This window comes from Hordeum vulgare, chromosome 2H (genome assembly GCF_904849725.1).
Source record: "Hordeum vulgare subsp. vulgare chromosome 2H, MorexV3_pseudomolecules_assembly, whole genome shotgun sequence".
Taxonomy (NCBI): Eukaryota; Viridiplantae; Streptophyta; class Magnoliopsida; order Poales; family Poaceae; genus Hordeum; species Hordeum vulgare.
The window spans coordinates 568,189,705-568,478,062 of NC_058519.1; the positions used below are offsets into that span (position 1 = coordinate 568,189,705).

The window sequence follows — 288,358 nt, forward strand, 5'->3', positions numbered from 1 at the left end:
CCTGAATTCCATGCACCCAAACGGCGCCAATATCGCGGACGGCCGACGCATACGAAGCGGGGAGTGGAGCGTTCCCCGAGCAAAGCTCGTCCGATGCGGCGGTGAAAAGACAAGAGCTTCACATTCATTTTACCCCACGCGTGACATCCGCTGAGGATGCATCGCCAATCTCGCGGATCACGAAACCGGTGCTGCACGGCACGGCGACCGACGACGGAGCACGGCCAGCCCGACGCGGGACGGGACAAAACGAAACGGGGACGCGGAGGGTCTCATCATCACAGATTCACAGGGCTCGCCGCCCGAAACAAAACCGCCCGCCTCCACGACGGATCGTCCCGTTCAATCACGCCCGCGTCGTGCCGTGCCGTGCCGCTGCCCAAATGCCCGCCCGCCCGCCGTCCTGGCCATTACACCGCGCCTGCATTTACTACCACTCCTATGCGACGCCTGATCGCCCCCACACACCCCCGCAGCCACAGGCGCGCACAGGCACATGACCCCTACCCTTCCGCCAGTGGTTTTTTGGAGCGCTCCTCGTCGCGGGCTGCGCCAAAATCCGAGCCGCGCCCGTGTGGCAGAGGACGAGGACTACTGCCGGAGCAGCCACACTCATTTATGGCAGCCACCCTCCGGTCTCGTCGGGCTTTGCCTTCCTTGCCTTCCTCATCTCGTCCCCAGCCGTGGCCGGCCAGAGGCAGGCTTACGTATTCTCATCAACTACCGGTCTTGCCCCATCACTGACGCTGTGCATGCATGATCGCCAGCGAGTCGCGCGCAGGAGGATCAACAACAACAGAGGCGGCAACATAACCGGTCTCGGGCATCCGGGCTCCGGGGCCAGTGTTCGTTCATAGCAGAGGCATGTGCTCTCTTGTTCGGTGATATGATGGCCACTGCGGTTGTACGAATATTTTGCGCCTGACCTGCCCCGACCCTTTCCTGTTTAAAAGATGAGACTTAAGAGGAACTGTGTTGCTGTTCTTCCACGATGCTGCATTTGATCTGCATCGTGGTTTGCTCCGGAGACGAATGCAGGGATGTCTTTGGCAACATCCTGCTGTATTGGACAGGTTCCTCCAACTGTTGGAGCTCTTGTTTGAGAGTTGGGACAAAGGGGTTAAGGACATGCAGCCTATGAATGTGTTTGGTTGTCATCTTCAATTTTCCTGAGTTGCATGCTTGATCCAACTGAGTCTGGTTGAGGAAAAAACATGGTTTGATTGTCTGCATTGTATCAATGGCTATTCTAGAATCTACTGTTAGATTATCCGCATATGTGTTTCAGGAGCGAGCATATGCAAACCACAACCATTTTGTTGCGTGCACGCATCTGTTTTGCTCATCTCTTTCAAATGTAATGGACTTACCACTATATTTACAACACAATAGTAAACAGAACATACAACACTACCTAATTAAAAGCACATGACAGATAAACAATGCATACTAGTAATGGATAAGTTTTAGAGAGCAAAGGCATTCCATGCCCCCTGCATGACATCAGAGTGCTTATCTTTGGGCAAAATTTGTCGCAAAAGTTCAGACCATCATCACTTACAAGTTCGTACCAACTACTTCATATTGACTTGCTATATAGACGACAAGACTGATGTTGCCGATGTAGTTGTGCTTGTTGCAACAGGCCCTGCAAATGATGGAGTTGTTTTGGTTGTAGATCTGAACCTTCAGCCAAGGCCAGACATCCGTAAGACTAGGAGATCGACGAGGACGATCTTGTGGCGTTGACAGAAGTATTTCCATCCCCTTCCAGTGACCTAGACCCAGAACTAGCACCACTTATTCGCTGAGAGCCCGACGAGGCGAGGAGGCTTTAGCAACAACCACTGTTTCATCACTGGCTTGAATTTAGGCGGGATGATGAGCATGGCTATATTCTCCATGTCCTTGATCTGGACATAAAAGTGTAGCCGCTCTCGTGCCCCCTCTTCATGGCTGGTCATCGACCTGCGTGCAGTGGCTTGCGACTAGCTCATGGCAGTGAACCTGCGAGGGAGGTTCACTCTTTTTATCCATCAGTTCATCAGGATCAGGTCTTTGGCGTCCTCGGCACCAACCACCACATGCGCTCATTCGTCGGCTACGTCCCACTCCGTCTTCACGATCTTGTCAGGTAAGACGACATGTGTTAGTAACAGAGCATGATTAGATCATTGCACTAATCATTGGCAACTGTGTCTGATGCTTGGCAATTGTAAACGATCAATGTTATGATGTGAACATAGTGACAAGGTCATGAACTAGGGGTGGCCTAGATAACGGAGACCTACCTCGTAAGCTACACGTGGCCCTTAGGACCAAGACTACAAGGAAGCCCTAGAAGGCAAAAGCGTCCTTCATGCCCTCAAAGACTAGAGGGCGACGGTGACATGGATCACATTCATCCCCATGTAACCTATATAAAGGGAGGTCTAGGGCCTCCATCATTATCCAATCTTAGATCCAAATTCTCGGTAGCAATCGCGCACATCATTGTAATCTTCTACACAAGGTATACCCTCATCGTGAATAACAAGAAGAAGCAGGGCATAGGGTATTACTCCCCGGAGGCCCAAACTTGGGTAAATTATGTGTGCAGACTCTGTCCCGGTACTTACGACCTCATCATGAACCCTACCGAGGGATCTGACTATGTTTCGCTCCGTCAATTGGCGCGCCAGGAATGGGCCATGTTGGTCGGAGACCTAACCTGATCCAGAGAACAAAAAAGAGCGGCTACCACGTGATCTTGGGCAGGCCCAAGTACTTAAAGTTCATGATAGTCCTGTCCTACGCCTACTTACAACCGAAGATGTCGGTCCCAAATGACACGATTACCGTATGGGGGAGCTCGGAAAAAAGCACATGAAGCTTAGGTGGACAACGTAAAACTCGCCAAAGCCGCTTTGGCCTCAGCAGAGCTCACCAAGATAAGAAAATGGATAGGAACATCGGAGGTTTAGCTCCGTGGAAACCAAAGCCAGGGCCCGTTGTTAGGGCATATTTTGTTCTAAGTAGTTTTGGTGATTGATGACAACACCTCTGCAAACTAATCGTGTGCATTGAGCATTTTAGATAATACATCACAGGGCACAAGATGATTCGTTTCCCCTCGGTGTTGTTGGAGCACGGTGTTTCCTACGGTTCTCTTTGGTAGTGTTGAGTAGTAGGAAAGCCGTACTATTAAGAGGGGGTCCGCGTCGGAAAGGTTTGGGTGGAATCAACTCACACACGCGCACATTTTCTTTTCACCACCTTCTCTTTGCGGCAATGGAGCACCCGCTTGGTCTATCCTTGCATTTGCAAAGGGTCCAACGGTAGCACCACTCCAGATGAGCGGTAGTACTGCTAGCTGAGCGGTAGTACCGCTCCAGTCGAGCGGTAGTACCGCTTAGGGATGGTAGTACCTCCCTCTCTGAGCGGTTGTACTTCGTCAGACTTTTTGCGAATACTTTTCCAGCGGTGGTAGGCTCGGTAGTAGTATGTCTGCTACCGTGGCTTTGAGTCTGCCTAGCAGTAGTACCGCCCAGGTCTGGCGATAGTACCGATGGGGCTTGCGGTAGTACCGCTCCCTCCAGGCGGTAGTACCGCTAGGGACAGCGGTAGTACCGCTTCCCCCAAGCGGTAGTACCGCTAGGGGCGTGCTCACGGTGGGGGTAACAGTTGGACTTGTTCCCCCACTATATAAAGGGTTCACCTACCTTACGAACCCTACCTTTGACCCTGCAAGACTCCATTGTTGCTCCCTAAGCTCATATGTTCCCGATATCTCTCCCTAGCCAATCAAACTTGTTGATTTCCTAGGGATTGGTTGAGAAGGCCAAGATCTACACTTCCACCAAGAGAAAATTGATTTCCCCCACTAATCCCTTGCGGATCTTGTTACTCTTGGGTGTTTGAGCACCCTAGACGGTTGAGGTCACCTCGGAGCCACATTCCATTGTGGTGAAGCTCCGTGGTCTTGTTGGGAGCCTCCAAGCTTTGTGTGGAGATAGCCCCAACCTTGTTTGTAAAGGTTCGGTCGCCGCCTTCAAAGGCACCCATAGTGGAATCGCGGTACCTTGCATTGTGTGAGGTGTGAGGGGAATACGGTGGCCCTAGTGGCTTATTGGGGAGCATTGTGCCTCCACACCGCTCCAATGGAGACGTACTTCCTGTCAAAGGGAAGGAACTTTGGTAACACATCCTCGTCTTCATCGGTTCCTCTTGCGGTTAAAAGTTCTCCCTGTCAGAGTTGCTTGAGGGGATTAAAAGTTCTCCTGAACCGGCGTTGGTGGTTAAACCTGCCAACATGGAGTCGGAGGCCAATTCCTCCAAGGAAGTGGCTAAAGGTATGCAACCTTCTTCCCCTCTCGACAATAATGGGACTAGAACCTATGCCTCGGTTCCACCTCCCCTGGTCTATGGAGGACCGGTTCCTACACCGCGTATCAATCATCTTGGTCCTCCTCCTCAGCTTCTCAAGGGCGAGTTTGCTAACTGGGTGTTTTGCATTAATTCTCATTTGAATCACACCTCAACAAACTTATGGAGAATCATTGAGCAAGGCTACTATCTGCATGACCCAAGCAACCTCACTCCAAGAGAAGAAGCGGACAATCAATATAATCACTCTGCATTATTCATTCTCTAGTCCGCAGTGCCTCCTGAAGATCTTCCTCACTTGCGCCCCTTCACTCGGGCTAAGGACTGTTGGGAGCACATCATGGTGTTGTACAAGGGAAGCTCAAGCATTCAACGGTCAAACTATGAAGTGGTTCTTGATGAGGCCGATGAGTTTGTGATGAAGGAAGATGAGGACCCTCGAGATCTCTATTGAAGGGTGACTGTTATTGCGGTTGCCCTCAAGGATCATGGAAGCAAGGATGAGGATGACTGTGGCACCCCGGTTCAGGGGGAAACCGGAACACCCCGTATTCCAGCCCAAGGACAAGTCTTCTGGAATACGGAACCATTGGCACAGAACAAATCAGCTCTTTATTACTATGGAAAAGACTATAAGAATACATAGATTACATCGCCTTGGCGATACTACACCTTCCTACGGTAAATCCTACGCTAGCAGCGGAACAACTACCGATGTGATGAACTCCACTCCGCAGGGACTCTGACTGGAACGCGCATCCTAGCTCGCAACTCGGAATCCTCGGCAATCAAACAATAAAGGCATGACCTGCAAACTGGCATGACAAGCCATGTTAGTACTTTGAATGTACTCGCAAGCTCATAACAAACATTAGCATTAAGGCAAGACAACATCATAGCAATCAAGATTAAGTAAAGGGTTGTTATTACTAAAGGAGTAATAGAGAACTAACTATATCAGACTACTCTCACCGTACTCGGGTGATACCAACTCATGTGATCGTACCAAGATCCTTTAGCGAGTATCCTCAAGATGGATACCAGGACTTATCACCGGCACGATGCCCAACTGTAACACCGGCACGATGGCCAACTGTTACACTGGCACGATGCCCAACTGTAACACTAGCACGATGCCCAACTGTTACACCGGCACGATGCCCAACTCTAACACTGGCACGATGCCCAACTGTTACACCGACACGATGCCCAACTGTAACACCGGCACGATGCCCAACTGTTACACCGGCACGATGCCCAACTATAACACCGAAACGATGCCCAACTGTTACGTATTCAGACGAGTTCTTCCACCATTACTATCATCAACATGGTTGACCATCTACTGAGGTATGGTCAGGCTGTCCATTACCGTGGACACGGCTATTCGAATAGTTTTGACACTCTGCAGAGGTTGCACACTTTACCCACACTCTGGAGCATTGACCTCGTGATCCCATTCGGGTGGACCAGCATTACTCCAACGAAACTTGCCTAAACCATGACCCTTTCATCGTACCACCGGCAACCACTCCCTTTCGGAGTCCTGCCCTGGGTGGCCCTGTGTCCTCATGACACCTGCCACCATCGTGGCCAAACAAAACTGTCCCAACCGGGGACGGGTACCCCAAACAACTCAACTGGCTCACAGGGTTATCACCGCCTACCGGGCCAAGGTAGCGCGCGTGCATAACCCTCCCTCTTTGGAGGTACAGGTGAAAGAGCACGCGATCAACCCAAGTCAAGGCCGTCCCATATCGGCAAATGTGGTTGCACTGATGAGCCCAGACAGGTCACTCTGATCAACCAACTGGGTATCTTATCCGAATATTATCGGTCACATCTGACAATCCGATGTCATAGCAATCCGATAAGCTCCAGACACTACTGTTGATCCAAATTCACAAGGTAATCATAGACAGTAATCTCAACCGTATAGTGTAAATTAGTGGGTGGAAGTATTAGTTACTAACGGTCTTGTGCTCAACACGGCAATCATCTATTCCGACAGTGCATGCTCACAGTCCAGACTATCAACAGATATATTTATTATTAAAGTAGTTAATGATACTATAATGTTGCAATGCAATGAAGCAAATGGAAGTTTTGGCTTGCCTAGGATGACGAAACCACCGGGAAGAAGCACGAGGAACTCGCGGAAGGAATTGCCGGAAACAGTTCTCTCCCGAAGGAGGGATGTATACGACAAGGGCAACATGGTCATTTCCACTGTGAGATCACAGGGTGTAAATGGTACCATCTTGTCGGGCTCGACGATACGAAGGCGTGGGCTTTGGAATCACTGGAATCGGAGTCACGGATAAAAAGATATAAAGGTTTTGGTGGCAGGGACTGATCTGCAATAAAACTATTTCCATCCGGGTCCCTAGGCGGAAAGGCTGGTCGCGCACTCAGATAAATACGCTTCCCCACGGGGAAGATGTATTCAGGGTAGGGCGCTTCCACTTAAGCCACCTGGCGGCTCCCCTCTCACCGACAGGTGGGTTAGGGTCCACCTGTCGGGACCCTCTCTCTCTCCCTTACCCCTTCTTCAACCTCCTGCTCCTACCCGATGCGGTCTCAAGGCTCGGGCTTCGCCAGCGCCGGCGACAGGAGACCGTGGCAGGCCTGGGCGCCGCCGGGGATGGGTGCGCCGCCCCACCCCGCACCCGTGGGTACCCGCGGCGGCAGCGGGGAGGCCCGGGGGAGATCTGTTAAGAGGGAGGTAGGGCATGGCTGCGGGTGGAGCGTGGAGAGCTCACCCCGGTCAGGGAGAGGAGGGGATGACGGGTGGAGGAGGTTCGCCGGAGTCGAGGGATTCCTAGGATGGCGGCCAGGAGGGGAGGGGGCTACCCTAGTGCTCGAATTCGAGCAGAGGCCGAGGTGGCCCCGGGCGGCAATGGCGGATATGGAGGGTCTGTGGGACTCGGGGAGGAGCGGGATGAGGGCTGCAGGTTGGAGGAGGGCTCATGGCACACCTTAAATAAGCACGGGGAGGAGCTTCCCGATGACGGCCGAGGCTTCGAGATGAATGCCGCTGTGGCAGCCCTCCGGTGCTCAACAGAGGCGGCCAGGAGCTACGGGACGAGGGGAGAAGCCTCCAGAGGACGCACGCGAGCGGTGCAGAGCTCCCCAGCGCTCAAGGACAAGCCATTGCTAGCTGGAGAGGAGCTCTTGTCTCTGTCAATGCACAGAGCGCCATTTTTGCATGCTCTGAGCGTGGTCACCACATGCACTACGTGCTTTGGTGTGCCACTGCTCCCCAAACCATGTCAGGACTGAGGTCCCTTCATGGAATAGTCCCCCAGAGGTGATGGCTCGAAGAAAAAGACTGTGGCTTGATGGGAATGATCAGCTGAAGTTTCGTGCAGCAAGCTTGGGCACCTCATTGTGATCAACAGGAAGAAGATAAGATCAAGGCATCATGTCTGGGAGGCTCAGGGTAGGAGGGACTACAATCCTGTGAAGTTTGAGAAGAAGAGGGTCAAGATTTAATATAGTTGCTTTGCAACTCACCAATCTGGTCCAGATTAGGGATTTTTAAGTGGCACTCACATACATGCTTGGATTGAGCTCAAACTTGGAGGAAATGAATAATTTGGGCAGTAGAGGATGCTGTATAAAATTCATGCCATCTTGATAAGCCCAAGTGGCACTTTTGTTATACAGTTTCTCTCTAAACAGAAACTTAGAAGAATTACTGGAATTAATTGGCTATATAAAATGGGCTCAAAATTGCTTTAGCAAGGTTTTATAGATAGGAGAATTTCCTGGCAAAAATTCAGAATTTATGGAGCAATATAAAATATAGTTGCTTCACAAATCCATATAATGGCCAGAGACAAAGATTTGAAGCTATGGTCAAATGGTTGAAGGTGCGATGCTCAAATTTGGTGGAGAGGCATAATTTGAGCATATTGAGATGATGGCAAAGATTCAACTCATTTGAACACTCCTAGCTAGCACTTGCTTCACAAAGCTTCTTGTGGATCAAAAACTTTGGAAATTTGCCAAGAAATATTTACTAGCTAAATTGAGTTGAATTTTGGCATGAGGCAATGATATGGCTAGGAAAGAATGCCTACAAATTTTGAGAGCAATCAAGCAAATACAAAGGGTACTTGCTTCACAACTTGACAGATAGGGCAGAATCAGAAAAGGAATTATCGAGGAATATTTTTGAACATGGCAAGGAGATATTTTGTCATATCTGAGGAAGATATGACCCAATAGATTTATGAGAATTATTTGGGAATTTTTGGAGAGAGAAATGGGGGTTGCTTCATAACTCAAGGCAAACATGATTATTCCTTTAAAAGAAAAAGGAATATTCCCATGGAAAATAATCTTGGGATTGGCTCAAGATGGAAATAGCTAGGTCTTGGGGTGGTTTGAAGGTTGGCAAGCCACTAGGAAAAAGAAATCAAGGGTAATCCTTTTAGGTTTCAAAATTGTTAAGCCTCAAAAAGCAAAACCAGATTAAAAATTAAAGGAAAAAGAAATTGGAAAAATTCAGGGTGTTACAAACCTACCCCCTTTAAAGAAATCTAATCCTCGAGATTTGGTTGCTCAAGGTTCATCATAACTATCCTTACGTGAGGAAACCGTTTCCAACTCGGGTTCCTTCTTACCTTAGAATGATACTTCCGGTAAATCTTCGCTGACTGACTATGTGGCGTCAGGGTGGTTTGTTCCACTGGATTCTCATATGTTACTCTAACTTCCATCTGTTTATATATGCTGACTTGACTGTCGGAGGTTCTGGCAGAGATATCTTGTTCACGGCAAACTATCTTTTGACGGATTCCCATATGTGCGGACACATGCTTCGAGGTTGTTGTCCCACATTTTGGTCGTTCCGTCTGTCGACACCTTTAAGTGGATAATGGGCCGTGTGATCCCTTGACATTGTTGTTGTCATCCGCTGAGTAGTCTTCATAGATTTTGAATATTCCGATCTGAGCATATCTGGTTGGGCTGAACGGATTGACTCGATATAGGGTCCTTGCAACTTGAATAGACTCCATGGGTGTGTTCCCACGATGTTTGATATCGAACCGGACTGTCTTGAATATATGCACCATGTTGATCTTGCAACCATTATCGTACCTGTATGTGCATTCTTGCTCTTTCATTATAATTCTCTTTGCTTGGATCCTTAGCTGAAAGAGCTTGGTCTCATGTATTCTTTATTCCTTCGGATGACCATGGGTGCTGCCTGGTACCATGTTCCGGCAGGCATATTGCTTAACAAGTTGTAGCTGTAGGGTAACGACCGTCTGAACCCTTGGATAAAACCGACAAATAAACCAGTAGCCACCAGAACGGTCTTTACAACTCAGATCTGGGACATTACTGGAGTAACTCAACCCCGACTCAAGACGGCTGAAAAAGCAGCTCAGAGCATGAGACGGTGTCGATAAGAAGAAAGTAGCTGTTCCCTAGGATGGCCGATAAATAGCTCAGAGCATAGGGTCACTGCTACGAAGAGAAACTCAACAACTGTGTGAGACGGCCGAAAAGCATCATAGAACACGGGCCAGTTGTTGACAAGAGAAATAAAAGTCGGCACCCACCCCGGACGGCCGAAAACAGCTCAGAACACAGGCGTGGTGCCGTTTACCAAAGAAAGGCGGGCAAGGGTTCATCTGTTTCCCATACAGCTTTTCCATAGGTTGTTGGTCGTCTCACTGAAGTGTACAACGGGCGTTCTTCTTCTTTATATAGCTCATGCAATAGTCAGATTCTCATCGGGCTGGCATCATTGTATGAGTAACTCTTATGACCTGGGTAACATGTCCACCATATATATTGGGTCTTTGTGACTGAGTGCTTGATTCCTAGAGCGGTCTTGTGTCTTGAGTGACTATTTTGCCTTCTAACCAACTGTTGCGGATTTAATCCTTGAGATGCACGGTGATATGCTGCCAACTGTCGGTGGAATAACTTGTACTAGTGAGAATGGGATACCTTTCCAACAAGGGTTTACTTAGCTTGTTTTTAAGTCATCCAGGGTATCGTGTCTAGTAAGACTGGGTAGCTTCTGCTTGGTGCTTCGATCGGGCTAGCTTCTTGAAGAAGCATGGGGTACCATACCTCAAGTGCTTTCCTTCCTTGAAGGCTTGCTGGGTAAGACTCGGTAGCTTATGCGGAAGCTTGTTGTGATGTCTTACTGGAGAAGCATGGGTGTCTTGAACACAGCTCCGGGTGTCACATTGAGGAAGTCACGTGACTCGTGTGCCATAAATCTTTTGGGTAGCTTGCGGGGAAAGACTGGGTTGCTTATACGTGAAGCATCCTTTTGCCATATGCAAGCTAAATGCATGTATATATCCTTAACGTTCCTGCTGTTGGTTACCTGTGGTATGCAACAGGGTTTTCGGCTATCTTGTCGGACACTAAGTTCATAAAACATTCTGGCTTCCTTCCGTAGTATGGAAGGTTTCAAATAGTGCTCATAATATATTCAACCGTGTATATGCATCATACCTTTGACTCGAACAGTACGTATCTTCTTCCTTTTTGTTGATTCCATGATTGCTGCTGAGAAAGTTGCACGGATGTATACTTGATGCTGATAATTCATCTGGCCAAGATACCATTTATATTCGGGCTCGATATTCCTGATATAATGCAGACTGCTGAAAATTCCATATCGCTGAACTAAGCTTCCAACTGACTATTCTTTGAGTCCAATGTCGGTGAGCAATTTCCATAAGGGGAAAGTAAGGTAACACGAAGGGCCCAAAGAAAGAAGCAAACGACAAACACAAAGCGGCAAAATCACATACCGGTACTAGCACACACTCTACATCTATTCAACAATGATATGCGTTCCTACTTAAGCACAAAAATCTCGCAAGAACTCTAGTACTACGGTCTAACATGCTGTGACGGTGTGCACGAAGGTGAATCAATGTGTGGAAGGGGGTCGGTGTAAACAAAGCTACACCAAACAGGGGCTTACACTGTGATGGTTGAAGGTGTGATTCTCAAATTTGGTGGTGAGGCATAATTTGAGCATATTGAGATGATGGCAAAGATTCAACTCATTTGAACACTCCTAGCTAGCACTTGCTTCACAAAGCTTCTTGTGGATCAACAACTTTGGAAATTTTCCAAGAAATATTTACTAGCTAAATTGAGTTGAATTTTGGCATGAGGCAATGATATGGCTAGGAAAGAGTGCCCAGAAATTTTGAGAGCAATCAAGCAAATACAAAGGGTACTTGCTTCACACCTTGACAAATAGGGCAGAATCAGAAAAGGAATTATTGAGGAATATTTTTGAACATGGCAAGGAGATATTTTGTCATATCTGAGGAAGATATGACCCAATAGATTTATGAGAATTATTTGGGAATTTTTGGAGAGAGAGAAATGGGGGTTGCTTCATAACTCAAGGCAAACATGATTATTCCTTTAAAAGAAAAAGGAATATTCCCATGGAAAAGAATCTTGGGATTGGCTCAAGATGGAAATAGCTAGGTCTTGGGGTGGTTTGAAGGTTGGCAAGCCACTAGGAAAAAGAAATCAAGGGTAATCCTTTTAGGTTTCAAAACTAATAAGCCTCAAAAAGCAAAACCAGATTAAAAATTAAAGGAAAAAGAAATGGGAAAAATTCAGGGTGTTACAATGACACATGGATCAAGCGCAAGTTTCTCAAGGCCATCATGCCATTCAACAAAACCATGTCTTCCATCATTCGCCAACGGCCAGATTTCCACTCCTTGTCCTCCTATGAGGTGTTGGATGAATTCATTGCGATGACTATCATGAACAAGACTGCTGATAATGCTCTTGCTCGCGTTCGGTCAAAGACAACTTCATGCAACCTTGCCTTAAAAGCCAAGGCTGCTTCTGAAGAAGAAGAAGAGGAAGAGGAAGAGGACGGCTGCCCTGAAGACACTAAGTATGCCTATCACGAGCACATGGCTCTTGCGTCAAGGCAATTCTAGGGCAACAAGAGAAACTCAAGGCCCAATTTCTCCAAGAATAACTCAAGTGGGTTCAAGACCAAGCAGCGTGTGAGGGCATGCTATAACTTCGGTAGTGTGAGTCACTTCGTGGCAGAGTGTCCCTATGAGAAGAGGGAAGACAACTTGGTAAGCTCATTTGCAAAGATAAAGCCAAGTCTTTCCCAAACAAGAACAACTTTGTGAAGAAACCCCATCCAAAGGGTATGGTGGCACTTGAAGAGTACACCTCCGATGATGATGACGATGATGATACGGTGGCTACGGCTACTGTAGCCATTGCCACCTCCTCTCCCAAGGTGTATCTCTTCGGCGCCCCCAACGATAACCGCATCGCCAAGTGCCTTATGGCCAAAGGTATCGATCAGGTAACGCCCAACATTAAGACCACCATCACTGTTGCTCCTTCATTGTTAAACCATGTTGATGTTGGTGATGTTGTGGAACTTAATGAGCATGATTTTGACAAATTTCTGTGTAAAATCAAAGGAGAATCCAAGAAGCACTTTGTTGCTCTTTTGGAACAACTGGGTGAGGCTAGTGACCTCATCGAGTCTCATGAGGAGACTATCTCCGAGATGCAAGGACATAGTCGTGACTATGCCGATGAGAATGCTGAATTATCTATTGCTCTAGAAGAAGAGCGCAGTCTTCGTTTGGCTCTTGAGGAGTCACACAACGATTATTGTGCTAAATTACAAAAGGAGCTAGATCACGCTATTGTCCTTACACGTGTGCTTAAGTCTGAAAAGGCTGCACTTGGGGTTGGCCATGACAGACTCAAGGATTAGTTTGATACACTTGACAAGGCCCACAAGGTCTTGAAAGGTGCTCATTTCTCCGTGAAAGAGTCTCATGATCAACTCCAAGCAAAGCTTACCAAGGATATCTCTATCTGTCCTCCCTTTGTTCTAATTGATAATGCTTGTGCAACTAACCCTTGTTGTGAGCATGTACATCTTGTGGAGGAAAATGCTAAGTTGAAGGATCAACTTGAGAAGGGCCTTGTGTCATGCATCCAAGGTGAGAAGAACCTAAACGACCTTTTGAGTAATCAAAAGGGAGTTGTAGGAAAGGAGGGACTTGGACTTACATCCAAGTTGAAAAGGAAAAGGAAGAATAGGAACAAGCGATCTCTTACCCTCATGGACATCTTTCTCAAAGAGGGCGAAGGGACTCAGAAGGAGAACAGGAACAAGGTAGAGGATGGTATTGTCAAGAAGGGCAAAACCATTCCTACCAACACAGCCGGCAAATTTAATCCCTCTTATGTTTTATGTCGTGCTGGTGATGGGCATGTTTATGCCAGATTTGTTGGTTCTTATTATGAGTCCATTGAATGGGCTATTTTGGTTCCTAAGACCCTTGTTTATAACATCAAAGGACCCATTCAAAAATGGGTACCTAAAACCAAGCCTTAATCTATTGCGGGAGTTTGCTTCCGGTGGGGTGTCATGGTTGCTCGATAGTGGAGCAACAAATCATATGACCGGAAGCAAGGACTTAGTGGTGGACGTGCATTCTACCCCATCTATGCACACCCATGTCCAGTTTGTTGATGCTTCAACGTCCAAGGTATTGGGATTTGGTAAGGTGGTCATCTCTCAAGATTTATCTATTGAGAAGGTCATGCTTGTTGAGTCCCTTGCTTACAATTTACTTTCTGTTCGTCAACTTGCAATTATGGGCTTTGCCACATTCTTTAATCTTGATACCGTGGTCCTTTTGTGGAGTAAGACTCTTAAAGTAGCCTATGTTGGATATGTTGAAAATGGTCTCTATGTGGTGAACTTTTCATAGCGACCCACTAAGACTGCGACTTGTCTAATGGATAAAGTTGATGTGGGCTGGCTTTGGCATTGCCGACTAGCTCATGTCAATATGAGATCTTTGCAAAGTCTCCTCAAAGGGGACCATGTTCGTGGACTAACAAATGTGAGTTTTGCCAGTGATCGTGCTTGAAGTGCTTGTATTGAAGGGAAGATTCACGAGACTGCTCATCGTCCCACGACTCTCATTTACACTAAGAGGCCTTTGGAGCTCCTTCATATGGATCTCTTTGGCCCTCCATCTTTTGATAGTCTTGGGGGCAGAAAGTACTGCTTGGTGATTGTTGATGATTACTCAACATACACTTGGGTATATTTTTTCAAGAGGAAGCGTGAGACTCAACAAACCGTCATCAACTTTGCTAATGAAGCTCAAGGTCAACATGAAGCAAAGATTTTGATGATTAGAAGTGACAACGGCACCGAGTTCAAGAACTACACCTTGGATGAGTTTCTTAGTGATGAGGGGATCAAGCATCAATATTCAGCACCATACACCCCTCAATAAAATGGTGAGGCAGAGAGGAAGAACCAGACGTTGATGGACGCGGCAAGAACAATGATTGCGGAATTCAAATCTCCCTATAACTTTTGGGCCGAAGCCATCAACACAGCATGTCATGCATCCAATCGACTCTATATCAGCAAAGGCTTGAACAATACCCCATATGAGATTCTCACCGGAAACAAACCCAACCTCAAGTACTTCAGGGTATTCGGGGGTAAATGTTTCACTCTCAAGAAAGGTGCACGTTTAGCTAAATTTGATTCTAGAACTCAAGAGTGCATTTTTGTTGGTTATTCCACAAACTATCATGCTTACCGTGTCCTCAACAAGTCCACCAGGCTCTTTAAGGAGACGTGTAACATGGAGTTTGATGAAAATAATGGCTCCCAAGTGGAGCAAAGTGGTCTTTCTGATGTAGGTGATGAAATTCCTCCCCAATCCATAAGAAGAATGGGGATTGGTCAAATACTCCCCATTGAGGAACCCCTTGTGGCCGAAGGAGAAGGACAATGCTCTACTCAAGTGGATCCATCACCCTCGCTAGCCTCACACGCTTCCAATGAACAAAGAAAAGACCCTCAACCAGCTGAACATGATCAAGGGCAAGATCAACCACTCGAAGATGGTGATGCACCACATGATGTCCAAGTGCTTACTCAAGGTTCCGAATCTGCTCAAGATCAAGATCAGGTGCAGCCACGAGATCAAGATCAAGAGCAGCCACAAGATCAAGAACAAACCAGTGAGCCTGCTCAAGACGAAAATCAAATTGATCAGGATGTTGCTCCTCAATTTCCTACCGCGGCACCTAAGAGGGGTCGCGGTGCCAAGGCATGATCAAAACTTAAAGCCAAGGCCAAGCAACGTGATCAAGTTGATGCTCCCCGATTAACAAGCACGGAACTCTTGGAGCATCACGCAGCCAAGATAGCATCCAGGCTGAGAGTCAAATCACATCTTATGAAGAACGTGCTTGGAAGCTTAAAAAGGGGAGTATCCACTCGTCAACAAATTTCATTTTTTTGTGAGCATCACGCGTTTGTTTCGTATTGTGAACCTCAACAGGTACAGGAAGCGCTCGATGATGAGGATTGGCTTATGGCCATGCATGAAGAACTGAACAACTTCGAGTGTAATCAAGTCTGGGAATTAGTGCCAAGACCAAAGGAGGAACATAATGTCATTGGGACCAAATGGATCTTCAAAAACAAGCAAGATGCCAATGGGATTGTGGTTCGAAACAAGGCATGATTGGTGGCTCAAGGCTACTCCCAAGTCGAGGGTATCAACTACGGTGAAACCTTTGCCCCTGTTGCTCGTCTAGAATCTATTCGCATGCTGCTTGCATTTGCATGTCATCATGATTTCAAATTACAACAAATGGATGTGAAAAGTGCTTTTCTTAATGGTCCTTTAAATGAGTTGGTTTATGTCAAACAACCCCCAGGATTCGAACATCCCAAGCTCCCCAATCATATATGCAAACTTAATAAGGCACTCTATGGCCTTAAACAAGCCCCACGTGCATGGTATGAGTACCTTACCAAGTTGTTAGAAGATCGTGGGTTTGAAATTGGGAAGATTGATCCCACTCTTTTTACGAAGAAGGTCAAAGGGGATTTGTTCATATGCCAACTATATGTTGATGATATCATTTTTGGTCCCCCTAACGAATCTTTCAATGAAGAATTTGCTGCACTAATGACCGAGAAATTTGAGATGTCAATGATGGGTGAGTTGAAGTTCTTCCTCAGGTTCGAGATTAAACAAGGTTTAGAAGGGACCTTCATCAAACAAGCCAAGTACACCCAAGACATGCTCAAGAGGTTCGAGATAGAGGACGTCAAGCCGGTCAAGTTTCCCATGCTAACCAAATGCAAGCTTGACAGTGATCCCATTGGTAAAGCAGTGGATCAAAAGGTATATCGCTCCATGATTGGATCCCTTCTTTACCTTTGTGCATCTAGACCAGATATCATGTTAAGTGTAGGGATTTGTGCACGGTTTCAATCTGCACCAAAGTAAAGCCATTTTATGGCTGTCAAACGAATCTTTCGATATTTGGCTCATACCCCAAACTTTGGCCTATGGTATCCCAAAGGAGCTAGCTTCAACCTAGTGGGCTATTCTGACTCAGATTGGCGGGAGACAGTGTGGAGAGGAAGTAAACTTCTCGAGGATGTCAATATCTTGGTCGTTCACTGGTAAGTTGGTCTTCAAAGAAGTAGAACTGTGTCTCATTATCTTCCATCGAAGCTGAGTATGTTGCAGTTGCAAGTTGTTGTGCACAATTGCCATGGATGAGGCAAAATTTAAAGGATTACGGTGTCACTTGTGACAAAGTGCCTCTTCTATGTGAAAATCAAAGTGCTATCAAGATTCGCCTTAATCCGGTGCAACATAGCAAGACCAAGCACATTGGTATTCGTCATTACTTCATTCTTGAGCATATTGATAACCCACAAGTGTATGGGATCGCAACAGTTTTCGATGGTAGAGTATTCGACCAAAATTTGTTGATTCGCCTCAAGGGGAAACGAAAGAATATTCTCAAGTATTAGCAGCTGAGTTTGTCAGATTCAACCACACCTGAAAAATTAGTGTGTGCAAGCAAAGTATCAGTAGCAAAGTAGTATGATAGCAACGGTGTCAGAAACAGAACTGTTGACGGCAGACTATTCCTAATAGTTGTATCAATGGCGCCAGTAAGTTGCACGTGGGAGGGGAACTATTCTTTCCCAACAACGGTGTCGAAAAAGTCTTGCAACAAGTAACAGCGAAGTAGCAAAGTGGCCCAATCCCTTTTGTAGCAAGGGACAAGCCTGGACAAAGTAACGTAGCAAGGACCAGTCGTAAAAGACTCGTAGGCAGTGGATCGGTGATGGATGAGTGTGCCGGATGTGATTCATCATGTAACAACTATAACATGGAGAGATATGTAACTAGCTCCCGTTCGTCAATCTAATGTAGGCATGTATTCCGTATGTAGTCATACGTGCTTAGGGAAAAGAACTTGCATGGCATCTATTGTCCATCCCTCCCGTGGCAGCGGGGTCCTAATGGAAACTACGGGATATTAAGGTTCTCTTTTTAATAAAGAACCGGACCAACGCATTAACACGTGGTGAATACATGAACTCCTCATACTATGGTCATCTCTGGGAGTGGTTCCGGCTATTGTCACTCCGGGGTTGCCGGGTCATAACACATAGTAGGTGACTACAACTTGCAAGATAGGATCTAAAACACACATATATTGGCAACAACATAATAGGTTCAGATCTGAAATCATGGCACTCGGGCCCTAGTGACAAGCATTAAGCATAACAAAGTAGTAGCAACATCAATCTAGAACATAGTGGATACTAGGGATCAATCCCCGTCAAAACTAACTCGATTACATGATAGATCTCATCCAACTCATCACCGTCTAGCAAGCCTACGATGAGATTACTCACGAACGATGAAGAGCATCATGGAATTGTCGATGGAGGAAGGTTGATGATGACGATGGCGATGATTTCCCCTCTCCGGAGCCCAAAACGGACTCCAGATCTGTCCTCCAGATGAAGAACAGGAGGTGGCGGCGCCTCCGTATCGTAAAACGCGATGAAACCTTCTCTCTGATTTTTTTTCCGGGCGAGACGGAAGATATAGAGCTGAGTTTGGGGGTGGTGGTGCCACGTGGGCCCCACAAGCCCTCATGGCGCGCCTAGGGGGGTGGCAGCGGCCTATGGGCTTGTGGCCCACTGGCACGACCCCTCTGGTGGATCTTTGCGCAGGTATTTTTCTTTTATTCCAGAAAAAATCTCCGTAAATTTTCAGGACATTCCGAGAACTTTTATTTCTGCACAAAAACAACACCATGGCCATTCTGCTGAAAACAACGTTAGTCCGGGTTAGTTCCATTCAAATCATGCAAATTAGAGTCCAAAACAAGGGCAAAAGAGTTCGGAAAAGTAGATACGACGGAGACGTATCAACTCCCCCAAGCTTAAAGCCTTTCTTGTCCTCAAGAACTTAGTTGACAAACTGAGAGAGACAAAAGAAAAACTTTGATGAACTCTGTTTGATCTTGTTGATGCAACTATGTCTAACTCACAACGAGAATTTCAACAATATCACAAGCTAACCACATAAGCAAATGACATCTAGGTCTCACGGTAAACTCATATCAATGGCATAATCAGCTAGCGAGCAAATAATAATAAGCCTCAAATGTCAACACTTAAATCAAAACAATCATGAAGCAGCACGAATAGATGGTATCTTGCTAGCTCTTTCTGAGACCGCAAAACATAAATGCAGAGCACCTTCAAAGACCAAGGGCTGACTGAACATTGTAACTCAAGGCAAAAAAGATCCAGTCATACTCAACACAGTTAAAAGCAAAGCATAAAAATGACAGAGGTGCTCTCTAATTGGTGCTTTTGTAAGAGGAGGATGACTCAACAGGAACAAAAATAGACAGGCCCTTCGCAGAGGGAAGCATTGATTTGCAGAGGTGCCAGAGCTCAAGCTTTAAAAATAGAGATAATAATTTTGGGTGGCATGCTTTCATTGTCAACGCAATGACTAAGAGTTCTCAACATCCTCCACGCTACACATGCTATAGGCGATTCCCAAACAGAAAATTAAAGTTTTGAATCCCCCCACCAATCAATCACACTCCACGGCTAGCCGAATCCTCGGGTACCGTCCATACCAACATCAATCCTGGGGGAGTTTTGTTTGCAATTATCTTTTCGATTTGAGCATGGAACTAGTAATTCCAATTCTCAACCCCTTTCTCGTGAATGATAGTGAATAAACACATATCGAGGATAACACGCCTAGCATGGAAGATACCAATAGCCCCCTATCACCACATGAGCGGTTCGGGCATGCAAAACATATTATTTCTTGAAGATTTAGAGAGTGGCACATGCAAATTTACTTGGAACGGCAGGTCGATACCGCATATAGGTAGGTATGGTGGACTCATATGGAACAACTTTGGGTTTGTGGAAGTGGATAAACAAGCAGTATTCCCGCTTAGTACAAGTGAACGCTAGCAAAAGATTGGGAAGCGGCCAACTAGAGAGCGACAACAGTCATCAAAATGCATTGAGATTAACTACCATTGAGTGCAAGCATGAGTAGGACATAAATCACCATGAACATGAATATCATAGAGGCTATGTTGATTTTGCTTCAACTACATGCGTGAACATGCGCCAAGTCAAGCCACTTGAATCATTCAAAGGAGGAGACCATCCTATCATACTACAATACAGTCATCTCAAAATTCATGTGGGCATCCAAGACAAACCATTATAAGCTCCTAGCTAAGTAAGCATGGCATAAGCAACTATGATCTCTAAGTTGTCATTGCAAACATGTTTCTCTCACAACAAAGCTAAATCAGGCATGATGAGCTAGTCATATTTACAAAAACAAAATAGATTGAGTTCATACCAGCTTTTCCAGGCTCAGTCACTTCATCATATATCGTCATTATTGCCTTTCACTTGCACGACCAAACTATGTGAACAATAATAAGCGTGCTCGTGCATTGGACTACGCTGGAATCTGCAGGCAAACACAAAGGAGAAGACAAAGTAATATGGCTCTTTGATAGCTAAACAAGTATGCATGCGAGAGCCACTAAACATTGTAACCAATATCTTCTACCTTGACCCAAAGAAAAAGAAAACTATTTGCACGGGAAATCTCCCAACAAGCAAAAGAAAGAAAGAAAAAAGAAAATATTTTTGGGTTTTCTCAAACTAGACAGACACATGAAAATAAAATGAGAAAAAGAAAATAAACTAACATGGATGATAGAGTGGCAAAGTGTGAACACCGGCTAACAAAGTGAAAGCATAAGCATGAATGTAAAGTGGGTGAGAACACGTACTCCCCCAAGATTAGGCTTTTGGCCTAAGTTGGTCTACTCCCAAGGAGGGAAATAACCAGCTCCGGGGTACTCCGGAGTGTACTTAGGGTGCCACTGCTGGGTGAGCTGTGGAATGATTTTTTCTAGAGGTAGGAGAAGGAGATAAGAGAAAGAAGGAGTGGTGGGGGTGCCTGTGGGCCCCACAAGCCTGGGTGGCGCGGCCAGAGGGGGTGCCTGCGCCCCTAGGGCTTGTGGCCCACTGGTGTGGGCCCCAGACAAGCTCTTTGTCTTAGAATTTTTCAAAAATTCCAGAAAAAATCATACTAGATTTTCAGGACGTTCGGAGAACTTTTATTTTCGGGGTACTTTTCTACCGGACGCTAAAACAGAAAACAGGGAAAACTAATCTAAATCTATCAATTTTCTTCTAAGCAACCGAAGGTGAAAGCTTGGAATAGAGGTTCGTGACTCCTCGATTCATCCATCTCATGGTCATCGCAAGAAATCCGTTAGTGAGGTTGATCAAGCCTCTTCGACAAACCTTTTCGAATCGCAAAAGAGAACGGAGAATTTTTGAATAGCCACTAGGTCACCTCAATGGGGATGTGTATCTCCCCAACAAGCAAATCATACTTCATCTTAATAGGAGGTATAGGGCATTCAAAGCTCCCAATAAGAATCGATGAAGTCTTTTCGATAGCATTGATGCAATGTACTCGATATTGTTTCTTCGGAAAGTGCACCGTATGCTCATTACCGTTGACATGGAAAGTGACATTGACTTTGTTGCAATCTATAACAGCCCGTGCAGTGTTTAAAAAGGGTCTTCCGAGATGACCGCCATGGCATCGTCCTCAGGAATATCCAAGATATCAAAGTTTGTTAAGATAGTGACGTTAGCAACCACAACATGCACATCCTCGCAAATGCCGATAGGGAAAGCAGTTGATTTGTCGGCCATTTGCAGAGAGATTTCAGTGGGTGTCAACTTATCCAGTTCAAGTCTATGATAAAGAGAGAGAGAGAGGCATAACACTAACACCAGCTCCAAGGTCGCATAAAGCAGTTCTAACGTAGTTTCCTTTAATGGAGCAAGGTATAGTGGGCACACCGGGATCACCTAGTTTCTTAGGAGTTCCACCCTTGAAGGTATAGTTAGCAAGCATGGTGGAAATCTCAACCTCAGGTATCCTCCTCTTATTAGTCACAATATCTTTCATGTACTTAGCATACAGAGAAATTTTGAGCATATCTGTCAAACACATTTGCAGAAAGACAGGTCTGATCATTTCAACGAATCGCTCAAAATCCTCATCATCCTTTTTCTTGGATGGGTTGGGAGGAAAGGGCATGGGTTTCTGAACCCATGGTTCCCTTTCTTTACCGTGCTTCCTAGCAGTGAAGTCATTCTTATCGTATCTCTTATTCTTAGGCCGTGGGTTATCAAGATCAACAGGTTCAATCTCCACATCCTTATCATTGCTAGGTTGAGCATCTTCAAGAACATCACTATTGATATTATCATTAGGCTCATGTTCATCACCAGATTGTGTTTCAGCATCAGAGACAGAGGCATCATTTGGACTCTCAGGTGTAGCAGCAAGAGGGTTGCTAGCGTGCACATCCCTATCATCTTTCTTCTTCTTTCTAGGATGACTAGGTGCATGAGTGCTAACTCCTTGAGAATCTTGTTCAATTCTCTTAGGATGACCCTCAGGATACAGAGGTTCCTGGGTCATTCTACCGCCTCTAGTAACGACTCTAACAGAATTGTCATTCAACTCATCGAGCAAGTCATTCTAAGCTTTAAGTACTTGTTCTACCTGAGTAGTAACCATAGAGGCATGTTTACTCAGAAGCTTAAGATCATTGACATTTCTGTCCACACAAGCACTTAAATGACTAAGCATACGAGCATTCTGTTCCAATTGTCTGCTAACATAGTCATTGAAACTCTGTTTTTTGGCAACAAAGTTATCAAATTCATCCATGCATAAGCTAGCAGGTTTATCAAAAGGAATATCACTCTCATCAAACCTACACAGAGAATTTACTTCTACTACCTGTATCGGGTTATCGAGACCATGGATCTCTTCGATAGGTGGTAGATTTTTGACATCTTCAGATTTAATGCCTTTCTCTTGCATAGATTTCTTAGCTTCTTGCATATGTTCAGGACTGAGGAATAGAATACCTCTTTTCTTAGGAGTTGGATTAGGAGGTGGTTCGGGAATAGTCCAAGCATTCTCATTGCACAAGATTTTATTCAGTAGAATCTCACCTTGTTCTACAGTTCGTTCCCTAAAAACACAACCATCACAACTATCTAGGTGGTCTTTGGAAGCATCGGTAAGTCCATTATATAAGATATCAAGTATTTCATTCTTCTCAAGAGGGTGATCAGGCAAAGCATTCAATAGCTGGATGAGCCTCCCCCAAGCTCGTGGGAGACTCTCTTCCTCAGCTTGAGCAAAGTTGTATATTTCCTGCAAGGCAGCTTGCTTCTTATGGGCAGGGGAATATTTTTCAGAGAAGTAGTAGACCATATCCTGGGGGCTACGCACACATCCAGGAGCAAGAGAAGTGAACCAGGTCTTAGCATATCCTTTAGCGAGAAAGGAGACAGCTTGAGGATATAGTAGTGTCGGATCTTTTCCTCACTAGTGAATAGGGTGGCTATATCGTGTAGTTTGGTAAGATGGGCTACGACCGTTTCAGACTCATAACCGTGAAAAGGATCAGATTCGACCAGAGTGATTAACTCAGGGTCAACAGAGAATTCATAATCCTTATCGGTCACAAAGATAGGCGAAGTAGCAAACTTCGGGTCGTATTTCATCCTAGCGTTCAGAGATTTTTCTTTCCACTTGCGCAGTAATTTCTCAACATCATAGCTATCCTTACACGCAAGAAAATCCTCGGCTATCTCTCCTTCCATAACATAGCGCTCAGGCATAACAGGAAATTCAGGCATAGTAGGAGGTTCTACTTCAATAGTATCAACAGTTTCAGAAGTATCATCACGTCTAGCAGCAACTCTAGCAAGTTGTGCATCAAGGAATGAACCTAGTGGAAAAGCAGTATCAAGCATAGCATCATCAGGCATAGCAATATCAAGCATAGCATCATCAGGCATAGTATCAAGCATAGCATCATCAGACATAGTATCAAGAATAACACCATCATAAGCATCATGGGCAGCAGAAGTAGCATCATCAAGCACAGTAGTATCAAGCACAGGTGACATATCAAGATTTCTAGCAGGAGGTGAAGTCGCAACCTTACTCATAACTAAAGGTGAATCAAGTGTAGAGCTAGATGGCAGTTCCTTACCTGTCCTCGTAGTGGAAGGCAAGATTTTAGTTCTTGGATCTTTCGGATTTCTCATAGTGATCAGCATACATCAATCCCAAGTGACTCAGAGAATATAGCTGTGCTTCCCCGGCAACGGCGCCAGAAAAAGGTCTTGATAACCCACAAGTGTAGGGGATCGCAACAGTTTTCGAGGGTAGAGTATTCGACCCAAATTTGTTGATTCGCTTCAAGGGAAAACGTAAGAATATTCTCAAGTATTAGCAGCTGAGTTTGTCAGATTCAACCACACCTGAAATATTAGTGTCTGCAAGCAAAGTATCAGTAGCAAAGTAGTATGATAGCAACGGTGTCAGAAACAGAACTATTGATGGCAGACTATTCCTAACAGTTGTATCAATGGTGCTAGTAAGTTGCACATGGGCGGGGAACTATTCTTTCCCGACAACGGTGTCGAAAAAGTCTTGCAACAAGTAACAACGAAGTAGCAAGGAACAACAGTAGCAGCAGAGTAACAGCAGAGTAACAACAATAGCAATAGTAGTAGCAAAGTGGCCCAATCCCTTTTGTAGCAAGGGACAAGCCTGGACAAAGTAACGTAGCAAGGACCAGTAGTAAAAGACTCGTAGGCAGTGGATCAATGATGGATGAGTGTGCCGGATGTGATTCATCATGTAACAACTATAACCGAAGAGATATGTAACTAGCTCCCGTTCGTCAATGTAATGTAGGCATGTATTCCGTATGTAGTCATACGTGCTTAGGGAAAAGAACTTGCATGGCATCTATTATCCATCCCTCCCGTGGCAGCGGTGTCCTAATGGAAACTACGGGATATTAAGGTTCTTCTTTTAATAAAGAACCGGACCAACGCATTAACACGTGGTGAATACATGAACTCCTCATACTATGGTCATCTCCGGGAGTGGTTCCGGCTATTGTCACTCCGGGGTTACCGGGTCATAACACATAGTAGGTGACTACAACTTGCAAGATAGGATCTAAAACACACATATATTGGCGACAACATAATAGGTTCAGATCTGAAATCATGGCACTCGGGCCCTAGTGACAAGCATTAAGCATAGCAAAGTAGTAGCAACATCAATCTAGAACATAGTGGATACTAGGGATCAATCCCCGTCAAAACTAACTCGATTACATGATAGATCTCATCCAACTTATCACCGTCCAGCAAGCCTACGATGATTTTACTCACGAACGATGAAGAGCATCATGGAATTGTCGATGGAGGAAGGTTGATGATGACGATGGCGACGATTTCCCCTCTCCGTAGCCCAAAACGGACTCCAGATCTGTCCTCCAGATGAAGAACAGGAGGTGGCGGCGCCTCCGTATCGTAAAACGCGATGAAACCTTCTCTCTGATTTTTTTCCGGGCGAGACGGAAGCTATAGAGCTGAGTTTGGGGGCGGTGGTGCCACGTGGGCTCCACAAGCCCTCACGGCGCGGCCTAGGGGGGTGGTCGCGGCTTGTGGGCTTGTGGCCCACTGGCACGCCCCCTCCGGTGGATCTTTGCGTAGGTATTTTTCTTTTATTCCAGAAAAAATCTCCATAAAATTTCAGGACATTCCGAGAACTTTTATTTCTGCACAAAAACAACACCATGGCAATTCTGCTGAAAACAACGTTAGTCCGGGTTAGTTCCATTCAAATCATGCAAATTAGAGTCCAAAACAAGGGCAAAAGAGTTCGGAAAAGTAGATACGACGGAGAGGTATCACATATCAAGCGAGGTGATATTGATGTTCACTTCATCAACACTGAAGAGCAACTTCCAGATATTTTCACCAAGCCCCTAGATGAAGCAAGGTTCCGGGAGTTAAGGCATGAGCTAAATATCATTTATTCAAGTAATGTGGATTGAAACTCGACACTCTGCACCTCATTCCCCATTATATATAGTTCTAGGTGTAGGCATGGACATAGGGGGAGTGTTGTTCTCTCAATGAACTTTCCCTCCCCCCATTATGCATAAATCGATCAAGTCTTTCACATTGGCTATTATTGATGGCACTTGTGCTTCAAAGATGAGCTTTGGTCATGAACCCAAGGATAATTCTTTGCGGTAATGACTGGTATTCAAACATAGGTGGCTCCGTCCATCGCCCCCCTCCCTCCTGGTAAAAGAGGGTTATAATATTGCCAGTCAGTATATTTTGCTTGTGTCTTTTCTCCGGTACTGACTGGTATGTATCCGTAGTGTTTTCTCGCTGTTTTGGTAATTACTGGAATTTTTTTGTATGTTCTGGAGCGGTACTACCGCTAAGAGGAAGCGGTATTACCGCTAGGGGGAGCGGTACTACCGCGATTACCCGAGCGGTACTACCGCGATGACCACGCGGTACTACCGCTGACTAGGGCTAGCGTCTGTACCTCCTCAGGAGGAGCGGTACTACTGCCTCATGTGGTACTACCGCGATGACCCGAGCGGTACTACCGCCTTGACTCGAGTGGTACTACCGCTATGACAGGAGCGGTACTACCGTGGAAAGCGGTACTACTGCCCTGCCCGTGCCCTGGGGGTATATAAAGAGAGGGGACAATTTCTCTCTACCCCATTTGTTTCTTCTTCGTGGAGCTGTGCCTCTCTATCTCGAGTTCCCCCAGATTCGATCTTCCTCCGCAATGCTTCTCCTCCCATTCCAGTTGGAGGGATTGCCCCTCCCCCTTCCTCCTCCGTGTGCCATGGACTCCGGTACTGCCCATATCCTCCTTTTGTTGTGTTGATGTTCTTGGTTCTAGGGTTAGGGGCTAGATGTATTTGCTTCATTGTTGTGGCATGATTTTGTCTCGTACATGGATAGGAGGAGAGATGTTGGGAAGTGCCTCTATTTGCGTTGTTGCATAGGATCTGCATAGTTTTGATCCCTTATGATTTCAAATCTGCAGCATTGTGGTTAGATCCATGTCTTGTTCCTCCAGATATGTAACCACGTGGTACTACCGCCCTGCCCCGAGCGGTACTACCGCTCGCGCACGGTACTACCGCCCTGGCTGAGCGGTACTACTGCTCGTAGTGCGATACTACCACCCTGACCGAGCGGTACTACCGCTCCTGGAGCGGTACCACCGCCCTGACCGAGTGGTACTACCGCTCGTGGAGCGGTACTACCGCCCTGCCCGAAGCAGTACTACCGCTCGCGCACGATTTGTTGCCTATGCTTGCTCCTACTTGGTTTCATTTGTGTTTTCTCCTGTGTTCTGGATGTTGCCATGACTTCTCTTGTCGTTTTTTCGTGTTTGTGTTGCGTGTCTCAGGGGGTGGCTCTCGTCGTTCCAACCTAGTTCACAACACCGAGTCTAAGAGGTACCACAACACCGAAGAACCAGAAGGTTCCAATCCTTCGAAGCGCAACTTCAAGAAGACGCATCAAAGGACAAGGAGTCCACCATTGACTATGACACTATGCCTCTCAAGGAGTTTGCGTGGCGCCGAAAGCAAAATTCTTATGTCAATGAGAGGGAGATGTTCAGGGCCGGTGAGATGTTCTGGTCCAAGAAGCAACTCATGATCTATAAAGATGTCGTCCTGACTAAGAAGAAGAAATTTGTTCCATTGTAGTGGATTGATCTCAATTATCTCCAGAAGGATACTGCATATTTTGGAGAGGCCCTGAGTATGATTGAGCAGCTGGGTATTGAGGATATCATCACTTTTTAGTGTGACTTCGATCTAGAGGTAGTGGCTCAATTATATGTCCCTGTCTACTTCCATAATGATGAGAATCTCTCTTTGACGTGGATGACTCATGGCGAGAAGATGACTGGCTCTTGGGCTGAGTTCATGAAGCTTTTGAAGATCAATTTCGCTAGGCTGCCTAACTCTGTTGGTCTGCGCCCTCATCGAAACCCTGATACCACCCCCAAGGATAAGTTTATGCCTTTCTATGTTAGGAAGGATGTGCTCATTCCCTTTTTGGATATCATGCATCGGGTCTTCCGCAACACTCTGTTCCCTCGGGTTGGTAACAAAGACGAAGTTCATTCCTATCTGATGGACATGCTCCTCATGTGTCAGGAAGGATGGAGACAGTCCAATGGGCCACTCGATGTCCCAAATGTGATTTTTTGCGAGCTTCATATGGCCAGATACAACCGTACGGTTCCAATCTATGGGCCTTACTTGTTCTACTACATCAGGAATAAATGGGCTGAGACCTTTCCTGGCAGGGCCTTTCCTGCACCCATAGAGTTCTTCAGCCATGATCCCATCAAACTGTGCTAGAAAGAGAAGTGGGCCAACACCTCCACTTCACGTTCTACTGCTCACATGGAGACCGGGGAGGAGACTGCTGCTGCTAGGGCTGAGGGCGGCCATGCTTCACAGACCCGTTCTTCTACTGACACTACAAGAAATATGCTAACTTGCGACCTTCAATACTGGTCACCGAATGGTCGTTGATTTCCATTTGCGACCTTTTTACGACCAAAAACAGACGGTCAAAAGCTAAGGGTCTCTAATGAACTATAACGACCTTTTTTCTGGAATGGTCGAAGACATTTATGACCAAACAAAAGCATTGAAATTATTTTGGTCGTTGGTTGTCTGCCCAAGCCACATTGGATCCAACGTGGCAAGCTGACGTGGGAAAGTTACGACCAATTGGATTGGTCGTTGGTAAGAATCACCCCAGTCCAGTTCGGTGTTTTACATGGGCCGAGCCCAACAATTCAGCCCATTTAATATATATTTTTCATGTTAATCTCGGTCAGCCACATGGGCCGGGCCCAACAATTCAGCCTTTTATTTTCTGGGTCATGGCCTTTTATAATCTATTGATTTTCTACTTTCAATCATTATATATTCAAGTTGGTCCCACTAGTCATGCTCATCTCTCAAATTGGGCCCACATGTCAGACATGTACAAATTTGACAGATTATTTTCATAAGTGGCCCCACTGGTCAGGTTTCCATTTCACAAGTTTCCAAATTACATAAATAATCAATATTTCAAATAGAACAAATAACACATAAAATTCATCCAATATAACACCAAATAAATCTATTACAATCTTTACAACACATATATGCTAGTCTTCACTCAGCTTGACACGTCACGGCTTCACACTTCACACTTGAGCTTGTGTAAAAGAGGAACCACCACATTTTTAAGTCTACAAACATGTGTATATATCATGCCACATCAATTTTGAGTTTCATTCTTGACAAACCTCCATTTCTGCAGGTTTGCCTTCGGCTTCATTCGTGTTCAGAACTGATTGTTCTTGGCGCTTCTCCATTTGTGTAGGTTCATCTTTAGGCTCACACGTGTCTCGAGCTAGTGTTCCTGGTGCTCCTCCATTTCTTTATTTACTTGCATAACATAAGGAATTTCATCACTTGGTAGGGCAAGAAAATACACACTCATGGCGCTAACCTAATCTACATAAAGACGGTGTTATAGAACTACAACCAGTACTGTTTAAAAATGAACAAATTCAACAAATCAAACACCAATAGGGTATGTATACCACAAATAAACTTCCCACGTATATGAACTGAACAATTATAGCTCAGATTTATTTTCTTGCAACCAATAAGTAAATAAATAGGTATTCTACTAGGGTGCAAATAACATGACATCAGAACTTTAAAATGTCATTTCAAATTAAAGAAACAAATGTAGTGGAAACCCAAAACTATTCACTAGCTAACACATCGAGAGCTGCATCCAAGAAAAAAAGGTTATACATAACCTACAATCTCAATATCTTTAAAGGAAACAGACTATATTGGTTACTACTGGTGTGATGGGTTCATTATCTTTTAACGAAAGAAAACATTTGTCTAACTTGCTAAAATTCATGCAGACAGACATGCACACAAACACATTCAGACTATTTCATTTACCACAACTATAACCTAATGAACTTCGTCCCTTGCAAGGGCAAGAAAAAGTACACTCATGGGGCTAACAAAATTTAATTTTATTAGTTTACTCATACGTCTCCAACGTATCTATAATTTTTGATTGTTCCATGCTATTATATTATCAATTTGGGATGTCTTATATGCATTTATATGCCATTTTATATCATTTTTGGGACTAACCTATTAACTCAGTACCTAGTGCCAGTTTCTGTTTTTTCCGTGTTTTTGACCTTTTTCGGAAAAGAATATTAAACGGAGTCCAAACGGAATAAAACCTGCGGGATGATTTTTTCCATAACAGAAGATGCGCAGAGGACTTGAGAACCAAGGCAGGAGGTCTCGTGGGAGGTCACGGGCCCCCTAGGCGCGCCCTAGGAGGGGGGGGGCCTAGCAGGCTCGTGGGCCCTCGTGGCTCCTCTGCCCTACCTCTTTCGCCAATAAATTCCCAAAAATAATCACGAAACCAAAAGAGAGAGCCACGAAAATACTTTTCCGCCGCCGCAAGCTTCTGTCTCCGCAAGATTCCATCCGGGGACCGTTCTGGTGCCCTGCTGGAGGGGGATTCGGACACAGAGGGCTTCTTCATCAACACCATTGCCTCTCCGATGATGCGTGAGTAGTTCACCACAGACCTTCGGGTCCATAGCTAGTAGCTAGATGGCTTCTTCTCTCTCTTGGATCTTCAATACAAAGTTCTCCATGATCTTCATGGAGATCTATCCGATGTAACTTTCTTTTGCGGTATGTTTGTCGAGATCCAATGAATTGTGGATTTATGATCAGATTATCTATGAATATTATTTGAGTCTCCTCTGATTTCTTATATGCATGATTTCGTATCCTTGTAATTCTCTTCGAGTTATGGGTTTCGTTTGGCCAACTTGATCTATAATTCTTGCAATGGGAGAAGTGCTTGGTTTTGGGTTCATACCGTGAGGTGTCCTCACCTAATGACAGAAGGGGTAGCGAGGCACGCATCGTGCTGTTGCCATCAAGGGTAAAAAGATGGGGTTTATATCATATTGCATGAATTTATCCCTCTACATCATGTCATCTTGCTTAAGGCGTTACTCCGTTTATTATGAACTTAATACACTAGATGCATGTTGGATAGCGGCCGATGTGTGGAGTAATAGTAGTAGATGCAGAAAGTATCGGTCTACTTGTCTCGGACGTGATGCCTATATGTATGATCATTGCCTTAGATATCGTCATGACTTTGCGCGATTCTATCAATTGCTCGACAGTAATTCGTTCACCCATCGTAATACTTGCTATCATGAGAGAAGCCTCTAGTGAACACTATGCCCCCGGGTCTATTTTACACATTATATATTCAGATCTACATACAAAAATACCAAAAATACTATGCTGCACTTTTATTTCTTTTTACCTTTTATCACCTTCAGATCTCACCTTGCAAGTAATCGTGAAGGGATTGACAACCCCTTTATCGCGTTGGGTGGAAGTTTGTTTGCTTTTGCGCAGGTTCATTGGTGCCTCATCTTGATACTCCTATTGGATTGATACATTGGTTCTCAAACTGAGGGAAATACTTATCTCTACTTTGCTGCATCACCCTTTCCTCTTCAAGGGAAAAACCAACGCAAGCTCAAGAAGTAGCAGGAAGAATTTCTGGCACCGTTGCCGGGTATGTATTCAAGTGAAGCATATCTACTAGGTACCTATCGCAAACTCATCTCTTGCATTTACATTATTTGCCTCTCGTTTTCTTCTCCCCCACTTCTAAAACAAAACTGACAAAACGATTTTCCTATTTATTCGCTCTTCTTCCGTTCGCCGTTTTGTTGCTATGTTTGCTTGTGTTGCCATGTGCCTTCTATTTGCTTGCATCCTTGCTTGCTAAAAATCTATTGATATGGATCCTCATCCACTTGATAATCTTTTCAAAATACCAAATTATGATGAACAATTTGGTAGCGAGTCGAGTGCACTTGACTATCTCTATGGAGTTTTTTTTGAAAATAATGAATTTGAAAAATTTGATCAAGTGTTGAAAGAAGGAAAATATAAAGTGGTTCATGATATCTGCTTGAATGAAAAACATGATTGCCATGTTGTCAGTATGAATTCTCTGAATATCTATGATGCTAATTATATGCAAAACCACAAGCTTGGGGATGCTATGCTTGATGAAGATGATATTTTTTGTTTCCCAAGTTTTAGTGATGACCCTTATGCTATAATTGATCATGAAAGGAATGCTTTGTGTGATAGTTAAATTTGTAAGATTCCTTCATGATGTTACTGAAAATTACTATGAGAGAGAAACATATGCTTTTACATATTGCAATAATATCAAGCTTCCTCTCTACGTGTTCAACGTTTTGAAGTTATGCTTGTTTTGCCTTCCTATGCTAGTTAATTCTTGTTCCCATAAATTGTTTGCCCACAAAATCCCTATGCATAGGAACTGGGTTAGACTTAAACGTGTTTTTTGCCATTCATGATGCTCTTTTGCATATCTCAACTACTACTTTTTATGTGAGCATCATTGAAATCGTTAAGCCTAGCTAGGGGCGTTAGACAATAGCGCTTGTTGGGAGGCAACCCAATGAATAAATTTATTTTTTAGTTTCACTTTATGTTTTGTTGAGTCCACACCATCATAATTCTGTTATGATTGTGTTTTTTATGTTTTAATTAGTTTTTGTGCCAAGTAGAACCTTTATGATTAGTTTTGGTGATAGTTGTTTAATCATGGTGAAAAAGACAGAAACTTTGTGCTCACGAAATTATTTGTAATTCCTATCCAGAAAGAGCTTTTGAGTTGATTCTTTTTTCTGCTTATTTATATGAAAATTTCCCTAGTTTTCATAATTTGTCAGAATTTTTGGGATACCAGAGGTACACGAAATATACAGATTACTACAGACTGTTCTGTTTTTGATAGATTCTGTTTTTGTTGTGTTGATTGCTTATTTTGATGAAACTATGGTTAGTATCTGGGGGTACGAGCCATGGAAAAGTGAGAATATAGTAATATAACATAAATCTAAATAGAAATCAAGTTTACTACAGTACCTAAAAACTTGGTAGTTTGTTTTCTTATGCTAATGATATCACGAGTTTCTGTTTAAGTTTTGTGTTGTGAAGTTTTCAAGTTTTTGGTGATGTTCTTATGGACAATGGAATAATGAGTGGAAAGAGCTTAAGCTTGGGGATTCCCAAGTCATCCCAAGCCAAATTCAAATACACCAAAAAGCCTAAGCTTGGGGATGCCCCGGGAAGGCATCCCCTCTTTCGTCTTCAATCCATCGGTAACGTTACTTGGAGCTATATTTTTGTTCACCACATGATATGTGTTTTTCTTGGAGCGTCGTGTATTATAGGAGTCTTTGCTTTTTGTTTTGTCACAATCATCCTTGATGCACACCTTTTTGAGAGGGACATGCACTCATCGTGAATTTGTTAGAATACCCCATGAGCTTCACTTATATCTTTTGGGCTAGGCAATTCAGCTCCCATGAGCTTCACTTATATCCTTTGAGCTAGGCAATTTAGATCCCATGAGCTTCACTTATATCTTGTGAACTAGATAATTTTTTCTCTAGTGCTTCACTTAAATATTTTTAGAGCACGACGGTGTCATATTTTGTAGAAATAAAAACTCTCGATCTTCACTTATATCATTTTGAGAGCGCTCTCTCTAAGTAACTTGGTAATTGGCGTGTGCTATGAAATTAGTCCTAAATATGATAGGCATCCAAAGAGGATATAACAAAAACTTTCTTATTCAAGTGCATTGATTAGTAAGAGAAGTTTGATTCCTCACAATTAGTTTTGAGATATGGATATGGTAATATTAGAGTTATGTTAGTAGAATGTTGTGAATCTAGAAATACTTGTGTTGAGGTTAGTGATTCCCGTAGCATGCACATATGGTGAACCGCTATGTTAGGAAGTCGGAGCATAATTGATTTATTGATTGTCATCCTTTGTGTGGCGGTCGGGATCGCGGGATGGTTAACACCTACCATCCCTTCCCCTAGGAGTATGCATTTAGCCCTTTGTTTCGATTACTAATAAAACTTTTGCAATAAGTATGTGAGTTCTTCATGACAAATGTGAGTCCATGGTATAGATGCACTCTCACCTTCCACCATTTCTAGCCTTTCTAGTGCCGCGCAACTTTCGCCGGTGCACAAACCCACCATATACCTTCCTCAAAACACCCACCATACCTACCTATTATGGCATTTTCATAGCCATTCCGAGATATATTGCCATGAAACTTCCACCGTTATGTCTCATGACATATGCCATCACTTTCATATTGCCATTGCATGATCGTAAGATAGCTAGCGAGATGTTCCAACGTCATACGCTAAGCTAGATCGTTGCACATCCCGATACACTGCCGGAGGCATTTCATATAGAGTCATTATTGTTCTAAGTATTGAGTTGCAAGTAAATAAAAGTGTGATGATCATCATTATTAGAGCATTGTCCCATGTGAGGAAATAAAAAAAAGAGGCCAAAGATGCCCACCAAAAAAAAATTATGAGAGAAAAAGATAGAAGGCACAATGCTACTATCTTTTTCCACACTTGTGCTTCAAAATGGCACCGTGTTCTTCATGATAGAGAGTCTCTTGTTTTGACACTTTCATATACTAGTGAGAATTTTCATTATATAACTTGGCTTGTACATTTCAATGATGGGCTTCCTCAAAATTGACCTAGGTCTTCGTGAGCAAGCAAGTTCGGTGCACACCCACTAGTTTTCTTTTTGAGCTTTCATACACTTATAGCTCTAGTGCATCCGTTGCATGGCAATCCCTACTCATTCACATTGATATATATTAATGGGCATCTCCATAACCCATTGATACGCCGAGTCGATGTGACCATCTCCTCCTTTTTGCCTCACAACCTCCACCACACTCTATTCCACCCATCGTGCTATATCCATGGCTCACGCTCATGTATTGCGTGAGAGTTGAAAAAGTTGAGAAAGTAAGAGTGCAAAAACAATTACTTGGCCAATACCGGGGTTGTGCATTAATTAAATTCATTGTGTGGGGAAGATGGAGCATAGCCATACTATATGATTTTGTAGGGATAACTTTTTTGGCCTTGTTATTTCAAAAGTTCATGAATACTTTGCTAGTATGCTTGAAGTATTATTGTTTTCATGTCAATATTAAACTAGTGTTTTGAATCTTATGGATCTGAACATTCATGCCACAATAAAGAAGTTACAAAGAACAAATATGTTAGGTAGCATTCCACATAAAAAATTCGATCTTTATCACTTCCCTACTCGAGGACGAGCCGGAGTTAAGCTTGGGGATGCTTGATACGTATCCAACGTATCTATAATTTTTGATTGTTCCATGCTATTATATTATAAACTTGGGATGTCTTATATGCATTTATATGCCATTTTATATCATTTTTGGGACTAACTTATTAACTCAGTGCCTAGTGCTAGTTTCTATTTTTTCCGTGTTTTTGACCTTTTTCAGAAAAGAATATTAAAAGGAGTCCAAACGGAATAAAACCTGCGTGATGATTTTTTCCATAACAGAAGATACACAGAGGACTTGAGAACCAAGGCAGGAGGTCTCGTGGGAGGTCACGAGCCCCCTAGGCGCGCCCTAGGTGGGGGGCGCCTAGCAGGCTCGTGGGCCCCCTGTGGCTCCCCTGCCCTACCTCTTTCGCCTATAAATTCCCAAAAATCCCGAAACCAAAAGAGAGAGCCACGAAAATACTTTTTCGCCGCCGCAAGCTTCTGTCTCCGCAACATCCCTTCTGGGGACCGTTCTGGTGCCCTGCCTGAGGGGGATACAGACCCGGAGGGCTTCTTCATCAACACCATTGCCTTTTCGATGATGCGTGAGTAGTTTACCACAGACCTTTGGGTCCATAGCTAGTAGCTAGATGGTTTCTTCTCTCTCTTGGATCTTCAATACAAAGTTCTCCATGATCTTCATGGAGATCTATCCGATGTAACTTTCTTTTGCGGTGTGTTTGTCGAGATCCGATGAATTTTGGATTTATGATCAGACTATCTATGAATATTATTTGAGTCTCCTTTTATTTCTTATATGCATGATTTCGTATCCTTGTAATTCTCTTCGAGTTATGGGTTTCGTTTGGCCAACTTGATCTATAATTCTTGCAATGGGAGAAGTGCTTGGTTTTGGGTTCATACCGTGCGGTGTCCTCACCTAGTGACAGAAGGGGTAGCGAGGCATGCATCATGTTGTTGCCATCAAGGGTAAAAAGATGGGGTTTATATCATATTGCATGAATTTATCCCTCTACATCATGTCATCTTGCTTAAGGCGTTACTCCGTTTATTATGAACTTAATACACTAGATGCATGCAGGATAGCGGTCGATGTGTGGAGTAATAGTAGTAGATGTAGAAAGTATCGGTCTACTTGTGTCGGACGTGATGCCTATATGTATGATCATTGCCTTAGATATTGTCATGACTTTGCGCGATTCTATCAATTGCTCGACAATAATTCGTTCACCCACCGTAATACTTGCTATGATGAGAGAAGCCTCTAGTGAACACTATGGCCCGCGGGTCTATTTTAGACATTATATATTCAGATCTACATACAAAAATACCAAAAATACTTTGCCGCACTTTCATTTCTTTTTACCTTTTATCACCTTCAGATCTCACCTTGCAAGTAATCGTGAAGGGATTGACAACCCCTTTATCGCTTTGGGTGCAAGTTTGTTTGCTTTTGCGCAGGTTCATTGGTGCTGCATCTTGATACTCCTACTGGATTGATACCTTGGTTCTCAAACTAAGGGAAATACTTATCTCTACTTTGTTGCATCACCCTTTCCTCTACAAGGGAAAAACCAATGCAAGCTCAAGAAGTAGCATTTACCCATGTTAAATTAGCTGTCAAGTAATCAGGAACAAAGGAAGAATATGTAGCTTGATCTCATTATAAGGAACAGGTGGTGCCTTGAATTTTTTTAATTAGCTCTCAAATACGCCCAATACTCGATGTTAAATGAAGAAGGCTATACAGATGCTCTCAACAGAAACCTATGCAATTGAAGAAGATGTCATTGCCCCTGGATCAATATATATATTAATTCCAAACAGCCGCTCCAACTCACACAATATATAGTCTATCTCATTATAAGGAACAGGTGGTGCTCGGTCAAGGCAGTTCTGGAATTCAGATGCCATGACCTGCAGAATCACACAGCCAGTTGACAACAACAAAAATTCACCTTCCCTCCTCGAGTCCAGGTCCACGGCGACTCGTGCCTCGCTCGGGATGGAGCAGCTCATGCACTGTGTTAATCGCACCGCGCCGTGTCGTCCGACCACACTGCGCACCAACACCTCCGTCTGCATCACCTTGATGCGCAGCCGGTCCGTCACCTCCGGCTGCTCGTCGTACTCGTCAATCACCTGCAACCAGATGCAAAATGATATTTTGACTAATCAATCAAGAAGGGAACGCAGCCTAGACGGTGTATGGACTAGGGACGAAGGGACAGACGTTGTGCTTGAGGAAGATGACAGGGGAGCCGTTGTTGCCGGAGCCCTTGCAGAGCTTCATGAAGCCGTGCTTGATGTACTTGCAGAGCTTCATGAAGCCCTGCTCGATGTACTTGCAGCTGCCGCATGACGACCGAAAGAAGTCCACCACCACCAGCGCCCCCTTCGCCCTCGACCTCTCCAGGAACCGGCTGAACTACTCGTCCGTCTTGAACTCCGTCACGCACTCCACCGGACAGGACTCGTCGTCATCCTCCTCCTCCTCGCCCACGGGGGGAAGCCCCGACAGCGAGCCGTTGGTGCTCCCCCCGCCCTCCTCGCTGCTCTCCAACGACACGGAGATGCGGATCCGGCGGCGGCCGAGACGGAGCGGGGCTGTTGGGAAGGGGAGGGAATTGCGGGGGCGGGGCGGAAGGGAGAGGGAGCGGCCGGAGGTGGTGGTGGTGGTGGTGGTGGGGAGGTGGCAGTTGGCCGGCAACAAAGGGGACGAGGGGAACGGGGGAAGGCCTCGATCAGATCTGGAAGGACGAGGGGAACGGGGGAATGTTCGTTCTGTGGGGGAGGATAGAGCACGAGAGAAAGGGAGGGAGGAGAAGAGATGAAGAAAGGAGGCGGCGGGGGGGGGGGGGGTGGATGAAAAAATGACAGGAGGGCAAAGCTAGGGTTTCGGCTAGAGAAATGAGGGCTACCGTTGGATCCGGGATCATTCGACGGTCCTTAATGCATGATCCACGTGAGATCTCCATGGACCAATCAGAATGCAGTAAACACTATGAAGACGTTATGACCATCTAAACTGGTCCTAATTGATTGAAAATAAGGTTTTTTTACAAGAAAAACATTTTCTTTTTCGAGTGACAAAGATGTTTTTTTGTGAAGGACCTTGTTGACACCAGATATTATGCACAATGGTGCATATTGGAATAACAAACAATGTTGATGGAGGAAGTTTTCATTTTCTTTGGACGAAAAAATCATTTTCCTTTTTCGAGTGCCCAAAATGAGTTTTTTTGTGAAAGACATACCATGTATTTGTTGTAAAATTGGACCAAATCATTTTTATAGAATACTAGGTCATATTTAATTTACAAATGACCAAATGGTTGTGTGTAAAAAGATTTGACCCACCTCTCGTGAAAAAGATAAATTTCCGTCGATTCGGTAGGAAGAGGGTCAAATTTGAAATGCAGCTCCCTCATAGTTTTCTCATGATTTTTTCCAAAAATAATTTCTAGGTAGATAGGTATATATGTAATCATAGAAACACCAAAAACAAATCAATATTCAACCCCTAGCTAGGAACGGTCATGCCCGCTGTTTTCACCGCATTTTGAAACAGGCATGAAAAATTCAAAAAAAAAATCAAAAAATGGAAAACCTTTGCATTGTGCCATTAAATGTGACCAAGTGACGAGGAAAAAATAATAAACTTGTAATACAACAATTATTTTTAGAAAGTTTTCTCAAAAAGAGCTATCATGTGTGAAGGTTGATGGCTTTCAAGCTAAATGATCAATCTCATGGCCACATTCATGACATAGTTTGTTCAAATGATCTCATATTTTGCAGAAAGGTGCATGTTGGAATGACAAACAATGTTGACTAAGGAAATTTTCATTTTCCTTGTATGGACAATTCATTTTCCATTTTCAAGTGCCCAAAATGAGTTTTTTTGTGAAGGACCTACCATATATTTGTTGCAAAATTGGACCAAATCATTTTTGAAAATACTAGGACATATTTATTGTACAATTGACCAAATGGTTGGGTGTTAAATGATTTTATCGACCTCTCGTGAAAAAAGACAAATTTTCATTGAATCGGGTGTAAGCGGGTCAAATTTGAACTGCAGCTACATTATAGTTTGCTCTTTATTTTTCTCAAAAATCATTTCTAGGTACACAAGTATCTATTTAATCAGAGAAATACCAAAATGTTTCCAAGATTCAACCACTAGCTAGGAACGGTCATGCCCATTGTTTTGACCGCATTTTGAAATGGCCATGAAAAATTCAAAAAAAATCAAAAAAATGGAAAGCCTTTGCATTGTGCCATTATATGTGATCAAGTTACCAGAAAAAATAATAAACATGTAATAAGACAATTATTTTTAAAAAGTGTTCTTAGAAATGGACTATCATGTGCGAAGGTTGATGACTTTCAAGCCAAATGATCAATCTTATGGCCCCATTCATGAGATAGTTTGTTGAAATGATATAATATTATGCACAAGGGTGCATAATGGAATGGCAAACAATGTTGACTAAGGAAGTTTTCATTTTCCTTGTATGTAAAAATTATTTTCTATTTTTCAAGTGCCCAAAATGAGTTTTTTTGTGAAGGACCTACCATATATTTGTTGCAAAACTGGACCAAATAATTTTTTTATAAAATACTAGGACATATTTAATGTACAATTGACCAATGGTTAGGTGTTAAAGGCTTTTATCAACGTCTCGTGAAAAAGACAAATTTTTGTTGAATCAGGTGGAAGCGGGTCAAATTTAAACCGCAGCTACATTATAGTTTGCTCTTTATTTTTATCAAAAATCATTTCTAGGTACACAAGAATCTATTTATTCAGAGAAATACCAAAAGGTTTCCAAGATTCAACTACTAGCTAGGAACGGTCATGCCCGCTGTTTTGACCGCATTTTGAAATGGCCATGAAAAATTAAAAAACATAAAAAAAATGGAAAGCCTTAGCATTGTGTAATTATATGTGACAAAGTTACCAGGAAAAATAATAAATTTGTAATACGACAATTATTTTTAAAAAGTGTTCTTAGAAATGGGCTATCATGTGTGAAGACTCATGGCTTTCAAGCCAAATGATCGATCTTATGGCCACATTCATGAGATAGTTTGTTGAAATTATATAATATTATGCACAAGGGTGCATAATGGAATGGCAAACAATGTTGATTAAGGAAGTTTTCATTTTCCTTGTATGTAAAAATCATTTTCCATTTTTCAAGTGCCCAAAATGATTTTGTTTTGTGAAGGACCTACCATATATTTGTTTCAAAATTGGACCAAATCATTTTTAGAAAATACTAGGCCATATTTAATTTTTAATTGACAAAATGGTTGGGTGTTAAACACTTTTATCCACCTCTCGTGAAAAAGACAAAATTTTGTCGATTCAGCTCGAAGCGGGTTAAATTTGAACTGCAGCTGCATTATAGTTTGCTCTTTATTTTTCCCAAAAACCATTTATAGGTACAGAAGTATCTATTTAATCAGAAATACATGGTGTGGTGGCTTGATGTCGACGTTTGGATGGTGGTCGAGGGCCCCAACTCCAGAGCGCGTGAACTTGCATCCCAGCCGCATGGTCACCGCCCGACTATTACGTTGCCACGCGTTCTGGGTGGAATAGGCACGTATAGTGGGTTGGACAATTCCTCGGTAGGTGTAAGGAAGAAGCATACAATAGAAGAATCTCACGAGGAGACTGAACTAAGCTCAAACATGAATTAGCAGCCAAGTGTTTGATTAGCGGTGCGGGTAATGAACATAGACAACGAGCCTAAATTTTGGCTGAGGATGAACATCAACTAAGGAGACTCTCTTGGCAAATTTTTAGCTCAAATGGATGAACCTAGGTGGCACTTGCTTTCCAAAGTAACACACTGCGCGGAAATATGGATATTGAAGATGGGATCAAATGAATGAATGGATTGAGATGAAATTTGGTGTATGATGTTAATTTGGGCATATGAAGGCACTGTAAAAAAATTATACCATTTGGACATGCCAAAGTGACACTTCCTTCACAATGTGTCATTCTGGACAGAAAATGGTAGTTGAAACTGGGCTCACATAGATGATTGGATTGAGCTAAAATTTGGAGGAGGATCATAATTTGGGCACATTAAGGCACTGTAAAAATTTCATAAAATTTGGATAAACAAAAATTGTACTTCCTTCACAATGCTCTGTACTGTACAGAATATTGGGGAAAATATTGAGGGAAACTGGCTGAATTAAATGAGCTAAAATTTGGTGGAGTGAGGTTATATGGTCAGTTTATTCCGTGGTAAATTTTCATCAACTATAAAGCAATATAAAATGTATTTTCTTCACAAACTGAAAATATTACGAGAAACAAAGATTGGATAATGAGCTCACATGGATTGTAAGATATGGCTAAAATTTTGTGGAGAGCTATGTTTTGGGCACATAGAAGATGTGGAAAAAAATTCAACTCATCAGGATATTCCTATCTAGTACTTCCTTCACAAAGCTGTTAGCTGAACACAAACTTTGAAAATTTGCTGAGAAAGATTTACTAGGCAAATGGTTACGAAAGTTTTCATGAGGCAATGATTTGGATAGGAAAGAGTGCCCAAAAAATTTGAGGGTAATCAAAGAAATAGAAATAGTACTTCCGTCACAAAGTGCTATTCTGAACAGAATAGGAAAAAGAATATTGCTGAATTATTTTCAAACTATGTAAGGAAGGGTTTTCAAATATTTGAGGAATATATGATCCAAAGTATTTTTGAGTATTTTTCGAGAATTTTTGGAATGACAAAATAGTAGGTTGCTTCACAAACTAGGCAAAAAATAACACATGGACATGACACGTAGGCAAAACTGATGGTGTAACACCTAGTCATAGCTATGACCATCTATATTGGTCGTAATTAGCTACAAATTAGGCAGCGAACCAGGGCTATCCGCTTTACGACCATTTCCAGTAAGGAAGTTACGACTTTTCTGCTGAAAAAGGTCGTTAGTTTTTGGGGTTAAGACCCCTCCGAACTGCTTACGACCAATTGGTCTCAAATGGTCATAGATTTACGATCATTTCTGCGAGCGTCACTGCCATAAGGTCGTTAGTTGACATATTTCTTGTAGTGTCAGCCATCTTGGGCCAAGAAGCTGAAGGAACATATGGGGTCCCTGAAGGACCAAATGAAGACCTTGTTTTGCATGCAGGCAAAAGGACAGTATCTAACTCATGTGGCTCAGAAGGCGAGCCGTTAGTGGAATAAACGCCTCCTGAGGACACTTGATGTGCACGTCTCTAGTGGTTCTGAGGATGTCATCACTCCAGAGGCTGCCTGGATGCAGGCTAGAGACTACCAGTGGGATGGAACCGATCAGGAGGTGTGTGACGAAGAAGATGCGGCGGGGTCTGATCACGAGGAGCAACATGAGGATGATGAGGATGCTACAGATGTGTCTGCCGAGGATGACTGAGCCACCACCTGTGTTCGCGTCCTCTCTGCCTTTTTGGTGTACTGATGCCAAAGGGGGAGAGAGTGTTAGAGATTTGCCTTTGTTTTTTTTCATTCGTGTTTGAGTCTTTCTTTTCTGAACTTGGTTGGTTTAAGTCTGTTGGATATTTTATTATGTGTGTGAAGTCTTCGTCATATGGTGTGAGACATATGCTATCCTTATATTATCTCTAAAGTCTCTCTATATACTTAGCCTGTGAGATCATTTATCTTGTGCCTTTATCTTCATGCTGACATGTCTATGTTTTCATTAATATGTTTTTGTGCAAATCCGGTGTTGTCATCAATCCACCAAAAAGTCGGAGATTGTTAGGGCATATTTTGTTCTAAGTAGTTTTGGTGATTGATGACAGCACCTCTGTAGACTAATCGTGTGCATTGAGCATTTCAGATAATACATCACAGGGCACAAGATGATTCGTCGCCCCTCGGTGTTTTTGGAGCACGGTGTTTCTTACGGTTCTCTTTGGTAGTGTTGATTAGTAGGAAAGCCGTACTATTAAGAGGGGGTCGCGTCGGAAAGGTTTGGGTGGAATCAACTCACACATGCGCACATTTTCTTTCCACCACCTTCTCTTTGCGGCAATGAAGCACCTGCTTGGTCTATCCTTGCATTTACAAAGGGTCCGGCGGTAGTACAACTCAAGCTGAGCAGTAGTACCGCTCGCTAGCGGTAGTACCGCTCTAGTCGAGCGATAGTACCACTTAGGGACGGTAGTACCTCCCTCTCTGAGCGGTTGTACTTCGTCAGAATTTTTGCGAATACTTTTCCATCGGTGGTAGGCTCGGTAGTAGTATTTCTACTACCGTGGCTTTGAGTGTGCCTAGAGGTAGTACCGCCTAGGTCTGGCGGTAGTACCGCTGGGGCTTGCTGTAGTACCGCTCCCTCCAGGCGGTAGTACCGCTGGGACATCGGTAGTACTGCTTCCCCCAAGCGGTAGTACCGCTAGGGGCGTGCTGACAGTGGGTGTAACGGTTGGACTTGTTCCCCCACTATATAAAGGGTTCACCTACCTCACGAATCCTACCTTTGACCCTTCAAGACTCCATTGTTGCTCCCTAAGCTCATATGTGCCCGATCTCTCTCCCTAGCCAATCAAACTTGTTGATGTCCTAGGGATTGGTTGAGAAGGCCAAGATCTACACTTCCACTAAGAGAAAATTGACCCCCCACTAATCCCTTGCAGATCTTGTTACTCTTGGGTGTTTGAGCATCCTAGACGGTTGAGGTCACCTTGGAGCCACATTCCATTGTGGTGAAGCTCCGTAGTCTTGTTGGGAGCCTCCAAGCTTTGTGTGGAGACAGCCCCAACCTTGTTTGTAAAGGTTCGGTCGCCACCTTCAAGCGCACCCTGGAATCACGTTACCTTGCATTGTGTGAGTGCGTGAGGAGAATACGGTGGCCCTAGTGGCTTATTGGGGAGCATTGTGCCTCCACACCGCTCCAACGGAGACGTACTTCCTGTCAAAGGAAAGGAACTTCGGTAACACATCCTCATCTTCATCGGTTCCTCTTGTGGTTATCTCTTACCTTTACATTGTGTATGCTATTGTTGAAGAGTATTTATTACTTGGTTTAGTGGTCATAGTCGGTAGCATTATATAGGTTGCTCACCTAGTTTTTATTATAGAGAACCTTTATGTTGCTAACCCTAACATGTTAAGAAAAGCTAAAAAATGGTAGTTGCCTATTCACCGCCCCCTCTAGTCAACCATATCGATCCTTTCGCCCATGTTCCAGCGAGCCAAACAGACGAAGAAATTTCAAGTACACTCGGAGGACCCCGGAAAGACGATAACGGCCGGTGGAGACCTCTCAATTAGCCCTCCTTCCTTTCCTCCGAGCAAACTAGGAAATTTTGGCATGGAAGTCCGCCAACATGCCAGGTTGGCCAGCGAACAAGGCTGAACACTACCTAAACGCCTGGAAGTATGTCAGGCCGGTAAAGCAGGCCCTACGCCGTTTTGCTATAGAAAAAAACAACAATAGGGGAAGAGATAGTGTATCTGCTTGCGGCCAAATTTATAAGGAAGATCGTGCACCCGGAATGCCTAACAAACCCTGTAATGGTAGTAAAGAAAAAAACACATGGCGCATGTGCATCGTCTACTCCGAGCTCCACAAAGCATGCCCTGAAGACCCATTTTTTCTACCCAGGATTGATTATATTATCGAGTCCATGGCAGGGAGCGAACGCCTATGCTCTCTGGGTGCGTACTTTGCGTACCACCAGATCCAAAAGGAGTCCTACCAAGATACGACCTCCTTCATCACATCGTACTGACCCTTCTGCTTCATCACTATATCTTTCGATCTCAAGAACATGGGAGCAACATACCATCGAACAATGCAGAATTGCTTCAATAAGAAGATTGGAGTTAACACATATGTCTATATCGATGACATCATGGTCAAATCCAAATAGAGCTTCAGCCTTCTAGCTGACCTCCATAAGTCCTTCGACAACCTCCGTAACTTTAGCATGAAGATAAATCCCAAAAAGTACGCCTTTGGGGTCCCGCTGGATAACACCCGCGTTCATCGTATCTCAGTGGGGTATCGAAGCAAACCCAAAAAATTCAAGCCATAGTAAACCTCGAGCCTCTAGAGACGATGTGCGAAAGATTTTTTTAGCACAATGCAAAGATTGTCTATAGGAAATGGAATATAATACGATAGATACTTATCATATGCTATGAGGGAGAGGCAAACACTAGCATACTTTCCGTACTTGGATCACACACACTTATTATTGAAACTCTAGAAAGTATCCGCAACTACTAAAGACCATTAAGGTAAAACCCAACCATAACATTAAGTAACAAGTACTCTTTACTCCCATACGCAACAACCCCTTACTCGGGTGTAAGCTTGTGTCACTCTAGGCACCCACTATAAACGAATCATGAACGTATTACAACACCCTCCAACGGGAATCCCTCACGTGTGTGTGGCAAGGAAGGCACCTTAGGACAATACCATATTAACATACAATTCATATCAATCATACCATACCACAATTAACCTATAGGACAAAAGAAATCTACTCAAACATCATAGGATAGCCACACATCATTGGGTAATAATATACAACATTAAGCAACATGTTTAAGTAGATATTATAGCAGGGAAAAGATGAATTACACCATTGTATAGAGGGGGAGAGAGTTGGTCGTGACGGCGGAGAAGTTGTTGGTGTACATTGTCGTCTCGATGGTTGCACCAGCGGTGTTCCGGTGCCACTGGGAGAAAGGGAGAGAGAGCCCCCTTCTTTTTCTTCTTCCCTCATCCTCCCTAGATTGGAGGAGAGTTTCCCCTCTGGTCCATGGCTGCCATGGATGACGGAGGGTACGAGCCCCTCTAAGATTGGATCTCTCTCTCTCTCTCTCTCTCTCTCTCTCTCTCTCTCTCTCTCTCTCTGTTTCTCTTCTATTTCGTGACTGTTTTCTCACCCCTTTAGGGTTTCTTAAATATCCGGAGATCCGTAACTCCAAGTGGCCTGAAATTTTGAAGGTTTTTTTCCCTAGAAAAGTATATTTCTTGCAGCGATAGTAGGGCCCCAATCGACTTACGGGGTGTTCCCAAGCCATGAGGGCACGACCACCCCCTCGACGCACCCTATTGCCTTGGGAGCACCTCAGACACCGTGTTGCATTGATTCTTCTTCCGAAAATTCACATATATTCCAAAAAGTCCCCATAATTTTTTTATCGCGTTTGGACTCTGTTGGTTTTTCGACAAAACATGCAGAAACAATAGGAACTAACATTCGACACTGGATTCGTATGTTAGTCCCAAATATTATATAATGTTGCCAAAAGTATATGAAAGTTGTAGAGTATTGGCATGAAACAATTAAAAATTATAGATACAATGGAGACGTCCATATCAGGATCCCTAGCTTAATTCATGTTCGTCCTCAAGTAGGTCAATGATAAAAAAGATATTGTTTGATGTGGAATGCTACCCAACATAATTTTGAACAAATGTCTAATCATGGCATGAATATTAGAATACAAGTCATTCAAGGCAATAGTCTATCATTTGATATAAAGACATCAATACTCAGACATACTAACAAACAATCATGTCTTTCAAAATAACAATGCTAAAGAAAAATATTCCTACAAAATCAAATAACCTCCCATGCTTAGTTTTCCTAGCATAAAGTATAAATCATGAGCACCCCGGTGTCAAACCAATCAATTGACTCGTACTTATAACACACTTTAGCATTTTTAACCTCACTCAATACATGAGCATGAACCATGGATATATCATATGGGTGGAATAGAGTATGGTGGTAGAGATCAAAAGGATTCAAAGTGCAAAGAAAGTCCCGCATCAATTAGGCGGACCAACAGGCTATGGAGATGCCCATCAATCGATATCAATGCGAGGAGTAGGGATTCCCATGCTACGAATGCACTAGAGCTATAAGTGTATGAAAGATCAACGGAAGCTAAGTGAGTGTGCATACAACTTGCTTGCTCATGAAGACCTCAGACATTTGAGGAAGCCCATCATCAGAATATACAAGCCAAGTTCTATAATGAAAAATTCCCACTAGCATATGAAAATGACAACTCAAGAGACTCTCTACATGAAGAACATGGTGCTACTTTGAAGCACAAATGTAGAAAAAGATAGTAGCATTGTCCTTTCTCTCTTTCTCTCTTATTCATTTTTTATTTTATTTTTATTTTTATTATTTTTATTATTTTTTCTTTTTATTTTTTCTCTTTTTTTCTTGGTGAGCTCATTCGGCCTCCCTAATTTTTCATTTTTCGTCCCGAGTCTCATCCCGACTTGTGACGGAATCATAGTCTCCATCATCCTTTCCTCACCAGGACAATGCTCTAACAATTATGATCATCACACTTTTAATTACTTACAACTCGATATAATGATAAAGCTATATAAGATGACTCTATATGAATGTCTCTGACAGTGTACCCGGATGTGCAATGATCTAGCATAGCAAAGATATAAAATAACGGACAAGCCATGGAAATATCATGCTAGCTATATTACAATCATGCAAATCAATATGATAATGAGTGCTCAAGTCATGCATTTGATGATGATGGAAGTTGCATGGCAATATATCTCGGAATAGCTATGGAAATGCCATGATAGGGAGGTATGGTGGACGTTTTGAGGAAGAAATAAGGTGGATTATGTGTGATAGAGTGTATCATATCACGGGGTTTGGATGCAGCGGCGAAGGATGCATCGATCCTCGAGGTGAGAATGGGCAATGCACAATATCAAAGAGGCTAGCAATTATGGAAAGATGAGAGTGTGTATATCCATGAATTCACATTAGTCATAAAGAACTCACATACTTATTGTAAAACCTATTAGCTCTCTCAAAGCCAAGTGCTACTCAAATGCCCCTAGGAAGGAGGTTATGGAAGGATTGAGATGGACCTAAAGGGGGGCTAAATAGGTAACTCAAATTTTAATTTTACTTAGGAATTTGAGGCAATAATGCAGAATATTAAAGTGAGCCTAACAATTGCAAAGGTGATAAAGGGACAAGTAAGGTGAACTATAATACCCAACTAGTTAGATAGACAATCACAATATAAAGCAAGTGAACACACGGATACAAGCAACCATAAGTAGGGAGCTTGGGTTAGGGATAACCCCAACTCCGAGAGACGAGGATGTATGTCGATGTTCAATTCCTTGGAGGGAAGCTATGCCGCCATTTAGATAGGTGGATGTTATCACAAGGGCACACCAATGCCATGAAGGCTCACCCTATTCTCTCCTTGAGACAACACCATGAAGGCATTTCTCAACCACTATTGGTAGACCTTGGGGTGGTCTCCAAACCCTCACAAACTTTCCCAGGGTAATCACAATGGTTTGATTCCTCTCCAAAGAACTCCTACCACCTAGGAGTATCCAACCTTCAAGAATAACAAGATCTAGCGACGCGCTCAAAACTTGCCCAAGTCACGAATTCCTTTGGTTGAGAGGAAGGGAGAGAGACGGTCTATCTTTTGATTGGACCAACACTCAAAAATCCTCACTAATGCACTCGAGATCTTGGATTTTGTGTATGAACAAGAGAGTGGGAGAAATAGTGTTCTTGGGATCTTTTCAATGTGTTGGGCAACCCTCTCCCGAAGCAAGAGAAGGGTGTATATAGTGGTAGTGAAGAAATGGTCACTCGAGCAACTTAAGTTGCACATTTACTTGACGTCCGTAGGACACTAGACGTTGAGACCGAAAACATAAACCAGACGTACGATTAGATCGCCGATCGCCCTGTACATGGAATGTGTGGCTGGCACGCGCAGATGCAGAGGAAAGATGGGAAACACGGATCAGACGCCCGATGAGAGTCAGTCGTCCGGTACCACGGTCGTCCGGAAAGAACCGATCATCCCTCAATTCGGTTCTGGTGTGGTGACACCGGAATTCCGGTCATGTACGGATGTCCGGTAATTGAACATCGGGACAAACCAGAAATCCGTTAATTAGTTGCTAGTGTGGGGGCATCGGATTTCCGGAGAACATCGTATATTCGGTCGGCTGTGAGGCTCTGGACGTCCGACGACCACACGACGTCCGACGGCCACCGACCGTCTAGACAAAGCATAGGCAAAATATCACTACAAAATAGGAGAAGCTTAATCATGAAGTTTTTGTGGGTTTTGAGCAAGTCTTTTACGAGAGCCAGTGATCCCCTCTTAATATTGCGAGATCCCTAAACTATTTGTCTTGTTTCTCCGTACTTGATAATTTTGCATACATTAGTCATGATCCACACAATAGTCTTTTTGGAACCAAACCTGAGATGCAGCTGAACAAAATGGTTAGTTCCCTGTATGCATGTTGTGAGCAACATCAAAATATGATTAAGGGCATGACTGCACTTTCAATCTACCCCTTTTGGTAGTTGATGACAATGTACACATATCTCTCAAAATAAAATAAACTTATGAATCTTAGGAGAGATTTGTTGCATGGCTCCCCCTTATTATGTGCATAATGAAACTGAGTATGGGTGGGATCTCCCCCTCAATTGATACTGAACTCATCACATCGATCAATATGACAACGTAGAGAGTGCAACAGATAATTCATGATAGTTCAACACTTAAAATATAATGGTTCACCATACGTTCAACATACATAGATATCATAATGGTTTCAACACATAGCATAATGCTTCATCATACATAGATAACATAGTACCACCTAATAAATGAAGAACTAAGATAATATCTTCCCCCTTGGCATCAAGCACCCCAAAGGGGGGGCATTAGAGAACATCCACGCAATCATAGAGCATCATCATCATCACCACCATGGATGCCACTTCATCCTGCCTCGTCAAAGAAATCATCCAATTCAGGGCTAGATGGGAAGCCAAAGTCGGAAGGAGGGGCCTCAGGTAGGCGTTCATCCTCACTCACATCGGTTTCTCCGGAGTCTCTCACGCGAACCTTCAAAGCATTCTTGGATGAGATCATGTGAGTGACCACATCGTGGGTTTGTGTGTAGTGAAAGGAGAAAGCCTTCATCATTGTAGAATGGGCCTTCCAGAGGAAGTGGGCAATGCGTCTGAAAGGTGCGGAGCCAGAGGTAGTAAGACGGGACCGAGAAGCATCCCGTCGAGCAGGAGCAGACAAGGACGAGGGCTTGGGAGCCCAGTCATTCGCCATGTGAGTTGGAATGATCCACTTCTCATGCACATGAGATCGAACAATAGGAAAAGGGGCCACGGTCTTTGTGATCGGGGTCAACGAAACCGTGTGGTTGTGATACATATACTTCTTATTGTAGAGGAACATAAAGGAAAGAACTTTTCAAATCCATTTGACGTAAAGTAAAACCATTGAAAGCGGCATAACCAAGTAATACGCAGATTGATTCAAGACGGGCAATAGAAGAAAAGGTCTCATCAAAGTCCAAACATCTAACTTTTGAGTACCCTTGTGCCACTAACCTTGCCTTGTATTTGATGATTACGTCATTCTCATCTTGCTTGTTCTTGAAGATACATTTTGTTCCAATGACATTGTGTTCCTTGGTTGGGATTTTGACTAAGGACCACACTTTGTTGCGTTCGAAGCTGTTCAATTCTTCTTGTATCGCAACAAGCCAATCATTGTCCGTCAATGCATCTTATAGCTTGAGTGGCTCAACACCAGAGACAAACGAGAAGTGAGCATAGAAGTTCATTAATTGTTTACGAGTGACTCTACCTTACGATAATCCTGTAATAATTTGATCAATATCAACACAACTGGCCACTCGAATTATGATGGAGGTTAAGGTTTCACGAGGTTCAACTTTGTTTACATTATCAATATCTTCAACATATCGATCGGTAATGTGTGGTGCAATATCTTCTTCTTCATGCATAATGTGTTGAGGTTCACCATCATCATAAGGTTTTTCATCATCACTATGTCTATGTTCTTGGTCTTGTACTTGATGATGATCTTGTTCTTGTTCTTGTACTTGATGATGATCTTGTTCTTTTGTAGAGTCTTGTTCTTGTTCTTGGATTATGGGATCCTCTAGGGAGATGGGATCTTGTGGTGATGTTGCTGTAGATGTAGTTTGAGCATGAGTGGTGCTTGTGTCTGCATATCCACCTTAATGAGGAACATGTTCCATTGGAAGGAGAGAACTTACAACCATGGTCAAAATATCTTCCGATCATCACCTATCACTTAGATAAACTTGCTCCCAATGTCAATCATTAAATTCATCAAACATTATGTCACAATTTTCTACAACGCATCCATTGGATTTGTTGTAGACCCTATAGGTGTGAGAGTTTGACCAATAACCAACAAATATACCTTCAATTGTTCTGGATTGAAATTTTCCTAACCATTCTTTCTTGTTAAAAATGAAGCATTTGCACCCAAACACCCGGAAGTACTTTACATTAGGCTTGTTTATGGTTAGGAGCTCATATGGGGTCTTCTCCAAGATTTTGTGAAGAAAGAGACGGTTTGATGCATGATATGCGGTATTGACGACCTCAACCAAAAAACTATGTGGTTATTTGTGCTCATCCAACATGGACCTTGCCATTTCCACAAGAGTGCGATTCTTCCTCTTGGCTACCCTATTTTCTTGTGGGGTATATGGTGCATAGTATTGATGCTAAATTCCTTCATCACTAAGAAACTCTTCCAAAGTGTATTTCTTGAATTCAGAGCCATTGTCACTTCTTATTACCAAGGTTTATTTATCAAACTTGCATTAAGCTTGTTTGGAAAAATCAATGAAAGTGATCTTTGTCTCTTCCTTGGACTTGAGGAAGAACACCATGTGTATCTTGAGTAATCATCAACAATGCAAATCCCATACTTCTTCCCACCAAGACAATCCAATGAAGGAGGCCCAAATATATCCACATGAAGGAGCTCCAAAGGTCTTGAGGTTGATACTATATTATTTGGGGGATGGTTTGATTGATGTTGCTTCCCGGCTGTGCATGCACTACACACACAATCTTTCTCAAAAGATACATTGGTTAGTCCAATGATATGTTCACCTTTTAAGAGATATTGAAGATTTCTCATGCCGACATGGGCTAGCCGGCGATGCTATAGACACCCCTTGTCGGCCTTGGCCATGAGTCAAGCTGCATGGAATGTGCTCTCTTTCGAGAAATCAACCATGTAAAGGTTACCATACAAATTCCCCCAAAAGGAAATTTCAATAGTATCTCTCTTAAAGACTTTCACATTCATTAGTCCAAATAGTGTATCATAACCAACAGGAGCCAATTGATGAATAGAAAGCAAATGATATTTAAGGGATTGGAAAAGCATGGAATTTGCAAGAGAGATGTCATTGGTGATATCCACCTTGCCCAACCCAAATACATGTCCTTTAGACCCTCCACCAAAGACAATGCTGATAAATGGCCGAATAGCTTCCACGAAGTCCATGAGCATTGTGCCATCTCCAATCATATGGTTGGTGCATCCACTATCAATCACCCACTTGACTCCACCGGAGAAGGAAACCAACACACATTTTAAGTCTTGGTTAGAGGCGCCAATTTTACAACGGGACCTCTCATGTTAGTAACAAGGGTCTTAGCAACCCAAATTGCATAGAAATGAAAAGCATTTCGAGGACCAACAAATTGAGCATAGACATATCCATTTTTTTTCCTTATGAAACACATATGATGGAGGCATAAATTCTTTTGGCTTGTTGGGTGTAGGCATGACCCTAGTGTCCTTACTATTCACAACCTTGTCAACTTTACCCGTTCATTTCTCCTTGTGCCCTTCACATACGAATGTCTCCTTGAGAGGCATGGTACACTTTTGTGTTTCCATCTTCTTGTTGCTTGTGCTTGGATTAAATACAAGTCCTTGCTTGGCCACTACCTCCATGTGTTGACTCAACACTTTATTGAGGTTCTTTCCTTGGGCACATGACAAGAGCCCTTTCTCAATTTGAGCCTTTAGCAACCGGTTCTCCTGAAGTATAACGACTAGGTCACTATTGGGGTTAGTAGCACAAGAATCCGCATTTGTAATAGGTGAGGAGTAAGCTTTGCTAAGGGTGTCAAAGCTAAGTGAGCTTGCGTTCATCAAACTTCTTAGTAAGGACGTTGAGCTCTTCTTCCTTTGCCTTGAGAGACAAATGTAAGAGATCACAATCCTTAGAGAGAGTAGCGTGAGACTCTTCAAGATTACTTTTATCATTCATTAGTACTTTATAGGCACTTTTAGCCTTTTGAATGAGGCATGTTCTTTAGTATGCCTATCAATGTTTGCACTAATCTTTACTCACAATTCATCATTACGTGCTTCCTCATATAGGGCTTTCTGCTCAAGGATTTCACATTTATCCTTTTCCTCAATGAGGAGGGTTTTGTGTTCCTTAATGGTGATGGTGTGCTTACTCACCATCTCCATAAGCATATGAAACATAACGAGCTTCTGTAACATCCCAAATTTTGGAATGTTAATATAATTATTAGATTGATTGTTTGTTTGTTTGAGTGATTGAAACTTGAGTGGAATTTGAAACTTCTTAAAAAAAATTAATGACAGGAATAAAATGACTTTCCCAAAATTTTCTATTTTGAATCCCTTTTCAATTTTGAGTTTGAATATTTTCAAAAAACCCTTTGATTAAAAAGTCAAATGAGAGGAGGAAAATGACACTCCAAAATGAGAGACAATGTCTTGATTCAAATTTTAAGTATTTAAAATTTATTTGAAATTCAAATTTCTTTTAGTTTTAAAGTTATTGCAAAAAAATAATTTTTTTAAAAAGTATTTTATTTGGTCTTGAAAATATGTTCATGTTATAGGAAATTTTATTCTCAAAATGTTGATATATAATATGCCTATATAAAATATCCTCTTAATTTCGTTTATATTTGTTTTCGCTGTTAATTTTCAAAAAATAAAAAGGCACTGTTCACTCGGTACTGTTCATCCAAGGAGAAAAAAAGGCAGCTGGTCAACTATTGGGCTGATGTGGCTGGCCGAATCCTTGGCCCGTGCGGCTCCTCTCTCTTTTCTTCTCTTTTTGTCTATGTTTAGTCCCACATTGCCTATCTATTGACCTTTAGACCTTCTTTCCACCTATAAATATAGATCCATGGGAGCATCCAAAAATCATATTTTCCGGGTTAAATCAATCTTTTGGTTTAACTAGATTTATTAAATAAAAATATTTTCTTCTCTCCGACGGGATTTCTGGAAGTGGTCTCCTCTTTGGAATTAATTCTTACTCTGCATTCTAAAGGTATTTCTCTTCGTATTTTTCTTTTATACTCCCGCAGTTTATTATTTCTAGACTAGTATTCCTACACTAGTATATGATAGAGTAATTGGATTTATCAATTAGTCTCTGTATTTACACATTAGTCCTAGAATTCTTTTAGACATAGCACTTTTCTTCCGTAAAACAGCTTGGCCCTGATTTTTCAAATAGCCATAACTTTTTACTCGTTTATCCGAATTAGATGAATCCAACGCCTAGAGTTTCATTTTGATCCCACCTATCCAGTGAACCTATCATATCAGCTTTTTAAAATTTTCAAATTTCGAAATTTGTTCATACTCATATTCAAACTTCTTTTGATCATAACTTTTTATCCATTGCTCCGTTTTAGATGAATCCAATTGCGTCGGATTCGTATCAAAGTAATCTTCCCATTTGTATCATTAGTTTTAACTTTTCAACTTATAATTTTGATCAAATCAGATTTATGTATTAGTGCCCAAAAGTTTTCACATCGTTCTAAGCTGATTCAATGTCATATTGAAGTATTTGTATCTTTTGATCCGCTATTTCAAATCTAGTAATTCTTTTTTTCCTACATGTTCATATTGATCTCCTATATTGAGTAGCATCAGTAGTTTCGACCTCTGAACCTTACAAATTTGAGCGATTCAAATTTGTATTCAAACATTCATTTGATGTTATCTTGCAAATCGTAACACCTTTTCAATTGATTCCTTTTACCCCTAAATACTCATGTCATATAGTTTTGTACATAACCATCGTACTTCAGTTCAACTTCTTTTGACCTTCTGAATGCAAATTCAATTTATACTTCAATTCGCTATAACTTGTGTTGTAGTGCTCCATTTCAAGAAATTCTTTCTACAAATAAATTCTTATGTCTTATACTATTTGTCAAACAACATTCATGTTGTTCTCCCAATATTTTTTATCATCTCCCATAGTGTATGCAAGTCGAGCTTATATAGCGATAGTTGATCATCCTTTAACTCTTTTGAGTTGACCCCTTTCACCTTTCCTTTTACAACACCATAAGGCCCTATCTTTTCTTATTAAATCTTGGTATGTTATTATTTTGCACCAAGACATGTTTTGTTCTTATGTTCTTTTGATTCTTCCTTTTGGCATGAATGTTTATTGAATGCTATTCATTTACAATAGATTGCTCGGAGTGTGACGAGTAGAATTATCAGGATTATGAGAGTGACTATCTTCATCAAGTAATACCATGCAAGATCACATTGATCATATTTTCACCTATGGTTTTATTGCAATAGTTCCAACCTTCTTCACCCATTGCATGCAAGTAGGTACTTGGAAACTTTGGTTATTGAGTTGTATGTTATGATAGGCACCCCCTAAACCCTTGTTACTTTGGGCGGGACGTTATTTTGCTATGCTCCTAGTAGACGGGGTTTGGTTGAGTGTTTATCAGGAGTGTTGTGAGAAACTTAATAATCAAGACCTGAAAACTCCAAGACTTGCAAGACCTCAAAACGAAATATACCTCTCGGTGATGGACGGTTCACATGGGCTCCCGGGGAAAACAAAAACCAGTGGAGGACTCGGGATGCATGGAGAAGAGCCATGACATCTTGCAGAAAGCTTCACCTAGGCTCAAAGAGATGGATGGATATTTTAAAACCCAAGGCTTACCTGCACAGCCACAAGTCATTATGGGCTCTGGCTTGGTTAGACAACGTGGTGACTCTGGACGGGCGGTGCTACGAGATGTAGAAGAACGGTAGGATTGGATGGGCACCGACAGAGGCTCAGAGGAACCCATTGAAAGACCATGTTTTGATCATACATTTCTCAAACACCCTGAAGTGCGAGGACTTCAATGGAGGTGATCAGATCTTGTGGGGAACGCATGCAAAACTCTGCAGAGTACTCAAACCTAAATGATTAGCCGTGTCCACGGTCATGGACAACTCGAGCTGAAGGAACTGAAGGTATCAAGAATTCTCAACACCATTTATTATTGATGTGGGTAATATTTATAACTTGGGTATGAGAAATGGTTGGTGGAGCCTTCACATTAACAACCAACAATGTACTAAATTTTGCTTTTACCCTCTCTCTTGTTGTAGGAAAAATTTCTTTACGCAAAACTTAAACTGCAGCCCCACCTATCATATATGCATATAGTATAGATGATATTTTACCCCTCTCTTTTGTGACTTGCCGGCATATTCAATATGCTGACCTACACGGCTGCAACGTCTTATGTTGCAGATACTTTCTTCGATGAGTAAGAGTACGATTCAGGGTTACGGTTTGGACTCAACTTGCCGTTGGTGTTTATTGGGACTCCACTCCCTTGGCTGTTTCCGCTGAGATTTTGAGGTATATATCAGTTTTTACGCTATTTACATGTGATTGCACTTTGATATATACATTGATGTACTGTGTGTGCGAGCATACTGATCCAAGGATGGCACAAATACACAGAGACTTGACTCATTTTGAGTCGGGTCGCTACAACTTCTTTCCTTTGAGAGAGCACATGAATGTATTCATTTTAGCAAACATAGCATCATTCATGTCATTTTCACGATCATGATCCTCCACATAAAGATATTCATCACTAGGTGTGGTAGGAGTAAATAAAGGGGGTTTGAACATCGTGTTACCTTTACCTTGTCCACGGAGGCTTGACCCTCAGCATCATCTACCACAACCTTTGCCACGAGAAATTTGTGTTTGTTTCCCTTGTAGTCTTTCATGTACTTGTATGTGACAACATCACCGCTCTTATTGACAAGTCTCAATGTGGTTTGAGTGTCTTGAGCTATATCGAGAACACCTCCAACATCAGCGGGGTCGGACTCATCTTGGGTAACCATTGCCTTCCCATCTCTCTTGTTAAACTTGGAGTTCAATGGGTTAGGAAATTTCTTCTTCACAAAAGCCTTCGAAAATCTTAGTTTGTCTTCTCTCTTCTCATAGGGGCACTAGTTTTAGAATTGATTGATTTCTGCACAATTGTAGCAAGCCCTTACGTTCTTATTTGGAAATATTCCATTGAATTAGCCCGCACTAAACTTCTTCGCAAAAAGAGCCATGTCTTCATATGAGGGCCCCTCATCTGAGTCTACCTCATAACCTTCTTGATCATCTTATTATTCCTCTTCACTAACATCATCATCCCTTACATGCTTGGCCTTCAAGGCAAGGTTTGTCTTGGGTGATGAGGAACCATGCATAGCAAGGTGTCTTCTAGCATTGGTCTTGGATTGTTAAAATAGTTGGAAGGTTGCGATCAGAACCATGCATAGCAAGGTGTCTTCTAGCATTGGTCTTGGATTGTTAAAATAGTTGGAAGGTTGCGATCACATCTTCGGGAGACATGTCCTTGAAACCACACTCTCTTCTTATGTCCAATACCATTTGATGGTGATATGGAGAAAGAGCATTTAGCAATTTGTACACAAGAAACCATTTGGTCAAGTTGAATACATCTTGGCTTTTGTCACAATCATACGACTCAATGTCGACTGCGTGTGTCATCATTCACTCAAGGAGATGCTTGAGGTTCTCACCTTTCTCCATGTAAAAATATTGTAATGCCCCTTTTGATATGTCTATTGTGCAAGACGAAGTGAAGACGTTCCCGTCTTGGTCATCACAATGCTATCCCATAGTTCATTTGCATTGGAGAGGTGAATGTAGGGTCTTTTGTGCTTGTCAAACATGCCCTTTATTACGAGCATAATTGCGGTGCCATTGAGGTGCTTGTCATATGATTCACCGAGTGTGAGATCCTTGTGATTCACATGGTCGTAGCCTTTCTCCAAGATCACCATCACCTCATCATTGGAAAACCTAAGATGATCCTACATGCCAACTCTCCACAAAGCAAAACCGACAGTGTCATCAAGTAAACGAGGGTTTCCCCCAACATTATACTTAGGTTTCTCCCCTCTAGATTTTGCATATAACCATGGAGTACTGGTGTTATTACCAACTTGAGGTTGTTGGCCCAAATTAGGAAGATATGCATTTGGTTGATTTATTAGACCCAATGTGTTCTTCGATGGTCGAGTTCTTGCAACCAATGCATCCAACCCCTAGTCGACATCCTTACTCTTTAGGTGGTTAAACCTAATAATGAGAGACCTTGTTGTGATACCAATTGAAAGGACATGGATTTCGCCTAGAGGGGGGGGGGCGTGAATAGGCTCTTAAAATAATGATGGTTTAGGCTTGAACAAATGCGGAATAAAACTAACGTTTAATTTGTCAAGCACAAAACCTAAAACAACTAGCCTCACCTATGTGCACCAACAACTTATGTTAAGCAAGATAAACAACTAAGTGATAGCGAGATATATAACAATAAACAATATGTCTATCACAAAATAAAGTCCATAAGTAAAGGCACTACTAGAAAAAAGGTTGTTAGTGGCGCACCTATTTTGGGTATTAATGGCGCACTATAGGTGCACCACTAGTATCACACCACTACTAATACATAGTAATGGCTCACGCCTGGTGCGCCACTATTATCACGGCACTACTAATACATAGTAATGGCGCACGCCTGGTGCGCCATTACTATCCCAGACACTAATGGCACACCACCTGGTGCGCCATTACTATCCCAAACACTAATGGCGCACCACCTGGTGCGCCACTAAAGTGCAATTTGGTGCGCCACTACTATGAATATTAGGATTTTTTTTGCTTTTCTGATATTTGAACAGGTTACAAAATACATTATAGCACAAAATATAAACAACAGAACATATAAACAGCAGATTTATCGAATACAATAGAAGATTAGTCTCCGAATACAATTCATCATATTAGTCTCCGAATTCAAAATAATGAACAAAGTTAGAACATTACAAGTCTCCCGACAGTGAGTAGCGAGTTTGTCTTCACATTACAAGTCCATATCTAAACTACCATCACATAGAAGAGGGTTGCGGTGACGATGAGCATCATCGCGATGAAACTGATCTTCATCCGGTTCCCCCTCCACTCCCTCCTCTCTCCTACTAGATAGCGCGCGTATCTAGCTTCTGCCTCCGCCCTAGTGGTGTACCCTTTGTAACTATTACCGCTGAAACGGTGAACCTGTCTCCGACACTCCTCCCAGTCGTCGTATACTCCGGGAACCTCACCCTTGTACACGACATATGACGGCATCTCTATGCACTAGACAAACAAAACGTTAGTAGCAATTCACAGATAATATATAAGCAATATATAAGTATGCAACAAAAGGATCAGAAGAGAAAAGCAACACATTAATAGCACGATTCATGGTCCTACTAATAAATAGCATCGACTACATATAAGTTGAACGACTGTCCAACCTAAAGGGACAAAAAAGTTCATTAAAGTTTAATTACAACATGAGTTAATCGATATTTCAGAACTACATAGCATCAGTACTTTCGACTCGACTCAGGGACCGGAGTGTGGATGAAGCCGCCGTCTTTTGTGATGGTCATGAATGTGCGGTCGTTGTCAGCCTGCATTTGTAGCGTTGTGTCAATTTCACTGTTGGACGGTTGACAGTTGAGGTAGAACTGCCCCGATCTAGGAAGGACATCTTGATAGATGATTTCCGCAAACTCCGACTCGATGCAAAATAATTCTTGTCTGATGTCCTCGTCCTGGATTGCCGACAAGCGTGCGACCCATTCTTTGAGATCATTTGGTAGCATAAGGTGATGCTGGTCCCGTACGATCGCCCACATGTGATGGAGGGCGTACTAGGCATCCTTCTGACTGCCAGGGGGCTGCTTGACGCAGGGGAACATCGTTACATGGGTGAACACGTGCTTGCCGTACCTAAGAATTGGCCTCCTGAAGGTGCCTCTAGATTTGGCGTAGCCGGGGAGGACATCATCAAGAACTTTCTTGATATTTGTGTAGTCTTTCTTCGACTGACGGTCCGAGTCGAAATACGTGGCCATGAAACATTTCGGGCTTAAGAGGATGAGTGTGCAATGTGTGTCACTGCACAAAACACGGAATGATAGAAAAAAAAGAACGATCAAAATCTAAGAAATCATATGTTACGGGGCGATGAGGGGATGACTTAGTCGGAAAAGTAAGGCACGAGGAAGTTATCCTTATCTGCGTTCGCCAGAATGAAGCCTTCGAGGTATGAACTCGCGACTTGCCGGTCCCCAGCGCTGCCCAAGATCTTGGCACGCATGTAGAAGGGGTCGACTATCACGATGTATGGGTTCTTGTCTCTAATGATCCGCATCTCCATACTGAGCGAAAATAGACGAATGAAGGTGTAGTGCAGCGGATAAAGGTTAAGCATAGCGAAGATGTCATCAGACCGCAGGACGATCATACGCCTGATGGTGCTATCGACAAAGCCCTCGCACATTGGCCACGAATATCGGGTATGTCACATCATTGTCGGAGAGACGCCGCTTCTCCATATAAAGAACAACGTCATGCAGACTCCGCATAGCACCGGTTGCAGCATTGAGCAGATTAGTCGGTAGCATCGGCCTACCTGCCACATGCACCCTCCTCTCAATATCCTTAGATATTGGTGGCCCGTCCTGAGCACGGATCGAACTCGGTGCCGGCTGGCTCGCAGCCTTGTTATTTTTTCTTTTCCTTCCCTTCTGCTTCTTCTGCTGTAATGGGCTCGAGTTCTTCTCAGAGACCACCTTCTTGAGTGTGTTGGGGATGATAATATTTCGCACCTCGGCTATTTGAGTCTCGGTGAAGGCGGCAGCTGGAGGCGTCTCCTGAGAACTGAACAGACGACGCCTGTTGCAATTGGGTTTCTCCACGGTACCAGCTAGACCGCCATCGTCTTTTGCAGGGTTGGGTTCTTGAGAAGGAGGCCCTAACAATTTGTCACCGTACCCATGTTTGTTGATGTACTTATCCATGTTGGAAAATGTATCGTCTTCGTCGTCCGAATCCTATGCCATATGCATGTCCGGATCAGCTGACGGCGGTAGCGTTGCGGCGGTCTTGCCATGGCTTGGCGCCGGCACGACTAGAGGTGTTGTCTGTGGGGTGGTGTCCCCCGCCCCCAAAAGAATCTGGCTCTTCGGCAAAAGCATGGACCAGTATAAGCAGGATCTAAGGGTCATCACATCATCTTCGTCGGCCCCAGGGGGTCGATACGGAGGTAACAACTCGTCGCAGCCCCGCAGCACCCGAACCAGTTGAACCCTATACACGGTGGGTGGCATCGCATTACCGTGGAACACGCGGTTGCCCGGTTCAATGATTTTGGCCTTGGCGACATCGATCAACTCGCCGTCCACGAAGTGCAGGAGAGTGCATGGAACGTTGGCGGTGCCCTGCGAAAACATGTAGGGCGTCAGGGATGCCCAGTCAAAGGCAAGGAGATGAAGTCATTGGCCGAGGCTTAGTTACCGTGATGGCGTCGAGCTTGGCTAATGTCGAGGCACTGCCAACGGCGGCCGTGCAAGTGACGGAGGGGCCGCTTGCTGCCAAGGTGCCGTCCGGCGTATTCTTCCCACACACGGGTGCATTAAGCTCCAATACCGGCGCCAACGCTCGAGGCACCTGCAATGCCGCCTCCGCGGAGATACCGATGCCGGCGCGTTGTGCGAGTTGCTGCCCGTGAAGCTGGGAATCGGGGGCGGCCCCTGTTGGCCGCCTGCAATCCATCCCCGCAGCCCCTCAAGCAAGGAAGGCATAATGGCGGTTATCGTCGCTCCGAGTTGGTCTCGCACTTGCTCTTGGACTATCTCCATAATCCGCGCCACTTGTGCCTTGAGTTCTTTAACCTTACGCTCCTGGCTTTCCGAGCTAGTCTTTCTCTCCTTTCGCCCAGCCTTATAGTATTCCGACCATATCATGGACAAGCCTTCTCCGACCACACGACCAGCTGACAACGGCTTACTGAGCTTATCCTTGTGTTTCATTACGTTCAACACCCTATTTAAAGTGGTGTCCCAAGGGGCAGACGGGGAGCTCTGAGACCCCGCGCTACTGCTTTCAGTTTCCTGCGGAAGGAACGTGAACCATTTAGAAATTTGGCTTCATTAATTAGAATGCAACCATATGGAGCTAATTACGCGGGCATGTATTCCTTACCAGAACACGCTCAAGCTCCTTCACCTTCGGATCCGTGGTAAGCTCCTTTGTTACTGGATCCACCTTGTACCGGGCCCTGACATAGTTCCTGGTCTGCTTGTCATTGTATTTATCGAAGAGGGGCGGTAGGCCTTGCTCGGCACGCTCCGCGTCCTCCTTGTCCCATTTAGGTTCCACCACTCTGTAACCGCCAGGACCGAGTTTGTGGACCCCTAAGTTCAAGTCCCGCATATCTTTCCCCCACTGACTTGATTCCGCGGATGCGTTGTTCTCGCACTTGATCTTGAACTCCAGGTAGTCAGCTTCACTGATCGAAGGATTTGTCTCCTTGATCTTCTCATAACTATCACCTTTTAGAATCCTTCTCTTCACCGAGGCTCTCCAAGTAGCCAGGTCCGTGCTCATCTTCTGAGGGCGGCACTGTTCACTTTATCGCTTGAGAGGCGTGTGTTTGCGATGTCATTGGGGAACTTGTATCGTTCGTGCAACTTCGTGAAGAGGAGGTTGCGCAAATTCGCTCGGGCTTGATGCCTTAGGTTCTCGGTGTTGATCGAGACGGTGCTCCGGAGAATGCACCCGAGTTGTCCCGCGTACCCACCAACTAATTCTTTGGGCGCCGTTGGATGCCCACTGGAGGACACTTCAGTAAATTCCTCCTTGATGGTGCCGAGCACGTTCGGGCGCCGGTCCTTCCGTTGCTTCTTCGGTTGGCTGCCATCTGTGCGTTCGCTGCCATCATCTGTGGTGGCATCCCCGGCGGCACCATCAGTGGTGTCATCCCCGACGCCACTAGGGGTTGTGTAGTCGGGATCGGTGTCTTCCGCGGCGTCCTCATAGCGGTGAGGTTCTTCCTCCAGCTCATGGGACAGCTCCCAGAATGGCTTGCCCGAACCGCCGACCTCATCGTTGTTGGCCATGTTCGCTCTAAATAGGAAAAAAGGCTACTAGAGTTATTGGATGAGATCAGGGTAGTATCTATTCTTCTCAGATTTAGAGGAAAACTGAGAATAAAACATGCAAATTGATATGATGAAGATGAAGATTTAGGAGCAGATCTTAGGTTAGAGTGATGAGAGTGGTGTTATCATTTCCTAGCTCGCGGCCTTATCCATTATTCGGGCTTAGGAGACATGGGGACAAACAGATGTGCGGGTTTGCACACTCGATCATACTTGGCTTGGAGAACAGAAGGGTAGATGGTCTTGTGTCTACAATTATCAATTAGCCGGAAAGGCAAATGGACGTTGAATTCCCTTCTTTTTGAAAAATGGACGCTTAGAAATATTTGCTTTGTAGAAATAACATTGTCTCTAAATGTTGATTAATTTTTGTTTCGGTTGAGAATCGGGCACCTTCTAGGTCAAGAAAATTGGGCATGACCTTTGCTAATTTTCTTGACCTAGGAGTGCCCCATTCTCAACCGAAACGGAAACTAATCAACATTTCAGGAGAAAGGGGTAACCTTCAGAACGCAAGTAGTAAGTTCAAAAAGTGATACCCACCGAAATAAGCAGTAAGCTCATTATATATAGATGATAACCACCAGATGATACCCATCGAAATGATAACAGTGTGCAGTACAATTTTACCTAGGCTACTGAACAAATAAATACGGAATGAGCGAGACAGGAAGCAAGTTAAAAATGCAAAACAGAACAGACATCCACCTCCTTGAAAGAAGCTGTAGACCAAACTATGGTCTTTGCACTTTGCACCAGATTCCCTGTCCAACACACATCATAATTAGGATCAGGAAGGTACATATCGAATCAAACAATCAAAAATTTGAGCACTTCCATGTTTCTAAGATAACATATACATATTGTGACAGAAGGAACTTGTGACTAACTAAAGCATGTAGATCTATATGATAGTTCACACCAGAAAAAGGAGAACCACATCAATTTAATTATGCAAAAGCATCCCCATTGGTCTTTACAACTTCTCTACTTAACAAAGAGCAGGAATCAACCCCTGCTTTTTTTAGACCGGACCAGAGAGGAAGGCAAAGGCTTGGTATATTTGCAGTGCAAGTATGCTATTTTTTCACTAGAGGTTTTCCATAGTTTTGCATGACAAAAAATTCACAGGGTTGCCGTGCGGTTCAGTAACAAGGTGGTTCCTTGGTCTCTCCATGGAGAAGCCAAGCTGCTGATTCCACGGGCGAGAGAGTGTGCTAGTAAATACAATGAATAATGTGTGATCGTTCAACATGAAAGGTAACGGAGGTCTCACTCTTATCTATTTCACAAAACCCGCAAAAAATAATTGTAATAGTGGAAGCATAAGTTTATTCTGTGATATACACTAGTTATCTTCCTAACTCCACTATATAAAGCACCCATCAGAATCTATTGACCAAGAACATGCTGTAGATGTTTAGTGTTTGGTTATACATATAAGAGATAACAGTAGTCAGCCAAATACGATCCAGCTGCATAACCATTACGATACCAGTTTGTGCCTTTGTGGTGTGAATGTGGAGCCTTGATTATTCATATTGCAAGGGGTGGAACAATTTCTGTACCCCCTGATTAGTATTATTTTGAAGACGTCACTATTTTTTTGGTGATAAATCTGGCAGTACTCCTTCACACATAACCGATCAGATTCTGAGCTGTTCCTGCTTCCCCTGTGCCAGATATAAATTTATAACTCGCCTTGTGAAAGGGAGAGGCACTACATATATTCCGAGGTGAGAAAAAGCTGGGGGCTACCAGCCCAGTCAGACAACACCTCACTACCTTAGATTCGTGAGCAAATATGAGGTCCACAGAGAATACGTGTGGATGAAGAGAATTACACAAACAAGCCTCACCCGATCCACTGCATGAGCGCATTTCTACACCGAATCAACTGACTAAAAAGAAATTTCTGGATGCATAAACAGAGTTGCATTGCTTGTTAAATGTTAATTCTACTTATGAGGCCTGCCTGGATGCAGGCACGGCGCGCATCACGGTTCAGAGAGTCCGTCGTTAATCAGATGGGTGGATTCGTCAGTCGAGAGAATGTGGATGGATCAAGCAAGGATCAAACAAGCATTTACCAACCGGAGTGGTCACCAGCATTGACGCACGGATCCAGAACAAAGCTGATGCTGCCCCGGACGTGCGCGTCTCCCTGCTAGGGTAACAAAAGTTCTTTCCCGACAATGGTACCAGAAATCCTTCTGTCGTGTCTTGAGCTTGCGTTGGTTTTTCCCTTGAAGAGGAAAGGGCGATGCAGCATAGGAGCAGTAAGTATTTCCCTCAGTTTGAGAACCAAGGTATCAATCCAGTAGGAGAATCTCGTCAAGTCCAGAGTACCTGCACAAACACAAAGAGCTTGCACCCAACGCTATAAAGGGGTTGTCAATCCCTTCAAGATTGATTGCAAAGTGAGATCTGAAGGCGGAAAGTGCAACGAAGAAAAAGTGTAAGGCTGAAAATATGGTGTGGAGTAGACCCGGGGGCCATAGTGTTCACTAGAGGCTTCTCTCAAAATAGCAAATATCACAGTGGGTGAACAAATTACTGTCGAGCAATTGATAGAACCGCGCAAAGTCATGATGATATCTAAGGCAATGATCATACATGTAGGCATCACGTCCGAGACAAGTAGACCGATACTTTCTACATCTACTACTATTACTCCACACATCGACCGCTATCCAGCATGCATCTAGTGTATTGAGTTCATGACGAACAGAGTAACGCCTTAAGCAAGATGACATGATGTAGATGGATAAACTCAAACCAATGATGAAAACCCCATCTTTTTACCCTTGATGGCAACAACACGATGCGTGCCTCGCTACCCCTTCTGTCACTGGGTGAGGTCACCGCACGGTATGAACCCAAAACCAAGCACTTCTCCCATTGCAAGAATCATAGATCTAGTTGGCAAAACAAAACCCACAACTCAAAGAGAATTACAAGGATATGAAATCATGCATAAGAGAGATCAGAAGAAACTCAAATAAGATTCATAGATAATCTGATCATAAATCCACAATTCATCGGATCTCGCCAAACACACCGCAAAAGAAGATTACATCGGATAGATCTCCATGAAGATCATGGAGAACTTTGTATTGAAGATCCAAGAGAGAGAAGAAGCCATCTAGCTACTAGCTATGGACCCGTAGGTCTGTGGTGAACTACTCACGCATCATCGGAGAGGTCATGGTGTTGATGAAGAAGCCCTCCGTATCTGGATCCCCCCTCCGGCAGGGCACCAGAACGTGCCCCAGATGGGATCTTGCAGAGACAGAAGCTTGAGGCGGCGAAAAAGTACTTTCGGTGATCTCCTGATTTTTTCCTGAGATTTTAGGGAATTTATAGGCGAAAGTCCTAGGGCAGAGGTGGCCGAGGGAGCCCACAAGCCAGGGAGGTGTGGGCCCCTTGGCCGTGGCTAGGGGGCTTGTGGGGTCCCTGCAGGTCCCTTGCCTTGATTCTCAGGCTTCCCGATCTTTTTCTGTTTCGGAAAAAATCTTTTTGGCAGTTTCATTCCGTTTGGACTCCGTTCAAAATCCTCCTCTGAAAGGGGTCAAAAACATGGAAAAAACAGGAACTGGCACTTGGCACTGAGTTAATAAGTTAGTCCCAAAAAAAAATATAAAAGGCATGCAAAACATCCAAAGTTTGACAAGATAATAGCATGAAACCATAAAAATTATAGATACGTTGGAGACGTATCACTCGCTCCTCCTCTCCGGTCGCCGGCGGTCGTCTCCCTCCGGCGACAGGAAAGGTAGGCTGGCTAGCCCCTCAACCGTGGTGTCGCGATGGCGGGAGACTGGTGGTGTAGTAGAGGCTTGGAGGGCGGCAACGGTGGCTGACGAGGGGGCCGCGGTGGTGGCCGGGGGCAGTGGCAGCAAACCCTAACTGGCGCTGGGTGGAGGGAGGGGAGATGGGAGGGAGGGAGGGGTGCGGTTGGAGTGGAGATGTAGGGGAGAGGCGAGTGAGGGGAGGGAAGAAGGGGATAGTACGCGGGAGGGTTAGCAATGGTGCGCTATAAGTGGCATATCAATGGCGCACCTTTTAGTGGTGCGCCATAAATGGGGAGGGATAGCAATGGCGCACTTTGTCCTCGTGCGCCATTACTAACTTTTTTTATTTTTTTTGGATTTTTAGTTGCATGTAATAATTTTGGTTATCACTTTTTAGTTGCATGTAATAATTTTGTAACAATATGATCTTGTTCTCATGATGATCTTGTTTTTGGTTATCACTTTTGGATTTTTATTTGCATGTAATAACTAAAATTAATACTAATTTTGGATTTTTAGTTGCATGTAATAATTTTGTTACATATTGCATGATGTTCTTGTTCTCATGATGATCTTGTTTTTGCATTAATTTTAGTTTTCTACCACTTATCCATATACTTTTAACAAGGTTTCTGCCGCAACGCGTGGGGTATCGTCTAGTTATCTAAATTTTCTGAGACGTATTGCATGCACATGACTTAATAACCGAAAAGTAATGGAATAGCCCAACGATTTACACCTAACCCATCCATAAAGCTCACAGAGAGAGACACTTACAAAAAATCATGTTATGAGGTGATATCACATTGTGCAAAGATTTAGAATTAGATGACATGGTTGAAATCAAGTGACATGAAATAACATTCATCAAAGATTGAGCTTGCCAGTGACACACACACGCGGCCGACACGTCGTGATTCGATCTTAGCTATCTTTTCACAATGATCTTCTTGCCCTTCTTTGTCGCGGTTGAATAATTTAGCCCCGGAACCCCTTGAATTCTTCTCTTGAACGGACGTCCTTTAGGTAGGGTGGTCCTCATCGTCGTCCTCATCTTCCATCTTCGGGTCACCGTACTTGTCGAAGTATTGCTCATTGGCGACTCCATCCATTCTGATGATGTTCCTTTTGCCTCTCCTCACGACAACACGACTGGGCTTTGACGGTTCGGTAATGAAGAAGCATTGGTCCACTTGGCAAGCCTGTACCCATGGCTCATTTTTTGCGGTGACGTTTGCGCCCGCGGTCTTGGATTTGGCTTCGTGTATAACCATGGTCGTGAAATACCGGTCTTCTTTTAGGACGCTCTTGGTCCATCTGACACGGAACATCAGGATCTTCTCTCTAGCATAGCTCAGCTCCCAGATCTCCTCGATCCTTTCATAGTATCTGTCCTTGTCATTACCGGTGTAGGATTCCATCGTTACCCCGGAGTTCTGACAATCGCTCTTCATGTCCTTTTCCTCGGTGTAGAATGTGTAGCCGTTGATATCGTATGCCTCATAGGTCATCAGGTTGTGCTCGGCGCCCTGTGACAAGGCGAATATGAGTTTTTCTTCCGCGGAAGAATCCTCATGTAAAGGGTACGACAGAAGCTTGTCCTTGAACCAACGCATGAAATATGAGTTGTGCTCTTTGATTATATCACCGTCCGTCCTCTATTGGCCTCGGTCATTGTACGTCTTCTCAATAAAGGTTTTGTGCTCTACCACCCAAGGATCAACCACATCTATGTGTTGTAGCGCGACTAGGTTTGCTCTTTCAAAGTCGGCTAGTCAACCCTTGAAGTTGACATGCATTTCGCGGCGACCCTCGCGGTGACCCCATCCAGCGAGCCTGCCGAGGTGCCTGTTGACGGGAAGACCAACGGGGTTCTCGATGCCTAGATAGTTCGTGCAGAAGGAGATGCACTCTTCGGTCAGAAAGCCTTCGGCTATGCTTCCAAGTGGACGTGCCCTGTTGCGAACGTATCCTTTGATGACACCTTTCATCCTTTCGAACGACATCATGCTGTGCAGGAACGTCGGCCTGAGTTGGATGATATCCTCCAAGATATGGACCAGCAGATGCACCATAACGTCGAAGAATGCGGGTGGGAAGTACATCTAAAGCTCACATAGTATCACCACGATCTCTTCCTGTAGCCTTCTGGGTTGCCTCACGCCAACTGACTTTCGAGAGATGATGTCTAAAAAGTTGCATAGGCCAAATAGCGTTTCATGGACGTGCGCGTCCATGATCCCATGGATTGCAACTGGAAGTATCTACGTCATCAGCACATGACAGTCGTGAGACTTCATCATGCTGAACTTCTGCTTCGCTGAGTCTAGGTATCTGCTTATCTTCCCCGCGTAACCGTAAGGAAGTTTTACTCCTACGAGGCAGGTGAAAAAATTCTCGATCTCCTTCTGACTTAGAGTGAAGCACGCGGGAGGGCAGTCATATTCGATCTTCTTGGCCTTTTTGCCTTTGCGATGACTTTCCGTGTCCTTCGCCTCATCATCATCATCATCATCATCATCATTAGGGCGTTTTGCGTGAAGATCCTCCCTAATGCCCATTGATTGCAAGTCTGCCCTTGTTTTCGTCCCATCTTTGGTCCTCTCTGGCATGTTGAGCAGGGTACCAAGCAGACACTCGCACACGTTCTTCGTGATATGCATGGCATCAAGGCTGTGAGGCATACGGAGGATCTTCCAGTACGACAAGTCCCAGAAAACAGACCTCATTTTCCATACCTTCAGCAGCGGCTCTGGTGCCTTTCGCTTCTTTCCCAGATGGTGGGCACTCTTTCCAATTTTTCAACAACTCGTCTATTTCCTCGCCGCTCCTTGTACGTGGGGGTCTTCGGGGTTCGGTTTCACCATCGAACAGATCCTTGCGTTTTATCCATGCGTCATCGTCGCGAAGCCACCTTCGATGTCCCATGAACACGGTTTTCGAAGACCCGAGATATCTATCTAGCTGGCGATACACTATGTCATCCATGCACCTGACGCATGCACAAAATCCGTGGACCACCTGCCCCGCGACATATCCGTAACCGAGATAGTCGTGCACCATCATGAGCAGTGCGACTCTCATAGGGAAATATTGTTTCGCTGCGGCGTCCCACGTATTGGCTGACGTTTTCCACAGCGTGTCTAGCTCCTCTTTCAGCAGCCCCAGATACAGATTGATGTCGTTCCCTGGTTGTTTCGGCCCTTCAATTAGCATACTCATGTGTATGTACTTCCTCTTCATGCACATCCAGGGGGAAGGTTGTACATCCACACAAACACGTGCCAGGTGCTATGTGTGCTTTTCTGGCTTCCAAACGGATTGACCCCATCGGTGCTCGCGCCCAGCATGATGTTCCTTGGATCGTACCCAAATTCTGGGTGCTCTAAGTTCAACGCTTGCCACTGGCTCGCATCCTTAGGGTGACTCAGCATCTTGTCTTTTTTATTTATCTCTGGATCATTTCCGTCATCTTCTCGCTTCTTCTCCTCCCTATCTGCGTGCCAACGCAGGAGCTCTGCTTGCTTAGTGTCCACGAAATACCGTTGCAGACGAGGAGTGATCGGAAAGTACCACACCACTTTTCGAGGAGCTTTCTTCCTCTTCTTGTATCAAGTGACGCCGCACACCGGACATATGGTAGACTCCGCGTGCTCGTCCCGATAAATGATGCAATCATTCATGCACACATGGTATTTCATGTGCGGTAAATCCAGAGGACACACGATTTTCTTCGCCTCCTCGAAACTGGTCAGGCACTTGTTCCCCATGGGAAGACGTTCGTGCCAGAATGACATGTTCTCGTCGAAGCATTTGTCGGTCATTTTGTGTTTTACCTTCATCTCCAGAGCCATGAGCGTTACTTTCAGGCGGGTATCCTCGGGCCTTCATCCTTCATACAATGGAGTAACCACATCTATCTCTAGTTGATCCAGCTTGCCTTTCTCTCGGGCGGCAACTCTTGCGTTACCCGTCTGCTTGAGAAGCAGCTCTTGAATATGAGGGTCCTGCACCCAGCCCATCGATGGTCCATCATCGTGTGCTCCGGCATCTTCATCTTCATGATCATGCCTTTCGTCTTGATCTTCCTCATCATCATGTCCGACATCTTCTACATGATGACTGTGTCCTGCATCTACTTCGTGATCATGTCCTGGAGATTCTTCGTCTTCTCGTTCGCCCTCACCGCTATTGTCTTGCTGCCCTTCCTTATTTCTTGCCCGACCCCCATGGACGACTTCATAATCATCTTCATCACCTTGCCACCAATAGCCATCCATGAAACCACGCACGAGCAAGTGGTCCCACACCTGTCTGGAATCCGGTTTCATAAGGCTCTTCAGCTTGCATCTTCGACACAGACATCTTATCTCTGTCTTGTTCTTTTGAAGCATCTCGGCCTTAGCGGAGCTCAAAAACCTATTCACAATGCCTTCGGTGATCGTGCGGACCATGGTCGCCTGCGGGGTAGAGCAAAACGATATTTTAGAACCAATTTTTTTTGGCATGACTTCGCCTAAAAATAGGACCAAAAAGAATGCATAGTGCCAAATTCTCGCCGAAACGGAAATGAATCAACATTCCGGCAAAATATTGGCAACTATCACATTTCAAATACCGGTACCTGCAAACAAAAACATATGCAACACCACAAACATACGTAGATCTAGGCCATAAAAAGTGTGTAGATGTTGGAGGGAGAAAAAAGTAGATCTAGAACATAAAGAAAGCTTTCCCCTTACTTACCTCTCAAAAAAAAGGAAATTTAACCACTTAATTTGGGTGAATCTATGGTGCAAATGAGGTGAGGAGGAGGAGGCAGCCGAGACCAACAAGGTTGGTAGAGGTGGAGAGAATGAAGTGCGGGGCAAGTGAGTGAGAAGTGGCTGTCAAAAATATCTACTACTCTCAGGTTACCAATGGTGCACCTCCAAAGAATGCGCCATTAGTAACCAGGGTTACTAATGGCGCACCTCGTAAGAATGCGCCATTACTAGTTTTGAAAAACAACTGAAAACATTTTGTTAGTCGTGGCGCACCGTGGATGTGGTGCGCCATTACTAGTTAAAACTAGTAATGGCGCACTTTCCCCTGGTGCGCCACAGCTAAGTCTAGGAAGGGTGTGGGGCCAGGACAAAGCTAGTAATGGCGCACCTGTATCTGGTGCGCCACTGCTATATAGCAGTGGCGCACCACATACATGGTGCGCCATTAATGTCCATATTAGCTATAGCCCCTTTTCTAGTAGTGACGGCTCGGGTAAGAGATAACCGATGCATGCAGAGAAGATTATGTATCCCGAAGTTCACACCCTTGCGGATGCTAAACTCCGTTTGGAGCGGTCTGGAGGCACAATGCTCCCCAAGATGCCACTAAGGACACTGTAATCTCCTCACGCCCTCGCACAATGCAAGATGTCATGATTCCACTAAGGGACCCTTGAGGGTGGTCACCGAACCTGTACAAAAAGGTTGGAGCAATCTCCACAACTTAATTGGAGGCTCCTAACGACACCACGAAACTTCACCACAATGGCATATGGTTGCGAGGTGACCTCAAATGCTCGGAGCAATCTCCACAACTTAATTGGAGACACCGACGCTTGCCCGGAGCTTTACATCACAATGATTGAGCTCCGAGGCACCACCAAGCTTCTAGGATGCCAAAGCATCCACGAAGAACAATTTCTAGCGGCACCAAGTACCCAAGGATAATAAGCTTCTCAAACTTCACTTCCATCTATCACCGCGGAGAACTGAAACCAATGCAATTAATGCAATGTCAAGAACACACGAAGTGGTCAAGTCCCTCGCACTCAAATCCCTCCACAACAACGAAATCTATGGAGGAATAAGAGAGGATGAACAAGGAGCTCACAAAGAACTCCAAGATCAAGATCCAAGGGGTTCCCCTCACATAGAGGAGAAAGTGATTGGTGGATATGTGGATCTAGATCTCCTCTCTCTTTTCCCTCAAGAACTAGCAAGAATCATTGGAGGGATTGAGAGTTATCAAGCTCTAAGAAGGTCAACTATGGGGGAAGAACACAAGATCAACGGATGGAAAACCATTGGGGAAGAAGACCCCTTTTATAATGGGGAAGGAATCTGCCCGTTATCACCCCCTCAACACGAGCCAGAGCGGTACTACCACTCTTGGAGTGGTACTACCGATGATAAGCGGTACTACCGCTCACGCAGAGGGAGACCGAGCCAGAGCCGCCGCTCGGACCGGTAGTAACAAGCGGTAGTATCGCCCTACGGGCACTACTACCACCGAGTACTACTGCAAAGTCCGCCCACAAAAGTGTTCACACTTCCGAGCAACAATAGAGGCCAGCGGCACCAGCAGAGCAATACCGCTCTAAGCGGTACTACCAGTGATAAGAGGTAGTACCGCTTGGAAATTTTAGGGAAAACAACAAGCAAAAGAAGAAAACTAGAAGTGCCATAACTTTCGGAAATGAGATCTAAATTGAGCAAACTCAAGCTTGTTATGAAAACGCCAATGATATAGAGATGTGAGACCTCTACGAATGAAGAACCGGCAAAAACTTCCAACATTGAAAACATCATAGAAGATGCATATGGACTTTGTTTTTGATGAACTCGAGCTTGTGATGAAGATGACCATAAGCTTTAAAACTCACAAAGAGAAAAACCAAACAAGAACCAAGAAATATGATGCAAGGATGCAAATGGTTTCAGCTCTCAACGAACGGTATCATCAAGCTACTCACTTGAGAGCCCCCCTTGACAGTACGACAATCTACCCTAAAATAGAAAACCCTATCAAGGGCAAACCTATACCTTGCACTTAGTCCTCTTGAGCTTAGATGCTGATGATCTTGGCTTCCTCAAGATGGACCACCTTTCTTGATTGCGTTGGTTTGATGAAGACTAGTTGATTTATCCCCCATACTCAGTATGGGTGAGCCACTCTTCAGCCCATCTTCACAAGTCCATTGCCACCACAATGGACGACAAGCTTCAAGCATGATATCTTCGTGTTGACCCACTTGAACTTGGACACCACAATCTTGATGACGATCACCACTTGACGTCATTGTCCATGGGTTGTATGAGATCTTCCTCTTGACGCAAGCCCATGGAAACACACCTAACCCCACATAGAACTCTCACGAAGATCATGGGTTAGTACACAAAAGCGTAACGGACTTGCTTACCATACCATGGGATCACTTGATCCCTCTCGGTACATCTTGTACGCTTTATGTGTTGATCAAATTGATTTACTCTTTGTCTTAGTCTTGATCAAGCTTATGTCTTTATGACCATTCTTTGGATAATACCTTGAATACCACCTTGGTCATCATATAAACTCCTTGAAACCAGCAGATGGACTTCAAGAAGTGCCTATGGACAAATCCTTTGAATATAACTTAAGGTAACCATTAGTCCATAGGGATTGTCATCAATTACCAAAACCACATATGGAGAAATTATGCTCTAACAATAGATACACATAGAAATTTTAATTGTTAATTAGCAATTTGAGGCAATAATGCGGAATATGACAGTGAGCCTAACAATTTCAAAGGTCATAAAGGGACAAGTATGGTGAACTATAACAACCAACTAGTTAGATAGACAAACACAATATAAAGCAAGTGAACACACGAAAACAAGTAACCACAAGTAGGGAGCTAGGGTTAGGGATAACCGCAATTGTGAGAGAGGAGGATGTTTGCCGATGTTCTCTTCCTTGTAGGGTAGCTACATCACCATTTAGAGAAGTGGATGTTACCAAGAAGGCACACCAACGCCATGACAAATCACCCTATTCTCTCCTTGAGACAACACCACGAAGGCGTTTCTCAACCACTAGTGGTAGACTTTGGGGTGGTCTCGAAACCCTGATAAACTATCCAGGGATAATCACAATGGTTTGATTCCTCTCTGAAGAACAACTATCGCCTAGGAGTGTCCAACCTCCAAGAGTAACAAGATCAAGGGAAACACTCAAAACTTCCTCAACTCACAAATTCCTTTGGTTGATAGGAGGGGACAGAGACGATCTATATTTTGATTGGATCAACACACAAGAATCCTCACAAATGTACTCGACATCCAGGATTTGGTGTAAGAACAAGACAGTGGGAGAAATATTGTTCTTGGGATCTTTTAAATGTGTTGAGAAACCCTCTCCTGGAGCGGGAGAAGGGTATATATGGTGGTATTGTAGGAATGGCTGTTGGAGTAACTTATGTCGCGTAGTTACCAGACATTTGAACGACACGAGACGTAGGGACCGAAAACATGGACCTAACGTACGACTAGATCGCCGGTAGTTTGGTCAGTGGAATGTGTATCTGGCAAGAGCGAATGTAGAGGAAACAGGGGAAACACAGATCAGACGCCCGGTGAGAGTCGTCCGTCCAGTGCCACAGTTTCCCAGAGAGAACCAGGCATCCTTCAATTAGGTCCTCGTGTGGTGGCACCAAAATCCGGTCATGTACGAACGTCCTGTAACCGGTCGCCAGGATAGACTAGAAATCCGTTGATTAGTTGCTCGTGTGTGGGCAGCAGATTTCACGAGAACACCGGATATCCGATCGTCTATGAGATGCCGAACATACGGCAGGCACCGATCGTCCGGACAAAGCATAGGAAAAATATCAGATCAAAAGTGGAGAAACTAAACCATGAAGTTTCCGTGGGTTTTGAGCAAGTCTTTTAGGAGAGCGAGTGATCCCCTCTTAATAGTATGGGATCCCCATAATCTAGAGTAAATCGAAAAGAGATAAAATTATTTTCTTGTTTCTTCATACTTGAGTATTTTGAATACATTAGGCATGATTCTCACAATAGTGTTTTTTGAACTACACCTCAGATGCACATGCCACAAATGGTAAGTTCCCTATGTGAATGTTGTGAGCAACATCAAAATATTATTAAAGGCATGATTGCACTTTCATCTTGGTAGGAGTTAACCATCGCGCGTGCCTGATTATAACAACACAAAGTATTTCAATCAAGGATAAATTATGCTCCAAATTCATCACAAAATTAGAGACTATACGTGCATGCTTCGGGAATCACAAACTTTAACACCAGTATTTTAACTAAAACAAAATCATTCACTATCCCCCCACATATTACCATCTTAATATCGCAAAACTATTGCAAGGAATCAAACATATCATATTCCGTGATCTACAATTTTATGTAGGATTTTATGACTAACCATGTGAATGACCAATTCGTGTTAACTCTCTAAATAGGTATAATTGAAGCATGAGAGTCTAATTTCTTTCTACAAAAGGCCACACTCTAATAAGAAAGTGAATCAAAATAGCATTATGCAAATAACGGTTTTCTATATGTAGAGAAACATGCATCGAAACTTCAAAAGATATAAGTGACGCACACGAAACATTCTATAAAGTCACACTCAAAAGATATAAGTGAAGTGGATGAAGCCTTCTATAAATCAACAAACGACTATCCCATACCAGCATGGCTCGTTCTTAAAATAAAAATAAAAAGCACACGATGCTCCAAGAATTTACGCATATCATGTGAAGAAAACAAAAACCGAGATATACCGATAGTTTTTGAGGAAGAAAGATGGGATGCCTTCCGGGGCATCCCCAAGCGTAGATACTTGAGTCTCCTTGAATATTTACTTGGGTTTCCTTGAGCATCCCGAATCTTGAACTATTACCGCTCCTTATTCTTATCATATTGGTACCTCCCCGATCGCCGAACACTTCATCAACACAAAACTTAATAGAACTTTTATTAGAAATGATAGTACATATAACATCAAATCTCATCATTTCCTGCCATAAAATATTGTATAATTATAATATAACATTACCTATTGTATGCTATCACAATTATATGGCTCCCAAGTCAATAGGGCTTAATAAGAATTTGAATATAAGCAGACAAATAAACTATAACAACAATCTATGAAAAACAGGATAGCTTGTAAAAATGCGGATGAAACATATAATTTTGTAACTTAGAAACTATGAAAAAATTGGAAGTGTACAAAATTTGTACAGAAGTACTGTTGAAAAGACGAGGACGTCGCCTAGAGGGGGGCGTGAATATGCGCTTTAAAATAATTATGGTTTATGGTTGAACAAATGTGGAATAGAACTAACGTTTAATTAGTCAAGCACAAAACCTAAAACAACTAGGCTCACCTATCTGCACCAACAACTTATGCTATGCAAGATAAACAAATAATTGATAGGAAGATATATAACAAGAAACAATACGACTATCACAAAGTAAAGTGCATAAGTAAAGGGCTCGGGTAAGAGATAACCAAGGCGCGCAGAGACGACGATGTATCCCGAAGTTCACACCCTTGCGGATGCTAATATCCATTTTGAGTGGTGTTCAGGCACAATGCTCCCAAAGAAGACACTAGGGCCACCGTAATATCCTCACGCCCTCGCACGATGCAAGATGCCATGATTCCACTAAGGGACCCTTGAGGGTGGTCACCAAACCCGTACAAATAAGGTTGGGGCAATCTCCACAACTTAATTGGAGGCTCCCAACAACACAACAAAGCTTCACCACAATGGATTGTGGTTCCGAGGTGATCTCAAATGCTCGAGGCAATCTCCACAACCTAATGGAGACACCAACGCTTGCCCGGAGCTTTACACCACAATGATTGAGCTTTGAGGCACCACCAACCGTCTAGGGTGCCAAAGCGCCCACGAGAAACATGCTCTAGGGTATCAAGCACCCAAGAGTAATAAGATTCTCAACTTTTCACTTCCATGTATCACCATGGAGAACTCAAACTGATGCAATTAATGCAATGGCAAGAACACAAAAGTGGTCAAGTACCTCACTCTCAAATCCCTCCCCAACAACAAAAGCTATAGAGGAATATGAGAGGAAGAACAAGGAGCTAACAAAGAACTCCAAGATCTAGATCGAAGGGGTTCCCCTCACATAAAGGAGAAAGTGATTGGTGGAAATGTGGATCTAGATCTCCTCTCTCTTTTCCCCCCAAGAACTAGCAAGAATCATTCGACGGATTGAGAGTTAGAAAGCTCGAAGAAGGTCAACAATGAGGGATGAACACAAGCACAAGAGTTTGGGACTATTGGGGAAGAATACCCCCTTAAATAGCCCCCCCCAAATCGACATGTTGTGCACTCAGCTAGTGCATAAACAGTAGCACCACTCAGGCGAGCGATACTTCTACTAGAAAGGAAGTTTCAAGGAAAAGCAAGCAAACGAGAGAAATCTTGAGGCGGTACCATCGTCGAAGTGGTACTACAGATCGACCGAGCAGTACTACCGCTTGTGATGCAGAACCAATACCATAGTGCTCAAAAAAGCGGGAGTGGGGCGAGAAGTGGAGGGCGGCAGTACCGCCCGAGTGGTACTACTACTCCGCTCCGAGCGATACTTCCACTGAAAATGGGCAAGGGCACCCGAGGACACTAGAGAGCTCAGATAAGCAGAAGTGGGGCCATAAGAGGATGGCAGCAGTACCATCCGAGCGGTACTACTGTTCGCTCCCAATGGTACTTCCGCTTAACACAGAAAAACTGCACTCGCACTAAAATTGCCATAACTTTCGCATACGAGCTCCAATTGAGCAAACTCAAGCATGTTGGATAGCACACGATAGTAATATCTTAAGAAGAGGCAGTTATGAAAATGCCAATGATATAGAGATGTGAAACCTCTATGAATGAAGAACTGGCAAAAACTACAACATCCAAAACATCATAGAAGATGTACATGAACTCCAGTTTTGATGAACTCGAGCTCGTCATGAAGATGAACATAAGCTCAAGAACCCACATAGATAAAAGCCAACCAAGAACCAAGAAAGTTGATGATGCCAAGAATGCAATGGTTAGAGCTCTCAACGACCAATACAATCAAGCTACTCACTTGAGAGCCCCCCTAGATACTACGACAATCTATCCTATAACACGGTCTCCCAACTAACACACTAAGACCGTAAAATAGAAAACCTATCAAGTCCACTTGAGATAAATGATGATGATGGTGTCCTCCTCAAGATGGACCACCTTTATTGATTGCGTCGGCTTGATGAAGACTAGTAGATTTCTCCCCCATACTTCACTTTGGGTGAGCCACTCTTCAAAACATCTTCATAAGTACATTGCCTCACAATGGACGGCAAGCTTCAAGCATGATCTCTTCATGATGCTCCACTTGAACTTGCACACCACAATCTTCCATGGGTTGAATGAGATCTTCTTCTTGATGCAAGCCCATGGAAATACACCTAACCCCACATAGAACTCTCACAAAGACCTTGGGTTACTACACAAGGCGTAATGGACAATGCTTACCATACCATGGGATCACTTGATCCCTCTTGGTACATCTTGTACGCTTTGTGTGTTGATCAACCTGATTCACTCTTTGATTTAGTCTTGATCAACCATGTGTTTTTATGACCAATCTTTGGACAAAACCTTGACTACCGCCTTGGTCATCATATAAACTCATTGAAATCAACACATGGACTTCAAGAAGTGCCCATGGACAAATCTTTTGAATATAACTCAAGGAAACCATTAGTACATAGGGATTGTCATCAATTACCAAAACCACGTATGGAGAAATATGCTGTAACAACTGTGTAGAAATTTTAGAATTGTTTGATGTTCCAGTAAAATAGGAAAAATCAACCAGTACAACCAAAGTTTCTATTTTTGCATCACACAAATCAAAAAAGCAATTTAAACACCCTAAACGTAAATCTTGGCACATTATTTTTAAAATACAATGTATTTGTATAAGGGGATAATTAATTTTATTTACAAGTTGATGTAACTAAGATTCACAAAGTTTCCATGGGCATGAACAAAAGTTCAAGGACGCCCCACTTCAACGGTGCTCATCTTTCTCACTTTCACTTTTCGTTTTAGAAAGGTTTTTGGTTCCCCAATTTTTTTTAATTATTTTAAAATCACACAACACAAAAATGGAACTCTTAAAACATGCGAGTTGTCTCCTTGCAGCGCTTTATTTAAAGCCATTAAGCTAGGCATATAGTTCTCAAGTAATTGATCCACCCGGATCCCAAGGTATATCAAAGCCAATTTTAGTTAACAAGGATTTGTGATTAAGTAATGATCACAAAGCAACATATATCATGTAATAACAAAGTCTAACTCTCTTCTTATGCATTGGCATGTGATAGAAGAACAATTCATTCACACAAAGTAAAGGACAATACATAGCTTAAGTAGTTTCTTGCAATTTTTGTTGGAATTATGCCCTAGAGGCACTGATAAATAAGTTATTATTATAATTCCTGTATCAAGATAATTGTTTATTATCCATGCTATAATTGTATTGAATGAAGACTTAGATACATGTGTGGGTACATAGGCAAAACACTGTCCCTAGCAAGCCTCTAGTTGGCTAGCCAGTTGATCAAGGATAGTAATGGTCTTCTAACTATGTACAAGGTGTTGTTGCTTGATAAATGGATCACATCATTGGGTGAATCATGTGATGGACTAGACCCAAACTAATAGACATAGCATGTTGATCGTGTCATTTTGTTGCTACTGTTTTCTACGTGTCAAGTATTTATTCCTATGACCATGAGATCATATAACTCACTGACACCGGAGGAATGCTTTGTGTGTATCAAACGTCACAACGTAACTGGGTGACTATAAATATGCTCTACAGGTATCTCCAAAGGTGTCCGTTGAGTTAGTATGGATCAAGACTGGGATTTGTCACTCCGTGTGACGGAGAAGTATCTCAGGGCCCACTCGGTAATACAACATCACACACAAGACTTGCAAGCAATGTGACTTTGTGTAAGTCACGTGATCTTGTATTACGGAACGAGTAAAGAGACTTGCCGGTAAACGAGATTGAAATAGGTATGTGGATACTGACGATCGAATCTCAGGCAAGTAACATACCGAAGGACAAAGGGAATGACATACGGGATTATATGAATCCTTGGCATTGAGGTTCAAACGATAAGATCTTCGTAGAATATGTAGGATCCAATATGGGCATCCAGGTCCCGCTATTGGATATTGACCGAGGAGTCCCTCGGGTCATGTCCACATAGTTCTCGAACCCACAGGGTCTGCACACTTAAGGTTCAACGTTGTTTTATGCGTATTTGAGTTATATGGTTGGTTACTGAATGTTGTTCGGAGTCCCGGATGAGATCACGGACGTCACTAGGGTTTCCGGAATGGTCCGGAGACGAAGATTGGTATATAGGATGACCTCATTTGATTACCGGAAATTTTTCGGCATTACCGGGAATGTACCGGGAGTGACGAATGGGTTCCGGATGTTCACCGGGGGGGGGGGGGGGGGGCAGCCCACCCCGGGGAAGCCCATAGGCCTTAGGGGTGCCGCACCAGACCTTAGTGGGCTAGTGGGCAAGCCCAAGAAGGCCCCTGCGCAGGATAAAAGAAAATCAAAGAGAAAAGAAAAAAAAGGGGGAAGTGGGAAGGAAGGGAAGGACTCCACCTTCCAATCCTAGTTGGACTAGGATTGGAGGAGGATTCCTCCTCCCCCCCCCTTCGGCCGAACCCCCTGGGGCTCCTTGAGCCTCAAGGCAAGGGCCCTCCCCTCCCTCCTATATATACGGAGGTATTAGGGCTGATTTGAGACAACTTTGCCACGGCAGCCCGACCACATACCTCCACGGTTTTTCCTCTAGATTGCGTTTCTGCGGAGCTCGGGCGGAGCCCTGCTGAGATAAGATCACCACCAACCTCCGGAGCACCGTCACGCTGCCGGAGAACTCATCTACCTCTCTGTCTCTCTTGCTGGATCAAGAAGGCCGAGATCATCGTCGAGCTGTACGTGTGCTGAACGCGGAGGTGCTGTCCGTTCGGCACTAGATCGGAGCAGATCGTGGGACGGATCGCGGGACGGTTCGTGGGACGGTTCGCGGGGCGGATCGAGGGACGTGAGGACGTTCCACTACATCAACCGTGATTATTAACGCTTCTGCTGTGCGATCTACAAGGGTACGTAGATCGGAAATCCCCTGTCGTAGATGGACATCACCATGATAGGTCTTCGTGCGCGTAGGAATTTTTTTGTTTCCCATGCGACGTTCACCAAAGTGGCATCATGAGCTAGGTTCATGCGTAGATGTCATCTCGAGTAGAACACAAAAGTTTTTTAGGGCGGTGATGTGCGATTTGCTGCCCTCCTTGGTCTTTTCTTGATTCCGCAGTATTGTTGGATCGAAGCGGCTCGGACCGACATTACTCGTACGCTTACGAGACACTGGTTTCATCGCTACGAGCAACCCCGTTGCTCAAATATGACTGGCGAGTGTCGGTTTCTCCAACTTTAGTTGAATTGGATTTGACCGAGGAGGTCCTTGGATGAGGTGAAATAGCAATTCATACATCTCCGTTGTGGTGTTTGCGTAAGTAAGATGCGATCCTACTAGATACCCATGGTCACCACGTAAAACATGCAACAACAATTAGAGGACGTCTAACTTGTTTTTGCAGGGTATGCTTGTGATGTGATATGGCCGACGATGTGATGCGATATATTGGATGTATGAGATGATCATGTTGTAATAGTTAATATCGACTTGCACATCGATGGTACGGCAACCGGCAGGAGCCATAGGGTTGTCTTTAAACTAATGTTTGTGCTTGCAGATGCGTTTACTATACTGCTAGGATGTAGCTTTAGTAGTAATAGCATGAGTAGCACGACAACCCCGATGGCGACACGTTGATGGAGATCATGGTGTGGCGCCGGTGACAAAAGATCGTGCCGGTGCTTTGGTGATGGAGATCAAGAAGCACGTGATGATGGCCATATCATGTCACTTATGAATTGCATGTGATGTTAATCCTTTTATGCACCTTATTTTGCTTAGAAGGGCGGTAGCATTATCAGGTGATCTCTCACTGAAATTTCAAGACAAAATTGTGTTCTCCCCAACTGTGCACCGTTGCTACAGTTCATCGTTTCGAGACACCACGTGATGATCGGGTGTGATAGACTCAACATTCACATACAACGGGTGCAAAACAGTTGCACACGTGGAAAACTCGGGTTAAGCTTGATGAGCCTAGCATGTGCAGACATGGCCTCAGAACACATGAGACTGAAAGGTCGATCATGAATCATATAGTTGATATGATTAGCATAGGGATGCTTACCACTGAAACTATCCTCAACTCACGTGATGATCGGACTTGAGCTAGTGGAATTGGATCATGAACCACTCAAATGACTAGAGAGATGTACTTTTTGAGTGGGAGTTTAGCAAGTAATTTGATTAAGTTAAACTCTAATTATCTTGAACATAGTCTAAGTCCACTTTGAATATATTTGTGTTGTAGATCAATGGTTCACGCGACAGTCACCCTGAATTTTAATACATTCCTAGAGAAAGCTAAGTTGAAAGATGATGGAAGCAACTTTGTAGACTGGGCTCGTAATCTTAAGTTGCTCCTGCAAGCTGGGAAGAAGGATTATGTCCATAATGCTGCGCTAGGAGATGAACCACCCACTACGGCTGACCAAGATGTTAAGAACGCTTGGTTAACACGTAAGGAGGACTACTCAGTAGTTCAATGTGTAGTCTTGTATGGCTTAGAGTCGGGACTTCAACGTCGCTTTGAGCCCCATGGAGCATATGAGATGTTCCAGGAGTTGAAGTTTATCTTTCAGAAGAATGCCCGGATCGAGAGGTATGAGACCTCCGATAAATTCTATGCTTGCAAGATGGAGGATAATTCGTCTATCAGTGAACATGTGCTCAAAATGTCTGGGTACTCAAACCGTCTAGCTGAGCTGGGGATTGAACTCCCTCAAGAGGCTATCACTGACAGAATTCTTCAATCACTGCCGCCAAGCTATAAGGGCTTTGTGTTAAACTATAACATGCAAGGGATGAACAAGGCACCCGGCGAGTTATTCGCGATGCTGATAGTCGCAGAGTCAGAACTCCGTAAAGAGCATCAAGTGTTGATGGTGAATAAGACCACTAGTTTCAAGAGAAACGGCAAAGGAAAGAAGTGTAATTCAAAGAAGAGCTCCAAGCCTGTTGCCAATCCGACAAAGAAACCCAAAGCTGGACCTAAGCCTGAAACGGAGTGATATTATTGCAAGGGTATGGGTCACTGGAAGCGCAACTGCCCCAAGTATCTGGCTGATAAGAAGGCAGCCAAAGAAAATTCAGGTATATTTGATATACATGTTATTGATGTGTACTTAACCAGCTCTCATAGTAGTGCCTGGGTATTCGATACCGGTTCTGTTGCTCATATTTGCAACTCAAAACAGGAACTACGGAATAAGCAAAGGCTGGCGAAGGATGAAGTGACGATGCGCATGGGAAATGGTTCCAAGGTTGATGCAATCGCCGTCGGCACAGTTTCACTTCAGTTACCATCTGGATTAGTTATGAACTTAAATAATTGTTATTTAGTGCATGCGTTAAGCATGAACATTATATCTAGATCTTGTTTATTGCGAGACGGTTACTCGTTTAAGTGAGAGAATAATGGTTGTTCTATTTCTATGAGTAATATCTTTTATGGTCATGCACCCAATGTGAGAGGATTGTTCATATTGAATCTTGATAGTGATAATACACATATACATAACATTGAGACCAAAAGAGTTAGAGTTAACAATGATAGCGCCATGTGTTTATGGCACTGCCGCTTAGGTCATATTGGTGTAAAGCGCATGAAGAAACTCCATACCGATGGACTTTTGGAGTCACTTGACTTTGATTCACTTGACACGTGCGAACCAAACCTCATGGGCAAGATGACTAAAACTCCGTTCTCCGGAACAATGAAGCGTGCAAGTGACTTGTTGGAAATCATACATACCGATGTGTGTGGTCCGATGAGTGTGGAGGCACGCGGCGGATATCGTTATTTTCTCACCTTCACTGACGATTTGAGTAGATATGGTTATGTCTACTTGATGAAACACAAGTCTGAAACATTTGAAAAGTTCAAGCAATTTCAGAGTGAAGTTGAAAATCATCGTAACAAGAAGATCAAGTTCATACGGTCTGGTCGTGGGGGTGAATATCTGAGTTTCGAGTTTGGTGCTCACTTAAGACAATGTGGAATTGTTTCACATTTGACACCGCCTGGAACACCACAGCGTAATGGTGTGTCCGAACGTCGTAATCGTACTTTATTAGAGATGGTGCGATCTATGATGTCTCTTACCGATTTGCCGTTATCGTTTTGGGGTTATGCATTAGAAACAGCTGCGTTCACTTTAAATAGGGCACCATCAAAATTTGTTGAGACGACACCATACGAACTGTGGTATGTCAAAAGACCAAAGTTGTCGGTTCTTAAAGTTTGGGGATGTGATGCTTATGTCAAAAAGCTTCAGCCTGAAAAGGTGGAACCCAAAGCGGAAAAGTGCGTCTTCATAGGTTACCCAGAAGAGAAAGTTGGGTATACCTTCTATCTCAAATCCGAGGGCAAAGTGTTTGTTGCTAAGAACGGAGCTTTTCTCGAGAAGGAGTCTCTCGAGAGAGAATTGAGTGGGAGGAAGATATAACTTGATGAGGTTGTCGAACCTCTCATCCCTCTGGATGGTGGCACAGGGTAAGGGGAAACCCCTATCGTTGCGATGCCGATAGAGGAGGAAGTTAATGATGATGATCATGAAACTCCGGATCAAGTTCCTATCGAACCTCATAGGTCGACGAGACCGTGTACTACTCCACAATGGTACAATAATCCCGTCTTATCAATTATGTTGTTGGACAACAATGAGCGTGCGAATTATGAAGAAGCAATGGTGGGCCCGGATTCCAACAAATGGCTGGAGGCCATGAAGTCCGAGATAGGATCTATGTATGAAAACAAAGTGTGGACTTTGGTAGTACTACCTGAAGGCCGCAAGGCTATTCAGAACAAATGGATCTTTAAGAAGAAGACGGACGCTGACGGTAATGTGACCGTTTATAAAGCTCGACTTGTGGCAAAGGGTTTTTCACAAGTTCAAGGGATTGACTACGATGAGACATTCTCACCCGTAGCGATGCTTGAGTCCGTCCGAATCATGTTAGCGATAGCTGCATTTTTCAATTATGAAATATGGCACATGGATGTCAAAACGGCGTTCCTTAACGGTTTCCTTAAGGAAGAGTTGTATATGATGCAACCCGAAGGTTTTGTCGATCCTAAAAATGCTAACAAAGTGTGCAAGCTCTAGCGATCCATTTATGGACTGGTGCAAGCATCTCGGAGTTGGAATAAACGCTTTGATGAGGTGATCAAAGCATTTGGGTTTATACAAGTGGTTGGAGAATCTTGTATTTACAAGAAAGTGAGTGGGAGCTCTGTGGTGTTCCTATTACTATATGTGGATGACATATTACTGATTGGAAACGGCGTGGAGTTTTTGGAGAGCATAAAGGATTACTTGAATAAAAGTTTCTCTATGAAGGACCTAGGAGAAGCTGCTTACATTCTAGGCATAAAGATCTATAGGGATAGATCAAAACGCCTGATAGGACTTCCACAAAGCACATACCTTGATAAAGTTTTGAAGAGGTTCAAAATGGAACAGTCCAAGAAGGGGTTCTTGCCAGTTTTACAAGGTATGAGATTGAGTAAGACTCAGCGCCCAGCAACTTATAAAGATAGAGAGCATATGAGCACCGTCCCCTATGCTTCAGCCATAGGTTCTATCATGTATGCAATGATGTGCACTAGACCGGACATTAGCCTGTCCATAAGTATGGTAGGCAGGTTCCAGAGTAATCCTGGAGTGGATCACTGGACGGCGGTCAAGAATATCCTGAAGTACCTGAAAAGGACTAAGGAGATGTTTCTCGTATATGGAGGTGACAAAGAGCTCGCCGTAAAGGGTTACGTAGATGCAAGATTTGACATAGATTCGGACGACTCTAAGTCGCAGACCGGATATTTATTAATTCTTAACGGGGGTGCGCTAAGCTAGTGCAGTTCCACGCAAAGCGCCGTAGCTGATTCTACATGTGAAGCGGAGTACATGGCTGCCTCGGAGGCAGCTAAGGAGGGTGTCTGGATGAAGCAGTTCATGACGGATCTTGGAGTGGTGCCGAGCGCACTGAATCCAATAACCCTGTTTTGTGACAACACGGGCGCCATTGCCTTAGCACAGGAACCACGGTTTCACAAGAAGACCAGACACATCAAACGACACTTCAACCTCATCCACGACTACGTCGAGGAGGAGGACGTGAATATATGCAAAATGCACACGGATCTGAATATAGCAGACCCTGACTAAACCTCTTCCACGGGCAAAGCATGATCAACACCAGAACTGTATGGGTGTTAGATTTATTACAATGTAATTCGCATGGTGATGTGAGGGCTAGATTATTGACTCTACTGCAAGTGGGAGACTGTTAGAGTTATGCCCTAGAGGCAATGATAAATAAGTTATTATTATAATTCCTGTATCAAGATAATCGTTTATTATCCATGCTATAATTGTATTGAATGAAGACTTAGATACATGTGCGGATACATAGACAAAACACTGTCCCTAGCAAGCCTCTAGTTGGCTAGCCAGTTGATCAAGGATAGTCAGGGTCTTCTGAATATGTACAAGGTGTTGTTGCTTGATAACTGGATCACATCATTGGGTGAATCATGTGATGGACTAGACCCAAACTAATAGACGTAGCATGTTGATCATGTCATTTTGTTGCTACTGTTTTCTGCGTGTCAAGTATTTATTCCTATGACCATGAGATCATATAACTCACTGACACCGGAGGAATGCTTTGTGTGTATCAAACGTCACAACGTAACTGGGTGACTATAAAGATGCTCTACAGGTATCTCCAAAGGTGTCCGTTGAGTTAGTATGGATCAAGACTAGGATTTGTCACTCCGTGTGACGGAGAAGTATCTCAGGGCCCACTCGGTAATACAACATCACACACAAGCCTTGCAAGCAATGTGACTTTGTGTAAGTCACGGGATCTTGTATTACGGAACGAGTAAAGAGACTTTCCGGTAAACGAGATTGAAATAGATATGTGGATACTGACGATCGAATCTCGGGCAAGTAACATACCGAAGGACAAAGGGAATGACATACGGGATTATATGAATCCTTGGCGTTGAGGTTCAAACGATAAGATCTTCGTAGATTATGTAGGATCCAATATGGGCATCCAGGTCCCACTATTGGATATTGACCGAGGAGTCCCTCGGGTCATGTCTACATAGTTCTCGAACCCGCAGGATCTGCACACTTAAGGTTCGGCGTTGTTTTATGCGTAATTGAGTTATATGGTTGGTTACCGAATGTTGTTCGGAGTCCCGGATGAGATCACGGACGCCATGAGGGTTTCCGGAATGGTACGGAGACGAAGATTGATATATAGGATGACCTCATTTGATTACCGGAAAGTTTTCCGCATAACCAGGAATGTACTGGGAGTGACGAATGGGTTCCGGATGTTCACCGGGGGGGGGGGGGGGGGCAGCCCACCCCGGGGAAGCCCATAGGACTTAGTTGTGCCGCACTAGCCCTTAGTGGGCTGGTAGGCAAGCCCAAGAAGGACCCTGCGTAGGATAAAAGAAAATCAAAGAGAAAAAAAAGGGAAGTGGGAAGGAAGGGAACGACTCCACCTTCCAATCCTAGTTGGACTAGGATTGGAGGAGGATTCCTCCTCCCCCCATCGCCCGAACCCCTTGGGGCTCCTTGAGCCTCAAGGCAAGGCCCTTCCCCTCCCTCCTATATATACGGAGGTATTAGGGCTGATTTGAGACAACTTTGCCACGGCAGCCCGACCACATACCTCCACGATTTTTCCTCTAGATCACGTTTCTGCGGAGCTCGGGCGGAGCCCTGCTAAGATAAGATCACCACCAACCTCCGGAGCGCCGTCACGCTGTCGGAGAACTCATCTACCTCTCTGTTTCTCTTGCTGGATCAAGAAGGCCTATATCATCGTCGAGCTGTACGTGTGCTGAACGCGGAGGTGCCGTCCGTTCGGCACTAGATCGGAGCAGATCGTGGGACGGATCGCGGGACGGTTCGTGGGACGGTTCGCGGGGTGGATCGAGGGACGTGAGGACGTTTCACTACATCAACCGCGTTTATTAACGCTTCTACTGTGCGATCTACAAGGGTACGTAGATCGGAAATCCCCTCTCGTAGATGGACATCACCATGATAGGTCTTCGTGCGCGTAGGAAATTTTTTGTTTCCCATGCGACGTTCCCCAACAATTTTATCATATTTGAAATATAGAGAAGTGAAGATTTGGTTCCCCAACGTTCTCATTAGAATGTGCGCACAGGTAGCTAATCCGCTCTTCCTCCTTTTGTTCTTCGCTCTCCTCATCATATTTTTTATCTAATTAGCTCACAGTTTCGGTAGTTTCTCCTACCATAGGTTCCTACAAAATATTAATCTCTTCCAAGGCAACAAATATTCTATCAATAAGTTCTTTAATATAAGCATTAGAAGCATAGTTTTCATATCAACATTGAAATACGACAAATTTTTCAGATTTTAAAGAATAGCGTCATACTTTTCAATCAAAGAAGCAATTTCATATGCACCCTTAAAAGCAACGAATTCTTAGGTTTGTTGAATATCATAATAACAATATATATCATTGGTGTAAGAAGATAGTATTTCATTATCATTAAACTCATATTTCTAGGGAAGGTGTTTTTCACTACCTTCAGAACAACAAGTAAAATCATGTATTTCATATAAATTTGAAGCATGGCAAAGCAAACATTTAATTTGATGCCATAAGAGTTTCCATTTTTTAGATAAGCGATGTCGCGCAAAATCAGCATGCTCATCTAATGATTTTCCCATAACTAAGCTAGTTTGGTTTTCAGCAAGAGCACAAAGGGGTCGAAAATGATCCTAGTAAAAAGCTTCAGCGGTATGGTAGGTTTTGGGGGGTTCCTCCACCACTCGGTTAGCAAGTACAATTTGTTTTTGTTTTTTTGCATTTTGTACCCATAACTATAGATAGAAAAAACTTAGAACAAAAAAGTTACTTAGTGATAAAGCAAACAAGCACACATGAGAATAACAACCCCATGCTACTTCTCCTTGGCAATAGTGCCAGAAAAAGGTCTTAATAACCCACAAGTGTAGGGGATCTCTTGTAGCCTTTTTCGATAAGTAAGAGTGTCAAACCCAACGAGGAGCCAAAGGTAGAATTAATATTCCCTTCAAGTTCTATCGACCACCGATACAACCCTACGCACACTTAATGTTCGCTTTACCTAGAACAAGTATGAAACTATTTTGTAGGTGTAAAAGGATAAGTTTGCAAGAATAAACTAGAAGTACTTAGATAGAATAAAATGATGAATAATTTGCAAGATAACAGAAGTTTTAGTAGAAAGATTTTTGTAACACAATAGAAAGATTGTCATAGGAAATTGAATATAATACGATAGATACTTATCATATGCAATGAGGTAGAGGCATACTCTAACATACTTTCCATACTTGGATCACATGCACTTATGATTGGAACTCTTGCAAGCATCCGCAACTACTAAATATCATTAAGGTAAAACCCAACCATAGCATTAAGTAACAAGTCCTCTTTACTCCCATCCACAACAAACCCCTTAGTTTTCAAAAATATGCATTAGAGGCAATAATAAAGTTGTTATTATCATATTTCCTCGTTCATGATAATCATTCATTATCCATGCTAGAACTATATTGACCATAAACTAAAATACATGTGTGGATATATGAACGACACCATGTCCCAAGTGAGCCTCTTCTAGACTAGCTCATTGGACAAAGATGGTTGAGGTTTCCTAACCATAGACATGACTTGTCATTTGATAATGGGATCAGATAATTAGTAGAATGATGTGATCGACAAGACCCAACCGTAAGCATAGCATTTGATCGTATCACTTAGTTTATTGCTACTAATTTCTTCATGTAAAGTATGTGCTCCTAAGACCATGAGATCATGCAAATCCCTGAAACCAGAGGAATGCCTTGCGTGTATGAAACACCACTTCATAACCGGGTGACCATAAAGGTACTCTATAGGTATATTCAAGGGTGTTTGTTGGGTTCGCATGAATCTAGACAGGAATTCGTCATTCCGTGTCATGAAGAGATATCTCTGGGCCCTCTCAGTAATACAACATCACAATAAGGTTGCAAGCAATGTGACTAAGGAGTTAGTCATGGTATCTTGTATTACAAAATGAGTAAAGAGACTTGTTGGTAACGAGATTGAACTAGGTATAGAGATACCAGCAATCGAATCTCGGGAAAGTAACATACCCATGGACAAAGGGAACTGCATACGATATTAACTATATCCTTGACATATTGGTTCGACCGATAAATATTTTTGTGGGGTATGTAGTAAAAAATATGGGAATCCAGGTCCCCTATTGGTTATTGATTGGGGAGGTGTCTCGGTCATGTCTACATGATTATCGAACCCGTAGGGTCCGACGCTTAATGTTTGATGATGGTATAGTATTATCGGGATATGTATGTTGGTGACCGAATGGTTGTAGGAGTCCTGGATGAGACCCCGTACATCACGAGGAGTTCCGAAATTGTCCGAAGGTAAATATTTTTATATGGAAAAGTGGTATTTGGGTTCCGGAAAGGCTTTGGGTATTTTCGGTATTGTATCGGGAGTGCCGAATTGTTCCGGGGGTCCACAGAGGGAGCCCACACACCCCAGGGGGCCACATGGTCTGAATAGGGAGGCACACTAGCCCCTGGTGGGTTGGGTGCGCCTCCTCTAAGGGCCCATGCGCCCTATTGGTTGGTGGGGAGGTGCCTTGGAGATGAGGGATTCCTCCCCTAGGCGCCCACCTCCCTTGTGGGAGGTGGACTCCTCCCCTTGGCTAGCCAGCCCTCCCTTGGAGGAGGGGCTAGGGACGACAGCCTATCTACCTCTTCCTCCTATAAATAGAGAGGGAGAGGGAGGCAACCACACCCCAAGCCCTAGGCGCAACCCTCCATCTCTCCCAACTCTTTTTTCTCCTCCAATCTTATCTACGACAGTTCTCGGCAAAGGCGGTCTCACCTGTATTTGTACCACTTTGCTACGTTGCGAGCTACAAAATTTGGACCAATTAAAACTTTTGTGTGCTTGTGATGTTTGAATTGATTGCTATTTGCTTAAGTGCTTATTTGTGTTTTAATTCGCAAAAATTCTCCTGCTCTCAAAACTATTCTCCCTGATCCAAAACTTTGCCCAATGACCATACCATGTGTATAATACCTAAAACTATTGTTACAAAATGTTATTTTGACAAAAAACATTTTTTCAATTTATGTTTTCAATAACTCCTGAATTGAGGTTTGTACTACAAGTCCTCAAATTAGGGAAGATGTTTTGCCCCAAATATTTTATTTGGATCCTATTACCGAGAAGACTTTCAAAACCACAAAAGTATTATTTTAGAGGTTATTTTTTTATTGAAATACCTTTTTGAGGCGAGAAATTGTCTTTTAAGGGGGTATTATTTTTATGCTTCCAAAATATTTGTGGAAATTTAGGGAAACTCACTGGACATATATTTTCCATATATAAGAGTTTTAGTACATGCTCATGTTCAAAATATTGGACTAAACTCTCCAAAACCCTTTCTACATATTTGAAGCATTTGAAATATTCCTATAAGAAATATTCTGAGTTAAATCCACTAAAATTCTAGCAGGTCACACATGCCATATGTGATGATCTTGCAAAGTTACTTCTCAATCCCAATTGTTTTGATTCACCAAAATATCCCAAAACCCTCTATGTCCAGATCCAAATTTGAGAAACTTTACATTGCCAAGTTTCTCCATGTGCTTTCAAACTTTGTGGGCATGCTATAAGCCCCAAATGAGGTTACCTCACCAATTGGTGCATTGAGGGGAACATTTATGCATGACTAGATCTAAGAAAATGAGTTTGTGCTCATTTCTAGGGTTTAACAAGTTTGCATGAGCAACTTTCTTCAAATGGGCTCAAAATTGGTGATCAAGGTTATTCCTGCCCACCATTTGATCATCTTAAGTATCATGGTGAGTAAAGGACATCAGCTAGCCAAAACACCTATGAAACACCTTGTGTCTAGCATTTTTGCTCACTAATTGAGGGGCCAAAGGTGTTCTCCTCGACCCTATATTTTTTTACCACAACCCCTCCGAGTCACCAGCTACTTCCAGTAAATTTCCTAGCACCTAACTGCATGATTGCATGGGTGAAAACCTCTCTTTCCTTCCATGCATAGCCCATTTCTCATTATTATGTCTTCTCTCTCTCTCACTCATGACCATTTGCAGATCATCCAAAGCCCATTCCCATTGTTTACAACCCCACTGGTAAAGTTGGACTTAAGTGTTCGTGCTAGAGCGTATCAGGGGCATACCCATATCGGCCAAAAATTCGCTCTAGAGCGCGCAACCACGCTCCATAGGGAAATCGCATCTCTACCCTCCTTGAGCCCCCCCTTGTGCCAGTCGAGGTGCCTTGGTGTTCGTAACATGCTAGACCGCCGACCCCTCTACTCGCTCCCTCCAACAGCTCCGCACACGCGAGCCATGGCCTCCCCACTCGGCTAACCCACGGCCTCGCACGTGCAAGCGCGAGAGCACTTCCATTCTCTCTCTCTTCTTCTCCATGCTTGTAGACCACTATCTCCAGCGCCCATGACTCAAAACGAAGCCCCCCATGGCCTCTAGTGCCCTCCAGCGCACTCCAGCGGACCTCGCCCACGGTGCACCAGCGCCTGGCGATAAATAGAAACCCCTAAACCTTCTCTCCCCTATGCTAGTTCTCTCTCTATCCCAATCAAACCTCTGCACCAACATCTCCTCCCCTAAACCACCCGAGCTCCGCTGCATCAGCTCCCCTAAACCAACATCTCCTCTCCCTCTTGGTACACCCCTTTGTGACTCTGTTTCCTCCTCCAAAGAGTCTCTCTCACCACTCTAACACGTTCCCCTCCCTCTCCCGCATGGATTGCTATAGGAAACGTTGGCTTTGACCTCTCCCGGAGCAGCTCCGTCATTGCCCTCACGACGCCGGTGACCCAGGCCACCCCAGCGACCACCTCAACCTCCACCCAAACGACGACGGTCCCCTGAGCTCATTCCTTCCTGAAAGCAAAATTGCTCCCTAAGGTGGTTTTGGAAATTAATAAAAAGATATGTATCATTGAACTAACGATCTTATCCAAGTATATTTCAGAAAAGTTCAAATATGCAATTGTCTAAAGGATAGTGAGGAGAAACCCCTTGATCTAAGGAAAGGACTAGGATTGGCTCAAGCTTTAAGCAAGAAGACTCTACATTATATAGTTGTGAGAAATCACTTTTGAGTCCATAGGAAAGCCAATACTATTAAAATTGGGTCAGGTATTATGATGAATTGGTTGCTCAAGTGCTTAGAAATAGCCATCAAAATACTAAACATTTCTCTCACAGAATCTCTGTCCAAAGCCTACGCAACCAAATCGGTGCCACTAACTTTTTCCATTTGGCCCTAGTGATTTTCCGAGTGACAGATCCTTTGCCAAACCCTAATCTCTCGGTACCACCGACTTACATATCGGTGCCACCGAAACACAGTGACCAACTTTTCGGTATCTTTATTTTAAGAATCGGAATTTTCGAGTTTTGAATCAGTACCAACGAGATTCACATATCAGTGTGACCGAGAATTCAAAAGTTGCCACATTTAGTGCAACTCGGTACCACCGGGATTCATTTCAGTGTCACAGAGTTGGGCAATAATGTTATAACAGTTGGATTTTGGGAGATGCCTATATATACCCCTCCACCACCTCTCATTCGCATAGGAAGCACTCAGAACACACACACTTTCCATATCCATTTTTCTGAGAGAGAGCCACCTACTCATGTGTTGAGATCAAGAAATTCCAATCCATCCATTTGAAACTTGATCTCTAGCATCCCCAAGTTGCTTTCCTACAAATCAATCTCTCTTAGGCATCCCAAATCTGTGAGAGAGTGATTGAGTGTTGAGGAGACTATCTTTTGAAGCATAAGAGCAAGGAGTACATCGTTCCACCGCATCTATTACCTTTTGGAGGGTGGTGACTCCTAGATTGGTTAGGTGTCGCTTGGGAGCCTCCTACTTCGTGTTGTGGAGTTGAACCAAGAACTTTGTAAGGGCAAGGAGATCGCCTACTTAGTGAAGATCTACCCTGAGCGAGGCTAGCCCTTCATGGACGTAAGCAATGGTGGAATAGACAAGGCTGCTTCTTCATGGACCCCTTGTGGGTGGAGACCTCTGTGGACTCTCACAGCCATTACCCTCGGTGGGTTGAAGTCTCCACTAATGTGGACATACGATAGCACCACGTATCGGAACCATGCCAAAAATCACCGTGTCAACCTTTGCATTTGATCTTACTTTCTTTACCCTCTACTTACATTTGCATGTCTTTACCTTCCAGTGTAAACTCTTAGATATGCATGTGTAGGGTGAATTTGACTAGTCATAATTGCTAAAACTAGCCCACACCTAAAATTGGGAAAATACTAAGTATTTAATTGATCAAGTAGTCTAATCACCGCCCCCCTTTAGACATACTTCGGATCCTACACTACCCCCAGCTTCGCTCGCAGTGGACGGAGTCGACGCCGATGAGCTTGCCACCCCTCTGGCCGGAGGTTGATGACGACCTGCTTGTAGGCCCTGCTTATCACCCTCTCTCCTATCCCCCACGTCCTCTCTCTCACTATCGTTGGGCCGTGCGCGACATGTTTGAAACCTGGTGGCGCGTGCGCACCGGCTCGGCTTGGGCCACTTCAGCTCTAGGCCGGCCCAGCTGCTAGTCATCCTGGCCCATGGGAAGCAGAGGCTTTTTCTTTTTCTTTTGTTTCTGCTTTTGTAAAAATTCCACTTGATTAAATAATTATCCAAAATGGAGTGAATCCACTTCCTAAAATCTTGTAATATTGCAAGCTATTTAATGATGCCATGTGTGCCTCATTTGAAAAATATTTCTTTACTATTTGTATTCAAAACCCTATTTTGGATATTTTTAAATATGTGTTAAAATGACTTTCACCATTTTGAACACTTCATAACCAAAACCTAATAATTTTAGCAATGGTAGTTTTCACCCTACTATTTTACAAAAATGATTTAACATTTTAGGAGTGAAATGTTTTTCCTGTTTTTGCGGTGGCCTTATTTGTGCCCTTTATTTTTGCGACAATAGATTATGTTGTTGATAAAGAGGTTGGATGAAAAGGATTTGAAGACCCTGAAGACATTATTGAGCCAGTCAAGCATCCCTTTGACCATGAGTATGAAACCCATTTTATGCATGGCATATAGAACTTACTTTGTTGCATCAAATCATGATGAATTGTTCACCACCTTGGTCGGTTGCCTCTGTTACTTTTATCGTTGGTACTTGCATTGCACATGACGCTACCTTCTTATGTGGGCTGTGTGGGTGGGATATATTTAGGATGCTAAGTAGTTGCTACACAAGTGGGATGAGAATATGCATGGTGTTGGAAACAGAAGTGTTTTCAAGAACTTTTCAAAAACCTCGTCAGGTGCCACAAATGCCTCAGAAAGATGCCGTTGAGCTAGGTAACCAATTGAGAAAGAATTGGTGTACCAGACAAAGTTGTGTGGGTGTTTTCGAGAACGGATTATATTTATGATTTGTCGATCGTCCCAACATTACATGTGCGACCACGATGCCCCTTATGGGACGGGGCTTTGTAGATTACTTTGGTCAGCGCTAGTAGAGAGCGTGCATTACTAGTGGCGATAGAGCCGAGTCACTCTCTTGATACAGGGTCGTGCCTGGTAGGGCGACCATGGGCTGTTTTCATAGAGACCAGGCACACAATCGTGTCCCCTCTTGGATGGTACGATCTTGAGTGAGGCTTGTATGATGTACATCATGAGGGTTGTGTACCAATGAGTGGATTCATTGTTTAGTGCTGCCAGGGGAAAGGCATTGTTCGGGTGCTTACCTCGGGTATATAATATACCACGAGTCGTGGATGACATGGAAGTTCCATGAGTCTTGTGGGTAAAGTGCACAACATGTGTAGAATGTTAAACTATTCGAATAGTCGTGTCCACTTTCAAGGACAGTTGGGTGGTTGATACTTGTGATCCGCGTTGGCTTTTCCATTAAGAGGAATAGTTTATCATAGCACAATGTGGGTAAGTATTTCCCTCAGTTATGAAACAAAGGTTTATCGAACCAATAGGAATATGAACAACAACCATCTTCAACGGCTGCACACAAAAGAACAAACAATTTGCACCCAACCCGGGCAAGAGGGTTGTCAATTCCATTGGTCTCGTTTTTTGCAAGAAAATGAGATATGTAGATAATTGTAAACAAATTGAAAACAATTAAATGGTAGAAATGTATTGAATGTTATGTAAATATATAGTGAATAGACCCGAGGCCATAGTTTTCCCTAATGGCATCTCTCATGAAAGCACCATACGATGGGTAATCAAATTACTGTTAGGCAATTGATAGAAAAGTGGATAGTAATGTGATATGTCGCCTCTTGCTTGCACCTATTACTATTACTCCACTCATTGACCGCTATCTAGCATGCATCTAGAGTATTAAGTAAAACAGAGTAATGCATGGAGAACAATCACATGATGTAGACAAAGTAAACACAAGCAATATGAATAAAACCCGTCATGTTATCCTTAGTAGCAGCAACACATATACGCATCTTGTCCCCTTATGTCACTGGGATATAGAAACTCGCGAGGCTAAATCAACTATATCACACCTCTCTCAGCGAAGAGATATCAATCTAGTTGGCCAAACTATTTGAATCGATCGACGAGAATTATGATGCTATCATGATCATGCACATAAGAATCATATTAGTATTCATGGAAGACTCAAATATTTATCATGAACAATCTGAACATAAATCCACAATTCATCGGATCCTAACAAATGCACCGCACAAAAGATTTACATCATATGGGTCAAATTTAAAATGTGATGATCGTTGTATTCAAGATCAAGATCAAGAGAAAGATATATATATATATATATATATATATATTGTCGCCTATGTTCTATCCATGTACCCGTAGATCTGTGGTGAACTACTCACACACCATCTTGAGGGCAGCAAGGTTGATGAAGATGTCCTCCGTGATTGTTTCCCCCACCGATAGGGTGTTGGAACGGAGCTCCAGATGGCCTCCTATCGGAACAAACACTTGCAACGGTTTGAAAAGTGTTTCAGGACGACATTTAGGGTTTTTGGGATATATGAGAATTTATAAGCGAGAGAACAGAGTCGCGAGAGCCTCGAGGGGCCCACAATCCATCAGGGCGCGCCCCCATGGCCACGCCGTGTTGGCTTGTGGGGCCCTTGGGTGGCCTCGAGCCTTCTTATAATACTCATTGGTCTTCTTTTGGTCTAAAAAATCTCCAAAAAGTTTGAGGCCAATTGGACTTCGTTTGGTATTGAAAACCTGAAAAGTGAAAAACATGCAGAAAACAGAAACTGGCACTAGGCACTAGGTCAATAGGTTAGTGCTAAAAAATAATATATATTAGTAAATAAATATCCAAAAAGTATTCAAGAATGATAATATATTAACATTGAACAATAAAAAAAATTAGATACGTTGGATACGTATTAGTGGTGCTCCTTAAACTACATCCAGATGTTTTCGCAAAAAACTTGGTGTGTGTGTGAAATGAAAGAGATACTTGAGCTAAGTCAGAGGACTTGATGACATCGGTGAATATGAGATGTTCATACCGTGCTGATATTGATATCTGTAACTTGTTCATATGGACATCTGCAACCTGTTGATGCATGCTTCTACAAGTTGATTGAACATGTCATTGCACTAGAAATTAGATTTCTTCAACTTACCTACTTAGTGCCATATCATTCATTGTTATACCTTATCCCAAACATGGGATCTTGAGATTACATTCAAAGTATTCATTGGCTTGCCACTAGTTATTTAATTGGCGAGGCATGGAAGAGCAGGAATATGGCGAAGAGTACCTTGGCAACGAACATGCGAATTCGGACACTTCCAAGTCAGAATGCGTGTAGAGTTAAGGCAGATGGCATGGGTTCACGCATTCATTCCAGATTTCCACTGCTAGCTCTGTTTCCTGTCTGGCCTTCATGGCACTATCTATGTAAGACTTCACCTTGATGGCCTTTATTTGTGTAAGATGGTATGTATGGATGTAAGACTATTGTTAACCATCTTTTGTGTGTTCAGTGCGCATTGATATCTCGGATCACTATACACGTGCATTCAGTGATCATGACTAATGAGTCGGGGTTACCATAGAGGTAGCATCATATCTATCCTGGCTATAGGAAGCCTTAGTTACCATGGACATTAGTTAGGCCAAGACAATTATCAAAGACTATACCTAGTACCTATACTAAGGAGTTTCTACACTTCTTACCCAATGTTGAGGAAATCGTTAACTGGTAGCTGCTCGCTCATCTTGGGAGTAGCGATTAATCAATGAATTGGCCTATTAACCGGATTAATCGGTCAAGCATTAATCGATACAATTTTAAATTTAATAGAAGCAAACAAATATGGAGAAAAAATTACATTGCAAATATGAAGAAAATGGGAGAATTTTGTTTTCTCCATAGATCACAAACAGGTATACAACAACAATCATCCATGTGGACATAAAAATCAACAACAAAGTTGTATACAACAACACTTTTTGCAGATTTCACCTGGGACGCAACTCTAAGAGATGGCAGCCATGCAACAACGACAGATTGAGGGAAGGTGATGGTGGCCATGCACGACGTCTTAACTAGTTGGTCCTTGGAGGTGGCAGTTTGGGAAGGAGGAGGGAATGTAGCGGCATGCACATGAAGAAGATAAAGCAGCCACACACATGGGAGTAGGGGAAGCTGCAGTGCACCAATGAGGACCTAGCCAGCCGCCATATAGGTTCGAAGGGGATGAGAGGAGCGGGAGGGGGAGAGTGGAGGGCTAAAACCTAGCTCTTTAGGAGCGGGAGGGGTTATGGGCCAAATAATCTGGCTTTGTTTGCCCATGAGTTAACGTGTCAACAATGATTAATCCGCTTGGCAACTGATTAATCGCTCTAACACACCATTTAAATCAGTCTGATATACCATTTAATATGTGTGGAAAATTAACACGGTGAATAGGTGTTATTCGATTTGGCCACCCAATGAGTAGCAATTAACTGGCAATTAATTAATTAATAATGTCCCTATCTATGTAAGACTTGACCTTGGTGATTACAGTCGAGACAGCTACATGGAAGGCACTCATCCACCTTTGACACATCATCTGAGAGAGGCTGACGAGCCAGCTACTCGCCACCTACCTTTCAGGAAGGATGATATTGGCGAGATTTGGACGTTGGTCCCATCCAAGGAGGATGGAACACCACTAAAGTTTGAGAAGTACTTTAGCCTCTCCACCGATAGTCTGTCTCATAGCCTTATTAAGGAGTCCGTGAAGCTTCGCAAGGAACTTCACCACACCCATGAGCTACTTCGACAAGCCAGGGCGAAGCTAGTCTGGATCATGAAGGATGGAGCCCCCAAGGGACGACCACCTATCGCTTACACAGGAGGAGTACCCCCTAGCTAGATATGATGAAAGCACATATGTTCCCTTGGTGGTCTTGATAATTCATGACAACTTACATTGTCTCTTGGACTAACACTCTTACCTAGTATGTTTCAGGTATAATCCACACAGAGCCTTGGACAAAGGATTGTGAGGAGAAGCCCTTGATGAAGGAAGGAATAGGATTGGCTCAAGCTTCAAGCAAGAAGACTCTACATTTTACATTTATCAAAAATCACTTTGAGTCCATAGGAAAGCCAATACTATTAAAATGGGGTGAGGTATTATGATGAATTGGTTGATCGAGTGCTTAGAGGTAGCCACCAAAAATACTCACCCATTCTCCCACAAAATATCTCCGTCGAAAGCCAAACTAGGAAAATCGGTGCCACCAACTTTTTCCACTCGGACATACGATTTTCCACCACACACATCCTTTGCCAAACCCTAATCTCTCTGTACCATCAACTTTCATATCGGTGCCACCAATATTCAGCGACCATCTTTGTCTTAATCAAATTCAAAGAATCGGAATTTCCGAGATTGGAATCGGTCTCACCGAGATTTGGAAACTGTTCTAGGTCATTGTATCGATACCACCAAGATTAATATATCAGTCTCACGGAGAATCAAAAGTTGCCACATTTAGTGCAACTCGGTACCACCGAGATTCTATTCGGTGTCACCGAGTTGGGCAATAATGTTGTAATGGTTGGATTTTCGGGGATGCCTATATATTCCCCCTCACCTCCTCTCATTCATGGAGGAAGCACTCAGAACACACTTACACTTGCCAAATCCATTTTCCTCAGAGAAAGCTACCTACTCATGTGTTGAGATCAAGAGATTCCAATCCAACCATTTGAAACTTGATTTCTAGCCTCCCTAAGTTTCTTTCCAAATTAATATCTCCTACCCATGCCAAATCTGTGAGAGAGTGATTGAGTGTTGAGGAGACTACCTTTTAAAGCACAAAAGAAAAAAGTTCATCGTTCTACCGCATCTATTACGTTTTGGAGGGTGATGCCTCCTAGATTGGTTAGGTGTCTCTTGGGATCCTCCAACTTTATGTCGTGGAGTTGAACAAAGAAGTTTGTACGAGAAAGGAGATTGCCTAGTTCATGAAGATCTATCGTGGGTGAGGCAAGTACTGTGTGGACGTAAGCCATGGTGGAACAAACAAGGCCGCTTATTTGTGGACCCATTGTGGGTGGAGTCCTCTGTGGACTCACGCAGTCATTGCCCTACGTGGGTCGAAGTCTCCATATGATAGCACCACCTATTGGAACCATGCCAAAAATCCTCGTGTCAATCTTCGCGTTTGATCTTGCTAAACTCTACTCCTTACGACATATGCAATGTCTTAACTTTTCGCTACCATATTTGTTGACTAGCATGTGTAGGGTGCACTAGACTTGTTAGAAATGTTAAAATCATGTCAACCACTAAAATTGGGAAAAAGCTAGGATTTTAATTTATGCATGTAGTCTATTCAGCCCTCTGAGAACATCTTAATGTCGTCGCATGAGTGCAAAGGAGTACCATGCACTCTTCACCGATCCAACAACGAAGCATCGTAGGGATGGACCTCCTCGTTCCCTGATCCCCTTGACCAAAGACGACACCCGTATGGATGATGAAAAGGAGGAAGATCGAGGGGTGTGTGAGTACGAGACCGAACACTCCACCACTTGAGTCCGAGAACCCCCAGGGTAGGATAAGTTGTGTACCCCTCATGCAAATTCATGTCCGTGTAATGGTTCATATGAATCCATGTGTGCTTGTTGTTTGTTTTGTTATTTGTGTCTCGAAGCAAGTCGCACTTTTGCCTTAGGCAACATGTAAGATAATACATCAACTATCTTATTTTAATATTATGTGTTTGGTCTTTTGATCTATGTTTGATCACAATTACACTATACCAACCCCCTTGGGCATGATTCCTCTACTATTGCTTCTCCCTCTCGTCTATCCCAGTTATTTGACTTGGTTGCTCCAAACAGGATGGTGACTACAACCCGCAACAGCTCCTTCACCAACCCCAACGTAGGCAACTCTAGCTAGTATCACGGAGTTGGTGGGTGTGCTCAGGCTCGGGATCACTAGGAGCCTCCACAAGGCGAAATTCCCCCGCCACCACCTTCATTGGAGAACATGACCATAACTCAGTTTCTCCAAGTTCTCCAGGAAGAATACCAAGCCAACTCTGTTGCTATGCAGGAAATGGCTCGGGTCCTTGTGAACAACCAGCAACAAGGAAGGAACGACAATGGTCGCTCCGCTTTATAGGAGTTCATGAAGAATTTACCCCCAACCTTCACCGATACTATTTAACCTCTCGATGCCGATGACTGGATCCGCACCATTGAGGACCTCCTTGTGTTGGTCAATGTGGGATCACTAGAAGGGATGCCCACATGGGGGGGGGGGGCTAAATAGAATACTTGCATAAATTAAAACCTACCCCTTGTCCCAATTTCAATTATTGACACATTTTAGCAATTCTAACAAGTCTAACGCAACCTACACAAGCTAGTTAACATATATGGCAACGGAAAGCAAAGACATTGCATATGTAAATAAGGAGTAGAGTTTAGGAAGATCAAACACAAAGATGTACACAATGATTTTTGGTGTGGTTATGACAGGTGGTGCTATCGTACGTCCACGTTAGTGGAAACTTGAACGCATGGAGGGTAATGACTATGAGAGTCCATGGAGGGCTCCACCCACAAGGGGTCCATGAAGAACAGGCCTTGTCTATTCCACCATGGCTTACGTCCACGAAGGACTAGCCTCACACGGGGTAGATCTTCACGAAGTAGGCGATCTACTTGTATGTACAACCTTTTTGGTTCAACTCCACATCACAAAGTAGGAGGCTCCCAAGCGACATCTAACCATTAACCACCCTCCAAAAGGTAATAGATGCGGTAGTACAATGAACTCCTTGCTCTTGTGCTTACAAAGATAGTCTCCTCAACACTCAATCACTATCTCATAGATTTGGCATGGGTGGAAGAGATTGATTTGGTGGAAAGTAACTTGGGGAGGGTAGAGATCAAGTTTCTAATGGATGGATTTGAATATCTTGATCTTAGCATATGAGTAGGTGGCTCTCTCTTAGAAAAATGGATATGGCAAGTGTATGTCTGTTATGAGTGCTTCCTCTATGAATGAGGGGTTGTGGATGGGTATATATAGGCATCACCAAAAATCCAACCATTACAACATTATTACCCAACTCGGTGAAACCGAAACGAATCTTGGTGGCATCGAGTTACACTATATGTGGCAACTTTCGAATTCTTGGTGAGACCGATACTGGAATATCGGTGGTACCGATATGGTGACCAAGGGAAGTTTACAAAATTTGGTGAGACCGATTTCAAAACTCGAAAACTCTGATTCTTGAAATCGAGAGACCAGAAAGTTGGTTACTAATTTTCGGTGGCACCAAAGTGGAAGTTGGTGGTACCAAGATTCCACGGTTTGGCATAGGTTGTGTCTCTAAAAAAGTCGGTAGGGCCGAGTGGAAATTGTTGGTGGCACCAATTTTGATGTTTAGGATTTGCACAGAGAATATTGTGTGAGAATGGCTAAATATTTTTGGTGGCTATCTCTAAGCACTTGAGCAACCAATTTATCATAGATACCTCACCCCCTTTTAATAGTATTGGTTTTCCTATGGACTGAAATGTGATTTCTCACAAATATAAAATGTAGATTCCTCTAGCTTGAAGCTTAGCCAATCCTATTCCTTTACTTTCATCAAGGGGTATCTCCTCATATTCCTTAGGCAATGTTATCCGTGGACTATACCTAAAATATACTAGGTAAAAGTGTTAGTCCAAGAGACAATGTATGTTTTCATGAATTATCAAAACCACCAAGGGAACATATATGCTTTCAATCTCCCCCTTTTTTGTAATTAATGAAATCATAAAATCAAACCTCCAAATAAAGTTAAGCAGTAGAATATGATAGCTCCAAAACATACATGACTAATACAAGCCCCCCCTAAATGTGTGTAATCCCCTTAAGAGATGTTTGCTTTGGACTGCATGAGCACACACATAGTAGAAGGGACAAGACAAGTCATGTGTGTCTTGTCTATATGCATAAAACATATGTGAATAAAAGATTGCCATGTTCAAGATTCACTCTTGCAAACAATATGTGCAAGAGACAAGATATCATCTTGAATAAGGATATGATGCACATACTTACCTTGAGGTTCTTGTGCATCTTAGCAGTAGGAGTACACTTGGTAAAACAAATGTTAGATAACACAAGAGTATTCTATTGTAGAGATGCAAAGATCTTCAATAGTACGAAGACATGAAATACATATTGACAATAGGATTTGATGATTGATATGTTTCCAAGAATATTAAGAACTTTCTCCCCTAAGAATGAATATGTAGAATTTACTCTCCGTGTCAATCATAGCATGTAGATATTGGGAGTAGGTAGGGTGAGACAAGTTCAATCCAAAGTAGGCAAAATAAAATGTAAATAAAACTTTCTCCTTTTATATCTCTCCCCATTAATGGTATCTATCCCTCTGAATGTGTAGGCTTTTATATATCTCCCCCTTTGGCAAATCTTCCTTTTGGTAGACCTCCCCTCAGGTATAAGCATTTAGAAGCTTTGATATATCTCCCCTTTGGCATTAATTTACAAAAAGGTCAGAAGGTAAGGGTTCATCGAGAGTAAGGGATCCTAGATTCTTCTTTCTTTGATAAGGGTTCCTTCATTATTTATCCCCTTTTAGTATAGATAATGGTTCCTTCAAAGTTCTCCCCCTTTCAATAAGGATCCTGGATGTTTCCCCCCTTATTTTGTGGGATCACTAAATTTTTCTCCCTCTTGAAAATTGTAGGATCACAGGAATACGTCCCCCTTTGGCATTAATCTAGTAAATTCACTAAGATCTCAGGTAGTACTAAAATTCGGAATCTCTGAGGCAATGTGGTTCAGTAGAACCGAGAATGTATTTTAGCCTCTCGGAGAAATTGGTAGGACCGATTTACCCATATTGGAGAGACCGAGTTGCAATTCAAAATTAAACTACTCAACTCAAATAGACATAAAATATCCAAAAGTTTTAAAAAAGAAAAGAGAAAATAGTTTTTATGAAATATATACATACATATAGATGAGAGTTGAATGGTTCCAAGAAAGCATGCAACAAAAACATCAACCATACAAGAATCTTCATCTAGATGTTGGGTGGTGACTAGGTCACCTATATTAGAGTATATTGACTTGAGGAATCAAGCAAGATTGCTTGATCATAGGGCATACTCATCGTTAAGCGCAAAATGGGGTTCCCACTTTTTGATTAAGCATTTTAATGTCTTCATATCACTTGATTTTCTTTACCACATGACTTGGTGTAAAGCTATATCAAGGATATGAGTACATACCTTTGAATGATGTTGATGATGTGGCATGTAGGAGAACTTGTCGTGGACGCTCAATGTTTATGGAGATCATCTTGAGTTGGGAGCTACCCTTGTCATTTTTGGTTCAGTTTTCACCTACGTAGGTTATTCATGCAAGGAAGAACATAATATATCCAAATAACAAGAGTGAATTTAATCATCATATAGTTGTCAAGAATATGATTTTGTTGTCTTCTTCCTTCATCTCCAAAGAAGGGGTTGTTGATACTTGGTCATGAAAATATTGATTTTGATGTGAGTTGATGGCAATCTTGTGGAGTGTAGTTCTCCCAAGTACCTACAAAAAATTAGATGCAACACAAGAGAGCATAGTTTTCCAAGATATAAGATAGTGTCATATCAATACCATCATGGATTAATCAAGTAAGCCCATGCCATTGCATGCATCCGAGTGATTCTAGCTCAAGTTTGAAGCATCAATGATGTTGAACTCACTCCTCAAGTGACAAAACGCTAACTCATCAAGTGGCTTGGTAAAGATATTAGCCAATTGTTTGTCAGTACGAACATGCTTGAGATTAATATCTCCTTTACCAACATGATCACGAATGAAATGATGTCGCACTTGAATATGTTTAGTTCGAGAATGTTGCATGGGATAATGGGCAATTTTAATAACACTTTCATTGTTAGACAACAATGGAACATGTTTCACATGATTGCCATAATCCTTAAGAGTTTGCGTCATCCATAGTAATTGCACACAATATGATCCGACGGCAATGTATTCCGCTTAGGCCGTGGATAGAGATACCGAGTTTTGTTTCTTGGATGACCAAGACAAAAGATATCTCCCAATAAATTGACATGTACCAGAGGTGGATTTCCTATCAACCTTGTCTCCCGCATAGTTTGAGTCGGAATAGCAAACAAGATTAAAAGTAGACCCCTTAGGATACCATATGCCAAAATTTGGTTTATGTATCAAGTATCTCACAATTCTTTTTACAACCTTTAGATGACACTCCTTGGGTGCTTCTTGATATCACGCACACATGCAAACACTCAACATGATATCGGGACGGGAGGCACATAGATATAGCAATGAACTGATCATTGATCGATAAACCTTTTGATCAACCGGTTTGTCCTCCTTAGTGAGGTGAACATGTCCACTAGGAGGCATGGGAGTTTTCATACCTTTACACTCTTTCATGTTGAACTTCTTGATTAAGTACTTGGTGTACTTGGTTTGAGAGATAAACGTACCTTATCTCGTATGTTTTATTTGCAAACCCAGAAAGAATTTCAGCTCACACATCATAGACATCTCATACTTCTCTAACATCAACCATCCAAACTTCTCACTAAAATGTGGGTTAGTAGATCCAAAGATAATATCATCCACATATATTTGGCACACAAATAGTTCACCATTAACTCTTTAAGTGAACAAGGTCACGTAATTTTACCAATCTCAATACCCTTTTCAATAAGAAACTTTGTTAGGTATTTGTACCAACCTCGAGGGGCTTGTTTAAGACCATATAAAGCTTTACAAAGTTTGTAAACATGATTAGGTTTCTTAGGGTTCACAAATCCGGGAGGTTGTTTGACATGAACTTCCTCCTCAATTGCACCGTTTAGAAAACAACTTTTGATATTCATTTGGTAAAAAATAAAATCACGGTGATTGGCATAAGCGAGAAGACTGCGAATGGCTTCAAGTCTAGCAACGGGGGCATAGGTATCACCGTAGTCCATACCTTTGACTTGCATGTATCCTTGGGCCATGAGACGTGCCTTGTTACGTACAAATTGACCATCTTCATCTTGCTTGTTTCGAAACACCCATTTTGTACCAAGGATGTTGTGCTTGTCCTTGGGTTTTCCACGAGTTTCCAAACTTCATTCCTCTCAAATAGTGTAGCTCTTCGTGCAACACATTCACCTAATCTAGCTCTTGAAGTGCTTCTTCTACCTTCATAGGATCAATGCTAGAGATAATTTAGTAATGCTCACAAAAGTTAGCTAAACGCATTTAGAGTGAGTGATTCTCCCGATTTTTATGTCATCAAAGATTTGATTCAGCGAATGATCCATGTCCACTCGTTCTCAAACTCGCGAGAGATTTTTCCTGTTGGATCGCGGAGTTTCTTCATCATCATCTACATCCTTGTTGTCATTGAAGGTGTCATCTCTTTGAGCTAGTAGTGAAGAAGGTTGAGGTGGATCATCACGATGTACTTCTTCCTCCTCTTCATCATGTCATGTACCACTTGTGGATGCCTCCAAGTCATTTTGTGGTTCGCCTTGACGTGAAGTAGGGGCTTCCACTCGTGTTGATGATGTACTTTCCTTCACCTCCATGGGACGAATCTTGCTGATGGACAAGTCTTGGATGTCTTCTGAAGGTTCCTTATATCCTACATCATTTGGTAATTGTTCGAGTTGCGAACCATTAGATTCATCAAAATTCACATCCACCGTCTCTTCAAATTTTTGAGTTAAGTTGTTGTAGACACGGAAGTGTGAGAGTTTGATCCGTAACCAAGTAGGAAACCTTCATGAGATTTAGGAGCAAATTTAGAATGATGATGCTTCATAAGATTGTAGCACTTAGAGCTGAATACCCAAAAGTATCCAACTCGGGGTTTGTTACCAGTGAGTAGATCGTATGTCGTTTTATCGAGAAGCTTGTGTAAGTAGAGTCGGTTTGTGGCATGGCAAGATGTTTCCACGCCTTGTGCCCAAAAGTGTCTTGGCATCTTGTATTCGTCAAACGTAGTTCTAACCATCTCTATGAGAGTCCGTTTCTTCCTCTCAATAACTCCATTTTGTTGAGGTGTGTACGTTGCCGAGAACTCATGCGAGATAACTTCTTCGTCAATAAAAGTATCCACATTTGTGTTCTGGAACTCCGATCCGTTGTCGCTCTGAACTTTCTTGATCTTCACTTCAAACTAGTTCTGAGCTTTCAAGCGAAGTTCTTGAAGATCTTATATACCTACGAATTGTAATCGAGAAATAGTACCCACATAAATTTGTAAAAATCATCAACAATAACTAGACAAAAATAATTTCCACCGAGGCTCTTCTAAGCATTGGGTCCAAAGAGATCCATGTGAAGTAGCTCGCGTGGCCTTCTAGTAGTCATGATGTTCTTCACGGGATGACTTTAACCGACTTGTTTTCCTTCTTGACAAGCACTACAAAGTCTATCTTTGTCAAACATAACACCTTTAACACCGAGAATATGATTAGCTTTGATAAGCACGTTAATATTACGCATACCAACATGTCCTAGCCTTCTAGGACATAATCAACCTTTAGAAGATTTTGCAATAATACATGTATGGGGTTTGGATCTTTTAATAAAATCAAAAAATGTGTAGATCACCTCTACGAAAACCGGTAAATACCAAGTTATGATTGTCACTACGAAACACTTGGCAATCTACTTTCGTAAATAGCACATTGAGACCAAAGTCTGCTAGTCTAGATACGGAAAGAAGATTGTAGCTAAGAGATTCAACAAGCATGACATTTTGAATGGAACTATCATGAGATATGTCCCCGTTGCCGAGATCATATACCTTACCCTTGGAGTTCTCTCCAAAGGTCACATACCTTCGTGGTCCATGGTTTGGTGTGATCTCATGAAACATGTCTCTATCTCCGGTCATGTGATCGGTGCATCCACTGACGAGTATCCACTCGTTTCCTCTAGCCATGTAGTCTCTAATGTTTTCCATAAGACTTCGGATCCTCATGGTCTTCTCATACTCAATGGCAAGGTCTTCGTCTTCATCATAGTATCCATGCTCCACATTGTCATCGTCATATGCAATATCCTCGTCACAGGAATCAAGAGATTCGATACAATTTCTAGTATGACAATATTCATGTGTATGCATGTGAATGGCTTCAACAATAATGTTATTAATGGTAATGACATCTCCTTTAGCATGCTTGAGGTCACGAAGCTCAAATAGACATTTATCAAAATTTGGATGGCTTCATCTTGTGAAAGGCAATACATTTATGGAAAATGATATCAAGATTTTTCAAGGAACAGTCGGGATATATTTTCTCCAAATATTTCTGCAAAGTATAAGCACACTCAAAGTTCTTCATTTGATTAAGCACATTTCTTGTATTCTCTAATGATGAGATTAATAGCTTTAAGATTACGAAGCATATTAACTTCATCAGCATGAGAAGGATGTAAGGGTTCAATGGGAGGCACATAGGTATTTGCAACATACTTTCTCAAATGGAATTCATCAAATATATCAAGCATTTCATCTTTACATTGTCTATAGTACTTCCCATTGAGAATAGGCACTCTATAATTAAGATTCCCCAAACTAGACACATCCATCTTCCTCCAATGATGATTAAACCAAGGCTATGGAGACCAAGGCACTGGTACCAATTGTGGGATCACTGGAAGGGATATCTAGAGGGGGGTGAATAGAATACTTGCAAAAATTAAAATCCTAGCCTTTTCCCAGTTTTAATTGTTGGCAGATTTTAACAATTCTAACAAGTCTAATGCACCCTACACATGCTAGTCAACATATATGGCAGTAGAAACTAAATACATTGCACACGTAAGACAGGAGTAAAGTTTAGGAAGATCAAACGCAAAGATGGACATGGTGATTTTTGGCGTGGTTCCGATAGGTGGTGCTATCATACATCCACGTTAGTGGAGACTTCAACCCACGGAGGGTAACACCTGTGAGAGTCCACGGAGGGATCCACCCACATGGGTTTCACGAAAAAGCGCCCTTGTCGATTCCACCATGGCTTACGTCCACGAAGGACTAGTATCAATCGGGGTAGATCTTCACGAAGTAGGCGATCTCCTTGCATGTACAAACTTCTTGGTTCAACTCCACAACACGAAGTCGGAGTCTCCCAAGCGACACCTAACAAATCTAGGAGGCATCACCCTCCAAAAGGTAATATATGCGGTAGTATGATGAACTTCTTGCTCTTGTGCTTCAAAAGATTGTCTCCTCAACACTCAACCACTCTCTCATTGATTTGGTGGAAAGTAACTTGGGGAGGCTAGAGATCAAATTTCTAATGGTTGGATTGGAATGTTTTGATCTCAACACATGAGTAGGTGACTCTCTCTTAAAAAAATGGATATGGAAACTGTATGTGTGTTCTGAGTTCTTCCTCTACGAATCAGAGGTGGTGGATGTGTATATATAGGCATCTCCAATAATCCAACCGCTACAACATTATTTCCCAACTCGGTGAAACTGGAATGAATCTCGATGGCACCATGTTGTACTAAATGTGGCAACTTTCGAATTCTCGGTGAGACCGATACAGAAATCTCGGTGGTACTGATATGTTGACCTAGGGCAGTTTCCAAATTTCATTGAGACCGATTTCAAAAGTCGGAAATTCCGATTCTTGAAATCGACAAATCAGAAAGTTGGTCAGTGATTTTCGATGGTTCCGAAGTCGTAGTTGGTGGTACCAAGATTCTAGGTTTTCACACAGGTTCTGTCTCTTGAAAATTTGGTAGGGCCAACTAGAAATTATTGGTGGCACAAATTTTGATGTTTAGGCTTTGGACAGAGAATAATTTGGGAGAATGGCCGAGTATTTTTGGTGGCTATCTCTAATCACTTGAGAAACCAATTCAGTATAGATACCTCACCACCTTTTAATAGTATTAGCTTTCCTATGGACTCAAATGTGATTTCTCATAAATATAAAATGTAGAGTCTTGTAGCTTGAAGCTTGGCCAATCCTATTCCTTTCCTTGCATCAAGGGGTGTCTCCTCACAATCCTTAGCCAATGTTCTTTATGTACTATACCTGAAATATACTATGTAAAAGTGTTAGTCCAAGAGACAATGTGTGTTGTCATGAATTATCAAAACCACCAAGGGAGCATATGTGCTTTAAGTCAACTGCAATGAGGACCGTGAGAAGGTTCTTTATGCCTCTCACTGCCTCGAAGGTACTGCTAGAGCTTGGTTGAATGGATTCAAGGTCATGCAACGTGGTCGTGTGATCACCTGGGCTAATTTCAAGGAAGGATTCCGCACGGCCCACATTCCTTCGGGAATCATGGCTATCAAGAAGCGATAATTCCAAGCGCTGAAGCAAGGAAGTGGTTGTGTCAAGGAGTACATGCAGAAGTTCGACATCATGTCGAGGTATGCCCTTGAGGATGTCAGCACTAAGGCATCTAAGATAGAATGCTTCATGGAAGGTCTCTAGCAAGCCATGCGGTATCAGCTCGCTGGCTGTGACTGTCAGACCTTCTTCGACCTGGTGAACAAGGCCCTCATGCTCGAAGACAAGCATCATTACATGGAAGACACTCGCAAGCACAAGATGACCAGCAAGGGAAGTTCTAGCAACCAGAAGCATTGCTACTAGTAGCCAACCCCAGCCAAACCAACCTCTCAGTCCTAGCAAGCCAAGACTCGTGCACCTCGTCCGAGCTACCACCCTCAGCAGTATGCCAACCCCAGGCCAACCTACAACAACCCCAACAACAATGGTAGCTACAACACCAACTCCGACCAAGTCACTTGTTTTGTATTTGGTCAGCCAAGACACTACTCGAGGTTGTGCCCCAACAAGAAGCCTGATGCACCATGCCCCAATGCGCCAAAGGAAGGTCAAGGCCACAGAGCGCCTCAAGAAACCGCAACCAGCCCAACAATGGCAAAGGTCATGTGAATCACGTCACCGCAGAGGATGCCCAGGAAGACCTAGATGTCATACTGGGTACATTCCTTGTCGACTCAACCCTAGAAACCGCTCTGTTTGATTGTGGAGCTTCACATTCTTTTGTTACACAAAAACATGGACTAGAGAGTGGTATGTAGCCTACACCCCTAGGTAGTCATATGTTGGTACAAACCCTAGGTTTAGTTTTGAGAACCAAGATAGGATGTAAAGGAGTTGGGATTAATATCAACAGGGTAGACTTCCTATATAGTAGACCTTATCATCTTAAAGTCGCAAGGCTTGGATGTGATCCTAGGCATCGATTGGCTAACCAAGCACCAAGGCTTGCTAGACTGTGCCAAGCGGGCTGTTACCATGACCAATATCCAAGGAGTAGAATTCATGTATGTTCCCTACCCTGCCTCCACTCAAGCCCCTCAAGTTAAATGTCTGTCAGGAATTGAGTTGGATCTAGTGCCAGTGGTATGTGAATACCCAGATGTCTTTCCTGATGAGCTGCCCGGAATGCCTCGTGTCCGTACATTGAGTTTGTCATTGAGCTAATGCCGAGAGCAGGACCCATCTATAAGAAGCCCTATAGAATGGGATCCAAAGAGTTGGCTGAATTGAAGAGGCAACTAGTAGAGAAGCTCAGAAAAGGATTTATCCGTTCTAGTGCCTCCCCTTGGAGATCACTTATTCTATTTTTGTCAAATAGGGATGGAACTATCTGAATATGTGTTGATTACCATTCCCTAAATGAGGTCACAATAAAGAAAAAGTACCCACTCCCCAAGATTGAAGACCTGTTCGATCAGTTGAATGCTGCCAAGGTGTTTTCCAAGATCGATCTTAGGTCTAGGCATTATTAATTGAAGATCAGACCCCAAGATATTCCGAAGATGGTATGGACGGTATGAGTACATTGTCATGTCATTTGGGTTAACCAATGTCCCACCTTACTTCATGTACCTCGTGAACAATGTTTACATGGAGTACTTGGACAAGTTTGTCATTGTTTTCATTGATGACATACTCATCTACTCCAAGTCTGAAGAAGAACATGAGCAACACTTGTGAATGGTCCTGGATAAGCTTCGAGGGCACCTTCTATATGCCAAGTTTAGCAAGTGCGAATTCTGGCTGCATGAATTGGGATTCTGGGATCTTGTGTTGACGGCAGAAGGGTTGTAAGTGGACTTTGTCAATATTGAAGGGGTGACTGAATGGCAATCTCCAAGCAGTGTGAAGGAAGTCACAAGATTCCTCAAACTCGTGGATACTACCGGTAGTTCGTTGAAGGATTCTGGAGCATCGCCCGACCCATGAATCAGCTCTTTAAGAAGGACAAGAAATTCAAGTGGATGCCGAAGTGTGAAGAAAGCTTCCAAGAGCTTAAGAAGAGATTGAGAACAACCCCACTTTTGGCAACCCCCGATATTAACAAGGGATTTGTGATATATTGTGATTCATCAAGAACCGGGCTTGCTGGTGTTCTAATGCAAGAAGGCGGAGTCGTAGCATATGTATCCAGACAGGTATGTCCTCACAAAGAGAACTACGCTACTCAAGATCTTGAGTTGACAGGTGTGGTTAATGCCTTGAAGACATGGCGACATTACCTTCTCGGAAAGCGTTGTGATATATACACAGAGCACAAGAGTTTGAAGTATATTTTCACTCAAAGGGAATTGAACATGAGGAAACGAAGGTGGTTGGAGTTGATTAAAGACTATGACCTTAGTGTTTAGTACCACCCTAGAAAGGCCAATGTGGTAGGAGATGCCTTGAGCAAAAGGCTTGTTCCTTCAATGCTATGATCAAGGAAAGGCTACCGACCGTGTATGAAGAACTTGAAAGCTTTGGGATAGAACTAGTTGCACCAGGATTTCTTGCCAACCTCGAAGCAAAGCCTACCTTGATGGATGATATTAAGGAAGCTCGGAAGGGACACGAGTTCATTGAAGGCATCAAGATGAATATCAAGAAAGGCAAGGCCCGAGGATTCTCAGTGCATGAACATGGGGTTGTATGGTTTGGGAATAACATTTGTGTACCCCCAAAAAGTTGAGCTCAAGAATTTAATCTTGTAAGAAGCCCATGACACTCCATATTCCATCCATCTTGGAGGAACCAAGATGTACCAAGACCTCAAAGCATGATTGTGGTGTCATGGCATGAAGAGAGAAATATCCACTTATGTCGCTGATAACCCACAAGTATAGGGGATCGCAACAGTTTTCGAGGGTAGAGTATTCAACCCAAATTTATTGATTCGACTCAAGGGGAAGCGAAAGAATATTCTCAAGTATTAGCAGTTGCGTTGTCAATTCAACCACACCTGAAAGATTTAGTATCTGCAGCAAAGTATCAGTAGCAAAGTAGGGTGATAGCAGCAGTAGCAACAGTAACCAGTAGCAGCAAAGGAACAACAGTAGCAACAGAGTAACAGTAGCAGAAGTGAGAGCAGTAGCGGCAAAGTAACGTAGCAAGGACCAGTAGGAAAAGACTTGTAGGCATTGGATCGGTGATGGCTGATTATGCCGGATGCTATTCATCATGTAGCAGTTGTAGAACGGAGACATATGTAACTAGCTCCCGTTCGTCAATCTAATGTAGGCATGTATTCCGTATGTAGTCATACATGCTTAGGGAAAAGAACTTGCATGACATCTATTGTCCATCCGTCCCGTGGCATCGGGGTCCTAATGAAAACTACGGGATATTAAGGTTCTCCTTTCAAAAAAGAACCGGATCAACGCATTAATACTTGGTGAATACGTGAACTCCTCATACTATGGTCATCTCCGGGAGTGGTTCCGGCTATTGTCACTCCGGGGTTGCCGGGTCATAACACATAGTAGGTGACTACAACTTGCAAGATAGGATATAAAACACACATATATTGGCGACAACAAAATAGATTCAGATCTGAAATCATGGCACTCGGGCCCTAGTGACAAGCATTAAGCATGGCAAAGTAGTAGCAACATCAATCTCAGAACATAGAGGATACTAGGGATCAATCCCCGTCAAAACTAACTCGATTACATGATAGATCTCATCCAACCCATCACCATCCAGCAAGCCTACGATGACATTACTCACAAACGGTGAAGAGCATCATGGAATTGGCAATGAAGGAAGGTTGATGATGACGATGGCGATGATTTCCCCTCTCCGGAGCCCAGAACGGACTCCAGATCTGCCCTCCAGATGAAGAATAGGAGGTGGCGGCGCCTCCGTATCGTAAAACATGATGAACTCTTCTCCTTGATTTTTTCCAGACGAAACGGACTATATAGAGCTGGATTGAGAGGCGGTGGAGCTTTGTGGGCCCCACAAGCCTGCCAGGTGCGACCAGGGGGGCCCGCACCTGGTGGGCTTGTGGGCTCATGGCTCCACCCCCTCCGCTGATTCTTGCGCCAGTATTTTTCTTATATTCCAGAAAAAATCGTCGTAAATTTTCAGGTCATTCCGAGAGCTTTTATTTCTGCGCAAAAACAACACCATGGCAATTCTGCTGAAAACAACGTTAGTCCGGGTTATTCCATTCAAATCATGCAAATTAGAGTTCAAAACAAGGGCAAAAGAGTTCGGAAAAGTAGATACGACGGAGACGTATCAACTCCCCCAAGCTTAAAGCCTTGCTTGTCCTCAAGCAATTCAGTTGACAAACTGAAAGAGACAAAAGAAAAACTTTGATGAATTCTGTTTGATCTTGTTGTTGCAACTATGTCTAACTCATAACTAGAATTTCAGCAAGATCACAAGCTAACCACATAAGCAAATGACATCTAGGTCTCACGGTAAACTCATATCAATGGCATAATCAACTAGCGAGCAAATAATAATAAGTCTCAAACGTCAACACTTCAATCAAAACCATCATGAAGCAGTACGCACAGATGGTATCTCGCTAGCTCTTTCTGAGACCGCAAAACATAAATGCAGAGCACCTTCAAAGACCAAGGGCTGACTAAACATTATAATTCATGGTAATGAAGATCTAGTCACAGTCATACTCAACACAGTTAAAAGCAAAGCATAAAAATGACAGAGGTGCTCTCTAATTGGTGCTTTTATAAGAGGAGGATGACTCAACAGGAACATAAATAGACAGGCCCTTCGTAGTGGGAAGCATTGATTTGCAGGGGTGCCAAAGCTCAAGCTCTAAAAATAGAAATAATAATTTTGGGTGGCATGCTTTCATTGTCAACGCAATGACTAAGAGTTCTCACCATCTTCCACGCTACACATGCTATAGACGGTTCCCAAACAGAAAAGTAAAGTTTTGACTCCCCCACCACCAATCAATCACACTCCACGACTAGCCGAATACTCGGGTGCCGTCCATACCAACATCAATTCTGGGGGAGTTTTGTTTGCAATTATCTTTTCGATTTGAGCATGGAACTGGGAATTCCAATTACCGGCCCTTTCTCGTGAATGATAATGAATAAACACATATCGAGGATAACACGCCTAGCATGGAAGATACTGATAGCCCCCTGTCACCACATGAGCGGTTCGGGCATGCAAAACAGATTATTTCTTGAAGATTTAGAGAGTGACACATGCAAATTTACTTGGAACGGCAGGTAGATATCGCATATAGGTAGGTATGATGGACTCATATGGAACAACTTTGGGTTTTGGAAGTGGATGCGCAAGCAGTATTCCCGCTTAGTACAAGTGAAGGCTAGAAAAAGACTGGGAAGCGACCAACTAGAGAGTGACAACAGTCATCAAAATGCATTGAGATTAACTAACATTGAGTGCAAGCATGAGTAGGACATAAATCACCATGAACATGAACATCATAGAGGCTATGTTGATTTTGTTTCAACTACATGCATGAACATGCGCCAAGTCAAGCCACTTGAATCATTCAAAGAAGGATACCATCCTATCATACTACATCATAGTCATCTCAACATTCATGTCGGCATCCAAGACAAACCATTATAAGCTCCTAGCTAAATAAGCATGGCATAAGCAACTATGATCTCTAAGTTGTCATTGCAAACATGTTTCTCTCACAACAAAGCTGAATCAGGCACGATGAGCTAGTCATATTTACAAAAACAAAATAGATCGAGTTCATACCAGCTTTTCCAAGCTCAGTCACTTCATCATATATCGTCATTATTGCCTTTCACTTGCACGACCGAACGATGTGAACAATAATAAGAGTGCTCGTGCATTGGACTAAAGCTGGAATCTGCAAGCAAACACAAAGGAGAAGACAAAGTAATATGGCTCTTTAACAGATAAACATACATGCATGCGAGAGCAACTCAACATTGTAACCATGGTCTTCTACCTTGACCCAAAGAAAAAGAAAACTATTTACACGGGAAAGCTCCCAACAAGTAGAAGAAGAACAAGAAAATCTTTTTGGGTTTTCTCAAACTAGACAGACACACGAAAAGAAAAAGAAAATAAACTAGCATGGATGATACAGTGGCAAAGTGTGAACACCGACGAACAAAGTGAAAGTATAAGCAAGAATGTAAAGTCGGTGAGAAACACGTACTCCCCCAAGCTTAGGCTTTTGGCCTAAGTTGGTCTACTCCCAAGGAGGGAAATAACCAACTCCGGGGTACTCTGGAGTGGATTGAGGATGCCACTGCTGTGTGAGCTCCTCTGGCTCCCACTGATAAACTGGTGTTTGGTACTCGACTGGTGGCTCCGGCACGGACACCTGTGGTTGGGCTAAGCCCCAATATGCGTAGATGTCCGAGGGCATAATACTGTACCTGCGTGCATGAAGATTGAACATAGAAGGAGCAGGCAAAGTAATAGTCTCATGAGTACCCTGACTAAATACCAGGTTATAAATCATCCTTCTATTTATATCTCTATCAAGGAAGTCATGGCGAACCATGCTATCGTAATCTAGATATCTCTCGGGAAGAAGAATCTCTTCTTCCTCTTCCAGTCTAATAGGTATCTCAAAGTGTCTAGCAAGACGAGTAGCATAGATACCTCCATAGACAATGCCTTTAGAACGGTTCGTGTTCAACCGTTGAGCTACTATGGCGCCCAAGCTATAAGTTTTATCATTATAAAGGGCTTCGTGCAAGACCGCAAGATCTGGGGAACTAAGGGACCCAACTTTCCCACAGCCAATCAAACATTTTCCCACAAATAGTGAGAAGTACTGAAGCACGGGAAAGTGTATGCTAGCAGCTCTAGCGCAAGACACTCCTCTCTCGTCCACCACAACAATAGTATCGATGAAATCTTCCAAGTCCCGTGGAAGAGGTTCATGAATATCCCCAACATAAGGTAATTTGCAGACATTGCAAAAATCCTGGAGTGACATGCGCTGGGGGATATCATAAAGTTTCAACTCAACCATAGGAGGATTCTTCCTCGGATAGAAGTTCAAGCTTTGTACGAAGATATTAGTGAGGCGGACACTTATCTTCAACGAAGGCGGCAAGGCCTTTGTTTTCCACCAAGTGATAAAAGTCCTCATAAAGTCCGGCGGCGTGTAGGAACACATCGCTTGGTCACTCGCATGCTCAAACTTCTGTGACTCGAGGGACCAGATACTTGGGCTTCTTCTCACTTCCATCATCCTTGGGGTCACGGCTTGAAGAGCCTCTTAAGAACCTCCTCATCATTCCCCTTTTCTATCTCTGAAAATTTCTGAATTTTTTAGTGATTCTAAGGAAAAGTGAACAAGGCTCAACTAAACTCGTAGCAACTACTCCCACAAGTGCCTAGAGGCCATATTACGCATCAAAACCACTTGGGACCAGCTAGAATTAACATGGAAAGCTCAAGAACATGGTCACCAAGGTAGAAAAAATACGCGAAGTATAAGGCACAAGAGCAAAAACTAATTGGACCTATGGAGGAGTCACTTACCAAGGAGTAATTTCCCCAAAATAGTTCGGAGAATGGTGCTTTGAGCAAGGAGATCGAAAATCCCAGCCAGAGGAGCAAGAAGACGGGTTTGAGCTGCGAAACGATTTTTTCTGGAGGTAGGAGAAGCAGATGAGAGCAAGAATGAGTGGAGGGGGTGCACGTGGGCCCCACAAGCCAGGTAGGCGCGGCCAGGGGGGTGTCCGCGCCTCCAGGGCTTGTGGCCCACTGGTGTAGCCCCCAGACTAGCTCTTCGTCTTAGTATTTTTTTAAAATTCCAGAAAAAATAATACTTGATTTTCACGGCATTCGGAGAACTTTTATTTTCGGGGTACTTTTCCACGGGATGCTAAAACAGAAAACAGGGAAAACTAAACTAAACTTATCATTTATCTTCTAAGCAACCGAAGGTGAAAGCTTGGAACACAAGTTTGTGACTCCTCTATTCATCCATCTCATGGTCATCGAAAGAAATCCGTCAATGAGGTTGATCAAGTTTCCTCGACAAACCTTTTCGAATCGCAAAAGATACGGAGAATTTTCGAATAGTCACTAGGTTACCTCAATGGGGATGTGTATTTCCCCAACAAGCAAATCATACTTCATCTTAATAGGAGGTATAGGGCATTCAAAACTCCCAATAAGAATCGATGAAGTTTTTTCGATAGCATTGATGCAATGTACTCGATGTTGTTTCTTCGGAAAGTGCACCGTGTGCTCATTACTGTTGACATGGAAAGTTACATTGCCTTTGTTGCAATCTATAACAGCCCCTGCGGTGTTTAAAAAGGGTCTTCCAAGGACGACTGCCATGTCATCGTCCTCGGGAATATCCAAGATAACAAAGTCTCTTAAGATAGTGACATTAGCAACCACAACAGGCACATCCTCGCAAATGCCGATAGGGAAGGCAGTTGATTTGTCGGCCATTTGCAGAGAGATTTTAGTGGGTGTCAACTTATCCAGTTCAAGTCTACGATAAAGAGAGAGAGGCATAACACTAACACTGGCTCCAAGGTCGCATAAAGCAGTTCTAACGTAGTTGCCTTTAATGGAGCAAGGTATAGTGGGCACACCGGGATCACCTAGTTTCTTGGGAGTTCCACCCTTGAAGGTATAATTAGTGAGATGGTGGAAATCTCAACCTCAGGTATCCTCCTCTTATTAGTCACAATATCTTTCATGTACTTAACATACGAAGACATTTTGAGCATATCTGTCAAACGCATTTGCAGAAAGACAGGTCTAATCATTTCAACAAAGTGCTCAAAATCCTCATCATGCTTTTTCTTGGATGGTTTGGGAGGAAAGGGCATGGGTTTCTGAACCCATGGTTCTCTTTCTTTACCATGCTTCCTAGCAGCGAAGTCATTCTTATCATATCTTCTATTCTTAGGTTGTGGGTTATCAAGATCAACAGGTTCAATCTCCACATCCTTATCGCTGCTAGGTTGAGCATCCTCATGAACATCACTATTGATATTATCATTAGGCTCATGTTCATCACCAGATTGTGTGTCGGCATCAGAAACAGAGACATCGTTTGGACTCTCAGGTGTATCAGCATCTGGGTTGCTAGTGTGCAGGTTCCTATCAGCTCTCTTCTTCTTTCTAGGATGACTAGGTGCATCAGTGCTAACTCCGTGAGAATCTTGTTCAATTCTCTTAGGATCCCCTTCAGGATACAAAGGTTCCTGGGTCATTCTACTGCCTCTAGTAACGACTCTAACGGAATTGTCATTCAAATCATTGAGCAAGTCATTCTGAGCTTTAAGTACTTGTTCTACTTGAGTAGTAACCATAGAGGCATGTTTACTCAAGAGCTTAAGATCATTGACATTTCTGTCCACACAAGCACTTAAATGACTAAGCATACGAGCATTCTGTTCCAATTGTCTGCTAACATAATCATTGAAACTCTGTTGTTCGGCAACAAAGTTATCAAATTCATCTAGGCATAAGCTAGCAGGTTTATCAAAAGGAATATCACTCTCATCAAACCTACGCAGAGAATTTACTTCTACTACCTGTATCAGGTTATCAAGACCATGGATCTCTTCGATGGGTGGTAGATTTTTGACATCTTCGGATTTAATGCCTTTCTCTCGCATAGATTTCTTAGCTTCTTACATATCTTCAGGACTGGGGAATAGAATACCTCTTTTCTTAGGAGTTGGCATAGGAGGTGGTTCGGAAATAGTCCAAGCATTCTCATTGCACAAGATGTTATTCAGTAGAATCTCAGCTTGTTCTACAGTTCGTTCCCTAAAAACACAACAGGCGCAACTATATAGGTGGTCTTTAGAAGCAGCGGTAAGTCCATTATAGAAGATATCAAGTATTTCATTCTTCTCAAGAGGGTGATCAGGCAAAGCATTCAGTAGTTGGACGAGCCTCCCCAAGCTTGTGGGAGACTCTCTTACTCAACTTGCACAAAGTTGTATATTTCCTGCAAGGCAGCTTGGTTCTTATGGGCAGGGAAATATTTTTTAGAGAAGTAGTAGACCATATCCTGGGGGCTACGCACACAACCAGGAGCAAGAGAAGTGAACCAAGTCTTAGCATCATCCTTTAGCGAGAAAGGAAACAGCTTGAGGATATAGTAGTGGTGGATCTTTTCCTCACTAGTGAATAGGGTGGCTATATCGTGCAATTTGGTAAGATGGGCTACAACCGTTTCAGACTCATAACCATGAAAAGGATCAGATTCGACCAGAGTGATTAACTCAGGGTCGACACAGAATTCATAATCCTTATCGGTCACAAAGATAGGCGAAGTAGCAAACTTCGGGTCATATTTCATCCTAGCGTTCAAAGATTTTTCTTTCCACTTGAGCAGTAATTTCTCAACATCGTAGCTATCCTTACAAGCAAGAAAGTCCTCAGCTATCTCTCCCTCCATAAAATAATGCCGACCAACAGCAGGTGGAAAATGGGCCTGCGCGCGCGGACGAAAAAAATTGGCGCGACCCGGCCCGTGATTTTTTTCTCTCAAAACCTAACACTGCCCAGGGCACCTCACTCGATCCCCTTTCTCCCTCGTCTCAATCCCCGTTCTCCCTTGTACGTCGCTGCCAAGGGTTCCGATTCACGCAGCCGTCGACGACCATCGCAGGGGTCGCCCCTCCTTCCACATCGATCTACCGTCATCGAGTTATGCCACCTCGCCTGCATCCCCAATCCATTCCCAACTCCCTTCTCTCACCTTCCTATGACAGGAGATCTTAGGGGGGCGAGGGTGGCAAGAGCCCTTCGCTGACATTGATATGAAGGTGCCCCATCTCTCCCATAAACCTTTGGTGACTAGGAGTAGCCACCAATGGCCGCAACGACATGGGTAAGATCATTCTACCTCATTTGGACTCCCGCCTCTCCTCTCTGACTGTATTGTACATATTTCAACCCCCAGCGCTGGATCCAGGCACCACATTGTCCCAACAACTTTATATTAAACAAATAGCTGTGCTTTGATTCGTGCATTAGATATGCTATTAGTAGTACTATTTCCTTCTATCAACATGTTGTCTATTCTATATCTATTTTACCCGTGTGAATCCTTTTTTTCGGACCTAAAATATTTCCTCATAATGAATAATTTGTGCCATGTGAATCATTGTTGTTGTCCTTTGTAGAAATTCCCAGTTTAAAGTTGGCTCTCTAAGCATATTGATTACCATCTAAATGTATGGGTGTCACATTTCAAGATTTATCTATTAAGTAATGTCATGTCATTTAGTGGACGTGTGTTAGCTTACAAGATTACAAATATATGAAACATTTCTCCTCTTTTTATTGTACTTAGCTTTCCACTTATGACAGGAAGAAGGTCGTTCACAAGACCATGACTACTCATGACAAGAGGCTCCAAAGGACCTTGGAAACTGCTTTGGTAGTGGTCTGGTCATTATTTGTACATCTGGTTTTAAGTTTGATGGGTATTAGATATTATTAATGTATATTTCATATGGTATCAACTCGGACAGCTTGTCCATTTAAATCAGGCTCGTTATGTTTTCAAAGTGAGGTTGTAGTTTACTTAATGCTAATATCATAGTTGAATATGTACACCTCGCCCCAAACTCCATAGGCTTAGTTACTGTTTATATTATTCATTCATGTTCCTCTATAAGTTTATTTATATATGCAATAAAAGTAGTTGCAAACCAAAATATTAAATTCCACTTGTACCATATATGTTCTTTGAGAGTAGTACTAAATTCTGTGACTTGACGTAATGACTGCAATTTCACCTTCACCTCTCTATTTTTTCAGAGAGCTGCAAGATCGACTCGCAATATGTATCAACCAACTTCTGTAAGGTTTGGCTAGTTTTGGATAGGCGGGTATTTTAACACATCTTGAGTTTTATCATGCTATTTGACTGGTTTTTGCATTCATTTTTCTTATTCTCACTTCTGCAGTGTAATTAAGGTTATGCCAGGTTGCTTGTTTTTTCTTATCTAGTCATATTGTCATGAATGATATGCCAAATCTTTTTTTGAGCATGCAAGTGATGAAACCTAGATTTGATTATTGTTGTCTCTGTGGTTGGTAAATTAATGATTTTTTTGCATCATAGACATTAGCCACTAAAAGTGTTAGTATTTACCTATATATTGAAGGATTTGGGAGGAGCATTTCCAATATCAGTGTGTTGTGTGCTGCAGAAATAGACTTCCTGAAACCTATAGCACGTGGTGCCCTGGGAATTCCTGGCTATTTATAGTTCACCTCCCCTATACGAGGATATGTCGACCTGCATGGTATATTAACATTGATAAAGTTTGTATAGTCATAGTTGTAGTAGACAAGAGCTACTCTATGCCCTTATTTCAACTAATCCAATGAAGGAGACAATAGCTACTTTATCTGTATAGTTGTAGTTGAACTTAGCAACCAAGTTTATTTTGTGACCATAGCCTGTGTTGATGCTGTAGTAGATAGGCAATTGGGCTAACAAGTACTCGTGAGTTTGGTTGTAGAGTACACTTCTTCTGCATGCATCTATAATTTTATTGGATAGAAGATCCCAAAGATTAAGTATTGTTATGGTAGTCCTCTGTAGTCCGTAAATTCCCATTGTTAGGCTGTAGATTCAACATGTTGTCTATTCTATATCTGTTTTAGTCAGGAAAGGTTAGCTTTTCTATGGCTTTTATTGATGAATTTGTAAATTATATGAGTAAAATAGGCAAACATAACCTTTTCCTTTAATCATGTATATTTATTATAATAGTCTTATGATATTTGAAACTTTCCACTGTGATTTGTACATCTAACTTATACTATGCGGAAATATATTGTTTTCAAGTAAGAGAGTGTGATGAATAAAAATAAGTCAAGTAATATATACAATGCCATTGCCTTCTGAATCCGAGCAATATCCCCAAAGTTTTTTTTTTCTGTATCCCAACAGACCACCATGATGAGTATATGTGTTCCAATGAAAAGATCGTGCAAGCTTAACTCATGAATAAGGAAAACGGTATATTGAGGTTGTGAAGAAGGCTGCCATCGAGATAAAGAGCGAGCACCCCAAGGATTAATGCGTGGTGTACAAGGTTATCAAAAGAACTATGTGGTTTTGTTAATTAATTTCCTAGACAAGTAATCAATTTCCTAGAAAAGTATACTCGCACATGCATTTTTGCAACAAAATTAAAACTGCAGTACTCTCTCTCTCACCTTATGTTATCAGAAGTACTAATTGTGGATTTCATCTCTATTTTCTCCAAAAACTCTGTTTAGTTTCCGCTCAACTGTAAGTTTACTACTATGTGATGAGAAAAATTAAGAGGTATATGTGCATACTGTCTGAACATGATCAGTGGTGTACAGAAATCCTATGAAATGAAATACTCAACGTAGTTTATATATACTATATGCAGTCAAATTTCGAATGCATGTATTGTAGTAAGATACTAGTGTCAAAGAGGCGCGGTGTATATGGAAGGTTTCCTATGCTATGCTAGTGGCAGTTTTTGTTTTCGTTTTGAATAAGTGCTTCCGGTTTAGTTTTTGTTGGATGCATGGGATATACTGCTTAAAAGAAAGAATGGTATAGAGTTAAAGTAGTCACATGGGGTAAGCTCAGATTTTTGTCGCAGCTTGTTTTTTTGATTTCATTCTTATGGAGTGGGGTATATGCTCATGGGTGTGATATGCGTCAAAGTTCAGTGACTTAGAGACGCACTAAATATTTCTCTCCTCGGACAAGAAATTCCCCACTTCATAAACAGTTGATGTTCTTCTATCGTTACATCATCTATTTTTGGAATGAACAGATTTAACTTTTCTTTATACACTTTTCTATTATGTAGTCTGAATGTTTAGCTTCTGTTGCTTTGAGAGACAGAGTTTTCTCTCTAATTTAGTAGTTAGCATTTTTTATTATAGACCACAATATTACCGCTGAGAATATTTGAGCCAATTGTTTCTTGCTATCACGAACATTTTTGTCATTATAGCTATACAGTTTACAGTGAATTTATCATTGCTGCTGGGAGAGCTATCCAGCATTAGTTTCTTTCCAAATTTTGCATGTCCGCTTTGTTGATGAAGCCCATGAAGATGAAAGCTTGGTAATCTTCTCATGCTTACTTAGTGACACATAGCCTATATGAACAATATTCCACAATTTAGATGCCATTTTACTTGCTAATAGTAAAAAAATACATAAAAATCTTAATATACTGAGCATTTTTATAAATCTGCTATGACCCTTACTATGTCATCTCTGTTGTTAACATTGTAGGAAAGACAAGAGGACAAGGAAGGCACCATGAAGCTGGTAGTTTGAGCCTGTATGGTGGATCTAGCTATCGTTTTGTAAATCTATATGGTGGATCTCTTAGGTATCGTTTTGTAATGGTGGATCAATTAGCCATACTCGGAACAATGAAGTAGAAACAATGCACATTTTGGCTCTCGTTAATTAGCTGGGTATTTTGTAGCAAACAAACATAAATGTTTGCAAGTGTAACGGAGCAACAAAAATCGATATGTTTGCATCTATTTTAATATTTCGGAGTACATGCATACTATATGGTGAGTTAGATATCTAACGTGGTTGATATTGTTTAAGTAAGGCCAAATAATATATATCATTAGCCTCTGCTGAATTGTTAGTTGGCATTAAGTAAGTTCAAATAATATATATCATCGGCCTCTGCTGAATTGTTGCTTGGCAAAACAAAACATCATCAGACTGTTGGTTGGGAAATGTTTATGATAGGGTTGACGGCAAGTCGGTCGGCAAAGAAGCCACCATCGGGCCATCAGTTGGGGAAGGTTCATACATGGACAACACACAATCGGTCGGCAAAACAAAAATATCAATGACACATCGGTCGGGAAAGGTTACTTCAAGGGCCAACAGGTCGTCGATCGGGAAAGATCCATGACATAGCCGTTGGACTGTCGATCGGCAATTCTTCCTACTATCGTCGGTCCGTTGGTCGGCAAAACTTTGTCGGTCGGCAATGGGCTTTCCCATCTGGTTTTTCCCCAACAGACCTCATCGGTCGGTAATACTTTTTCCCAACAGACTGTCTGTTGGTGGAAGCTGTTATACCGACCAACTTGTGTGTTAAGAATGTAGTGTTGTGGTGTAGTGCAAGGACTAGTAGGAAAAGACTCGTAGGCATTGGATCAGTGATGGATGATTATGCCGGATGCTATTCATCATGTAACAGTTATAACACGGAGAGATATGTAACTAGCTCCCGTTCGTCAATCTAATGTAGGCATGTATTCCGTATGTACTCATACGTGCTTAGGGAAAAGAACTTGCATGACATCTATTGTCCATCCCTCCCGTGGCAGCGGGGTCCTAATGGAAACTACGAGATATTAAGGTTCTCCTTGTAATAAAGAACCGGACCAATGCATTAACACTTGGTGAATACATGAACTCCTCATACTATGGTCACCTCCGGGAGTGGTTCCGGCTATTGTCACTGCGGGGTTGCCGGGTCATAAAACATAGTAGGTGACTACAACTTGCAAGATAGGATCTAAAACACACATATATTGGCGACAACATAATAGGTTCAGATCTGAAATCATGGCACTTGGGCCCTAGTGACAAGCATTAAGCATGGCAAAGTAGTAGCAACATGAATCCCAGAACATAGTGGATACTAGGGATCAATCCCCATCAAAACTAACTTGATTACATGATAGATCTCATCCAACCCATCACCGTCCATCAAGCCTATGATGAGATTACTCACGAACGATGAAGAGCATCATGGAATTGGTGATGAAGGAAGATTAATGATGACGATGGCGACGATTTCTCCTCTCCGGAGCCCAGAACGGACTCCAGATCTGCCCTCCAGATGAAGAATAGGAGGTGGAGGTGCCTCCGTATCGTAAAATGTGATGAACTCTGCTCGTTGATTTTTTTCCGGACGAAACGGACTATATAGAGCTGGATTGAGAGGCGGTGGAGGTTTGTGGGCCCCACAAGCCTGCCAGGCGCGGCTAGGGGGGCCGCGCCTGGTGGGGTTGTGGGCTCACGGCTCCACTCCCTCCACTAATTCTTGCGCCAGTATTTTTCATATATTCCAGAAAAATTCTCTGTAAATTTTCAGGTCATTCCGAGAACTTTTATTTCTATGCAAAAACAACACCATGGCAATTCTGGTGAAAACAGCGTTAGTCCGGGTTAGTTCCATTCAAATCATGCAAATTACAGTCCAAAACAAGGGCAAAAGAGTTCGGAAAAGTAGATACGACGGAGACGTATCAGTCCCTAAGTGTGACATATGCCAGAGAGTCAAAGTTTAGCATCAGCGAACCGTTGGATTGTTGCAACCTCTCACAGTGCCTCAATTGTTGTGGGACAAAGTCAGGATGGACTTTATCACCGGATTTCCGAGGTCAAGCAAAGGACATGATTTCATTTGGGTCAATGTTTATGACCTGACAAAGGTAGCCCACTTCATACCCGTCAAAACCACCTATGATGGAAGTGAGCTAGCCAATCTCTACATCAAATGTATTGTGAGCCTCCACGGAGTTCCAAAGGAGCCCGTGTCAGACCGAGGCACTCAGTTTACCTCGAGGTTTTGGAAAAAGTTTCAAGAAGCCATGGGAACCAAGTTATCCTTAGGCACTACTTTTCACCCCCAGACAGACGGAGAGACGAAACGCGTAAATCATATACTTGAAGATATGCGTCATGCTTGTGTTTTGGCATATGGATCCATGTGGGAAGATTGCTTACCCTTTGCTGAGTTCTCCTATAACAACATCTATTAGTCCAACCTTCAGATGGCACCATTTGAGGTGTTGTATGGACGTAAGTGACACGCACCCCTCAACTCGTCAGGAACTGGAGAAGGACTAGTCTTTGGGCCGGATATTCTCCGTGAAGCCGAATAGCAAGTTCAACTCATTAGAGGACTTCTAGAGACTGCCAAGTAAAGACAAAAGAGCTACGCTCACTCCCCCTACCGAGAAGTGAACCTCAATGTCGGAGATCATGTCTATTTTTGAGTCACGCCTCTTAAAGGAACCAAGCGTTTACGCATCAAGGGAAAGCTTGCACCAAGAAACATCGGCCCGTTCGAGATCACTTCAAGAAGAGGAGTAATTGCCTACCAGCTAGAGCAACCTTCCAAGCTTTTCGATGTGCACAACGTTTTCCACATGTCACAACTCCAAAAGTGTCTCCAAGTTCCCAATCACCCCGTTATCTACAAGGACATCGGTCATCAAGCCATTGACCTTCAACCAAACTTCACTTATCATGAGAGGCCAGTTTGCGTATTGGATGAAGCTGATCATTGCACTCGAAGCCGCAACATAAAATACTTCAAGGTCTAATGGAGCAACCATACCAAAGCAGAAGCAAACTAGGAACATGAACACTACCTTAGATCTGAGTTCCCTTATCTCTTTACGGCCTAGGTTAGGAATCTGAGGGACCAGATTCTTGTAAGGGGGTAGATCTGCCACACCCTGTGTTTGTACCACTTTGATATGTTGTGAGATACAAAAATTTGGACCAATTAAAACTTTTTGTGTGCTTGTGATGTTTGAATTGATTGTTATTTGCTTTAGTGCTTCTTTGTGTTCTAATTCACAAAAATTCACCTACTCTTAAAACTCATCTCCTTGATCCAAAACTTTGCCCAATGACCATACCATGTGTATAGGACCTATATTTTTTTACAAAATACTATTTTAATCAAAAAAAACATTTATTTAATTTAAGTCTTCAAAACCCCTTAAACTCAGGTTTGTACTACAAGTCCTCAAATTACGGAAGATATTTTTCCCAAAATATTTTATTAGGATCCTATAATCAAAAAGACTTTCCAAAACCACAAAAATATATTTTAAAGGTTATTTTTTATTTTATTCAAATACCTTTTTCCGAGGCGGAAAATGGTCTTTTATAGGGGAAAATTAATTTTATGCTTCCAAATTTTTTGAGAACAAATAACAAAACTTAGTGTTCATATATTTACCATATGTAAGAGTTTCAACACATGCTTATGTTCAAAATATTAAAAACCATCCAAAACCCTTTATGCCTATTTCAAGCATTTGAAATGTTCCTATAAGAAATATTCTCAAATAAATCCAGGAAAATTCTCAGAAGTCCCACATGCCATATGTGATGATTTTGCAAAGTTTCTTCTCATTCCAATTGTTTTGATTCACCAAAATATCCGAAAACCCATTGTGTCCGGATTCAAATTTGAGCAACTTCACATTGCCGGGTTTCTCAATTTGCTCTAAAAAAATTGTGCAACTTCTAAACCACAAATAATGCCACAACACCAAATGGTGCATTAAGGAGAATAGTTATACATGACTGATACGTCTCAAACGTATCTATAATTTTTGATGGTTTCATATTGTTATCTTGTCATCTTTGGATGTTTTATGTACCTTTTATATCTTTTTTGGGACTAACTTATTAATTCAGTGCCAAGTGTCAGTTCGTGTTTTTTCTGTGTTTTTGGCTCTTTTCAGATCTGATTTTGGAACGGAGTCCAAACAAAATAAAATCCCCGAAATGATTTTTTCCCGAACAGAAGAAGATCAGGGGGCCTGTGGGCCAAGCCAGGTGGGCTCCAGGGAGCCCACAAGCCCCCACTCCGCCACCAAGGGGAGGCGGCGGTGGCAGGTCTTGTGGCCTCCCTAACCGCCCCCTGACCTAAATCTTTGGCCTATATATTCCCTAAAATACAACAAAAAATCAGGGGAGCCTCGAAAATACTTTTCCGCCGCCGCAAGCTTCCGTTTCCATGAGATCACATCTGGGGACCCTTCCCGGCACCCTGCCGGAGGGGACTTTGGAGTTGGAGGGCTTCTTCATCATCATCATCGCCCCTCCAATGACTCGTGAGTAGTTCACTTCAGACCTACGGGTCCGTAGTTAGTGTCTAGATGGCTTCTTCTCTCTCTTGGATCTTCAATATAAAGTTCTCCATGATCTTCATGGAGATCTATCCGATGTAATCCTCTTTGGCGGTGTGTTTGTCGAGATCCGATGAATTGTGGATTTGTGATCAGATTATCTATGATATATATTTGAGTCTTTGCTGATTTCTTATATGCATGATTTGATATCCTTGTAAGTCTCTCGGAGTCTTGGGTTTTGTTTAGCCAACTAGATCTATGATTCTTGCAATGGGAGAAATGCTTGGTTTTGTGTTCTACCATGTGGTGACCTTTCCCAGTGACAGTAGGGGCAGCAAGGCACACAATAAGTAGTTGCCATCAAGGGTAACGAGATGGGCTCTGCCGTTGATATGAGATTGTCCATCTACATCATGTCATCTTGCTTAAGGCGTTACTCTGTTCTTTTAGACTTAATACACTAGATGCATGCTGGATAGCGGTCAACGTGTGGAGTAATAGTAGTAGATGCAGAAAGTATCGGTCTACTTGTTTTGGACGTGATGCCTATAGATATAATCATTGCCATAGATATCGTCATGACTTTGCGTGGTTCTATCAATTGCTCGACAGTAATTTGTTCACCCACCGTCTACTTGCTTTCATGAGAGAAGCCACTAGTAAACACTACGGTCCGCGGGTCTATTCACATCCATCGTTTAGACCTCCGCTTTTACTTTGCTTTGTTACTTTGTTGCTTTCAGTTCTCACTTGGCGAAAAATCTATAAGGGATTGACAACCCCTTCATAGCGTTGGGAGCAAGCTTTTTGTGTTTGTGCAGGATCTTGTGATACTCCTCCACTGGATTGATACCTTGGTTCTCAAACTGAGGGAAATACTTACCACTGATGTGCTACATCTCCCTTTCTGCTTCGAGGAAAACATCAACGCAAGGCTCCAAGGCCACGGGGGAAATCCTTTGCATATTTTCCTAGGAAGTCCCTTAAGGCGTAGCCGCAGCACAAGGATTCATGGTGCCGTCGACACGACTATTCTTGGTGCCGTAGCCAGGGAAGCACAGCTGACATCAGAAGTATTTCTGGTGTCGTTGTCGGGGAGGAGAGATCAAGGTCTATCCAAGTAGGTCTCACAAACTCATCTCTTGCATTTACTTCTGTTGCCAGTTGCCTCTCGTTTTCCACTGCCCTACTTCACATTTTCCGTTTTCATTTGCCTTTCTCCTTTGCTGTTTTCTTATGCCCGTTTCATTCTCTCTTCCTGGTCGTTTGTGTGTGAGATAGTCCATCAATGGCTAGACCCACCACTCCAAACGACACCCCTGAAAATGGAGTTCTCAATTTCAGGCAAAATGAGGAAGAAAATTTGAAGGACGCTTGGTACAGGATTTGCAATGCTCAAACTAGATCTACTCGTAAGCAATCCACTACCGTCCTCCTTTACAGTTTCTATGTTTGTATTTCTCCTTGGAATAGGTATATCCTTGATACCATTGTAGGGGGGAACTTTTTGGGGAGCCATACTGTTGACTCCTATAGAGGTATCATGAATTTGGTAGGCTCACCCCTGCTCATGGTTAATGGAACTATCTTGACCTTGGAACACGTGATGCAAAGGCTTGACGCTATTGAAAACGAAATTGCCATAGTTGAACTTATTGAGGGTTTGGGTAGAAAGATCCACAATCAAATTACTCAGTACGGATCCAAAGTGGGAATTTTTTTGAAAAAATTAAGGGAGAAGGAACTTATAGTTAATTATTCTTCTAGAATTGGCAAATTAGAAGATGTCATAACCAACTTGGGTTCCGCTTTTGCCGTTGTGCAAAATACTCCAAATCTCACTCTCAAAAAGACCGTCAAGCCTGTTTTTGTTCCTAAAGCTAGTGGTGAGCCATCCAATAAAGATTAAGATCTTAAGATGATAAATGATCAGGCTACTTATGGTTTGAGCACCAAAGATGACTATACGTGATTCCATCACTTTTGCCTAGCTAAGGGCGTTAAACAAAAGCGCTTATTGGGAGGCAACCCAATGAATCTATCCTTTTTCTCTCTGTTTAGTGTTTTGCACACTTTCATAATTCTTTTATGATTGTGTTTTTTTTGTTTCTTTTTGCGTTTGTGCCAAGCAAAACCGTTATGATTAGTCTTGGGGATGATCGTTTGGTCATGCTTGAAAAGACAGAAACTATCTGCTCACGAAAACAATTTTCATGATTTTTCTGTAAGAGCTTTTGAGTTGATTATTTTTTCTGCTAAGTGCTATGCAAATTCTTCAGACTTTCGTAATTTGTCAGAATTTGTGGAGGAACAGAGGTATACGAAATATACAGATTGCTATAGACTGGTCTGTTGTTAACAGATTCTGTTTTTTGTTGTGTTGGTTGCTTATTTCGATGAAACTATGGATAGTATCGGGGTGTATTACCCATGGAAGATTGAAGATAAAGTAACCCAACATCAGCACAAGTAGAATTTAAGTTTGCTACAGTACCTACGGAAGTGGTGGTTTGCTTTCTCATACTAATGTTATCACGAGTTTCTGTTTAAGTTTCGTGTTGTGAAGTTTTCAAGTTTTGGGTGAAGTTCTTATGGACAAAGAGATAAAAGAGTGGCAAGATCTCAAGCTTGGGGATGCCCAAGGCACCCCAAGAGATTCAAGGATGCCGTAAAAGCCTAAGCTTGGGGATGCCCCGGGAAGGCATCCCCTCTCTCGTCTTCAATCTATCGGTAACGTTACTTGGGGCTATATTTTTATTCACCACATGTTATGTGTTTTTTCTTGGAGCGTCTTGTATCGTAGGAGTATTTTATTCTTGTTGTGTCACAATCATCCTTGCTGCACACCTAGATAGAGAGACATGCACTCACCATGATTTTGTCGAGCTTCACTTATATCTTTCGGTAGACAATTCAGCTCACATGTGCTTCACTTATATCTTTTGAGTTAGATACTTTTTCTCTATGTGCTTCACTTATATATTTTAGAGCACAGCGGTGCATGGCTTGGTAGTTGATCTATGCTTTGAAATTAGTCTCAAAAGGGGTAGTTATCCAAAGGGATACGAAAACTTCACCTTCATGTGAATTGAATAGTTAGAGAAGTTTGATTCATCTCAAATAGTTTTGAGATATGGTTGTGGTAATATTGAAGTTATGCTAGTAAGGTGTTGTGGATCTAGAAATACTTGTGTTGAAGTTTGTGATTACCGTAGCATGCATGTATGGTGAACCGCTATGTGATGAAATCTGAGCATGATTAGTATATTGATTGTCATCCTTTGCGTGGCGGTCGGGATCGCGCGATGGTTTATACCTACCAACCCTTCCCCTAGGAGTATGCGTTGAATGCTTTGTTTTGATTACTAATAAAACTTTTGAAACAAGTATATGAGTTCTTCATGACTAATGTTGAGTCCATGGTTTAGATGCACTTTCACATGCCACCATCACTATATTCTTAGTGCCGTGCAACTTTCGCCGGTGCACAAAACCCACCATTAGCCTCCCTCAAAACAGCCACCATACCAACCTACTATGGCTTTTTCAATGTCATTCCGAGATATATTGCCATGCAACTACCACCATGACATGTGCCACCACGTCTACATTGCCATTGCATGATCGTAAGATAGCTAGCATGATGTTTCCATTAATGTCTATGCCATGCTAGATCATTGCCACGGTACACTACCGAAGGCATTCCATATAGAGTCATTGTTGCTCTAAGTTTTGAGTTGAAAGTGTGATGATCATCATTAATGGATCATTTTCCCATGTGAGGAAATAAAACAGGCCAAATAAGCCCACCAAAAAAAAGAGGCCACAGAGCCCACCAAAAAAATGAGAGAAAAAGATAGAAGGGACAATGCTACCAGTTTTTCCACACTTGTGCATATTAAGCACCATGATCTTCATGATTGAGAGTCTCTCATTTTGTCACCACCATATAGCTAGTGGGAAATTTTCATTATATAACTTGGCTTGTATATTCCAATGATAGGCTTCCTCAAAATTGCCTTAGGTCTTCGTGAGCAAGCAAGTTGGATGCACACCCACTAGTTTTCTTCAAGAGCTTTCACATACTCGCAGCTCTAGTGCATCATTTGTATGGCAATCCCTACTCATTCACATTGGTATCTATTGATGAGCATCTCCACAGCTCATTGATATGCCTAGTTAATGTGACTATCTTCTGCTTTTTTTTCTTGCAACATCCACCACATTCCACACCATCTATAGTGCTATAACCATGGCTCACGCTCATGTATTGCGTGAGAGTTGAAAAGGTTTGAGAAAGTAAAGGTGTGAAACAATTACTTGGCCAATACCGGGTTGTGCATGATTTAAATTCGTTGTGCAATGATGATAGAGCATAGCCAGACTATATGCTTTTGTAGGGATAACTTTCTTTTGGCCTTGTTATTTTGAAAGTTCATGATTACCTTGCTAGTTTGCTTGAATTATTATTGTTTCCACGTCAATAGCAAACTATTGTTTTGAATCTAATGGATCTGAACATTCACGTCACATAAGAGGAGTTACAAAGGACATCTATTCCTAGGTAGCATGAAAGCATCAAAAATACATTCTTTATCACTTCCCTACTCGAGGACGAGCAGGAGTTAAGCTTGGGGATGCTTGATACGTCTCAAACGTATCTATAATTTTTGATGGCTTCATGCTGTTATCTTGTCATCTTTGGATGTTTTATGTATCTTTTATATTTTTTTGGGAATAACTTATTAATTCAGTGCCAAGTGCGAGTTCCTGTTTTTCTGTGTTTTTGGCTCTTTTCAGAACTGATTTTGGAACGGAGTCCAAACGGAATAAAATCCCCGAAATGATTTTTCCCGAACGGAAGATCACGGGGCCCGTGGGCCAAGCCTGGTGGGCTCCAGGGAGCCCACAAGCCCCCACTCCGCCACCAGGGGGGAGGCGGCGGTGGCAGGGCTTGTGACCTCCCTGGCCGCCCCCTGACCAAGATCTTTGGCCTATATATTCCCTAAAATACAGCAAAAATCAGGGGAGCTTCCGTTTTCGTGAGATCTCATCTGGAGACCCTTCCCGGCACCCTGCCAGAGGGGACGTTGGAGTTGGAGGGCTTCTTCATCATCATCATCGCCCCTCCAATGACTCGTGAGTAGTTCACTTCAGACCTACGGGTCCGTAGTTAGTGGCTAGATGGCTTCTTTTCTCTCTTGGATCTTCAATACAAAGTTCTCCATGATCTTCATGGAGATCTATCCGATGTAATCTTCTTTGGCGGTGTGTTTGTCGAGATCCGATGAATTGTGGATTTGTGATTAGATTATCTATGATATATATTTGAGTCTTTGCTGATTTCTTATATGCATGATTTGATATCCTTGTAAGTCTCTCCGAGTCTTGAGTTTTGTTTGGCCAACTAGATCTATGATTCTTGCAGTGGGAGAAGTGCTTGGTTTTGGGTTCTACCATGTGGTGACCTTTCCCAGTGACAGTAGGGGCAACAAGGCACACATTAAGTAGTTGCCATCAAGGGTAACAAGACGGGCTATGTCGTTGATATGAGATTGTCCATCTACATCATGTCATCTTGCTTAAGGCGTTACTCTGTTCTTTTGTACTGAATACACTAGATGCATGCTGGATAGCGGTCGACGTGTGGAGTAATAGTAGTAGATGCAGAAAGTATCGGTCTACTTGTTTTGGATGTGATGCCTATAGATATAATCATTGCCATAGATATCGTCACGACTTTGCGCGGTTCTGTCAATTGCTCGACAGTAATTTGTTCACCCACCGTCTACTTGCTTTCATGAGAGAAGCCACTAGTAAACACTACGGCCCCCGGGTCTATTCACATCCATCGTTTACACCTCCGCTTTTACTTTGCTTTGTTACTTTGTTGCTTTCAGTTCTCACTTGGCGAACAATCTATAAGGGATTGACAACCCCTTCATAGCGTTGGGAGCAAGCTTTTTGTGTTTGTGCAGGATCTTGTGATACTCCTCCACTGGATTGATACTTTGGTTCTCAAACTGAGGGAAATACTTACCACCGCTGTGCTACATCACCCTTTCCGCTTCGAGGGAACACCAACGCAAGTTTCCAAGGCCACGGGGGAAATCCTTTGCATATTTGCTTAGGAAGTCCCTTAAGGCGTAGCCGCAGCAGAAGGATTCCTGGTGCCGACGACACGACTATTCTTGGCGCCGTAGCGAGGGAAGCACAACTGACATCAATGACTAGATCTAAGAAAATCAGTTTCTGCTCATTTGTAGGGTTTACCAAGTCTGCATTAGCAACTTTCTCAAAATGAGCTCAAATTTAGTGATCAAGCTTATTTGTACCCACCATTTGGTCATGTTAACTATCATGGTGAGTAGAGGATCTTAGCTAGCCCAAAGACCTATGAAACACCTATTGTCCAATATTTTTGCTTAGTGATTGAGTGCACAAAGGTGTTCTCTTTAACCCTAGATTTTTACCACAACCCCTCCTAGTCACCTCCTCTTTCCAATAAATTTCCTGGTGCCCACTTGCAAGATTGCATGGGTGAAAACCTCTCTTTCCTTCCCTGGACAACCCATTTCTCATCATTCTCTCGCTCTCTCTCACTCATGTCCGTTTCCAGAGCATCCAAAGCCCATTCCCAATGTTTACTCCCCACTAGTAAAGTTGGACATAAGTGGCAGCGCCAGAGCGCATCATGGGCAAGTACATGCCGGCCAAAAAGCCACTCTAGAGCGTGTAGCCGTGCTCTAGAGGGTTGACCTCGTGTCTCTGCCCTTCTCAAACCTCCCCCTCACGCCAGTCGATGCACCTTGGCATCGGCAACACGCTAGACTGTTGACCCCCTCCTCTCTCTCCCTCTACCAACTCCTCACACGCGCGCCATGGCCACCTCGCTCGGCCAACCCGCTGCCTCACACACACGAGTGCTAGATTGCTTCCCCACTCTCTCTCTATTATTCCCCGTAGTCGTAGACCACTCTCTCCAGCGCCCTTACTCAAAACCAAGCCCCCCCCCCCGTGATCTCATGTGCCTCTCGAGCACTCCAGTGGACCTCGCCCACTGTGCACCGATGCGTGGATATAAATAGCCACCCGAGACCTTCTATCCCCTCTACTGGTTCTCTCTCTCTCCCAATTGAACCCCTACAACACCATCTCCTCCCCTAAACCACCTGAGCTTGAGATCAAGCCCGAGCTTCGCCGCATCAGCTCGCCAGAGATCTCTGGGTATAGCACTATATCCCCTCTCTGACTTAGTTTCCTCCTCCTAGGAATCTCTCACCTCTCTAATATATTCCCCTCCCTCTCTCGCGTGGATTGCTGCTGGAACTGTCGGCTTCGAACTCTCCCGGAGCAGCTCCACAACGGCCCTCTCGTCGTCAGCCACCTAGGCCACCCTGGCGGCCACATCGACCTCCACCTTAATGCGGATTGTCCCCTGAGCTCATTCGTTCCCTCAGCTTCCCTCGCCATGGACGGAGTCGACGCCGGTGAGATCGCCACCCCTCTGGTCGGATGCTGGCGATGGCCTACTTGTGGACTCGCTCGTTAGCCTCTCTCCTCTCCCCCGCCTCCTCTCTCACACTATTGTTAGGTACCGTGTGTCACGTTTAAAACCTAGCGGCGTGAGCACATTGTCTTGGCTCGGGCCACTTTGGCTCTAAGCCGGTCGAGCTGTTGGTCATTCTGGCCCGTGGCCAACACCTCCTTTTCTTTTTCTTTTCTTTCTGCTGTTGTAAAATTTCCACTTGATTACATAATTATCCAACTCGAGTGAATCATCTTCCTAAAATCTTGTAATATTCCAAGCAAATTAATGATGCCACCTCTGACTCATTTGGAAAATGTTTTATGTACCATTTGTATTTAAAACCCTATTTTGAATATTTTAAATATATGTTATAATGACTTTCACCATTTTTAACACTTCAAAGCTAATAATTTTAGCAATGATATTTTCACCCTGGTATTTTACAAAAATGATTTGACATTTTTAGGAGTGAAATATTTTTCTTGTTTTTGTCGTGGCCTTATTTATGTCCTTTATTTTGCGACTATAGATTACGTTGTTGACAAAGAGGTTGGACCAGAAGGATTTGAAGACCCCGAAGACATTGTTGATCTGTGCAAGCAGCGCTTTTACCATGAGTATGAAACTGCTGATGCAACAAAAGACCTTCCAACGGCGCGAGAAACACGTGCTGATGGGAGACTGTTCTTGTCTTGATTCTCCTCAGCAACGGCACCAGGAATCCTTCTGCTATGGCTACGCCTTTAGGGACTTCCTAGGCCAATATGCAAAGGATCTCCCCATGGCCTTGGAGCCTTGCGTTGGTGTTCCCTCAAAGCGGAAAGGGTGATGGAGCACAGCGGTGGTAAGTATTTCCCTCAGTTTTGAGAACCAAGGTATCGATCCAGCGAAGGAGTATCACAAGTGCCTGCACAAACACAAAAAGCTTGCTCCCAACGCTATGAAGGGGTTGTAAATCCCTTATAGATTGTTTGCCAAGTGAGAACTGAAAGCAACAAGGTAACAAAGCAAAGTAAAAGCGGAGGCGTAAACGATAGGTGTGAATAGACCCGGGGGTCGTAGTGTTTACTAGTGGCTTCTCTCATGAAAGCAAGTAGACGGTGGGTGAACGAATTACTGTCGAGCAATTGATAGAACCGCGGAAAGTCGTGATGTCATCTATGGCAATGATTATATCTATAGGCATCACGTCCAAAACAAGTAGACCGATACTTTCTGCATCTACTACTATTACTCCACACGTCGACCGCTATCCAGCATGCATCTAGTGTACTAAGTCCAAAAGAACAGAGTAACGCCTTAAGCAAGATGACATGATGTAGATGGACAATCTCATATCTACGACAAAGCCCACCTTGTTACCCTTGATGGAAACTACAAGATGTGTGCCTTGCTGCCCCTACAGTCACTTGGAAAGGTCACCACACGGTAAGAACCCAAAACCAAGCACTTCTCCCATTGCAAGAATCATAGATCTAGTTTGCCAAACAAAACCCAAGACTCGGAGAGACTTACAAGGATATCAAATCATGCATATAAGAAATCAGCAAAGACTCAAATATATATCATAGATAACCTGATCACAGATCCACAATTCATCGGATCTCAACAAACACACCGCCAAAGAGGATTACATCGGATAGATCTCCATGAAGATCATGGAGAACTTTGTATTGAAGATCCAAGAGAGAGAAGAAGCCATCTAGCTACTAACTACGGACCCGTAGGTCTGAAGTGAACTACTCACGAGTCATTGGAGGGGCGATGATGTTGATGAAGAAGCCCTCCAACTCCAAAGTCCCCTCCGACAGGGCACCAGGAAGGGTCTCCAGATGAGATCTTGCGGAAACGGAAGCTTGCAGCGGCGGAAAAGTGTTTTCGTGGACGCCCTATTTTTTTCTAGATTTTTAGGGAATATATAGGCCAAAGACCTAGGGCAGGGGAGCGCTAGGGAGGCCACAAGCTTGGTTGCCGCGGCCTCCCCCCTGGCCGGCAACAGGTCTTGTGGGCTCCCTGTGGGCCCACTTGCTTGGCCCTCAAGCCACCTGATCTTCTTCCGTTCTGGAAAAAATCATTTTGGGGATTTTATTCCGTTTGGACTCCATTCCAAAATCAGATGTGAAAAGAGTCAAAAACACACAAAAAACAAGAACCGACACTTGGCACTGAGTTAATATGTTAGTCCCAAAAAAGATATAAAAGGTAAACAAAACATCCAAAGTTGACAAGATAACAGCGTGAAACCATCAAAAATTATAGATACGTTTGAGACGTATCAAGCATCCCCAAGCTTAACACCTACTCGTCCTCGAGTAGGGAAGTGATAAAGAATGAATTTTTGATGCTTTCATGCTACCTAGCATAGATGTCCTTTGTAACTCCTCTTATGTGACGTGAATGTTCAGATCCATTAGAGTCAAAACAATAGTTTTCTATTGACATGGAAACAATAATACTTCAAGCAAACTAGCAAAGTAATCATGAACTCTCAAAATAACAAGGCCAAAAGAAAGTTATCCCTACAAAATCATATAGTCTGGCTATGCTCTATCATCATTGCACAACGAATTTAAATCATGCACAACCCCGGTATTGGCCAAGTAATTGTTTTCACACCTTTACTATCTCAAACTTTTTCACCTCTCACGCAATACATGAGCGTGAGCCATGGTTTTAGCACTATAAGTGGTGTGGAGTGTGGTGGAGGTTGCAAGACAAAAAAGGAGAAGATGATCACATTAACTAGGCATATCAATGAGTTGTGGAGATGCCCATCAATAGATATCAATGTGAATGAGTAGGGATTGCCATACAAATGATGCACTAGAGCTAAGAGTATGTGAAAGCTCTTAAAGAAAACTAGTGGGTTTGCATCCAACTTGCTTGCTCACGAAGACCTAAGGCAATTTTGAGGAAGCCTATCATTGGAATATACAAGCCAAGTTATATAATGAAAATTTCCCACTAGCTATATGGTGGTGACAAAATGAGGGACTCTCAATCATGAAGATCATGGTGCTTAATATGCACAAGTGTGGAAAAATGGTAGCATTGTCCCTTCTCTCTTTTTCTCTCATTTTTTTGGACGGGCTCTTTGGCCTCTTTTTTATATTTTTTTTATGTTGGTGGGCATCTTTGGCCTCTTTTATTTCCTCACATCATACAATGATCCATCAATGATGATCATCACACTTACAACTCAAAACTTAGAGCAATGATGACTCTATATGGGATGCCTTCGGTAGTGTACCGTGACAATGATCTAGCATGGCATAGACATAAATGGAAAAATCATGCTAGCTATTTATGATCATGCAATGGCAATGTAGACGTGGTGGCACATGTCATTGTGGTAGTTGCATGGCAATATATCTCGGAATGACTTTGAAAAATCCATAGTAGGTAGGTATGGTGGCTGTTTTGAGGGAGGCTAATGGTGGGTTTTGTGCATCGGCGAAAGTTGCACGCCACTAAAGAAGATAGTGATGGTAGAAGGTGAAAGTGCATCTAAACCATGGACTCAACATTAGTCATGAAGAACTCATATACTTGTTGCAAAAGTTTTATTAGTAATCGAAACAAAGCATTCAACGCATACTCCTAGGGGAAGGGTTGGTAGGTATAAACAATCGTGTGATCCCGACCGCCACACAAAGGATGACAATCAATAGACTAATCATGCGCAGACTTCATCACATAGCGGTTCACCATACGTGCATGCTACGGGAATCACTAACTTCAACACAAGTATTTCTAGATCCACAACACCTTACTAGCATAACTACAATATTACCATAACCACAACTCAAAACTAGTTGAGATGAATCAAACTTCTCTAACTATTCAATGCACATGAAGGTGGAAGTTTTCGTATCCCTTTGGATAACTACCCCTTTTGAGACTACTTTCATAGCATAGATGAACTACCAAGCCACGCACCGCCGTGCTCTAAAAGATATAAGTGAAGCACATAGAGCAAAATCAACTACCTCAAAAGATATAAGTGAAGCATATGTGAGATGAATTGTCTACCAAAAGATATAAGTGAATCTCGACAAAATCACGGTGAGTGCATGTCTCTCTCTCTCTAGGTGTGCAGCAAGGATGATTGTGACACAACAAAAATAAAAGACTCCTACGATACAAGACGCTCCAAGCAAAACACATAACATGTGGTGAATAATAATATAGCCCCAAGTAACGTTACCGATGGATTGAAGACGAAAGACGGGATGCCTTCCCGGGGCATCCCCAAGCTTAGGCTTTTACGACATCCTTGAATCTCTTGGGGTTCCTTGGGCATCCCCAAGCTTGAGCTCTTTCCACTCTTTATCTTTTTTGTCCATAAGAACTTCACCCAAAACTTGAAAACTTCACAACACGAAACTTAAACAAAAACTCGTGATAACATTAATATAAGAAAGCAAACCAACACTTCCTTAGGTACTTAGAAAACTTGAATTCTACTTATGCTGATGTTGGGTTACTGTAGTTTCAATCTTCCATGGCTAATACCCCCCGATACTATTCATAGTTTCATCAAAATAAGCAACCAATACAACAAAAACAGAATCTGTTAACAACAGACCAGTCTGTAGCAATCTGTATACTTCGTGTACTTCTGGTACTTCAACAATTCTGAACAATTACGACAGTCGTGTAGCAATCAGAATAAAAAAGAATCAACTCAAAATCTCTTACAGAAAAAAATTGAAAATTCTTTTCGTGAGCAGAAAGTTTCTATCCTTTCCAGCATGACCAAACGATCATCCCAAAGACTAATCGTAACGGTTTTGCTTGGGACAAACGCAAAAAGAAACACAAAAAACACAATCATAAGAGAATTATGAAAGTGTGGAAAACACAAAACTTAAGGAAAAAGGATAGATTCGTTGGGTTGCCTCTCAACAAGCGCTATTGTTTAACGCCCTTAGCTAGGCATAAGGTGATGGAATCACGTATAGTCATCTTTGGTGCTTAAACCATAAGTAGTGTGATCATTTATCATCTTAAGATCTTCATCTTTTTATTGGATGACTCACCACTAGCTTTAGGAACAAAACAGAGTTGACGGTCTTTTTGAGAGTGAGATTTGGAGTAATTTGCACAGCGGCAAAAGCGGAACCCAAGTTGGTTATGACATCTTCTAGTTTGCCAATTCTAGAAGAATCATTAACTATAAGTTCCTTCTCCCTTAAAGTTTTCAAAAAAATTCCCACTTTGGATCCGTACTGAGTAATTTGATTGTGGATCTTTCTATTCAAACCCTCAATAAGTTCAACTGTGGCAATTTTGTTTTCAATAGCGTCAAGCCTTTGCATCACGTGTTCCAAGGTTAAGGTAGTTCCATTAACCATGAGCGGGGGTGAGCCTACCAAATTCATGATAGCTCCATAGGAGTCAACAGTATGGCTCCCCAAAAAATTCCCGCCTACAATAGTATCAAGCATATACCTAATACAAGGAGAAATTCCAACATAGAAACTGCGAAGAAGATCGGTAGTGTATTTCTTACGAGTAGATCTACTTTGAGCATTGCAAATCCTGTACCAAGCGTCCTTTAAATTTTCTTCCTCATTTTGCCTAAAATTGAGAACTTCATTCTCACGGGTATCGTTTGGAGTGGTAGGTCTAGCCATTGATGGCCTATCTCACACACGAACAAGCAAGAAGAGGGAGAGTGAAACGGGCAAAAGAAAAACGGCAAGGGAGAAAGGCAAAAAGGCAAAAAGGCAAAAGAAAACGGCAAAGGAGAAAGGCAAATGAAAACGGCAAATGTGAAGTGGGGGAGAGGAAAACGAGAGGTACTGGCAAAAAAAGTAAATGCACTTAACATCCCAAAATTATAAATTTTGGAATGTTAATATAATTATTAGATTGATTGTTTGTTTGTTTGAGTGATTGAAACTTGAGTGGAATTTGAAACTTCTCAAAAAAATGAGAGGGAATAAAATGACTTTCCCAAAATTTTCTATTTTGAATCCCTATTCAATTTTGAGTTTGAATATTTTCAAAACCCTTTGATTAAAAAAAATCAAACGAGAGGAGGAAAATGACCCTCCAAAATCAGAGACTATGTCTTGATTCAAATTTTAAGTATTTGAAATTCAAATTCCTTTTCATTTTAAAGTTATTGCAAAAAAATATTTTTTTAAAAAAGTTTTTTTTTTGTTTTGAAAATATGTTCATGTTTTAGAAAATTTTATTCTGAAAATTTTGATATATAATATGCCTATATAAAATGTTCTGTGTTTTTTGTTTATACTTTTTGTTCTCTGTTTAAAAAAATGTTCGTTCGCGAAAAAAAAAACAAAGGCCGCCTGGCCGTACTACTCATGTGGCCGGCCGATTCCTTTGGCCCATGAGACACCTTTGTCTCTCTTTTTTTTCTATTTTCCCTACACTACGTATTTGTTTAGTCCCACATTGCCTATCTATGAACCATTAGACCTCCCTTCCACTTATAAGTATAGACCCATAGGAGCATCCAAAAATCATCTATTTCGGGTTAATCAATCTTTTGGTTTAACTAGATTTAGTAAATAAAAATATTTTTTCCTTCTCTTCGGCGGGATTTCTGGAAGTCGTCTCCTCATTGGGATTAATTCTTACTCTGCATTCTAAAGGTATTTTTCTTCGAATTTTTTTACTCCCGTAGTTTATTATTTCTAGACTAGTATTCCTACACTAGTATACGGTAGAGTAATTAGATATATTAATTAGTCTTCCTATTTACACATTAGTACTAGAATTCTTTTAGACATAGCACATTTCTTCCGTAAAACAGCTTGACCCTGATTTTTCAAATAGCCATAATTTTTTACTCGTATATCCGAATTAGATGAAACCAACGCCTAGAGTTTCGTCTTGATCCCACCTATCATGTGAACCTATCATATCAACTTTTTGAAATTTTCAAATTTCGAAATTTGTTCATATTCATATTCAAACTTCTTTTGATCATATCTTTTTATCCGTAGCTCCGTTTTAGATGAATCCAATTGCGTCGGATTCGTATCAAAGTAATCTTTCCGTTTCTATCATTATTTTTAACTTTTCAACTTATAATTTTGATCAAATCAGATTTATCTATTAGTGCCCAAAAGTGTTCACATCGTTCTAAGCCGATTCAATGTTATATTAAAGTATTTGTATATTTTGATCCGCTATTTCAAATCTAGTAATTCTTTTTTCTACACGCTCATATTGATCTCCTATATCCAGTAGCCTCATTAGTTTCGACCTTTGAATCTTACAAATTTGAGCGATTCAAATTTGTATTCGAACATTCATTTGATCTTATCTTGCAAATCGTACAAATAAATTCTTTCTACAAATAAATTTGTATGTCTTATACTATTTATAGTGCTCCATTTCAAGAAATTCTTTCTACAAATAAATTCGTATGTCTTATACTATTTGTCAAATAACATTCATGTTGTTCTCTCAATATTTTTTATCATCTCCCATAGTGTATGCAAGTCGAGCTTATATAGCAATAGTTCATCGTCCATTACCTCTTTTGATGTCATTCATGCACCTTCACTTTACAACACACTTAGGACCTTTTTATTAAACCTTAGTACATTGTTATTTTGTACCAAGACATGCTTTGTTCTTATGTTCTCTTGGTTCTTCCTTTTTGGCATGAATGTTTATTGAATGCTATTCATTTACGATAGATTGCTCGGAGTGTGGCGAGTAGAATTATCAGGATTTTGAGAGCGACTATCTTCATCAAGTAATACCAGGCAAGTCACTTTGATCATACTATCACCTATGTTTTATGCATCGTAGTTCTACCATCCTATGCCCAATTGCATGCTGAGTAGGTACTTGGAAATTTTAGTATAGTTTGTAGTATCATGTGGTAGGCACACAACGACCCCGATACTTGGCCCCGGGACGACAAATTTCATATTGCTATGCTTGAGTAGACGTGATTTCGGTTGAGTGCATAACACGAGTGATGCGAGGTTGATTAATAATCAAGACCGGTTAAGACAATATTTTCAAGACCTCGGACGCAATGCAACTCTGAGTGAAGGACGGTTGATCGGCTCCCTGGAGAACCCAGTGGATGACCCGGGATGCTAGAGAGGCCATGACATCCTGCGGAAAGCTTCACCCAGGCTCAAAGAGACGGACGGATATTTTCAAGACCCAAGGCTTACCTGCACAGCCACAAGTCATTATGGGCTCTGGCTTGGTTGGACAACGCGGCGACTCTGGACAGGCGGTGCTAGCAGATGTAGAAGAACGGTAGGATTGGATGGGCACCGACAAGGATTCAGAGGGACCCGTTGAAAGACCATGTTTTGATCATCCGGTCTTCAAGCACCGTGAAGTGCGAGGACATACACGAAGGCGATCAAATCTTGTGGGGAACGTGTGCAAAACTCTGCAGAGTACTCAAACCTAATCGATTAGCCGTGTCCACGGTCATGGACAACTTGAGCCAAAGGAACTGAAGTTATCTGGATTTCTCATCACCATTATATATATTTGATGAGGGTAATTATTGACAACAAGGGTACGAGAAATGGTTGGCGGAACCATCTCGTTAACAACCAACCTTTGTAGTAACATTTTTCTTTTAGCCCCTCTTGATGTAGGAGAAAACTTGCTTTTCGCTAAAAACTTATAGCCCCACCTGCCATATATGCATGTAGAGATAGTTGATTATTATTTTACCCCCTCTCATATGTGACTTGCGGGCATATTCAATATGCTGACCTACACGGCTGCAACGTCTTATGTTGCAGATATTTTTCTTCGACGAGTAAGAGTACGATTCAGGGTTACGGTCTACACTCAATTTGCCGTTGGTGTTTATTGGGAATCGACTCCCTTGACTGCTTCCGCTGAGATATTTAAGGTATATATAAGTTTTACGCTATGTACATGTGATTGCACTTTGATATATACATTGATGTATTGTGTGTGCCAGCATACTGATCCAGGGATGGCACTGAAACACAGAGGCTTGACTCGTCTTGAGTCGGGTCGCTACAGAAATGGTATCAGAGCACATGTTGACTGTAGGACGTGACCCTAGAAACTGGAAACTTCTTAGGACAAGATCTCTCAAAAATCTTATTTTCGAAAACACCTTTCACTTCTCATCTCTTCTGATTTCATCAAATGTTTTCTCTCACCTCAAATAGTTATACAATCCCCTTACCCCTTCGACCTCATGAAGAATCAACGGAGTCCCACTTCAAAGTAAAGAGGATTTCACCACGCGTTTGAAGAATTAAAGCTACACCAACAGTAGACTCCCAAGACCCGAAGAACTCGAAGACCCTGAAGTGTTCGAATATTTATATGACCATTAGAAGTCCAAACCCCTGTTATATACCCACGTTAGTTACGATGATTTGTGAGCCGTCATTGTCGTGTGTTTTTCCGACGGCCACAAATAAAACCTATTCTCAAAAATATTGTTTGTATTGTGTGTATCTCCCTCCCTCTCTTACCCGTCTCATCCCCAAAACCTCAACCCTACCAGATGGAGTATGAAGCTGGACTTGTAGTCTCTGGACCAATGACCCAGCTGGAGGCTGAAATATGGATTCAAAACATGGAGAACCACTTCGGGAGCAACTTGATCTCAAGGAAGTATGAAGTGGAACACGCTCTCCAGTACTTTACCCAGAGTGCTGCAATCTGGTGGAAAATGCATCATGCCATACAAGGATTTAGTGGAGCAGAAACCTGGGACAAATTCAAGAAGACTTTGTTAAGATCCCGACTTATTCAGAAATACTATGAAAATCTGAAGGAGAAGACTTGTGCATGCAAGATCTATGGAGAAATAGGACACACCCAGGAAGAACACAAGGATGGATGCACTCATTGTGAAGAAAAACACCCAGCTGAGGAATGCCCAACTAGTCAGGTGACTTGTTTCTTGTGTGAAGGAACCACCCACTACCCAGCGGCGTGTCACATTTACCCCAAGTATGCCTGAAACCTACAGACCCCGGGACTAACAAGGATCAAGTACTATCTTTTTGGAGAAGGAAACTTGTTTCAGCAAACGTTTTCTTAGGAGCATACGAAAACCTGAGAGTTGTGAAGAAACGATAGATGTTTGTTCAGCTTGCAGAATCATTGGATTTATCCAAACTTCATTCGTGGACAAGAGAAACTCTGCAATGCTTGTGAGGATGTCCAAGTGCTAGAATACGAGATTCACTAAGCCTTATACAAGGTAATGATTTCAGTGCGACATGGCTTGGCCACCATGACGACCTACTATTGTCATTCTCTTGCTATTCGGAATGGTAAATCTAAGAGACTTACCCATAGTGAGAGACGACGTCCTTTGAAGCTTTTGTTTCAGCCTTAGAATGGTATAATGAAAGCCCATGTACATGGCACTTGTTGTCACGCGTAGGAAATTTTACGGTGAGGATGAAGCCAAGACCCTTCTCTCTGCAGGATAACCACAAATGGTAGACCACCATGAGAATAATCAATAGGTTATTTAGAATGGACACGAGACTTGTCAGTTAAGAAGACCCAGTGACGGAAGAATCTTATATCAACAGAAGAACCCTCGGTTTTGATGGAAACATTATGAATATAATGGAAGAACTTCACCAAAGAAGTTACCATGAAGAATGTGACGAACGAGATGCCAAGACCCTAGAGGATTGTTAAAAATTTGAGCGACCAGTAACTCTCATTTTAAGTGTGGTAGCACCCCACTTTGCACGAGACTATATTTGTTAGAAGACCCCCCAAACCATAACCTTTTCTTTCTAGCCTCTTCGAATCTCGAGGACAAGATTCATTTTAAGTGTGGTAGTTTGTAACATCCCAAAATTATAAATTTTGGAATGTTAATATAATTATTAGATTGATTGTTTGTTTGTTTGAGTGATTGAAACTTGAGTGGAATTTCAAACTTCTCAAAAAAAATGAGAGAGAATAAAATGACTTTCCCAAAATTTTCTATTTTAAATCCCTTTTCAGTTTTGAGTTTGAATATTTTCAAAACCCTTTGATTAAAAAAAATCAAACAAGAGGAGGAAAATGACCCTCCAAAATCAGAGACTATGTCTTGATTCAAATTTTAAGTATTTGAAATTCAAATTCCTTTTCATTTTAAAGTTATTGCAAAAAAATAATTTTTTAAAAAAGTATTTTTTTTGGTTTTGAAAATATGTTCATGTTTTAGAAAATTTTATTCTGAAAATTTTGATATATAATATGCCTATATAAAATGTTCTCTGTTTTTCGTTTATACGTTTTTGTTCTGTGTTAAAAAAATTGTTCGTTCCAAAAAAAAAAACAAAGGCCGCCTGGCCGTACTACTCATGTGGCCGGCCGATTCCTTTGGCCCATGAGACACCTTTGTCCCTCTTTTTTTTCTATTTTCCCTACAGTACGTATATGTTTAGTCCCACATTGCCTATCTATGGACCATTAGACCTCCCTTCCACCTATAAGTATAGACCCATAGGAGCATCCAAAAATCATCTATATCGGGTTAAGTCAATCTTTTGGTTTAACTAGATTTATTAAATAAAAATATTTTTTCCTTCTCTTCGGCGGGATTTCTGGAAGTCGTCTCCTCATTGGAATTAATTCTTACTCTGCATTCTAAAGGTATTTTTCTTCGTATTTTTTTACTCCCGTAGTTTATTATTTCTAGACTAGTATTCCTACACTAGTATACGGTAGAGTAATTAGATATATTAATTAGTCTTCCTATTTACACATTAGTACTAGAATTCTTTTAGACATAGCACTTTTCTTCCGTAAAACAGCTTGGCCCTGATTTTTCAAATAGCCATAATTTTTTACTCGTATATCCGAATTAGATGAAACCAACGCCTAGAGTTTCGTCTTGATCCCACCTATCAGGTGAACCTATCCTATCAACTTTTTGAAATTTTCAAATTTCGAAATTTGTTCATATTCATATTCAAACTTCTTTTGATCATATCTTTTTATCCATAGCTCCGTTTTAGATGAATCCAATTGCGTCGGATTCGTATCAAAGTAATCTTTTCGTTTCTATCATTAGTTTTAACTTTTCAACTTATAATTTTGATCAAATCAGATTTATCTATTAGTGCCCAAAAGTGTTCACATCGTTCTAAGCCGATTCAATGTTATATTAAAGTATTTGTATATTTTGATCCGCTATTTCAAATCTAGTAATTCTTTTTTCTACACGCTCATATTGATCTCCTATACCCAGTAGCCTCATTAGTTTCGACCTTTGAACCTTACAAATTTGAGCGATTCAAATTTGTATTCGAACATTCATTTGATCTTATCTTGCAAATCGTACCACCTTTTCAATTGATTCCTTTTACCCCTAAACACTCATGTCATATATTTTTGTACGTAACCATCGTACTTCAGTTCAACTTCTCTTGACCTTTTGAATGCAAATTCAATTCATACTTCAATTCGCTATAACTTGCGTTATAGTGCTCCATTTCAAGAAATTCTTTCTACAAATAAATTCGTATGTCTTATACTATTTGTCAAATAACATTCATGTTGTTCTCTCAATATTTTTTATCATCTCCCATAGTGGCAAGTCGAGCTTATATAGCAATAGTTCATCGTCCATTACCTCTTTTGATGTCATTCATGCACCTTCACTTTACAACACACTTAGGACCTTTTTATTAAACCTTAGTACATTGTTATTTTGTACCAAGACATGCTTTGTTCTTATGTTCTCTTGGTTCTTCCTTTTTGGCATGAATGTTTATTGAATGCTATTCATTTATGATAGATTGCTCGGAGTGTGGCGAGTAGAATTATCAGGATTTTGAGAGCGACTATCTTCATCAAGTAATACCAGGCAAGTCACTTTGATCATACTATCACCTATGTTTTATGCATCGTAGTTCTACCATCCTATGCCCAATTGCATGCTGAGTAGGTACTTGGAAATTTTAGTATAGTTTGTAGTATCATGTGGTAGGCACACAACGACCCCGATACTTGGCCCCGGGACGACAAATTTCATATTGCTATGCTTGAGTAGACGGGATTTCGGTTAAGTGCATAACACGAGTGATGCGAGGTTGATTAATAATCAAGACCGGTTAAGACAAGATTTTCAAGACCTCGGACGCAATGCAACTCTGGGTGAAGGACGGTTGATCGGCTCCCTGGAGAACCCAGTGGATGACCCGGGATGCTAGAGAGGCCATGACATCCTGCGGAAAGCTTCACCCAGGCTCAAAGAGACGGACGGATATTTTCAAGACCCAAGGCTTACTTGCACAGCCAAAAGTCATTATGGGCTCTGGCTTGGTTGGACAATGCGGCGACTCTGTACAGGCGGTGCTAGCAGATGTAGAAGAACGGTAGGATTGGATGGGCACCGACAGGGATTCAGAGGGACCCGTTGAAAGACCATGTTTTGATCATCCGGTCTTCAAACACCCTGAAGTGCGAGGACATACACGGAGGCGATCAAATGTTGTGGGGAACGTGTGCAAAACTCTGCAGAGTACTCAAACCTAATCGATTAGCCGTGTCCACGGTCATGGACAACTTGAGCCAAAGGAACTGAAGTTATCTGGATTTCTCATCACCATTATATATATTTGATGAGGGTAATTATTGACAACAAGGGTACGAGAACTGGTTGGCGGAACCATCTCGTTAACAACCAACCTTTGTAGTAACATTTTGCTTTTAGCCCCTCTTGATGTAGGAGAAAACTTGCTTTTCGCTAAAAACATATAGCCCCACCTGCCATATATGCATGTAGAGATAGTTGATTATTATTTTACCCCCTCTCATATGTGACTTGCCGGCATATTCAATATGCTGACCTACACGGCTGCAACGTCTTATGTTGCAGATATTTTTCTTCGACGAGTAAGAGTACGATTCAGGGTTACGGTCTACACTCAACTTGTTGGTGTTTATTGGGACTCGACTCCCTTGACTGCTTCCGCTGAGATATTTAAGGTATATATCAGTTTTACGCTATTTACATGTGATTACACTTTGATATATACATTGATGTACTGTGTGTGCCAGCATACTGATCCAGGGATGGCACAGAAACACAGAGGCTTGACTCGTCTTGAGTCGGGTCGCTACATGCACGAGATGAGTTTGTGAGACCTACTTGGATAGATCTCTCCTTCCCCGGCAATGGCGCCAGAAATACTTCTGTTCATGCAACAAAAGACCTTCCAACAGAGGCAGAAACACGTGCTGGCGGGAGACTGTTCTTGTCTTGATTCTCCTCAGCAACGGCACCACGAATCCTTCTGCTACGGCTACGCCTTTAGGGACTTCCTAGGCAAATATGCAAAGGATGTCCCCGTTGCCTTGGAGCCTTGCGTTGGTGTTCCCTAGAAGCGGAAAGGGTGATGTAGCACAGCGGTGGTAAGTATTTCCCTCAGTTTTGAGAACCAAGGTATCGATCCAGCGAAGGAGTATCACAAGTGCCTGCACAAACACAAAAAGCTTGCTCCCAGCGCTATGAAGGGGTTGTTAATCCCTTATAGATTGTTTGCCAAGTGAGAACTGAAAGCAACAAAGTAACAAAGCAAAGTAAAAGCGGAGGTGTAAACGATAGGTGTGAATAGACCCGGGGGCCGTAGTGTTTACTAGTGGCTTCTCTCATGAAAGCAAGTAGACGGTGGGTGAACGAATTACTGTCGAGCAATTGATAGAACCGCGCAAAGTCGTGACGTCATCTATGGAAATGATTATATCTATAGGCATCACGTCCAAAACAAGTAGACCGATACTTTCTGCATCTACTACTATTACTCCGCAGGTCGACCGCTATCTAGCATGCATCTAGTGTATTAAGTCCAAAAGAACAGAGTAACGCCTTAAGCAAGATGACATGATGTAGATGGACAATCTCATATCTACGACAAAGCCCACCTTGTTACCCTTGATGGCAACTACACGATGTGTGCCTTGCTGCCCCTACTGTCACTCGGAAAGGTCACCACACGGTAAGAACCCAAAACCAAGCACTTCTCCCATTGCAAGAATCATAGATCTAGTTGGCCAAACAAAACCCAAGACTCAGAGAGACTTACAAGGATATCAAATCATGCATATAAGAAATCAGCAAAGACTCAAATATATATCATAGATAATCTGATCACAAATACACAATTCATCGGATCTCGACAAACACACCGCCAAAGAGGATTACATCGGATAGAAATCCTTGAAGATCATGGAGAACTTTGTATTGAAGATCAAAGAGAGAGAAGAAGCCATCTAGCTACTAACTACGGACCCGTAGGTCTGAAGTGAACTACTCACGAGTCATTGGAGGGGCGATGATGTTGATGACGAAGCCCTCCAACTCCAAAGTCCCCTCCGGCAGGGCACCGGGAAGGGTCTCCAGATGAGATCTCGCGGAAACGGAAGCTTGCGGCGGCAGAAAAGTGTTTTCCTGGACGCCCTGATTTTTTCTGGATTTTTAGGGAATATATAGGCCAAAGACCTAGGGCAGGGGAGCGCCAAGGAGGCCACAATCTTGGTTGTCGCGGCCTCCCCCTGGTCGCGACAACAGGGCTTGTGGGCTCCCTGCGGGCCCACTTGCTTGGCCCTCAAGCCTCCTAATCTTCTTCCGTTTTGGATAAAATCATTTTGGGGATTTTATTCCGTTTGGAATCCATTCCAAAATGATATCTGAAAAGAGTCAAAAACGCAGAAAAAACAGGAACTGACACTTGGCACTAAGTTAATAAGTTAGTCCCAAAAAGATATAAAAGGTAAACAAAACATCCAAAGTTGACAAGATAACAGCGTGAAACCATCAAAAAGTATAGATACGTTTGAGACGTATCAGAAACCCATTTTATGCATGGCATATAGCACTTACTTTGTTGCATCGAATCATGATGAAGTGTTGACCATTTTGGTGGGTTGCCTGTGTTACTTTTATCGTTGATACTTGCATTGCGCATGACCCAACCTTTTTATGTGGGCTGCGTGGGTGGGAAATATTTAGGATGCTAAGTAGTTGCTACGCAAGTGGGATGGGAATATGCATGGTGTTGGAAACAAAAGTGTTTTCAAGAACTTCTTGAAAACCCCATCGGGTACCACAAATGCCCGAGGAAGATGTCTTTGAGCTAGGTAACCAATTGAGAAAGAAGTGGCGTACTGGAGAAAGTTGTGTGGGTGTTTAGGACAACGAATTAGATTTAAGATTTGTCGACCACCCCAACATTAGATGTGCGACCATGATACCCCTTATGGGACGGGGCTTTGTCGAATACTTTGGCCAATGCTAGTAGAGAGCCGCATTACTGGTGGCGATAGAGCCGGGCCACTCTATCGATAGGGGGTTCTGCCTGGTAGGGCGACCATGGGCTGTTTTCATAGAGACCGGGCACACTGTTGTGTCCTCTCTTGGATGGTACGATCTTGAGTTAGGCTCGTATGATGTACATCATGAGGGTTGTGTATCAATGAGTGGACTCCTTGTTTAGTGTTGCCAGGGGAAAGGCATCGTTCGGGTGCTTACCTCGGGTATGTATTATACCACAAGTCGTGGATGACATGGAAGTTCCCCGAGTCTTTTGGGTAATGTGCACAACTTGTGTAGAGTGAAAAACTATTCGAATAGTCATGTCCACTGTCAAGGACAATTGGGTGGTTGATACTTGTGATCCGTGTTGGGTTTTCCGTGAAGAGGAACGGGTTATCACAACACAGTGTGGGTAAGTATTTCCCTCAGTTATGAAACCAAGGTTTATCGAACCAATAGGAATATCAACAACAACCATCTTAAACGGCTCCACACAAAAGAACAAATAATTTACACCCAACACAGGCAAGAGGGTTGTCAATTCCATTGGTCTCGTTTTTTGCAAGCAAGTGAGATGTGTAGATAATTGTAAATAAATTGAAAACAAGTAAATGGCAGAATGTATTGAATGTTTTGTAAATATATAGTGAATATACCTGGGGACCATAGTTTTCCCAAATGGCATCTCTCATGAAAACACCATATGGTGGGTAAACAAATTATTGTTGTGCAATTGATAGAAAAGATGATAGTTATGTGATATTCACGGCAATGATCATGTGTATACAGGCATCATGTCCATAAACAAATAGGTCGACTCCTGCCTGCACCTACTACTATTACTCCACTCATCGATAGCTATCCAACATGCATCTAGAGTATTAAGTAAAACAGAGTAATGCATGGAGAACAATCACATGATTTTGACAAAGTAAACTCAAGAAATATGAATAAACCCCGTCATGTTATCCTTAGTAGAAGCAACACAAAGACACATCTTGTCCCCTTCTGTCACTGCGATATAGAAACTCGCGAGGTTGAACCTACTACAACACACCTCTCTCATCGAAGAAATATCAATCTAGTTGGCCAAACTATTTCAATAGATCAGAGAGAATTAGGATGCTATTATAATCACGCACATAAGAATCATATTAGTCTTCATAGAAGACTCAAATATTTATCATCAATAATCTGAATATAAACCCACAATTCATCGGATCCCAACAAACGCACTTCACATAAGGATTACATCATTGTTGGGGAACGTTGCATGGGAAACACAAATTTTCCTACGCACATGAAGACCTATCATGCTGATGTTCATCTACGAGAGGGAGATCGGATCCACATACCCTTGTAGATTGCTGATACGTCTCCAACGTATCTATAATTTTTGATCATTCCATGCTATTATATTATCAACTTTGGATGCTTTATATGCATGAATATGCTATTTTATATAATTTTTGGGACTAACCTATTGACCTAGAGCCGAGTGCCAGTTCCTGTTTTTTCCTTGTTTTTGACCTTTTTCAGATAGGAATATCAAACGGAGTCCAAATGGAATAAAACTTTCGCCGTGATTTTTTATGGAAAATATAAAAAATACGAGAAGAAGAAGATATCGGAGAGGAGTCCCGAGGAAGCCACGAGCCAGGGAGGCGTGCCCACCCCCCTGGGCGCGCCTGGGGGGGCTCATGACTCCCTTGTGGGTCCCCCTGACTTGTTCTCGATGCCATCTGGTCTTATAAATACAGAAACCTCCAAAAATAAACCTAAATCGGCAGTTCCGCCGCCGCAAGCCTCTGTAGCCACGAAAAAACAACCGGGAACCCGTTCCGGCACCTTGCCGGAAGGGGAATCCATCTTCGGTGGCCATCTTCATCATCCAGGCGATCTCCATGACGATAAGGGAGTAGTTCTCCCTCGGGGCTGAGGGTATGTACCAGTAGCTGTGTGTTTGATCTCTCTCTCTCTCGTGTTCTTGAGATGTCATGATCTTGATGTACCGCGGGCTTTGCTACTATAGTTGGATCCTATGATGTTCTTCCCCCTCTCCCTTCTTGTAATAAATTGAGTTTTCCCTTTGAATTTATCTTATCAGATTGAGTCTTTAAGAACACTTGATGTATGTCAAGCACGTGTCTATCTGTGGTGACAATGGGATATTCATGTGAGTACTTGATGTATGTTTTGGTGATCGACTTGCGTGTTTCGTGACATCGGGAACCTATGCATATGGGTTGGCACACGTTTTGACTCTCCGGTAGAAACTTTGGGGCACTCTTTGAAGTTCTATGTGTTGGTTGAATAGATGATTCTGAGATTGTGTGATGCATATTGTATAATCATGCCCACAGATACATTAGGGTCTTGGTTGATGTGTGTCTTAAGGTGTTATTCTAGTATGCACTCTAGGATAGATTGAACGGAAAGAATAGCTTCATATTATTTTACTACGGACTCTTGAATAGATCGATCAGAAAGAATAACTTTGTGGTGGTTTCGTACCCGACAATAATCTCTTCGTTTGTTCTCTGCTATTAGTGACTCTGTTGTGACTCTTTGTTGCATGTTGAGGGCTAGTTATATGATCCAATTATGTTATCATTGTTGTGAGAACTTCACTAGTGAAAGTATGAACCCTAGGCATTGTTTCCATGCATTGCAATATCGTTCGTGCTCACTTTTATTATTAACTACCTTGCTGTTTTCATAATTTCAGATTACAAAAACCTATATCTACTATCCATATTTCACTTGTATCACCATCTCTTCGCCAAACTAGTGCACCTATACAACTTACCATTGTATTGGGTGTGTTGGGGACACAAGAGACTCTTTGTTATTTGGTTGCAGGGTTACTTGAGAGAGACCGTCTTCTCCCTACGCCTCCCGCGGATTGACAAACCTTAGGTCACCCACTTGAGGGAAAATTGCTACTGTCCTACAAACCTCTGCACTTGGAGGCCCAACAACGTCTACAAGGAGAAGGTTGCATAGTAGACATCAATTGCTAAGCGGGAAGCGTTAAGAAACACGTTTGGTGTAGTGGAACTACTTCGTGACTCAAATGACCGTCGTCCCACGATCCGTCCCGATCTAGCACCGAACGGACGGCACCTCCGCATTCAGCACACGTACATCTCGATGACGATCTCTGGCTTCTTGATCCAGCAAGAGAGACGGGGAAGTAGATGAGTTCTCCGAAAGCATGACGACGTGTTGGTTATGGTGATGATCTTATTCCTGCATTGCTTTGCCTGAGCTTCAGAGAAATCCGGTCTAGAAGAAGAACTATGAAGTAGAGGTTTAGGGTTGCATGTGGCAAAGTTCTATCTCAAAAACCCTAAAACCTCTAGTATATATAGGAGGAGGGGAGGGGCTAGCCTTGAGGCTCAAGGGAGCCTCCAAGGCGTCGGCCGAAGTGGGAGGAGGGACTCCTACTCCAATTCGGTTTGGAAGGAGGAGTCGCTTCCTTCCTTCCCACCTCCTCTTTTTTTCCTTTTGCATTGTTTTTTCTCCTTGGCCGAAATAGCCCTATTGGGATGGATAAACCATCCCACTAAGGGCTTGTATACCACCCATGGTCCTCTTAGGTTCTCCACCGGGTGGGTGGCCCCTCCCGGTAAAACCCCGGAACCCATTCGTCGCTCCCGGTACACTGCCGGCAATGCCCAAAATCTTTACGGAAGCCGAGTGCAACAATCCTATATATAAATCTTCGTTTTCGGGCCATTCCGGAAACCCTTGTGATGTTTGTGACCTCATCTGGGACTCCGAATAAAACTTCGATCACCAACACTAATAACTCGACTATACCGAAACGTCACCGAATCTTAAGTGTGCAGACCCTGCAGGTTCGAGAACTATGTAGACATGACCCGAGACACTCCCCGGTCAATATCCAATAGCGGGACCTGGATGTCCATATTGGATCCTACATATTCTACGAAGATCTGATCGATTGAACCTCTATGTCGAGGATTAATATAATCCAGTATATCATTCCCTTTGTCCTTCGGTATGTTACTTGCCCGAGATTTGATCATCGGTATCCCTATACCTATTTCAATCTCGTTACCGGTAAGTCTCTTTACTCGTTCCGTAATACAAGATCCCGTGACTAACACTTTAGTCACATTGCTTGCAAGGCTTATATGTGATGTTGTATTACCTAATGGGCCCCGAGATACCTCTCTGTCACACGGAGTGACAAATCCCAGTCTTGATCCTTGCTAACTCAACGGACACCTTCAGAGATACCTGTAGAGCACCTTTATAGTCACTCAGTAACGTTGCGATGTTTGATACACACAAGGCATTCCTCCGGTGTCAGTGAGTTACATGATCTCATGGACATAGGAATGAATACTTGACATGTAGAAAACAATAGCAACAAAATGACACGATCACATGCTACGTTTATAGTTTGGGTCTAGTCCATCACATCATTCTCCCAATGATGTGATCCCGTTATTAAGTGCCAACACTTGTCTATGGTCAAGAAACCTTAACCATCCTTGATCAACTGGCTAGTCAACTAGAGGCTTACTAGGGACATAGTTTTGTCAATATATCCACACATGCATTTATGTTTACATTCAATACAATTATAGCAAGGATAATAAACGATTATCTTGAAACAGGAAATATAATAATAACTATTTTATTATTGCCTCTAGGGCATATTTCCAACAGTCTCCCACTTGCACTAGAGTCAATAATCTAGTCTCACATCGCTATGTGATTTACATTGGAATGAATCTAACACCCATACAGTTCTGGTGTTGATCATGCTTCGCTCGTGGAAGAGGTTTCGGCAGCGGATCTGCAACATTCAGATTTGTGTGCACTTTGCAAATATTTACGTCGTCTCCTTCGACATAGTCGCGGATGAGGTTGAAGCGTCGTTTGATGTGTCTCGTCTTCTTGTGAAACCTTGGTTCCTTGGCTAGAGCAATGGCACCAGTGTTGTCACAAAACAGAGTTATTGGATTCAGTGCGCTCGGCACAACTCCAAGATCCGTCATGAACTGCTTCATCCAGACACCCTCCTTAGCCGCCTCTGAGGCCTCCATGTACTCTGCTTCACATGTTGAATATGCTACGACGCTTTGCTTGTAAATGCACCAGCTTACCGCACCCCCATTGAGAATAAATACGTATCCGGTTTGAGACCTAGAGTTATCTGAATCAGTGTCAAAGCTTGCATCGACGTAACCCTTTACGACGAGCTCTTCGTCACCTCCATAAACAAGAAACATTTCCTAGTCCTTTTCAGGTACTTCAGAATATTCTTGACCGCCGCCCAGTGTTCCACTCCTGGATCACTTTCAAACTTGCCTACCATACTTATGGCGAGGCTGACGTTCGGTCTTGTGCACAGTATTGCATACATGATAGACCCTATGGCTGAAGCATAGGGGACAATACTCATCTTTTCTCTATCTTCTGCAGTTACTAGACAATGAGTCTTACTCAACTTTATACCTTGTAACACAGGCAAGAACCCTTTCTTGGATTGTTCCATTTTGAACTTCTTCAAAACTTTCTCAAGGTATGTGCTTTGTGAAAGTCCTATCAGGCGTCTCGATCTATCTCTATAGATCTTAATACCTAATATTTGTTCAAGTAATCCTTTACGCTCTCCAAAAACTCCACATTGTTTCCAATCAGCAATATGTCATCCACATATAATATTAGAAACGCTACAGAGCTCCCACTCACTTTCTTGTATATACAAGATTCTCCTACAACTTGTACAAACCCAAACGCTTTGATCACCTCATCAAAGCACTTATTCCAACTCTGAGATGCTTGCACCAGTCCATAAATGGATCGCTGGAGCTTGCATACTTTGTCAGCATTCTTTGGATCGACAAAACCTTCGGGTTGCATCATATACAACTCTTCCTTAAGAAACCCATTAAGGAACGCCGTTTTGACATCCATCTGCCAGATTTCATAATCGAAAAATCCAGCTATTGCTAACATGATTCGGACAGATTTAAGCATCGCTACAGGTGAGAATGTCTTATCATAGTCAACTCCTTGAACTTGTGAAAAACCCTTTGCCACAAGTCGAGCTTTATGAACGGTCACATTACCGTCCGCGTCCGTCTTCTTCTTAAAGATCCATTTGTTCTGAATAGCCTTGCGGCCTTCAGGTAATACTTCCAAAGTCCACACTTTATTTTCATACATAGATCCTATCTTGGATTTCATGGCCTCTAACCATTTGTTCGAATATGGGCCCACCATTACTTCTTCATAATTCGCAGGCTCATTGTTGTCGAACAACATGATAGATAAGACAGGATTCCCGTACCACTCAGGAGCAGTACGTGATCTTGTCGACCTGCGAGGTCTGATAGTAACTTGATCTGAAGCTTCATGATCATCATCATTACCTTCCTCCTCAACTAGTGTTGCCTCGACAGAGATTTCTCTCTGCCTTGGGCCACCATCCTGTTGGAGCAGAGGTTCCACAACCTCATCAAGTTCTATCTTCCTCCCACTCAATTCTTTCGAGAGAAACTCTTTCTCAAGTAAAGCTCCATTCTTAGGAACAAATACTTTGCCCTCGGATCTAAGATAGAAGGTGTACGGAACTGTCTCTTTTGGGTAACCTATGAAGACGCACTTTTCCGCTTTGGGTTCCAGCTTTTCAGGCTGAAGCTTTTTGACATAAGCATCGCATCCCCAAACTTTAAGAAACGACAACTTTGGCTTCTTGCCATGCCATAACTCATATGGCGTCGTCTGAACAAATTTTGATGGTGCCCTATTTAAAGTGAATGCATCTGTCTCTAATGCATAGCCCCAAAACGATAATGGAAAATCGGTAAGAGACATCATAGATCACACCATGTATAACAAAGTACGATTACGACGTTCGGACACACCATTATGCTGTGGTGTTCTAGGCGGTGTCAACTATGAAACGATTCCACACTGTCTTAAGTGAGCACCAAACTCGTAACTCGGATATTCACCCCCTCGATCAGATCGTAGGAACTTGATCTTGTTGCTACGATGATTTTCAACTTCACTCTGAAATTGTTTGGACTTTTCAAATGTTTCACACTTGTGCTTCATCAAGTAGATATATCCATACCTAATCAAATCATCAGTGAAGGTGATAAAATAACGATATCCGCCGCGCGCCTCCACACTCATTGGTCCGCACACATCAGTATGTATGATTTCCAACACGTCACTTGCACGCTCCATTGTTCCAGAGAACAGAGCCTTTGTCATCTTGCCCATGAGGCATGGTTCACACGAGTCAAGTGATTCAAAATCAAGTGACTCCAAAAGCCCATCAACATGGAGTTTCTTCATGCGCTTTACACCAATATGACCTAAGCCGCAATGCCACAAAAGGGTGGCGCTATCATTGTTAACTCTACACCTTTTGGTCTCAATGTTACGGATATGTGTGTCAGCACAATCAAGATTCAATATGAACAGAACCCTCACATTGGGTGCATGACCATAAAATATATTACTCGTATAAATAGAACAACCATTATTCTCTGACTTAAATGAGTATCCATCTCACAATAAACAAGATCCAGACATAATGTTCATGCTTAACGGAGGCACTAAATAACAATTATTTAAGTTCATAACTAATCCCGATAGTAACTGAAGTGAGACCGTGCCGACGGCGATTGCATCAACGTTGGAACCATTTCTCACGCGCATCATCACTTCATCCTTCGCCAGCCTTTGTTTATTCTGCAGTTCCTGCTTTGAGTTGCAAATGTGAGCAACAGAACCGGTATCAAATACCCAGGCACTCCTACGAGAGTTGGTTAGGTACACATCAATAACATGTATATCACATATACCTTGTTTGGCGTTGGCCGCCTTCTTATCAACCAAATACTTGGGGCAGTTGCGCTTCCAGTGACCCATCCCCTTGCAATAATAGCACTCAGTTTCCGGCTTAGGTCCAGCCTTGGGTTTCTTTGTCGGAGGGGCAACAGTTTTGCCGCTCTTCTTGGAGTTACCCTTCTTGCCTTTGCCGCTTCTCTTGAAACCAGTGGTCTTATTGGCCATCAACACTTGATGTTCTTTCCGGATTTCTGACTCCGTGACGATCAGCATCGCAAATAACTCACCGGGTGACTTATTCATCCCTTGCATGTTATAGTTCAACACAAAGCTCTTGTAGCTAGGTGGCAGTGATTGAAGAATTCTGTTGGTGATAGCCTCTTGCGTGAGATCAATCCCCAGCTCAGCTAGACGGTTTGAGTACCCAGACATTTTGAGCACATGTTCACTGACAAACGAATTCTCCTCCATTTTGCAAGCATAAATTTATTGGAGGTCTCATACCTCTCGATCTGGGCATTCTTCTCAAAGATAAACTTCAACTCCTAGAACATCTCATATGCTCCATGACGTCCAAAGCGTCATTGAAGTCCTGGTTCTAAGCCATACAAGACTGCACATTGAACTATTGAGTAGTCCTCCTTACGCACTTGCCAAGTGTTCAAAACATCTTGTTTAGCCGTAGCGGGTGGTTCATCTCCTAGCGCTGCATCAAGGATATAATTATTTTGCCTAGCTTGTAGGATAAGCCTCAGATTGCGAGCCCAGTCTACAAAGTTGCTACTGTTGGGTAACGTAGCATAAATTCAAAAAAATTCCTACGCGTGTTCAGATCTTCCTATGGAGAGACCAGCAACGAGAGAGGGGTAAGAGCATCTTCGTACCTTTGAATATCGCTAAGCGGAAGCGTTGCTAGAACGCGGTTGATGGAGTCGTACTCGCGGCGATTCCGATCTAGTGCCGAACAACGGCACCTCCGCGTTCAACACACGTGCAGCCCGGTGACGTCTCCCGCACCTTGATCCAGCAAGGAGGAGGGAGAGGTTGGGGAAGAAGTCCAGCAACACGACGGCGTGGTGTCGGTGGAGAGACGAGGTCTCCCGGCAGGGCTTCGCCAAGCGCCGGCAGAGAGGAGGAGGAAGAAGTGCAGGGCTGCGCCGAGGGAGAGGGAAAACCGTGTCCTCCAAAGGCCAAAAGTGCCCACTATATATAGGGGAAGGGGAGAGGGGGTGCCACCCCTAGGGTTCCCCCCTAGGGGGTGCGGCAGCCCTCCCAGATGGGTGGTGCAGCGGCCCGATGGGGAGGAGGGGGTGGCGCACTCACTGGTGGGCCTTAGGCCCACCTGGCCTAGGGTTTGCCCCCCCTTTTTCTTTCCCCTGCGCCATGGGCTGAGTGGGGAGGTGCACCAGCCCAACTAGGGGCTGGTTCCCACCCCCACTTAGCCCATCTTACCTCTCGGGGTCGCAGCCCCCCTTCGGTGGTCCCCCGGGACCACCTCCGGTGGTCCCGGTGGTCCCGGTACGTTACCGGTGATGCCCGAAACACTTCCGGTGTCCGAAACCATCCGTCCTATATATCAATCTTTACCTCCGGACCATTCCGGAGCTCCTCGTGACGTCCGGGATATAATCCGGGACTCCGAACAACTATCGGTAACCTCGTACAATAATTCCCCATAACCCTAGCGTCATCGAACCTTAAGTGTGTAGACCCTACGGGTTCGGGAGACAGGCAGACATGACCGAGACACCTCTCTGGCCAATAACCATCAGCGGGATCTGGATACCCATGGTGGCTCCCACTAGCTCCATGATGATCTCATCGGATGAACCACGATGTCAAGGATTCAATCAATCCTGTATACGATTCCCTTTGTCTGTCGGTATAGAACTTGCCCGAGATTCGATCGTCGGTATACCTATACCTTGTTCAATCTCGTTACCGGTAAGTCTCTTTACTTGTTCCGTAGCACGTCATCGTGTGACTAACCCCTTAGTCACATTGAGCTCATGATGATGTTCTACCGAGTGGGCCCAGAGATACCTCTGCGTCACACGGAGTGACAAATCCCGATCTCGATTCGTGCCAACCCAACAGACACTTTCGGAGGTACCCGTAGTGCACCTTTATAGTCAGCCAGTTACGTTGTGACGTTTCATACACCCAAAGCACTCCTACGGTATCCGGGAGTTGCACAATCTCACGGTCGAAGGAAAAGATACTTGACATTAGAAAAGCATTAGCATACGAACAATACGATCTAGTGCTAGGCTTAGGATTGGGTCTTGTCCATCACATCATTCTCCCAATGATGTGATCCCGTTATCAATGACATCTAATGCCCATGATCAGGAAACCATGATCATCTATTGACTAACGAGCTAGCCAACTAGAGGCTTGCTAGGGACACATTGTGATCTATTCATTCACACATGTATTACTGTTTCCTGTTAATACAATTATAGCATGAACGATAGACGATTATCATGAACAAGGAAATATGATAATAACCATTTTATTATTGCCTCTAGGGCATATTTCCAACAGTCTCCCACTTGCACTAGAGTCAATAATCTAGTTATATTGTGATGTATCGAACACCCATAGCATTATGGTGTTGATCATGTTTTGCTCGTGGAAGAGGTTTAGTCAACGGGTCTGCAATATTCAGATTTGTGTGTACTTTACAAATATCTATCACTCCACTCTGGACATGGTCCTGGATGGAGTTGTAGCGGCGCTTGATGTGCTTCGTCTTCCGGTGAAACCTGGGCTCCTTGGCTATGGCAATGGCTCCAGTGTTATCACAGAAGAGTGTCATAGGACCCGACGCGCTTGGAACCACTCCAAGGTCGGTGATGAGCTCCTTCATCCAAATTCCTTCATGAGCCGCTTCTGAAGCAGCTATGTACTCCGCTTCACATGTAGATGCTGCCACGACTTATTGCTTGCTGCTGCACCAGCTCACTGCCCCACCATTCAACACATATACGTATCCGGTCTGTGACTTAAAGTCATCCGGATCTGTGTCGAAGGTAGCGTCGACGTAACCCTTTACGACGAGCTCTTCCTCACCTCCATAATCGAGAAACATTTCCTTAGTCCTTTTCAGGTACTTAAGGATATTCTTGACCGCTGTCCAGTGTTCTGCACCGGGATTACTTTGGTACCTCCCTACCAAACTTATGGCAAGGTTTATATCAGGTCTGGTACACAGCATGGCATACATTAGAGAGCCCACGGCTGAAGTGTAGGGGACAGAACTCATCTTCTCTCTATCTGAAGCCGTGGTCGGCGACTGAGTCTTACTCAATCTCATACCTTGCAAAACTGGCAAGAACCCTTTCTTTGAGTTTTCCATATTGAATTTCTTCAATATCTTGTCAAGGTATGTACTTTGCGAAAGACCTATGAGGCGTCTCGATCTATCTCTATAGATCCTAATGGCTAATATGTATGCAGCTTCTCCAAGGTCCTTCATTGAAAAACTCTTGTTCAAATAGGCCTTTATGCTCTCCAACATCTCTATATCATTCCCCATCAATAATGTGTCATCCACATACAGTACGAGGAAAGCTACAGAGCTCCCACTCACTCTCTTGTACAGACAGGCTTCTCCGTAAACCTGTATGAACCCAAACGCTTTAATCACTACATTAAAGCGAATGTTCCAACTCCGAGATGCTTGCACCAGCCCATAGATGGAGCGCTGGAGCTTGCATACTTTGTTAGCACCCTTAGGGTCGACAAAACCTTCTGGTTGCATCATATACAACTCTTCCTTAAGGTTCCCGTTAAGGAACGCCGTTTTGACGTCCATTTGCCAAATTTCATAATCATAAAAGGCGGCAATTGCTAACATGATTCGGACTGATTTCAGCTTCGCTACGGGAGAGAAAGTCTCTTCGTAGTCAACTCCTTGAATTTGTCGGAAACCCTTTGCGACAAGTCGAGCTTTGTAAACGGTTACATTACCGTTTGCATCAGTCTTCTTCTTGAAGATCCATTCATTTTCTATGGCTCGCCGGTCATCGGGCAAGTCCACCAAAGTCCATACTTTGTTCTCATACATGGATCCTATCTCGGATTTCATGGCCTCAAGCCATTTGTTGGAATCCGGGCCCGCCATCGCTTCTTCATAGTTCGAAGGTTCACCGTTGTCTAACAACATGATTTCCATCACAGGGTTGCCATACCACTCTGGTGCGGAGCGTACCCTTGTGGACCTTCGCGGTTCAGTAGTAACTTGATCCGAAGCTTCATTATCATCATCATTAACTTCCTCTTCAGTCGGTGTAGGCGCCACAGGAACAACTTCCCGCGCTGCGCTACTTTCCTGTTCGAGAGGGGGTGTAATTACCTCATCAAGTTCTACCTTCCTCCCACTTACTTCTTTCGAGAGAAACTCTTTCTCTAGAATGGATCCGTTCTTGGCAACAAAGGTTTTACCTTCGGATCTAAGATAGAAGGTATACCCAATAGTTTCCTTAGGGTATCCTATGAATACGCATTTCTCCGCTTTGGGTTCGAGCTTTTTTGGTTGAAGTTTCTTCACATAAGCATCGCAGCCCCAAACTTTAAGAAACCATAACTTGGGTTTCTTGCCAAACCATAGTTCATACGGTGTCGTCTCAACGGATTTAGACGGTGCCCTATTTAGAGTGAATGCTCCAGTTTCTAATGCGTATCCCCAAAATGATAGCGGTAAGTCGGTGAGAGACATCATAGATCGTACCATATCTAATAAAGTGCGATTACGACGTTCAGACACTCCGTTGCGCTGCGGTGTGCCAGGCGGCGTCAGTTGTGAAACAATTCCACACTTCCTTAGGTGTGTGCCAAACTCGTGACTCAAATATTCTCCTCCACGATCGGATCGTAGACATTTAATTTTTCTGTCACGTTGATTCTCAACCTCACTCTGAAATTCCTTGAACTTTTCAAACGTCTCAGATTTGTGCTTTATCAAGTAGATATACCCATACCTACTCAAATCATCGGTGAGAGTGAGAACATAACGATAACCACCGCGAGCTTCAACGTTCATTGGACCACACACATCAGTATGTATTATTTCCAATAAGTCGGTTGCTCTCTCCATTATTCCTGAGAATGGAGTCTTAGTCATCTTGCCCATGAGGCACGGTTCGCATGTGTCAAATGATTCAAAGTCAAGAGACTCTAATAGTCCATCAGTATGGAGCTTCTTCATGCGTTTAATGCCGATATGACCAAGGCGGCAGTGCCACAAGTTTGTGGGACTATGATTATCAACTTTGCATCTTTTGGTACTCACGCTATGAATATGTGTAACATCACGATCGAGATTCATCAAGAATAAACCATTCACCAGCGGAGCATGACCATAAAACATATCACTCATATAAATAGAACAACCATTATTCTCTGACTTAAATGAGTAGCCGTCTCGCATTAAGCAAGACCCTGATACAATGTTCATGCTTAAAGCTGGTACTAAATAACAATTATTAAGGTTTAAAACTAATCCCGACGGTAGATATAGAGGTAGCGTGCCGACGGCGATCACATCGACCTTTGAACCATTCCCGACGCGCATCGTCACCTCGTCCTTGGCCAGTCTCCGCTTATTCCGCAGTTCCTGCTTTGAGTTGCAAATGTGAGCAACAGCACCAGTATCAAATACCCAGGAGCTACTACGAGCGCTGGTAAGGTACACATCAATAACATGTATATCACATATACCTTTAACGTTGCCGGCCTTCTTGTCCGCTAAGTATTTGGGGCAGTTCCGCTTCCAGTGACCCTTTCCCTTGCAATAGAAGCACTCAGTCTCAGGCTTGGGTCCGTTCTTTTTCTTCTTCCCGGCATCTGGCTTACCGGGCGTGGCAACAGCTTTGCCGTCTTTCTTGAAGTTCTTTTTACCCCTGCCTTTCTTGAAACTAGTGGTCTTGTTGACCATCAACACTTGATGCTCCTTCTTGATTTCTACTTCTGCAGACTTGAGCATCGAGTACAACTCGGGAATGGTTTTCTCCATCCCTTGCATGTTGTAGTTAAGCACAAAGCCTTTTTAGCTTGGTGGGAGAGACTGGAGGATTCTGTCAATGATAGCATCATCCGGAAGTTCGACTCCAAGTGAAGTCAGACGATCGTGTAACCCAGACATTTTGAGTATGTGCTCACTGACAGAACTGTTCTCCTCCATCTTACAGCTGAAGAACTTGTCGGAGACTTCATATCTCTCGACACGGGCATGAGCTTGAAAAACTAGCTTCAGCTCTTGGAACATCTCATATGCCCCGTGTTGCTCAAAACGTCTTTGGAGCCCCGTTTCTAGACTGTATAACATGCCACACCTGACCAGAGAGTAGTCATCACTCCGCGCTTGCCAGACGTTTAGAATGTCCTGGGCTGCTGCGGGAGCGGGAGGGTCACCTAGCGGCGCATTAAGGACATCAGCCTTTTTACTTGCTTCAAGGATGAGCTTCAGGTTGCGAACCCAGTCCGCATAGTTGCTACCATCATCTTTCAGCTTGTTTTTCTCTAGGAATGCGTTGAAGTTGAGGTTGACGTTGGACATCTACAATATTTGTAAAGACAACTTTTAGACTAAGTTCATGACAATTAAGTTCATTTAATCAAATTAAGTATGAACTCCCACTTAAATCGACATCCCTCTAGTCATCTATGTGATACATGATCCATGTTGACTAACCCGTGTCCGATCATCACGTGAGATGGACTAGTCACCATGGTGAGCAACTTCATGCTGATCGTATTCAACCATACGACTCATGCTCGACCTTTCGGTCTCTTGTATTCGAGGTCATGTCTGTACATGCTAAGCTCGTTGAGTCAACCTAGGTGTTTCGCGTGTGTAAATCTGGCTTACACCCGTTGTATGCGAACGTTAGAATCTATCACACCCGATCATCACGTGGTGCTTCGAGACAACGAACCTTCGCAACGGTGCACACTTAGGGGAATACGTTCTCGAAATTTTAAGAGGTATCATCTTATTAAGCTACTGTCATTTTAAGCAATAAGATGTAAAACATGATAAACATCACAATGCAATCATATAGTGACATGATATGGCCATTATCATCTTTGCTTTTTCGATCTCCATCTTCAGGCATCGCATGATCATCATCATCACCGGCGTGACACCATGATCTCCATCATCATGATCTCCATCATCGTGTCTCCGTGAAGTCGTCACGCCAACTACTACTATCACTACTACTATGGCTAACCGTTAGCAATGAAGTAAAATAGTAAGCACATGGCGTTGCATCTCATACAATAAATTAAGACAACTCCTATGGCTCCTGCCGGTTGCCGTACTCATTGACATGCAAGTCGTGAAACCTATTACAATAACATGATCATCTCATACATCATACATGCAACATCACAACTTTGGCCATATCACATCACATGTCAAACCCTGCAAAAACAAGTTAGACGTCCTCTAATTGTTGTTGCATGTTTTACGTGGCTGATTTGGGTTTCTAGCAAGAACGCCTTCTTACCTATGTGACAGCCACAATGATGATATGCCAAAGCTATTTACCCTTCATAAGGACCCTTTTCATCAAATCCAATCCGACTAGAGTAGGAGAGACAGACACCCGCTAGCCACCTTTATGCATGATGTGCATGTCTGTCGGTGGAACCAGTCTCACGTAAGCGTACGTGTAAGGTCGGTCCGGGCCACTTCATCCCACAATACCGCCGGAAAATAATAAGACTAGTAACGGCAAGCAAATTGACAAACCATCGCCCACAACTTTTTTGTTCTACTCGTGCATAGAATCTACGCATAGAAAACCTGGCTCGGATGCCACTGTTGGGTAACGTAGCATAAATTCAAAAAATTTCCTACGCGTGTTCAGATCTTCCTATGGAGAGACCAGCAACGAGAGATGGGTAAGAGCATCTTTGTACCTTTGAAGATAGCTAAGCGGAAGCGTTGCTAGAACGCGGTTGATGGAGTCGTACTCGCGGCGATTCCGATCTAGTGCCGAACAACGGCACCTCCGCGTTCAACACACGTGCAGCCCGGTGACGTCTCCCGCACCTTGATCCAGCAAGGAGGAGGGAGAGGTTGGGGAAGAAGTCCAGCAACACGACAGCATGGTGTAGGTGGAGAGACGAGGTCTCCCGGCAGGGCTTCGCCAAGCGCCGGCAGAGAGGAGGAGGAAGAAGTGCAGGGCTGCGCCGAGGGAGAGGGAAAACCGTGTCCTCCAAAGGCCAAAAGTGCCCACTATATATAGGGGAAGGGGAGAGGGGGTGCCACCCCTAGGGTTCCCCCCTAGGGGGTGCGGCAGCCCTCCCAGATGGGTGGTGCGGCGGCCAGATGGGGAGGAGGGGGTGGCGCACTCACTGGTGGGCCTTAGGCCCACCTGGCCTAGGGTTTGCCCCCCCTTTTTCTTTCCCCTGCGCCATGGGCTGAGTGGGGAGGCGCAACAGCCCAACTAGGGGCTGGTTCCCACCCCCACTTAGCCCATCTTACCTCTCGGGGTCGCAGCCCCCCTTCGGTGGTCCCGGTGGTCCCGGTACGTTACCAGTGATGCCCGAAACACTTCCGGTGTCCGAAACCATCCGTCCTATATATCAATCTTTACCTCCGGACCATTCCGGAGCTCCTCGTGACGTCCGGGATCTCATCCGAGACTCCAAACAACTATCGGTAACCTCGTACAACAATTCCCTATAACCCTAGCGTCATCGAACCTTAAGTGTGTAGACCCTACGGGTTCGGGAGACAGGCAGACATGACCGAGACACCTCTCTGTCCAATAACCATCAGCGGGATCTGGATACCCATGGTGGCTCCCACTAGCTCCACGATGATCTCATCGGATGAACCATGATGTCAAGGATTCAATCAATCCCGTATACGATTCCCTTTGTCTGTCGGTATAGAACTTGCCCGAGATTCGATCGTCGGTATACCTATACCTTGTTCAATCTCGTTACCGGTAAGTCTCTTTACTCGTTCTGTAGCACGTCATCGTGTGACTAACCCCTTAGTCACATTGAGCTCATGATGATGTTCTACCGAGTGGGCCCAGAGATACCTCTCCGTCACACGGAGTGACAAATCCCGATCTCGATTCGTGCCAACCCAACAGACATTTTCGGAGGTACCCGTAGTGCACCTTTATAGTCACCCAGTTACGTTGTGACGTTTGATACACCCAAAGCACTCCTACGGCATCCGGGAGTTGCACAATCTCACAGTCGAAGGAAAAGATACTTGACATTAGAAAAGCATTAGCATACGAACAATACGATCTAGTGCTAGGCTTAGGATTGGGTCTTGTCCATCACATCATTCTCCCAATGATGTGATCCCGTTATCAATGACATCTAATGCCCATGATCAGGAAACCATGATCATCTATTGACTAACGAGCTAGCCAACTAGAGGCTTGCTAGGGACACATTGTGATCTATTCATTCACACATGTATTACTGTTTCCTGTTAATACAATTATAGCATGAACGATAGACGATTATCATGAACAAGGAAATATGATCATAACAAGGAAATATTTCCAACAGCTACCATCATCTTTCAGCTTAGCTTTCTCTAGGAATGTATTGAAATTCAGGGTTGCTACTGCGCGAGCCATTGATCTACAACATAAAAATATTGCAAAGTTTACTTAGACTATGTTCAAGACAATTAGAGTTGAGCTAATCATATTACTAATAAACTCACACTCAAATAGACATCCCTCTAGTTATTTGAGTGTGGCATGATCCAAATTCACTAACCCAAGTCTGATCATCACGTGAGTTGAGTGTAGTTTCAGTGGTAAACATCTCTATGTTAATCATATCTTCCATACGATTCATGCCCGACCATTCGGTCTCTTGTGTTCCGAGGCCATGTCTGTACATGCTAGGCTCGTCAAGTTTAACCCGAGTGTTCCGCATGCGCAACTGTTTTGCACCCGTTGTATGTGAAGTTGAGTCTATCACACCCGATCATCACGTGGTGTCTCGAAGTCGGGGAGAACACAATTTTATCTTGAAATTTTAGTGAGGGGTTACCTTATAATGCTATCGTCATTCTAAGCAAGATAAGGTGCATAAAAGGATTAACATCAAATGCAATTCAAAAGTGACATGATATGGCCATGATCTTGTGCATCTTGATCTCCATCACCAAAGCACCGGCATGATCTTCATCGTCACTGGTGCCACACCATGATCTCCATCTTCGTGCCGCCATCGAGGTTGTCGCGCTATCTATACTATTACTACTAAGCGCATCTGCAAGCACAAACGTTAGTTTAAAGATAACCCTATGGCTCCTGCACGTCGCCGTAGCATCGACGTGCAAGTCGATATTTAACTATTACAACATGATCATCTCATACATCCAATATATCACATCATGTCTTTGGCCATATCACATCACATGCATACCCTGCCAAACAAGTTATACATCCTCTAATTTGTTGTTGCATATTTTACGTGGCTGTTATAGGTATCTAGTATGATCGCATCTTACTTACACAAAGCCACAATGGTGATATGCAAATTGCTATTTAACCTTTCTCCAAGGACCGCCTCGGTCAAATCCGATTCAACTAAAGTTAAAGAAACACACACCTGATGACCCACAAGTATAGGGACCAATCGTATTCCTTTCGATAAGTAAGAGTGTCGAACCCAACGAAAATCTCTCAAGTGGTTTTCAGCAAGGTAAAATCTGCAAGCACTAAAATTGTCGATAATAAGTGATTGTGTGAGGAGATGATTCGTAGCAAGAAACAAGTAACAAAAGTAGCAACGGTGCAGCAAAGTGGCCCAATCCCTTTTTTAGCAAGGGACAAGCCTGGACAAAGTTTTATAGGAGGAAAAACGCTCCCGAGGACACACGGGAATTTCTGTCATGCTAGTTTTCATCATGTTCATATGATTCGCGTTCGTTACTTTGATAGTTTGATATGTGGGTGGACCGGCGCTTGGGTACTGCCCTTACTTGGACAAGCATCCCACTTATGATTAACCCCTCTCGCAAGCATCCGCAACTACAAAAGAAGAATTAAGACAAAGCCTAACCATAGCATTAAACTAGTGGATCCAAATCAGCCCCTTACGAAGCAACGCATAAACTACGGTTTAAGCTTCTGTCACTCTAGCAACCCATCATCTACTTGCTACTTCCCAATGCCTTCCTCTAGGCCCAAATAATGGTGAAGTGTTATGTAGTCGACGTTCACATAACACCACTAGAGGAAAAACAACATACAACACATCAAAATATAGAACGAATACCAAATTCACATGACTACTATTAGCATGACTTATCCCATGTCCTCGAGAACAAAAGTAACTACTCACGAAGCATAATCATATTCATGACCATAGAGGTAATGAGTAGAATCAAGGATCTGAACATAAAATCTTCGACCAAGTAATCCAACTAGCATCAACTACAAATAGTAATTAACACTACTAGCAACCTTACAGGTACAAATCGGAGTCGCGAGACGGAGATTGGTTACAAGAGATGAACTAGGGTTTCGAGATGAGATGGTGCTAATGAAGATGTTGATGGTGATGAGTCCCCTCCGATGAGAGGAGTGTTGGTGATGACGATGGCGACGATTTCCCCCTCCGAGAGGGAAGTTTCCCCGGCAGGATCGTCCTGCCGGAGCTCTAGATTGGTTCTGCTCAAGTTCCGCCTCGTGGCAGTGGCGAATCCACGAAAAGCCTCCTCTTGATTTTTTTTCTGGACGTAACCCTTCATATAGCAGAAAAGGGGGGCCAGAGGGCCAGCTGGGTGCCCACAAGCCCCCTAGGCGCGGCCAGGGGGTGGCCGCGCCTAGCAAGCTTGTGGCCACCTGCTGGCGCCCCTCTGGCACTTCTTCGGTCGAGTATTTTTTATAATTCCCGAAAAATATCCTTGTTGATTTTTACGGCATTTGGAGTTGCGCAGAATAGGTATCTCAAACTTGCTCCACTTTTAGGCCGGAATTTCAGCTGCCGGCATTCTCCCTCTTCATGTAAACCTTGCAAAATAAGAGAGAAAAGGCATAAGTATTGTACCGTGAAGTGAAATAACAACCCAAAAAGCCATAAATATCAACTTGAAAACATGATGCAAAATGGAAGTATCAACTCCCCCAAGCTTAGACCTCGCTTGTCCTCAAGTGAAAGCCTAGCTCAATAAATATGTCCACATGTTTAGGGAGAGAGGTGTCAACAAAACAAGATACGAACATGCAGGCATCATGATCACGATCAGAACAGCAATACAAACATATAATCTCTCATGCTAAAGTGATAATTCCTTCACAAAGTAAAGCATGGATCAAGAACCTTACCGAGGAGTAACAACCGATAGCCTTTAGTCATTGAAGCAATTGCAATTTATCACAACATCAGAAAGAGTCAAATAAGAGCTTGTAAAGCAAATCCACATACTCAATCATTCTTTCGTTCTCTACAATTGCTACAACTCACGTGGTACTCATGAGATCAAAGTTTCAGCTGGACACAGAGAAATATAGGGGCTTATAGTTTTGCCTCCCTACTGCTTACCTCAAAGGTAATGTCAACAATAATAATCCATGAATACTTACTTCCAAGTTGACATATGAATATAGATCTTTCCCAAGCATATGACGTTAGCCAAGAAAAAGGCGAAACAAGGAATTGGTGAAGATCACCATGACTCTTTCAAGGGCAAAAAGTAAAGGTACAAGATAGGCCCTTCGCAGAGGGAAGAAGAGGTTGTCATGCGCTTTTGAGGTTTGGATGTGTGTCCTCTTAGTGCAGAGGAACATCACTTTATATTGCCTCCTGCGATAAAGAACTTTATTATGCAGTCTGTCGCTTTTATGTCTTCCTCATCACAGGTTCGTACAAAGCTTATTTTCCACACACTAATAGATCATACATATTAGAGAGCAATTTTTATTTCTTGCACCGATGACAACTTACTTGAGGGATCTTATTCAATCCATAGGTAGGTATGGTGGACTCTTATGGCAAACCTGGGTTGAAGGTTTATGGATGCACAAGTAGTATCTCTACTTGGTGTGGGAGTTTTGGCTAATAAGAGGTGGAAGCAATCGTCACATGCTAAGGGATCTCTAATCATATAACATTGTTTGGAACCAAGCAAACACAATTCATTATGTTGTCTTCCTTGTCCAACATCTACTTCTAGGCATGCAATAGTTTAGTGAGTATCCACAATCATAGATGGTGTCAGAGATGATATATTTATATGTGAACCTCTCCTTCCTTATCACTTCCTATTAATTGCAACAATGACCAAGGTCTATGTTTTTCTACCCTCAACAAGTTTCAATCATCATTTTCTTTATATGTGAGGCCATCACTTCCGATAAGATCATTACATGATCTTTCATGCTTTTGTTCTTTTCTCACTCTTACGATCATGGCAAGAGGCAAAGCCCTTCAACTAAGACACTCTTTATTATATGGCTCACAAGCTCGAATACATCGGGGGTGACACAAAGCAAAACTCAAGACTAAAACACTAAGACTTTTAATCTACTAGAGAAAGAGAAAACTGAAAAGGAAAACTAAAACAAAGGTAAAGGCAAAAGATGTGATGGTGATACGATACCGGGGCAACTCCCCCAAGCTTGGCACAAGCCAAGGGGATTGCCCATACCCATGCTCAGTTGTCTTCCTTTGGAGGTGATGGTGGTGGAGTTGTTGCAACATGAGTTTGATCCTCCGTCTTCCAAGGCATAGTTGCTCCATCATGGAAAGATGAACGAGTCTCCGGAATCCTCAAATCTACCACCAACCGTATTGATTTAAATCTATACTCATACTCACAGTTTTGGTTCTGCAGGTCATAGATCTGGGCCTAGAGTTGATCAATCCTGTCATAGAGCCTGGAGAGGTGCTTCCCAATGTCATTGGTATCAATCTTGTGCTTGTTGGTGAACTCCGTGATCACCATGTGGTTGGCGTTGAGTCCACGCTCCACCATCCCTTAGCACTTGAATACTTGTTGCTCCATTGCTTCGAGCCTCGTCTCCATGCTTCCGGTCGTCTTGGGTCCCTCAACATCACGGATGTGCAACATCCCCTCACGCATCTCGATAGATTGAGGGTGTTGCAGCACTCCCGTGAGGTAGGGATTGATGACCTTCTCAAAGATCTTGTCCTTCGGAGCTTTTGGGGACGTCATAGCGATCTAGATCTGCAGCAGATACAGGCTCAAAACGAAAACAGAGGAAATCTGCGTGATACGAGGTTCAGACCTTACGGGAGAATATATAATGATTTTTTCCAGACCAGAAGGACTACTCCGCACGAAAACAGAGTCCGGGAGGCGCACGAGGTGGCCACAAGCCCCCCAGGCACGACCAGGGAGTGGGCCCACGTCTGGCACGCTTGTCGCCTCCTCGTGCGCTTTCCGGACTACTTCCATTTTTTGTATTTTTTCAAATATTTCAAAACAGAGAAAAATTCCTAATGGAAAAGTTTTGGAGTCTGTTTTCTTAGCGAATCACATACCTCTTCGTTTTCGGAGTCTGAAACAGGCTGATAAATATCCCTTAGGTATTCTTTCGGAGTTATGGTATTGATAATATTGCTTTCAACATTTATGAGAGTACCTGAGATATAATGCTTGACTCTCTGCCCATTTACAACTCTCGGACAATTACCTTCCATGTTGTTGATCTTGATAGCACCGGAATGATATACTTCCTCAACAACATAGGGACCTTCCCATTTAGAGAGAAGCTTGGCTGCAAAGAATCTTAAACGAGAGTTATATAGCAAGACATAATCACCTACATTGAACTCACGCTTTTGTATCCCCTTATCATGCCACCTCTTAACCTTTTCTTTGAACAACTTGGCATTCTCATATGCCTGAGTTCTCCATTCATCAAGCGAGCTAATATCAAATAACCTCTTCTCACCAGCAAGTTTGAAATCAAAGTTGAGCTCTTTGATTGCCCAATAAGCTTTATGCTCTCTCTCAAGAGGTAAATGACATGCTTTACCGTACACCATTTTGTACGGGGACATGCCCATGGGATTCTTATAGGCAGTTCTATAAGCCCACAGTGCATCATCGAGCTTCTTAGACCAATTCTTTCTAGACCTATTGACAGTCTTTTGCAGAATTAGTTTAATCTCTCTATTGCTTAGCTCTACTTGACCACTAGACTGAGGGTGATAGGGAGACGCAATTCTGTGGTTGACATCGTACTTAGCAAGTGTTTTACGGAAAGCACCATGAATGAAATGTGAACCATCGTCGGTCATTAGATATCTAGGGACTCCAAATCTAGGGAAAATAACTTCTTTAAGCATCCTGATAGAGGTGTTGTGATCAGCACTACTAGTGGGGATAGCTTCTACCCACTTAGTGACGTAATCAACATCAACTAGGATATGAGTATACCCGTTGGATTTTGGAAAAGGTCCCATATAATCAAAGCCCCAAACATCAAACGGTTCAATGACAAGTGAATAGTTCATAGGCATTTCCTGACATTTATCGATATTACCTATTCTTTGACATTCGTCACAGGACAAGACAAACTTACGGGCATCCTTGAAGAGAGTGGGCCAACAGAAACCTGATTGCAATACCTTGTGGGCAGTTCTATCTCCCGCATGGTGTCCTCCGTAGGCCTCGGAGTGACACTTCTGTAGGATATGTCCCTGTTCATGTTTAGGTACACAACGTCTAATAACACCATCTACTCCTTCCTTATAAAGGTGGGGATCATCCCAAAAGTAATGTCTCAAGTCAAAGAAGAATTTCTTCTATTGTTGGTATGTGAAACTAGGTGGTATATATTTGGCAACGATATAGTTTGCATAATCAGCATACCACGGTGCACTACGTGAAGCATTGATGACATTCAATTGCTCATCGGGAAAGCTATCATCAATAGGTTGTGGGTCATCAAGAACGCTCTCCAACCTAGACAAGTTATCTCCTACTGGGTTATCAGCAAACTTCCTGTCGACAACGTGTAAATCAAATTCTTGTAGCAAGAGAACCCATCTGATAAGTCTAGGTTTAGCGTCTTTCTTCTCCATGAGGTACTTAATAGCAGCATGATCAGTGTGAATAGTGACTTTGGAGTCGACTATGTAAGACCTGAAATTTTCACATGCAAACACGACTGCTAAAAATTCCTTTTCCGTAGTAGCATAGTTTCTTTGGGCATTGTCTAGAGTTTTACTAGCATAGTGAATAACATTCAACTTCTTATAAACTCCTTGCCCTAGGACAGCACCAACAGCATAATCACTAGCGTCACACATGATTTCAAAAGGTAAGTTCCAAACAGGTGGTCGAACAATAGGTGCAGTTATCAAAGCCTTCTTGAGTATTTCGAAGGCTTCCTCACAATCATCGTCAAAAACAAAAGGAATATCCTTTTGCAAGAGATTAGTAAGAGGCCTAGAAATCTTAGAGAAGTCTTTAATGAAACTTCTATAGAAACCAGCATGACCAAGGAAACTTCTTATACCTTTGATATCTGTGGGGTATGGCATTTTCTCGATTGCATCAACCTTAGCCTTATCAACTTCAATACCTCTTTCCGAAATTTTATGTCCTAAGACGATGCCTTCATTAACCATAAAGTGGCACTTCTCCCAATTCAAGACAAGATTGGTATCTTTACATCTCTGAAAGACTCGATTAAGGTTGCTGAGACAATCATCAAAAGAAGACCCGTAAATGGAGAAGTCATCCATGAAAACCTCAACAATCTTTTCACAAAAGTCAGAGAATATAGCCATCATACATCTTTGAAAGGTGGCAGGTGCATTACATAAGCCAAAAGGCATACGTCTATAAGCAAAGGTACAGAAAGGGCAGGTGAAAGTGGTTTTCTCCTGATCAGATTGTGCAACTGGTATTTGGGAGAAACTAGAATAACCGTCTAGAAAGCAGAAGTGTGTGTGTTTAGATAGTCTTTCTAGCATTTGGTCGATAAAAGGCAAAGGTTAATGATCTTTCCTAGTGCCTTTATTAAATTTCCTAAAATCGATTACCATCCTATAGCCAGTAATAATCCTCTGTGGGATCAATTCATCCTTATCATTAGGGACAACGGTAATGCCTCCCTTCTTAGGGACGCAATGCACCGGACTCACCCAATCACTATGGGCAACAGGATAGATAATACCCGCTTCCAGGAGCTTTAGTATTTCTTTTCTTACTACCTCTTTCATCATAGGATTCAATCTCCTTTGATGATCAGCAACTGGTTTGAAATCAGGATCGGTTTTAATCTTGTGCTGGCATAGAGGGGGACTAATGCCCTTAAGATCATCAACAGTATATCCAATAGCATCACGGTGCTTCCTCAGAGTTTTTAGTAACTTCTTTTCTTCATGCTCTGAGAGGCTAGCACTAATTATAACAGGATATATCTCTTTTTCATCGAGATAAGCATACTTAAGAGTGTCTGGCAATTGTTTAAGCTCAAACACGGGATCACCCTTTGGTGGAGGTGGATCCCCAAGCAGTTCAACAGGCAAATTACTCTTAAGGATAGGATATTGTTCTAAGACAACTCTATCTATCTCATCCCTTTCATCCATATGCATATCCTTTTCATGCTCAAGCAAGTATTGCTCTAAGGGATCAGTAGGAGGCACGACAATAGAAGCTAAGGCAATAGTTTCATCCCTACTAGGCAACTCTTTTTCATGAGGTTGTCTACCAAACTTGGAGAAATTGAGCTCATGTGACACACCTTCAAAGCCAACAGTGAAAGTTTGCTTCTCACAGTCAATATGAGCATTGACAGTATTGAGAAAAGGTCTACCAAATATGATGGGACAAAAGCTATCTTGTGTGGTAGCAAGAACGAGGAAATCAGCAGGATACTCGTTTTACCACACAAGACTTCAACATCCCTAACAATTCCCACAGGGCAGATAGTATCTCTATTGGCAAGCTGAATAGTGACATCAATAGGCTCTATCTCAATAGATGCAATCTCGTCTTTGATTTCATCGTATAAGGATTGAGGTATTACACTAACACTAGCACCCACGTCACGTAGACCATGATAGCAATGATCTCCTATCTTAACAGAAAAAACAGGCGTGCCAACAACAGGCCTATGTTTGTCTCTAGCGTGAGGTTTAGCAATTCTAGCAGCATCTTCACAGAAGTGAATATTATGTCCCTCAACATCATCTGACAGAATATCTTTGATAATAGCAATGCTAGGTTCAACTCTAATTTGCTCAGGGGGTGTAGGTGTTCTAATGTAGCCTGTACGTATCACAGTTGAAGCTTTAGAATGATCCTTTATCCTAACAGGGAAAGGTGGTTTCTCAATGTAAGCACTGGGAACAACGAGATCATTATAGGCAATGACTTTCTCTTCAACTGGATTGGGTTTAACTACATTGACTTCTAAAGGAGGATGATATTTAAACCACTTCTCTTTGGGGAGATCAATATGAGCAGCAAATGATTCACATAGTGAAGCTACTATCTCAGAGTCAAGTCCATACTTAGTGCTAAAATCATAAAAAGTGTTTGTTTCAACAAAGGATTTAACGCAATCAAACTTGAAATTCATACCTGACTCCTTACCTTCTTCAAGCTCCCAATCTTCAGAGTTGCGTTTAATTCTCTCCAATAAATTCCATTTGAAGTCAATATCTCTCTTCATAAAAGAACTGGTACAAGAAGTGGCAAGCATGGTGCGATCATTATGAGAAAGCCGAGCATAGAAGTTCTGAATGATAATTTCTCTCGAGAGCTCATGATTGGGGCATGAATATAACATTGATTTAAGCCTCCCCCTAGCTTGAGCGATGCTTTCTATGTCACGAGGCCAAAAAATATAAATATAATTCCAATCACGATGTAGTAAATGCATAGGATAAAACTTTTGATGAAATTCCAATTTCAACCGATTGTAGTCCCATGATCCAGTATCATCACATAGCATATACGATGTCAACGCCTTATCCTTAAAATATAAAGGAAAGACCTTCTTCTTGACCTCATCCTCGGGCAAACCTGCAAGCTTAAATAAACCACAAACTTCATCTACATAGATTAGATGCAAGTCTGTATGTGATGTTCCATCTCCTGTAAAAGGATTAGCCAGCAGTTTCTCAAGCATACCCGAAGGAAATTCAAAGCAAATATTTTCAGTAGGTGCAGAAGGTTGAGGAGCAACTCTTTGTGCTTCCGTTCGAGGTGAAGATACCCCGAACAAGCCCCTCAAAGGATTAGTCTCCATAGTGACAAGCGACAATAAATTCCAGCACACTATATGAATGTTTCCTTACCAATTTCCACTTACCAAAGGCGCTTCACTCCCCGGCAACGGCGCTAGAAAAGAGTCTTGATGACCCACAAGTATAGGGATCAATCATAGTCCTTTAGATAAGTAAGAGTGTAGAACCCAATGAGGAGCAGAAGGATCTGACAAGTGGTTTTCAGCAAGGTAAAATCTGCAAGCACTGAAATTGTCGGTAACAAGTGATTGTGTGGTGAGATGATTCGTAGCAAGCAACAAGTAAAAAAAGTAGAAACGGTGCAGAAAAGTGGCCCAATCCATTTTGTAGCAAGGTACAAGCCTGGACAAAGTCTTATAGGAGGAAAAACGCTCCCGAGGACACACGGGAATTCCTGTCATTCTAGTTTTCATCATGTTCATATGATTCGCGTTCGTTACTTTGATAGTTTGATATGTGGGTGGACCGGCGCTTGGGTACTGCCCTTACTTGGACAAGCATTCCACTTATGATTAACCTCTCTCGCAAGCATCCGCAACTACGAAAGAAGAATTGAGATAAAGTCTAACCATAACATTAAAGTAGTGGATCCAAATCAGCCCCTTAAGAAGCAACGCATAAACTAGGGTTTAAGCTTCTGTCACTCTTGCAACCCATCATCTACTTACTACTTCCCAATGCCTTCCTCTAGGCCCAAATAATGGTGAAGTGTTATGTAGTCGACGTTCACATAACACCACTAGAGGAAAAACAACATACAACACATCAAAATATCGAACGAATACCAAATTCACATGACTACTATTAGCATGACTTATCCCATGTCCTCGGGAACAAAAGTATCTACTCACGAAGCGTAATCATATTCATGACCAGAGAGGTAATGAGTAGCATCAAGATCTGAACGTAAACTCTTCCACCAACTAATCCAACTAGCATCAACTACAAAGAGTAATTAACACTACTAGCAACCTTACAAGTACCAATCGTAGTCGCGAGACGGAGATTGGTTACAAGAGATGAACTAGGGTTTGGTGATTAGATGGTGCTGATGAAGATGCTGATGGTGATGAGTCCCCTTCGATGAGAGGAGTGTTGGTGATGACGATGGCGATGATTTCCCCCTCCGGGAGGGAAGTTTCCCCGGCAGGATCGTCCTGCCGGAGCTCTAGATTGGTTCTGCTCAACTTCTGCCTCGTGACGGCGGCGAATCCATGAAAAAGCCTCCTCTTGATTTTGTTTCTGGACGAAACCCTTCATATAGCAGAAGAGGGGGGGCAGAGGGCCAGCTGGGTGCCCACAAGCCCCTAGGCGCGACCAGGGGGGTGACCGCACCTAGCAGGCTTGTGGCCACCTGCCGGCGCCCCGCTGGCACTTCTTCGACCCAATATTTTTTATAATTCCCGAAAAAAATCCTCGTTGATTATTACGGCGTTTGGAGTTGCGCAGAATAGGTATCTCAAACTTGCTCCACTTTCAGGCCAGAATTCCAGCTGCTGTCATTCTCCCTCTTCATGTAAACCTTGCAAAATAAGAGAGAAAAGGCATAAGTATTGTACCGTGAAGTGAAATAACAGCCCAAAAAGCGATAAATATCAACATGAAAACATGATGCCAAATGGACGTTGATACGTCTTCGTCGTATCTACTTTTCTGAACTCTTTTGCCCTTGTTTTTTACTCTAATTTGCACGATTTCAATGGAACTAACCCGGACTGACGCTGTTTTTAGCAGAATTGCCATGCTGTTGTTATTGTGCAGAAATAAAAGTTCTCGGAATGTCCTGAAAATTTACGGAGATTTTTTCTGGAATAAAAAGAAAAATACCTGCGCAAAGATCCACCGGAGGAGGTGGACCAGTGGCCCACAAGCCCACAGGCCGCGGCCACCCCCCTAGCCGCGCCGTGAGGGCTTGTGGGGCCCACATGGCTCCACCGCCCCCAAACTCAGCTCTATATCTTCCGTCTCGCCTGGAAAAAAATCAGAAAGAAGTTTCATCGCGTTTTGTGATACGAAGGCGCCGCCACATCCTGTTCTTCATCTGGAGGGCAGATCTGGAGTCCGTTCCGGGCTCCGGAGAGGGGAAATCGTCGCCATCGTCATCATCAACCTTCCTCCATCGACAATTCCATGACGCTCTTCATCGTTCGTGAGTAATCTCATTGTAGGCTTGATGGACTGTGATGAGTTGGATGAGCTCTATCATGTAATCGAGTTAGTTCTTGACGGGGATTGATCCCTAGTATCCAATATGTTCTAGATTGATGTTGCTACTACTTGGCTATGCTTAATGCTTGTCACTAGGGCCTGAGTGCCATGATTTCAGATCTGAACCTATTATGTTGTCGCCAATATATGTGTGTTTTAGATCCTATCTTACAAGTTGTAGTCACCTACTATGTGTTATGACCCGGCAACCCTGGAGTGACAATAGGCGGAACCACTCCGGAGATGACCATAGTATGAGGAGTTCATGTATTCACCACGTGTTAATGCATTGGTCCGGTTCCTTATTAAAAGGAGAACCTTAATATCCCGTAGTTTCCATTAGGACCCCGCTGCCATGGGAGGGATGGACAATAGATGTCATGCAAGTTCTTTTCCCTAAGCATGTATGACTACATATGGAATACATGCCTACATTAGATTGACGTACGGGAACTAGTCACTTATCTCTCCGTGTTATAGCTGTTACATGATGAATCACATCCGTCACACTCATCCATCACTGATCCACTACCTACGAGTCTTTTACTACTGTTCCTTGCTATGTTACTTCGTCTAGGCTTGTCCCTTGCTACAAAAGGGATTGGGCCACTTTGCTGCTGCTGCTGTTACTTTGCTGCTACTACTGTTACTCTGCTGCTACTACTGTTACTCTGCTACTGCTGCTACTGCTGTTCCTTGCTACTTCGCTGTTACTTGTGTAAAGATATTTTCCGATACCGTTGTCGGGGAAGAATATTTCCCGTCCACGTGCTACCTACTGGCGCCATTGATACAACAGTTAGGAATAGTCTGCCGTCAACAGATCGTTTTTGGCACCGTTGCTATCATACTACTTTGCTACTGATACTTTGCTTGCAGACACTAATCTTTCAGGTGTGGTTGAATCTGACAAACTCATCTACTAATACTTGAGAATATTCTTTCGCTTCTTCCTTGGCGAACCAACAAATTTGGGTTGAATACTCTACCCCCGAAAACTGCTGCGATCCCATACGCTTGTGGGTCATCAAGGCTCTTTTCTGGCGCCGTTGACGGGGAAGCACAGCTATATTCTCTGAGTCACTTGGGATTGACGTCTGCTGATCACTATGAGGAATTCGAAAGATCCAAGAACTAAAATCTTGCCTTCCACTACTAGGAGAGGTAAGGAATTGCCATCTAGCTCTGCACTTGATTCACCTTCAGTTTTGAGTAAGTTTGCGACTTCGCTTCCTACTAGAAATCTTGATATGTCGCCTGTGCTTGATGATGCTACTTCTGATGTCCATGATGCTATGCTTGATACTATGCCTGATGATGCTATGCTTGATACTTTGCTTGATGATGCTATGCTTGATACTATGCCTGATGATGCTATGCTTGATACTATGCCTGATGATACTATGCTTTATACTATGCATGCTATGCGTGATACTGCTTTGCCACTTGGTGCATTCCTTGATGCACATATTGCTAGAGCTGCTGTTAGATGTGATGATACTTCTGAAACTGCTGATACTATTGAAGTAGAACCTGCTACTATGCCTGAATTGCGTGTTATGCCTGATACGCGCTATGTTATGGAGGGAGAGATAGCCGAGGACTTTCTTGCGTGTAAGGATAGCTATGATGTTGAGAAACTACTTCTCAAGTGGAAAGAAAAGTCTTTGAACGCTAGGATGAAATATGACCCAAAGTTTGCTACTTCGCCTAACTTTGTGACCGATAAGGATTATGAATTCTATGTCGACCCTGAGTTAATCACTCTCGTCGAATCTGATCCTTTTCACGGTTATGAGTCTGAAAAGGTTGTAGCCCATCTTACCAAACTACACCATATAGCCACCCTATTCACTAGTGAGGAAAAGGTCCGCCACTACTATATCCTCAAGCTGTTTCCTTTCTCGCTAAAGGATGATGCTAAGACCTGGTTCACTTCTCTTGCTCCTGGTTGTGTGCGTAGCCCCCAGGATATGGTCTACTACTTCTCTGAAAAATATTTCCCTGCCCATAAGAAGCAAGTTGCCTGGCAGGAAATATACAACTTTGCACTAGCTGAAGAAGAGAGTCTCCCATAAGCTTGGGGGAGGCTCATCCAGCTACTGAATGCTTTGCCTGATCACCCTCTTGAGAAGAATGAAATACTTTATATCTTCTATAATGAACTTGCCGATGCTTCTAAAGACCACTTAGATAGTTGTGCCGGTTGTGTTTTTAGGGAACGAACTGTAGAACAAGCAGAGATCCTACTGAATAACATCTTGTGCAATGAGAACGCTTGGACTATTCCCGAACCACCTCCTAAGCCAACTCCAAAGAAAAGAGGTATTATATTCCTCAGTCCTGAAGATATGCAAGAAGCCAAGAAATCTATGTGAGAGAAAGGCATTAAATCTGAAAATGTCAAAAATCTACCACCTATCGAAGAGATCCATGGTCTTGATAACCCGATACAGGTAGTAGAAGTAAATTTTTTGCGTAGGTTTGATGAGAGTGATGTTCCTTTTGATTAACCTGCTAGCCTATGCATGGATGAATTTGATAACTTTGTTGCCAAACAACAAAGCTTCAATGATTATGTTAGCAGACAATTGGAACAGAATGCTCGTATGCTTAGTCATTTAAGTGCTTGTGTGGACAGAAATGTCAACGATCTTAAGCTTCTGAGTAAACATGCCTCTATGGTTACTACTCAAGTAGAACAAGTACTTAAAGCTCAGAATGACTTGCTCAACGAGTTGAATGACAATTCTGTCAGAGTCGTTACTAGAGGCGGTAGAATGACCCAGGAACCTTTGTATCCTGAGGGTCACCCGAAGAGAGTTGAACAAGATTCTCAAGGAGTTAGCACTAATGCACCTAGTCATCCTAGAAAGAAGAAGAAAGATGATAGGAACCTACACGCTGGCAACCCTGTTGCTGCTACACCTGAGAGTCAAAATGATGCCTCTGTCTCTGATGCTGAAACACAATCTGGTGATGAACATGAGCCTAATGATAATATCAATAGTGATGTTCATGTTAATGCTCAACCTAGCAATGAAAAGGATGTGGAGATTGAACCTGTTCATCTTGATAACCCACATCCTAAGAATAGAAGATACGATAAGAATGACTTCACTCCTAGGAAGCATGGTAAAGAAAGGGAACCATGGGTTCAGAAACCCATGCCCTTTCCTCCCAAACCATCCAAGAAAAAGGATGATGAGGATTTTGAGGGATTCGTTGAAATGATCAGACCTGTCTTTCTGCAAATGCGTTTGACGGATATGCTCAAGATGTCTCCGTATGCTAAGTACATGAAGGATATTGTGAATAATAAGAGGAGGATACCTGATCTTGAGATCTCCGCCATGCTTGCTAACTATACCTTCAAGGGTGGAACTCCTAAGAAACTAGGTGATCCCGGTGTGCCCACTATACCTTGCTCCATTAAAGGTAACTACATTAGAACTGCTTTATGCGACCTTGGAGCCGGTGTTAGTGTTATGACTCTCTCTCTCCTTATTGTAGACTTGAGCTGGATAAGTTGACACCCACTAAAATCTCTCTGCAAATGGCCGATAAATCAACTGCTTTCCCTATCGGCATTTGCGAGTATGTGCCTGTTGTGGTTGCTAAAACCACTATCTTAACAGACTTTGTTATCTTGGATATTCCCGAGGACGATGCCATGGCGGTCATCCTCAGAAGACCCTTTTTAAACACCACGGGTGCTGTTATAGATTGCAACAAAGGCAATGTCACTTTCCATGTCAACGGTAATGAGCATACGGTGCACTTTCCGAAGAAACAATATCGAGTACATTGCATCAATGCTATCGAAAAAACTTCATCGATACTTATTGGGAGATTTGAATGCCCTATTCCTCGTGTCAAGATGAAGTATGATTTGCTTGTTGGGGAGATACACATCCTCATTGAGGTGACCTAGTGACTATTCAGAAATTCTCCGTTCTCTTTTGCGATTCAAAAAGGTTTGTCGAGGAGACTTGATCAACCTCATTGGCGGATTTTTTTCAATGACCATGAGATGGATGAATCGAGGAGTCACAAACCTGTGTTCCAAGCTTTGACCTTTCGTTGCTTAGAAGAAAAATGATAGGTTTAGTTTAGTTTTCCCTGTTTTCTGTTTTAGCGTCCGATAGAAAAGTACCCCGAAAATAAAAGTTCTCCGAACGTCCTGAAAATCTAGTATGATTTTTTCTGGATTTTTTTGAAAAATACTGGGACAAAGAGTATGTCTGGGGGCCACACCAGTGGGCCACAAGCCCTAGGGGCGCGGGCACCCCCCTGGCCGCGCCACCCAAGCTTGTGGGGCCCACAGGCACTCCCTCCACTACTTCTTGCTCTCATTCGCTTCTCCTAGCTCCAGAAAAAATCGTTTTGCAGCTCAAACCCATGTTCTTGCTCCTCTTGCTGGGATTTTTGATCTCTTTTCTCAAATCACCGTTCTACGAACTGTTTTGGGGAAATTACTCCTTGGTAAGTGACTCCTCCATTGGTCCAATTAGTTTTTGCTCTAATGCCTTATACTCCGCGTATTTTTGCTGCCTTGGTGACCATGTTCTTGAGCTTTGCATGCTGATTTTAGCTGGTCCCAAGTAGTTTTGATGTGTAATATGGTCTCTAGGCACTTGTGGGAGTAGTTGCTATGAGTTTAGTTGAGCCTTGTTCACCTTTCCTTTGGATCACTGAAAATTTCAGAAAAGGAAGATGTTCAGGAGAAACTTTCATGGTGGTTCCTCAAGCTAGAGAGATCCCCGTCTCGCGATTCGGGAGCCTGATCCTTACCAACAAAGGGACGCGCAGGTACAACCTTGTGAATGGCCTTCTAATGAATTTATGATTGAGGCAGGTTTCAAAGATGAGTTTGATGCACTTGGTCACAACGTCGGACTTGAGGAATTCATCTCTGATAAATGTGAACAGTATGTTGCTCTCACTGCCTCTTTTGTTCGTAGATTCAAATTTTCAGCTGGCCGTGAGACATCGGTACTATTTGATCTCTATGATAAATCATATACCATGGATTTAGAGGATTTCAATAGAATTTGCAAAATACCTATTTGGGGTAGCCTCAATGATCCTCCTAAATCTTCGGTTAGAGATTTTTGCTCTAGTATTACTGTTGGAGAAACTAGAGACGTTACGCAAGCTACCATGGGGAGTATTCATTTTCCTGCCTTGCATTATTTTGCCCTCTTCATAGGCAGATGCATTAATGGCAAGATTGAGCATTGTCACCTCTGCGCACCCGGCCTTAGTATCCTTAAGAGCGCAGTGACGGGTGACAAAAGCTTCAACATGGGAGCTATTATAGCAAGGAGGCTGAATAAGAATGCTAATGAAGGGGATTTATTTGGTGGGATCTATGCCACTCGCATAGCAAACTTCCTTGGAGTACCCATCCGCGAAGGAGATCCCCCGCTCCATACAACTTTCCTTGACCGCGTCGCTTTGACACGCTACGAGTTCCTTGAGAGGGATGACGAATCCCTCCTATACCGTTTGATATTTAACCGGCAACGTGTTTTCCATATTACCTTTCCTGCTCCTGCTTTCTTTGACTTTCAGGTAAACAGAGATATTACATAACCAGAGGAGTATGAGAGGGAGGCAAAGGCTGCTCGTCTTCGTGAGGCAGCTATTCAGGCAGTGGCTGCAGCATTCCCGTATAACCCCCATTATGATTTTGGGTTTCGCCAGGACCATCCTTGTGAGTAGACCAAGTAAGGCCAAAAGCCTAAGCTTGGGGGAGTACGTGCTCTCACCGACTTTACATTCTTGCTTATGCTTTCATTTTGTTAGTCGGTGTTCACACTTTGCCACTGTATCATCCATGCTAGTTTATTTTCTTTTTCTTGTTTCCTTTTCGTGTGTCCGTCTAGTTTGAGAAAAAACAAAAAGATTTCCTTTTTCTTCTTTTGCTTGTTGGGAGCTTTCGCGTGTAAATAGTTTTCTTTTTCTTTGGGTCAAGGTAGAAGATATTGGTTACAATGTTTAGTGGCTCTTGCATGCATACCTGTTTAGCTTTCAAAGAGCCATATTACTTTGTCATCTCCTTTGTGTCTGCCTGCAGATTCCAGCTTTAGTCCAATGCACGAGCACGCTTATTATTGTTCACATCGTTCGGTCGTGCAAGTGAAAGGCAATAATGACGATATATGATGAAGTGACTGAGCCTGGAAAAGCCGGTATGAACTCGATCTATTTTGTTTTTGTAAATATGACTTACTCATCATGCCTAATTCCGCTTTGTTGTGAGAGAAACATGTTTGCATCGACAACTTAGAGATCATAGTTGCTTATGTCATGCTTACTTAGCTAGGAGCTTATAATGGTTTGTCTTGGATGCCCACATGAATTTTGAGATGACTATGATGTAGTATGATAGGATGGTATCCTCCTTTGAATGTTTCAAGTGGCTTGACTTGGCGCATCTTCACGCATGTAGTTCAAACAAAATCAACATGGCCTCTATGATGTTCATCTTCATGGTGATTTATGTCCTACTCATGCTTGCACTCAATGTTAGTTAATCTCAATGCATTTTGATGACTGTTGTCGCTCTCTAGTTTGTCGCTTCCCAGTCTTTTGCTAGCCTTCACTTGTACTAAGAGGGAATACTGCTTGTGCATCCACTCCCATAAACCCAAAGTTGTTCCATATGAGTCCACCATACCTACCTATGTGCGGTATCTACCTGCCGTTCCTAGTAAATTTGCATGTGCCACTCTCTAAACCTTCAAGAAATAATCTGTTTTGCATGCCCGAACCGCTCATGTGGTGACAGGGGGCTATTGGTATCTTCCATGCTAGGCGTGTTATCCTCGATATGTGTTTATTCACTATCATTCACGAGAAAGGGGCCGGTAATTGGAATTCCCTGTTCCATGCTCAAATCGAAAAGATAATTGCAAACAAAACTCCCCCAGGATTGATGTTGGTATGGACGGTACCCAAGGATTCGGCTAGCCGTGGAGTGTGATTGATTGGTGGTGGGGGGTCAAAACTTTACTTTTCTGTATGGGAACCGCCTATAGCATGTGTAGCGTGGAAGATATTGAGAACTCTTAGTCATTGCGTTGACAGTGAAAGCATGCCACCCAAAATTATTATCTCTGTTTTCAAAGCTTGAGCTCTGGCACCTCTGCAAATCAATGCTTCCCTCTGCGAAGGGCCTGTCTATTTATGTTCCTGTTGAGTCATCCTCCTCTTACAAAAGCACCAATTAGAGAGCACCTCTGTCATTTTTATGCTTTGCTTTTAACTGTGTTGAGTGTGACTATGATTGGATCTTCATTACCTTGAATTACAATGTTTAGTCAGCCCTTGGTCTTTTAAGGTGCTCTGCATTTATGTTTTGCGGTCTCAGAAAGAGCTAGCGAGATACCATCTATTCGTACTGCTTCATGTTGTTTTGATTGAAGTGTTGACATTTGAGGCTTATTATTATTTGCTCGCTAGGTGATTATGCCATTGATATGAGTTTACCATGAGACCTATATGTCATTTGCTTATGTGGTTTGCTTGTGATCTTGCTGAAATTTTGGTTGTGAGTTAGACGTAGTTGCAACAACAAGATCAAACAGAGTTTGTCAAAGTTTTTCTTTTGTCTCTCTTAGTTTGTCAACTGAGTTGCTTGAGGACAAGCAAGGCTTTAAGCTTGGGGGAGTTGATACGTCTCCGTCGTATCTACTTTTTCGAACTCTTTTGCCCTTGTTTTGGACTCTAATTTGCATGATTTGAATGGAACTAACCGGACTGACGCTATTTTCAGCAGAATTGCCATGGTGTTGTTTTTGTGCAGAAATACAAGTTCTCGGATTGTCCTGAAAATTTACTGAGATTTTTTCTGGCATAAAAGAAAAATACCTGCGCAAAGATCCATCAGAGGAGGTGGACCAGTGGCCCACAAGCCCACAGGCCGCGGCGACCCCCCCTGGCTGCGCCGTGAGGGCTTGTGGGGCCCACGTGGCTCCACCACCCCCAAACTCAGCTCTATATCTTCCGTCTCGCCCGGAAAAAAATTAGAAAGAAGGTTTCATCGCGTTTTGCGATACGGGGGCGCTGCCACATCCTGTTCTTCATCTGGAGGGTAGATCTGGAGTCCGTTCCGGGCTCCGGAGAGGGGAAATCGTCGCCATCGTCATCATCAACCTTCCTCCATTGACAATTCCATGATGCTCTTCATCGTTCGTGAGTAATCTCATCGTAGGCTTGCTGGACGGTGATGAGTTGGATGAGATCTATCATGTAATCGAGTTAGTTCTTGACGGGGATTGATCCCTAGTATCCACTGTGTTCTAGATTGATGTTGCTACTACTTGGCTATGCTTAATGCTTGTCACTAGGGCCCGAGTGCCATGATTTCAGATCTGAACATATTATGTTGTCGCCAGTATATGTGTGTTTTAGATTCTATCTTGTTAGTTGTAGTCACCTACTATGTGTTATGACCCGGCAACCCCGGAGTGACAATAGCCGGAACCACACCCGGAGATGACCATAGTATCAGGATTTCAAGTATTCACCACGTGTTAATGCATTGGTCCGGTTCTTTATTAAAAGGAGAACCTTAATATCCCGTAGTTTCCATTAGGACCCTGCTGCCACGGGAGGGATGGACAATAGATGTCATGCAAGTTCTTTTCCCTAAGCACGTATGACTACATACGGAATACATGCCTACATTAGATTAACGAACGGGGGCTAGTCACTTATCTCTCCGTGTTATAGCTGTTACATGATGAATCACATCCGTCACACTCATCCATCACCGATCCACTGCCTACGAGACTTTTACTACTGGTCGTTGCTATGTTACTTTGTCTAGGCTTGTCCCTTGCTACAAAAGGGATTGGGCCACTTTGCTGCTGCTGCTGTTACTTTGCTCCTACTGCTGTTACTCTGCTGCTGCTGCGACTGCTGTTCCTTTCTCCTTCGCTGTTACTTGTTGCGAGATCTTTTCTGACACCGTTGTCGGGGAAGAATATTTCCCGTCCACGTGTTACCTACTGGCGCCATTGATACAACATTTAGGAATAGTCTGTTGTCAAGAGATCATTTCTGGCACCGTTGCTATCATACTAATTTGTTACTGATACTTTGCTTGCAAACACTAATCTTTCAGGTGTGGTTGTATCTGACAAACTCAGCTGCTAATACTTGAGAATATTCTTTCGCTTCTTCCTTGGCGAACCAACAAATTTGGGTTGAATACTCTACCCTCGAATACTGCTGCGATCCCATACGCTTGTGGGTCATCAGGCGTATCAACACCCGCCAGTCATCTTTATGCAACAAGTTGCATGTTAGTCGATGAAAACGGTCTCTCGTAAGCATACGAGTAAGGTTGGTCCGAGCCGCTTCAATCCAACAATACCGCCGAATCGAGAAAAGACTAAGGAGGGCAGCAAATCAAACATCAACGCACACAAAAAGTTATGTGTTCTACTCGAGATCACATCTACGCATGAACCTAGCTCATGATGCCACTATTGGGGAACGTTGCATGGGAAACAAAAAATTTCCTACGCACACGAAGACCTATCATGGTGATGTTCATCTACGAGAGGGAGATCGGATCCACTAAGCGGAAGCGTTAAGAAACGCGGTTGATGTAGTGGAACTGCTTCGTGATTCAAATCACCGTCGTCCCACGATCCGTCCTCATCTAGCACCGAACGGACGGCACCTTCGCGTTCAGAACACGTACAGCTCGATGACGATCTCCGCCTTCTTGATCCAGCAAAAGAGACGGGGAAGTAGATGAGTTCTCCGGTAGCGTGACGGCACGCTGGTGATGGTGATGATCTTATTCCTGCAGGGCTTCGCCCGAGCTCCACAGAAATCCGATCTAGAGGAAGAACTACGAAGTAGAGGTTTAGGGTTGCACGTGGAAAAGTTGTGTCTCAAAATCCCTAAAACCTCTAGTATATATAGGAGGAGGGGAGGGGCTAGCCTTGAGGCTCAAGGGAGCCTCCAAGGCATCGGCTGAAGTGGGAGGAGGGACTACTACTCAAATTCGGTTCGGAAGGAGGAGTCCCTTCCTTCCTTCCCACCTCCAATTTTTTTCCTTTTGCATTGTTTTTTCTCCTTGGCCGAAATAGCCCTATTGGGCTGGCTACACCAGCCCACTAAGGGCTGGTATACCACCCATGGGCCTATTAGAATTTCTCCCGGGTGGGTGGCCCCTCCCGGTAAAACCCCGGAACCCATTCGTCACTCCCGGTACACTGTCGGCAATGCCCGAAATCTTTCCGGAAGCCAAATGCAACAATCATATATATCAATCTTTGTTTCCGTACCATTTTAGAAACCCTCATGACGTCTGTGATCTCATCCGGGACTCCGAACAAAACTTCAGTCACCAACACTTGTAACTCAACTATACCGAAACGTCACCAAACCTTAAGTGTGCAGACCCTACGGGTTCGAGAACTATGTAGACATGACCTGAGACACTCCCCGGTCAATATCAAATAGCGGGACCTGGATGTCCAGATTGGATCCTACATATTCTACGAAGATCTTATCGATTGAACCTCTATGCCAAGGATTCATATAATCCCGTATATCATTCCCTTTGTCCTTCGGTATGTTACTTGCCCGAGATTTGATCGTCGGTATCCCTAAACCTATTTCAATCTCGTTACCGACAAGTCTCTTTACTCGTTCGGTAATACAAGATCCCATGACTAACAATTTAGTCACATTGCTTGCATGGCTTATATGTGATGTTGTATTACCTAGTGGGCCCCGAGATACCTCTCCGTCACACGGAGTGACAAATCCGAGTCTTGATCCATGCTAACTCAAGGACACCTTCGAAGATACATGTAGAGCACCTATATAGTCACTCGGTAACGTTGCGATGTTTGATACACATAAGGCATTCCTCCGGTGTCAGTGAGTTACATGATCTCATGGACATAGGAATGAATACTTGACACGTAGAAAACAATAGCAACAAAATGACACGATCACATGCTACGTTTATAGTTTGGGTCTAGTCCATCACATCATTCTCCCAATGATGTGATCCCGTTATCAAGTGACAACACTTGTCTATGGTCAGGAAACCTTAACCATCTTTGATCAACTGGCTAGTCAACTAGAGGCTTACTAGGGACATAGTTTTGTCTATATATCCACACATTCATTTATGTTTCCATTCAATACAATTATAGCATGGATAATAAACGATTATCTTGAAACAAGAAATATAATAATAACTATTTTATTATTGCCTCTAGGGCATATTTCCAACAATCATATGGGTCAAATTGAAGATGCGTTGATCATTGTATTCAAGATCAAGAGAGAGAGAAAAATTGTCGTCTATGTACTAGCCATGGACCTGTAGGTCTATGGTGAACTACTCACACACCATCATGAGGGCAACAAGGTTGATGAAGTGGCCCTCCGTGATCGATCCCCCTCCCATAGGGTGCTGCAACGGAGCTCCAGATGGCCTCCTATCAGAACAAAGACTTGCGACGACGTAAAAAGTGTTCGAGGACGACCTTTAGGGTTTTGGGATATATGAGAATTTATAACTGAGAGAACAAAGTTGCGAGAGCCTCGAAGGGCCAACAGTCAATTAGGACACGCCCCCAGGCCACGCTGTGTTCGCTTGTGGGTCCCTCGGGTGGCCTCCAGCCTTCTTCCAATACTCATTGGTCTTCTTTTGGTCCAAAAAAGTCTCCAATAAGTTTCAGGTCAACTAGACTTTGTTTGGTATTGAAAACCTGAAAAGTGAAAAAACATGCAGAACAACAACTGGCACTCAGCACTAGGTCAATAGGTTAGTGTTCAAAAATAATATAAATGGGTAAATAAATACCAAAAAAGTATTCTAGAATGATAATATATCAGCATGGAACAATAAAAAAATTAGATACGTTGGAGACATATCAGTGGTGCTGCTTAAACTACATCGAGATGTTTTCGCAAAAAACTTGGTGTGTGTGTGAAATGAAACACATACTTGAGCTAAGTCCGAGGACTTGATGAGATGGGTGAATATGAGATGTTCATACCCTGCTGATATTGATATCTGTAACCTATTCATATGGACATCTGCAACCTATTGATGCATGCTTCTACAAGTTGATTGAACATGTCATTGCACTAGAAATTTGCTTTCTTCAACTTACCTACTTAGTGCTATATCATGCATTGTTATACCTTATTCCAAACATGGGATCTTGAGATTACATTCAAAGTACTCATTGGCTTGCCACTGGTTATTTAATTGGCCAAGCATGGAAGAGTAGGAATATGGTGAAGAGAGTACCTTGGCTACGAACATGCGAATTCGAACGCTTCCCAGTCACAATGGGCGTAGGGTTAAGGCAGATGGCATGGGTTCACACATTCGTTCCATATTTCCACTTCTAGTTGTGCTTGGTGTTCGGCCTTCATGGCGCTATCTGTGTAAGACTTCACCTTGATGGTCTTTATTTGTGTAAGACGGTATGTATGGATGTAAGACTATTGTTAACCATCTTCTATGGGTTCAGTGAGCATTGATATCTCGGATCACTATACACATGCATTTAATGATCACGACTTATGAGTTGGGGATCCATCCTGATGGTAGGAATCCTTAGTTAGCATGGACATTAGTTAGGCCAAGACCATTATCAAAGACTATACCTATTACCTATACTTAGGAGTTTCTACACTTCTTACCCAATGTTGAGGAAGTCGTTAACTCGTAGCTGCTCGCTCATCTTGGGAGTAGCGAGTAATCACAGAATCGCCCTATTAACCAGATTAATCAATCGACCATTAATCGATGCCATTTTAAACTTAATAGAATAAAAAAATTATGGAGAAAAATTACATTGCAAATATGAAGCAAATGGCAGAATTTTGTTTTCTCGATAGATCAAAAACATGTATACAACAACAATCAACCATGTGTGCATAAAAATCAACAACAAAGTTGTATGCAACAACACTTTTTGCCGATTCGGCCTGGGACGTAACTGTGAGAGATGGCAGCCATGCAACAATGACACATAGAGGGAAGGTGACAGTGGCCATGCAAGACGTCTTAACTAGTTGGTCGTTGGAGGTGGCGGGTCGCGAAGGAGGAGGGAATGTAGAGGCATGCACATGAAGAAGGTAAAGCGGCCACACACATGGGAGTAGGTGAAACTGCAGTGCACCGATGAGGCCCTAGCGAGCCGCCATATAGGTTGGAAGGGGATGAGAGGAGCGAGAGGGGGCGAGTGGAGGTCTAAAACCTAGCTCTTTAGGAGCGGGAGGGGTTATGGGCCAAATAATCGAGCTTTGTTTGCCCATGAATTAACATGTCAACAATGATTAATCGGCCTAGCAACTGATTAATCGGTCTAACAAACCATTTAATCAGTCTGATATACCATTTAATACGCGTGGCAAGTTAACACGTTGAATAGGTGTTATTCGATTCGGCCACCCAATGAGTAGCGATTATCTCGACCATTAATTAATTAATTAATTAATTAATTATGGCCCTATCTATGTAAGACTTGACCTTGATGGTATTTTTTGTGTAAGACGATATGTATGGATGTAAGACTCTTGTTGACCAGCTTCTATGTGTTCTGTGAGCCTTGATCTCTCGGATCCCTATACACCGGCAATCAGTGATTACCATACAACAGGTATGAGAGCCACCATGACTAGAGGAAGCCTTAGTTAGGATAGACGTTAGTTAGGTCAAGACCATTATCAAAGACTATACCTAGTACCTATACTTAGGAGTTTCTACACTTCTTACCTCTTCTGGGCTACTCTCAAAACTTTACTAACACCCCTCCCCTTAAACCTATGTAGATCATCGTCATACCCGAAGAACTCCTAGCATCCGGCTTTCCCCTACTCCTTAAGGATAGCCTGGAGAAGTACCAGTTTCGACGATCCCCTGTTTTTCTCTACCACGAGCACTGGGTCGATGCCACCATGAAGGAGTACCACATTGATGTGGTCGCGAAGGCAAATGACTCCCCAAAGAATTGGTTGTTTGAAGGACCACAGATGGAGACCTTGGTGAATATAGTCGAGACAACTACATGGAAGGCACTAATCCACCTTTGAGACATCATCCGAGAGAGGCTCACAAGCCAGCTACTCACCACCTACCTTTCAGGAAGGATGATATTGGCGAGAGTTGGACATTGGTCCCATCCAAGAAGGATGGAACACCACTCAGGTTCGAGACCTACTTTAGCCTATCCACCGATAGTATGGCTCAGAGTCTGATTAAGTAGTCCATGAAACTCCGCAAGGAACTTCACCACACTCGGGAGCTACTTCGACAAGTCAAGACGAAGCCAGACTGGATCAAGAAGGATGGATCCCCCAAGGGACGACCATCTATCGCTTACACAGGAGGAGTACCCCCAGCTAGAGATGCTGAAAGCACATATGCTTCCTTGGTGGTTTTGATAATTCAGGACAACATACATTGTCTCTTGGACTAACACTTTTACCTAGTATATTTCAGGTATAGTCCACATAGAGCCTTGGCCTAAGGATTGTGAGGAGAAGCCCTTGATGAAGGAAGGAATAGGATTGGCTCAAGCTTCAAGCGAGAAGACTCTACATTTTACATTTATCAGAAATCACTTTGAGTCCATAGGAAAGCCAATACTATTAAAAGGGGTGAGGTATTATGATAAATTGGTTGCTCAAGTGCTCAGAGGTAGCCACCAAAAATACTCAGCCATTCTCCCAAAAAATATTTATGTCCAAAGCCAAACCACCAAAATCGGTGCCACCAACTTTTTCCACTCGGCCCTACCGATTTTCCACCACACAGAATATATCTGCAACCTGTTGATGCATAATTTTACAAGGTGATTGAACATGCCATTGCACTAAAAATTAGCTTTCTGCAACTTACCTACTTAGTGATATATCATGCATTGTTATACCTTGTTCCAAACATGGGATGCTTGCGAGTACATTCAAAGTACTCATTGGCTTGCCACTCGTTATGTAATTTTCCACGCATGGAAGAGAAAGAATATGGCAAAGGGTACCTTAGCGATGAGCATGCAAATTAGGACACTTCCCACTCAAAATGCGTGTAGGGTTAAGGCAGATGGCATAGGTTCACACATTCATTCCAGATTTCCGCTACTAGTTGTGTTTTATGTTTGTCCTTGACGGCCCTATCTATGTAAGACTTGACCTTGATGGTCTTTATTTGTGTAAGACGGTATGCATGGACGTAAGATGGTATGTGTTCAATGAGCATTGATCTGTGGGATCACTATAGACGTATATTTGGTGATCACGACTTATGAGTCAGGGTCCCCACAAAGCCCTATCGGGATTGCTCCACCACCATCGCCACCATGTCGTTGTGCTGCTGGAGATCCCATCTACTACTAGGTGTCGTCCGTCCGGTGCTTGATCGAGACGGGTCGCGATGGGATCGTGAAGACGTACAACTACATCAACTGTGTTTTCAACGCTTCCTCTCAGCGATCTAGAAGGGTATGTATACATACTCTTCCTCTCATAGTTATGCATCTCCATGGATAGATCTTGCATGCGTGTAGGATTTTTTTGTTTCCCATGCAACATTCCCCAATAGTGACATCATGAGCTAGCTCTATGCATAGATGATATGCATAAGTAGAACACAAATTGTTTGTGCGTGTTGATGTTCACATTACTTACCTCCTTAGTCTTATCTTGATTTGGTTGTATTGTGGGATGAAGCGACTCGGACTAACCTTACTTGTCCTCGCACAAGAGACCAGTTCCAGCGTTCGACATGCAACTTGTTTTGCATAAAGGTGGCTGACGGGTGTGTGTCTCCCCCACTTTGGTAGAATCGGATTCGACAACGGAAGTCCTTGTAGAAGGTGAAAAGGCAACTTGATTATCACTGTTGTGGCTTTGCATAGGTAAGAAAATTTCTTGCTAGTTGCCCGTAGCAGCCACATAAAACTTGCAACAACAAACTAGAGGGTGTCTAATTTGTTTTCACAGGGTATGTTGTGATGTGATATGTCCAAGACATGATTTGATATATGTGATGTATGGGATGATCTTGTTTTTTAATAGTTATCATGACTTGCATGTTGATGAGTACGACAACCGATAGGAGTCATAGGGTTGTCTTTAACTCATTTCATGCCATTTGCTTTACTTTATCGCTATGAGTTAGCAATAGTTGTAGAAGAAATAGTTGGCACGATGACCATATGACGACACGATGATGGAGATCATGGTGCCCTGCCGGTGACTATGGAGATCATGCGGATGCTTTGAAGATGGAGATCGAAAGGACAAGATGATGATGGGCATATCATGTCACTTATTTGATTTGCATGTGATGTTTATATTTTTATGCAGCTTATTTTTCTTAGGACGATGGTAGCATTATGATATGATCCATCACTGGATTACAAGATAAAATTGTGTTCTCCCCAAGTATGCACCATTGCGAAAATTCGTCGTTTCGAAGCACCTTGTGATTATCGGGTGTGATAGACTCTTCATTCGCATACAAGGGGTGTAAACCAGTTTAGCACATGCAGAATACTTGGGTTAAACTTAATGAGCCTAGCATGTACATGCATGGCATCGGAACACAAGAGACCAAAAGGTCGAACATGAGCCATATAGTAGATATGATCAACATGGAGATGTGCACCATTGAAACCACCTCATCTCACGTGATGATCGGACTTGGGTTGATGGATATGGACCATGACACAGTTAGACAACCACAGGGATGTTGATTTGAGTGGGAGTTCACTAGTAATATGATTAACTGAACTTATTATCATGAACTTAGTCTAAAATTGTCTTTACAAACTATGTTGTAGATTAACGGCTCGTGCAATAGCTCCCCTAAGTTTTAATGTGTTCCTAGAGAAAGCTAAGTTGAAATATGATGGAAGTAACTATACGGACTGGGTCTGTAATCTGAGGATTATCCTCACGGCAACACAAAGGGTTTATGTCCTCGATGTGCTGCTTGGGGTGCCACCCCGTCCAGCATCGTTTGTGGACATTGTTAATGTGTGGTAGGCGCGTGCTGATGGCTACTCTATAGTTCAATGCACCATGTTGTACGGCTTAGAACCGGGGCTACAAAGGCTTTTTGAACACCATGGAGCATATGAGATGTTCCAAGAGCTGAAACCAGTATTCCAGGCTCATGCCCGGGTCGAGAGGTATGAATCCTCTCACATGTTCTTTAGCTGCAAGATTGGGAAGAACGGCTTTATTAGTGAGCATGTGCTTAGAATGTCTGAGTACTATAACCGCTTAAGCCAATTGGGAGTCAATCTTCGAATGAGGTAGTGGTTGACAGGGTTCTCCAGTCACTGCCACCTAGCTGCAAGAGCTTTGTGATTAACTATAACATGCAAGGGATAGAGAAGATGATCCCTAAATTGTTTGCGATGCTTAAATCTATGGAAGTAGAAATAAAAAAGGAGCATCAAGTGTTGATGGCGAACAAAACCACTAGTTTCAAGAAAGGCAAGGGCAAGATGGGAAACTTCAAGAAGAATGGAAAGCCAGTTGCCACTCCCGTGAAGAAATCCAAGGCTGGACCCAAGTCTGAGACCAAGTGCTTCTATTGCAAGGGCACTGGACACTAGAAGCGGAACTGCCCCAAGTACCTGGTTGATAAGAAGGCTGCCAACGTCAACAAAAGTATATTTGATATACATGTTATCGATGTGTACCTTACTAGCTCTCGTAGTAGTGCCTGGGTACTTGATACTTGTTCAGCTACTCATATTTGTAACTCCAAATAGGAGCTATGGAACAAACAAAGGTTGACAAAGGACAAGGTGACGATGCACGTTGGAAATGGTTACATGGTTGATGTGACCGCCTTCGTGACTCTCGCTTTTCGATTACCATCGGGATTAATTTTAAATCCCGATACATTTGAATGAGCTATGCATATCGGCCAGATGTTCTTCCATCATTTAGGAAAACGAGGTACATCTGAACGGGTTCGCTGGTAGGAACTATCCTAGAACTCCACATAAGTTGTTTTATCTCACACACTCCTACCTTAGAGTTACGATTGAGAGGACATTTGGAGCTTCGAAGAATATGTTCAAGATCTTGAATCAGAAGTCATTCCACATTTTCCTCACTCAGGTTAAGTTTGTTCTTACTTGTTGCCTTATGTATAATTGAATCCTACAATAGGGTTGTGATGAACTGTTACTGGAGGAGAAAGAGGTGACGCGTGATGATGTCACCTCCGGTCATGATGTGAAGGCATTTGTCAATGAAGCGCGAAAAATAAAATGATAGAGTGAACACAATGTGGGAAAACAAATGCAAGACAAAAATGTGAAACAAAAATGCTAGACATACAAAGAGTTACATAAGGTTACACGCTGACTAGGATTCTTTCTTTCTAACTAACCACTCCCCCTGATTTTCAAGGGGGGTGGGGTCCTCATTCCCCTTAATCTTCAATCAAAATCCACCTTTTTGTAAAACACATGTAAACTTAGAGGGTGCTTGGATCCAAGGGACTAAAACTAGTCTGACTAAAACTAGTCTTTTTAAGAGGCTAAAGTTCCAAGCACCCCTGACTAAAGGGAGGCTAAAACTAGTCTTGAGGCTAAAATCTTTTAGTCAGGGGTACCCCTACTAAAATGTGAATTAGTCCTTTCTCTCCTCATTTAACTCCCCAGACGAGTTCTGGATTGGAGGGTTTGCAGGATAATAAATGTTCATTAACTTGATTTTAGTCTCTTTAGTATTTGGATCCAAGCATGGGTGAGGCTAGCAAGTTTTAGTCTCACTACTTTTAGTCATGGGACTAAAACGTATCCAAGCACCCTCTAAAACTTGCTAGCCTCACCCATGCTTGGATCCAACCAAACTTGTTATACTTTAATGCTATTTGTTAATTATTAAGATGAACTATAATTTGTTTTTAAAGTAAGGCTGAAACTATATTCAAATCATGTGTGATAAGATCATCATTAATAAAAAAAGAAAAAAAAAACACTTTATGCAGTTTACAGCCAAACAACATAAAGTTTGTCCGCCGAATACAACGCATACAACCAAACGACGGGTTAATATTGATTGGGAGCGCCTGGAGCTCAGCTAGATGAGTTTTAAGTATGGTCTCAGTCACCTGACGTCGTGTGACGTCACTACAACCTATCAAGCCCAGTTGTCTCAACCCAGTTGAAGTCGTCCCAGCAGCCCAGTTGTCCCAGCGAAGTTGTTTGCCCAAGTTGTTTCCCAGCCCAGTTTTCCCAGCCCAGTTGCCCCAGCCCAGCCTTTTATTGTGTCCCACCTGGGCATACCTCACGTGCCTAAGGGGGAAAACCCACCTGGGCATCTCACGTGCACCAAGGGGGAAAACCCTACACCCCACTACCTTCTTCCTCCTGGCATCCCACGGGATCCACCGGCACACACCCCCAGGGATCTGGATCTGTGTCCTAAAAAGTTCTCTGAGACAATAAAAAAGAGCATAATGGATGGAAAATCAGGAGGTTCTCAAGGGACTCACCAGGGTACCTACTCTTCCCAATCTATTCCTAGTTTTCTCCTTATTCTCCCCAAATTGGTCAACTTTTAGGGAATTGAGAACCTAGTTGTATTTATATTATTTGACCAATTTTGACCAACTGAAAACAAAATTATTTGACCAATTTGTATTTCCTCCTGTCACAACAGCTATTATTGAGCAATTTGGACACTATCTCTTTGGCAAGGAGGTTAGTAGTATTGTATTGAATTTAAAAAAATAGAAATCTTCATATCTTTCTGTACTTGCCTGAATGAAAAAACAGCATAAACTATGTTTTTACCCTCCTCAGACATGCACAAGACATTTGAAAACACAAGAGCTGGGAGGTAAACACCATGATGGTGCTCTTGCTTATAACTACAGTGAACTGAACGACATCCAAACAACTTCTTCTGGGATTAATAAAAGCATCAACTCCAACCCCCAGGTAATAAATAATTCGGAGAAAGTAGAGAAAACTTGTTGGAGAACTGGATAACTTATATAATGACTGTGCATGAACAACAATACCTTCCTCATTTTTTGGACAGGAACTGCACCTCATGAATGAACCAGGCAAAGCAAATATGTCATACATGCAGTTGATGCTCACTGCTGAGGAAGAGGTTTGAACTAAATTTCCTTTGGAAACCTGCAAACGTATATACAAAGTAATTTCATTGTTAAAAACCTATTTCAGGGAGCAAAATATTTGTCGTCTCAATCACAGGGTGACCGCCTAATTCGTACTGAGGTAAGTTGTGAACGTTATCTCATATCTTATAGTTAAAATACTATCAGAAAAAACTTATATAGCACACTGAAAATTATCCTACTGTTGAACAAAAATTAATGCAGGCTGACATGTTCATGATAACTGGCCGGTATGGAAGAGAAACAACAGAAGATGAAATGCACACAGCAACTGAACAAAGAGACCATGCATTCATCACAAGAGAGATCGAACACATTCAAGAAGATTCACTATTTGCTGACAACATGACAATACAAGGACTGCAAGAATTGAATTGGGAAAGTGATGCAGCTGAGTATGAACAGAACCAGTCTTTACGTATGTTGCACGACAAAGCTCACACATGCACAGATTCAGAAGATGATCTTGAAATAGCACAGAATCAGAGAAAAAAAGATATGTTTGTTGATATTGGAGAACAAGAAGATAACAATGAGATCCAGATAGAACAACTTACACAAGATGACATTCTCATTTTTCTTGAAAATGAAAGCATAACTAATGCTGAGAGTTGCAGCCAAGAAGTCCGTAGTCATCATGTACCGCATGATGGCATGGTTTTTGATAACCAAGATGCAGCTTACGGATTTTACAATGAATATGCAGCCATATGTGGTTTCTCCGTAAAGAAGGCATCATCCTTTTGTGCAAAAAAAGAAGGAGGAAATGCACCAACAAGAATAACTTTCAAGTGCAACAGGTCCGGGCGTAGAATTGAAAAGGAAGAAAAGGAATCAAGACTGAAAAAACGACGGGAGGCTAGACAAGCAAAAACAGGACAGGTGCCGCGTGAGAACAGCAGGAAAAAAATTTAAACACAATTGAGATTACAGGGTGCAAAGCTCAGCTAATAATCACAAAGAAAGGGGACAAATGGGTTGTTACAACAATCAACCTCGAACATAACCACGAGTTAAGTCCTCATACGGAGTCAAAATACCTGCGTTCGCATAAACACATTACAGAGGAGGAAAAACAACTTATCCGTACGTTCAATGCTGTAAAACTACCTACAAGGAAAATAATGACCATCTTGAGCTTCTTAAGAGGTGGCAACACTCCATACACTAAGAAACATGTGAGCAATGTGAGGACAGCAATTGGCAAGGAAACTAACCAAAATGACATGATGCAAGTACTGACTTTCTTCAGGAAAAAGCAGGTAGAAGATCCAAGGTTTTATTACGCATTCAAGACAGTAAAGGTGACTGAAGAGGCAAGCAAAGTATTGTGCATTTTCTGGGCTGATGGCTACGCAAGAAAGATGTACGACTTGTATGGTGATTGCCTCAGCTTTGACACAACATTCAAGACAAACAGATACAACCTCCCGTTTGCTCATTTTGTTGGTATCACAGGGCATAGTCAGAATTGCTTGTTTGCTTGTTCTATCATCGAGAATGAATCAAGTGACACGTTCAAGTGGTTGTTCGAGACTTTTGTTCACTGCATGGGAGGGAAAACTCCAACAACAATCATAACAGATGAAGATGCAGGCATGAAATCAGCAATACCTTTAGTTTTCCCCAACTCTATTCATAGGCATTGTCTTTTCCATATTAAAAAGAAAGCTGAGGAGAAATGTCCTAGAACTTTTGCAACAAAGGAAAACCTACATGCTGATTTCAGTGACATCATTCACAACTCACTCACAGAAGCAGAGTTTGAAATGTTGTGGCCAGAAATGATGCAGAAATATGGTATCCAGCATATCAGTTATTTCAACATTATGTGGAAGAAGAGGAGGAGGTTTGTTCCTGTCTACTTCAAGCACAATTTCTTCCCGTTCATTCACTCTACTGCAAGGAGTGAAGGGACAAATGCTATTTTCAAGGACAACATAACATCAACACATAGCGTGATATGCTTCCTTGAGGAATATGAAAGGATATCTCAGAATATCCAGGACAACGAAAGAGAACAGGACTCAATAACTAGAACAACAAAGCCAACTTTTTGGTCTCATAGTGAACTAGAATTTCAGGCAGCAGCAGTATACAACAGGAAGATCTTCTACAGGCTCCAAAAGCAGCTGAAGTTTGTGGTAAATTTGCACGTTGAAGAAATTGAGAAGAATGTAAGATATGAAGTATACAAAACAGAAATGCTAGCTGCAAAGGATTTCAGACAAAGGAGATTCGTTGTTGATGTCAACATTGCACAACAGGATTTCAGTTGCATATGTGGTAAATTCTTAAAAGATGGGATTGTGTGCAGCCATGTCTTGAGGGTTCTCTCTCATATCAACATGTCAAAACTTCCTGAAAAGTACTACATAGATAGATGGAGACCTAAAGATAGTAAAGATATAAGGGACAAACGTTTCAATGTGCCTGCTGAGCTAACAGCTGGCAGCCAACACTTGAGGTACACACTTTTATCCAGCAGGTTCAATGATATAGCCTCTGATGGTGCATCAACAAATAGAAAATACATTTACGTTGTTGGAGAGAGTGAAAAGATTCAACAAAGATTGGATGAAATGACAAGAGAAGATGAGGCCGCTGAAGCAGATCAAACACCTATTGGGAAAACAAGCTTAGAAGATAACTGCAGAGGACCACATCCTGATGGTTATGGGGACAATCTACAAGATCCTGATGTTGCTGTCTCAAAAGGGCGGCCACAAACAGGGCGATACAAAACGTTCATGGAAACTTTGCTTGCAAAGCAAAAGATCCATTGCAGCCGTTGTGGCTCAGAAACACATAACATAGCTACTTGCACAATTCAAAGTGATATTGCTGCAGATATACACCAGAAAAAAAGCAGTCAAAAGCGTCCTCCAGGTTACCAAATTTTGTTATCTTGCCCAATTATGTTTTTTGTTTCCCCGCAACCTGCTCTCCGCACTAATGTTTGGTCTATTTTATCTGTTAACAGCATCAACTGCAGCGGCCAAGAAAGCTAAAACGTCCCAAGTACGGATGAAGAAAGCAAAGACAAACAACCCAACAAGCAACAGTCACGTCGAAAACAAGAAACAAGCTTGATAAAAATTGTGGATGAAGAAAACTATCGATTGATACCCGGCAAAACAAGTGCATGACATGACAAGCTTCATGTCATTGCTACTACATGCTGAGATTCAAAAGATATGTAATAAAATTAATATTTCAGTATTTTTGGATATGGAAACGTAGAAAGAACAGAGTGAGGAAAACTAACATTTGATAGTCCTTTGAATGATTTCTGCTGGTGCTTCTCATTGTCCACTGTTTGAAATTTGTTTTCCTCTCTTTATAGTATCAATCTTCTTGAAATTATTCCTACATAAATTAAGAAAGAAAATGAAACTTCATGAACACAGAAAAGTTAGTTGCACAAAAAGATGGTGCATAATAAAAAAGATATTACTACATATGATACGTGTAATAGTCATCGATAGAAACCCTTGTACTTTATTTCTTTAAGAAAATGGTACACTCCTCGACAAAAAAACTTGTAGTACAACACCATTAAAATGTACAAAAAAGTGTGTCAAAAAAAGAGCAAAGGACAAAAAAAAACTTCATCCCGTACAAAAAAAGATTCACAGAAAAAGAACACCATTCCCTGTTTACAGAGTATAAGGATATCAAAAAGAACTGAGAAAACAATGAAAGAAGAACTGCAATGCAAAAGTAAAAACCATTAGCTGCAGAGACATTACATCATTGCTCTTATCATAGTGCACGAACACTTGTAACCATAAAAACAGTACATGGAAACGACAAACTCCTGAACACTGCTGTGTTTTTTCGTGAATTAATAAGAAGTTGACTACATGACTAGACAAAGTAGGCATGACATCACTCCTGTGTTTTTTCGTGAATCGAGTGTACCCATATAGCTCTGCTATTTGTGTTTTTGCAATCTACTGTACTATTGTCATTCTTATGTGCACTGTTGATTCACCTGAAAAACAAAACGTTGAAAAAAACTTAGATAGGGGAACACGGTAGCTGCATAGCATCGTAAAATTAACAAGGAAAACATAAAAACATTTACCTTAATCAATGCTTTACAGATCCTTTACAAGCTTCTTCGCATCGTTCTTGATGTTGTGCACACTAAACAAGATATCAACTGCGAGCCTGATGCGTGCATCTCTTACATTTTCTTGCCTGAAAATAGTTTGTAATGCATTCCTTGACCGCCAAGTTTCTAGCCACTTCAATACAAAAATCCCGCATGCATCACTGTTTTAGTGGCGAAAAAAGAGGTAGGCATTAGAAAGCAAAAGCCCAAACTAAAAAAACATACAGAGGTAAATGTAAGGAAAATAACTAGATTGGATATGCAAACTAACTTCCCATCCTGCTTTGGTAAGTTTGGATATGCAATCTGAAAGTGTCTGAATCCCATATTCTGAAGACTAGCATGATTCCAAGCTTGTTTGAAATTTTCAATCTACAATGGTTAAAAAATATATTCTGAAAAAGCTATTGAAACTGTAGAAGGACTTTAAAACTGTATTGTTATGAGTTGTTACCATCATGTGCCTTATACTCCTGTGGTAAATGTTGTCTCCATCATATTTAGAATCAAGGAAAATGAATTTGCGGGCACAAAGGTCCACCAAGAAAACAAACCAGTGCGATTCATGTATTATTGGAAAGAACAACTTGCCACCAAGAAAACAAAACATGAAAGAAATAAATAAATAGATAATAAAAAATGCAGACATATTGCACAAAACAATGAAGAAAAATAAATATGACAAAGGTATTAGGCAGGGCGTATACTTCGTTGCAGAGATGAAGTTCTTTCGCTTTCCCAGCTCCAATAAAGCTCTTTACTAATTTGTCTCTCTTATTATTCTAGTAGCTTCATTGTTCCACTTCTGAAGAAAGTATTCCTTTTGAAAATATATGTGAGAAATAAACGTCAAACCCTCCATGCAAGATTATAACAGACAACAAAATAGAATGTAAAAAAATCATGTACAGAATGAAAACTTACACTGGCAGTGTGAAAGAAGAAGTGCCTCTGAGATACTTTAGGGTGGTTGTCCCTGAAAAGTTTTCTGCAGAACACATTTACCACATATGCCTCTACCCATCCATTTTGTTTGAAAGAGTTCCCCAATTGTTGTAAAGACACCCTGCAGTTGTCAATCTCAACAACCCATCTCCTGTGTGTTGTGTACACATGTTGATGGGAAAAAGGTTGCAGAGAAGAACATAAAAATGGAAATTAAATTGAAATAATTGAAACATAGAAAATAGTAATAATAATGCATACATAAAAAAAATAAAAAGTTACAACAAGACAATACCCCTTAAAATCTGGATGAGCACTTAAGGTGATGATATTGTCATACAGATCCGATTCGTGACTCATGATTGATCCCCTATGTTGGTTGTCATAAGGAGAGCACAAATATCTACTTGGCTGCACAATTCTTTTGGGTGGAACATTTTCTATTCCCATTGAGCTGCTTGTGCTACCTAACAATAGACGTGTGTTGTAATAATCATCGGACTTGGCAAGCATGTTCATGTTGTTATCCTGTAGAGACTTTTCACCCAGAATTTGCACATCTGGGGAGGCCTATAGCAGACATCACAAAAATGCAAAAATAAAATCTATATCAGCAAATTGCAAAAAATACAAAAAAAGATAAAAACAGAAACTCCACAAAAATTGCGATAACAAAAAAGATAAAATAGAAACAAATAACCCACTTACTATCGGACTGTCTATGAAGCTTATTGGTTTCTGTTTAGTTCCATCTGGTGAAGAGACTTGTTCATCTAACTCAGGCAATAACCTTCTGCCTACTATCATATGAGTACGACAACCCTGATGCATTTTTGCAATTTTAGTCAATATAAGACAGTGAACACCGAAAATAATTGTAGAACTACTAGAGCAGAACAAAAAATATAGGGACCTCTTCTCTTTGACTTGAGTCAATGTTTGTTGCATGTGATTTACTCTGTATGGAGAAAATGTTGTTTCTATTTCTTGGGGAGTAACATGTTTGATCACGGTTCCACTGAAATAAGCTGTCTGCCTTTGGTGATGTCTGTTGATTAACAAGTGCAAAATTTAGTTTCACTAACAGAATAACACAGCAAAAAATAAAATGGAACAAAAAAAACTACTGCTAACCAGGTGTACAATGGTTCCATCTGGTTTTATTACAGTTAAAGGCCTTGGTGCTATACTAGTGTAGCTTTCACTTTGCTGGTACTGTCCACAACAAGCAGGGATGTCCTTCTCCATGCTGCTGAAATCATCCTGAAACTCCTGTCACAACAATATAGATGTTATATATTCATGATGCACTTTTAGTTTGCTCAGTGCAAAATAACAAAAAAACACTGTGACAAAAATGTCGACATGTATCTCTACCTTTGTGTTATTGGTTCCCTGTTCTACTTCTGTTGTTTTGCTATTGTACACTCCCTCATCGTTGTCAGTGGGAATGTTATTTTTGGCAGCCTGAATACGTTGATAAAATATATATTTTCAAATAAAAGGTTGAAATATAATATGGAAAAGAAGGGACACAATTAAACAATGAACAATTGGAAGAAAAACATTGAAAAGAACAAAGTCAGATTTTTTTTGACCTGGATCTTTCTTTCGTATGCATCTGAGTCCATGTCCAAAGGACGCCACAACTCAGGCTCTGTAATTTCCTTGCCACAATCATCATTGTTTTCGAAAAGACAAAACGTTGGTATATCATCACTGTAGAAGAAGTACTTTTTTCTAGCTTCATCCAGATATTTAGCCCAACAACTCTGTGTGTGTTCTATTTCATCATCTACAAAAAAGCAGACATGCAAACCTCAAAAGGTGTACGTAAAAAAGCAGCATAACAAAAAAAGGAAAAGCAAATGAAGTACTGCTTGAATTATATGATTGACAAACCAAACAATACCTGGCAAAAAAACTTTGTTCATATCTACATTCATCTTGTTTTCTAACAGTTTGTCACTGATTTGTTTTTCCTGAATGAAGTAAGTACAAAAATTTAGGCAAAAAAGAAAAGAAGGCAGACAACACTTGGTTGGTCGGCAGAAAAATAATAGAAAGGAATAAATAAAAATGGAAATGATAGTGACATTTCCACAGAAAGTACCTTCTGTGAGCTGGTATTATTTGTGAACCCAAAGAATGAGTGGGTGCTTGTTGTTACACCTTGAGCTTGCTGTTTGAAGGAAGTAGAGGGATTTTCTTTACTACAAAGCATATAATCAAAACTAGCAGCGGTAGCACCTATTGAATTCATAGACTTCTTTTGCTTCTGAATAGCTTTGTTTGTTTCTTCGAACTCGAATGATTTGCTTTGTACCTACCAAAAATATTAACAAGCGTGTGTGCAAAACTATTACTGCAGGGAGCAAAAACATAACAACAAAAGAAAAGATAAATGGGAAAACAAGCAATCAACTTACAAACTCAGGAATAGATGTTTGTGTACATGCATTTCGATCATCCCCTACTAAGTGTTGTTGTGCCTTGCTATGTGTTCCTACAGAGCCAGTAGACTGCTCGCTTAATTTTTTCTCCTTTTTTGTTGACCTTTCTTCCTCATCTGATAATTTCCTCTTCTTCCTTGCCATTATGTTTGTTTCTGCCAAGAAAAAGAAAGAGATAACTTGGGTCAGTGTATATTACAAAGAACAATAACAAAAACATATTTGACAGAAGAAAAAACAGCATGATTAGCAACAAAAATTAAAAGAAAACCCATTACCACCATCCTCAGGTTCTCCGTGTGAATTGACTTTAACAGTTGCATTTGAATCAAGATTGCCATTTGCTGACACATAGTCATTGTTGCTTGAGTCAATCTTAACTGTTTTTTCGGAAGCAGCACGGGCACACAACACTATTTTTAGTGTTTGTAATATCAACTCCTTCACTTTTGAACATGTGCTTCGCCCTTCATCTTTCATGAAATGTTGGAATGTTTTATATATATCTTCTTTAACCTGTTTTTTGTTAATTGCAGCATTATGAACAATAAGAAAAACACGAAAACAACACTGCACAAAATGATAGAAACAAACCTCCACACTAAACGAATCACCAACTGTTCTTTGTATAGCATCCCTCATGTATGAGTTTTTATCAGTGCTAGCCCATTCATATATATGTTCACCATAGCAAGTTTTAGACTCATTTTTTACCTGTCCAACAAAAAGAATGCACAAAAAAAGTCAGTTTACATATATATAAGAAAATTGGAGAATCTATTGATATTTTATAAATAACACTGTAAAATAAAGAAACATAACAGGAAAGACGAGACTCTTACTTTGAAAGCTCCATAAGCTCCATTCAAGTCAACAAGCATATCGCTAAAAAGTTTAATTAGGTTCCCTTTCCATACAAAAAGTCTTGGCATTGTAGACTGCAGTTCTATGCTCCCAAAATCAATAAAATCCAGGCATCTAACCTTCATCCCATAAACAAAAGTAGAAAATTCACCCCAATTGTCATTGTCACATATATATTCAGCAAAAAATAGATGTGAGAAACTAAAAATACATACAGGAAAAATAGTGAGCTTAGACGGTATTCAAAGTAAGAAAAAACATTAAAAAATGCTTTACCGCAAGATGGAAAATGCATCCTCCCAATGTTATTGTTATTCTGTCTTGTTTGAGCTTTTCCTTTTGATACTTGCTTATTGCCTGCATCAACCATTCATGCGTGAATTTGCACCAATTGAAACCTTTGATCTTGCTGACATCATTTAGTGCTGCCATGTACTTTGTACTTGGTTTTGTGTTTGAAGTTGGGCACAAGAAGGTTGCAAGAAGTACAACCATAAAATAACGAATGAATCCTTCATCAGACATCTCCTCGTCTGCAATTATCTTATTTCCAAAGTACTTGATTGTTGGGACTTCTGACAGACCAAAAAAAGCAAGAAAATCAGCCTTTCCTCCATCGTTGGCCATGCTGATTGTGTTTTCGCCTGCTGGTATCCCAAGAACATGGAAAACAGATTCAGCACTCAGTGTAATGCCCTTATTGTTGAGGAGAATTTGTTCATCCTTGACAGAAACATTATCAGCTATCCACTGGGCAGATGGCCTTGGAACAATACAGTCATCTAACTCAAGCATGAAACCAAAACCAATACCCCTGACCAATTCTACTTTCTTTGCACTCTTTGTTGTGGACTTGACAACTTCAACAAAGTATGAGACGCTACACCTGCTGTATGCCTTTGCTACAGCATCGCCACGGCCTTTGTGTACATGTTCTTTACTAATTCTATTTCTCTGCTTGGACACAACAAACAACAAAAAGCATGAGAAAAATGTAAAAACACTTTTCATAAAGTACCTACAACACATAAAAAAGTAAAAAAACAGCACATACATAACTGCTTTGTAATCATTTTGTATGCACTGAAAACTTAAGCTAAAATACCTTCTTCGTTTCCTTCCGTATAATTTTTCGATTTTGTTTCCTTTCAACGCTTTTCCTTAACTGAAGAAAGATCACAATAAGGCACAGGTAAGATCTCATTATAGTGGACACATTAGTGCAAAAAATGGAATAACATAAGTGATACACATAATAAGAAAATATATTACAAAAAGATAATAACCAAATAGACGAAGTATGAGCATCATCAACACATAAAAAATGCATACAAAAAAATTACCATATTAATCACATCATCACAGAGTAGCCCATCTGACACTTCTGTTTCAGTTAGATCAATGTTAATTTCAGGATGCTCTTCCTCATTTTGAACTTTAGCGTTTGCATCTTCAGCGTTGCTTGGTGCTTGAAACATTGTTCCACTGTTTGTATTACTTCCAGCATGCTGAGTACATGTATCATTGTTTTCCTTTCCAATTTGTGATGCACTCGGTGTGCATACATGACCCTACAAAAACATAATAGAAAAAGAAAAACAAACACAACAATCAAAAAACGACAACAAAGATGATCTGAAAACTCCATTCCCTACATAATGCATGCCTTATCAAAATCAGCTATATTACACAAACATAAAAAATGATAACATACATGTTCAAAAACTAGGCATCAAAAAGAACAGATTCAGATAAAACAAAACAGCTAAAAAGAATAGATTCAACTAAAACTCAAAAAAACAATAACTGCAGCACAACATGCACATAGTTGATCTACGATAGTGTGTTCTTCGAACATGAGAAAAGAAAGTGGGTATTCATGGTACTTCAAGATACACAACACAGGAGGTACATCCGAGACCGCAAAAACATGCCCAAGATGAACTATCTGCACCACATTTAAGAAGTAAACCTCACATAACAACAAAAACAACACAAACAGTGAACAAATATTCACAGTAAAATACAAAAATTTCCATACTATATCCAAAGCAAAAAGAGGGTAGACGATGCAAACATATAACATTCATAGTATACGCATGAGTGCATAAAAGCCTGGAACTCTGGCTCTTTAAACATATAGTATCTAGTTATACAATACAAGGGAACCCATTACAAAGCAATTGGATGACTAGAAAAATCTACAAAACCTATCACAATCTCTGCATTGGGCCATAGTATAAGTCGCCTCAGCACGTGGCAGCAAACAAAGCACATTCATTCAGTCAATATAACTTACATTGGCAAAACAACAGTAGCAAAACACATTCAGAGAAACTTCTGATAGCTAAGGTTGAACACTCCATATTAATCACATTGAAAATAAATAAGCACACAATTGGCTCACACAAAAAGAATAAGACTACCCCATCAACTAAACAATGATGAGTACACCATATCATGAATTTCCAGTGCTGAGGAGCAACATATCAAAATGTGTCTATTCCCCAATACCAAAAATGAGCAACACATTCAGAGAAACTTGTGAAATCTTGCTGAAATCTAAGTCTGACCCATCCAATACAGCGAGGCCGTCGAGTACCCCACCGCTGTACGCGCTCTGCACCTCCCCGTCCCCGTCCTCCTTCCCCACTGGCGCGCCGCCCTCGTCGTTGTCGTTCCCCAGCTCACAACAACTCTGTAGTTGTTGGTACCAGATCCACACTACCTCAATCTCAAAAAACCTCCCTACAACTACCCCGAGGTTGTTGAATCCACCACTAGAGAGAAAACCTTACCCGAAATTTCCCAATCTCAAACGAAAGCGGGAGGAGGTGACAGAAAAAATGGGGGTAGAATATGCTAGTCGCGGCGGTAGAACAGCATGGCGAGGGCGTGGGATGGAAACGCCTGAGGTATGAACCTAACCTTGAGGGGGGGCGCGTCGCCGGGAGGCTCGTCGCCGTGCTTATCCATGCCGCCGTAGAGGACCTGTAGAGGAGCAGCTGTCTGCTTCGAGCAGCTCGTTTCCCCTCTAATAAATTTCAAAGAGTAACGTCCCTGTCTTGATGTCTTGACAGGATAAGGATAAGACAATAACTAAAAAAACATGGGGCAACCTTTAGACTGAACATTGGTGTAACACAACAAAGGTTACTCCTGAAAATATGTCTATTTAGAAAAATGATGGTATAGAAACAACAAAATAAAAATGTGTACTAGAACAAAACATTGTAATAAAATAAAAATAAAAACAAATATAACCAATTGACAAATACAAAATAAATAAATAAATAAAAGTAAACAGTAAGTATTATTTTTTTAAAATAGACAAGGACTAAAAACAAGAAAAACAAAAATAACTTAAAAGTAAAGAAACATAAGAAAAAGGGACTCAAGAAATAGATTATTGGAAAAGAAAAACTTGTTCTTGCGAGCTACATAAAAAAACTTGCAACTATTTGCAATGAAAACTTGCGGTTGCACACTACCTTATATTGTGGGCTACCTCGAAAAACCATATATTGTGGCCTACTAGCTACCTCAAAAAACTTGCAACTATTTGCGACCTCAAAAAACCATATATTGCGGGCTACCTCGAAAAACTTCAAGTTGTGATCTGCCTTAAAATACTTACAATTATGGTTTACCTAGGAAAACTTGCATCTGCGGCCTCGGCCTCCCCTTGGAAAACTTGCAGTTGCGGCCTCCCTCGAAAAAGCTGCAGTTGCAGCTTGCCTTAGAAAACTTGCAGTTGTGGTCTGCCCTCGAAAAACATGCAGTTGCGGTCTCCCTCGAAAAAGTTGCAGTTCCAGCATGTCTCAGAAAACTTGCAGTTGCGGCCTCCCTCGAAAAACTTGCGATTGCAGCCTCCCTCGAAAAACTTGCAGTTGCGGCCTCCCCTCGGAAAACTTGCAGTTGCGGCCTCCCTCGAAAAAGTTGCAGTTGCTGCTTGCCTTAGAAAACTTGCAGTTGCGGTTTGCCTCGAAAAACATGCAGTTGCGGTCTGCCTCGGAAAACTTGCAGTTGCAGCCTCCCTCGAAAAACTTGCAGTTGCAGCATGTCTCAGAAAACTTGCAGTTGCAGCCTCCCTTGAAAAACTTTCGTTTGCGGCCTCGGCCTCCCCTTCGAAAACTTGCAGTTGCGGCCTCCCTCGAAAAAGCTGCAGTTGCAGCTTGCCTTAGAAAACTTGCAGTTGTGGTCTGCCCTCGAAAAACATGCAGTTGCGGTCTCCCTCGAAAAAGTTGCAGTTGCAGCATGTCTCAGAAAACTTGCAGTTGCGGCCTCCCTCGAAAAACTTGCGATTGCAGCCTCCCTCGAAAAACTTGCAGTTGCGGCCTCCCCTCGGAAAACTTGCAGTTGCGGCCTCCCTCGAAAAAGTTGCAGTTGCGGCTTCCCTCGAAAAAGTTGCAGTTGCAGCTTGCCTTAGAAAACTTGCAGTTGCGGTCTACCTCGAAAAACATGCAGTTGCGGTCTGCCTCGGAAAACTTGCACTTGCAGCCTCCCTCGAAAAACTTGCAGTTGCAGTTGCAGCATGTCTCAGAAAACTTGCAGTTGGAGCCTCCCTTGAAAAACTTCCGTTTGCGGCCTCGGCCTCCCCTCGGAAAACTTGCAGTTGCGGCCTCCCTTGAAAAAGTTACAGTTGCAACTTGCCTTAGAAAACTTGCAGTTGTGGTCTGCCTCGAAAAACTTGCAGTTGCGGTCTGCCCTCGAAAAACATGCAGTTGCGGCCTCCCTCGAAAAACTTGCAGTTGCAGCATGTCTCAGAAAACTTGCAGTTGCGGCCTCCCTCGAAAAACTTTCGATTGCGGCTTGCCTCAAAAAACTTGCAGTTGCGGCCTCCGTCGAAAAACTTGCGATTGCGGCTTGCCTCGGAAAACTTGCAGTTGCGGCCTCCCTCAAAAAAGTTGCAGTTGCAGCTTTCCTTAGAAAACTTGCACTTGCGGTCTACCTCGAAAAACATGCGGTTGCGGTCTGCCTCGGAAACTTGTAGTTGTAGCCTCCCTCGAAAAACTTGCAGTTGCAGCATGTCTCAGAAAACTTGCAGTTGCGGTGTCCGCTCGGAAAACTTGTAGTTGTGGCTTGCCTCCGAAAACTTGCGATTGCAGCTTGCCTTAGAAAACTTGCAGTTGCGGTCTGCCTCGAAAAACATGCTGTTGCGGCCTGCCTCGGAAACTTTCAGTTGCGGTCTGCCTCGGAAAAACTTGCGCTTGCAGACTGCCTTAGAAAACTTGCGATTGCAGCCTGCCTCAGAAAACTTGCAGTTGCAGACTGCCTTAGAAAACTTGCGATTGCAGTATGCCTCGAAAAAAAACATGCAGTTGCAGCATGCCTCTAAAACCATGCAGTTGCAGCCTGTCTCGGAAACTTGTAGTTGCGGCCTCCCTCGAAAACTTGCAGTTGCGGCATGTCTCAAAAAACTTGCTATTGTGGATGCTTAAAAAAAACATGCAGTTGCGGCCTGCCTCGGAAAACTTGCGATTGCAGCTTGCCTCAAAAAAGTTGCAGTTGCGGCCTACCTCAAAAAAATTACAATTGCGGTCTGCCTCAAAAAACATTATAGTTGTGGGCTACCTCACAAAACTTGCAGCTACAAACCGGCATAAAAAAACTTGCAGCCGCTGCAAAATTACGGTGGTACCTCAAAAAAGCAAAACTTGCAGCCGTTGCAAAATTACGGTGGTACCTCGAAAAAACTTGCAGCCGCTGCAACCGAAGCGTCCAAGGCCACATCCTTGGCAGCCACCGCCGCATACATGGCGGTAGCAGCTGCTGCAACCGAAGCATATAAGGCCGCATGCTTGGCAGCCGCCGCCTCCATGGCTGGCCGGACAGACACGGGACGGTTTGGTCTGGTTGGGGATTTCGGGAATGGGAAAAGGTCGAGGGCCTCGGTAGAATCAACCGCCAGCCGGGAAATAGAGAGGAGGGGAGGGGTGACCTAATTTTCTGAGGCACCTACGAAAAACTTGTAATTGCAGGTTGCCTTAGAAAACTTGCGACTGTGGGTGCCTGCAAAAAACTTGTGGTTGCAAGTACTCGGGAAACATGCAATTGCGTATTGCTGCAGAAAACTTACGTTTGCATGCTCCGACAAAAAAAAAGATGCAATCGCTGCCTCTGCCTAAAAAACTTTCGATTACGTGGTACCTCAGAAAACTTGCAATTATGATTTGTCTCAAAAAAATGTGATTGCAAGGTAACTCGGAAAACTTGCAATTGCAACTAGCATAAAAAAAATGAGCGCATCTTGAATGGATAATTTGTAAAATATCATGTTGACGTATCCTTTCCATGAATAACAAAACTGAAAAAACATAAATGAAAAGTAACTAAAAAAATTAACTACAATAAACACATATCATGTGTGGAAAAAATGCACGCAAACACATCACTATTTTTGTTTTTTTCATCGGGGAAAAAAACTAATGCCTGTTATAAACGGGTTTACTGAAACGGTCAAAAAAAATATGTCCCAATGCGTAAGAATCAGATGGGGAACACAAGGGAGATTGAATAGTACCCTAACTTGGTGGCGGTTCGGCTACGGTGACGACGGTGGGGCAGATTGCATCGATGACGGCGAATCTCAACGGTGGCGATGCTCGGGGAGTCAAGGCGATGACCTGGGGTCTCAGGGGGCAGTGAGGGTTTGAGGAACGAACCGTTTTGAAGATGTGAAATCAAAAGGTTCGGTCTGCAGGTATATATACCCATGCGCTGTCGGTATTTGTCTCAAAAAAATGTGATTGCAAGGTAACTCGGAAAACTTGCAATTGCAACTAGCATAAAAAAAATGAGCGCATCTTGAATGGATAATTTGTAAAATATCATGTTGACGTATCCTTTCCATGAATAACAAAACTGAAAAAACATAAATGAAAAGTAACTAAAAAAATTAACTACAATAAACACATATCATGTGTGGAAAAAATGCACGCAAACACATCACTATTTTTGTTTTTTTCATCGGGGAAAAAAACTAATGCCTGTTATAAATGGGTTTACTGAAACGGTAAAAAAAAGTACGGAATCATATGCGAGAAAAAAAAGAGAAGTAAATAACAAACAGGATATCACATTCGCATGGTAGAAAAAATGAATAGATGAAATGACACACATCATATCATATTACATAAAAAAAATCCATACATAGTGATTGCCATAAAAAACTTTCAAACTCTCATACTTCAAAGACACTGCTTACTGGTAGAAAAATAGCAAAAAAACACAACAAGTTCTTTTACACTGCTGGCATAGTCTTTTACAGTGTTGAGAGAGGAAAGTGATTACCCCTACACATTTTGGATGAAAAAAGAAAAACACATGCATAAGACTAACTTCCTTCCTCTAAGAACACATTCTTTTATACTGCTGGCATCTTCAGAATGTGCACAACACATATGACCTCTATGTCGCCGCCATTGCTGGGTTTGAAGCTCAAAACAATGTCGTCGGCTTCTTGAAGGTTGCTCTGGCTTGCAAATACACCCCATTCATTCTTAAAAACCACCCGGCCATCACAATCAGTGTGGTATGCAACATTCATGCATTCACCAGCACCAATGCAAATGCCAACTACACCCACTAGTGGTAAGTTCAGTTGTTGAGCGACTTTCCTTGGGATTTTCTACATATTAGTAATATACACATATATATAGAAAAAGGAAAAAACATGTTAGAGTAAAGAATGCACAGTGAACAAAAAAAAGTAAGTATGCATGACATTTACCATAATCTTCCTGCTTATGTTTGTGGCTGTCATCCGGTGAATGAAAAAAGATCCAATATAGCCATCATTGTTGGAAAGAACCACATCCAACAATGATCTTTCATCATCGCTTAGAACACAACCATATGTGTACACAAGTTCTGGAGCAGCTACTTCCTCATCCTCATCAATTAACTCCTCGTCATCAGACTCAATGTTCAAAATATCTACACCATCACCTTTGCTTGCTTCGTCCTCATCTGGCACGTCATGCATAGAACCAAGATGGGCCACGTACGCTACTGCTGAGCGCTTGGATGTGTCAAAAACGACAAATGAACCATCCCCAAGATTCAAGTCTGAGACAAACTTCGCCCAATCATTGCCTCCCATCACTGTGGTCTTGTACCCTTTGTACACTTGGAGACAATATCTTTTATCATACGCTTTGAAATTGAAGAACCCTCCAGCAATGTGCTTTAGACTGTCCCTTATAGTGCATGGTATGTTCTACACAAAAGATACAAAAAACAGAGAGTAAAAAAAGGTTTAGCAACTCAAACAAAAATTTAATAAATAAATAGAGAGTAAAATACAGAAAAATAGATACATAAACGACATTGTAAGAACCAAGGGATGAAACATTACTATGAAGGTATCAGCGTCATTGTTGACGTAAACTCCCCATCTATCCGTGGTGCTGTTCTCACAATAGGCATGGCAAACTGGACAAACCATCCTTTGGAACGTACAAGAAAAAAATAAAAGAAGGTTACATACACAATAATTGAATGTTCACTTAAAAAAACATTAGAAAAATAAAGGTATTTACTGACAGTACTAACAAAATGTAGACATCCACACACTATCACATGAAGAAAAAGTAAAAATGATGACCATTTGAACATATTATAAGAAGTTTAGGCAAGTGATACAAAGAAAAATGATGACCATTTGAACATATTACATTGTAAGACACCATTTAAGAGATAAAAAAAGCATGATGAGAGATAAGGGAAACATGCATATCAAAACATATGAAAACAGACCCACACCCTACATCTAGACAGCAACCTACAGCTAAAAAACATATTGCATGCATCGATCATCATCGAATACACTAAACCAGCACACATCTTCTGCAACAAAAATGGTCTGCTGACTAACTGACCACCGCACGAATCTTAAACAGACCAACAACCTACATCTAGACAACAACCTACAGGTAAAACATATTTGCATGCATCGATGATCGTCGAATACACTGAAATAACTAAAACCTTATCTGAGTGAAATAAAAACAAAAGCCTTATCTGTCTGAAATAACAATCAACCAAAACCAGTACAGACACATGTCAATTCAGTCATAGTAAACAAAAACAGAAAACCAACAACTATAATGAAGCCATACTGATTTTCAAGAACACATAACACAAAACAAAAAAGAGCCCTGATATCATGAAGTAAAAGGCCTCACCTACTCAGTGTCAAACAAAATGATTCGATACAACAAGAAAAAAAATGAATTCAGACTACCGGTCGCATTTTCACAGCTCTAGCATCAGAAAAGTAGACGGACATGATAAACTGATAACAAATACATACTACTTCTAAAATAACTGTTAACAGATTCTCCTAAATGAATTTGAATTTCAATTAGCTCCCCTGCTATCATTGATAGAGAGACACAAAAATCTCACTGTCCATACTACAGCTAAAAAACACACATCAACTCCGCCGCTGATATCATTGCACAGACATAATTAAAGGCATTTGTTCCCATTGCTCCCCAATCTCCTGTTAACTGCAACAAGAAAATGATATCTCAAAAACTAAAATGTCATTCATGTCACAGTGGACAGAGATAAAAAGATTATTGTTAGCTCAAAACATTTAACTACATAAACTACAGGAGGGACAACATGGGCTTCTTAACAATCCTCATGTCTGAAGGTGTTGAACTATAGGCACATCTGCAGGCCTCAAGACTATCTACATTTATCCAACATTAACAAACTACCTCAATTACCTAGACTATCTCAAAAAACTTGCTGCAAGAAACACATATATCAACCAAAAAAAAGGCCTAAAAAAACTTAGACTGCATAAACATTCCACAAACAAAACAACACCCTCAAACACTAATTACAACCTACCCATACAACGAACTAATCAACGCCCTCATATATGAGGATTCGTACTTAGAACAACACAAAATGCGGGAAAAAAACAGAAACAATAACGGGAGAAGAACCTTTATGTAAGAATCACAGATGATTCTGGCGCCGGCAGAAGTCACAACTCTAGATCTCCTTCGCGCACTGGCGAACAACGCTGCTCTGGATCTCCTTCGCGAGCTCCGAACCTCCTCCGCAAGCCGCTGGCCGCCGCAGCTACTCCGCAAGCCGCTGGCCGCCGCAGCTCCTCCGCAGCTCAATGGGACAGAAGAAAACCCTAGACTTTGACATGGGCCTCAGCTCTACACTAAAAACGGCCGCACGGCAATGGGCCTGGCTGTACACTGCAAACTCACGCGCGAATATGGGCCCGAGCCGCACACAGATAAGAAAACGGGCCACGCAAAACTGCTAACTCACCAAAACATGAATCGCGACGCAAAAAATGATCTGACGGCCCTCGACGTGACTGCGACCATGGCTGGATCTCAGCTAGCTGAGTTTCAGCAAGCCCCGTATTGATTCGTGTAGCTAGCCTAGACGCAATAATCAAACTGGCTGTGATGCCACGCGAGCAAGAAATGCACGCCTGACATACCCACCCATGGACATGACCCATGGGCAAAACGTGTCAGGGCACATTCCTGAAACCACTACTCTAAATTATATTACATGACCATTTCAGAAGCTCGAGCGACCAAAGCGGGTTGATCGCGGGTTGATTTTTATTACTATGCAGAACGCACCCGACCCTCTGCTGTACCAGTGCAGCTGCACATCGTGCAACTGCAGACAACGGGTCGTCCCCTACCACGGCATTGAATTCTCCCTGGCCCTCTCGTCGTACTTGTTGCAAGAAAGAATGCGCATCATGCGTCTTCAATGCGGTGCCCTCAGCCCGTCAGCTCGACCAGTTATTATCGATGCCCTTTTCCCCCCACTCCCGTTGTTCGCAGCAGCAGGTGAAAATCCGGGGCATTTATGACCCTCCAGCATCATCCCCTCTCGGCCTATAAATCCGTCCACGCATTGATTGCCCACGTCCCGTCTTGCTGCTCTCCTTGTCTGTGTCGCCAACCGCCCAAGCTCGCTCGCTGCCTGCTACGACTCCGGTGGCGGATACTACGTCGGTCGATCTAGTCGACGGTGACAACGTCCATTTCGTCGGTGGTGGTGCGCGCGGCGGCGCCATGGGGAGGACTCCCTGCTGCGAGAGTAGGCAGGGGCTGAAGAAAGGGCCGTGGACGCCGGAGGAGGACAAGCTCCTCGTCGACTACGTCCAGGCCAACGCCCCCGGCAACTGGCGCATGCTCCCCAAGCTCGCCGGTACGTGCCGGCAAACAAACAACCATGCATGCATCCGCTCTTACTTTCCCTCCCGCACTGGAATCGTGTAGCAAAGGCATGATTTGGTTGGGCGATTTCGTTGAGGTGCTGACGGCGCGTGCGTGCGTGCGTGCAGGGCTGAACCGGTGCGGCAAGAGCTGCCGGCTGCGGTGGACGAACTACCTCCGGCCGGACATCAAGCGCGGGCCCTTCACCCCCGAAGAGCACAAGTCCATCCTCCAGCTCCACGCCATCGTCGGCAACAAGTGAGTACTCCTACTACTATTGACACATTTCTTGCTAGTACCACAGTATACGTGCGTATCTTTGCATGTATTGAATGAGGATGCTCATTGAATGATGAACGAACGATGCCATTTATTGAGTCATCTGTGTGTTGGCTGACCATGTGCATCCAAAACCGACGCTCTGACGTTGTTGTATCGTGGTGGTCCACCTTCTCAACCAGGTGGTCCATGATCGCGGCGCAGCTGCCCGGCCGGACGGACAACGAGATCAAGAACTACTGGAACACCAACCTCAAGAAGCAGCTCCGCCAGGCGGCGCTCGTCGGCGAGCAGCACCCGGCCGTGGCCAGCGCAGGCGCCTCTGCCGGCGCCGGCTGCCTCGCCGCGCGCCACACGGCCCAGTGGGAGACCGCCCGCCTCGAAGCCGAGGCGCGCCTCTCCATGCTCTCCACCTCCGCCGCGACCACCAGCGTGACCGCCTCCTCGTCATCCTCCACCGCCGCGGCCAGCGCCGAGCACGGGGCCGACGCGCCGTCCGACGTCTTCCTGCGCCTCTGGAACTCCGAGGTCGGGGACACCTTCCGCCGCAAGTCCGCGGCGCGCGAAGGGTCGGCGCCACGGGAAGGAGCGCTGCCAGCACCGGCCCCGTTGCCGCCGCCCGGGGACGACTCCTCGGCCGCTTCTAACGTGACGACGGCCGTGACGGCGGAGGAGTACCAGGTGTTCTTGGACATGGCGGCCGAGGAGCTGGGCCTGTTCCACGGCGGCGGGTATTCGCTGTACCCGCCGGCGGATGGTCTGTTCGCCGAGTTCCAGTGAAGCTAAGCTAGAGGTTTGGAGTTCACCTAGCTAAGCTAGCTAGGGGTTTCGTAGCTAACGTAACGTGCGTAGCGCACTATGCATGCGTCCGCGTACGTACATACGTGTGTGTGTGGTGCACACGACGAGCGTGTGCATGTCGTGTGTTGCCGTGGCGTGTGTACGTATATGTACCGTGCAGGTTAGCAAATGTGCGTGTCAGTGTGTACTACCGGTACGTGGGTGATGGCAGGGTTCTCTAGGGCAAGTGTTTTTTATTCGACTGCTCTAGCTAGGAGTCTATGACAGCTCGCGGCAGGACGTCTGCTGATGCTTGCCGCGGACTTCTCAAGCCATCTTTGGTTTATTATAATGTTGTGTACTTTTGTTTTTGTTTGGTTTTCATGTATTGAGTAAAGTCCATTTTAAACCTCGTTCTTGTCGGTTTTAAACCTTAAACTCTAAATCCAGGTTGTTAGCCACCTTAATGTTGTTTGAGTGAAGGATTAGGTGACGTGGCATAGTGGAAGGCCGGGTTTGCCTCATTCTCTCTGTGTTATATGTGCACTATCAATCTCTATCTGTCATAAGTGCGCGCGGGCTAGGTGGGGGAATCAAGCTAGGCCTTGGTGAGGAATCAAGCTAGGGTTCATCGAGCGATGGAGATAAGGTGATGATTTGCCGTGATGGAGATAGGAAGGCGATTGGCGGTGTCGGCCCTATCAGGAGCAACGGGAAGAAGGCGTCGTGGTGGATCTCCTGGAGTCCGGCAAACCATGGTAGGAGGTACTATTGGTGTGTGGATGCTCATGCATGCTCGATTCTTAGGTTTTTTTTGTCCCTCTGTTTTTGAATCTCTTAAATCTTTATGAAACTATTTTGTCAAATGAATAACATAGCTTCATCGATTGGCATGACGACCCAATGAAGCCATTTATGCGTGGATTGCTGGTAAAGTATGGAGGAGGAGGCTGAGTTGGCAGCTCGGTCAAGGGAGGGGCACGATGTTGGCTTGGGAGAAGAATTGGAGAAGAAGAATGAACTAGCTACAGAAATTAGAACAGGATTCGACAAGAAAGAGGAGATGGAAATGTATAAATTCCTAATCTATGGAATGATGTTTTTGTTGTTGGTTTAGTTGCAGGGTTGCTGTTAAGTTAGATAATTTAGATGTATTTTAGTGAAATGTAATTGGTGCCATGTTGGCAGCAAATGCATGCATGTTAATTTGCTATTCTATGGATATCAATAGGTGCAATGCTATTGATTTTGTGAGCAAAAAGATCACATATACTGGTTTATTTGTGTGCATTTTCTTTTTTGACAACAACAAGATCAAATTGATGCTATATACAAAATAGAAGTAAGCATACATTGTAGTTTTTGTTGACACAATTTGACATTAAGAAAGCATGCAGTTTGACTTGAATTTGATAGCAACATATATAACAAAAGATTGACAACAAGTTGATGTCAACAACAAGCTCTCAAATTTGATAGCAACATATATAACAAAAAATTGTCAAGAAAGGGACATAGTTGAGTGCACATATTTCATTTCTAGAAGTCGCCACTCGCAGATACCATTCATTGCTTAACATAGTTCTTAAGTGAAAGCAAAAGGCAACCACGGGTTCAAATTTAGCACTTGCAATGACAAATACAATTATTGAAGATCTTATCGAATACTTGGAAAACATCTTTAGTAAGTGCCACTTGCATACAAGTTATCATCGTTTTGTCACAACAGATGACATGGGTTGGCTTATCTCGAGGGGTTGGGGCCAATGTGCGTCGACGGACTTTGGGAACGAGATTGGGAACAAGCGGTGGTGACACGCGATGTACCTAGGTTCGGGGCCCTCCGTGGTAGGTAAGACCCCTAGTCCCGCCGGAGTTGTTATGTAGTAGATGAGGGCTACAATGGTGCTCCTTGAGCTGCTGGCTAGAGGAGGAAGGAGGAGCTAGCATGCTCTCTTTGCTTCTCTACGTGAGTGTGTGTGCGTGGGTGTGTGCGAATGATTGCCAACCCCCTTGCATGGGGAGGGTCGGGGGGCTTTATAGGCGAGTATCCCCAGCTTAGAATATTCATGGATGGTGCGGGTGGGGCCCGGCTAGCGGCCTCTCTGGCCGGCTGGAGGGTCCCACCTCTCGTGTGGTCTTGTCACTCGTGGGGGCCGTGGGAGGCGGGCTCCTATTGAAGTGGCGCCTCGTGAAGCGTTTGTCGCTCGTGCTTGTGGCTGGTGGTACGGCCGACTCCCTTGCCACCACGTGTGAGGGGTGGCAGGGAGTAGACGATGATGAGAGCCGAGTAGACCCAAACCGTCTTGCCTGGTCGCAGTCGACAGAGGGCGGCGGTACGACCGACTCCACTGTAGCCATGAGCGCACGATGCCACCGAGTGGTTGGTCGTGCGTCATGTCCCGTCAGAGGGGACGAGTCTTGTCGTATGGGTCAAAGATTGACAAGAGGAGGGGCCACCGACTGGCGGGTCACCCGAAGCCGGAGTGACGAGGGTCCAATAGCGAGCCGAGCCGGCCAGAGCCGTCCCGTTGGAGACGGCTCTTGAGGGGCACAGCCTGCCGCGATGTTTTTTAAAACTGGCATGAAGGGAGTTGAAGCTACCCCGGGGTTATCCCCCCCGATAGTATTCCCCGAAGCCAAGAACCCCGCTGGCTCGCAGCAACGAGTCTCGCCGGATTTTCCCCCAGAGTCATTGTTGGTGGCCCTTGGGAGCCGGGCCCGTCTGCTGCGTGCCAGGTCCGGGGATCCGCGCAGTCGATGTCGAGCAAAGCGACGCGGCGCCCCGGGGCTGGGGAGCGGGACCGCCACACGTCGGGCGCCGCAGGCCCAACCCAACCAAGCCACGCAGGTGATGGGACGGGTCCCAGAGCTGGGCTCGTCCTCCCATGGTCTCGGCCCGCGCACGGGATGAGATGTGACCGAGGAGGTCATCGGTCTTCCTCCCCGAATGCATTAGTGCGCCCGCATGAAGTGGGAGGAGTGGAGATCGTGCGCAACTAATCCACTCCCCCACTCATGCCGCGGGGGTTTAAATGGAGGGGAGGGGTGCGGGACATGCATTCCATCTTTACCTCCCACGCCCCTCGCGTTCCTTGCAACGCCACACACACACACACACACACACACACACACACACACACACAGAGGAAGCCAATGGACGTCGCCCGATCCTCGCAAGTGCCGCCCGCCGCCGGTGACGCCAGTGCCCCTGCTGGGGAACTTCTTTCGCATCGTCAGTGCCGTCGCCGCGCCCGAGCCCGCCGTGAGCAATCCGATGGGGAGCAGGGGGCATTGGACTTTAGCGACATTGGCGAGATCCACCTCGAGTACCTTCAACTCCGCCGTCACCTACCGCCACTGGGCGCCGTGGAGGCGCGGCTGCCCGGGGCCGAGAGCGTCCAGGTGCCCCAGGACGGCGAGGTTGTGGTCTTCTACGAGCATTTTGTCCATGGATTTGGGGTGCCGGTGAGCACGTTTTTTCGACGGTTCCTCGCCAGATTCAGGCTGCAACCCCACTACCTCGGAGCCAACTCCATTCTATAGCTCTCCGCCTTTGTCACGATGTACGAGTGGTATCTTGGAATCGAGCCATGGCTCGACCTCTCCTGCCACCTCTTCTACCTCAAGAAACAGACGGTTGACGACAAAGTTAGGGGGGCGAAGGAGATGACCGCCTGCAGGGTGGCCCTCATCTACGTTCGGCCGATAGCCGGCTTCCCTGAGATTCCGCTTCAGGAGTCGGTGAAGAACTCGTAGCGCTCGTTCTTCTACGTGAAGAACGTGGAGCCAGAGTTGGACTTCATCAATCTGCTCCTCTTCCTCAACTGGCTGCCGACTACGAGGCTGCATTGGGGGGAGAATCCGCAGCAGGCCGTTGATGTGGTGAACGAGGCCATCGACCAGCTCCGGGTGCAGACCGATGCGGAGGGCCTCAAGCCCATCGACCTCATTACCACCATGATAGAATGTCGGGTCCTTCCGCTGCAGCATCGCCCACACCGCATCTACTTCATGTGGGGCAGGCACGACCCATGCCGGATCTCCACGAAGGAGTTGAACCAGGTCACCATCGTGCGACTCGTGAACCTGATCTCCACCACCCGGATGGAGGAGGTGGGGTGGAACTAGGGCTAGGCCCCCTACGACCGGACGCATTTGTCGCCCGAGGTATGTAACGCACCATCTTCTTTTATTCTTGATTTTACCGCCCCGGCTCCGAATGACCCGCGACCCAAACGGATCGCAACTATTTGGGGGGGGGGGGTTGCAGAACCACGGCCGGCCAACGATCAACAGGGAGTACTCGGGCGCCGAGGAGCCGAAGAACCACAAGGGTGTGGAGCCGACGAGCGACGAGCTGGTGGACGATGAGCCAATGGGTGACGTGCCGACGGACAAGGAGCCGGTAGGCGAGGAGCGAGAGGCTGAGGAGTCCCCCGACGGAGGACCAGTAGTCGCCGACCCCGATCCAACAGGTGAGTTACTCAACCCTGTCGCTTGCGGGACTGGACAGATGATGATGCCTTTGATGTTGAAGAAGTCCACGATGCAGTGGGTGCAGAGACCAGGGAGGAGGTTGCCCTAACCAGCCAGCTCATTTGCACGGTTGCTAACAACTGATGGGTTCTGGTCTCACCGACTGCGGCTGCTGCTACCTCTTGAGCTTGCGTTGGTTTTTCCCTTGAAGAGGAAAGGGTGATGTAGCAGAGTAGCAGTAAGTATTTCCCTCAGTTTGAGAACCAAGGTATCAATCTAGTAGGAGTATCAAGACAAGTCTCCAAAGTACCTGCGCAAAAACAACAAACTTGCACCCCAACACTAAAAGGGGTTGTCAATCCCTTCACGATTGATTGCAAGGTGAGATCTGAAGGCAGAAAGTGCAACAAAGTAAAAGTGTAGAGCTGAAAATATGATGTGAAGTAGACCTGGGGGCCATAGTGTTCACTACAGTCTTATCTCATGATAGCAAGTATTACGGTGGGTGAACGAATTACTGTCGAGCATAATATCTAAGGCAATGATCATACATATAGGCATCACGTCCGAGACAAGTAGACCGATACTGTCTACATCTACTACTATTACTCCACACATCGACCGATATCCAGCATGCATCTAGTGTATTGAGTTCATAACAAACAGAGTAACGCCTTAAGCAAGATGACATGATGTAGAATGATAAATTCATGCAATAGATATAAACCCCATCCTTTTACCCTTGATGGCAACAATACGATGCGTGCCTCGCTACCCCTTATGTCACTGGGTGAGGACACCGCACGGTATGAACCCAAAACCAAGCACTTCTCCCATTTTAAGAATTGTAGATCAAGTTGGCCAAACGAAACCCACAACTCGAAGAGAATTACAAGGATACGAAATCATGCATATAAGAGATTAGAGAAGACTCAAACAACATTCATAGATAGTCTGGTCATAAATCCACAATTCATCGGATCTTGACAAACACACCGCAAAAGAAGATTACATCGAATAGATCTCCATGAAGATCATGGAGAACTTTGTATTGAAGATCGAAGAGAGAGAAGAAGCCATCTAGCTACTAGCTATGGAACCGAAGGTCTATGGTGAACTACTCACGCATCATCGGAGAGGCAATGGTGTTGATGAAGAAGCCCTCCGTGTCCCATCCCCCCTCCGACAGGGCACTAGAACGGTCCCCAAATGGGATCTTGCGGAGACAGAAGCTTGCAGCGGCGAAAAGTATTTTCACGGCTCTCTCTCGTGGTTTCAGATTTTTAGGGAATTTATAGGTGGAAGAAGTAGGGCAAAGGAGCCACGGGGGGCCCACAAGCCTGTTAGGCACGCCCCCCAGGTCGCGGCTAGGGGGCTTGTGGCCTCCCCCGGGATCCTTTGCCTTGGTTCTCAAGTTCCCTACGTATCTTCTGTTGCAGAAAAAATCATTTCGAAGATTTTATTCCGTTTGGACTCCGTTTAATATTCTCCTCTGAAAAGGGTCAAAAGCACGGAAAAACAGGAACTGACACTTGGCACTGAGTTAATAGGTTAGTCCCAAAAAAGATATAAAATGCATACAAAACATCCAAAGTTGACAAGACAATAGCATGGAACCATCAAAAATTACAGATACGTTGGAGACGTATCAAGCATCCCCAAGCTTAACTCCTGCTCGTCCTCGAGTAGGGAAGTGATAAAGACTGAATTTTTGATGTGGAATTCTACCTAACATATTAGTGCTTTGTAACTTCTTTCTTGTGACATGAATGTTCAGAACCGTAAGATTCAAAACAATAGTTTGCTATTGACATGAAAACAATAATACTTCAAGCAAACTAACAAGGTAATCATGAACTTTTGAAATAACAAGGCCAAAGAAAGTTATCCCTACAAAATCATATAGGATGGCTATGCTCCATCATCCCCACACAACAAATTTAAATCATGCACAACCCCGGTATTGGCCAAGTAATTGTTTTCGCACCGTTACTTTCTCAAACCTTTTTCAACTCTCATGCAATATATGAGCGTGAGCCATGGATATAGCACTATAGGTGGAATAGAGTCTGGTGGAGGTTGTGAGGCAAAAAGGAGGAGATGGTCACATCGACTCGGCATATCAACGGGCTATGGAGATGCCCATCAATAGATATCAATGTGAATGAGTAGGGATTACCATGCTCGGATGCACTTAGAGCTATAAGTGTGTGAAAGCTCAAGCGGAAAACTATGGGTGTGCACCCAACTTGCTTGCTCACGAAAACCTAGGGCAATTTTGAGGAAGCCCATCATTGGAATATACAAGGCAAGTTATATAATGAAAATTCCCACTAGTATATGGAAGTGTCAAAACAAGAGACTATCAATCATGAAGAACATGGTGCTATTGTGAAGCACAAGGGTGGAAAAGATAGTAGCATTGTCCCTTCTCTCTTTTTCTCTCATTTTTTTTGTTTGGGCTCTTTGGCCTCTTTTTTTGTGTGGGCTCTCTAATGTATGCCATGCTGTGTACCAGACCTGATATAAACCTTGCCATAAGTTTGGTAGGGAGGTACCAAAGTGATCCAGGTATGGAACACTGGATAGCGGTCAAGAATGTCCTTAAGTACCTGAAAAGGACTAAGGAAATGTTTCTCGTTTATGGAGGTGACGAAGAGCTCATCGTAAAAGGTTACGTCGACGCCAGCTTCGACACAGATCCGGATGACTCTAAGTCACAGACCGGATACGTATATGTGTTGAATGGTGGGGCAATGAGCTGGTGCAGCAACAAGAAAGAAGTCGTGGCAGCATCTACATGTGAAGCGGAGTACATAGCTGCTTTAGAAGCGGCTCATGAAGGAATTTGGATGAAGGAGCTCATCACCGACATTGGAGTGGTTCCAAGCGCGTCGGGTCCTATGACACTCTTCTGTGATAACACTGGAGCCATTGCCATAGCCAAGGAGCCCAGGTTTCACCGAAAAACGAAGCACATCAAGCGCCGCTACAACTCCATCCAGGACCATGTCCAGAGTGGAGTGATAGATATTTGTAAAGTACACACGGATCTGAATATTGCAGACCCGTTGACTAAACCTCTTCCACGAGCAAAACATGATCAACACCATAATGCTATGGGTGTTCGATACATCACAATGTAACTAGATTATTGACTCTAGTGCAAGTGGGAGACTGTTGGAAATATGCCCTAGAGGCAATAATAATATGGTTATTATCATATTTCCCTGTTCATGATAATCGTCTATTGTTCATGCTATAATTGTATTAACAGGAAACGGTAATACATGTGTGAATAAATAGATCACAATGTGTCCCTAGCAAGCCTCTAGTTGGCTAGCTTGTTAGTCAATAGATGATCATGGTTTCCTGGTCATGGGCATTAGATGTCATTGATAACGGGATCACATCATTAGGAGAATGATGTGATGGACAAGACCCAATCCTAAGCCTAGCACTAGATCGTATTGTTCGTATGCTAATGCTTTTCTATTGTCAAGTATCTTTTCCTTCGACCGTGAGATTGTGCAACTCCCGGATACCGTAGGAGTGCTTTGGGTGTATCAAACGTCACAACGTAACTGGGTGACTATAAAGGTGCACTACGGGTGCCTCGGAAAGTGTCTGTTGGGTTGGTACGAATCGAGATCGGGATTTGTCACTCCGTGTGACGGAGAGGCATCTCTGGGCCCACTCGGTAGAACATCATCATGAGCTCAATGTGACTAAGGAGTTAGTCACACGATGACGTGCTACGGAACGAGTAAAGAGACTTACCGGTAACGAGATTGAACAAGGTATAGGTATACCGACGATCGAATCTCGGGCAAGTTCTATACCGACAGACAAAGGGAATCGTATACGGGATTGATTGAATCCTTGACATCGTGGTTCATCCGATGAGATCATCGTGGAGCAAGTGGGAGCCACCATGGGTATCCAGACCCCGCTGATGGTTATTGGCCAGAGAGGTGTCTCGGTCATGTCTGCATGTCTCCCGAACCCATAGGGTCTACACACTTAAGGTTCGGGGACGCTAGGGTTATAGGGAATTGTTATACGAGGTTACCGAAAGTTGTTCGGAGTCCCAGATGAGATCCCGGACGTCAGGAGGAGCTCCAAAATGGTCCGGAGGTAAAGATTGATATATAGGACGGATGGTTTCGGATACCGGAAGTGTTTCGGGCATCACCGGTAACGTACCGGGACCACCGGAGGTGGCCCCGGGGGACCACCGAAGGGGGGTAACGACCCCGGGAGATAAGGTGGGCCAAGTGGGGGTGGGAACCAGCCCCTAGGTGGGCTGGTGCGCCTCCCCACTCAGCCCATAGCACAAGGGAGAGAAAAGGGGGGGCAAACCCTAGGCCAGGTGGGCCTAAGGCCCACCAGATGGTGCGCCACCCCCTCCTCCCCCTCTGGCCGCCGCACCTCCCATCTGGGGGGCTGCCGCACCCCCTAGGGTGGGAACCCTAGGGGTGGCACCCCCTCTCCCCTCCCCCTATATATATCGGGCACTTTTGGCCATTGAGACACACGATTTTCTCTCTCTCTCGGCGCAGCCCTGCCCCTCTTCCTCCTTTGTGCCGGTGCTTGGCGAAGCCCTGCCGGGAGACCTCGTCTCTCCATTGACACCACGCCGTCGTGCTGCTGGAGTTCTTCCCCAACCTCTCCCTCCTCGTTGCTGGATCAAGGTGCGGGAGACGTCACCGGGCTGCACGTGTGTTGAACGCTGAGGTGCCGTAGTTCGGCACTAGATCGGAATCGCTGCGAGTACGACTCCATCAACCGCATTCTAGAAACGCTTCCGCTTAGCGATCTTCAAAGGTATGAAGATGCTCTTACCCCTCTCTCGTTGCTGGTCTCTCCATGGGAAGATCTGAATATGCGTAGGAAAATTTTGAATTTATGCTACGGTTACCCAACAGGTATATGGTGGGTTTGTGCACCGGCGAAAGTTGTGCGGCACTAGAGAAGCTAGCAATGGTGGAAGGTGAAAGTGCATCTATACCATGGACTCACATTAGTCATGAAGAACTCATATACTTATTGCGAAAGTTTTATTAGTAATCAAAACAAAGTGCTAAACGCATACTCCTAGGGGAACGGTTGGTAGGTATTAACCATCGCGCGATCCCGACCGCCACACAAAGGATGACAATCAATAAATCAATTATGCTCCGACTTCCTAACATAGCGGTTCACCATACGTGCATGCTGCGGGAATCACTAACTTCAACACAAGTATTTGTAGATTCATGACACCCTACTAACATAACTCTAATATTACCAAATCCATGTCTCAAAACTAATTGAGAGGAATCAAACTTCTCTTTATAATCAATGCACATGAATATGGAAGTTTTTATTATATCCTCTTTGGATGCCTATCATCTTTAGGACTACTTTCATAGCACAAGCCAATTACCTAGTTACTCAGAGAGAGCACTCTCAAAAAGATATAAGTGAAGATCGAGAGTTCTTATTTCTCCAAAATATGACACCGCCGTGCTCTAACAAGATCTAAGTGAAGCACTAGATCAAAGTTATCTAGCTCAATGAGTATTCTAGCAAATTCACGATGAGTGCATGTCTCTCTCAAAAAAGGTGTGCAGCAAGGATGATTGTGACACAACAAAAAGAAAAAACTCCGATAATACACGACGCTCCAAGCAAAACACATATCATGTGGTGAATAAAAATATAGCTCCAAGTAATGTTATCGATGGATTGAAGACGAAAGAGGTGATGCCTTCCCGGGGCATCCCGAAGCTTAGGCTTTTTGGTGTTCTTGAATTGTCTTGGGATGCCTTGGGCATCCCCAAGCTTGAGCTTATTCCACTCTTTATCCCATTATCTATGAGAACATCACCCAAAACTTGAAAACTTCACAACACAAAACTTAAACAGAAACTCATGATATCATTAGCATAGGAAAACAAACCACCACCTCTTTAGGCACTGTAGCAACTTGATTTATATTTATATTGGTGTTATATTACTATATTCTCACTTTTCCATGGCTAGTACCCCCGGTACTATCCATAGTTTCATCAAAATAAGCAATCAACACAACAAAAACAGAATCTATCAAAAACAGACCAGTCTGTAGCAATCTGTATACTTTGTATACTTCTGGTATCTAAAAAAATATGAAAACTTATGAAAATTAGGGAAATTGGCATATCAACCATCAAAAAAAAGAATCAACTCAAAATCTCTTTCTGGATAGGAATTAAAAATAATTTCGTGAGCGCAAAGTTTCTGTCTTTTTCAGCAAGATCAAACAACCATCACCAATGGCACAAACACAAAAAGAGACACAAAAAACACAATCATAACAGAATTATGATGGTGTGGACACAACAAAACAGAAAGCAAAAAAGCAAAGATAAATTCATTGGGTTGCCTCCCAACAAGCGCTATTGTGTAACGCCCTTAGCTAGGCATAAGGCGATAGAATCAAGTATCGTCGTCTTTGGTGCTCAAACCATAAGTAGCCCTCATCATGGATTCATAAGGCAATCTTATTTTATTTCTAGTAAAATGTTCCATGCCCTTCTTTAATGGAAATTCAAATCTAATATTCCCTTCCTTCATATCGATGATAGCACCAATAGTCCTAAGGAAAGGTCTACCAAGAATGATGGGACATGTCGGATTGCAATCAATATCAAGCACAATGAAATCTACGGGTACATAGTTCATATTTGCAATAATAAGAACATGATTTATCCTTCCCATAGGTTTCTTAACAGTAGAATCTGCAAGATGCAAATTAAGAGAGCACTCATCGATCTCATTGAAGCCTAGAACATCACATAAAGACTTTGGAATAGCAGAAACACAAGCACCCAAATCACACAAAGCATTGCATTCATAGTTTTTGATAGTAGGTTCCCACTCATCATGAAGTTTTCTAGGAATAGAAACTTCCAACTCAAGTTTCTCTTCAAGATATTTCATCATAGCATCGACGATGTGATCGGTAAAAGCCTTGTTTTGGCTATAAGCATGTGGAGAGGTTAACATGGATTGCATCAAGGAAATACATTCAATCAAAGAGCAACTATCATAATTGAATTCCTTGAAATCCAAAGTAGTAATTTCATTACTACTCAAAGTTTTGATATCCTCTACTCCACTTTCAATGCTTTTAGTATCAAGATAGATAGACTCTGAATCATTGGGGCGTTTCTCAACCAAAGTGGATTCATATCCAGCCCCATCATCATTAGGTTTGACATTAGAAAACAAGGATTCAATGGGAGTCACACCAAGCACTTCAAGATCTTCGTGATTCTCACCACGAGAACACGCCTTTTAAGCCATTCATGTCTAGCACGAATTTGGGCGGTTCTTTCTTTACTCTCATTCATGGAAACACGCATAGCTTTCAAAGTTTCATCCATATTAATCTTGGGAGGAGCACATCTCAATTTCAAAGCATCAATATCAAGAGACATTCTGTCAACGCTCCTAGCCAAGTCATCAATTTTGAGCAGTTTTTCTTCTATGGACGCATTGAAAATCTTTTGCGAGTTGATAAACTATTTAATATTACTCTCAATATCAGAGGGTAATTTATTGTAATTTCCATGAGCATTGTTGTAGGAATTGCCAAAGTTATTAGAGGGATTACTAGGAAAAGGCATAGGAATAAAGTTTCCTCTATAAGCATTGTTGCTGCCAAAGTTATTCCGGCCAACAAAATTAACATCCAAGCTCTCATTGGTATTCTCAATCAAGGAAGACAATGGCATATCATTTGGATCTAGAGGAGCACCTTTACTAGCAAACAATTTCATTAACTCATCCATCTTAGCACTCAGAGAGTTAATTTCTTCTATAGCATGCACTTTTTTACTAGTAGGTGACCTTTCGGTGTGCCATTGAAAATAGTTTGTCATGATATTGTCTAGGAGTTTTGTGGCTTCTCCTAATGTGATTTCCATGAAAGTTCCACCGGAGGCGGAATCCAAGATATTTCTAGAAGCAAAAGTCAAACCAACATAGAAGATTTGTATAATCATCCAAAGACTCAAGCCATGAGCGGGACAATTTCTAATCATCAAGTTCATTCTCTCCCAAGATTGTGCAACATATTCATGATCTAGTTGCTTAAGATTCATGATATCATTACGGAGAGAGATAATCTTAGCCGGTGGAAAATACTTGGATATATAAGCATCTTTGCACTTGTTCCAAGAATTAATACATTTTTTGGGCAAAGATGAAAACCAAGTTTTTGCTCGATCTCGCAATGATAACGGAAATAGCTTCAATTTAATCACATCATTATCCACATATTTCTTCTTTTGCATATCGCATAACTCAATGAAGGTATTAAGATGGGATGCGGGATCTTCACTAGGAAGGCCGGAAAATTTCTCTTTCATAACAAGATTCAGCAAACCAGCATTGATTTCATATGATTCCGCACTAGTGGCGGGAGCAATCGGAGTACTAATAAAATTATTACTATTAGTATTCCAGAAGTCACAAAGTTTGGTGTTTTCAGTCATGGTGACTTCAGCAAGCAGACAAGCACACAAGCAAACAGAAAGCAAGTGAAAGAAAAGGGCGTACAAAAAAGGCAAATATTTTTGTAAATTTTTGTTTTTCAGAAGTGGGGGAGAGGAAAACGAGAGGCAAAAAAGTAAATGCAAGAGATGAGTTTGCAGCAATTACTTGGATATGCTTCACCTAGAATAGTCCCCGGTGCTAGAAATTGACACGTTGGAGGAAGACTATTCTTGACTTGATACTCGCCGACAACAGCGCCAGAAATTGGCACGTTGACGGGAGACTATTCATGACTTGATACTCCCCGGCAACGTGCTAGAAATTCTTCTTGCTACCTCTTGAGCTTGCGTTGGTTTTTCCCTTGAAGAGGAAAGGGTGTTGCAGCAGAGTAGCAGTAAGTATTTCCCTCAGTTTGAGAACCAAGGTATCAATCCAGTAGGAGTATCAAGACAAGTCTCCAAAGTACCTGCGCAAACACAAAAATCTTGCACCCAACGCTAAAAGGGGTTGTCAATCCATTCACGATTTATTGCAAGGTGAGATCTGAAGGCAGAAAGTGCAACAAAGTAAAAGTGTAGAGCTGAAAATATGATGTGAAGTAGACCCGGGGGCCATAGTGTTCACTAGAGGCTTCTCTCATGATAGCAAGTATTACGGTGGGTGAACGAATTACTGTCGAGCAATTGATAGAACCGCGCAAAGTCATGATGATATCTAAGGCAATGATCATACATATAGGCATCACGTCCGAGACAAGTAGACCGATACTGTCTGCATCTACTACTATTACTCCACACATCGACCGCTATCCAACATGCATCTAGTGTATTGAGTTCATAACAAACAGAGTAACGCCTTAAGCAAGATGACATGATGTAGAGGAATAAATTCATGCAACAGATATAAACCCCATCTTTTTACCCTTGATGGCAACAACACGATGAGTGCCTCGCTACCCTTTCTGTCACTGGGTGAGGACACCGCACGGTATGAACCCAAAACCAAGCACTTCTCCCATTGCAAGAATTGTAGATCAAGTTGGCCAAACAAAACCCACAACTAGAAAATAATTACAAGGATACGAAATCATGCATATAAGAGATCAGAGAAGACTAAAATAACATTCATAGATAATCTCATCATAAATCCATAATTCATCGGATCTTAACAAACACACCGCAAAAGAAGATTACATCGGATAGATCTCCATGAAGATCATGGAGAACTTTGTATTGAAGATCCAAGAGAGAGAAGAAGCCATCTAGCTACTAGCTATGGAACCGAAGGTCTGTGGTGAACTACTCACGCATCATCGTAGAGGCAATGGTGTTGATGTAGAAGCCCTCCGTGTCCGAATCCCCCTCCGGCAGGGCACCAGAATAGTCCCCAGATGGGATCTTGCGGAGACAGAAGCTTGCGGCGACAAAAAAATATTTTCGTGGCTTTCTCCCGTGGTTTCAGATTTTTTAGGGAATTTATAGGCGGAAGAAGTAGGGAAAAGGAGCCACGGGGGCCCACAAGCCTACTAGGCGCGGCCCCAGGCCGCGGCTAGGGGGCTTGTGGCCTCCCCGGGATCCTTTGCCTTGCTTCTCAAGTTCCTTGCGTATCTTTTATTGCGGAAAAAATCATTTCGAAGATTTTATTCCGTTTGGACTCCGTTTAATATTCTCGTGTGAAAAGGGTCAAAAACACGGAAAAAACAGGAACTGGCACTTGGCACTGAGTTAATAGGTTAGTCCCAAAAAAGATATGAAATGCATACAAAACATTCAAAGTTGACAAGATAATAGCATGGAACCATCAAAAATTATAAATATGTTGGAGACGTATCAGGTACCCGTGTGCAGGCTGTCACGATGATGGTTTGCACCGACAGGCGAAGATGCAAGGTGCATGTCTCGCCGGCCAGCCGCGGGCTGACATGGATCAACGAGATCATTATTGGTCCTCGAGCGAGATCCGTCTTGGTCGCGGAACGACTGGGCCGACTACTCCTGCTGCGCGTTGGCAACCTTCACAAGAGCACGGATGCGCTCTTGTTGTGCCTCGCTGCCGGACCCCTCGAGCTCTCCCAGCTCGGTGAGGTCAGCCCGCGTGGATATCATGTTCTTGACGGGGGTGTGATAGACGGGGCAGCCGTCGGCCAGCTCTTGGCCACCGGCGCCGTCGCGGCGCCGCACTTGCCCCAACCGACTAGGCTCGGGGACAGCCGGCGTGAGGTCATGGGCCGCGTTGAACTCGCAACGAGCGGCCTCGAACTCGCGCTGGATAGCCTCCAACGCTTCCACCTCCATGAGAAGGTGCTGGAGGTGGCTGTCCAGTTCCATGGTTGCAGTTGCAGGGTCAGCCACAACCAGGATGGGCGCGCAGTGTGTCCACTGCAGCGTGAAGTGGGGTATGATATGCTGACGTACTGCCCAATGAGATGGCGGTGATTACCTCCACGCGGGTGCAGAGGTCTTCAAAGTTGGTGTATACGTCGTCGTCGTCGTCAGAAAACGGCAGTTCGTCGGAGCTGAGCACCTCGGCTGGGTACTCGTCATGGACGACCGTGACATAGACACGCTGCGAGCAGAAGGGGACGATGGAGCCGCTGACGGGGAAGTCTGCATGGTCGAGGCGGTGGGCGTTGTGGTTGACGCAGCCGAGCACGTCGTAGCGCACGACCTAGCCGTGCGCCACGCGCTCGCCAGAAGGGGTGAAGGGTCCCACCCGGAACGTAACTCTGTCCGACATCACTGCAGGCCCCATGGTGGGCGCCGACTGTCATGGTATTTTCGCGGTAGATGCCAGGGGGTGGGTTATATAATGGTTTGGGGCCAATGGGCGCTGGCGGCATATGGGAACGGGTGAATGCACGAGACACATGACACCGATCTATCCAGGTTCAGGGCCCTCCGATGAGTTAAAACTCCTAGTCCTGCCGGTGTGACTATAGGTGATCACAATACAAGGGTGCTCCTCGAGCTATTCGTGAGGAAGGAGACGGAGCTCTCGCTGCCAGTCTCGTTGCCTTCGTGGGGTGTTTGAGTGTTCAGGTGCAGGCCATGCCCTCTCTCTAGGGTATGGGGTTCGGCTTTATAGGCTAGCCGGAGGTTTACAGTAGTGGGGAAAGGAAGGGGCGGGGCCCGGCTGCCAGCCTCTCCGGCTCGCTACGGGGCTCGTCGGGTGTCGAGTCTTGTCCGACATGAGGCCCGAAGGCTGAACGCCACAGTGGTCATCACATCGGTTATCATGGATTGGGTAGGCGCAGACTTCGCTATAGGGCCGCCTTGCCCGGTCAGAATCGAGAGTGACTCATTTCCTTATGGCCTTGCCGTGCTCGCATCATGACGGCATGTAGCCTCGCCAAACCTGTCAATGCGCAGTACAGCCATGCGTGCTCCTGCGTCGTGAGTCTCGTCTTGTCATTGTATGCTGGTACGAGCGGATGGGACGGGCGCTGACTCATCAGCTGCCATCGGGGCCAGCCGGACGGGCTGGCTATCGCTAGTCGACTAGCAACACGACGACCAAACAGGGCGCTTGTCGCGAGCCGGCCCGGGGTGTCAGCCGGCCCCCAAATGTCTTAGAGTAGGGTTTCCTTTGCTTTGGTATACCTAGGGGCCGTTACCCCGCCAGACATACGCAGCAACAAAGAAGGATATATGTTGGTCAATCAATGTGTTCGGAGCAGTAGCAATCTATGGGAGCTCAGTGTAAGCACAAAGAGTCATTTTCCGGTAAAGCAGGCTACCATAGGCACATAACTAGGTGTCGAATCCCACACATACCAATGCATTTCAAACATACTCGCAATATGCACGATATGTGTAGATACAACATGGCATCACAACATAACTCTACAACACAATATTTATTTTGAAGGCTCCAAAGAGCCAATATAGCATAATGTTACAAGGAGGGGGGTCAGATGACCCAACATTCAGAGCATACAAACAACAAGCGGAAGTTACATGTGTGGGTACAAACATATTCTGTAAACTGTTGAAAGACCGTGAAAAGCTACAACGACCCTACAAAAGTGGCCAGACTGCTATGTGGGTTCCCAAGCTAATCGTCAATCTCAACGTCAAGAAGAAAGTGTAAAGTGAACAACGTCTATCTCTGAAAAAATGTAAGTAACCAATAGTGAGTATAAAGGTACTCAACAAGTCTTGCATAAGAACTAACTACTCATGCATCATGTATCAATGAACGGGGTTGTGGGGTTTACTACAGAAATGCCAGCTTTGACCTTTAGTTAACCTGAACTACGATAAAGTATTCACCCTCTCTCTTCTCCCTATGAGAGAGTACACACGTGTCCACATAGCTAGTGACCAAATAGTACACCACTATGGATCCTCTCTCATCTCCAGACGAGAAGGCTATCCATAGCACTCACACTTATCTAGCGCATTTTCAAGTATCCATATAAATTATCTATGAACCATGCAAGTCTCCAAGTAGTCCATATCTACAGATGCGGCTATTCGAGTAGATAGATTACCCTGTAGGGGTGTACTTCGTCACACACACTCCCACCACTTATCACCCTTTACATTGTATGTACTCGGCAACCTTCAAGCAGAAGCCCGGCGAGGGTGTGATGACCCACAAGTGTAGGGGATCTATCGTAGCCTTTTCGATAAGTAAGCGTGTCGAACCCAACGAGGAGAAAAATGTACTGAAAAGCGATCTTGAGCACGGAATGAGTGCAAGCACTCAAAGGTAACTTGTTATGGGTTTTCTGGTATATGCAACAAGGAAATAAATGCTGGGAAAGTAAAGGGTGTTGAGGTGCAGCAAGTGGCCCAATCCTTTTGAACACAAAGGATAAGCCGGGGGACTAAACTTACAAAGACTAAGGAGTTCTTGAGGACACACGGAGAGATAGTCAAGTGCTTTCGCCATATTCCGTCTAGTACTATGTTTTGTGTTGATAAGTGTTATGTGGGTGGATTTTTCCTAGTGCACAGTCTAGGCTAAGACAAGTACACTCTTATGGTTAAACCCCTTGCAAGCATCCGCAAATACAAGAGAGAAATTAAGGAAAATTCTAACCATAGCAATAAACTTTAGGATCCAACACTCCCTCGTGCAAAAGAATGCGAACTGGGGTTCAGGTTTCTGTCACTCCGGAAACCCACCATAAGCATTCTTTATACACGATGCATTCCCCTAGGTCCTTAAAAAGGCGAAGTGTTATATAGTCGACGTTCACACAACACCACTAGAAGAATAACACCACAACTTAAATATCAACCAACACATATTACTTCAACATCATATGACTGCTATCAACTAGACTTCTCCCATGTCCTCAAAAACTAAAGGAACTACTCGCAAGACATAAAAGAGATCATGATCAGAGGGTATGAAAATATACTGAACAATCTGGTCATAACAATAATTCTCCAACAAAACTCAATAGCATTCACCACAAAAGAGTAATCAACACCGGTAGAGTAAAGGGGATGAATAGTGCAAGGTACAACTCAGATTGCAATGGTAAAGTGGGATGGGGTGAAGATGGAGATGGTGCTGGTGATGAAGATGATGGTGATGATGATCTCGATGATGCCCGTGATGATGGTGATGATGCTGAGGACGATCTCCCCCTCCGGGAGGAGTTTTCCCCAGCAGGATCTGCCTGCTGGAAAGGTCTTTTCTTCTATGTAGATTTCCGCCGCGGATCAGCGGCGGAACTCCGGAAACTGTTCTCTCCTCGGGGTTTTTAGGTCACGAGGGTCATATAGGCCAAGGGGGGCACCGGAGGTGGGACCCACTACCCAGGCACCCACCTGACATGGCCTAGGGGGGCGCGCCACCAGGGCGCCTAGTGGCCCCCTCCAGCCCTTCTTCGGCCTGTCTTCGTGATTTCTTCGGAAACTTATTCCCCATAAATTTCAGCTTATTTGGAGATGTTCTGATATGGCAACTCTTCATGCTCTTTTCTCCGCTGAATCCTGCATGTGCTGTTTCGGCACCGAAAAGTTGTAAACTCTGTAAAATAAGCCAAAACACTATAAGAACAACATCATATTGTGAAATATATCAATGAATAGAGACAAATTATGATACAAAATAGTGATTCATTTTGGACATATCCGGGTGTCAGCCACAGACGTTAACTTACAGCAACTCTAGCCCAAGGCAGTCACCTAACTGAGTTGGTTACTACAATCGAGAATCCGGCCATGTTTCACGATTCAGACTTAGAAGTTGTGTACGGCGCCCTGCCACATCCTATCAACATTTCGAACTACTACGACTCCTAGACAGAGAGCAGTGTAGGTTAATAGGCTGAGAGAGCTCGAGTTACCGGAGCAAAATGTGCGGTAGTAGCTAGTCTTGGAACACCAACACAAGATCTTGAGTCCTAAGTGCGGCGTCAATGAGACAACCCACCATGTACTCCTACATGGCCTCTCATTGCTACCTTTACAAAATAGGTTCACACACTTAACTCTCATGAGTATGGCATGTTCATTGCAACTTATCACTCAGATGGGTCAGACCAACTGAACTCTAACCATAGCAAGCATGACATGGATGAAGGGTCCCAACATGGCTCAAGAAACTCCTAATCATGCTAGGATGTTTAGCTATTTACTCACACAATGATAGGTCATGCAAATGAATGGCTTCAACTACCGAAACACAAGTAATAGTTGAATCGTGTTGTCCTATGAATTGAAATGAGAGCAAGAGGGAGAGAGTGGGATTGTACCTAAATGTTCAAGGGGGGTTGCTTGCGTGAAAGATCGGAAGAACAAGGCTTTCGTGTTGTTGATAACTATGTCTCGCAAGTCTATCAACAAGATAAAAAAGGGACAACTTAAGCACGACAAATGCTTCATAACGATCCATGAGCATGAAATGTTCACATGGTGCCAGATTTACCTAATGCAAGTGATCAAAAGTTAAATGCGGATCATTGGATTAATCTAGATGAATTCAAACTCTATGATATAAGCATTTCAATACCTTTAATGAAATTGTCCTAAACAATATGTCTAAGTTGTTCATGAAAATGATATACATGGAAAGATTAGATTTTTTCTAATCATTTTTCATATATAATTTATTTCAATCTGAGTTACAGATTAATTTTTATGATATTTCAAAGTTTAAAGTATTTCCTAGAATTTCCTTGATTATTTTTATTCCAGAAAATCACTAATTGCGCAAGCCTAACGTCATCATGTCGTCATCGGGTCAAAAGCACCAGGTCCAGGTCAAACCTGGCGACCGAGGCCCACACTTCACCGACACACAGCCTAGCGATGTTTAAAATTAATATAACTTGAGGTTATTAAGCGTTTGAGCCCACCTGTCACTTGGTTAGGGGTTGAATTAGAGGCTAATTAACCTCCTGGTCGACAGGGCCAACCGGCCAGTGGCTCACGACGGCGAAGCTCAAAGCCGGCGACCTCTGGTCACGACGGAGTTCGGGCTGGAGGCCACGAGGATGAGGAGAGGGGCATCAGGGCATAGCTCACCCCTGTTCGCATCCAGGGGACCCGTGGGAGATCACATGAGCGCTGGAGCTGACAGGAGCGAGCTCATCCATGAAGATGAGAATCAGGCTGGGTGGAGGACGAGGCTACAATGCACAGGGAAGCACGCGGGACACAGGGTTGGGTTATTGGGAGCTCCAGGAGCTCAATCCCATTCTTAGATGCGCCAGTTGTGCTCTATACCGACGACGGCGACAAGGGCAGCGGCGATGAGCTCACAACCATGGAGGGGATCGGTGCTAGAGGTAGAACTCAAGAGGGGGAGGTGAGGGGAAGGCTCGAGGGCTCACTCGGTTCCGAAAGTAGTGATGGCGAGGTCGGAGAGGGACTGCTTGCTATGATTCGACGGAGAGGGACGCCGGATCAGGAGGTTGAAGACGACCATGATGGCGGCTCTGGATGACCCTGACCTTGAATCCTTTGGTTTGGAGAGGTAGCACAGTGCAGCGGGGCTTCTGTTCACGTTCGCTAGGTGAGGGAGGCTTGGTGTCCATGTGCTACCTCTTGAGCTTGCGTTGGTTTTCCATTGAAGAGAAAAGGTTGATGCAGCAAAGTAGATAAGTATTTCCCTCAGTTTGTTGAGAACCAATGTATCAATTCAGTAGGAGAAACAAGCAAGGCCCCAATCGTCGTACCTACACAAATAATCAAACTCTTGCACCCAACGCTAAAAAGGGATTGTCAATCCCTTCAGAGTTATTTGCAAGGATGAGATCTGATAGAGATAGATAGAAAGATAGGGGAAACAAAAGTAAATAAATTGCAGAAAGATATTTTTGGTTTATAAATCTAAAAGTATAATATGGGAAATAGACCCGGGGGCCATAGATTTCAGTAGAGGCTTCTCTCATAAAGGAAAATAATACGATGGATGAATAAATTATTGTCGAGCAATTGATAGAAAAGTGAATAATTATGAAGATATCCCAGGCAATTATTATGCATATCACGTCTATGTCAAGTAGACCGAAACGATTCTGCATCTACTACTATTACTCCACACATCGACCAACTCCTGCATGCATCTATAGTATTAAGTTCATGAAGAACAGAGTAACGCATTAAGTAAGATGACATGATGTACATGTATAAACTCAAGCAATATGATCAAAACCCATCTTTTTATCCTCGATGGCAAAAATACAACACGTGCCTCGCTACCCCTACTATGTCACTGGGTGAGGACACCGCAAGATTGAACCCAAAACTAAGAACTTCTCCCATTGCAAGAATTACCAATCTAGTTGGCCAAACCAAACCAATAACTCGAAGGCACTTGCTAAGATATGAAATCATGCAAATAAGAATTCAGAAGAGATTCAAATAATATTCATAGATAATCTAAACATATACTCACAATTCATCGGATCTCAACAAACACACCGCAAAAGTGTATTACGTCGGATAGATCTCCATGAAGATCATGAAGAACATGGTATTGAAGATCAAAGAGAGAGAAGAAGCCATCTAGCTACTAGCTATGGACCCGTAGGTTTGTGGTGAACTACTCACGCATCATCAGAGGGGCAATGGAGTTTATGTAGATGCCCTCCATGATCAATTCCTTCTCCGACAAATTACCGGAAAAGGCTCCCAGATTGGATCTCACGGGAACAGAGGCTCCCGACGGCGGAAAATTATTTCCGTGGCTCTTTTCAGCGATGAGGGAGTATTTGGGAATTTATAGGCTGAAGAATAGGGTGAAGAGGCCTGCTGGGGACTGATACGTCTCAAACGTATCTATAATTTTTTATGGTTTCATCATGTTATCTTGTCAACTTTGGATGTTTTATATACCTTTTATATCTTTTTTGGGACTAACTTATTAATTCAGTGCCAATTGCTAGTTCCTGTTTTTCTGTGTTTTTGACTCTTTTCAGATCTGATTTTGGAACGGAGTCCAAACGGAATAAAATCCCCGAAACAATTTTTTCCAGAACGGAAGAAGATCAGGAGGCTTGAGGGCCAAGGCAGGGGCCCCACAGGGAGTCCACAAGCCCTGTAGCCGCCACCAGGGGGCGGCGGCTACCAGGCTTGTGGCCTCCCTGGCGCTCCCCTGCCCTAGCTCTTTGGCCTATAAATTCCCTAAAATTCCAGAAAAAACCAGGGCATCCACGAAAACACTTTTCCGCCGCCGCAAGCTTCCGTTTCCGCGAGATCTCATCTGGAGACCCTTCCCGGTGCCCTGCCGGAGGGGACTTTGGAGCTGGAGGGCTTCTTTATCAACATCATCGCCCCTCCAATGACTCGTGAGTAGTTCACTTCAGACCTACAGGTCCGTAGTTAGTAGCTAGATGGCGTCCTCTCTCTCTTGGATCTTCAATGCAAAGTTCTCCATGATCTTCATGGAGATCTATCCGATGTAATCCTCTTTGGCGGTGTGTTTGTCGTGATCCGATGAATTTGGATTTTTGATCAGATTATCTATGAATTATATTTGAATCTTTGCTGATTTCTTATATGCATGATTTGATATCCTTGTAAGTCTCTCCGAGTCTTGGTTTTTGTTTGGCCAACTAGATCTATGATTCTTGCAATGGGAGAAGTGCTTGGTTTTGGGTTCATACCGTGTGGTGACCTTTCCCAGTGATAGAAGGGGCAGCAAGGCACACATCGTGTTGTTTCCATCAAGGGTAAGAAGATGGGCTTTTATCGTAGATATGAGATTGTCCATCTACATCATGTCATATTTCTTAAGGCGTTACTATGTTCTTTTGGACTTAATACACTAGATGCATGCTGGATAGCGGTCGACGCGTGGAGTAATAGTAGTAGATGCAGAAAGTATCGGTCTACTTGTTTCGGACGTGATGCCTATAGATATAATCATTGCCATAGATAACGTCACGACTTTGCGCGGTTCTATCATATGCTCGACAGTAATTCGTTCACCCACCGTCTACTTGCTTTCATGAGAGAAGCCACTAGTGAACACTACGGCCCGGGGTCTATTCACAACTATCGTTTCCACTTTCACTTTTACTTTGCTTCGTTTACTTTTTGCTTTCAGCTCTCTCTTTGCAAACAATCTATAAGGGATTGACAACCCCTTCATAGCGTTGGGTGCAAGCTCTTTGTGTTTGTGCAGGTACTTGTGACTTGACGCAATCCTTCACTGGATCGATACCTTGGTTCTCAAAACTGAGGGAAATACTTACCGCCGCTGTGCTACATCACCCTTTCCGCTTCGAGGGAACACCAATGCAAGGCTCCAAGGCCACGGGGAGATCCTTTGCATATTTGCCAAGGAAGTCCCTAAAGGCATAGCCGTAGCAGAAGGATTCCTGGTGCCATTGCTGAGGAGTATCAAGACAAGAATAGTCTCCCATCAACACGCTTGTTTCTGGCGCCGTTGGAAGGTCTTTTGTTGCAGTAGCAGGGACCCACAAGCCATGGGGGCGCACCCCCCTAGGGCGTGCTGTGCATGCTTATGGCCTCCCGGCACGTGCCCTACCCACCTACTCCACGTCTTCTGGGTTTATTCTGGTCCAAGAAAAATCATTCTAGAGATTTTATTTTGTTTGGACTCGTTTAATATTCCTTATCTGCAATACTAGAAAACATGGAAAAAAATAGAAACTGCCACTAGGCTCTTGATCAATAAGTTAGTCCCAAAAATAATATAAAACAACATATTAATACATATAAAATATCCAAAAGAGATAATATAATAGCATGGAACAACAAAAATTATAGATACGTTGGAGACCTATCAAGCATCCCCAAGCTTAATTCCCGCTCGTCCTCGAGTAGGTAAATGATAAAAACATAATTTTTGATGTGGAATGCTACCTAACATATTTATCCATGTAATATTCTTTCTTGTGGCATGAATATTCAGATCCATAAGATTCAAAACAAAAGTCTAATATTGACATAAAAACAATAATAATTCAAGCATACTAATAAGGCAATTGCTTCCTTTCAAAATAACATGGTCTTAGAAAGTTATCCCTACAAAATCTTATAGTCTCTCTATGCTCCATCTTCACCACACAAAGTATCTAAATCATGCACAACCCCGATGAAATTCGAGCAACTGTTTCACACTTTTTAGGTTCTCAAAACTTTTCAACTCTCACGCAATACATGAGCATGAGCCATGGATATAACACTATAGGTGTAATATAGTATGGTGGAGGTTGCAAAAAAAAGAGTTGATAGTCTCACATAAACTAGGCATATGAACGGGCTATGGAGATGCCGATCGATAGGTATCAATGTGAGTGAGTAGAGATTGCCATGCAACAAATGCACTAGAGTTATAAGTGTATGAAAGCTCAAAAAGGAAACTAAGTGGTTATGCAAAAGATGTAAGTCCACTGTTATATGAAAGTGACAAAATAGGAGACTCTCTATGAAGAACATGGTGCTACTTCAAAGGACAAGTGTGGAAAAAGATAGTAGCATTGTCCCTTCTCTCTTTCTCTCATTTTTTCCTTTTTTTTCCTTTTTCCCCTTTTTCAGTGGGCTTCTTTGGCCTCTTTTGTTTTTTTATGGGCTTCGTTGGCCTCTTTTTTTTGTAAAGTCCGGAGACTCATCCAAACTTGTGAGGGAATCATATCTTCCATCGTACTTTTCTCACATGGGACAATGCTTTAGTAATGCAAATCATCACACTTTTATTTACTTACAACTCAAAGATTACAACTCAAAATCTAAAACAAAATATGACTCTCTAAGCAATATGGAGGTGATGGTGCATGTCACAAAAACAAGACAGTAGTGTTGCATGGCAATATATCTCGGAATGGCTATGGAAATGCCATAATAGGTAGATATGGTGGTTGTTTTGAGGAAAATATATGGTGGCTGTTTTGAGGAAGGTGGGTTAAATGTACCGACGAAAATTGTGCGGTACTAGAGAGGCTAGCAAAGGTGGAAGGGTGAGAGTGCATATGATCCATGAACTCAACATTAGTCATAAAGAACTCACATACTTATTGCAAAAGCCTATTAGTTATTGAAGCAAAGTATTAAACGCATGCTCCTAGGGGGAGGGTTAGGAGTTAACCATCGTGCGATCCCAACCTCCACACAAAGGTTGACAATCATAAAACAAATCATGCTCCAACTTCATCACATGATGGTTCACATACGTGCATGCGACATGAATCACATGCTTTGACACAAGTATTTCTTCTAATTCACAACTTCTTACTAGCATGACTCTCATATTACCATCTTCATATCTCAAATCTATATGCAAGGAATCAAACTTCTCATGATATTCAATGCACTTAATATGAAAGTTTTTATTATATCTCTCTTGGATGCCCATTATTAGGACTAAATTCATAACCTAAACCAATTACCATGATGTTTAAATACCTCTCAAAATAATATAAGTGAGGTACGAGAGTTTAATAATTTCCATAAAACACCACACCGCCGTGCTCTAGAAGATATAAGTGAAGCACTAGACCAACATTGCCTAGCTCAAAAGATATAAGTGAAGCACAAAGAGTATTCTAATAAATTCACGATTCAGTGTGTCTCTTTCAAAAGATGTGTGCAGCAAGGATGATTGTGGAAAACTAAAAAGTAAAGACTCATATCATAAAAGACGCTCCAAGCAAAGCACATATCATGTGCTGAATAAAAATATAGCCTCAAGTAAATTTACCGATGGATTCAAGACGAAAGAGGAGATGCCTTCCGGGGCATCCCCAAGCTTAGGCTCTTTGGTACTTGGTAGGCTTGATCTTGCTAGGTATCCTCCCCGGAAACGACGCCAGAAATCCAGCTTGCTACCTCTTGAGCTTGCGTTGGTTTTCCCTTAAAGAGGAAAGAGTGATGCAGCGAAGTAGATAAGTATTTCCCTCAGTTTGTTGAGAACCAAGGTATCAATCTAGTAGGAGTAACAAGAAAGGTCCCAATCATTGTACCTACACAAATAATCAAACTCTTGCACCCAATGCTAAAAAGGGGTTGTCAATCCCTTCAGAGTTATTTGCAAGGATGAGATCTCATAGAGATAGATATAAAGATGGCAGAAAAAAACTAAATAAATTGCAGCAAGATATTTTTGGTATTTTTGTATTATAAATCTGAAAGTATAATATGGAAAATAGACCCGTTGGCCATAGGTTTCAGTAGAGGCTTCTCTCATAAATGAAAATAATATGGTGGGTGATATTCAAGGCAATGATGATGCATATAGGCATCACGTCCGTGTCAATAGACCGAAACGATCCTGCATCTACTACTATTACTCCACACATCGACCGACTCATGCCTGCATCTAGAGTATTAAGTTCATGAAGACCAGAGTAACACATTATGTAAGATGACATGATGTAGAGGGATAAACTCAAGCTATATGATGAAAACCCCATCTTTTTATCCTCGATGGCAACAATACAATACGTGCCTCGATATCCCTACTTTGTCACTGGGTGTGGACACCACAAGATTGAACCCAAAACTAAGCACTTCTCCCATTGCAAGAATTACCAATCTAGTTGGCCAAACCAAACCAATAACTCGAAGAGACTTGCTAAGATATGAAATCATACATATAAGAATTCATAAGAGATTCAAATAATATTTATAGACAATCTGAACATAAACTCACAATTCATCGGATCTCGACAAACACACCGCAAAATAGTATTACATCGGATACATCTCCATGAAGATCATGAAGAACATGGTATTGAAGATCAAAGAGAGAGAAGAAGCCATCTAGCTACTAGCTATGGACCCGTAGGTCTGTGGTGAACTACTCACGCATCATGGGAGGGGCAGTGGAGTTGATGTAGATACCCTCCATGATCAATTCCCTCTCTGGTAGATTACCGAAAAAGGCTCCCAGATTGGATCTCACGAGAACAGAGGCTCCCGGTGGCGGAAAAGTATTTTCATGGCTCTTTTTAGCGATGGGGTAATATTTGGGAATTTATAGGCCGAAGAACAGGGTTAGGAGGCATGCAGGGGACCCATAAGCCAGGGGACACGCCCCCTAGAGTGCACCCTGCACGCTTGTGGCCACCCGGCAGGTGCCCTGCCCCCTACTACAAGTCTTCTAGGTTTCTTCTGGTCCAAGAAAAATCATTCTGGAGATTTTATTCCGTTTGGACTCCTTTAAAATTCCTTATCTGCAATACTCAAAAACATGGAAAAAATAGAAACAAAAACTAGGCTCTAGATTAATTGGTTAGTCCCAAAGATAATATAAAACAACATATTAATGCATATAAAACATCCAAAACAGATAATATAATAGCATGGAACAATAAAAAAATTATAGATATGTTGGAGACGTATCACCACGGTGAAGGACGATGATAACTACGGGCTCTACTCGGTGTGTACGCGAGAAAAAGCTGGGGAGGAGGAGAAAGACCTACAAAACAGGGGAGAGGTAGAGGGGGCCGTGCACGTCTCTCTGGCGGAGAGATGAGGGCGAGGGGGATGCAGGAGGTGGCCGGGGACGTGGCCACGGCCGACTTGGTGTGGGCACGCAGGTGCTTCTCCTCGTGGCAGGAGGAAGAAGATGCTGCTACCCTTGGGCTGGGCCTTCCACTTGGGCTACAAGTAAGCCTTCTCTTTTCTTATTTTTATTTGTTTCTATTTTATATTTTTTGTCATTTGTTTTGATCTAGATAAAGGTCTAAACCATTTTTGTAAAATCTAAAAAAAAATTATAAGTGGACTAACAAACTTGTCCAAAGCCACATAATAATTCTTAGAGATATTGTACATATATTTTATCTAACTATCAAATATAAGTCCAAGCAAATAATATTTGGACTAACTCACATTCCCAAAATAAATATTTCTCTGATTCCAAAAATATTGGTTTGCATTTTACCTCTTACCAATGTTTTCTTTGAATATAAGAACATTTTCTCAGAATATCACACCATTTTCTTGGACCTATTTGGCAAAAATGATTTTAGAAGCTTGATAATTCCCCAATTCAAATTCATTTGAAAAAATGAATGCATGCATGAATGCTCTAACGAGCAAAGTTAAAACTAGGGCTTTGAAAACTCACCCCCACTAAACAAGAATCTCTTCCCGAGATTCAGATCTCATCGGGAAGAGGGTGGGGGTACTCAACTCGAAGATGATCCTATCTTTCCCAAGTTGCTTCATCCTCGGAATGGTGAGATGATTGAACCTTGAGAAATTTTATTTGTGTTGTCGAGTGTTGCGCTCGGCTTCATCAAGAATACAAACATGATATTCTCGAGACGAAAGGACCACTTCACGGATAATATCCTCGAAGCAACGCTTGAGTTTAGAAACATGGAAGACATCATGAACTCTGGAAAATTGCGGCGTTAGTTCCAATTGGTAGGCAACCTCTCCTCATCTAGCAAGAATACGAAAAGGACCAATGTAACAAAGAGAGCCAATTTGCCTTTGATACCAAAACAATGGGTACCATTCAGAGGTGTAACCCAAAGATAAGCCTTCTTGTCTACTTCATAACTTACTTCCTTATGCTCATGGTCATATTGGCTCTTTTGCCAAGATTGGGCGGTTTTCAAATTTCCATGAATGATGCAAGCTTGTTCTTCTGCATCCTGAATCATATCCGGTCCAAAGAAATTTCTTTCACTGGTTTCTGACTAGTTTAATGATGTTCGACATCTTCGTCCAGACAGAAATTTGAAAGGGGCTTTGCCCAAACTAGATTGGAAGTTGTTGTTATAACTAAATTCGGAAAATGGAAGACATTTCTCGCAATTCATTCGAATTGAGATAACAGAGGCTCTCAGTGTTGGGGAACGTTGCATGGGAAACAAATAAGTTCCTACGCACACGCAATACCTATCCATGGTGATGATCATCTATGAGAGGGGAGAGCGAATCTACATACCCTTGTAGATCACTAAGCGGAAGCGTATATAACGTGGTTGATGTAGTGGAACATCTTCGCGATCCAAATCGCAGCCCGTCCCGCGATCTCATCATGATCCGTCCCGCGATTCCATCACGATCCTTCCCGATCTAGTGCCGAACGGACGGCACCTCCGCGTTCAGCACACGTACAACTCGATGACGATCTCCACCTTCTTGATACATCAAGAGGGGCGGAGAGGTAGATGAGTTCTCCAGCAGGGCGTCGCGGTGGTGGTGGTGGTGGTGCTATTCCAGCACGGCTTCGCCTAAGCACCGCTGAAACTAGAGGAGAAATAGATCTAGAGAGAGAGGGCAACACGTGGTTGTTTTCTGTTGTGTCTAAAACCCTCAAAACCCTTAGTATATATAGGAGGAGAGGAGCGAGAGGGCTGCACCCTAGGGCAGCCCTTTCTTCCCTTGCGCAAGGAGGAGAGGAGGAGTCCTCCTCCAATCCTATTTGGAGTAGGATTCGTCCTTCCCACTTGGAAACTCTTTCCACCTTGTGTTTTTTCCTTCTCAAACCTTATGGGCCTTACTGGGAACTTATTCCAGCCCACTAGGGGCTGGTTTATCTCTTCCCACAACCCATGAGACCCCTTGGGGCGTGACACCCCTCCCGATGGTCCCCGTCACCCCTTGCGGCACTCCCGGTACAGTACCCATGAGGCCGAATTTTTTTTGTGACCAAAACAGGACTTCCTATATATCAATATTTACCTCCAGACCATTCAGGAGCTCCTCGTGACGTCCGGGATCTCATCCGGGACTCCGAACAACCTTCGGTCACCAACACCTATAACTCAACTATACCGAAACATCACCGAACCTTAAGTGTGCAGACCTTGCGGGTTCGAGAACTATGTAGACATGATCGAGACACTCTCCGGTCAATAACCAATAGCGGGACATGGATGTCCATATTGTCTCCCACATATTCTATGAAGATCTCTATCGGTTGAACCTCTATGTCAAGGATTCAGTTAATCCCGTATGTTGTTCCCTTTGTCCTTCAGTATGTTACTTGCCCGAGATTCGATCATTGGTATCTCCATACCTAGTTCAATCTCGTTACCAGAAAGTCTCTTTACTCGTTCCGTAATACAAGATCACGTAACTAACTCCTTAGTCACATTGCTTTCAAGGCTTGTTGTGATGTTGTATTACCGAGTGGGCCCCGAGATACCTCTCCGTCACACGGAGTGACAAATCCTAGTCTTGATCCATGCCAACCCAACATACACCTTTGGAGATAGGTGTAGAGCACCTTTATAGTCATCCAGTTACATTGCAACGTTTGATAACCCACAAGGTATTCCTTCGGTGTCCGTGAGTTGCATGATCTCACGATCATAGGAATAGATACATTGACATGCAGAAAACAGTAGCAATAAACTGACACGATCAGATGCTACATTCATAGTTTTTGGTCTTGTCCATCACATCATTCTCCCAATGATGTGATTCCGTTATCAAGTGAAAACACTTGTCTATGGTCAGGAAACCTTGACCATGTTTGATCAACGAGCTAGTTAACTAGAGGCTCACTAGGGGCAGTGTGTTGTCTATGTATCCACACATGTATTTGAGTTTCCAATCAATGCAATTCCACCATGTATAATAAACGATTATCATGAATAAAGAAATATAATAATAACCAATTTATTATTGCCTCTAGGGCATATTTCCAACACTCACCATATCTTTGAGAATATTATTGACTCTTTCTACTTGACCACTTGACTGAGGGTAAAAATCGGTGCTAAAGGAGAGATGGGTTCACACAACATTCCGAAAACTTCTCCAAAAAAGAGAGGTGAAAAGACTTCCACGGTCTGAATTTATCTCTAGAAAAGCCAACGAAGAGGAACTATTTGATTAATATACATGTCTGCTAACTGACTAGCGTTTATACTTTCTCAACTAGAAGGAAATGAGCAACTTTGGAAAGGAGATCGATGACCGCGAAGATGGCATCATTCCCTTTTTTAGTCTTTGGAAAGCCGACGATGAAATCCATACCGACCTTGTCCCATTTCCACTCGGGAATAGCCAAGGGCTGAAGAGGGCAGCAGGCCTTTGATGCTCTGCCTTAACGAGTACATAAATGTCACAGTTAGCAATGAATTGAGTGGTTTGTCTCATCATCCTAGTCCACGAGACCCTCGGGCGTAGGTCCTGATACATTTTGGTACTACCGGGATGAATTGTGAGAGGAGATTCCTGAGATTCTTCAAGGATCATCTCTCGTAGATGTTGCTTCTTGGAAACCACCAAGCGGTTCCCAAATAATACGACACTTGATCATCTACCAAGAAATAAGCAACAAGTCCATTGGCAAGATTGCTTTTGATATGGGAAATTCACGTATCCTACTTCTGGGCAGCTACGATGTGATCCTCAAGAGTTGGTTTCACCACCAAGGTAGAAAGGAATCCTCAAGGAACAATGTGAAGATTAATATTCCAAAGTTCCTCATGGATAAGTGGTTGACTTTGTAGCAACATGAGGTTGCTACAATAGGATTTACGACTTAGTGCATCAACCATGACATTGGCTTTGCCTGGGGTGTAAGATATTCCCAAGTTATAATCCGTAATTAACTCAACCCAACATCTTTGCCTGAGATTCAAATCCGGTTGGGTGAATATATACTTGAGACTCTTGTGATCTGTGAAGATTTCACAATGATTACCTAGAAGATAATGTCACAAGGTTAAAAGTGCAAGAACTACAGCGACAATGTAGCGACCCGACCTGAAACGGACAAGTCTCTGGTGTTTCTGTACCATCCCAAGATCATGTTGGTTGATTACCCACAAGTATAGGGGATCAATCGTAGTCCTTTCAATAAGTAAGAGTGTCGAACCCAATGAGGAGCAGAACGCTCTGATAAAAGGATTTCAGCAAGGTAATAACTGCAAGCAGTGAAAGTAGCGGTAACAAGTGATGGTGTAGTGAGGTGAAACGTAGCAAGCGAAAAGTAACAAGTAACAAGTAGTAGCAACGGTGCAGCGAGTGGACCAATCCATTTTGTAGCAAGGGACAAGCCTGAACAAAGTCTTATAGGAGGGAAAACGCTCCCGAGGACACACGGGAATTTCTGTCATGCTAGTTTCATCATGTTCATATGATTCACGTTCGTTACTTTGATAGTTTGATATGTGGGTGGACCGGCGCTTGGGTACTGCCCTTACTTGTACAAGCATCCCACTTATGATTAACCTCTCTCGCAAGCATCCGCAACTACAAAAGAAGAATTAAGACAAATTCTAACCATAGCATTAAACTAGTGAATCCAAATCAGCCCCTTACGAAGCAACGCATAGACTGGGGTTTAAGCTTCTGTCACTCCAGCAACCCATTATCTACTTACTACTCCCCAATTCCTTCCTCTAGGCCCAAATATGGTGAATTGTTATGTAGTCTACGTTCACATAACACAACTATAGGAAAAGAGAACATACATCATATCAAAATACCGAACGAATATCAAATTCACATGACTATTATTAATCTGACTTATCCCATGTCCTCAGGAACAAAAGTAACTACTCACAAAACATCATCATAATCATGATCAGAGGTGTAATGAATAGCATCAAGGATCTGAACATCAACTCTTCCACCAAGTAATCCAACTAGCATCAACTACAAAGAGTAATAAACACTACTAGCAACCTTACAAGTACCAATCGGAGTCGTGAGACGGAGATTGATTACAAGAGATGAACTAGGGATTGGAGAGGAGATGGTGCTGATGAAGATGTTGATGAAGATGCCTCCCCTCCGACGAGAGGAGTGTTGGTGATGACGATGGCGACGATTTCCCCCTCCGGGAGGGAAGTTTCCCCGGCAGGATCGTCCTGCCGGAGCTCTAGATAGGATCTGCTCAAGTTCCGCCTCGTGGCGGCGGCGAAACCATGAAAAAGCTCCCGAAGGATTTTTTTCTGGAACGAAACCCTTCATATAGCAAAAGAGGGGGGCTAGTGGGCCGTCAGGGAGCCCACAAGCCCCCACTCCGCCACCAGGGGGTGGCGGTGGCAGGGCTTGTGGCGCCCTGGCAGCCCCCCTCTAGTACTTATTTTGCCCAGTATTTTTTATACAATCCCAAAAAATCCACGTAACTTTTTAGGGAATTTGGAGATGTGGAGAATAGTGGACTAAGGTTTGCTCCTTTTCCAGTCCAGAATTCCAGCTGCCTGAATTCTCCCTCTTCAAATAAACCTTGCAAAATAAGAGAGAAAAGGCATAAATATGGTACCACAAAGTAATATAACAGCCCATAAAGCAATAAGTATCAACATGAAAGCATGATGCAAAATGGACGTATCAACTCCCCCAAGCTTAGACCTCGCTTGTCTCAAGCAAAAACCAAGTTCCATAAACAAGTCAACATGTTGAGGGACGAAGGTGTCGATAAAACATAATACGGACATGAGGGCATCATGATCACACATAGAACAGCAATACATCATAAATATTCTTATGGGAAAGTAACAATTCCTTCACAATGCAAAGCATGAAGCAAAAACCTTACCGAGAAGTAGCTAACAACAGTCCAAAGTCATTGAAGCAATTGCAATTTATCACAACATCAGAAAGAGTCAAATAAGAGCTTGTAAGGCAAACCCACATGCTCAATCATCTCTTTTGTTTTCCACAATTGTTACAACTCACGTGGTACTCATGGTGTCAAAGTTTCAGCTGGACACAGAGGAAGACAGGGGCTTATAGTTTTGCCTCCCAAAGATTTACCTCAAGGGTAAAGTCAACAATAATAAAGCATAAGTACTCAACTCCAAGTTGATATATGAATATAGATCTTTCACAAGCATGTGACGGTAGCCAAGACAAAGGCAAAAAAAGGAATTGGTGATGATCACCATGACTCTTACAAGGGCAAAAAGTAAAGGTACAAGATATGCCCTTCGCAGAGGGAAGCAGAGGTTGTCAAGCGCTTTTGAGGTTTGAATGCGTGTCCTCTTAGTGCGGAGGAACGTCACTTTATATTGCCTCCTGTGATAAAGAACTTTATTATGCAGTCTGTCGCTTTTATGTCTTCCTCATCACAGGTTTGTACAAAGTTTAGTTTCCACACACTAATAGATCATACATATTAGAGAGCAATTTTTATTGCTTGCACCGATGACAACTTACTTGAAGGATCTTATTCAATCCATAGGTAGGTATGGTGGACTCTCATGGCAAAACTGGGTTGGAGGTTTATGGATGCACAAGTAGTATCTCTACTTGGTGCGGGAGTTTTGGCTAATATGAGGTGGAAGCAATCGTCACATGCTAAGGGATCTCTAATCATATAACATTATTTGGAACCAAGCAAACACAATTCATTATTTTGTCTTCCTTGTCCAACATCTACTCCTAAGCACGTAATAGTTTGGTGAGTGCTCACTATTGTAAAAAGTGTCTAAGATGATATATTTATATGTGAACCTCTCTTTCCTTATTACTTCTTATTAATTGCAACAATGACTAATGTTATGCTGATTTATTCTCAACAAGTTTCAATCATCATACATGTCATAAGTGAAGTTATCACTTTCCATAAGAACGTCTCATGATCTTTCATGTTATCGTTCTTTTCATACTTTTGATCATGGCACAAAGCAAAGCCCTTGCCTAAGACACTCTTTATTATATAGCTCGTAAGCTTGAATACATCGGGGGGAGACAAAAGCAAAAGACTCAAACTAAACACTAAAGACTTATTCCTCTAAAAGAAGAAATAAAAACTGAAAAGGAAAGAACTAAAACAAAGGTAAAAGCAAAAGATATAAAGGTGATACAATACCAGGGCAACTCCCCCAAGCTTGGTAGAAGCCAAGGGGATTGCCCATACCAATGCTTAGTTGTCTTCCTTTGGTGGTGATGGTGGTGTTGTTGTCGGAGTAGTCTGATCCTCCGTCTTCCAAGGCATAGGTGCTCCATCATGGCAGGATGAACGAGTCGCCGGAATCCTCAAATCTGCAGCCAACCTTATTGATTTAAATTTGTACTCATACTCACAGTTTTGGTTCTGCAGGTCATAGATTTGGCCCTGAAGTTGATCAACCCTATCATAGAGCCTGGAGAGGTGTTTCCCAATACCAACGGCATCCATCTTGTGATTGCTAGTGAACTCCGTGATCATCGTGTGGTTGGCGTTGAGTCCACGCTCCACCATCCCTTGGCACTTGAAGACTTGTTGCTCCATTGCTTCGAGCCTCGTCTCCATGCTTCTGGTCTTCTTAGGCCCCTCAACATCACGGATGTGCAACATCCCCTCGCTTATCTTGATAGATTGAGGATGTTTCAGCACTTCCGTGAGGTAGGGATTGATGACCTTCTCGAAGATCTTGTCCTTAGGAGCGTTTGGGGAAGTCATGATGATCTAGATCTGCCACAGAAACAGGCTCGAAACGAAAACAGAGGAAGACTGCACGATACGGAGATCAAAACCTTCGGGCGAGTATATATTGATTTTTCCTGGACCAGAAGGAGTGCTCCGCAAGAAAACGGAGTCCGGGAGGCACATGAGGTGCCCAGTGTTAGGAATTAATTAAATGTATTAATTAATGGGATAATCCCTGCGTTGCCGGTTGCCTTGTTTTAGCAACCGTTCCTTGTAACCGACTCTGTACTCGGGGTATAAATACCCCGCATCTTCAATCAATAATAAATGTTCCATCATTCTGTCACTTTCACTGTTTTACATGTTATCAGCGCTCGCTCTGCCGAGAGCGACAGAGAGCCACGAGAAAGGTGAGAATGGCACGCAGAGAGTTGTTTGCACTTGCTTTTGCTTTCGCACGCTTCCTGCAGAAAGAGAAAACCCGCTTCCCCCGCACTCAGCGCCACTGCATTGCACGTCGCTGTCAGGGTCTTGGTGCAAGGAATGGCCCTCCCCGTCGTTCCTTCACCAGGAACCACCGCCAGAACCGGAGTGGCCCTCATCACCGCTTCTTCACCGGGAACCACCGCGAGAACCGCCGCCGTGGGTATGCACGTCGAGGCAACCAACCACTTCATGGGCGTGCACCAACGGTGCACCAAGCTGGATCCTCGACTCCGGCCACCGCTCCACTGCAACAGGCTGGGCCTTCGGCTCCGGCCACTTCACCATCTGCTTTCAACATACCTCCTGTGGATTGGCTACTTGAAGGGCCATCAGCGCCGTTCCTCGGGGAAGATGTGATGTTCCCCTGTGAACTTGTACCGCCGCCTCTTCCTCTGTACTGCATGCAGCACGAGTTCGGGCCATGCCCTGCACGCACGGACGGCCACGTCCCGGATCTGCCATCCCCGACGCCGGCAGCGGCTGCACACACCGGCCCCGTCCCGGATCTGCCATCTCCGACACCGGATCGAGAGGAACGAGGCGGTTACCCCACCATCCCCGTCTTGAACGTCCAGATCAAGGTTGAAGAAGAGGGGATGGAGGACATGGGCTCGTCGTTGCCGCTCCCCCCTCCATCACCGGTGACACCTCCTCCTCCTCCGGCTCCGCCCCTTCCGCCGACGCCACCGCCGGAAGCCCGCCGGATCCTGCGCCAGTTCACCGCTGCTATGGCGCAGAACCGGGCGGCACTTCGTGGCGCGTGGTCGCCGGATGCCCTGGGCTTCGCCAGTGCCCCGGAGGCAAGCAGCAACGGGGGCAGCCGGGCTGCGCAGCGGGGCCAGCCCCGTTTTCCTTGAAGCCGGCGCGATGGGGGCAGGGGAGGCCGACGGGGGTTGCTGGTGTGGTCCAGATCGAGAAACAGAGGGGAATAGGGAGCGACTGTGACGTGAATGGCTTTGCCTGTCGCGCCTGCCCTCCTTATCCCCTCCCTGTCAGTGCTGGGCCAGGCCGACCCTCCCACTCCTCACCTAAATTAGCCCATAGTTAATTCTATCTAATAAGTGATGCTGGTGTTGTAGCATTTTCAACACAGAATAGCTATAGTATCACTAATATATTGCATAGCAGCTAATCCTCTCCATTTAAGTGTGCTATTTTATTGTATGTAGAACATCCGTTTATTATATTCAGTCTGATATGTATTGTAAGTTTGAATAGTTAGACCAAGTATTGTCTAATAAATAAAGTCTCAGACTACTATGTGTACATACTCTATTTGATTGCTTCAGCAATTTTCTTTCTTTAAGAATATGTAACTCTTCAGCACAATATCTTTTATTTTATTCTATTTTCTCACAACTCAAATTTTGGAATCACAAGGCAGACGAGGCATCTACTGCACTTTGCAGATCATTCTCGTTGCTAAAAGATCTACATTTTTGTCATTCTCTTGTTATGGCAAAATGATTATCTTCATGTGCTCTTCCAAAATATGTGAATTGACGTGATTACCTCAAATATGATACCTGCAAATCACAAGGTAACTGTGTGATCTATTGCATCAAATTGCAGACTACCACTCTTATTGTGAGGTCTACATCTAATCATGAGATAGATGACTACCTTCAGTGTGTTTTTGTAAAATGTAGTATGACACAAGGTAATGGATATATAAAACATCTACTGGTCAAAACCAGATTATGTTCTCCATTACTGTGAGATCTACACCGCAACGGTGACTATCTTCAACGTGTCATCTACATAAAATGAGGTCTACACATATAAGTATAAAGCATCAGCTATACTTGCAAAATTTGCTTCATCAAAGCATTTGTTGTTACTTATATTTTACCCTCATAGTAAAACTAAATTATGCATGAAAATACCATGCATGAAATGGTTGGTGTCATGCATGGTGAATTTCATGAACTTGAACTAGATGGTAGTAACTATTTACCATGGGCTATGGATGCAAAGATAGCCCTCGAAAGCCGTAATCTCGGTTTCACTATGACCACACCCGTTGAAGGCGCCGGAGAAAACCCCACGGCAGCCAAATATACAGCTTTAAGTTTCTTAAGGCACCATCTCCATTCAGACTTAAAGTCGGAATATTTGATGGAAGAAGATCCACTAGTTTTGTGGAACTCTCTCAAGGAGAGATATGACCAGCAAAGAGCAGTCATGCTGCCGGAAGCACAGAGAGAATGGTCCCTCATAAGGTTCCAAGATTTCAAATATGTGGCAGCATATAACTCTGCAGTTCACAAGGTTAACTCAAAACTAAGGTTTTGCAATCAAGCAATTTCTGAAGAAGACCTTATTGAGAAGACCTTGTGCACTTTCCACCCCTCGATGAGGGTACTACAACAGCAGTACCGTCAACAAAAATACAAAAAGTATTCTGAGCTCATATACACTTTACTTCAGGCTGAGAAACATGATTAACTTCTCATGAAGAATCATCAGACACGCCCAACGGGCTCAATGCCACTCCCTGAAGCACATGCTAACACTCAGTTTACTAAAAAGTATGGGGGCAACAAAAAGAATTTCAAGAAATTCTATGGAAAGTGGAAAAGGAACAACAAGATGAAAAGCTTTGGTCAATCTGAAGGTAAAGGTAACTTCAAGAAAAATGACCGAAACACCAACTCCGAGATTTTTCAAAGGTGTGGATGTACTAACCATCGTACTAGTAAATGCCGAACTCCCAAGCATCTAGCGGATTTATACGTCAAATCCATTGGGAAAGGCAAACAAGTTCATGGAAAAGCTGAAGCTCACTTCAACGCTTTACAATAAGAAGAAAACCTTGAAGCTAGCACTTCTCAAAGCGCTCCTAAGGAAACAAGGCAGAAGGCTGAAGATCTTCTCGATGTTGACAACATGATGGTGGAATACACCCAAGACGCATATGGAGATCTTATATAATCTCCACATCACTCATTTGATGTTATGAGCTATTTTATTGTAATAATGGATGTTATAATTTGTATAACTCTAAGTAGAATAAAAGTCCTACGGACCAATCGTATTATGTAATTCAAACATAATGTCATATTTATATTTGTAACTGTAATATGAATACTTTGTATATATATATTTATATGTGAGTAATATGAATAAAGTTTCATTCTAAAATATTCTCTTACTCTATATATATTTTACGGGAAAATAATCCAATGGAAGAAGAATTATGTTTGGTGGACAGTTGTACCACTAATACAATTTTAAGGGAATTAAAATATTTCCAAACTCTAACTAAGAGAAAAGGGAATATTATGACAATCGCCGGTCGCGATGCATCGATTATTGGTTCAGGACGAGCCACACTTGTTATACCTATGGGTACTACAATTGTAATTAAGGATGCACTATTGTATCCTGAATCTACACGCACCCTTCTAAGTTTCAAAGACCTCAGATCAAATAATTTCCATCTGGAAACAATTTCCCTCACTTTCATCTTGATTATATTACAGTTATATAAAGCCCGTATCACATGTTGCGTACAAAATATTTTTTCAAGACCTTGATAAATTCAAGACTTGGCATGATCGCCTAGGTCATCCTGGCATAGGGATGATGAGAAAAATTGTTGACAATTCTGTTGGTCACAGCCTTCCAACTAGAAAATTCCCCAAATCATCAGATTTTGTGTGCACTGCATGTGCAACTGGGAAATTAATTATAAGCCATCTTATCTTAAAATAAAAAATGAGTCACTTAATTTTCTTGAACGCATTCAAGGAGATATATGTGGTCCAATTCAACCACTATCAGGACCTTTTAGATATTTCATGGTGCTCATAGATGCATCTACTAGATGGTCACATGTATGTTTATTGTCCACACGAAATCATGCTTTTGCCAAGCTAATTGCTCATATTATCAAATTAAGAGCAAATCATCCTGAAATTAGGATAAAAACAATTCGAATGGACAATGTCGCTGAATTCTCTTCACGTGCATTCAATGACTATTGCATGACTATTGGCATTCATTTAGAACACTCTGTGCCTTACGTCCATACTCAAAATAGTTTGGCTGAATCTCTCATCAAAAGAGTAAAATTAGTTGCTCGACCACTATTACAGAATTGTAATTTACCAGCATTTTGTTGGGCACATGCGATATTACACGCCGCAGATCTGATACAAATTAGACCAACTGCATATCATACTACCTCCCCACTACAACTAGTACGTGGCACTCAGCCAAGTATTTCCCATCTGTGAAAATTCGGTTGCGCAGTATACGTACCGATATCACCACCGCAACGTACAACACTGCCCCCCCACAGAAAACTAGGGATCTATGTGGGTTATAATTCTCCATCAATTATTAAATATCTTGAACCTCTTACAGGGGACCTGTTTACTGCCCGCTACGCTGATTAAATTTTTGATGAGGACCATTTCCCGGCATTAGGGGGAGAATCAAACCACAAAGAATGCCAGGAAATAGATTGGAATGTAACAGGCATTCAGTCCTTACATCCACGTACTAAAGAATCTGAAACTAAAGTTCAGAGGATTATAGATTTGCAACACATTGCAAATAATCTGCCAGATGCATTTACTGACCATAAAGGTGTCACTAAATCAGATATTCCCGCAGTTAATGCACCAGAAAGAGTGGAGGTACCAACTACAACCACTCCAACCCCAAATGAGAGTAAGAGGGGGAGAAATCTGGTTAGCCGGAATATAGCTTCTCAAAAGCCTCCGCGCAAACAGAGGAAAACAACTCCTCTACCACTAAATGCAATTCAACCTCAAGTTGAAGCACACCAACCAGATGCTCAACATCTTGAACCCAGCATAAATGCGCATAAAAACATAATAGTTGGGACATCGGAACACCATGACTCTATTGTTGTGGGAAATCACATAGAGTCTGAAGGTATAAAAGAAATTTCCATAAACTATATAGAATCAGGAGAATCATATAATAGAGAGACTACAATTGTCGACATATATTTTGCCTCTGAAATTGCGGAAACCCTTCAACTGGATCCAGAACCAAAGACCGTCAGGGAGTGCCTCAAGCGTCCTGATTGGCCTAAATGGAAGGAAGCAATTGAGGCAGAACTGCACTCGCTCAACCAAAGAGAGGTGTTTTCCTCAGTAATACCTACTCCTCAAAATGTCTTCCCCGTGGGAGCAAAATGGGTTTTTGTTCGAAAAAGGAACGAAAACAATGAGGTGGTGAGATACAAAGCGAGGCTTGTAGCACAAGGGTTCACGCAGAGACCCGGCATCGATTACGATGATACATACTCTCCTGTTATGAGTGGAATAACGTTTCGGTACTTAATATCCATGGCAGTACAAATGAATCTATCTATGTAGTTGATGGATGTAGTGACAGCATACTTATATGGGTCACTCAAATCGGATATATATATATATATATATATATGAAAGTCCCTGAAGGACTTAAAATGCCGAATCCAAAAGCAAATCGCAACGCATATTGTGTAAAATTACAGAAGTCACTATATGGCTTAAAACAGTCGGGTAGAATGTGGTATAACCGACTAAGTGAGTTCCTTATTCAGAAAGGCTACTCAAATAATGATGATTGCCCTTGTGTATTTATAAAGAAGTCCTCAAATGGATTTTGCATCATCTCAGTGTACGTTGATGACCTCAATATCATGGGAAATACACCTGATATTGAAGAAGCACGCAATCATCTAATGGCGGAATTTGAGATGAAAGATTTGGGAAAAACCAAATTCTGCTTAGGCTTACAGCTTGAGCACCTTCCCTCTGGAATTTTAGTATACCAACCTGCCTATATTCAAAAGGTTTTGGAAAAAATTAATATGGATAAATCATATCCAACCAAAACACCCATGGTTGTCAGATCCCTTGATATGAATAAAGATCCTTTTATACCTCGAGATGATGACGAAGAGATATTAGGACCTGAGTTCCCATATCTCAGTGCCATTGGTGCGCTAATGTACCTTGCAAATTGCACCAAGCCTAATATTGCATTTGCGGTAAATTTACTAGAGCTGCTCCAACAAAACGTCATTGGACGGGAGTAAAGAATATCCTTAGATATTTACATGGCACAAAAGATCTTGGCTTATTCTATCAGAAAAACCAAGACATGACTATGGTAGGATATACTGACGCTGGCTATCTATCTGATTCCCACAATGCCAGGTCACAAACAGGTTTCGTATTCCTATATGGTGGAACTGCTTTTTCATGAAAGTCAACAAAACACAATCTCGTAGCAACTTCCACTAATCATTCTGAAATCATTGCATTATTTGAAGCATCAAAAGAATGTGTATGGCTTCGCAGGATGATTAACCACATTCAAACTACATGTGGTGTTGGTTCATTAGGATCACCAACTATTATTTATGAAGATAATGCAGCTTGTGTTGCTCAAATGCAAATGGGTTATATAAAAAGTAATATCACAAAACACATTTCTCCTAAATTGTTCTACCCTCATGAATTACAGAAAAATAGAGAAATTGATATTTTGCAAACTAAATCATGTGATAATCTAGCAGATTTGTTCACAAAGTCTTTACCAAATTCAACGTTCCAGAAATACATTCATGGAATTGGTATGAGACGATTCCGAGATTTGCAAAGTTCAGGGGGAGAAATCTCCTGAGAATATAACCCTTTAATTATCATCAGGTAATGAATATTGTACTCTTTTCCTTTATGAGTTTTTCCAACAAGTTTCTCATATAAGGTTTTTAACGAGACAATTAAATACAAGCATTGATGCATCCCATATCATATTTCTCCTTATATTTTTCCTACTAGGTTTTAAAGGAGTTTTTCATGGCACATCTCATTGCACTCTTTTCATTATGAGTTTCTTTGAAATTTTCTCTCATAATGTTTTTAATGAGGCAATATCTTATCAATGATCATATATCATACTTTCTATTTTTCCTATCGGGTTTTTTAAAGGAAGTACTCAAGACATATATTGTTCTCTAAACTCAAAAATGAGTTTTATCCCTCTATAAAGGTTTTCTCAAATGAGTTATCATGAGGCAATAATCATTATACGTTGCACAATTTTCTCCTTATTATTTCCCCACTGTGTTTAAAGGAGTTTTAGCAACATATCTACACTATTCTCCTCATATTTTTCCCACAGGGTTTTTGGAGGAGACTTTAAAGATTATACAACAATTTTTCAAGATGAAGATGAGGAACATTCTTAAAGAGAAAAACTTACAAGGATTATTATTTATCAAGATGATGCACATTTACAAAGACAAGCATGGATTAGGGGGAGTGTTAGGAATTAATTAAATGTATTAGTTAATGGGATAATCCCTACGTTGTCGGTTGCCTTGTTTTAGCAATCGTTCCTTGTAACCGACTCTGTACTCGGGGTATAAATACCCCGCATCTTCAATCAATAATAACTGTTCCATCATTCTCTCACTTTCACTGTTTTACACCCACAAGCTTGCCCTCCGCCACCAGGGGCTAGGGGGCGGTGGCAGGGCTTGTGGATGCCTCGTTCGCTCTCCGTACATCTTTTTATTTTTCTAATTTTCCAACAATTCCAAAACGGAAGAAATTTCCTATTGGAAAAGTATCGGAGTCCAATTTGTTGCCGAAACAGATACATCTTCGTTTTCAAGGTCTGAAATAGGCTGATAAGCATCCCTTATGTACTCCTCTGGAGTTATGACATTGATGATATTGGTCTCAACATTTATGGGAGTACGAGAGATGTAATGCTTGATTCTTTGCCCATTTACCACTCTAGGGAAATTTCCTTCCGTGTTATTGATTTTGATGGCACTGGAACGATATACTTCCTTGACAACATAGGGACCTTCCCATTTAGAAAGAAGCTTGCCTGCAAAGAATCTCAAACGAGAATTGTATATCAGGACATAATCACCTACATTGAACTCTCGTTTCTGTATTCGTTTGTCGTGCCATCTCTTAACCTTTTCCTTGAACAACTTGGCATTCTCATATGCTTGGGCCCTCCATTCATCTAACGAGCTGATATCAAACAACAGCTTCTCACCGGCAAGTTTGAAATCAAAGTTGAGCTCTTTGATTGCCCAATAAGCTTTGTGTTCCAACTCAAGAGGTGAATGACATGCCTTACTGTAAACCATTTTATACGGTGACATGCCCATGGGATTCTTATAAGCAGTCCTATAAGCCTATAGTGCATCATCAAGTTGTTAGACTAGTTCTTTCGAGATCTATTGACGGTCTTTTGTAGGATCAATTTGATCTCCCAATTACTCAACTCCACTAGACCACTAGACTGAGGATGGTAAGGAGATGCAACTCTATGGTTGACATCATACTTAGCGAGCATCTTGCGGAAAACACCATGAATGAAGTGTGAACCGCCATCAGTCATCAGATATCTAGGGACTCCAAATCTTGGGAAAATGACTTCTTTAGGCATCTTAATAGAGGTGTGGTGATCAGAATTTTTAGTGGGGATAGCTTCTACCCACTTAGTGACGTAATCCACATCAACTAAGATGTGAGTGAACCCATTTGAACTCGGGAAGGGTCCCATATAATCAAAGCCCCAGACATCAAATGGTTCAATGACAAGTGAATAGTTCATAGGCACTTCCTGACGCTTACTGATGTTCCCTATTCTTTGGCATTCTTCACAAGACAAGACAAACTTCCGGGTATCCTTGAAGAGAGTGGCCCAATAGAAACCTGATTGCAATACCTTATGGGCAGTTCTATCTCCAGCGTGGTGTCCTCCGTAGGCTTCGGAATGACACTTGTGCAAGATCTGTCCCTGTTCATGTTCAGGCACACAACATCTAATAACACCATCTACTCCTTCCTTATAAAGGTGAGGATCATCCCAAAAGTAGTGTCTCAAATCAAAGAAGAATTTCTTCTTTTGCTGATAGGTGAAACTGGGTGGTATGTATTTGGCTACAATATAGTTTGCATAATCGGCATACCACGGTGCACTATGTGAAGTGCGGATGACATTAGTTTCCTCATCAGGAAAGCTATCATCAATAGGTAGTGGGTCATCAAGGACATTCTCTAGCCTAGACAAGTTATCTGCTACATGCTTATCAGCACCCTTTCGGTCAACAACATGCAAATCAAATTCCTGTAGCAGGAGAACCCATCTGATTAGCCTAAGCTTAGCGTCCTTCTTCTCCATAAGGTACTTAATAGCAGCAGGATCGGAGTGAATAGTGACTTTGGAGTCAACTATATAAGATCTGAACTTTTCACATGCAAACACGACTGCTAAAAATTCCTTCTCCGTAGTGGCATAGTTTCTTTGGGCACTGTCTAGAGTTTTACTAGCGTAGTGAATAACATTCAACTTCTTGTCAACTCTTTGTCCTAGAACAGCACCAACAGCATAATCACTAGCGTCACACATGATTTCAAAGGGCAAGTTCCAGTCAGGTGGTTGAACAATAGGTGCGGTTATCAAAGCCTTCTTAAGTATTTCGAAAGCTTCCTCAAAATCCTCATCAAAAACAAAAGGAACGTCCTTCTGCAAGAGGTTGGTAAGAGGCCTAGAAATCTTAGAGAAGTCTTTAATGAACCTTCTATAGAAACCAACATGACCTAGGAAACTTCGTATACCTCTGATATCTATGGGGCAAGGCATTTTCTCAATTGCATCAACCTTAGCCTTATCAACTTCAAAGCCTCTCTTAGAAATTTTGTGTCCTAAGACGATTCCTTCATTAACCATAAAGTGGCTCGATCAAGGTTGCTGAGGCAATCATCAAAGGAAGACCCATAAACGGAGAAGTCATCCATGAAAACCTCGACAATCTTTTCACAAAAGTCAGAGAATATAGCCATCATACATCTTTGGAAGGTGGTAGGTGCATTGCATAAGCCAAAAGGCATACGTCTATAGGCAAAGGTACTGAAAGGGCAGGTGAAAGTGGTTTTCTCCTGATCAGATTGTGCAACAGGTATTTGCGAGAAACCTGAACAACCGTCTAGAAAGCAGAAGTGTGTGTGTTTTGATAGCCTTTCTAGCATTTGGTCGATAAACGACAAAGGATAATGATCTTTCCTGGTTGCCTTGTTCAGTTTCCGAAAGTCTATCACCATCCTATAGCCGGTAATAATCCTTTGTGGGATTAGTTCATCCTTATCATTAGGAACGATGGTGATACCTCCCTTCTTAGGTACGCAATGTACGGGACTTACCCAATCATTATGAGCAACAGGATAAATGATTCGTGCTTCCAGAAGCTTTAATATTTCTTTTCTAACGACCTCTTTCATCTTAGGTTTAATCTCCTTTGATGATCAGCAACTGGTTTAAAGTCAGGATCGGTTTTAATCTTGTGCTGACATAGAGTGGGACTAATACCCTTAAGATCATCAAGAGTATATCCAATCGCAGCACGGTGCTTCCTCGGATTTTTTAGTAATTTCTTCTCTTCGTGCTCTAAGAGGAGAGCACTAATAATAACAGGATATATCTCCTTCTCAGCAAGATAGGCATACTTAAGAGTATCAGGCAATTGTTTAAGCTCGAACACAGGATCACCCTTTGGTGGGGGAGGATCCCCAAGCAGTTCAACAGGCAGATTATTCTTGAGAATAGGACATTGTTCTAAGACAATTTTATCTATCTCATCTCTCTCCTCCATATGCATATCATTTTCATGCTCAAGAAGATATTTCTCTAAAGGATCCGTAGGAGGTACGACAATAGAGGCAAGAGCAATAATTTCATCTCTACCAGACGACTCTCTTTCATGGGGTTGTGTTCCAAACTTGGAGAAGTTAAATTCATGAGACACACCCTCGAAACTAATTGTGACAATCTGCTTAATGCAATCAATGTGAGCATTGACAGTGTTGACAAAGGGTCTACCGAATATGATGGGACAAAAGCTATCTTGTGCAGTACCAAGGATGAGGAAATCAGTAGAATGCTTCGTCTTACCACATAGGACTTCTACGTCTCTCACAATTCCCAGAGGGAAGATAGTGTCTCTATTAGCTAGCGTAATAGTGACATCAATGGGTTCTAACTCAGCAGGTGCAATCTCATCTTTGATTTCATCATATAAGGAACGGGGTATTGCACTAACACTAGCTCCCATGTCACATAAACCATGGTAACAGTGATCTCCTATCTTGACAGAAAGAATGGACAGGCCAACTACAGGTCTGTGTTTTTCTTTCGCGTGAGGTTTAGCAATTCTAGCACAGTCCTCACAGAATTTGATAGCATGCCCATCTATGTCTTCAGCTAAGAGATCTTTGATAATAGCAACACTAGGTTCAACTCTAATCTCCTCAGGGGGTGCAAGTGGTCTAATGTAACCCCTATGTATCACAGTTGGAGCTTTAGAATAATCCTTTATCCTAGCAGGGTATGGTGGTTTCTCAGTGTAAGCACAAGGAACAACAGGATCACTAAAAGCAATGACTTTCTCGTCAACTAGATTGGTTTTGGCTATGTTGCTTTCTACAGGAGGATGATATTTAAAACACTACTCTTTGGGAAGATCAACATGAGCAGCAAAAGATTCACATAGAGAAGCTACTATCTCGGAGTCAAGTCCGTACTTAGCGCTAAAATCTCTAAAAGTGTTTGTCTCAACAAAAGATTTAACGCAATCAAACTGGAAATTCATACCTAACTCCTTACCTTCCTCCAGCTCCCAATCTTCAGAGTTGCGTTTGATTCTCTCCAATAAATTCCACTTGTGGTCAATATCCTTCTTCATAAAAGAACCGGTACAAGAAGTGTCAAACATGGTACGATCTTCATGAGAAAGCCGAGCATAAAAGTTTTGAGTGATGATTTCTCTCGAGAGCTCATGATTGGGGCATGAATATAGCATTGATTTAAGCCTCCCCCAAGCTTGATCTATGATTTCCCTATCACGAGGCCAAAAGTTATAAATAAAGTTCCGATCACGATGTACTAAATGCATAGGATAGAACTTTTGATGAAATTCCAATTTCAACCGATTGTAGCCCCATGATCCAGTATCATCACATAGCCTATACCATGTCAACGCCTTATCCTTCAAAGATAAAGGAAAGACTTTATTCTTTACCTCATCCTAGGGCAAACCTGCAAGGTTAAATAAACCACAAACTTCATCTACATAGATTAGATGCAAGTTTGGATGTGAAGATCCATCTCCTATAAAAGATTAGCGAGCAGTTTCTCAAGTATACCCAAAGGAATTTCATAAAAGATATTTTCAGTAGGTACCTCAGGTTGAGGAACAACTCCTCGTGCTTAAGTTCGTGGTGAAGATACCCCGAACAAACTCCTCAAAGGAACAGTTTCCATAGTGACAAGTGACAATAAATTTTAGCACAGTATATAAATGTTTCCATACCAATTTCCACTTACCAAAGGCGCTTCACTCCCCGGCAACGGCGCTAGAAAAGAGTCTTGATGACCCACAAGTATAAGGGATCAATCATAGTACTTTCGATAAGTAAGAGTGTCGTACCCAACGAGGAGCAGAAGGCTCTGATAAACGGATTTCAGCAACGTAATAACTGCAAGCACTGAAAATAGCGGTAACAAGTGATGGTGTAGTGAGGTGAAACGTAGCAAGCGAAAAGTAACAAGTAACAAGTAGTAGAAACGGTGAAGCAAGTGGCCCAATCCCTTTTGTAGCAAGGGACAAGCCTGAACAAAGTCTTATAGGAGGGAAAACGCTCCCGAGGACACACGGGAATTTCTGGCATGCTAGTTTCATCAAGTTCATATGATTCGCGTTCGTTACTTTGATAGTTTGACATGTGGGTGGACCGGCGCTTGGGTACTGCCCTTACTTGGACAAGCATCCCACTTATGATTAACCTCTCTCGCAAGCATCCGCTACTACAACAGAAGAATTAAGACAAAGTCTAACCATAGCATTAAACTAGTGGATCCAAATCAGCCCCTTACGAAGCAACACATAGACTGGGGTTTAAGCTTCTGTCACTCCAACAACCCATCATCTACGTACTACTCCCCAATGCCTTCCTCTAGGACCGAATATGGTGAAGTGTTATGTAGTCGACGTTCACAAAACACCACTAGAGGAAAAGACAACGTACAACATATCAAAATACCGAACGAATATCAAATTCACATGACTATTATTCACGTGACTTATCCCATGTCCTCAGGAACAAAAGTAACTACTCACAAAACATAACCATAATCATGATCAGAGGTGAATGAATAGCATCAAGGATCTGAACATAAACTCTTCCACCAAGTAATCCAACTAGCATCAACTACAAAGAGTAATCAACACTACTAGCAACCTTACAAGTACCAATCGGAGTCGTGAGACGGAGATTGATTACAAGAGATGAACTAGGGATTGGAGAGGAGATGGTGCTGATGAAGATGTTGATTAAGATGCCTACCCTCCGACGAGAGGAGTGTTGGTGATGACGATGGCGACGATTTCCCCCTCCGGGAGGGAAGTTTCCCCGACAGGATCGTCCTGCCGGAGCTCTAGATTGGATCTGCTCAAGTTCCGCCTCGTGGCGACGGCGAAACCACGAAAAAGCTCCCGAATGATTTTTTCTGGAACGAAACCCTTCATATAGAAAAAGAGGGGGGCTAGTGGGCCGTCAGGGAGCCCACAAGCCCCCACTCCGCCACCAGGGGGTGGCGGTGGCAGGGCTTGTGGCGCTCTGGCAGCCCCCCTCCGGTACTTATTTCGCCCAGTATTTTTTCAGGGCATAACTTTTCAGGGCATTTGGAGATGTGCAGAATAGTGGACTAAGATTTGCTCCTTTTCCCGTCCAGAATTCCAGCTGCCTGAATTCTCCCTCTTCAAATTAACCTTGCAAAATAAGAGAGAAAAGGCATAAAAATGGTACCACAAAGTAATATAACAGCCCATAAAGCAATAAATATCAACATGAAAGCATGATGCAAAATGGACGTATCATTGGTACACACACAGTACATCAATGTATATATCGAGAGTTCAATCACACAACTTTATTAATCGGATCTCATATCGAGTACTTTATTACAACAAAGATTACAATAAAGAGGCTGAAGGCCAACTCATTAGATAAACTAAACGAAGACTAGCGGAAGCTTCAAAAGTAGTAGAGTCCATTGATACGTCTCAAACGTATCTATAATTTTTGATGGTTTCATGCTGTTATCTTGTCATCTTTGGATGTTTTATGTTACTTTTATATCTTTTTTGGGACTAATTTATTAATTCAGTGCCAAGTGCCACTTCCTGTTTTTTCTGTGTTTTTGGCTCTTATCAGATCTGATTTTGGAACGGAGTCCAAACGGAATAAAATCCCTGAAATGATTTTTTCGTGAAAGAAAGAAGATCAAGGGCCTCGTGGGCCAAGCCAGGAAGGCTACAGGGAGCCCACAAGCCCCCACTCCGCCACCAGGGGGCCGGCGGTGGGCAGGCTTGTGGCCTCCCTGGCGCCCCCCTGACCTAGATCTTGCGCCTATATATTCCCTAAAAAACAGAAAAAATCAAGGGATCCACGAAAATACTTTTCCGCCGCCGCAAGCTTCCGTTTCCGCGAGATCTCATCTGGAGACCCTTCTCGGTGCCCTACCGGAGGGGACTTTGGAGTTGGAGGGCTTCATCATCATCATCATCGCCCCTCCAATGACTCGTGAGTTGTTCACTTTAGACCTACGGGTCCGTAGTTAGTAGCTAGATGGCTTCTTCTCTCTCTTGGATCTTCAATACAAAGTTCTCCATGATCTTCATGGAGATCTATCCGATGTAATCTTCTTTGGCGGTGTGTTTGTCGAGATCCGATGAATTGTGGATTTGTGGTGAGATTATCTATGATATATATTTGAGTCTTTGCTGATTTCTTATATGCAATATTTGATATCCTTATAAGTCTCTCCGAGTCTTGGGTTTTGTTTGGCCAACTAGATCTATGATTCTTGCAATGGGAGAAGTGCTTGGTTTTGGGTTCTTACCGTGTGGTGACCTTTCCCATTGACAGTAGGGGCAGCAAGGCACACATCATGTAGTTGCCATCAAGGGTAACAAGGTGGGCTGTCGTAGATATGAGATTGTCCATCTACATCATGTCATCTTGCTTAAGGCGTTACTCTGTTCTTTTGTACTTAATACACTAGATGCATGCTGGATAGCGATCGACGTGTGGAGTAATAGTAGTAGATGCAGAAAGTATCGGTCTAGTTGTTTTGGACGTGATGCCTATAGATATAATCATTGCCATAGATGATGTCACTGTTGGGGAACGTCGCATGGGAAACAAAAAAATTCCTACGCGCACGAAGACCTATCATGGTGATGTCCATCTACGAGAGGGGATGAGTGATCTACGTACCCTTGTAGATCGTACATCAGAAGCGTTAGTGAACGCGGTTGATGTAGTGGAACGTCCTCACGTCCCTCGATCCGCCCCGCGAACAATCCCGCGATCAGTCCCACGATCTAGTACCGAACGGACGGCACCTCCGCATTCTGCACACGTACAGCTCGACGATGATCTCGGCCTTCTTGATCCAGCAAGAGAGACGGAGAGGTAGAAGAGTTCTCCGGCAGCGTGACAGCGCTCCGGAGGTTGATGATGACCTTGTCTCAGCAGGGCTCCGCCCGAGCTCCGAAGAAACGCGATCTAGAGGAAAAACCGTGGAGGTATGTGGTCGGGCTGCCGTGGAAAAGTCGTCTTAAATCAGCCCTAAAACCTCCGTATATATAGGTGGGAGGGAGGGGACCTTGCCTTGGGGCTCTTGAGCCCCAAGGGGGTCGGTCGAGTCCAAGGGGGAAGGCTCCCCCCCCCCCAAACCGAGTTGGACTTGGTTTGGTGGGTGGGAGTCCTTCCTTCCCTTCCCACCTCCCTTTTTTTCTCTTTGATTTTCTTACCTAGGCGCATAGGGCCCTTTTGGGCTGTCCCACCAGCCCACTAAGGGCTGGTGTGCCACTCTCAAGGCCTATAGGCTTCCCCGGGGTGGGTTGCCCCCCCCCCCCCCAGTGAACTCCCGGAACCCATTCGTCATTCCCGGTACTTTTCCGGTAATGCACGAAAACCTTCCGGTAACCAAATGAGGTCATCCTATATATCAATCTTCGTTTCCGGACCATTCCGGAAACCCTCGTGACGTCCGTGATCTCATCCGGGACTCCGAACAACATTCGGTAACCAACCATATAACTCAAATACGCATAAAACAACGTCGAACCTTAAGTCTGCAGACCCTGCGGGTTCGAGAATTATGTAGACATGACCCGAGAGACTCCTCGGTCAATATCCAATAGCGGGACATGGATGCCCATATTGGATCCTACATATTCTACGAAGATCTTATCTTTGAACCTCAGTGCCAAGGATTCATATAATCCCGTATGTCATTCCCTTTGTCCTTCGGTATGTTACTTGCCCGAGATTCGATCGTCAGTATCCGCATACCTATTTCAATCTCGTTTACCGGCAAGTCTCTTTACTCGTTCCGTAATACAAGATCCCACAAATTACACTAAGTTACATTGCTTGCAAGGCTTGTGTGTGATGTTGTATTACCGAGTGGGCCCCGAGATACCCCTCCGTCACACGGAGTGACAAATCCCAGTCTTGATCCATACTAACTCAACTAACACCTTCGGAGATACCTGTAGAGCATCTTTATAGTCACCCAGTTACGTTGCGACGTTTGATACACACAAAGCATTCCTCCGGTGTCAGTGAGTTATATGATCTCATGGTCATAGGAATAAATACTTGACACGCAGAAAACAGTAGCAACAAAATGACACGATCAACATGCTACATCTATTAGTTTGGGTCTAGTCCATCACGTGATTCTCCTAATGGCGTGATCCACTTATCAAGCAACAACACTTTGTTCATAATCAGAAGACACTGACTATCTTTGATCAACTGGCTAGCTAACTAGAGGCTTGCTAGGGACGGTGTTTTGTCTATGTATCCACATATGTAAATGAGTCTTCATTCAATACAATTATAGCATGGATAATAAACGATTATCTTGATACAGGAATTATAATAATAACTATATTTATTATTGCCTCTAGGGCATAATTCCAGCAGTCTCCCACTTGCACTAGAGTCAATAATCTAGCCCTCACATCATCATGTGAATTACATTGTAATAAATCTAACACCCATACAGTTCTGGTGTTGATCATGCTTTGGCCGTGGAAGAGGTTTAGTCAGCGGGTCTGCTACATTCAGATCCGTGTGCACTTTGCATATATTTACGTCCTCTCCCTCGACGTAATCGCGGATGAGGTTGAAGCGTCGTTTGATGTGTCTGGTCTTCTTGTGAAACCGTGGTTCCTTTGCTAAGGCAATGGCACCCGTGTTGTCACAGAACAAGGTTATTGGATTCAGTGCGCTTGGCACCACTCCAAGATCCGTCATGAACTGCTTCATCCAGACACCCTCCTTAGCCGCCTCCGAGGCAGCCATGTACTCCGCTTCACATGTAGAATCTGCTACGACGCTTTGCTTGGAACTGCACCAGCTTACCGCACCCCCATTCAGAATAAATACATATCCGGTTTGCGACTTAGAGTCGTCCGGATCTGTGTCAAAGCTTGCATCGACGTAACCTTTTATGACGAGCTCTTCGTCACCTCCATACACGAGAAACATCTCCTTAGTCCTTTTCAGGTACTTCAGGATATTCTTGACCGTTGTCCAATGATCCACTCCTGGATTACTCTGGAACCTACCTGCCATACTTATGGCCAGGCTAACATCCGGTCTAGTGCACAGCATTGCATACATGATAGAACCTATGGCTGAAGCATAGGGGACGGTGCGCATATGCTCTCTATCTTCATCAGTTGTTGGGCACTAAGTCTTACTCAATCTCGTACCTTGTAAAACTGGCAAGAACCCTTTCTTGGACTGTTCCATTTTGAACCTCTTCAAAACTTTATCAAGGTATGTGCTTTGTGAAAGTCCTATCAGGCGTTTTGATCTATCCCTATAAATCTTAATGCCTAGAATGTAAGCAGCTTCTCCTAGGTCCTTTATAGAGAAACTCTTATTCAAGTAATCCTTTATGCTCTCCAAAAACTCTACGTTGTTTCCAATCAGTAATATGTCATCCACATATAATATTAGAAACGCCACAGAGCTCCCATTCACTTTCTTGTAAATACAAGATTCTCCAACCACTTGTATAAACCCAAATGCTTTGATCACCTCATCAAAGTGTTTGTTCCAACTCCGAGATGCTTGCACCAGTCCATAAATGGATCGCTGGAGCTTGCACACCTTGTTATCATTCTTAGGATCGACAAAACCTTCGGGTTGTATCATATACAACTCTTCCTTAAGGAAACCGTTAAGGAATGCCGTTTTGACATCCATCTGCCAGATTTCATAATCGAAAAATGCAGCTATTGCTAACATGATTCTGACGGACTTAAGCATCGCTACGGGTGAGAATGTCTCATCGTAGTCAACTCCTTGAACTTGTGAAAAACCCTTTGCCACAAGTCGAGCTTTATAAACGGTCACATTGGCGTCAGCGCCCGTCTTCCTCTTAAAGATCCATTTGTTCTGAATAGCCTTGCGGCCCTCAGGTAGTTCCTCCAAAGTCCACACTTTGTTTCATACATGGATCCTATCTCGGACTTCATGGCTTCTAGCCATTTGTTGGAATCTGGGCCCACCATTGCTTCTTCATAATTTGCAGGTTCATTGTTGTCTAACAACATGATTGATAACACGGGATTACCGTACCACTTTGGAGCAGCACATGGTCTCGTCGACCTGCGTGGTTCGACAGAAACTTGAACTGGAGTTTCATGATCATCATCATTAACTTCCTCCTCAACCGGTGTCGCAACGACAGAGGTTTCCCCTTGCCCTGCTCCACCATCCAGAGGGATGAGAGGTTCGACAACCTCGTCAAGTTCTATCTTCCTCCCACTCAATTCTCTCGAGAGAAACTCCTTCTCGAGAAAAGCTCCGTTTTTAGCAACAAACACTTTGCCCTCGGATTTGACATAGAAGGTGTACCCAACTGTCTCTTTTGGGTAACCTATGAAGACGCACTTTTCCGCTTTGGGTTCCAGCTTTTCAGGCTGAAGCTTTTTGACATAAGCATCACATCCCCAAACTTTAAGAAACGACAACTTTGGCCTTCTGCCATACCACAGTTCGTATGGTGTCGTCTCAACGGATTTTGATGGTGCCCTATTTAAAGTGAATGCAGTTGTTTCTAATGCATAACCCCAAAACGATAACGGCAAATCAGTAAGAGACATCATAGATCGCACCATCTCTAATAGAGTACGATTACGACGTTCGGACACACCATTACGCTGTGGTGTTCCAGGCGGTGTTAACTGTGAAACAATTCCACATTGTCTTAAGTGAGTACCAAACTCGAAACTCAGATATTCACCCCCACGATCAGACCGTAGGAACTTGATCTTCTTGTTACGATGATTTTCCACTTCACTCTGAAATTGCTTGAACTTTTCAAATGTTTCAGACTTGTGCTTCATCAAGTAGACATGACCATATCTACTCAAATCGTCAGTGAAACTAAGAAAATAACGATATCCGCCGCGTGCCTCCACGCTCATCGGACCACACACATCGGTATGTATGACTTCCAACAAGTCACTTGCACGCTCCATTGTTCCGAAGAACGGAGTCTTAGTCATCTTGCCCATGAGTCATGGTTCGCACGTGTCAAGTGAATCAAAGTCAAGTGACTCCAAAAGTCCATCAGCATGGAGTTTCTTCATGCTCTTTACACCAATATGACCTAAGCGGCAGTGCCACAAAAATATGGCGCTATCATTGTTAACTCTAACTCTTTTGGTCTCAATGTTATGTATATGTGTATCGCTATCAAGATTCAATATGAACAATCCTCTCACATTAGGTGCATGACCATAAAAGATGTTACTCATAGAAATAGAACAACCATTATTCTCTGACTTAAAAGAGTAACCGTCTCGCAATAAACAAGATCCAGATATAATGTTCATGCTCAAAGCAGGCACTAAATAACAATGATTTAAGTTCATCACTAATCCTGATGGTAACTGAAGTGAAACCGTGCCGACGGCGATTGCATCAACCTTGGAACCATTTCCTACGCGCATCGTCACTTCATATTTCGCCAGCCTTCGTCTATTCCGCAGTTCCTGTTTCGAGTTGCAAATATGAGCAACAGAACCGGTATCGAATACCCATGCACTACTACGAGAGCCGGTTAAGTACACATCAATAACATGTATATCAAATATACCTGATTTTTCTTTGGCCGCCTTCTTATCTTCCAGATACTTGGGGCAATTGCGCTTCCAGTGACCCATACCCTTGCAATAGTAACACTCCGTTTCAGGCTTAGGTCCAGCTTTGGGTTTCTTCGTCGGATTGGCAACAGGCTTGCCGCTCTTCTTCGAATTACCCTTCTTGCCTTTGCCGTTTCTCTTGAAACTAGTGGTCTTATTCACCATCAACACTTGATGTTCTTTATGGAGTTCAGACTCTGCGACTTTCAGCATCACAAACAACTCGCCGGGAGACTTGTTCATCCCTTGCATGTTGTAGTTCAACACAAAGCCTTTATAGCTTGGCGGCAGTGATTGAAGGATTCTGTCAGTGATAGCCTCTTGCGGGAGTTCAATCCCCAGCTCAGCTAGACGGTTTGAGTACCCAGACATTTTGAGCACATGTTCACTGACAGACGAGTTTTCCTCCATCTTGCAAGCATAGAATTTATCGGAGGTCTCATACCTCTCGATCCGGGCGTTCTTCTGAAAGATAAACTTCAACTCCTGGAACATCTCAAATGCTCCATGACGCTCAAAGCGACATTGAAGTCCTGGTTCTAAGCCATACAAGACTGCACATTGAACTATTGAGTAGTCCTCCTTACGTGCTAACCAAGCGTTCTTAACATCCTGATCAGCCGTAGCGGGTGGTTCATCTCCTAGCGCAGCATTAAGGACATAATCCTTCTTCCCAGCTTGTAAGATTAGCTTAAGATTACGAGCCCAGTCTACAAAGTTGCTTCCATCATCTTTCAACTTAGCTTTCTCTAGGAACGTATTAAAATTCAGGATGACTGTAGCGTGAGCCATGATCTACAACACAAATATATTCAAAGTGGACTTAGACTATGTTCAAGATAATTAGAGTTTAACTTAATCAAATTATACGCTAAACTCCCACTCAAAAAGTACATCTCTCTAGTCATTTGAGTGCTTCATGATCCACTTATACTAGCTCAAGTCCGATCATCACGTGAGTTGAGTATAGTTTCAGTGGTAAGCATCCCTATGCTAATCATATCATCTATATGATTCATGATCGACCTTTCGGTCTCATGTGTTCCGAGGCCATGTCTGCACATGCTAGGCTCGTCAAGCTTAACCAGAGTGTTCCGCGTGCGCAACTGTTTTGCACCCGTTGTATGTGAACGTTGAGTCTATCACACCCGATCATCACGTGGTGTCTCGAAACGACGAACTGTAGCAACGGTGCACAGTCGGGGAGAACACAATTTTGTCTTGAAATTTTAGTGAGAGATCACCTCATAATGCTACCGTCGTTCTAAGCAAAATAAGGTGCATAAAAGGATTAACATCACATGCAATTCATAAGTGACATGATATGGCCATCATCACGTGCTTCTTGATCTCCATCACCAAAGCACCGGCACGATCTTCTTGTCACCGGCGCCACACAATGATCTCCATCAACGTGTTGCCATCGGGGTTGTCGTGCTACTCATGCTATTACTACTAAAGCTACATCCTAGCAAAATAGTAAACGCATCTGCAAGCACAAACGTTAGTATAAAGACAACCCTATGGCTCCTGCCGGTTGCCTTTCCATCGACGTGCAAGTCGATATTTACTATTACAACATGATCATCTCATACATCCAATATATCACATCACATCGTTGGCCATATCACATCACAATCATACCCTTTAAAAACAAGTTAGACGTCCTCTAATTTTGTTGTTGCATGTTTTACGTGGTGACCATGGGTATCTAGTAGGATCGCATCTTACTTACGCAAACACCACAACGGAGATATATGAGTTGCTATTTAACCTCATCCAAGGACCTCCTCGGTCAAATTCGATTCAACTAAAGTTGGAGAAACCAACACTTTCCAGTCATCTTTGAACAACGGTGTTACTCGTAGCGATGAAACCAGTCTCTCGTAAGCGTACGAGTAATGTCGGTCCAAGCCGCTTCAATCCAACAATACCGCGGCATCAAGAAAAGACTAAGGAGGGCAGCAAAACGCACATCACCGCCCACAAAAACTTTTGTATTCTACTCGAGAAGACATCTACGCATGAACCTAGCTCATGATGCCACTGTTGGGGAACGTCGCATGGGAAACAAAAAATTTCCTACGCGCACGAAGACCTATCATGGTGATGTCCATCTACGAGAGGGGATGAGTGATCGACGATGATCTCGGCCTTCTTGATCCAGCAAGAGAGACGGAGAGGTAGAAAAGTTCTCCGGCAGCGTGACGGCGCTCCGGAGGTTGGTGATGACCTTGTCTCAGCAGGGCTCCGCCCGAGCTCCGCAGAAACGCAATCTAGAGGAAAAACCGTGGAGGTATGTGGTCGGGCTGCCGTGGAAAATTCGTCTCAAATCAGCCCTAAAACCTTCGTATATATAGGTGGGAGGGAGGGGACCTTGCCTTGGGGCTCAAGGAGCCCCAAGGGGGTCGGCCGAGTCCAAGGGGGAAGGCTCCCCCCCCAAACCGAGTTGGACTTGGTTTGGTGGGTGGGAGTCCTTCCTTCCCTTCCCACCTCCGTTTTTTTTTCTTTTCTCTTTGATTTTCTTTCCTAGGCGCATAGGGCCCTTTTGGGCTGTACCACCAGCCCACTAAGGGCTGGTGTGCCACTCTCAAGGCCTATGGGCTTCCCCGGGGTGGGTTCCCCCCCCCCCCCCGGTGAACTCCCGGAACCCATTCGTCATTCCCGGTACATTCCCGGTAACTCCGAAAACCTTCGGGTAATCAAATGAGGTCATCCTATATATCAATCTTCGTTTCCGGACCATTCCGGAAACCCTCGTGACGTCCGTGATCTCATACGGGACTCCTAACAACATTTAGTAACCAACCATATAACTCAAATACGTATAAAACAACGTCGAACCTTAAGTGTGCAGACCCTGCGGGTTCGAGAATTATGTAGACATGACCCGAGAGACTCCTCGGTCAATATCCAATAGCGGGACCTGGATGCCCATATTGGATCCTACATATTCTACGAAGATCTTATCGTTTGAACCTCAGTGCCAAGGATTCATATAATCCCGTATGTCATTCCCTTTGTCCTTCGGTATGTTACTTGCCCGAGATTCGATCGTCACTATCCGCATACCTATTTCAATCTCGTTTACCGGCAAGTCTCTTTACTCGTTCCGTAATACAAGATCCCGCAACTTACACTAAGTTACATTGCTTGCAAGGCTTGTGTGTGATGTTGTATTACCGAGTGGGCCCCGAGATACCTCTCCGTCACACGGAGTGACAAATCCCAGTCTTGATCCATACTAACTCAACTAACACCTTCGGAGATACCTGTAGAGCATCTTTATAGTCACCCAGTTACGTTGCGACGTTTGATACACACAAAGCATTCCTCCGGTGTCAGTGAGTTATATGATATCATGGTCATAGGAATAAATACTTGACACGCAGAAAACAGTAGCGAAAAAATGACACGATCAACATGCTACGTCTTTTAGTTTGGGTCTAGTCCATCACATGATTCTCCTAATGACGTGATCCAGTTATCAAGCAACAACACTTTGTTCATAATCAGAAGACACTGACTATCTTTGATCAACTGGCTAGACAACTAGAGGCTTGCTAGGGACGGTGTTTTGTCTATGTATCCACACATGTAAATGAGTCTTCATTCAATACAATTATAGCATGGATAATAAACGATTATCTTGATACAGGAATTATAATAATGACTATATTTATTATTGCCTCTAGGGCATAATTCCAACAGTCACGACTTTGCGTGGTTCTATCAATTTCTCGACAGTAATTTGTTCACCCACCATCTACTTGCTTTCATGAGAGAAGCCACTAGTAAACACTACGGCCCGCGGGTCTATTCACACCTTTTGTTTCCACTTTCGCTTTTACTTTGCTTTGTTACTTTGTTGCTTTCAGTTCTCACTTGGCGAACAATATATAAGGGATTGACAACCCCTTCATAGCGTTGGGAGCAAGCTTTTTGTGTTTGTGCAGGCTCTTGTGATACTCCTTCACTGGATCTATACCTTGGTTCTCAAACTGAGGGAAATACTTACCACCGTTGCGCTACATCACCCTTTCCGCTTCGAGGGAACACCAACGCAAGGCTCCAAGGCCACGGGGGAAATCCTTTGCATATTTTCCTAGCAAGTCCCTTAAGGCGTAGCCGTAGCAGAAGGATTTCTGGTGTCGTCGACACACCTATTTCTGGCAATGTTGGAAGGTCTTTTGTTGCAGTAGCAGAAGTATTTCGGGCGTCGTTGCCGGGGAAAGAGAGATCTATCCAAGTAGGTATCACAAACTCATCTCTTGCATTTACTTTTTTGCCAGTTGCCTCTCGTTTTCCTCTCCCCCACTTCACATTCGCCGTTTTCATTTGCCTTTCTCCTTTGCCATTTTCTTTTTTCCTTTGCCGGTTTTGTTGCTTGCTTGTGTGCTTGTTTGTTTGTTGAAGTCATCATGGCTGAAAACACAAAACTTTGCGACTTCTCAAGTACCAATAATAATGATTTTATTAGTACTCCGATTGCTCTCGCCACTAGTGCGGAATCATATGAAATCAACGCAGCTTTGCTGAATCTTGTTATGAAAGAGAAATTCTCTAGCCTTCCTAGTGAAGATGCCGCATCCCATCTCAATACCTTCATTGAGCTTTGCTATATGCAAAAGAAAAGAGATGTGGATAATGACGTGATTGAAAGTGCGTTATATCGACTAGAGGGGCGTGAATAGGAGATTTTTAGAATTTCATCACTGAGGAAATTCCTTTTGAGGAAATTCCTCACTAATGACTAACCTACAGTGGAAACAGTAAAGGATCAGATGTGCAAAGTTTCACAACAACAGTTCTTCAGAGTGAAGAATGTGAAAACAGATTGCACTGTGTGCAGGCACACAGAATACATATGAGGATTAACTAACGTGAGGAATTTGGGGTTGAGGAAATTCAGAGAAAGTCTTCAACAAATTCTTCAAACAGTCGCAGTGAAAGTCATCAACACATATTACGAGGAAAGTAAGGAGTTGAGGAATTAGAACCCGTTTCTCAGTGAAGACAGTCGTTGATGACCCAGTTCCAACTGCTGTGACAGTCGTCCATCTGGTTTGGAGCGGCTTGGTATTGAAACCAAAGGACACACAGTCCCTACCATATTCTCCTTGAGCTAAGGACACACAGTCCTCGCCCAACACTCGTGATAAGTCTTCAGGGCAGACTTCCAAACCCTCACAAACTTGGTCACCCGGCGATCCACAATTGACTGCTGGAAAGCTCTAGACCATGACGCCTAACCGTCTGGAGGATGCACAGTCCTCAAAGGTAAAAGGCTTCAGTCCCACACAGGAACAACTTCTTCAGTGATGCTCAATCACTAGGTTTGGTTTGTGGTTTCGGTGTATGGTGTATTTCCTCACTGATGGATTACTCTCGAAGGCTCTGAGGAATTGGGTTGCTCTTATGACAAGTGTCAGTTTCTAACGGAGCAGCCAACCAGGTAGTGGTTGTGGGGGGTGGCTATTTATAGCCTGGGAGCATCCCGGCATGATTTGACATTAATGCCCTTAAGTAATATGACCGTTGGAGTGGATAAGACCAGTGACTTGGCGTGGCTATCGAAACGGTCGGAACCCTCAACTGTGAGAGTCCTCATGCCACTCATATTCCTCACTTTGAGGCTTTTGGTAGGATTAGGCTTGGGTTGAGCATCATGAGGAAATTCATTCCATAGTGTAACTTCGACCCCCTTTAACAGTACGGTGTTCCTATTACTCAAATGCGAAGAAAGTAAAACAGAAAATGTAAATCTTCATGCTTCAATTCTTCAGAGTGATTTTCTTCACGAACCACTGGACTTCTCAATATCAGTATCTTCATGAGGAATATCAATTTCATCGCAGATTCCTCGTGATTCATTTCTTCAGCTTCAGACCAATCTCTTCAACTAAAGACATATATTTTTAGGGGTCGATATTCCTCAAATATCTCAAACTCCTCAATGACTTATAGATCCTGTGTACACTCACAAACACATTAGATACTTAACCTATAAGTCTTCAAACCACCAAAATCACTAAGGGGCACTAGATGCACTTACAGTGATTAAGTTGAAACTTTTTCCTTTCTCGTTGCGAGATCGCGCAAAAACTTGGTTTTCTTCTTTGCCTAAAAATAGTATCGATTCTTGGAATAAGTGCAAAGATGCTTACATATCCAAGTATTTTCCGCTGGCTAAGATCATCTCCTTACGCAACGATATCATGAATTTCAAGCAACTTGATCATGAACACGTTGCACAATCTGGGGAGAGGATGAAGCTTATGATTAGAAATTGTCCCACTCATGGCTTGAGTTTGTGGATGATTATACAAATCTTTTATGCTGGCTTGAATTTCACTTCTCGCAATATCTTGGACTCCGCGTCAGGTGGAACGTTCATGGAAATCACGTTAGGAGACGCTACAAAACTCCTAGACAATATCATGACCAACTACTCTGAGTGGCATACTGAAAGGTCACCTGCTAGCAAAAAGGTACACGCTATAGAAGAGATTAACTCGCTTAGTGCTAAGATGGACGACTTGATGAATTTGGTTGCTACTAGAAACGCTACTGTAGATCCTAATGACATGCCACTATCTTCTTTGATTGAGAGTAGCAATGCTAGTTTGGACGTGAATTTTCTTGGTAGGAACAATTTTGTCAACAACAATGCTTTTAGAGGAAACTATGTTCCTAGGCCTTTTCCTAGTAACCCCTCTAACAACTATGGCAATTCCTACAACAACACTTATGGAAATCACAACAAATTACCCTCTGATTTAGAGAGTAA

At 43.0% G+C, this 288,358-nt stretch overlaps 1 protein-coding gene and 1 pseudogene across 1 annotated transcript; one reads left to right on the plus strand and one right to left on the minus strand.

The window, feature by feature from the left end:
• Positions 1-36,943: 36,943 nt before the first annotated feature.
• Positions 36,944-196,966, minus strand: LOC123428660 (annotated as a pseudogene).
• Positions 196,967-223,523: 26,557 nt separating this feature from the next.
• On the plus strand, positions 223,524-225,477 carry LOC123430575 (transcription factor MYB17-like). Its single transcript, XM_045114434.1, has 3 exons — positions 223,524-224,001; positions 224,138-224,267; positions 224,471-225,477. Exons 1-3 carry the CDS (start codon positions 223,866-223,868, stop codon positions 225,066-225,068), a joined length of 864 nt encoding a protein of 287 aa, XP_044970369.1. The 5' UTR covers positions 223,524-223,865; the 3' UTR covers positions 225,069-225,477.
• The last annotated feature ends 62,881 nt before the right edge of the window (positions 225,478-288,358 follow it).

What these genes read in the sequence shown, in the direction of transcription:
- LOC123430575 (XM_045114434.1), top strand. Translation starts at nt 223,866, where the DNA reads ATGGGGAGGACTCCCTGCTGCGAGAGTAGGCAGGGGCTGAAGAAAGGG. An exon ending in CATGCTCCCCAAGCTCGCCG is followed by an intron (nt 224,002 to 224,137) that starts GTACGTGCCGGC and finishes GCGTGCGTGCAG; the next exon opens with GGCTGAACCGGTGCGGCAAG. An exon ending in CACGCCATCGTCGGCAACAA is followed by an intron (nt 224,268 to 224,470) that starts GTGAGTACTCCT and finishes CTTCTCAACCAG; the next exon opens with GTGGTCCATGATCGCGGCGC.